Source organism: Dysidea avara, chromosome 1 (assembly GCF_963678975.1).
Source record: "Dysidea avara chromosome 1, odDysAvar1.4, whole genome shotgun sequence".
NCBI classification, from domain to species: Eukaryota; Metazoa; Porifera; class Demospongiae; order Dictyoceratida; family Dysideidae; genus Dysidea; species Dysidea avara.
Window position 1 is genome coordinate 17,658,593 of NC_089272.1, and position 285,000 is coordinate 17,943,592.

At 37.7% G+C, this 285,000-nt stretch overlaps 9 protein-coding genes and 3 long non-coding RNA genes across 14 annotated transcripts in view; 5 read left to right on the forward strand and 7 right to left on the reverse strand.

The window, feature by feature from the left end:
- Nucleotides 1-18,149, forward strand: part of LOC136263706 (uncharacterized) — a 107,060-nt gene extending 88,911 nt beyond the window's left edge. Inside the window, exons 9-12 of the mRNA XM_066058368.1 lie at nucleotides 2,809-3,055; nucleotides 16,334-16,379; nucleotides 16,430-16,513; nucleotides 18,080-18,149. Coding sequence (XP_065914440.1) covers nucleotides 2,809-3,055; nucleotides 16,334-16,379; nucleotides 16,430-16,513; nucleotides 18,080-18,100 — 398 coding nt within the window. The 3' untranslated portion in view covers nucleotides 18,101-18,149. The remainder of the gene's footprint in view (nucleotides 1-2,808; nucleotides 3,056-16,333; nucleotides 16,380-16,429; nucleotides 16,514-18,079) is intronic.
- Nucleotides 18,110-50,809, forward strand: LOC136263795 (adhesion G-protein coupled receptor D1-like). The gene is made up of 18 exons (XM_066058450.1): nucleotides 18,110-18,254; nucleotides 18,304-18,426; nucleotides 18,486-18,561; nucleotides 18,610-18,727; nucleotides 31,732-31,772; nucleotides 31,819-31,945; nucleotides 31,998-32,095; nucleotides 33,176-33,287; nucleotides 33,341-33,497; nucleotides 33,722-33,788; nucleotides 34,077-34,143; nucleotides 34,554-34,645; nucleotides 34,764-34,890; nucleotides 35,151-35,192; nucleotides 35,667-35,741; nucleotides 40,434-40,533; nucleotides 43,341-43,445; nucleotides 50,496-50,809. The coding sequence occupies exons 1-18, from the start codon at nucleotides 18,110-18,112 to the stop codon at nucleotides 50,570-50,572; spliced, it is 1,749 nt and encodes a 582-aa protein (XP_065914522.1). The 3' UTR covers nucleotides 50,573-50,809.
- An 8,409-nt stretch (nucleotides 50,810-59,218) lies between these two features.
- LOC136248902 (uncharacterized) lies at nucleotides 59,219-68,454 on the reverse strand. Its single transcript, XM_066040751.1, has 6 exons — nucleotides 68,016-68,454; nucleotides 63,128-63,440; nucleotides 60,658-60,990; nucleotides 59,849-60,490; nucleotides 59,601-59,754; nucleotides 59,219-59,547 (listed from the first exon to the last, which is right to left on the reverse strand). Exons 2-6 carry the CDS (start codon nucleotides 63,159-63,161, stop codon nucleotides 59,307-59,309), a joined length of 1,404 nt encoding a protein of 467 aa, XP_065896823.1. The 5' UTR covers nucleotides 63,162-63,440; nucleotides 68,016-68,454; the 3' UTR covers nucleotides 59,219-59,306.
- Nucleotides 68,455-82,230: 13,776 nt separating this feature from the next.
- Nucleotides 82,231-83,712, reverse strand: LOC136258251 (uncharacterized). Of its 3 annotated transcripts, none has more exons than XR_010702678.1 (9): nucleotides 83,594-83,712; nucleotides 83,409-83,542; nucleotides 83,252-83,361; nucleotides 82,972-83,023; nucleotides 82,843-82,911; nucleotides 82,753-82,789; nucleotides 82,566-82,694; nucleotides 82,474-82,511; nucleotides 82,231-82,422 (listed from the first exon to the last, which is right to left on the reverse strand). It is a non-coding gene; the product is annotated as an uncharacterized lncRNA (long non-coding RNA). The 3 variants fall into 3 exon arrangements; XR_010702677.1 differs by having other exon boundaries at nucleotides 82,753-82,794; XR_010702679.1 differs by lacking the exon at nucleotides 83,252-83,361 and having other exon boundaries at nucleotides 82,753-82,794.
- On the forward strand, nucleotides 83,653-89,553 carry LOC136258262 (uncharacterized). The gene is made up of 3 exons (XR_010702680.1): nucleotides 83,653-83,816; nucleotides 87,207-87,348; nucleotides 89,386-89,553. It is a non-coding gene; the product is annotated as an uncharacterized lncRNA (long non-coding RNA).
- An 11,421-nt stretch (nucleotides 89,554-100,974) lies between these two features.
- LOC136263932 (uncharacterized PE-PGRS family protein PE_PGRS54-like) lies at nucleotides 100,975-113,983 on the reverse strand. Its single transcript, XM_066058615.1, has 8 exons — nucleotides 113,929-113,983; nucleotides 113,373-113,870; nucleotides 113,217-113,320; nucleotides 103,679-103,757; nucleotides 103,269-103,582; nucleotides 101,872-102,280; nucleotides 101,531-101,593; nucleotides 100,975-101,486 (listed from the first exon to the last, which is right to left on the reverse strand). Exons 1-8 carry the CDS (start codon nucleotides 113,981-113,983, stop codon nucleotides 100,975-100,977), a joined length of 2,034 nt encoding a protein of 677 aa, XP_065914687.1.
- Nucleotides 113,929-157,003, reverse strand: LOC136248905 (uncharacterized). Its single transcript, XM_066040754.1, has 8 exons — nucleotides 156,814-157,003; nucleotides 152,737-152,901; nucleotides 144,678-144,741; nucleotides 144,541-144,627; nucleotides 144,342-144,475; nucleotides 132,173-132,425; nucleotides 114,729-116,002; nucleotides 113,929-113,961 (listed from the first exon to the last, which is right to left on the reverse strand). The coding sequence occupies exons 1-7, from the start codon at nucleotides 156,922-156,924 to the stop codon at nucleotides 114,843-114,845; spliced, it is 1,974 nt and encodes a 657-aa protein (XP_065896826.1). The 5' UTR covers nucleotides 156,925-157,003; the 3' UTR covers nucleotides 113,929-113,961; nucleotides 114,729-114,842.
- Nucleotides 157,004-161,261: 4,258 nt separating this feature from the next.
- On the forward strand, nucleotides 161,262-163,990 carry LOC136248913 (uncharacterized). The gene is made up of 3 exons (XR_010697907.1): nucleotides 161,262-163,292; nucleotides 163,449-163,533; nucleotides 163,723-163,990. It is a non-coding gene; the product is annotated as an uncharacterized lncRNA (long non-coding RNA).
- A 7,226-nt stretch (nucleotides 163,991-171,216) lies between these two features.
- LOC136258264 (uncharacterized) lies at nucleotides 171,217-213,082 on the reverse strand. The gene is made up of 34 exons (XM_066051598.1): nucleotides 212,967-213,082; nucleotides 212,576-212,899; nucleotides 210,600-210,917; nucleotides 210,228-210,551; nucleotides 209,324-209,641; nucleotides 208,949-209,272; nucleotides 207,021-207,341; nucleotides 206,625-206,957; nucleotides 205,278-205,595; nucleotides 201,746-202,069; nucleotides 200,313-200,960; nucleotides 198,900-199,541; nucleotides 193,785-194,432; nucleotides 192,333-192,974; nucleotides 190,961-191,608; nucleotides 189,543-190,184; nucleotides 188,688-189,008; nucleotides 188,249-188,572; nucleotides 185,600-185,923; nucleotides 184,650-184,967; nucleotides 183,543-183,854; nucleotides 183,108-183,425; nucleotides 182,661-182,975; nucleotides 180,245-180,417; nucleotides 180,034-180,190; nucleotides 179,642-179,953; nucleotides 179,437-179,585; nucleotides 179,156-179,294; nucleotides 178,930-179,099; nucleotides 176,097-176,220; nucleotides 175,841-176,035; nucleotides 172,445-172,825; nucleotides 171,735-171,903; nucleotides 171,217-171,687 (listed from the first exon to the last, which is right to left on the reverse strand). The coding sequence occupies exons 1-34, from the start codon at nucleotides 213,025-213,027 to the stop codon at nucleotides 171,468-171,470; spliced, it is 11,256 nt and encodes a 3,751-aa protein (XP_065907670.1). The 5' UTR covers nucleotides 213,028-213,082; the 3' UTR covers nucleotides 171,217-171,467.
- A 2,092-nt stretch (nucleotides 213,083-215,174) lies between these two features.
- Nucleotides 215,175-217,119, reverse strand: LOC136264008 (uncharacterized). Its single transcript, XM_066058710.1, has 4 exons — nucleotides 216,846-217,119; nucleotides 215,711-216,031; nucleotides 215,330-215,653; nucleotides 215,175-215,182 (listed from the first exon to the last, which is right to left on the reverse strand). The coding sequence occupies exons 1-4, from the start codon at nucleotides 217,117-217,119 to the stop codon at nucleotides 215,175-215,177; spliced, it is 927 nt and encodes a 308-aa protein (XP_065914782.1).
- Nucleotides 217,120-217,392: 273 nt separating this feature from the next.
- On the reverse strand, nucleotides 217,393-229,706 carry LOC136264093 (IgGFc-binding protein-like). Its single transcript, XM_066058813.1, has 13 exons — nucleotides 229,634-229,706; nucleotides 228,789-229,574; nucleotides 228,555-228,725; nucleotides 226,634-227,575; nucleotides 226,402-226,572; nucleotides 222,854-223,789; nucleotides 222,625-222,795; nucleotides 219,939-220,874; nucleotides 219,714-219,881; nucleotides 218,155-218,478; nucleotides 217,783-218,106; nucleotides 217,507-217,557; nucleotides 217,393-217,451 (listed from the first exon to the last, which is right to left on the reverse strand). The coding sequence occupies exons 1-13, from the start codon at nucleotides 229,704-229,706 to the stop codon at nucleotides 217,393-217,395; spliced, it is 5,112 nt and encodes a 1,703-aa protein (XP_065914885.1).
- A 41,604-nt stretch (nucleotides 229,707-271,310) lies between these two features.
- LOC136248917 (ESX-1 secretion-associated protein EspK-like) lies at nucleotides 271,311-284,690 on the forward strand. The gene is made up of 5 exons (XM_066040772.1): nucleotides 271,311-271,936; nucleotides 277,927-278,028; nucleotides 278,077-278,136; nucleotides 278,182-278,505; nucleotides 284,548-284,690. Exons 1-5 carry the CDS (start codon nucleotides 271,851-271,853, stop codon nucleotides 284,552-284,554), a joined length of 579 nt encoding a protein of 192 aa, XP_065896844.1. The 5' UTR covers nucleotides 271,311-271,850; the 3' UTR covers nucleotides 284,555-284,690.
- The last annotated feature ends 310 nt before the right edge of the window (nucleotides 284,691-285,000 follow it).

Genomic DNA, 285,000 nt, shown 5'->3' on the forward strand with positions numbered 1-285,000 from the left:
AAAACACTTCAGAGCACCACCAAAATTAAAAAAATGTCATATCCAATTTTTTGGTCTGCATCGCGCTGCCTGCCTGCCTGCCTGCCTGCCTGCCTGCCTGCCTGCCTGCCTGCCTGCCTGCCTGCCTGCCTTGCCCTGCCTGCCTGCCTGCCTGCCTGCCTGCATGCCTGCCTGCCTGCCTGCCTGCCTGCCTGCCTGCCTGCCTGCCTGCCTGCCTGCCTGCCTCGCCTGCCTGCTGCCTGCCTGCCTGCTGCCTGCCTGCCTGCCTGCAGATGAGTATAGAAGGCTGATGATAGAGATAGAATGCTTTTTTATGCCAATAGCTAAACTAATTTTAAACAGTAGTGAGTTTAAATACTGCAGATACATGTTTAGGTAAAAGCCGAAAATTGGAATAATAGGTGGGGGTAATTTTTTTTGGAAAGAATAATCGGTTAAGTTTTGAACATATTAAGCTCAGGCCTAAAAACCAGTCTTATTGCTTGTTTAAAAGTTTCAACACTGTGCAGGCAGCCAACAGCTAAGTTTAGTTTTTAACTTGGAGTTGAGTGTATCAGGAGAGCTCTGATAGGGATGGCAGGTGGGGGTAGAGGGGAGGTTGTTACAGAATGAAAGTGGAACATGTAGGGAATGGATTAAGCCAAATTATGGGCCATTCAGGTCTTGCTACTGGCTAAAATGAAAGGAAAATTGCAGCACAAATCTTTATGTAACACCACAGAACTGTACAGCCACATACAGCTATTCCCTACATACCAGGGTATATTATTCCCTATTCCTTACTATAGTTATTTCCTGTAAGCGAAAACAGACCCTATAGCTATAGGGTCTGTTTTCGCTCACCATAGCATGAATCTATTTCAAATCTACAGGTGCGATCAACAAAAACAAACTGTTTTAAGCACTTCTAATGGAGCCAATATTACAGTGTAAAACGTACAGGCACAATCCAACAGAAATAATGTATTGTGCCCCATCTATGGCTTTGTATATCTTGACCCTTTTGTACTTCTTACATTATTTTTATTTATTAAGACTTTAAAGCACAAGTGCTAAAAGGTCTGTAGGACTCCTGGACCTACAGCCTCTTTAAATTTGTTACAGAATTGCAAGCTAATGACCTGGATGGACACCTCCTTTGATAAACTTTTGGATATTACCATCCCTTGCTTGTCTACGCAGAAGCAAAATTTTCAGCATATGTGACCAGATTTCACAAAACAAGGCTTCCCACACACACAAAATCAAACTTACGTTTTTACCAGAAATGGATTGCTGGCCTAATACTCTATCATATTCCACACTGTACTTCCTTCAGGACTGGCACGTCTGGTTTCTGTGGCAGCTTTCTTCCGACCCTGTCAAAGCCATGATTAGGAGATTGGTGCCATTGAATGCCCTTGTCTTGTGATAAATGGTGTGTGTAGTGAGCTGGGACTTCACAGAGAGCTCGCCAATAGTGTTCTCGGTCAATTTGAAGTGTTTTGAGGGCCATGGAGGTCCATGGAGAGCCCAAACTTGGCCTCTGGATTCCAATCGTCTTCTTGCTTCATTTTATACTCCTATATTAAGCCCACCCACCGTCCCCCACCCTCCACCCTATTACTACCACCTGTGATATTATTACTCGCTCGAGAAAAGCTTCCCAAAACAGGGCTAATTTTGGGGTATCAGAAATGTATACACCCACTCAGTGATAGCTAGTAAATAGATGTATACTTGGTGCAAATTTTCGTTTGCCCAGCTGTAGGCACTGGGGAGTTATTACACAATGATTACTTAAAATCGCCATATCTCCTAACGAAGCTTTGTGCGTCGAAGCCGGGTTTTGTCAAATTTCAGTCACATATTTACTGTACTACAGTGGAACTCTCTTAACAAACTCCCCAAATTAAGAACACAATAGAAAAAAACTTCATAAGATGGACAAAAATGTTGGGTCCCAACAGCTGGTCTGGTCAATACATCTCTGTTACCTCTAAAAGAGGAAAACCTCTATATTACAGCAAAAAGTGGTCAAAAATTCTTAGTTCCAAAATTTCCATAATAGAGAGGTTCCACTGTATTGAGCACTTTCATAATATACAGTTTCAGTTTTTAATTGCATATCCCAGACAGATTTAGCTAAAATATGATATTTAATGGATGTTGTCCCATCCAGCAGAAACATCCACTCCAAAAATGGAATGCTTCACTTTTTTGGGCACCACTAAGCTACAAAGACAAATGTAGCTGCTATACATTCAATTGAATAATGCCATAAGCTACGACACTTTGAACAAAGTTTGAATTTAGCAAATCTATTAAGGCAATTTGCCAAACTTTATTCAGCTACGTATATTATAAGGAAAAATTAGTCATCAAAAATTTTTCGTTACTGGCTGTATTAATGAAAATTAAAACGACAAATTATTTTTAAACTACTGTATTATATGGATAATTTGCGCATACAAATATAACGTATAGCTAGGTATTCCATCAAAAACTTTTCGTTGATTATGCAAGCAACGAAAATATGTACATGTAGCATCAAAATTTTAATAGACAAAAATTTTCTACATCAAAATTTTCCTGATTTACGGTATTGTTCACCAAACTTTTATCCACCAAGCTATTGTGCATGCTTATTCACCAAATTTAAGTAATGCCAAACTTAATTTGTCGTTCATGGTACACATTTGTCTGTCATGCATCCACAGTGGCTTTCCCCTTGGCTACACAACATACGTCTATCATATAATATCTTGATGCAGTATGAGTTTGTCCTTGCTGAGTGTTTTACTGTAAATTAACCATTTTAATTTCAAGGAAATGCTTCAAGACTGTGTGATAATAAAGCTAATTGGCAAGAACCAAATGTGGATAACTGCTCAACAATGGAAATTACCAGAATTATGGAGGAAGTAAACAATCTTACAAAAGCTGCACCAGATTCAGTGGAGCCTGAAGCTGTAGTAGCTCTAACTGGTAGACTGACTAATATCACAACTATGGAAAGAGCAATATTTCCAAGTGACTTAGAAAATACTCTCACCACTTTAGATACATTTTTGAGGTTTGACACTTTTGTAATAGAGAACCACACAAAAACAGCCAAGTTGTGAAAAGGGTAGCTATGGCCTTCCAACTCCTGAATGAAAAATGTGTGAAATCACAGGTGGTCTTCAATGATGGTAATGTAAAGCCATTATTAACATCCATTAGCAACAACATCATTGTGGCCATTTCTTGGCCACTCACAACTTGGCTATTTGTGTGGATTTCACTTCTTTTTGCTTTGAATATATTATAGGCTGGTGTTAGGGTTTTAAACCACATTGGTTCTTATGGTACATACTGATATCTACAGACACAGTGATGATTATTGAAAACAGAAGTTACAATTATACAGTGCTCTCTCCAATATCTAAACTCATTGGGTCCTGAGTGTGTTCAGATTATTGAAAAGTTCGGATAATAGAAGCCCATTCATTTACTATACAGAACTCTGTTCAAATGCTCTAATAGAACATACATCTTCATCAAAAAACTGTTCGGATAATCGATAGCAGGATAATCTACTGTATTGAATTGAATGTTTTATTTGATTAATTGTTATTGTAATACTCTAATAGAGAACACAATTTTAACGACTTCTTATACAACGCACATATAGTGTAGAATGCTCATTTGGAAGATCTGCGAAAATATTAACTTCTACAATTAATTATAATAATGTTCATTTTAAACAGTTCTTGGGATTTTTTCCCCAAAAGCATTTTTGAATAAATAATAATGTATACACAAACTGGTGCATCTATCTAGCTGATACCTAGACACTGCTGTTTATGCAGCTTAAAGACACTATAAACTTGTAATCTTAATAGAACTAACTAATCTTCCACTTCCAGATGCATACTGACAGCCAACGTAAGTTTTCTAGCACACTGGCACCCTCCACATCAGAGTCCCTTTGCTGGTAAAGCTCTTCCAAATATAAGTATGATCCTTATGTTAAATGGTCAACAATCAACAAAATATCTCTGGACATCTTGACTTTTGTACTTTAATACATTCAAGACATCACTTGCTGAAAACATGAACATTAATAATGTAAACATGCATCAACAATTATTCAACAGTTTATGCTAACCTGGTATATATAACATGATCATTTATGTTGACAACATGATAATTTAACAACAAAAATTTTTTTTTGTTATTATTACTGCTTTACGGTAACCAGTACTGAAGGTATGATAGCAACTTGTGCTGCAGCATTTAACCTTACCTAAACAGAACCTGAAAACTTTGACATTACTTAATGTGGCTAATAACGTGAAACAGAATATTAAGAAGAAAAAAAATTCCTCCAACCCTTGGATTAAAACTACAATGTCTGGTCAGGCACCACACTCAGTTTTCCTCCAGGAGAGATGGATTTTTTCCTTTAACCTAAGTATGTATTAATATCACTTCTTTACATCGACCAGCATTAAATTAATGCTAATCTGCCTTGCAACTAGTATCAGCTAATTTCATGTCAACTATTTCATGTCAATCCTTTGTCATTTACACCAGGAATCACGTTCAGAATTGATCACATGATACACCCATTGATTTATTGATGATTAGTGCAATGTAACCCTCAGGAGTAGTGCAGGCCATGTCAGTGTATGTGTACACACGTAGCTACCAAGGAGCTTCAGCACTGAAAAATTGGTGTGATTCTTAATTTTAAAAGTATCTGCCACTTAAAAGGGAAGTTCTTCCAAGCCATTCAAATTCCTCTGGCTATGCCCTTGGGCTGCAATAATATTAAAATGTCAATTTATTTGAGATAACATAATCTAATCAAAAACAGCCAAGCTGTAAAAAAAGGAGTGCGGCCCTTGAAAGGCTATGGTGAAAAAAGATGTGAAATCCAAGGTGGCGGCCAAGAAATGGCTGTGATGGTAGGTTAATGGTAAAAAAATTAATAATGACAATTCAGGTGAATTTGGTGCCGCTTGGTCAATTGGCACAAAATTCACCTGAATTGTCGTTATTAAATTTTTTACCATTAACCTACCATCACAGCCATTTCTTGGCCGCCACCTAGGTCTGCGCCTATTATGCCGGCATAATCTTGAGAATAATAGGTCACCAATTTCGTGAGAATAATTCCGGAATTATAGGATGGTTACAGGCATAATTTTGTACGAAGTGTATATATATTTAGCCGGTACCGGTTTGCAAACACTAACGGCTATTGTGCCGGCACTAGTAGATTGCCCCGAGCATTCAACTTTAGGGCACGCGTCTAGTAGGTTGCCCCGAGCATTCAACTTTAGGGGATGCGAAAAGTAGTTCCTTAGCGTTAGGGGTAGGCTAGGGTTCAGCTTTGGTTTCTTCTTCACTCTTGTTATATATAGAAGTCACTTCAGTCGGATGTTTATAACGTAGAAACTAAATAATATGACTAGCTGCAGCACCGGTGGTATAATCGTTACAAACATTGCTTATGAGTACGGATGCCCGGGTTCGAACCCTCGCTTAGACAACTTTTTTTTTCACTTTCTTAGGTTTTTTGTACAAGTTTTTTTTTAATGCACGTAACATTCTAAGTATTATACCCTCCACTGCCGGCAAAATAGCCGGCAAAACAGTGTACCGGTACCGGCTCTATATAACCTGCCTTTAGAATAATCGGACGACCACGGGAATAATCGGTGGAATTGGAGGGCGTGTCTCTTCTTGATTACCTAGAAGAAAGAGTTAAGCTACTACAAATGATATAAAGCTGACAGGAGTGCTGGCTGAAAGGAGCTGAAAGGCCTCTAAAAGATCGATATACTCTAATAGAACGCTCAAATACTCTAATAGAGCAGTCAGATCGTTTCATGTTAACAATCTGCAGCCAGCATCAGGGATTTAACTGCATGATTATCTGCAATTCTGAAACTTGTACATCTTATACCAGTGTATCTTCTTCAAGTCTTTGAGCATTATTATCTACCTAACTTAGCTATACAGTAGTTACAGCATATTATTATAAGACACTAATAATTAAGTACACTTGAATTATTACTGTAGATACGTAGCTATTCTAAGTCTGCTGTATCTATTATGGATAGAAAAATGATGTGTAAGGTGGAATGCTTCATATATGGCTATTAATAATTCGACAAAACTACTTATAGCAGCATCTTGAAAACTAAGCGACTAGCCACAGATATATACTGAATGAGAATAATTATGGAATAATAGGTTGGTTACAAGAATAACAAAAAGAATAATAGGAGAGTTTTTTGGGAAATTCTTGAAAGAATAATAAGTAAAATTTTGAGCATAATAGGCTCAGGCCTACCGCCACCTTGGATTTCACATCTTGGGGCTTTTTAACCTATATATTTTTCTTTACCACAGGAAAAAGAAAAAGATGAAGCAGATTTTATAAATACTTTAACTCATTCTGATTTTATCAGTAAATGTACAAATTATATATACAATGCATATATCAAGAGTTCATAATATAAAAAGAGAGCATATATTTATTACATGTCAATTAATCCCCACAGGATAATTTGCAGCTGATCTCTCTACTGGGTGACTTGAAATGTAGCTGAACTCTCTACAGGGTGATCTGCTTGTATGTAGATGAACTCTTTACAGGATTCTCTATACAGGGTGACTTAACGCTAGCTGAACTCTCTGCAGGGTTATCTGTTTGTAGTTGAATTCTCTACAGGGTGGTTTGTTTGCAGCTGAACTCTCTACAAGGTAACTTCTTCTAGCTGATCTGTCTACAGGGTGACTTGTTTCTAGCTGGTCTCTCTACAGGGTGATTTGTTTGTAGCTGAATTCTCTACAGGGTGATGTGTTTGCAGCTGAACTCTCTACATGGTGGTTGCTTTGTAGCTGAACTCTCTAAAAGGTGACTTCTTCTAGCTGAACTCTCTACAGCGTGCTCTTTTCATAGCTGAACTCTCTACAGGATGATTTGTTTGCAGCTGAACTCTCTACATGATGATTTCTTTGTAGCTGAACTCTCTACAGGGTGATTTCTTTGTAGCTGAAATCCCTACAAGGTAACGTCTTCTAGCTGATCTTTCTACAGGGCGATTTGTTTGTAGCTGAGTTCTCTACAGGGTGTTTGTTTGCAGCTGAATTCTCTACATAGTGGTTTTTTTATAGCTGAACTCTCTACAAGGTGACTTCTTCTAGCTGATCTCTCTACTGGGTGATTTGTTTGTAGCTGAACTCTCTACAGGTGATTTGTTTGTAGCTGAACTCTCTACAAGGTGATACTTCTAGGTGATCTCTCTACAGGATGACTTGTTTCTAACTGAACTCTCTACAGAGTGATCTGTTCATAGCTGAACTTTCTACAGGGTGATTTGTTTGCAGCTGAACTCTCTACATGGTAGTTTCTTTGTAGCTGAACTATCTACAATGTGACTTCTTCTAGCTGAACTCTCTACAGGGTGACTTGTTTCTAGCTGATCTCTCTACAGGGTGACTTGTTTGTAGCTGAACTCTCTACAGGTGATTTGTTTGTAGCTGAACTCTCTACATGGTGGTTTCGTTGTAGCTGAACTCTCTACAAGGTAACTTCTTCCAGCTGATTTTTTTACAGGGCATATTTGTTTGTAGCTGAGTTCTCTACAGGGTGATTTGTTTGCAGATGAACTCTCTACATGGGAGTTTCATTGTAGCTGAACTCTCTACAATGTGACTTCTTCTAGCTGAACTCTCTACAGGGTGACTTGTTTCTAGCTGATCTCTCTACAGGGTGACTTGTTTCTAGCTGAACTCTCTACAGGTGATTTGTTTGCAGCTGAACTCTCTACATGGTCGTTTCTTTGTAGCTGAACTCTCTACAAGGTAACTTCTTCTAGCTGATCTTTCTACAGGGTGATTTGTTTGTAGCTGAATTCTCTACAGAGTGATTTATTTGCAGCTGAGCTCTCTACAAGGTGACTTCTTCTAGCTGAACTCTCTACAGAGTGATTGATTTTTTTTGCAGTTGATCTCTCTACATGGTGGTTGCTTTGTAGCTGAACTCTCTGAAAGGTGACTTCTTCTAGCTGACCTCTCTACAGGGTGATCTGTTCATGGCTGAACTCTCTACAGGATGATTTGTTTGTAGCTGAACTCTCTACATGATGATTTCTTTGTAGCTGAACTCTCTACAGGGTGATTTGTTTGTAGCTGAGTTCTCTACAGGGTGTTTGTTTGTAGCTGAACTCTCTACATGGTAGTTTCTTTGTAACTGAATTCTCTACAATGTGACTTCTTCTAGCTGAACTCTCTACAGGGTGACTTGTTTCTAGCTGATCTCTCAACAGAGTGACTTGTTTCTAGCTGAACTCTCTACAGGTGATTTGTTTGCAGCTGAACTCTCTACATGGTGGTTTCTTTGTAGCTGAACTCTCCACAAGGTAAATTTTTCTAGCTGATCTTTCTACAGGGTGATTTGTTTGTAGCTGAATTCTCTACAAGGTGACTTCTCCTAGCTGAACTCTCTACAGAGTGATTGATTTTTTTGCAGCTGAACTCTCTACATGGTGGTTTCTTTGTAACTGAACTCTCTACAGGGTGATTTATTTGTAGCTGAACTCTCTACAGGGTGATCTGTTCGTAGCTGAACTCCCTACAAGGTAACTTCTTATAGCTGATCTTTCTACAGGGCGATTTGTTCGTAGCTGAGTTCTCTACAGGGTGATTTGTTTGCAGCTGAACTCTCTACATGGTAGTTTCTTTGTAGCTGAACTCTCTACAATGTGACTTCTTCTAGCTGAACTCTCTACAGGGTGACTGACTTGTTTCTGGCTGATCTCTTTACAGGGTGACTTGTTTCTAGCTGAACTCTCTACAGGTGATTTGTTTGCAGCTGAACTCTCTACATGGTGGTTTCTTTGTAGCTGAACTCTCTACAAGGTGACTTCTTCTAGCTGATCTCTCTGCAGGGTGATTTGTTTGTAGCTGAACTCTCTACAGGTGATTTGTTTGTAGCTGAACTTTCTACAAGGGGATACTTCTAACTGATCTCTCTACAGGATGACTTGTTTCTAACTGACCTCTCAACAGGGTGATCTGTTCATAGCTGAACTTTCTACTGGGTGATTTGTTTGCAGCTTAATTAACTCTCTACATGGTGATTTCTTTGTAGCTGAACTCTCTACAAGGTAACTTCTTCTAGCTGATCTTTTTACAGGGCATGTTTGTTTGTAGCTGAGTTCTCTACAGGGTGATTTGTTTGCAGCTGAACTCTCTACATGGTGGTTTCTTTGTAGCTGAACTCTCTACAAGGTGACTTCTTCTAGCTGATACAGGGTGACTTGTTTCTTGATGAACTCTCTACAGGGTGACTTGCATGTAGCTGAATTGTCTATCAGATTAACTGTTTGTAGCTGAATTCCGTACAGAATATCCTACAATGTAATATAATTCTGTAATGGAGTAAGTTATAAACGTAGCTGAATGCTCTATTAGAGTGACTGTTCTATTAGAGTATCTCGATCTCGCATTTGCTACACGTAGTTTCCTTTCGAATCATAACTCAGTGGTTTGTAATCCGATTCTTCTGTACTACTGCAAGGACTTTCTGTGATGATTATTCAAGCTACACACTGATTTTCAGTTCATTGCTCTAAGCGGTTTGCCTGGTAGATGTGAAAACTAATAGTTTTTTTTTATTCATAAAAATCGATCGCGTAATTTTGACACAGGTTGGGTTTTGTGTCATATCTCCATGGTCTTTATCTCAATTCCTTTCAAACCACAAAAAGGCACTCCTGCGATGGTTACTCCATCTACATATAAATTTTCAACTCATTCCTCCAAGGGGTTTAACCTGTAGGCGTGACTGACCTTCGACCTTATTTTACGCACATAATCGGTCATAACTCCGTGTATGTTCATCGGATTCCTACCAAAGTTGGTACTGAGATCCGCCTTAATGAGCCCTTCAAGTGTGCCAAATTTCAGCCCTATCCGAGTATGCATTCGTGTTTTATGTAAATATTTTAATAACGACAATTCAGGTGACTTTGGTGCCGCTTGGTCTTGGCACAAAATTCACCTGAATTGTCATTATTAAAATTTTTTAACATTAATCTACCATCACAGCCATTTCTTGGCCGCCACCTTGGATTTCACATCTTTTTTCACCATAGCCTGTCTGAGGGCCACACTTTTTTTACAGCTTGGCAGTTTTGGATTAGATTTCACTTCTTTTTGTATTTGTATTTAGGGCTTTTTTTAACCTATCATTTTTTCTTTACCACAGGAAGAAGAAAAGATGAAGCAGAGTGATTTCTTCATAGCTGACCTCTCTACAAGGTTATCCTTCTATCTGATCTCTCTACCGGATGACTTGTTTCTAGCTGATCTCTCTACAGGGTGACTTGTTTGTAGCTGAACTCTCTACAGGGTGGTTTGTTTGTAGCTGAATTTTCTACAGGGCGATTTGTTTGCAGCTGAACTCTCTACATGGTAGTTTCTTTGTAGCTGAACTATCTACTATGTAACTTCTTCTAGCTGAACTCTCTACAGGGTGACTTGTTTCTAGCTGATCTCTCTACAGGGTGACTTGTTTCTAGCTGAACTCTCTACAGGGTGATTTGTTTGTAGCTGAACTCTCTACAAGGTAACTTCTTCTAGCTGATCTTTCTACAGGGTGATTTGTTTGTAGCTGAATTCTCTACAGGGTGACTTGTTTCTAGCTGATCTCTGTACAGGGTGACTTGTTCCTAGCTGAACTCTCTACAGGTTATTTGTTTGCAGCTGAACGCTCTTTCATGTTGGTTTCTTTGTAGCTGAACTCTCTACAAGGTGACTTCTTCTAGCTGATCTCTCTACAAGATGACTTGTTTCTAACTGAACTCTCTACAGTGTGATCTGTTCATAGCGGAACTTTCTACTGGGTGATTTGTTTGCAGCTGAACCCTTTGCATGATTGTTTCTTTGTAACTGAACTCTCTACAAGGTAACTTCTTCTAGCCGATCTCTCTACAGCAGGGGCGGATCTAGGATTTCAGAATGGGGGGTGCTAACATGGACATTTATATATGTGCCAAGATAGTTGATAGAACTAGTGTGAGAAGCACTCCACATGCTCTATCTAGGGGGGTCTGGGGGCATGCATTCCCCCACGAGAAAATTTTGCAAATTTGGCCTATTGAAAGTGAATTTCGTAGTACTTTTGAGTGAAAAATGATGTAACTTTGTTTATGTGATACCATTATTCCTCATACAGCTTGTCAATATAACTAAAGAGCACAGCCAGTAGCTAAAATTCAACCTTAGACTAACATCTTAAAGAACTAGTAGTGGAAACATATGGGTATCAACTGCACATGATTAAATTTAGTCTTTTGAAGTACAGCATGATTTGTAGTCTCATGTCTCAAACTACACTAGTTGTCCAAACAGTGGAGAAGGTAAGTGTGAGTGGAGAGGGCAAGTAGACTGACTCACCAGTGTGTGGAGTGCATGTGCACTCAGTTGTATATAATTCTCTAGCTAGGGGGGCTCTAGATCTGGTGGCATATATACTCCTGGACCAACAAGAAATTTTTTGGAAAATGGCTATCACAAGATTGAATCTAGAAGCTATTTTTAACCAAATCTGGGTACAAGATAAATGAGTTCAGTTGGAAGTAATTTTAATTAAAAACAGAACTATATATACACTGTTTCTTGTCATTGGATTTTAAGAAAATGTATAATAGTGGCTTGTCAAAGAGAATAAAGAGTGTATAGTTAATTGAATGTAATCATAGATAATGTATGTGTTCCTAATGGATTGGAAACACCCGTTAAATTATTTTCCTATCCTAGTTATGGTGCGCCAATACATTGGGAAATTTGTTGAGTGGTTGTTTGGCTTTCTCTTACTTGTTTGAAGGCCGGTTCGAAGGCGTGGACATTCCTTTAACATTGTTTATTGTGTTGCGTTTTGTACTGAACAAGAACACAGCATGTCTGTGGGTACTGGGAGAAATATTGTTTGTGACAGGTGACAATGGCAGGTACACACCAGCTAATAATTCAACAGCAATACTATTAGCCAACTTCTCGTCACCGCATTTACACAACCAAAGAAACGTGTGATACATTGAAATAAATTTTAAGCTACAGTACTGCTCAACTTGAGCTAAACAATAGCACAAAGTAGTGCCTGTTTATTGAAGTTTTATCGAAGCAATGGAAATATACAGCGAAGCAGTGAATATCTAGCTAGGCTATTACACTCTACCTGCTACAAGTGGTGTAAACAGCAGCAAAGAAACAATGCTACACTTTCTGTTTCTTCAGGAAATTTGCATAGCCATTTTGAAACACCATATTTCACATTTGAACCTGAATTTTCTTACGACTGCTCTCCAGCATCCCTACCCAGTCCAATCTCCAATTAGTGTAGACGGTAACTAACCCAGCTGTAAACAACAAACACTAATTTGCTGGTTACAGGTACAGCGAAATCTTCCACCTGTCGAGGCCATAAAGTTGACGCGCAACAAAACGAGGATAGCCCATGATGTCACTATGTAAATAATGCGGGCGTTTCCAATCCATATGACATACATTATCTATGATGTAATTAAGGTCAAGGAGAATATTTAAAACACAGGATTGGATCCACCTTCATATGTAGCTACTGTTCTGAAGTGCAGGTTGCTATTTCAATCTAACTTTTAAAATGATGGATCCATCCATCATTATAATTGAATTACAACTAGTTTACAAATACAACTAGTTCTTGGTCACAACTAACCCTTTTTTAGCACACAATCATCATGACAACACAAATGCTGCAGTATCATTTAAGCTTAAAGTGGATTTGATAGTGCAAACTCCAAAGCTGCTAGATTTATACAAATGTATAGCATGGGATTTGATCAAGTAAGGGAAACAAAAACGAACAGCTCTCAGAGGTTGCAGCCTTGTGAAGTTTATAAAAGCTAAGAAATTCACTATTATATAAGACTACTGTTTTATTTGCAAGAGAAACATTTCAACCCAAGAATCAAGTTTGTAGCAGAACCTAAAAAAACAAACTATTTGACTGAAAAGGTTATTTTTCAGAATAGATTTTCAATTAATGATGTTTTATACAATTTATAGTACATTAATGGTATACATCTTTTACCTGAAGTGATTGGTATATGGCAGGATGTTTGGCACAATGGTGAGGGTAGCAGTGCACAGGTCTAGAAGAATAGGTTTAATTTCAGCTTACACTCTGGTAACTTCTTGAAAATTATAGTTTTAATGATGGATGTTCTATTAGAGTAGTTGACTGTTCTATTAGAGTATTTCGGATTTAGCAACTTCTAAGGTAAGACTTACTCCAAAGTATAATTTTGAACCCTTCTTAGTAATTCTTGGAAAAGATTAGGTATTCCCCTTGCTCTTTCCATCTTTTCATTGCCCATACATGTGTATAAAATGCAACTGCACCTGTACTACAGCTTCTAGAAGCTTCCTAGCTTGCTCACTGTAAAATTTTGGAGGGGGGTGCCCCTAAATCCGCCCTTGCTCTACAGGGCAATTTGTTTGAGCTGAACTCTCTACATGATGGTTTCTTTGTAGCTGAACTCTCCATTAGGTACTTTCTTACGGCTGATCTGACTACAGGGTGACTTGTTTGTAGCTGAATTCCCTACAGAATAACTTGCAATGTAATATAATTGAGTAAATTATAAATGCAGCTGAATGCTTTATTAGGGTGACTGTTCTATTAGAGTATCTCGATCTCGCATTTGCTACACGTAATTGCCTTTTGAATCATAACTCAGTGGTTTGTATTCCGATTCTTCTGTACTACTGCAAGGACATTCTATGATGATTATTCCAGCTACATACTGATTTTCAGCTCATTGCTCTAAGCGGTTTGCCTGATAGACATGAAAACTAATAGTATTTATATTCATAAAAATCGATCGCGTAATTTTGACACAGGTCGAGTTTTGTGTCATATCTTCGTGGTCTTTATCCCGATTCCTTTCAAACCACAAAACGGCACTCCTACGATGGTTGCTTCATCTACATAGCAATTTTCAACTGATTCCTCAAAGGAGTTTACCCTGTAGGCGTGACAGACCTTCGACCTTATTTTACGCAAATAATCGGTCATAACTCCGTGAATGTTCATCGGATTCCTACCAAAGTTGGTACAGAGATCCGCCTTAATCAGCCCTTTACGTGTGCCAAAGTTCAGCCCGATCCGAGCACGCATTCGTGTTTTATGGTGGATTTTGCGAAGTGTGCGAAATGAAGTAGAAGAAAAAAAACAAGAAATTAAAACGAAACTTTGTTCGCTCGTATCTCGGAAATGGCTGGAGCGATTTTCTTCAAATTTGGTGTGTCGACTCCCCTTGCTGGCCGGCACCTCTCTAGCAAAGTTGTTCCAATCGGATAAGGGATCACAGAGCTACATAGGTGTAAAAATTGTGTTTTCTTTCTTCCTGTTAATATACTAACTGGTGGCACGCCGGCTTCTTGGGCCACACGACACACTACCGTGTGTCTTGATATTGTTGGAGCCATTTCTTGGCTGTCACCTTTGACATCACATCCTTATCATACTAGCCCATTTTTGAAAGGCCGCACACTTTTTCACATCTTGGCTGTTTTGGAATAGGTGTCATTTATTTTTGTATTTGCATATGGTGTCTTTTTATTTTTCTACAGGTAAGTAGAAACATTTGATTTTAAGTAACATTTTGAATTTAATTTTTGTATTATTTTGAAGAGCTTTTGAATGTCGCATCTATTAAGAGATCTTGAAACACACTTGTTACATGCATGTATAGTTGATTTTCATGTTATAAATACCTGATTGATAAAAGCTTAAAAGATTTCCATTACATTACTGAAGGTTTGTACTGTAGCTTGATAGTTTACTGACATGTGCAATAAAATTTAACTACATAGTTTGCATAAGCGGTTTAGCTGGACAATAAATCTCACTATCACCAACTGCACTATTAGAGTATCAACCAAGTGACTCTTACGTGTGTTTGGTATACAGCCTAAGCACTTTTGATACAATGCACATAAAATGTTCTAGAATTTCCATTGATAAATCTATAAACCCTTCTCGGTATTTGTTTTCACTTTAAATAAAGATTTTCACTTAGATACATTGGCTCATGGTAAACACCTCACACAGGTTCTGCCTCCCATGTTCACCCTTCATAATCACAGTGGGTATTGATACCAAACAAATAAGTGCAACTATCAAAGAGTCTCTATGTAAGGATGATGTCCTGTAACTTTCCAATTTGTCTCTAGTCAGCCATACTCTGCCATGATTTGTGGTTTATCATCCCGTTGCATAGTGTGTGACCTGTCTTAAGTTTTGTCAGTTCGACTTGGGGATGTTACTATATTTGATTTTTGTATACACATATAACTGCCACTTTTCAGTTTCTATCACGTCTCCCTTAGCCTCAGCCATCTTAAACCAGCTTTCATCTTTTGACTTCCATACTTCAACAGCAGCATTCTCTTAAACAAGTGGCTTTATCCATTAAGTGGCAGAATCTTTCCAACAAATTTTCATATTTTTATTCAAGCCTATTTATCAGTATCTTTAAAACTTGCAGGTGAGAAAGGTGCATCCTCTTGGCTGTCCACCCTGCCATTGCAACGCCATGGTGCAAATTACAGTTTCTTTGATGTATGTATGCACTGTGTGGTACATCAGCTGTCTTGGCTGCACAACAGTCTTTGTAAGCAAAATGGCTTGTTTGCTTCAACTATTTTTTACCTGTTACACAGCCTAAATGTGGGATATATATCACAGGGCGTTTGAGTATATTGGACGCATAGCTAGTAATTTTACTCTTGCATGTAGACAACACATGAATTTATTAATGCTGTATTCTCATGAACAGACATTCTTGTGCGAAATAGAACAATAAGTAAGTCCTTTGTACTTCAGACCATTCCTGACTATGCCAAAATGCATGTGTTGGGGAAAAGTAATCTCTAACTGTATTCAAGCCCTTGGCATTAGCCTTTTTCTTGTCTGAAGGCAACAGTCAGTCAGTTGATTACAGTAGTCAGTCAGTCAGTTAACAGAAAATTCTACTTAAATTTCTGAGAAATGTATCGGTCAGGTTGCTTTGTAGCCACTGTTAATTGAACTTTATCATGCCAATGCACAATGAAAGGTATAGTGTACTGGTTTCTGGTCAACGTCTTTTAGCGAGGAGAGAACATAAACCTTTTGCCATGATCCCAAACAATGCGTAACTAGAATTGCATCATTCTATTAGTACATATAAGATGTGTGTATAAAGCTAAATTGTTATCCAATTTCTTTGAATATGAAACTACATCAGATAATTTATTGCAGAGTAGCTGATGTGGCACTATCAGCATTTAATGCCACTGCTTTAGAGGTAAGGTGACTCATTGCATTGGTGAATTTTTGTCATAAACACTCTTACAGAATTTAGTGAGTATAGTTGATAACATCATTGATCCTAGAAATATTGCTTCTTTCAATGCACTGGAAAGTAGAAATATGAAGGAGGTATGCACAAGTGTAAAGAAGTAATGCTTTAAAAATATGTTTTCAATTGAAAGTTGGTGTGAATAAAATGTAACTGAATGTAAACTCCTATTGCATTCTTTCTCTTTAGCACATCAAGTAAAGTTAATCCCTTATTTACTCAGTAAAAAATGCAATTTAGGTGACCCCTCCTCTTTCAGGACTTTTGTTGCATTTAAAAATAATAATTTTTTGACAATTACCAGCATGTCAACTGACCTGTTATAGTTCACTACTTTTACTAATCCTTCTAGCTTGCAAAATTTCTAATTTTTCTTTACATTTGCTCCTTTCCTTTTTGTAATTATAGTGGATTCACTATTAAAATTCTATATGTAGACTTGAGTACATTGTGCTTTTTCAATTCCATATTATTCTATCTGGAAATTCTTTTTATTTACTTACAGCTGTATTATTCTCAAATCCCATTTATCCAGATTCTCAGCTAACCAAACTATGGAAATGACTGCTCTATTAGAGTAGTGACTGTTCTATTAGGACTAAAAATCTTCATGGTTATTTATGCACAGTTTCAGAGATATGGACTTTTCAGACTCATGGACTACCCTGGTCCCAAGGGGTTTGACTAACTGAAGTTCCACTGTACTAGCAAGTATAAAAATTGAAATATATCCTGTAAAGTAGTCACAAAACATTGAGTGACTGTTTTATTAGGGTACATGACTCTCTATTAGAGTATATCTTGATCTTATTGTGCTGATTTTATGCTAGCAGTGTTTAAGAATGTGTCTTCATGAAATTCTTCAAGAAAAATGTGAATTTTAATTGTCTATTCCAAATTTAACTATTCCTGATTCTTTTTGCCACCAATTATTCCAGAAATTATTTTGACATAATGTTTGAATTCCTACCTATATGCCACATGAAAAGAATGATGGTGCCAGACAGGACAGTTCTGTTTACCCAATGTACTATTACTTAATATATATTGGATTTCTTTTACTTAGCTACTAGTTTTCAGTTACTTTAATGGTTTATGTTGACTATGCGGTGCAGGTTATTATATGATAGCAAAATTGAAGCAATTGGCCACCTAACCATGACTTTTATTCTAGAGGAAAAAAGAATAGGACATGCCAAAATAAGGACTATAATGGTTGTTGCTGCTAAAAGTATATGCCAAGCCCAAGCAAGTTTACTGTGCGACATCAAACTCTTAAAATTGCATTAATTTTGTTTGAATTCCAGTTAGTTAGTACAATAATATCAGTCAATCAATCTATCTTGAATGTTACAATGAAAGACAGAAGCTCAAAAGACTTAATAAGTATTCTTTGTTGGCTGAAAGGAATATATGTTTGAATTTGACAGTATCCTATGGCTGGTTTTAGCCAACATACACTGTATTATTGTGACATAAGACAAATCTTCATGATCCCTACTACTTGACAATACCATACTAAATAATGGAAGGAATATTGTAAATTTGCTCTTACGTAATTCTTTAAATTCTCTACCTGACAGCATTAGCACATTCATTCATGTAAGAATTTAACAATATGGCATTAATCTTTTTTGATCTTACAGCAATCTTCTACTGCTAATTAAACTTAAATTATGCCACAGGATGATGATAAACCAAGTAACAGTACAGGAGCACAAGTTCTTCAGCTTATCACAAGGCAATCATCACTGTTGGGAAGTACTCTTAAATTAGATGACATTGAATCAGCTGACATTACTATAGTTAGAGATAACATTGGTTAGTGCTATAGTTCTTGTTGCCCTTGTGAAATGTTCTTACACTGCAGTTATGAATGCTCAGCTACTGTCTCAAGCAGACATTAACAATGGCACTGACATCACTTTTCCAATGGAAGGAAGTGATCTAGAAAATGTTTCGGCTTCTTCTAAAGTTCCTACTGCAGCAATAAGTAATTAAAAAATATATGTGTAATTTTCAATAATCATGGGTGTTGTGTATATGCTACAGTATCAGAAGAAGATCCTGTGTTAGTGATACACTCATACCTGGCAGATCCTTTTTACCTCCCTGATGATTTTGATGGGTTAGTGGCACTGTATCTGTCTGGTATATCTACATACATAATACACAGAGTTGGAGAATTCAGCCTATCATCTCCTGTACTCATGGTTCAACTTAGTAGTAATAACTCCAACAATATTAAGTTTTCAGAAGATGACTACTTGCTGCTAAACTTTACTATTTTTGAGGTATGTTTCATAGTGTAAGACAGCATACAAGATGTAAAATGCTGCTTCTTGTCATGACACAGTAGCTAATGATATTATCTGTAACAAGAAATAATTTGCTAAAATGAAAATTTTTGATGCTAAGATGATTAACCATCATTTTACAGTACACAAAACTACTCTTAATGCTCAAAATGTGGCAAAACACAAGTATTGGATTCTAGTATACATTCTGTATCATACGGTACGGTAGTATTGTGTAGTAGGGTTCCACCCTATTAGTAATGGCCACCAATAATATTGCCACATTTAGAAACCAACATATATATATATATATATATATATATATATATATATATATGTATGTACCATGACCACCTAACTTCAAAGGAGAATTTCAGGGTACATATCTCATAAACCCTGGCTGGCCATGGTTTAACTTAAATGTACCATGGCCTTGATATCTGATGAGGTAACGTTGTTTGTTTTTATAAGAATCCTGGAAGTATTCGATTGTGGGAGTTTATTATTGCTGACGTGATGAAAACTATGAACCTGATTTTGCATTCTACATCACTCAGAAGGAGGCGATTCGACACCCTTAACTTACCACCTTATGAGTTGACAAATGGAAGTTTAAGGTGAGAACTAGTGTCATGGTTAATTCACAATCGCGTGTCCACGTGTTTGATTACGTACCATGCCCACTTTTCGTATATCACGGGGTAACCAGTCTACAGTGAAGCTTACCCCTCTAGATGTTTAGAAAATGTGGTTAAATGATGTAGCAACTTTGAAACACTTGTTAAATCGCAAAATTGAGTGTTTCCGTGATATTCATAGGATTTGCCCGTTTATGTTAACAAACGTAACTGCGACGTTATTTGCAGCTGACCCATAATCAAATTTTACAAGACTGTCTATATAATAAATCCAGCGTGTTGCCTCATATTGGCTTGGGTGATTAGTCGCCCACCACAGTAGGCTGTCAGTCTATATGGTACATATCAGTTGTATCACGTGCCCTCGTAATTTGCCTGATATGTATACCCACGCTCTCGGGCCGTTACTTGGGTACATGATACAACTATTATATATACCACTTTCACACCTCAGATCAAAGGAAAGGCAGTGCATATATATCACATATCGCACTGACTCGAAATGTTAACGAGATATATGCACTGCTACCAGTGTGTATATCTCGTTAACTTGAGACATTGCATACCTAATAGGTGTGCACACTATATCCAGAAATCATCAGATTTCTTAGATGTTATACTGTATCCTCTTCTCTTATATAGGGAATCAAGCAAGCTGTGATTGTGGGTTTGAATTCTGCCAAAAAAACTTGTGATTGTGGGATTCAATTTTAATACATTAACAGTAGTTTTTTTTACTTTTATAAATGTAGCAATCAAAGTAACATAATTAACACTAGTCTCTTAAAATTGCTATATTAGAAATAATAAAATCAAATTACTGTTTGATGTACTAAAATTGAATCCCACAATCACAGCTTGTTTGGCAAAATTCAATCCCACAATCACAGCTTACTTGGTTCCCTATATATAAGAGAAGGGTATAGCAACTAAAGATTTTGCCAATTTGGTGACACTACATGCTAAAGTAGAACATATTAGTTATACCATGGGCACTCGTGCTTTACCTGTATATACGCACTCGCCCTCGGGCTTGTGCGTATATATCAGGCAAAGCACTCGTGCCCGTGATATAACTGTTACATATATATATATATATATATATATGTGACCGGATTTGCGAAAAGGTACCTTTTCCACACACAAAATTTGACCCATTTTTTGAACTTTAAAGCTTCATAACGTTTTGATAATGGCATATAATTGCTTGAAATTTTCAATCAATGTAGCTATAGTATCTGGTTACATTTTGATACTAAGAGCAAGTTAATCAGTATAAGGAGTCAAATGTTACATCATTTTGTTTGCTGGTATGACAAATGTGTGGAAAAGGTACCTTTTCGCAAATCCGGTCACATATATATATATATATATATGAGATAAAAATCACCTTTATGAAGTGGTCTTACTCCATTACAGTGACCAAACAAAGAACACAGGCGGTTGGATGTTTAATTTTAAAATATTGCAAAATCTTGAATGTTAATCTGCTAACCTGACTAAATTTGTAAGGCCAGAGGCAAAAAAAGCAGTTTATAAGTGCAATAAAATTATTCATTTAAAAATGAAGTAGGATTCCAGTGATAAAAAGTAGGGAAACAAGAGATGATAGTAGCTACAAGGGAAATTCCCTACTAGCAATGTCTTTAAATTTGCCATCCTTTCAATGCCAAAGTAGGGATTTTCTTACATTGCCAAAATGCTAAATAGGGTGTTTTCCCCATAGCTACCATTATTTCTTGTTTCATTACTTTTTATTGCTGGAACCCTACTTTATTTTGTACTAGTTTATGAAACTTTTTATTACAGTAAATTACACATGTGGCTGTGAGTATTGTACTAGAATATGTGGCATCTAACATGCTGAAAGTGTCGATACAGAAATTGACATCTTGGTATGGCTTACTGGCATATACATAAAGAAGAACACAACCATTTAAGTGAAGATAAAAGAATGACTCAAAGTTGTGATAAGCCTACTCTGTGTCATTCATTGTGTTCTTGGGCACTTCACTTGCTTTATATTGTACCAATACATTACCTTCTACATATTCTCTGCTGACACTTCGCCCAGTTAACATTTGCTACCACTGCATGGTACCTTGTTTATGAAATTTTTACACTTTAGTTGATATTGTGCCTTGTTTATCCAAAAGTTTTGCTGTAGATGACTGGCAAGTGTTTGCTCCTTTCTTGTGCTTTAAACTAAAATAGTTTTTTGCTTCATCTATCACTGGCAGTGAAAATGAATGATAAGTGCACTACCCAGGAAACTGTAAACAAAGTCTTGGGGTTGGTTCTTCATACTGGTTTTAAAAATGTTTCACTCACAACAGCTGTCTTCTTGCTCGTGGAATTCCCTACAATATTAATGGATTTTTATACAATGTGTAGACAGCATTATTTCATTATCACTATTAACTGAATTCATCAGTCACATTTAAAAATTGAATCAAGAAGTAATGACATGCTGGGTATGGTAATTGGTTAGGGTAATTTTAATACCCAGCAAGCTATTTCCTGTTTAAGGGCAAGGTCTACTAAATGCAGTGGAACCTCAGTTATCCGGACCCCACATATCTGGATTCTTGGTTAACCAAACTACAGAAATCACTGCTCTTTTAGAGTAGTGAGTGTTCTATTAAGGTAGTTGTAAATATTGATATTAAAAAAAATCTTTATGGTTGTTTATTCAAAGTTTCAGAGATATGGACGTTTCAGACTTATGGACTACGCCTGGTCCCTAGGGGTTCGAATAACTGAGGTTCCACTGCAGCCTGCATGATACATAATTATGTGACTGGATTTTGGAAAAACAATCCAAATCACACATTAGAAGTTTCAAGATACTGTAAACACTTTTAAAGAATTCAAATCAGCATAACTTGCCAAGGATAGCAGATAGCAAGAACATGTATGAAATTTACACACAAAAAATATATCAATCTCTTACCTTTCAGACCACTTCTAGTCCTTGTAGCTGCTTGTAGCCAAATAAGATAGAAAATCTGAGCAGTTGGATGAGCAAAGTAGTATCACAAGTGCTCACACAGGGGAAGAGGGTGAGTAGTGGCAAGGTGGGCAAGAGATTGGAGGAAGACCATGATTGGAGTTCAGACACGAGATTACAGGGCTGTCCTGGCTCCTTAGTGGCTGATATGAAGCAAAATCAACAGAAAAATGTCTGGCCAACATTGTCAGGCCATCCACCAGTAAACCACTGATTTTTCCAAATCAGGCCCTTCACAAGGCCAGAAATCACAATTTTAACCTCCACACTACCCAGAAAAGTTGTGTGTTAAAACTAGCCTCGAGTACTGTAGTTTGAGTAGTACTGAGAGTCAAAACTAGTAGTATAATAGTGTAGCTATCCACCTGTTGGCATTAGTTTAATTTTTCCTGCATGAAGTGCGATTTGGATTGGTTCTGTAAAATCTGGTCACATATTAGCTTTATCACATGCCCTCGTGATTTGTCTGATATGTACGTACACCCATGACCTCAGACCTGTAGTACTTGGGTTTTGGCTGATATTTACACCCACACTCTTGGGCTTGCGGCCCTCAGGCTTGGGTGTACATATATACATGTATATACATCTAAACCAAAACAGCCAAGCTGTAAAAAAAGAGTGTGGCCCCCAAAAAGGCCAAGGTGAAAAAAGATGTGAAATCCAAGGTGGCGGCCAAGAAATGGCTGTGATGGTAGGTTAATGGCAAAAAAATTAATTACGACAATTCAGATGAATTTGCATTGCCTCCTCCACTAGAATTCGGCACCAAATTTACCTGAATCGTCGTAATTAAAAATTTTGGCATTAACCTACCATCACAGCCATTTCTTCGCCGCCACCTTGGATTTCACATCTTTTTTCACCTTGGCCTTTTTGGGGGCCGCAACCGCCGCACTCTTTTATTACAGCTTGGCTGTTTTGGCTTAGATATCACTTCTTTTTGTATTGCAAGCCACAAAGCTGGCCATATGGCTTTGATGCTTCATTTTTTAACTTGTTTTTTTTTTTCTTTACTGCAGGAATTGCGGAACAAAGGAAGTAATTGTGTGTATAGCTCTAAGCTTTTGTCTGATGAAATCTTTATATATTTAACATTGAATGATGATTATTACATACTGTAGTGAATAAGGTGATTTCTTACATATCTGAACTGTAGCTGAAACTCTCATTGTTTGTAGCTGAACTCTTTTCAGGGTGATTTGTTTCAAGCTAAACTTTCTACAGGGTGATTGTTTCTAGCTAAACTCTCTACACTATAATTGTCTCGAATTACAGCCCTGGGCGTTTATTTCTTTCAAGCAACTTTTTAGCCCGGCTACTAAACAAGACCGGCGACTATACAAGGCTGGCATATATATACCTGATCAGCATTCACGAGTCAACTTCATACTTCGGTGTTGTACTCTCCTGGGCTTTCCTTGATGTTTCTCTCAGCATATTTCACAGATTCAAGCTTAAGAGGAACTCTATAAAACGCTCTTCACTTCATTGTTTATACCACCACCCGGAATTGTTAAAATAATGACTGCACTAGATGTTTATTTGAGATCAGGCATTTATTTCTATTATGATGCTGGTATTTGGGCAATGTTTTTTCATGGGCCACACCTACACCTTTGTGGTTCCTACTATACAGTATGATAATACTGTATGATAATTGTGTATATGTCAAACTAATCATTAAATTGCACGTACAGTATGTATATACCGTATTGCCTCGAATTACGGCCGGTCTCGTATAAACGCCTGGTCCTGTTTAGTTGCCAGGGGTTTACAGCCTCACTTTTGATGAGGTAATATTGGTTAGGCAAAACTAAGCCCAAACAAGCCTTGAGATTGACCCAAAATACTTTCAACAAGATACTACAGAATTGTAAAATATACATTTAATGGAATTTTCTACTGACTGATTGACTGAGTAAGTAAATAAGTAACTGACTGACTGACTGACTGACTGACTGACTGACTGACTGACTGACTGACTGACTGACTGACTGACTGACTGACTGACTGACTGACTGACTGACTGACTGACTGACTGACTGACTGACTGACTGACTGACTGACTGACTGACTGACTGACTGACTGACTGACTGATGCCTTCAGACAAGTGTAACTTGATATCGGCTTAGGCTACTGACTTGATTTTTTCACTGTTCAATTGCAAGAGATACCTTTTGGCATACCACAGTATGTACAATGCATTCTTCATGGACTTACCAGTGTCCTTCTTTGTGTTCCATTCATCTTTGCTGACCAGTGTCCTCCTTTGTGTTCCATTCATCTTTGCTGACTGCAAAAACTGTCGATTTTGTGGTAGCATGTGATGGCCGTAACAGAAACCGTCTGTATATTTCTTAGTGGCTACTTTGATTGCAGAGGTGCTTTTTGAACAGTTCTTGATTTGTACTACTGTGTAACAGGTTGAACATAGCTGACAATGAAGCGTAATGGATACTTCACTTTTCAGATGATACTTGACGTAACTGGGGCATGCCCATTTCTTTCTTTTGATGCGATATGCATGGATTGCAGGGTGCTTTTCAAACAGTTTTTGATTTGTAATGCTGTGTAACAAGCTGACAATGAAGTGTATTGGCTACTTCACTTTTCAGATGATAATTGATAAAGCTGGAGAGTGCGGCACCATATCTTTCTGGTATACATGGGCTCACCAGTTATAATAATATTGCAAAAATAGTTGACTAACAAGCACACAGAAAAATTTGGAATTTTCGACTAGAGTAGGGACCATAGTACATCGATAAAAAGTACTGAAACAAGCTGGAGTAGTCTATGGTATTAAATCACAGTAAAAAAAATAAGAAGTGTTATATATGTCCCTGCTGTGCATTTCTATCATGGTATCTTGAGCACAGTAGAGATGCAAGTTTGCTTGGTCTAAAGTGGAAAAAGTAGGATGAGCTTTGAAGGTGTGTATCTCAGTGATGATAGGGTGAATTTGGCTCAAGTTGAATATGAGCTCACTGTTAGCAAGTATATACAAACTGTACAGCAATAATGGTTTAGGCACTACCTAATTAAGAAAGTATGAAAGTGCTGTCTTCTGGATGAAACACTTTTCTGTTCCCCCACTGACTTTTCTTGGCCAAAAAACACACTATTATGTATCTTAGTGTAATAGAATAACATATATACCGTAGGTCAAGAGATATGACATTTGAAGTTTGTAATTAAAATTCTTCCCAAAAATTGTCTATGTTAGGGACAATAGTTACCCTTTATGGGCAATCACATACATACAGAAATGTTGGGATTCAAAAATGTCATACATAGCTTATGACCTGTACACATAAACCTGTAGAGACATTCACACCTACAAATAATATGATATTGAGATATGACTTCGTTCTAATTGATTTTCTTTGCGGTTGGCCAGTGTTGCCATCTCACATAATTACGTAGATATAATTGGAAAACTGTGAACTTAATGTCACACTTCATTATATATGCTATCCTTTAAAAGTAGAGAGGTTACTTTAGCATTCACACCTACCAGTGATTAAAAATAAAATTCAGATTGCTAGGGGAAATGTTTATTATGTGCTATTACAATTGGCATAAAATTAGTAGTATAGTTTACTAAAAATAGCAATAGGATCTTAGTCATATGCTTTATTGTTAACTTGAAAATGACTTGGTATAACATGAATATCTTGTAGTGTCAATAAACATGATCTCATGTGAATGCTTACATGCAGTGTTTTAATGTATTGAATAACTCATTCAGATATGGCATTGTCTAACAATCTAAGAAAGCAAATAATGTAGTTGCACTATTAAAATGAGCTTCCTTGAAAGGAAACAGCCCACTTGTTTGAACAATCATGTGTGCAAATCCTTCAGTTGCATTCTGAAATTGACTGTACAGCTTTTAAGTTTTTCTATGCCATGACAAGAAGCTATTTATCAATTAATTTTGTCACTCAAGTCATAGCTCACCATAGAAGTTTTCTACAAACATTCCATTTCACCAACTTTTCCAGCAGTCTTTGTGCATGTAGCATGTGTATTAAGCTGTTTAATTTATTTTTGGGCTTACCTAATAGCAGTACTAGTGGTCCCATTTCGTAAGCTATATACATGTAGTTCATTTCAGCACTCTGTGTGCAAGCACCTATTATCATTCACGTGCTAGTACTGATGCAGGAATATCTCTCTATCAAAAAGTTCTACTCTTTTGTGCAATGGATGATGTACCCAGGGCCACCCAGAGAAATTAAGGGGCCCAGGGCAAAAAGTTAAAGTGGGGGCCCCAAGGGCAAGCAGGTTCCCATTTTGAATCACAACTTCACCCAAGCTGTAAGTTGAAGACCAAAAAAAAAAAAACCTCATTACATTTTGACAATAGCTACCCCTCACCAACCATATCTCCTTGTTTATAAGCTTTGTTACACTCCTCTGAAGAATACTATGACTGCTCTATTAGAGTATCTAGATCTGACTGCTCTATTAGAGTATATCGATCTTTTAAAGAGGTATTCAAGGGGCACTTCATGGGCCTCCTGGGGCCCCTTTCAGGCTGGGTCCTGGAGAAAAATGCCCCCCCCCCCCCCCCCTGTGGGTGGCCCTGGTTGTACCTTATTTTGTTTGACATGTAATGATGTACACACCCACCAAATTTCAAGAGTATTGAAGTGATTAGAATGTGAAATGCAGTCGTAACTAATTGTATAACTTACACTTTATCAATGTAATAAGAACAAACCACTACTCTTTGGAATGATCTTGCCTTTGCTCCTCTTGGAAACTAACCTGGCTATTTCTATGTACCAGGCTGTTGCATGCATATGTGAACAAGCTAAGAATTTATGTTGTAGCACCATGTAGCAACGGTCCAGCTTATATTAGAGAATTTTTGGCTCATCACAAGTGCAAGTATCGATACTGATCAGGAGAATGTATTTCACACTATGATTAGCATTCATAACCATAGTTTCAGCTTGAACAATGGACATCTGGCACCTTCTTCAGCTAACACATTCTTGGCATGATGATACAAACTAGTAGCAGAATTTTGTTGCCAAGTATGCTTTAAAATGTTTTTCTGGTGGCTATATAGTATCTAATCAAAAACAGCCAAGCTGTAAAAAAAGGTGCGGCCCCCAAAAAGTCCATGGTGAAAAAAGATGTGAAATCCAAGGTGGCGGCCAAGAAATGGCTGTGATGGTAGGTTAATGGTAAAAATTTTAATAACGACAATTCAGGTGAATTTGATGCCAAGACCAAGTGGCACAAAATTCACCTGAATTGTCGTTATTAAAATTTTTACCATTAACCTACCATCACAGCCATTTCTTGGCCGCCACCTTGGATTTCACATCTTTTTTCACCATGGACTTTTTGGGGGCCGCACCTTTTTTTACAGCTTGGCTGTTTTTGATTAGATATCACTTCTTTTTGTATTTGTATATTGCAAAGCCAGCCTATGGCTGGCTTTGGGGCTCTTTTAACCCATGTGTTTCTTTATTTACCACAGGAAGAAGAAAAGAACTTATAGAAGATTTTTAATACTTCAATTATTTTTGATTTTATTAGTAATTATACAAATTATATACATATACCTATTACATGCCCATTATTCCCCACAGTATATTTTTTAGCAGCTGATCTCTCTACTGGGTGACTTAAAATATAGCTGAACTATATACAGGATGGTTTCTTTGTAGCTGAACTCTCTACAAGATAAATTCTTCTAGCTGATTTCTCTACAGGGTGATTTGTTTCTAGCTGAACTCTCTACAGGGTGATTTCTTTGTAGCTGAACTCTCCACATGATGGTTTCTTTGTAGCTGAACTCTCTACAAGGTGACTTCTTTTAGCTGATCCCTACAGGGTGATTTGTTTGTAGCTGAACTCTTTAGGTGGTGATTTCTTTGTAGCTGAACTCTCTACAAGGTGAACTCTTCTAACTGATCTCTCTACAGGGTGATTTGTTTCTAGCTGAACTCTCTACAGGTGATTTGTTTGCAGCTAAACTCTCTACATGGTGCTTTCTTTGTAGCTGAACTCTCTACAAGGTGACTTCTTCTAGCTGAACTCTCTTCAGGGTGATTTCTTTGTAGCTGAACTATCTCCAAGGTGACCTCTTCTAGCTGATCTCTCTACAGCGTGATTTGTTTCTAGCTGAACTCTCTACAGGTGATTTGTTTGCAGCTAAACTCTCTACATGGTGCTTTCTTTGTAGCTGAACTCTCTACATGATGGTTTCTTTGTAGCTGAACTCTCTACAAGGTAACTTCTTCTAGCTGATCCCTCTACAGGGCGATTTGCTTGTTGTTGAATTCTCTACACGGTAATTTGTTTGAGGCTGAACTCTCTACATGGCAGTTTCTTTGTAGCTGAACTCTCTACAAGGTGACTTTTTCCAGCTGAACTCTATACAGAGTAATTTGTTTGCAGCTGAACTCTCTACATGATGGTTTCTTTGTAGCTGAACTCTCTATAAGGTGACCTCTTCTATAGCTGAACTCTTTACATGGTGTCTAGTTTCTACCTGATCTCTCTACCGGGTGATTTGATTGTAGCTGATCATGAACTTCTTACATTGTGTCTAGTTTCTAGCTGATCTCCACAGTGTGATTTGTTTGTAGCTGATCTCTCTACAAGTTGATTTGTGTGTAGCTGATCTCTCTGCAGGTTGATTTGTTTGTAACTGATTTCTCTACAGGGAAATTTGTTTGTAGCTGAACTCTCTATAAGGTGATTTGATCTCTCTGCAGGTTGATTTGTTAGTAGCTGAACTCTCTAAAGGGTGATTTGCTTGTAGCTGAACTCCTTACATTGTGTCTAGTTCCTAGATGATCTCTCTACAGGGTGATTTGTTTGTAGTTGATCTCTCTGCACATAGATTTGTTTGTAGCTGAACTCTCTACAAGGTGATTTGTTTCTAGCTGATCTCTCTACAAGTTGATTTGTGTGTAGCTGATCTCTCTGCAAGTTGATTTGTTTGTAGTCGATCTCTCTACAGGGTAATTTGTTTGTAGCTGAACTGTCTATAAGGTGATATGTTTGTAGCTGATCTCTCTGCAGGTTGATTTGTTTTAGCTGAACTCTCTACAGGGTGATTTGTTTCTAGCTGATCTCTCTACAAGTTGATCTGTGTGTAGCTGATCTCTCTGCAAGTTGATTTGTTTGTAGTCGATCTCTCTACAGGGTAATTTGTTTGTAGCTGAACTGTCTATAAGGTGATATGTTTGTAGCTGATCTCTCTGCAGGTTGATTTGTTTTAGCTGAACTCTCTACAGGGTGATTTGTTTCTAGCTGATCTCTCTACAAGTTGATCTGTGTGTAGCTGATCTCTCTGCAAGTTGATTTGTTTGTAGTCGATCTCTCTACAGGGTAATTTGTTTGTAGCTGAACTGTCTATAAGGTGATATGTTTGTAGCTGATCTCTCTGCAGGTTGATTTGTTTTAGCTGAACTCTCTACAGGGTGATTTGTTTCTAGCTGATCTCTCTACAAGTTGATCTGTGTGTAGCTGATCTCTCTGCAAGTTGATTTGTTTGTAGTCGATCTCTCTACAGGGTAATTTGTTTGTAGCTGAACTGTCTATAAGGTGATATGTTTGTAGCTGATCTCTCTGCAGGTTGATTTGTTTTAGCTGAACTCTCTACAGGGTGATTTTTTTCTAGCTTATCTCTCTACAGGTTGATTTGTGTGTAACTGATCTCTCTACAAGCTGATTTGTTTGTAGCTGATCTCTCTGCAGGTTGATTTGTTTCTAGCTGATCTCTCTACAAGTTGATTTGTTTGTTGCTGATCACTCTAAAGATTGATTTGTTTGTAGCTGAACTCTCTGCAAAGTGTTTTGTTTGTAGCTGATCTCTCTACAGGATAATTTGTTGTAGCTGAACTCTCTGCACAGTGTGTAGCTGAATTCTCTAGAGAGTGATTTAATTGTAGGTGAACTCTCTACAGGGTGCATGACTTGTTTATAGCTGAACTCTCTTTAGTGTGACTTGTAATGTTCTGAATCCCTACAGTGATATAATTGTAGCTTAATTTTCCACAGGGTGACTTGCTTCTTGCTTAACTGTCTATAAGATTAACTGTTTGCAGCTGAAGTCCCTACAGAATAACTTGTAATGTAATAGAATTCTATAATGGAGTAAATAAATTAGCTGAATGCTCTATTAGGGTGACTGTTCTATTAGAGTATCTCGATCTCGCATTTGCTACACAGAGTTGGCTTTCGAATCATAACTCAGTGGTTTGCAATCCAATTCTTCTATACCACTGCAAGGACTTTCTATGAAGATTATTCCAGCTATACACCGATTTTCAGCTCATTGCTCTTAGCGGTTTGCCTAGTAGGCGTAAAAACTAATACTTTTTTATTACTAAAAATCGATCGCGTAATTGTGACACAGGTTGGGGTTTGTGTCATATCTCCGTGGTCTTAATCTCGATTCCTTTCAAACTACCAAAAGGCACTCCTACGATGGTTACTCCATCTACATAGCAATTTTCAGCTCATGCCATGAAGCGGTTTACCCTGTAGGCGTGACAACAAATCGATCTTGTTTTACGCGAATAATTGGACAGAACTCCTGAACCATTTATCGGATTTCCACCAAATTTGATGCTAGGATGCGCCTTTGGACTCCCTTTCTGTATGCCAAATTTCAAGGCGATCGGAGCACGCGTTTGCGTTTTATAGCAATTTTTGCAAGTGTGCGAAAAGACGAAGAAAAAGAAGAAAAAAAACGAAGAAAAAAAACGAAACTTTGGCCGCTCATATCTCGGAAATGGCTTAAGTGACTTCCTTCAAATTTGGAATGTAGACTCCCCTAGCTGGCGGGAAACTCTCCAGCAAATTTGGTTTGAATCGGATAAGCCATCACCGAGATACAAAAGTGTGAAAATGACGTTTTCTTTCTTCCTGTCAATATACTCACGGTGTGGCGCGCCGGCTTCTTGGGCCGCACGACACACTATCGTGTGTCTTGATCCCTACATAGAAGAGTATAAAAGCTATCACATATCCCAACAAACTAAGTATAAATTTATGGGAAAGTTGTTAATTATGCAGAAATTGTCCTAGGGTCTGTTGTATTACATACTAGTTGATAATTAGCTACTTGCTACTGTATATATACCAAAACAAATTTGCAAGTGACTGGAAAGTATTTAGCACACGCAAGTAACAAGTACTGCATGTACGTACTTTATGAGAGTAAGCATTAGCAAAATTACATACCTGTATGCTAAAGTAGCACTACATTAGCCAAACACTAATTACATGTAACATTTAGTATATTGTATATGTGTTGTCATCCACAATAAACTATCTTGAGTACTGTCAATGCTATGACATGTTACTCTAGAATTCTAAGCCACCAAGATGCGTCTTTTGGCAACCTGAGAGGTACATACTATTCATGTATATATGAGTTTAATGATATGATTTTAAGGGAATTGTGGTCAGATGAAGGTCTAACAACCACAAAGGATAATTCATCTGATCTAACAAAATGCCAATCATCACACTTGACTAGTTTTGCTGTTTTAGTTGAAACACAGGGTGCATCAACATCTTCTGTAAGTAAATACAGCAGCTATCTATAGTTTAAACTTAATTGCAATGTTACAGACTGGTGAAGAAAAGGCCCTATCTATTGTTAGCTACATTGGTTGTGGAATTTCAATATTATCTCTTCTACTGACAATAGTAGCAATGCTGTTTTGGAGGTACTGTATTATTAACAATTATATAATATATAATAATTACTGTAGTATGATGACTTAGCTACTGTGTATATATACACACTAGCTACTGTGTATATACAACTTTGTGTGTTGAGAATCAACTCTTACAGTGCGCTAGTTGTAGAATATAATTATGTATATATGTACACTGTATATACTTTGACAAAATCATGCACCTATGTATCTGTCTGTACAGTGGTTCCCCCATTATCTGGCTATTGGTTAACCGAACATTCCATTATTCGAATGGTAGAAATGACTGTTCTATTAGAGTATTTTGTCAAAAAGTAATTGAACAGGGATCAGTATAATGAATGGGGCAAATTTTTGATTATCTGAATGTACGTAGGGCCAAATGAGTTTGGATAATAGATGAACTACTGAATTCATTTTTAAGTCTATTCATTTGTGTTCAAAATGTAAGTACTGCATTTATGAGGAAATAAATTTAGCGGTGCAGGCTTTTTATTGCAAGGGTGTACATATTAGGGATGACACAATATAGAGTTGTTTATGTCATATATCACAGGCAATTGTGTCACAATGAATCAGATGTCATGACATAACTTGATCTAGAAAACATCTAGCAAAATTTGTTTCCCTTCCGCAAATCAACAATTTTAAGAGTAGAATGTAACTATAAGCTTTTAGTCCAAATGTTTAATTTTGTATGTTAAAGTAGCCAAATTTGTGTACCATTTCTATTTCACAACATAAATTGGCCAAGACCTACTATGTCATGGAATTTTATGTTACGATATGTCGTATGTCACGACTACTGTATTGTGGCATTCCTAGAGTGTATCTACGTATAATTCATATAATTATGCTCCTGAAAATAGTAATTTTATTATATTTGCTTTCTAGCTTAGCCAAATATTGTCTTTTGCATCAATAAGAGTAATCAGCAAAAAACAGCTAATTCTTTATCCTACTCCTAGTTCTATAATATATAGGCATGTTGTATAATTATTGCCCAATACTCTACATAATGAATAGACCAGAATATTATTGTGTATACATGGTAGTTGCATTATACAGGTACATAAGTTTCTCTTCCAGGAAATCAATATACAAAGGTGTTCTTAACTTCATTCATCTTAACCTGACATTATCTCTTTTGATTGGATTGATAATATTTGTAAGTGGCATAGAAACTGCAACAGGAAACAAGGTATATAAAATATGTAGCACATTTCAATTGTGAAGTGTCCTGCTTTGATTTAGGCTGCCTGTGCAGTAATTGCTGGACTCTTGCAATACTTTTTCCTTGCTGCATTTTCATGGATGTTGTGTGAAGGCATCCACCTATTCATACATGTGAAATATGTATTTTATGAAGGATTTCTCAAAAAGCGATACTTTTATTTAGGATTAGGTTGGGGTAAGTGATTAAGTTATTGTGCATGAGTAATGTACAAAATACAGTTAGCCTGAACTATGTAATAAGTTGTTGTCAAATATTTTTATATTTCTCAAAAAGCGGTACTTTCATTTAGGATTAGGTTGCGGTAAGTGATTAAGTTATTGTGCATGAGTAATGTACAAAATACAGTTAGCATGAACTATGTAATAAGTTGTTGTTAAATATCTATATAATTATTGTAGGACTTCCAGTTCCAATTGTAGCGATAACTGCTGGAATATCACATGATTATTATGGAACAGATAGAGCGTTAGTTGTTTGTGCACACACACACGCATGCATGTACACACATGTTTGCATGTACACACATGTTTGCATTCCCCCCCCCCCCCCCCCCCCCCCACACACACACACACACACACATGCCTCCATGCATAGGTACGCACGTATGTGTGCATGCATGTACGCACACACACACATACACACATGTGCATGCACGCATAGGGGTATAATATATGTTTATATACAAAGTACTACATAGTATATATATATATATAATTATTTGGATGGTGCTATCTCCTCACATACATACTGTAGGTGTTGGTTATCAGAAGAGAATGGAACTATATGGGCTTTTGTTGCTCCAATGTTGCTAATTATTATGGTAAGTTTAAATGTGTACATGTATACCCTTGTACTGTAATCCGCTTTTTTTGTAAATGTAATTTAAAAATCAGCTACACAGAAGTCATTTTCAAACACAGAACTTCTTAAATGAATTTTTCACAATTAGCAAGTTTCCAAGCATTAACTGCGTAGCTTACTGTTGGTTTTAGCTGATACTGTAGCTATGCATGGCTATACCTTGCAACTATATAAAACACAATAAAAATTAAGAACATGGCCAAATACTTTTTACCATGGTAGCTACCAGTGCTGCTAAAGATTGAGTTAGAACAGTCTGTCATGTAAAACAATTCATTGTAGTTATCAATACCATAAACTTCAGATGATGAATACTATAATATTTTTAGTAACTGAACTTGTTATGAACACCCATTTAATGACTTACAGGTAAACTTTGTAATCTTGGTCATGTCATTGAGTGTGGCTTGCTGCAGTAAAGTGAAGCACCAGAAAAGCCATGAACATTTTGAAGCAGCTAAGTACGTTTATAATGTGTATAGAGTATACTTTAACATAATTATTGCAATTGCATTGTGAATAAAGTGATTTTTGGTGCTTAGATACGGTATTATTAATATCAGATTCTGTACCACAAAGGTCACTGATTATTGCCACTATCTTACTGATGCCATTACTTGGTTGTACTTGGGTTGTTGGACTGTTTGCTGTTAATGAGAACACAACTGTGTTTTCTTGGCTGTTTATAGCCTTGAATTCACTTCAAGTATGTTTAACAAAATACTTGTTAATGTTACATGTGTTTACAATGTTAATGTTACATGTGTTTACAATGTTAATGTTACATGCGTTTACAATGTTAATGTTACATGCGTTTACAATGTTAATGTTACATGTGTTACAATGTTAATGTTACATGTGTTTACAATGTTAATGTTACATGTGTTACAATGTTAATGTTACATGTGTTTACAATGTTAATGTTACATGTGTTTACAATGTTTATGTTACATGTGTTTACAATAGGGCTTTTTCATATTCCTCTTCTATGTTGTAAAACAAAAGAAGGTTAGTTGACATGTTTAATCACTCATTTATATTACTAAGGTATGTACGGTATGGCATGTGGGGTAACGTACAGTAATACGTACATGCATACGTGTGGTGCTGTAATATTGTACGTACAGCAATATCAAATCATGAACCTTCATGCTATAAAATGCTTTATTATGAAAATAACCTTTCTCTAAATGCCAAACTGTAACTGTCCCTCACCTACGTATGTTTGATGAATTGAACAATTGAGGATTTTGACAAGCAAAAGTTACTGACAAAATACTTCAAGAAAAGTAGAGGGGGGAAACTTTGATGAGGTGCAATGCAAATCGTCAACTCTATCAAAAATTTTCCCTATTAAGTTTTGTGCTATACAGTTACTTATGAATATAGAGTGTATTCATTGTTAGTCAAGTGATTAATGTACAGCATTGTGAATTACTTCATGTGACAATCCTTACTATACATACTATTATTCATTTTTAGGTCAGAAGGAAGATTGATAGTTCAAGGAGGCTGAGCACTTTCACTGATTTCTTCGTACTCACACTGAAACAAAATGTAAGATTATATAGCAGCTACTGTTGCTAATTATCACAAACTATTTTCAAGCCAGCACAGCTGGTTTGGCAGTGGGCCACATGCCTGACATGGTGGACTTAGAATTATTAAAAGGAGTTTTTGAAAATGCAATGCTATAAATAATTGCATTGAATGTACTGTATGATAATCCAACTAAGGATAAATATACGAGAGGCCTGCTTGCCCCAAAAAACTATTTATAATATGCTATTTTTTTTATAATCACAGTAAATTCAGCGCTTTATGATGCTAAATACTGTAAAATACTGTAAAGCTAGCCATACAACTAAAGGTGTCCTATTACAGCAGTCACATGACTGCTCTTTAGACATTCTTAATCATATTACCATATACGCAAAACTTTCGAGGGGGGGAAACATTCGCGGTTTTCGCGATTATGCTGCCAACCACAAATGTTTTCCCCTCAAATATTCATGTGAAAAAAACCTAAAAACAGGGCCATAGCCAGACTTTTATCTGGGTAGGTTCTTTTAGAAGAAAAGTAGACCTTTTGTGAGGCCTTGTTTATATGGATTACATTATGGCGTGCAAAGCACACCCAGCATGCGTCGCATGCTGAAACTAGGGGGGTGTGGGCATGCCCCCCCAGGAAATTTTTTGACAATAGACACTAAAAGGTTGAATTTAGTGGCATTTCAGTCAATAAAAATAAAATTTTTAGGTAAGCTCAAGACCAGCTATTTCGATGACATCTGGGAAATATCTCTCTACTGCTACTGTAATTATATCATCTGTGATTATGTCACAGTGAATAAGAACGGGAAAGATTGAGCACTCTGTTGTATCGTGCATTGAAGCATGGATGCTATTTATGGGCTCTGCATGGGTGGGGTTTGCCTACCAAAATTTTATAATATTATTATGGAAATTCTAGTTTAGACAACAAATATGGTTTAGTAAATAAATTAAGTAGTTACATACAGATTTTAAAAGAAAATGTAATTGTGACTGTTCTATTAGAGTGATTGTTTTATTAGAGTGATTGTTCTATTAGAATGGTTGACTGCTCTATTAGAGTATCTCGATCTTGCATTGCATTACAAGCACTGAACGAGCCAGCTACTCGGAGCACTTAATTTAGCTTCTTATTAGTGGTGTTTATTAAACTGGAGCTAATGGACTTTTGCTACTGAAAATTTGGACTTGTATACTAAAATTGTGGACCTTTTTGCTAAAATTGTGGACCCTTTTCCCAAGAGGGCGATTCTTCCGAACCCCCCGAATCCCCCCTGGCTATGGGCCTGAAAAACTATATTATAATTGTACCTTATTGCATTTTGTAGGTCTTCATAGCCACAGCAGCGGTTTTGCAAGCTCACACATTTGACGTTCTTTAATTGGAGAAAGATAGCGTTTGTTTGGGAACACTCCATTTTTAACGCTCAACACATGGTGCTGCTTAAGTATGTCAAGCTCAAGAAACCGACTTTGCCAAATCTAGAGGGTCCTTAAGTGTTTATCACGTTTCACCAGGCGCTTAGCGACTATCCACGAATGTTTTCCCTGCGAATTGTAAGATTTCTATGCAACCGCGAATATTTTCCCGTGAATTGCAATGCTTCTGTGCATCCTCGAAAGTTTTCCCCCTCGAATGTTTGCAGTATATGGTATCTTCTGGAAAAGAGAGGCAAAAGTAAAGGACTGACAAAGGCTTTTATATCAGGCATGCTCCCATCAGGTAGTAGCTGGCTAAAAGGTTTCATCAAAATGGTTTAGGAAACAGTGTATCTGTGTGTCTCTCCACACATCTGTGTGAACAAACAAGCTTTGAGCTACAGAAAATAAACATCAGTCAATGAATAAAGGTTGTTTACATAAAATTATATACTGCACTGAAGGTTAGCTTTCAGTTGTTGCCATGTTTACTTAAAAGGGTGTGGCTATAGTCACTGAAACCATGTGAGACTGCTTAATGGTGGTTTGCCTATGTGCTGTAACAGGCATTTAAGGACTGAAAAACAGTGTACAGTATGTAGTAGTTACAAGGAATCACGTATCTTTTTATTATTTTATTATAACCGCATTTCTTATTATCTTTAGTACTTGGTTGTATAATTATTATTATTATTGTCCAGAGAATTTGTGTATGAAAGCATGATGGAGAAGCCATTTACGTTTTAGTTTGCTTGGGCATCTATATGAGTTATGCTTTTTTAGAGATGCATGTATAAAAATGTAATTAATTGGTGAATTATGAAATTTTGTTATCTTGGTAATTTGCATTGTGTGAAGTGGTACAGTGGAACCTGTCTAAAGTGGTCACCTTCGGGCCAGAAATATTTGGCCTTTATAGAGAGGTGGCTGCCTAACTCAATATGCTCCAAAAAGCAGCCATAGGCCATAAACCGAGGTTTGGCCTTTATACAAAGGTTCCAGGGACTTATAAACTCAGGTTTAGTTACATAAAAATGCATCAAGTTTAGCTACACTCCAGTACACCGCCTACTTACACAGCAGACAAATTAGCAGAAAAGAGCCTGAAGCTACTCTGAGTTTGGAGACAGCAATTGAGCTGATTTTGATTCCTAACTACAAAGTCTGTGAAGTGAAAACAGGGACTTCCTTAAAGACGATGAACTGTTAATGTTAAATACACAATTACAATTACAATTACAAATCCAGGAATCAAGATCATGAGGTGAGCTTTAATTAGAATCACATGAAGAAGCAAAGCCATGGAGTGGCCACAAGCTTTTCTGTACTGTGAGTTTATAACTTTTCCGTATTACAGAAGTATGAAGTAGTGCAGCTAGTTTACTCACCGTAATGGTTATAGCTGGCTGCTTTGTGAGAGGCCTTTTGTGTAGTGAAGTGCTGTTTTGGATTGTTAAAGCTGGCTGTTATACATGTTATAGAGGTGACCGTGACCACTTAATGCAAACTATTTCTGTACAAACTGATTGGGAATTGGTCAGGACCGTAGTCACGTGGCTGTTATGTTGAGGTGACCGCCCAACTCAGGTGACTATTAAGGGAGGTTCCACTGTAGTATTAACTGGGTACCTGATTTTTAGAGGTAGCACAACATCAACTTGTTATACAGGCTCTACCTTTACGAAATACTTTAATCGTAATAAGCTGTTTTGGATGTCAGTTAAGTATGCATACTACTAAAATAAGGTGGTATTTGGGATTGTTTAATTTGGTATGGTAATCATCAAAACAACTACTGAACTAATTGGACTACTGTTTAGGCTTGGGGCGATTATGCCGGCATAAATTTAGGCGTAATAGAGTATGAAAAGCATAAGCGTAATGCTGGCATAATGGAGCATACGTAATTGCAACATAATAGGGTAAATTTCTGCCATAATATTAAGTATAACTTCTGCTATACCAGTCACAAAGTCAAGGTCTAACCTGTTTTGGACAGTGAAATGATTTCTCACAAGTAGAAACAATGTACAGTTGTGCTACAAGTTTACACTTGACAGAATGAATGCTTTTCATTGTGGGTTTGAGTTTTTATGGGATGCATGCAATCATGTGGTGAAAACTAGTACTAAGGCATGGCAAAGTAGAGTTGAGCTTAAATCATTTAATTTGGTATTATCTAACGTGTCATGCCTTCTGATTTTGAATTACATGATGATTATGATTATTGAAAGACAACATCTATGATGGAAGCTCTGATGATAAAGTTAGTGTTGAGTCCGATAGCTAGTGAATGCCTGAATATTGAAAACACATTGTTAACATACAATTGCACCTGTAACTTCTACTACTGTAGCTTCCTAGTTAGCACATATCATACATTTAGAGAGCACCCCAAGCAACTCTCTACATATGCCCTTATGCAGGTTTAACTTGAGAATGAGTGTAGTTATACTTCTGAAAACTGTATGAAGTATTTTGTTTGAGTTTTATGAGTATTCACCATAATTGGAGAAATAATTAAGAACAATGATATATATGTTATCCATGGAATAAAATCTTGAAGACTACAACTTTACAATTTCCTTTTGTGTTAAGATCATAGTAATAGTGTCCACAAAGTTACTGTAAGTAAGTTAGGTATTGCTGTTTATGTTACAAACTTTAAAAATGATTTTTTTATACATCTGCCAGCAAGATATTCTGAAATACACAAAACTGGGAAAAGCAAACTGAACGTATCAATGTTTGGTGTATTAACTATATTTTTTTGAGGTTGGAATATGGGAAGCAGATTGCATCTCTAAGCATGAAGCCAAACTTCAATGAGTTTTTTGGAACTGTGTGGTGCCATTTCACAAGAAATTTGTTGAAAGAAAAAGTTGACAAATCCACATGTTGTCAGCTTTGATGAATTACAATCAAGAAATCTAAAATGTACTTTTAAAGGTGCTTATGGACATTTGACAAATTAAATTTTGACGAATTTACATCATTCGTCAAATTCATCAATTTTTCCTTCATTTGTGTTATGGTACAGTTTTCTAGGCAATACCTAACATATCTTCTACTCCTGCTATGATAGCTATTGTTTATTTATTTACTGATTGGTATTAGCATAGATTGCACAGTAGTAGTTGAATAATAGACTCGAAGTTTATTTGCAACATTATCTTTGGCATTAGTAGAATGACATAGAGTATGCATACACATTTATACTATAGCTTTATGCTACATCTAGTACTGCACCTATCACTGGTGCTATTTTACCTTTAGAGGAAAACTTCCATGGATACTACTGACACAATCAAATGTGAAGAAGCAGTCAAGTCAGCAAGATCAGACTGTGTTAACTCTCAGACTGTCTTACATTGCAGTGAGTAATTAATAGTGTGCACAAGTACAGTATATGTAAAATATTTTGATAAAGCATCTACACCTAAACAGTTGGACTATATAGTAAAAGATTATGTTCTCAAAAGGACTGTATTAAGATGTGAAAAGAGTTTCAGCCAATCCTTAAATTGCTAATAAGGTTGTGGATTCATTTAAATAAATTGCTGGCAAATTAAGGAAAGGTAGCATAAATTGGCTTTCTGAAGGTATTACATAACTGTCACAGCAATTTTTGTGATTAAACTATTTATAACCTAGTAAAAGTAAACCATGAAATCATGCATGTTTTATTATTTTTTTATTATTATGTCTTGTGCTTGTGCAATTCAACGGTACTCTTCCATTACTGCCACTGTATCAACATATTGACCATGACACGTCATATCAAAGCCAATAACTCTCCAAAACAACACACAATATTGGTTAACATACAGTAGGTAAAAGTATCTCCACAGCCTATGGTTTGTAGAATTTGGAGTGTTGTCATGGATTGAAAATATGATCCAGAGAAGTGCAAAGAATGCATTTATATAATAATTATTAGTGCTTGTTGATAATTAATCCATACAGAAAAGGTTTAAAAGTCCAAGTATCATGGCTGGCTAGTTACTTTAGTAGAATAGCACTAATTAAAAGTCCCTGCATCTCAGCATAAGATAAAAAGCTGTGCCTAGAATTTTAAGACATGTTCATTCACTACAAAGCTATAATACAAGGATAAAGTAAACCAAGCAACAATTTCTATTCTGTGAAGAACCATATTCCAATATTTTATTTATGTGCTTGGGTTATTGGATAGCTACCACTTTATTTGTATACACTTTGATTTACAGTACATACCATATAGGGGAAAATTTTGATGGTGAAACTTTCATTGATTTTGTAGTTTTGTCAAACTACACAAACATTTCTCTTGTTGCTAGCTACCTGTGATCAGTATCTGTTGGGTCTAGAACATAATTGGAAACAAAGCGGAATGACCATTCATTTCCCGGTATCTGATAGTTTGGCATGCGTTTGATCACAATTTAGTGACTGGGTTGATTGCAGAGGCACTTCTCATACTATTCTTCATTTGTAATGCTGTATAACAGGTGAAACAATGTTGAAAACAAAGTCAAATGGCAACAATGCTTTCCAATAATTAATAGTTAAGAGCCCACAAGTTCCTTCAGTATAATTTGAAACACTTCCAAAAGTTGCTAAGAATTTTTTTTATTTAGAGGATTTTTCTGCTAACTGACTTCCTGACTCACTGACTGATACCTTCAAATTAGTGTAATTCAATAACAGCTAAGGCCACAGGCTTAATTTTTTCAATGTCACTTCAGCTCAACTGGTGCCTTCTTGCATACCGCAGTGTGTACAATGCTAGCTTCATGAACTTACCATGTCCTTTATTGTGTCCCATTTATCTTTGCTAATAGCACAAAGTGTTGATTCGCGATGTACTGTACCACTTGATGGCTACCCTATGTTTGGTTATACCTAACCAATACTGCCAAGACGCCATTAAGGTATTGTGAGGATGCTTTTAGGGTGATATTTGTGGCCAGAAAGCCCAAACCTTCATGATTCCTAATATACAGTACTATCGTACTATATGATTATGGCTGCCACCTTTGATTTCATATTTTTCACCTTCAGGTAGGCCATGATCTTTTCATACAGCTTAGCTGTTTTCATATATTATTCACTTCTTTTTATATTTTAGATACCCCTATGCCAACCATAAACTAGCTTTGAGGCTTGTTTTTACACAAAGTTCGTCTTATCTACAGATACAGTGATGATCATATAGGACTAAGTAGTGCTCTACCAATACAGAAAAATACCTACCAATCCAATACCAAAGCCAAAGGATCTATATATTAACCAATTAATGCTGATAATTTCTTTATAATAATTTTGTGCTTGCTTGTGCATGGCTATGGTAATTAAAGTCTACATACTGTAACAGCATTGAAACCGGTTTGGGTCATCTGGGTCAACCAGGTCACATTTTCTCCAGGTCATCTGGGTCCAACCCGGTTTACAAATTATCCCAGGATTGGATCACGTGAGAAACGAAATTGATCGTTTGACGACATTGAACTTATAAACACCAGTCTTGTAGCTCTTTCATGAGCCATGCCCATTTATCGTGTTACAAACATACACTCAGCCATGCCCATGCAGTCTGTAGCACGAAACTGTGTCTGTTGCTGTCTGCAAGCTTACGTGTAGCCACGCCCACTTATTGATTATTGTATGAGTTGTATATAGTCAAGCCTTGCAGCAAGATAAGTAGTCTAATTTTGTGAGCCACACCCACTTTAATATATCGGGAAATTGTAATGGTAGGTATATACGAAGCCACACCCAATTGCTGTCTGTAAACTCACAGTAGTTACTTGGAACCAAACCCACTGACTGATTTTAAATTATAAACTTACCAGCTTAGTTTATCACACAACTACTTGTTTACTCAACACTAATCGAATACTCAAAATATAGTCTCGCTTGCTCGATACTACCCGAAACATAGCTCTTATCGCACGCCTCGGCTTTAATTAATCCAGGTCACATCCAGGTCTAACCTGGATTGCTATTCAGATCAGTGGGTCATCTGGGTCAGCAGAAGTGACCCAGTTTCAATGCTGTACTGTAATCAATGAGATATGGTCCAATAGTAAAATCACAATTAACATACTTAATATTATGAGTATTACATTTAGCGCAGTGTATACTTCTGTAATTTACAAAATAATACTGTATTTAGGCGGTACTCATTACTTTTCATTTCAGCTCATCATGGAAACATCAGCAGTTCACCTAAAACCCCTACTGTCAATGTAACTGAAAACACGGGCATATCTAATCCTTCGTATACTGAAGTTTCCCGTAAAACAAGTAAGTTACAACAGGAAGTAAACATGAGCCATCAAAAGTGACAATGCAATAATAATCTGCTGGATACTATTATCGCCAGCTAAATTCTCCAAATAAATACAAATGGTAGTCTGAATAGAGTTGTTGTTTAAAAGGCCAACCTTCTAGGATATTAATATATTTCATGCTTACTTTTCAGATGACCTATTGCTGTAAAACCATCAGTTTAATTTTCTTGGACAAACACAATAAATTAAATGTTAATTAATGTGCATGTACATGTCATGAGCAATATATCGTTATACTAATCACTTTATGAATGAATTGTAATAAGTACTGTACTTGATTGTAATTAAGCAGTGGTGGAGTAAGTAATTGAAGTGAGGGGGACTGACCACAGTATAGAATTTCTGGCAGCAGGGGGACTAGAGACTGTGCCCCACCCCCAGAAACTGTAGCCATTGTAGCTTTCATGATGTCTCAAAGTTCACCAGAATCAATTTAAAACAGTAGGTACAATTTGATCCATATTACTGTAGGTACAGTAAAATACTAACTCGATTAGCCTTAAGCAATTATAATAGGTTATCTGAAGTCAATAAAAACTGTTTTGGAGGAGTTATTAGTATTTCTACCTTATCTGTGCAAGGCTAGAAACCTATAGATCATTTACAAAGCAGAACAAAAGAAGTAACACACGTTTGGAAAGGCTTGATACAGTGGTAAGAGATGCAGTTTTCAAGTGAAGAGTGGGGGGATTTCAAAGCTAGTTTTAACCTCTTTAGCTGTAATCATCAAACATTGAGATGGTGGAATAATGGCAAAAACTTGCATGATGTCATAATAATAACCAAATTTAGGCAGTGAGATATAATAATTCATCTGATATGTATTTAAATTATATAACTATATCAAACAGTACAGTAGAACTGTTTAAGTAAGGATCCCTCCAAAAGTGATGCAAGCCTGTGGTACCTAAAATTCTGCCTTTAAAAAATCATCCTAGAGACATCTTATGTGACAAAATTCACCTTACGGAATAATACCAGTCCATCTTACATTAAATACGGCATTAAAAACAAGAAAATGTTTATAGGTGGCAAGATATAGAATTTTAAAAATCACCAAAAGTCGAATTTTTATTTGCCAGCTTGCCTGCATGCCTGTCTGCCTGCCTGACTGACTGGAGGCCAAACAAAGCAGCACATGGCCACCAATTTTCACCACAACAACAAGCACACCAACGGCATGTGCCTTTTGGGGTTCTGATAAGTGTGTACCCTCTGTGCCTTTTCTTTCCTCTTATCTTCAATGCTGGTCTTTGCCACATTGTTCCCTTCCTTGAGCAGATGCCACAAACTTATTTAAGTGCTTATGCTCAGTAGATGCATATCTAGGCACAGAAATGGAGGCTAGATGAGCTAAAAGACCAACCCCAATATCAGGAGAAGGAGTTTCAATCAGAGAGATGGTAATTAGTAAAAGATGGAAATACTCTAACAGAGCATTCAGCTAACTCTAATAAAACAGTCAGAAGGATGAATGTTTGTAATAAATAATGAAGCATCAGCCCACATTGGTTTAGACTAACTTTCCTGATCTGAAGCATAAAATTAACAGTACTCTATAATTCCTACTCATACAATTTCTAACTTTTCCTTACACTTGTTTACTTACCTTAAAATTATATAACTGTTGAACCAATGCATACCACATTAAAGGAAACAATGGTGCTGGCTGACATACAGTATGATAGAAATTTAGTGATTTAACCCAGCATCTGACTATCGATGATTGAAAAACGATGCGGTCATTTTGCTTTGTTTTCAGCTGTGTTCCACTTAATATACACTATACCAATGAAGAACAGTATAAGAAGTACGTATGCAATCAATAAAATAATTATGGATGATTCTTGTGACAGCCAGCTTCGCTAAGCCATCACACACTACCATGAATCAGTTATCCAGTTACATAGTAGTTGAGGAAGATGGGAGGACTAACGTAAGTCCATAATATTTGGAATGTAGCTGCTGTAGTTGGCAAAATGGCATGTCTCAGTTAATGTTGAACAGTGAAGAAATCAAGCTTATAGCCTTAACCATATATCAAATGGTACGGTCGTACCGTTTAAGTAGGGATCGTGGTGAATGTTTCATGTGCCACCCAAAATTCCACCATTAAAAATCATACTACAGACATTTTACGTGGCAAAAATCACCTTTACAGAATAGTAGTAGTCCATATAGTACATAAAACAGTATTAAATACAACAAAATGCTTACAGGTGGCCGGATATAAATTTTTTTAAATTGCCAAAAACTCCAATTTTAGTCTCGCTGCCTCACTGTCTCACTCACTGCCTGACCACAGTTGCAAGCCTAGAGCCCAAAAGAAGCAGCACACGATCACCATTTTATGCCACAACAACAAACTCACCGGTGGGATATGCCTGTTGGGGTTCCCATGAGTCTACACCCTTTGCACCTTGTCTTTCCGTTTATCTTCAATCAGGTTGGTTGTCTTCTTCTTCAAGCATTGAAACCATACCGAGGCATTAATTTTCCGTATCAACACTTTTCTGTAGACATCACAAAATTATTTCAGAAAGCGCTTATGCTGCTGAAAGAGCAGGGCGCTTATAATTTCAAGTGTTGCACATAAAACATTAAGGCTGCTGAGTTGTCACTTCAACTTTTGTCAATTCCTGGACTGCCACCAACAAAGAGATTTGAGACGGACTGATACTTGACGGCTTGTTCCTCTGAACACACTGACTCAGCCACTCAGTGCTGGATGGTTAGATCAGTGAGTGATTCATGTGATTGGATAGTACTCAAGTGGAAATTGTATTACATCATCCTGTTAGTTGAGACTAAGCTCCAGACAACTGAAAGTGCCTGTTCGTTTGAACAACTTCCGGTCCGGGTGAATAGAATGCGTACAATCGTACTGAGACAGGTCATAGATCTGAGCGCCACTGCTACTAAGATCAAAGGTAAGCTATGCACGTTACTATGGGCCTATGTGTTTCCAATTTGGGCACAGTACGTACTTTTAATAAGTTGTAACTAGCTATGTAGCTGTGCTACAACAAAAAAACTAAACAAACTAGTATTTTAAAAATTGTTAATAAAGTAGGGATCTATGCAATAAAAAGTAGTGAAACAAGATATAAATGATGGTATTACAGCATAGCTTGATGGGAACAGTTCCTACTTTGGCATTGAGCAAAATTATGGCTAATGTGCCAAAGTAGGGACTTTCCCATCAAGCTATGCTGTAATACCATCATTCATGTCTTGTTTCACTACTTTTTATTGCATAGATCCCTACTTCATTTTTAAATTAACAATTTTAAAATACTAGTTTAAGTTATGATTGGCTGAATGCATCAGTAATGTGGATGTGTTACATACAGTACACACTTGTTATGTGAAATTACAGTGTACTTTTAAGCTGTACTGAGTTTGCTGATCATAGAGTACGGTAGTACTGTATAGTAGGGATCATCCAATAAAAGTCTCACTTTTCCTTCATTGTATTGGTTAGGTACAGTATAACAAGCCTAAAATTCCTTCAAAGCAAACCCAAAACACTTCCAACAAGTTTTCATAATGGAATCAAGGCACACGGTAGTGTGTCGTGCGGCCCAACAAGCCGGCGCGCTACACCATGGGTATATTGACAGGAAGAAAGAAAACATCATTTCACATCTTTGTATCTCGGTGATACCTTATCCGATTGAAACCACATTTGCTGCAGAGTTGTCCACCAGCTAGGGGAGTCTACATTCCATATTTGAAGGAAATCACGCAAGCCATTTCCGAGATACGAGCAGCCAAAGTTTTGGTTATTTTTCTTGGGGGGGGGAGTTCTTATTCTTCTTCTTCTTCGTGTTTTCGCACACTTGCAAAATTGCTATAAAATGAAAACACATATTCCGATCGCCTTGACATTTAGCACACAGAAAGGGAGTCCAAAGGCGAATCCTACTATCTAATTTGGCGTAAATCGGATGAACGCTTAAAGATTTATGACAAAATTATTCGCATAAAACAAGATTGATTTGTTGTCACGCCTACAGGGTAAACCACTTCATGGAATGAGTTGAAAATCGTTTTGTGAATAAATCAACCATTGTAGGAGTGCCTTTTGGTGGTTTGAAAGCAATCGAAATAAAGATCATGGAGATATGACATGAAATCGAAGGTATGTAACAATTACACTATCGAGATTCATGAATAAAAATAGCAATAATTTTCACGCCTACCAGGCAAACCACTTAGAGGAATGAGCTGAAAATGGGTATGTAGCTGGAATACTCATCGTAGAAAGTTCTTGCAGTAGTACAGAACAATCGGTTTACAACCCACTGACATATGATTCCAAAGCCAACTCTGTGTAGCAAATGCAAGATCGAGATACTCTAATAGAACAGTCACCCTAATAGAGCATTCAGCTAGTTCATGACTTACTCCATTATAGATTTCTATTACATTGCAAGTTATGCTGTAGGGAGTTCAGCAGCAACCAGTTAGTATTGTAGACAGTTCAGCTACAAGCAAGTCACCCTGTAGAGAGTTCAGCTACAAATATATCGCTGTATAATTATAACAAGTCACACTGAAGAGAGTTCAGCTATCAACAAGTCATGCACCCTGTAGAGAGTTCAGCTACAAGCAATTCACTCTGTAGAAGTTCTGCTACAAACAAGTCTTCATGCAGAGAGTTTAACAACCAAAATCCACCATGTAAACACTTCAGCTTTACTAACAAGTTACTCTGTAGAGAGATCAGCTAGGAACAAGAGAGAGCTCAGCTAGAAAACGTCACCTTGTAGAGAGTTCAGCTACAAACAAATCACACTGTAGAGAGATCAGATAGAAGAAGCCACCTTGCAGAGGGTTCAGTTGTGAAGTGATCATCCTATAGAGAGTTTAGCTAGAAAAAAATCACCCTGTAGAGAGCTCAGCTACAAAGAAACCATCCTGTAGAGAGTTCAGCTACAAACAAATCACCCTGTAGAGAGTTCAGCTACAACCAAATCACCCTGCATAGAGTTTGGCTACAAAGAAACCATCATGTAGAGAGTTCAGCTGCAAACAAATCACCTTGTAGAGAATTCAGCTACAAATAAATCGCCCTGTAGAAAGACCACCTAGAAGAAGTAATTTTTTTAGAGAGTTCAACTACAAAGAAACCATTATGCAGAAAGTTTGAATACAAACAAGTCACCCTGTAGAGAGATCGGCTACAAGAAGTTACCTTGTAAAGAGTTCAGCTACAAAGAAACCATCATGTAGACAGTTCAGCTACAAACAAGTCACCCTGTAGAAAGATCAGCTAGAAGAAGTTGCCTTGTAGAGAGTTCAGCTACAAAGAAACCATCATGTAGACGGTTCAGCTACAAACAAGTCACCCTGTAGAGAGTTCAGCTACAAAAGATCACCGTGTAGAGAGTTCAACTAGAAGAAGTCACCTTGTAGAGAGTTCAGCTACTGTACAAAGAAACCACCATGTAGAGAGTTCAGCTACAAACAAATCACCCTGTAAAGAATTCAGCTACAAACAAATCACCCTGTAGAGAGATCAGCTACAAACAAGTCACCCTGTAGAGTTCTCAGCTAGATACAAGTTACCCTATATGGATCAGCTACATATAAATCACCCTGTAGAAATATGTGATGGAAACTAATCACTATGTAGAGAGTTCAGCTAGAAACAAGTCATTCTGAAAATAGTTCAGCTACAAACAATGGGAGTTTCAGCTACAGTTCAGTTATGTACGTATAAGAAGTCACTTTTATCTACAGTATGTGATTATCTTTCATTGTTAAATACACAATATTTTTAATCAGACAAACAGCTGTACACAAAATTTCCTCCTTTGTTCCACAATTCCTGCAGAAAAGAAAAACAAACAAGTTAGAAGGAAGCACCAAAGCCAGTTAATGGCTGGCTTTGTGGCTTGCAATACAAAAAGAAGTGATATCTAACCAAGACAGCCAAGCTGTAAAAAAGAGTGCGGCCCCCAAAAAGGCCAGGATGAAAAAAGGTGTGAAATCCAAGGTGGCGGCCAAGAAATGGCTGTGATTGTAGGTTAATGGCAAAAATTTTAATTACAACAATTCAGGTGAATTTGGTGCCGAATCCTAGTGGAGGAGGCAACGCAAATTCACCTGAATTGTCGTAATTAAAATTTTTGCTATTAACCTACCATCACAGCCATTTCTTAGCCGCCACCTTGGATTTCACATCTTTTTTCATCCTGGCCTTTTGGGGGGCCGCACTCTTTTTTTACAGCTTGGCTATTTTGGTTTAGATTAAAAATATCCAGAACTTTCTAATAACTGACTGACTAACTAATTTAAGCATAACATTATTGAACTCTGTATATCCGTCAATCCACAACAGCTCTTGTGATAGCTCACAGAGTAGTTTTTCTGAACTACTGTTACCAATTTGCAAACATACTAGTGTTTTTTATCTACAAGATAATAATCAGCACTACTAATTGTAAAATGTGGCCACATGTCTGTGTGATGTAACAATTGTTGAAAGTTGAAGACTACTTCTATAACTCAGCTTTTAATAGTGGCAGTGAAACAAGCTGGGGAAACTTGATAACAAAAATTACACAGCAGAGCTTGAAGCATACAACAGACTGCAATGTTTATAATCTATCAGTATATTTACTCAACAGCCAACCCCTGCCGCCCACCCTTGGACTAAGGTGGAGATTTGACACACATTCGAATATCAAGTTTCCCATATCTAGCCTGTCAAATCCCACCATAAGGCCCAGTTGCAACATGCAGATTTGATGTTGTATACAATGCAACAAAACGTACTTGGATGCTTAATGAATGGTTATTAAATGTACCATGGTATGGCAATAGTTTTTGTGTTAATTCCCCCCTGTAAAACTCCACCTATGCCCAAGGAGGAGGAAGGTAGTGGGGCAACACAATTATTGATAGGTGCATTATTTCCGACACATAATACATAGCTTGTTATTATAGTTCTCCATCAACACACTGTGCTATTTCTCTGTGTTTTTATTTGTAGTTGTAAATACTCCAGGCATCCTTGATGCAGTTGATGAAGAGGACTCAGATACAGTGATATGCAGTACAGTACAGTGATATGCATTAGTTTGACACATTACAGTGATATGCATTAGTTTGTTACAGTACAGTATTATGTATTAGCTTTGCATGTGTTTGTATAGCTCTAGAGTGGTCAGTTGTAAAGTATAATTCTAACAAATTTGTAAAAAAATATCAGTGTGTGAATGTACCAAAATGTACACTGTAGGTAACCACTTGCTGTTTTACATACTCAACAATTGTAACCTACTTTATCCATTATTTCCATTGAGAGAGATCCATCATTATTAATAATGGGTGTGTACATTTAGACTCTAATCTTGATGTGTCAAACTAGTTGCTAGGGGAGGTGGTAGGGCACGTGGAAAGTATTCCTTTCAGTTGTAGCTACACTAAGCTAAGTAGTCACCAAGTACATCAAACCCCTATAGAAATGCATTTATTTTGGAAGGGTATGTTATAATTAGATTTTGCACTTAGCTTGCTTGAGATCATTTCAATTGCAATTGCCAGTATTTTAACTGGAATTTGCATTTCCAGCAGAAATGCATGTATATAAAGTACATATGTACGTACATGTAAGTATGCATGGAAATTATGATACATGGACCATGAAGGAGATAGTATGTATCTCTTTTAGTGAGATCTTGCACATAGTTTAATGATATTCTAGATCTGTGAGGCAATTAGATGAAATGACACATAATACAATAAGATAGCATTGCAATTACATAAATCAAGCCTTGCAGGTAGCTATAATTTCACTCCATGAGCATGAATAAATCCTGGAGAACAATAGCAAGCTTCATTAGTACATGCTTGTACATGCATTCACTGCAAGGTTAATTTGCAAGTCTGCACTTTTGTTGGCATTACCATATGTGACCGGATTTGCGAAAAGGGGTCTTCCACACACATCCACTTCTGTAAACGTTGGAGACCATAACTTAGTGTTCAAGTAACATATTAACCTGAAACTTTCACCATGTATTCAGCTATATTGATGCTCACCACTGTCCAAATTTCAAGGCAATAGCTCTTTCCAAACTGAAGTTATCAATTGTCAAAGTTGGCAAATTGGATGTGTGTGGAAGACCCCTTTTCACAAATCCGGTCACATATTTTAAATAGTAATCATAATGTAGCTGCATATAACAATATGTTACCACAATTTCACATTCAGTTTTCATTTTCAGTAATTGCATTAGCAACAAATGCTTTCTCGACTATACTTTCTAACACAGAAAATGTGCTCTACATATAACATATCAAAAGTTCTAAAAACAAACCCATTAAGAGAAAGTGACCTTTTGGTGACTTGTTTTTATATGCTATTTCATCAAAGCTTTGTAATGTCAATTAAATAATTTTGGTACCAAATTAAATGAATGGTCTCACTATAAGGAATTTTGATGATCTCACAAACTGAATAATTATCATAATTAGCTGTTTTTCGTTGTATAATAATTTTCATATGCAAAACTTGTATGAAAATTTTTTGCACGAAACGTTTTACACAAAATCGAACTATTCTAATAGAGCAGTCATTCACATAAATCATACAAAAATATTTTTACACGAAATATTTTTGCATGAAAATAAAGCAAATTACGGTATGCAATTTTTATTAATTTTTATAATTAGTTTTTTGAACTGCAAAACACAAAATCCATCTAGTACCAATGCACAAAATTGAAAGCTGTTTTTAGCATACATAACTCTTTTACATACTGTCAGTACACACTTCAACCGTGACAATGGTCATGATTCATATTGATACAGTTCTCCTTACCATAAACTTCCAAAACTTTCTGGCAAATTAACTGTTAATTTTCCCATAACACTCCCTTAGCAACCCATACATTTTTTTCGTAATTTTTAACGGGCTATCGAATGGTAAATTTAAAAAATTACGCATGATTCTATTTAATGCACACCTCGCGCTACTATTGTTGAGTCACAGAAACGTGCTTTACAGGTGATTGTTGTTTTATTTTGTGATTATTATTGATGCCACCTAAGTCAAAGAGAAGTTTACAGCTGAAAGTAGCCAGAAGACATCGCCATAAGAGGGCTAAAACACAAGAATGTTCCTCCACTATGAATGAAAGTATTTCTGAAGATGTAACAGAGGAACATATAATAGACACTACTCTTGAACTTTCTAGCATTGCAAACCCAGATGACATGTCAGAAAATGAGACCACAGAAGTGATACCTGTTTCAACTGAAGGTGTAGTGCCCGTAACTGGGAATCATGGTGCGACAACTGAAGAGATTATACCCACATTCAGTGATTATGATTCCCAAGATGATGAAGAGTATACTTCACCAGGTGAAACTGCAACAGAAGATGAATTAATCCATGGTCATGCAAAAGACTGGATAAGCTCTCTTGACAGAGACGATGTCATGTCACTGTCTCTGGTGCTACACCATCTAATAGTAAACATTTTAGGCCTTCAACTAACATTTGCAGCTAAAGTGATTGGCGATTTAATTGGAAAAAGTGACCGAACTGTCCGTGAATGGAGGGGAACCTTTCTATGCAATGATGGATCATTTCCAGGTTCACTGCAAGGGAAGTACCAGCGTACAGGCGTCTTGGAACAAAATGAAGAGTTGAACAAGCATGCGAGAAAGTATGTCAGGGAAAATGCTAATGTAAAAGGTAGACCTAACATGACCACTGCTTCATTTTGCCAGTGGGTAAACAATGAACTTTTACCCAATAGTGTGCTTGAGCCTGGCTTTCCTCGCAAAATAAGTGTTGACACTGCTAGAAGATGGTTGCACCACCTTGATTTTCAAGTGTTAGACAGAAAAAAAAGTGTTTATATTGATGGACACGAGAGAGAAGACGTAGTTGCTTATCGTAAGAAGTTTATTAGAAAAATGGTATCAATTGGATTTATAAACGAAGATAATGCCCCCACTGCTGAAGCTTCCCAGTGTCTACCAGAAGATCTAAGATGTCCATCTGAAGAGCAATTACAGAAAACGATTGTGCTATTCCATGATGAATCCATATTTTCAGCTAATGAAGACCAAGGGACACAATGGGGTGAAAAGGATAATTTTGCAATTAAACCTAAAAGCAAAGGTTCTGGTATTATGGTATCAGACTTTATTGATGAGTTTAATGGTTACCTTTGTCTAAGTGACTCAGAATATTCTCTGGCTAAACAAACATATGGAGACAACATTACAAAAGAAGCTCGTCAATTTTTGGAATATGGAGAGAATCGAGAAGGTTATTGGACATCAGACAAATTCCTTACCCAAATGGACCATGCAGTAAAAATAGCAGATATTAAATATCCTAAAGATCAAGGATATCGTGTAGTATGGGTGTTTGACAACAGCAGTTGTCACAATGCTTATGCTGAAGATGCATTAAATGCAAACAACATGAATGCCAAGCCTGGGGGCAAGCAGCCACACTTACGTGACACAGTATGGAATGGGAGACCCCAGCGAATGGTTTTTAATATTGGTATTCCGAAGGGCCTTATCCAGGTACTAACTGAAAGAGGCAAGTACCATAAATCAATGAAACTTGAAGACATGAGGAAAGAGATCTCCACTCATCCAGACTTCATGAATGAGATGACCAAACTAGAACATTTTCTACGTGACCGTGGACACATTTGCATCATGTTACCAAAATTTCATTGCGAGCTTAACCCCATTGAAAGATGCTGGGGTCAAGCAAAGCGATATACAAGAAGCTTTACTAATTACACTTTGCCACGACTGCGTATCAATATTCCCAATGGACTTGATTCTGTGACACTCGAGAATATCAAAAACTATTTCCGCAAGGTCAGGCAGTACATGTTTGCATACCTAGAAGGCTTCACAGCAGGTCCAGACTTGGAAAAGACAGTTAAAGCATACAAGAAAGTATATAAATCACACCGAAAGATAGGTGTAAACAGCTGACGAAGTCCATTTTTCCATGTATACAATATATCCCAAAGGAAACAACCTATCCCAAAACCCTTCTGTAATTTTATTCCTTGGTAGTTGTATGTACTGCACAGTAAAAATTATACTGATAGCTATATATATGTGTGGGTACATACGTTTTTTGTATTAATCATATAATTGTTTATAGAAATTGAACTACAACAGTAATGAACAAAATGCTCTGTAGAAAGTTTTCACTACACATGATAATCACATAAAAGGTGTAAAAGGTAGGGCATCAGTCACTATCAATATGTACTTGCATTTTGAAGAGAAACGGCAGTGAAATGAAGTGTATCTACCATAGTCTCATTAAAATCATTGCATATATCTGATTTTTTTGTTAATATTAGTGCATGGGTTGAGTAGTACCCCCAGAAAATTTCATTGCAATTGCACAATGTATCACTGAGTTTTGAATTTTAAAAATCGTGACACCATTTTGGAAGTTTATGGTAAGGAGAACTGTAGGATAATCTAATCCAAAACAGCCAAGCTGTAAAAAAAGAGTGCGGCCCTCAGAAAGGCTATGGTGAAGCACAAAATTCACCTGAATTGTTGTTATTAAAATTTTTACCATTAACCAACCATCACAGCCATTTCTTGGCCGCCACCTTGGATTTCACATCTTTTTTGACCATAGTATTTCTGAGGGCCGCACTCTTTTTTTACAGCTTGGCTGTTTTGGATTAGATTTCACTTCTTTTTGTATTTGTATACCCCAAAGCTGGCCTATGGCCAGCTTTAGGGCTTTTTAACCTATCATTTTTTGTTTACCACAGGAAGAAGAAAAGATGAAGCAGGGTGATTTCTTTGTAGCTGAACTCTCTACAAGGTGATCCTTCTAGCTGATCTCTCTACCGGATGACTTGTTTGTAGCTGAACTATCTACAAGGTAACTTCTTCTAGGTGATCTTTCTACAGGGTGATTTGTCTGTAGCTGAATTCTCTACAGGGGGATTTGTTAGCAGCTGAACTCTCTACATGGTAGTTTCTTTGTAGCTGAACTCTCTACAATGTAATTCTTCTAGCTGAACTCTCTACAGGGTGACTTGTTTCTAGCTGATCTCTCTACAGGGTGACTTGTTTCTAGCTGAACTCTTTACAGGTGATTTGTTTGCAGCTGAACTCTCTTACATGGTGGTTTCTTTGTAGCTGAACTCTCTACAAGGTAACATCTTCTAGCTGATCTCTCTACAGGGCAATTTGTTTGTAGCTGAACTCTCACATGATTGTTTCTTTGAAGCTGAACTCTCTACAAGGTGATTTCTTCCAGCTGATCTTTCTACAGGATGATTTTTTTGTAGCTGAACTCTCTACAGTTGATTTGTTTGCAGCTGAACTCTCTTACATGGTGGTTTCTTTGTAGCTGAACTCTCTACAAGGTAACATCTTCTAGCTGATCTCTCTACAGGGCAATTTGTTTGTAGCTGAACTCTCACATCATTGTTTCTTTGAAGCTGAACTCTCTACAAGGTGATTTCTTCTAGCTGATCTTTCTACAGGATGATTTGTTTGTAGCTGAACTCTCTGCAGTTGATTTGTTTGCGGATGAATTTTCTACATGATGGTTTCTTTGTAGCTGAACTCTCTACAAGGTAACTTCTTCTAGCTGATCTCTCTACAAGGCGATTTGTTTGTAGCTGAACTCTCTACATGGTGGTTTCTTTGTAGCCGAACTCTACTAGGTGATTTCTTCTAGCTGAACTATCTCTTTCCATAGTTGAACTCCCTACAAGTTAACTTCTTCTAGCTGGTCTCTCTACAGGGTGAATTGTTTGTAGCTGAACTCTCTACAGGGTGATTTGTTTGTAGCTGATCTCTATACAGGTTACTTGTTTCTAACTGATCTCTTGAATTCTGTTCAGGGTGACTGCTCTATTAGGATGACTGCTCTATTAGGATGACTGCTCTATTAGAGTATCTCGATCTCGCACTTGCTACACCAAGTTGGATTTCGTGTTATAACTCCGTGGCTTTAAGTCTGATTCTTCTACACCATTGAAGAGCCTTTCTAAGATGGTTACTCCATCTGTACAGAGAATGTCAAAGCATTACCCCAAGCGGTTTATCTGGTAGGCGTGGCAAGTAATCGTTTTAGCTAATCTCGATTGCGTAATTGTTACACACTGTTGGTTTTTTCGTTGTATCTTCCTGGTTTTTAGCTTGATTTCTTTCAAACCACAAAAGGATTGCGGTTCAATAGTTAACCTATCCACCCACCGATTTTCAGCTTCTTCCCATACGCGGTTTACCCTGTAGGCATGACAACATATTGGTGTTATTTTTCGTGAATAATTGCTCGTAACTCTTTGCCTGTTTATGGTATTCCAACCAACGTTGGTACCGAGATGCGCCTTTATACCCCCTTCTGTGTGGAAATTTCAAGGCAATCGGATAAGGCGTTCGCGTTTTATAGCAGTTTTTGTAAGTGTGCGACAAGAGGAAGAAAAATAAGAAGAAAAAAAATGAAGAAACTAAGCAAATATTTGAAGTCGCATATCTCGGGAACGCCTGAAGCAATTTCTTTCAAATTTGGAATGTGGAGTACTGAAGTTGGAGGGAGCGTCCACAGCAAAAATCGTCTTGTTTCATCAAGGCAGCACAGAGCTACGGAGGTGCGAAAATTGCGTTTTCTTTCTTCCTGTCAATATACTCACGGGTGTTGCGCGCCGGCTTCTTGGGCCGCACGACACACTACCGTGTGTCTTGATTGTGGACCCTTGGGTGTTTTCTGTTACCATGTAAACAAACTGCAAAGCTATAATATAGGCCTGAATCAAATATGCTCAAAAATTTAGTCTAAAATGCTTTCAGGAATTTCCCATAATTTTCACCTATTATGCTCTTCAATTTCTTACAATTCTCTTGGAACATTTAATCAGTGAGTGCTCTATTAGAGTATTTCACTCCAAAGTGACTGTTTTATTAGAGAGTATCAATCTAATGAGCTTTGTATATACAATGTATTTGAGCAGTTTGCAGTTTCCACTGACTGTTCTATTGGGGAGTATCGATCTGTTTTCTTTCAATTAAGCTCCATAGTTTGAAATATCCACTTAATATGCTAGCATTATGTTGTCATAGCACTCCAGCTAATTATGCTTTTATTATGCTGGCATACTTGACACAAGCCTACTAGAATATGTATATATACTAATATAGCAATTATGGCAATATACATGTTTTGTGGCTTTAACGCACAGGTTATAATTTAGGAAGTGTTTTAACTGTTCAAAGCAACTACCATTTGAATGATTAATACTATGGCAGCAAAAATAATATAATTATTATGCACATCATTATTGAGTGGCATATCAGTGTTCTTACACATATGTAACTTCTGAACCAGCCATCCACCATATCCTCATTAAATGTGCTTTATACACTACACTATGTATAGTAGGTGAAATAGTCGACTATGCTTGCTAAACATACTTAATGGTCTCAAAACCAAGTAAAATTTGTGTCATAGGTACAGTGTGTTCATGATCACTACAAACAAACTTGTATATTTGCATCCACATGTGAATACAATATCAATTCATCATAATTAGATATGTGCTTAGAAACAATACGATAAAGATATAGCTATAGAATGATAATCTATGCAAGTTACATATTTGCCTCAGTGGTAGCTACATCTAATGATACATATAGTAATTCATAAAAATTATTTCACCGTCACTACACAAAGTTAAGTACACGTGTACTTTTAAGTGTAATATGCAACTGTAGAAATGATATGTCCCTTATCTACATGCAGTTTACTGCTTCGTAGCCAGATATGACTTTAGGGCAATTAATTTTGAAGATGTTCAATATGTTTCTATAGTTATTGATTATTTCTGATTTTAACAGAATACTGTACCTACTGACTAACTAACATTACCTGCATGCTTTCAGCCATAAGCAAGCATAACTCAAAAAACATCTACAGCTACTAGGGTAGTACTAGATACTGCAATTGTTAACAGATACTGCAATTTTTTGGTTGTCAGCTAGCCACCTAAACAACTGTTTATACCTACATAGTTAAGGTTGACCCATTTTTTTCAAAGATTACTGCACTATATACAGTTAGGGACCCGCTGATTATGCTCAAAATTTTACCTATTATGCTATGCTGCACTGCTCAAAAATTTACCTATTATGCTTAAATTTATGCTCAATACTTACCTGTTATGCTCAAATTATGCCCAATTATTTATGCCTCAGTTCTCATGCTCTGCTAATAATTTCCAGTTTATGGGTAAATAATAAGTGCCTGAAGCACAATCTTACTTGTCAAAATGCATATCACAGAAAAGATCGATATACTCTAATGGAACAGTCAGCTATGTGATTGCTCTATTAGAGTTACTGACTGTTCTATTACAGTATATCGATCTTTCTGTGATACTTATTTTTATAAGCAAGAATTCATACTGTTACAAAATATTCTACCTATTATGCTAGCATTATGCTCAATGCTTTCAGGTACCTATTATGCTCATAATTATGCCAGCATAATCGGCAGGTCCCTGACTACAGTGTTTCAGATAATTGCTGTTTGTATCTAGACTTTCAAGATACCATGTAATATACAATCAATCATGTTACTATTGCTATTTCCATACACAAAAAATATTTATTGATTATTAATAATAATGAATAGTGTACAAACAAATGCATTATGAAATAAAAGTAAACCTGCGTACACTCTGCATGATAAAACTGAAGCAGTTTACAAAATACAGGCATAAGCAACTCTAATAGCAGCAAGAAATATCCATGAAAAACTTCTCTTTAGAGGAAATTAAGCTTCAAAGTATTGTAAGTTATATATATATAGTTGATCATCAGCAGTACCAGCTGTTATCTGTACTTCAAAATCAGTAGAGGCATTTGTTTTGTTATCAACAGTGTAAGGATTTTCCATAACTTCTGTCTGATCAGTTCCAACATCTTTCCCAGAGACAAACATTGATTCATCCTTAAGAGAATTACGATTGGTCCCAGTCTGTGCAACATGCATCAGCTCCACTTGGTTACTAGGCCTTTAATGATATTTATGAGTGGTTAAGCTGTAAGTCACAATTGTACAGCTTACTTTGGATATTTACTTCTGCTTCTTTGCTTTGTCACCATGAAAATGACGAGGATGGCAAACAGGATGCACAACACAGTCGCAATAACAAACAGTATAATAAACACCACACTGGTGTCATTATCACCAGCAGTATTACGACTGGCTTCTATTTGCACTAAATCAAATAAAAGTTAAGCATAAAGTGAAGGAGTGCTTTGCAATTTATAGTAGGTCTATCATATGCTAAAATTGTAAGCAAACAATCTCACCTGTGAAGTTGCTCATTTGTACAATATCTGAAACACTTGTTTCCAGTATCATCACATTACACTCATATGTACCCTCATCTCCCTCCATCAGGTACATAAACTGGAGACTACTAGTGTAATTGTTACCACTACCACTGGTTGGGCTGATGGTCACTCTACTATCATTTGTAATAGTGTCTCCTCCAGGTCCCATCCAACTTATCAATATTAAATGTGGCTCTACTCCACTAACTGTACTCACTGTACACTGGATATCATGAGGACTACCTACCATAGCTCCTTGTATAGGACCAGATGGTGTTATACTGACTGTAGGAGTAGGAACTGTAACGTCCAGTGTGACACTATCAGTAGCCATAACTGGTGGACTAGTGTTGATCATTACCTCACACTGGTACGCTCCACCATCATCAGTTGTGCTCAATAGTGGGATGATGTATACAGATCTATATATCATGAAATCATTTTGTGAATAATTTGGATTTATTCCATTCATTCTTTGTAATTCTATGCCATAACTATTCCATACAATATCCACACTACTGATGATACCTCTTACAGTAGTCACGTTACACTCCAGCATCAGTGACTTACCAACTATCTGAGTACTAATGTTGGAAACAGTAGCATTGGGAGTAGGAACTGAAAGAAAAATTAATTGAAATATTGCTCTTACATACACAAAAGATTACTAATACTAAAAGATTACTGATAGGTACATATGGGGTATATGGGTACACCCCTTGAGATTCTTGTTCACTATCCATGTGTGTGTGGTGTATGTGCATACATGTATGTGACCCACTCACCATGAAAAGTTTCTATTTCTACAAACTCTGACACATCAGTTTCTAGTATCACTACAGTACACACATATATGCCATCATCCTCTTCTGTTACATAATCAAATTGTAGAGTGCTTGTAAAACTACTGTCATTAGTGGTGGTAGGGCTAATGGACACTCTATTGCTGTTATTGCTACTTGTGATGAGTCCTCCACCAATTAACATCCAGTTAAATGACACTGAACCGATGTCCACTCCACTAACTGTGCTAGCTATACACCGGATGTCTTGAGGACCACCTACTACAGCTCCTTGAATAGGACCAGATGGTGTTATATGTAGAGCAGGAGTTGGAACTGCAATAATGATAGTTCACTGCAGATAAGCAACAAAGAATTTGAATCATCAAGACTCATGGTAGTGAGTCAAGGAAAGTAGGATGTGCGACTACCATAAGTTACTGTTTTACACAAATGACTAACTCTAACAGAACCCACACCTAAAACGTATCTTTAAATCTATTCTTCTGAAGAAACCTCGCAGTACATCAAAACCTTTGGTATATTGTTATATAAGTTTATTACTAAGTAATCCCTGATATATTTTAGTAACACTGCATGAAATTTTGCTGAAAACATCGTACTCTTCTCCTCCTTCACTTAGTCATTTAGCGCGAGCTGCCTATTTTTTTACTCTTACATCTTAGACTGTGATAGCTCCACAGCCTTGGATTTACTATCACAAGTTCCTTTGCTAGTTACGTTTCTTCAGTACAAATTTTGGAACTCCTCCCTTGTGAGAGCCACCATAGGCAATTTTCTCACTGTTTGATTCATTCACTCTTGCATTCCAAGGGACAATCTTTGATATGTAATTATAGTCGGTACACGTTCACCTGAGCCCCCGCCAAATATAGCAATATCAAAGAAGTGAACATGTGTTCACTCCCGATAGTTTTGTACATGAACAAGCATGTTTTCATGTTGTAAACATGTTTGCGTGCCGAATCATCCATACTAAATGTATGGGATATTTTTAAGCCTCATAACTCACTTGGTCTTGCCCGTATCAAAGCTCTTTTTGATTAACAGTTGTGGTGTTTAAAGGGCTTCACAGCGCTACTAAATGTTTGGGCAGCTGACCCATGTAACAAGAGTTATTAACAAGAAATGAGGGCTCAGGTGAACGCGAACAGACTATAAAGATATGGAGTAGTTTTGCTTGATTATGACCTGCCATTTTCTGGGAAGTGGTGAGTTAATTTCCATAAGTGCGCTTATAGGATAATAAGGTCGCCTACACTAATTGGTGATTAATTTTGTAGTCTTTAAGAATACGATCTTAAAATTTACAGTTGGTGAACTCGGTGCAGATTCGGCAGTAAGCATCAATGCTAGGTGAACATGATCAGTGTGTTGAACTCAATGAACTTGCTATCGTGTGCTATTCTCGTAAGTGTTTGTTATTCAGTTGTTATTTAATAATGGGCCTGACGTAGCAGTAACACATGTACAGCCCACAATACAGCTTTGTTTGTGCATTTCAAGGGACAATCCAGTATAATAAGAAATTTTGGACACATTCTCACTTGCCGGGAAATCACCTTTACTCAATCTATTCATGTATGGTTTTACTGATGCTTATAGAAGCCATACCCTATTGAGGTTGCAACACCAATAAGTACCTGCCTACTTGTACCAAACTAGTACTGTACATTCTTTGGTTTGCCACTTCATGTCCCAAGCTATGATGCAATGCACAAAATAACTGTTGAAGCTGTTGTGATAACCAAAGGTGGCTAGTATGAAACCATTAGCCAGCTTTATGCATTAATATTTTTTGTCTTGATCAATGACAAAAATGTGTGATATCCTAAAACAAAAATAGCCTTGGGGCTGTAAAAAAAGGGCACTGCCAAGCAAAGTAGGATCAAGCTTATTCAACATGGCTGAGGACTGATATCAAGTTGAGGCCAAGTAGATAGGAATATTACCATGATCAATCTGTTAAACAACTGGTAAGAATAAGGACTGATATCAAGTTGCAGCCAAGTGAATGCAGCATTACCCATTCTCTTTGTATCTAGCTATAGCTATATAATAAAACTAGAGTAAATACACATGTAACTGTTATCAAATTGTCATTTGGCTGTTTTTTCTTTATTGTAGTGTGTGATTTTAAAAAACGGCTAAATGACAATTAATAACAGTTGCATGTGTATTTGCTCAAAATTTTATTATATAGCTATAGCTAGATACAAAGAGAATGGGTAATACTGCATTCACTTGGCTGCAACTTGATATCAGTCCTTGTTCTTACCAGTTGTTTAACAGATTGATCATGGTAATTTTCCAATCTACTTGGCCACAACTTGGTATCAGTCCTTGTTCTTACCAGTCATGTTGAATAAGTTTGTTTGATTGATCCTAATTTGCTTGACAGTGCTCTTTTTTACAGCCCCAAGACTGTTTTTGCTTTGGGATAATTATATACCTGTAACATCCAATGTGACACTATCAGTAGCCATAACTGGTGGACTAGACTACCTCACATTGGTACACTCTACCATCATCAATTGTGCTCAGTTGTGGAACAGTACAAGTAACTACATATACAGCAGAGGTGACAATTGTTAAACTAACATTGACTCTTTCAATTCTTAATAGTTCTTCTCCATCACTACTCCACACTACATTCACTCTACTAGTGATACCTCTCACAGTAGTAAAATTACAGCCCATCATTAGTGACTGTCCCACTATCTGAGTATTAGGAGTGTTTACACTTATGATGTAATCAGTAGGAACTATAATGCAATAAATATATACATAATTAATATAATGAACTTGGAAGTGAAGATAAAATTAGTGTTTGTAATATTGCCACTCAAAAACATGCAATACTGTTTGCATAGATTTCATTCTTTTTGTATTTTTATATGGTCCCAAAGCCCACCATGATTTGATGCTTTTTGTTCACACACATCCACACGTCTTCTTATCTACAAACAGAATCATGACGATTGTCTTGTTATAAAGCATAAATTTTATTTGAATAATATTGTAACACTCTAATAGAGTGCACATTTTTAAGACTTCTAATACAACACACATATTGCTAGAATAATTGTGACCCGGTCTGCAAAAGGGGTCTTATAGCCTTTTCAATTGCATTAACTTGGCAACCTGTAACTTGACTTGTGAATGTGGTACCACCCTACAATTTGGTCCCCTATACCCCTAACACAGCACTACAGCATGGTGTAATATGAAGGTGATAGGTTGAAAACATGAGGAGTTATGATTAGTCAAATTGGACAACTTGGAAAGGATATAAGATCCCTTTTCACAGACTGGGTCACAATTATTGGCATGCGTTACATACTAGCTTAGTAAAATTAAACTAGGACTACAGTATATAAGGTAGAAATTTAAGTGAGCTGAACAACTAACAGCAGCAGTTCAGTGCTTAATTAAGGGTTCAGTTGCTAGTGTGTGAGTGTAGATCCTTGGTTTGAGCCATGGGCATATTTTCAGTGTTTTTCAGTTCTTGATGATTGTTCTATGCTAGTAGAGTATTTCAACCCTGTGATTATGTGCTCATCAATTTATCTTTGTTGCTGTCACTGCAACTTCTTTTGAACCACAAAAAGTTGGAGCTACAATGGTTAACCCAGAGGTGGATCTAGGAGCTGGCAAGGGGAGGGGAGGGGCACAAACAAGTTCGGATCCACACCATTGAAAGAGTATATACATGTAGCTAGTCTAGCTACAATCATTATAGTTGATGTACGCATTGCAGAAACTAATCACCTCTCAGTAGTCTTTTACTGTTGAATTGTGCTATTGCAGGTGGTTGTGAGGTCTTAAGTTACAAAAGCTATGAATAGCTTAAACACCTGCCACTCGACAATTATTTCTAGAGGCACTTAGTGTGCATGAAAGTGCTGGGTGGCAGATTGAGTTTTATTTTAGGTAAATATGTAGTAAAGAGAGGTGATATGTCTGTCCTTGAGCTAAAATGGTATTTATTTCTTGAGTAATAAACTGATATTGGCCAAATAGCATGTCAAAGTGATAGCTATAACTAATTTTTCCTAAAAGGAAAGGGCAAAGGAGGAAGGTGGGGCATTTGGCATCCTGCCATGTAACCAATATAATAATTATCAAGAGTCTATCATATAAAAACAGAGATCTTTTTATATTATGAACTCTTGTAATTATGTGACTGGATTTGGACAAGGGAGTCATCCATACACATTCAGTTTATCAACTTTCTAACTTCAGATCGGAAAAAGCCAATGACTTGGTCAGTAGCAAATCGCAATATAGCTATAATGAGTGTGGAAAATGTCAGGTTTGTATCACTCTTGAAGTCTAGTAAGTGACTGCTTGAAAACTGCAAAGATCATTTGAAAGTCTCAATAAAGTTATATAGTACTGTATAGCCTATATATTTTGAGGGGAAAATTTCTCAAGGTTGAGCAATTTTGCAAAAAATATATATATATATTTTTGTGGATTTGCAAACATTCCCAAAATGTATTAAACTATATGGAGGACTAAATATTTCAAAGATGCATATTTCACTGGTCACCCCCAAAACTGCGAAATCAGCAAAAACTTTCTCCCTTGAAATATTTAGGCCATACGGTATACAGGAAACATAGATTGTTATGTACTACATTAAAAGAATTATTAATTCATTGCAGCATGCAGTACTCACACGTACAGCATACGCATACACATAAACTTAAATACCTCTGAGGTCACTAATTTCAATGAAATCTGATGCACCAGTTTCGAGTATCATAACATTACATGTGTGGGTACCATCATCTCCCTCCAACAGGTAAGCAAAGTCAAGAGAACTGATGTAATCATTGTCATCAACCATGGTAGGAGTAATGGTCACTCTACTATTGTTTGTTATAGCTTCTCCTCCAGGTCCTGTCCAAGTGACCCTGACTGCATTTAGCAGAACTCCATTAACCGTTCTAGCTGTACAGTGTATCTCTTAATGTGTACCCATTAGATCTTGTAATGGACCAAATGGTATCATGATAAGAAGAATTGTTAATAATCACATAAAGTGTTCATTATATAGTTACCAGTAACATTTAGTGTCATGTTATCAGCAGACATTGCTAGAAGATCAGAGTTAATTATTATCTCACACTGGTATGTTCTGTCTTCATCATCAGTGTTCAGTTGTAAGACATGTGTAGCTGTATATAATGGTACATTAATTTGATTGAATATTCCACTGATTCCTATAATGCGGTTTAACACTTCACCATTACTGCTCCATACAATGTCTACACTACTGGTAACACCTCTCACACCAATTCCACTACACACTAGTATCAGTGATTGTCCAACTATCTGAGTATCATCAGCAGTAACAGTTACATTATCAGGATTAGGAACTATGGAAGAAAAAGGCAAATAAACAAAACTGTTTTTCAAATGAATACATTCTTTTAATGTTCTGAAGCTACATATATCAAGACTCACAGTAGTGAGTCACACGGCCAAGGCAAGTATGGCGCACGACTACCATGTGCTATTTACATGAATGTCTAACTCCAATAAAACACTCATTCAAAACCAACCATTAAAACTATTCTCTTGTAAAAACACCTTGCAATACAACTCAACCATTGGTATATATTGTTATGTAATAGTTATGCCATGGCTTTGAGGGATTTTGCTGATATATATATGTATATATATATACACCCAAAGTACAAGGGCTAAGGGTGTATTATCAACAATACCCAATGCAGTTGTGGTATATGTGATTTATATAATTCTATAATGCTTTCACATCACAGATCAAAGCAGCCGCCCAGTCTACATTTTGTATGTAGCTCAGCTAGCTGGGATACACAGTGTGTGAAATAACAGTCTGGACACTGACAATTTCTGGTCAATTACACTAGTTGTCAGGCCATAATTGAATTTGTCCAGAAATACAGTCCTTTCAAGGTTTATCATGGGTAGTTGGAAAAGGCGGATACGGTTGGACATGGACACAAACAAGGACGCAGACATGGACGCGGACACGGATATTTTTAAAATACACTTTTACATTTATAAAACAGTTATTTTCTACCTAATATTGTTTTTACAGAAGCATTCACTTCCAGACCCAGGCGTTGATTTTGTCATAGTGCTTATCCATTTATAAGCACATGTGCAAAGGATAGACTAGCAATCTAAAGACCATATGTGACTGGATTTGCGAAAAGGTACCTTTTCCACACATTTGACATACCAGCAAACAAAATGATGTAACACTTGACTCCTTACACTGATTAACTTGCTCTTAGTATCAAAATGTAGCCAGATGCTGTAGCTACATTTATTGAAAATTTCAAGCAATTATATGCCATGATCAAAACGTTATGAAGCTTTAAAGTTCAAAAAATGGGTCAAATTTTGTGTGTGAAAAAGGTACCTTTTCGCAAATCCGGTCACATATAGTGTTGTACACGTGCTCTAGAAATCTAATTCAGTGTCATAGAGATTATGCTGGCATGTCCCAACCTAATCTCGTAGGCCAAGTCCTTGAAACCCTCAACACTTGGTATAAGCACCTGTGCCTTATACTAAAAGGCATAAGATTGTGGATTTGGCCTGCTAAGCTAAGTTGCATGGGGAATACAATTATATAACTCTGTATTAGACTTTAGAGTATGTGTACAACACTATGTGACCCAGGGGCAGATCCAGAGTTTGGAAAGGGGGTGCACTTTGCTGAAAAAAGTTGAAGACCAAAAAAAAAAAAGAAGAAAAAAGGTCACAGCAATAATGGCTGTCCTTTACCAAATGTGCATACTATAAAGTATATAAGATCCTTATTAATAGCTTCATAGTTAATAACTATTACATAATGAATGTACCTAAGTTAATTAAAATTATTTATAGCAATATATTATAATACATGATCTGCACTTGTGTATTTATTTATTATTTTATTTTTTTACACCAAACGAGTTGCTACACCATCAACAATATTAGTAGAATTATACTGAAAATAAACTCGATGTTCAAGTGGATGCCAGTTACTCACAAGTGGATAATTAGCTAGTTAGATTTGGATTAGCCAATCAAGATACTCATAGCTGTGAAGAGCATAATGTTATTTTTAACATGTTGCTTCAGAGGTACTGTACTACTGAATGCAGTGGTTAGACAGTTGTTATATATTTGTGTCACAAACATTTATAAACTGGTTAACATGACATAGTTAATGTCAAAACCTGACATGAACAATTTGTTCTATAATTTTGATCTTTTAGTTATTATATGCTACAGTAGCACACATACAGTTACTACACATTATGTGCGATCATTACTTCAATATATACACTCACCAGTGAGACTTTGTATTTGAATATAACCAAAAGCACAAGTTTTCAGTATCATTACACTGCAGGTGTATATTCCCTCATCTACATCTCCCTCCATCAGGTACATAAACTGGAGACTACTAGTGTAATTGTTACCACTACCACTGGTTGGGCTGATGGTCACTCTACTATTATTTGTAATAGTGTCTCTTCCAGGTCCCATCCAACTTATCAATACTAAATATGGCTCAACTCCACTAACTGTATTCACTGTACACTGGATATCTTGAGGACTACCTACCATAGCTCCTTGTATAGGACCAGATGGTGTTACACTGACTGTAGGAGTAGGAACTGTAACATCCAGTGTGACACTACCAGTGACCATAATAGGAGGACTAGTGTTGATCACTACCTCACACTGGTACACTCTACCATCAGATGGTGTAAGTGGCCAAGTAACCATCTGAGTTATATAATGCAAAAGTACTGTTGGCTCCTTCAATTCTTGCAAGTTCAGGACCACTGTAAATGCTCCAAATTAAGTCCACACTACTCACAATACCTCTCACAGTAATCACACTACACCCCAGTGTTTATGACTGACCAACTATCTGAGTATCAACAGCTATCACTGTAACATTATCAGGCCTAGGAACTGCAAATAAACAAAGTGTATTATGTATTAAGTGACCACAATAGAAATGGCAGCTGCTTAAAATTTTATGTAATTATGATCAAGGCATGCAGTAGTGTGTCGTGCAGCTAAGAAAGCTGGTGCACCACACTGTGAGTAGGGACCCGCCGATTATGCTCATAATTTTACCTATTATGCTATGCTGCACTGCTCAAAAATTCACCTATTATGCTTAAATTAATGCTCAATATTTACCGATTATGCTCGATTATGCTCAATGTTCATGTCTTAGTTCATATGCTTTGCTACTAGTCTAACACTGTATAGAAAAAAATGAGTGGCTGGAACACAAATAATAAATTCTTGCTGCATGCCTGCATGTAAGGAAAAAGATCGATATACTCTAATAGAACAGTCAGTTTGATGATTGTTCTATTAGAGTTACTGACTGCTCTATTAGGGTATATCGATCTTATTTTGCAATTGTCATTTTTCCAGCAAGAATTTACACTATCGTACAAATATTTAACCTATTATGTTGGCATTATGCTCAATGCTTTTAGGTACCTATTATGCTCAAAATTATGCCAGCATAATCGGCGGGTCCCTAACTGTGAGTCAATAAGACACACTAGTGCAGAAAGCCTGCGCTGTAAAAATAAGGTAAGTAGTGAATAGTGTCACATAGTGAGTGTCACTGCAAATTCTCATTAAAATGTACAGTGATGCTCACTATTTGCCACAGTATTCACAACTTATTTTTTTACAGCATGTGTGCCACACTGTGAGAATATTTACAGGAAGAAAGAAACATGACTTTAACACGCCTGTGCTCCCTTCTCAAATTGAAACTATTCTTGTACTGCAAATGCCTTTCACCTTCAGCACCCCACATACCATCTTTGACAAGATATTGCCTAACACAATCGTGAAATACAAGCCCTTAAAATTTGGACATCCAATCGGCTACTGTATTGTAGTAACAAAATGGTAGGTAAAAAACCTACATGAAAATGTGGGAAAACTTACCAGCATTTGAAGGGGTAAGTGGAAAAAGGCAACGCATTTTTTGAACATTAGAATGGCTCATTTAATCATGTGAATGATGTTGTCACTTAGTAAACAACAGATATTTAAAAGTTTATGGCAGTCTCAAATTAATTTTTAGAAAATATTCAGCGATGTCCCAAAATTCTGTTTAATTCCCACTACGTGGTCACCTAAACTTTCTAAATGACATTTGTACTCTTCTGCTGCTGGCCCCTTCATTTGAACCAGGTACCTCCATACTGAATACCCAAATCATTATCCACTGAGCTACTGCTATCACAGCTGTTCACCTCAACTTTATTATGAAAATTCTAGCTAAAATCTACTTAATAGTAAAAGCTTATAGTTTTTATAGATCTACCAATGGAAAATCTAGAAACGTTGTATGTGCGTTCTATTAGAAATCCTGACTACAAGTAATCAAATGAACTCTGAAATTAATCATCTATAACCACTATTAATGTTGGCATGAAAACCATAACTGCCATGCATTGTCATCATTGTAAATCCCACCATAACAGCTGTGTTTTTAAAACAAAAGTATAAATGAAATATGTATTGTGCACATTGTGCACTCCTCCCTCTATTTTTGCAGAGAGACTATTGGCTAATGTGAAAATTTTTCACTGCTTGTGCAATACTGTTACAAATTCACATGGGCTTGTCCTACTACCTGGATTATTTCTCTAGATTAAGACATACTTGCACCAATCGTCAACATCATAATAAGTGCTATGCTAGTAAAACTTGTGACAACATGCTGGAAATCATATTCTAGCATAAAATATGTAGGATTTTGTTAAAAGCAACTTATCACGTTTTGCATGACAAAATCGAGATACTCTAATAAAACAGTCACTGCAAATTAAAACCTTATCAGACAAATAGTACAATCATGCATACCTAACTAGGAAGGAATTCGCTTGTTAAAAAACACTACTTCATCTAAATACAGGCACTATAGTACAACCTTATATAGCCATAACCATGAACAAGCAAGCACAAAATTATAGAGCAATTACGTAGACCTGATTTAGCATTGGCAAAATCATTATTCCCAACTATCACCTTCCCATGCCAATATAACTACATGCATTCTCAAACAAATTTGTCAGCTCACTTTAATGTTCATTTACACTCCTTTGTTCCTGCCACTGCTAAAATAAATATGAAACAGCCTTTCAGCTACTGTAATTGAAGCATGAAATACAAATACAAATGACTTTAAGAAAAGGATTGCAGCCTATTGTATCAGCCCAGCTATAGACTGAAATGTTGTACACATTCTTCATTGTGTGCATCTGTGCTTATGTACTCCCTAATGGTGGTGTCCACAGTATCAACAGTAAATTAAAAAAAATTTGCACAATATACATACTAGGTACATACAAAAGACTCCATAGGCTTACCAGCAATATTACTCAATTCAACTAATTCTGATGCAGCAGCTTCTAGAATCCTCACCCTACAAGAGTATGTACCTTCTTGTCCTTCTTCTAAGTAAGAAAACTGAAGAATACTGGTAAAATCATTGTCATCTCTAGTGGTTGAGCTGATGGTCACTCTACTATCATTTGTAATAGTGTCTCATCCAGGTCCAATCCAACTTATCATTACTGAACTCAATTCCACCCCACTAACTGTATTCACTGTACACTGAATATCTTGAGGACTACCTACCATAGCTCCTTGTATAGGACCAGATGGTGTTATACTGACTGTAGGAGTAGGAACTGTAACATCAAGTGTGAGACTACCAGTAGCCATAACTGGTGGACTAGTGTTGATCACTACCTCACACTGGTAAACTCTACTATCATCAGTTGTGCTCAGCAGTGGAAAATTGTAAGAAGCTGAATACACTGTAACATTATTCAATGAGCTTGCATTAACCCTTGTAATTATTTCCACAACTCCATCACCGTTATACCATAGAATATCCACTCTACTGGTGATGCCTGTCACAGTAGTCACACTACACTCCAGTGTTAGTGACTGACCAACTATCTGAGTGTTGAGAGCAGCAACATTGACAGTTGGAGTAGAAACTGAAAATAAATGCAATAAGTTAGATGTACGTATATCTGTATTCTCTAGAATAAAATTGAAGATTAAAATACATAGTTCATCCGGTGCTATATGGGTAGCTATTCCATGGATAGATTTGGAAATAACTAAATATTGTCTTAAGTACCTATGTACAATGGGTTACACTATGACAAATTTTTGAGGAAGGGGAGCACTGCCCCCACCCTAAATCGGCTCCTGAATTTAGTCTCTATAGGAGGTTTTGAAAATAATTTTACCCACTGGTCAGATTAACTAACTGTTCTATTAGAGTATCTCAATCATTTTTACCAAGAATGCTTTATAGACACAAAAATTAATGGACACTAATACCCCTGGCTCCCTCATAGTTCCTATTACTATAATTCTATTGGAATTGTTATTACATTCTATTATATGGACCTGTAATGCATAATGTTTACAATGAACACAGCCAGACCCAGTAGTGACTTGGTCCTCACACAACATGTACAGTGCGGTCTAGGCATGCACCAATGTATCCACAACAGCTGGGATCTGGAACTTCCTCAGCATCTAACCTGAACTTAGACCACATTGACTTATTCCAGCTAATGGCTTGTGTATACAGTATGTGGTTATTTGCATGCATGTATGTGACCCACTCGCCATGAAAATTTTCTATTTCTACAAACTCCGACACATCTCTCTCTAGTATCATTACAGTACACACATATATGCCATCACCTCTTCTGTTATGTTGTCAAATTGTAGAGTGCTTATGAATTCACTGCCATTAGTGGTGGTTGGGCTAATGGATACTCTGTTGCTTTGTAAGCAACTAATCTATCATGAACCACGGTAGTGGCTCATAATAGAGATTGCCTATGATTTTTGCCAAAATCCTAATAGTAGGGTCAAAAATTGTGGTTTCGTGACCAACCTCTGGCTAACAAAGTTTGATGGTTTAATATTGTACTTTAGGGTATTTTAAACAAAATGAGCTCCCACGCCGCTTTTTAAAATCCGGGGAAAGTTCGGTAGAGCCAAAAGTCCAAAATGGCTACTAGCTGACATGTGCAAAAATACAACAATGATAAAAAGTCAAATAAAGGTTCTTTTTAGACTAATTTGGGGTCAAGGAATCCATTTCTGATATTAGTTTTGTGATTGGATGTTCTGTTAATGTAAAATGTTAACAATTTTGCTCAATAAGATGTAATGCATATAAATAGCGTGTTAAGTCTAATTCAAGGTTCATCCAATGACTCCAACTCATTTGATGATTCAGGTTCAGTATCAAAATCAGATTCAGATGCAGCTTCAGATTCAGCTCTAAATTGGCAGAGTCACAGCCATCCTGTTGCACTGATGGGACTGAAAGTGAAATTGGAATGGCAGGTTTGTGTGGCACACTGGTCTGCAACAGCCATTCACCAATTCCTAGCCATGACCTATAGGAGAGGGAGTCTTCTCAGGTCATGGTGGCACTGAACATAGGCTAAAAAGTTGGAACATTTGGTATGCTGCTCAAGATTGTCATCATCAGGAGGCAAACGCATTGAAGATTTTTTTCTTTAGTCTTTTCATCTTGGTTGCATGGGCTAGATTCAGAGAGGAATTTAGTGTGTCTCCATACATGTAGCAGATAACAAAGGACTTTAGGTCATTCAAGACATTGTCACTCAGCAGAAGGTCTTCTCTATACACTTTGAGATGAGGCTATGGGCCTCGGTACGTTTTGACAATTTTTCATAGAGGGATATCTTGCTGTGCCCAGAAAAACAGCTGTTGGCATCACAGCCAGCCAAGACATGAAAAGGTATAGAAGATTTGGCAAAATCATCAGTACATACACATGCTTCTACAAAAAAAAACAAAAAAACCTGCTTTTTAGAGGTATTATAATACCTGGAATGTCATGTGAAATGGCTGCAGCCTGAAGGTACACATCTGTGTCTTCAGCATCAATTACTATGAGATTGTTATAGCCAGGTGATATCGATCTTAGAGCTGCATAAACAGATAGCATAATTGTGTCAGCCTCATCCTGACTAAAGCCCAGGCTTTCTTTGGTGTCACCAGTTGACAGACTCACACAGTCCTCACCCACTGAGTAGACTAGTTCCTGACTGATAGACTTAGACAGTTCTGAGAGCTGATGAGTTTTGATTAGAGCCTGGAGGCGTTTCTTATTGCCAGCAGTGCAGAGAATTGTCTTGAATTTGTAGGCCATGGGAAACAGATCAGCTGGCTTCGTATACACATTGGGTATGGAACCTTGACCCTGAATGCGCAATTCACGCTCATCATCTCTGGTGTACTCAGCATAACCATGGGGATCATTGATGCAGGTGATGGTGGTAACACTGACATGCTGTGCCAGGATCACAGACACTATTTTGTTTGTGTAGTCACCCCAAGTGTATGGAGATCACTCTTGACCCATAGGTGATGCTAGGCACTACATCATGTCCACTAATTCTGTGTAGGAGTTGACATCAAATGGCTGTAATGCTAACTTCTGCAGAAGTTTGCTCTTTTGAAAGTACCATTGGGATTAAACGGTGTTAGGTATTCTTCAGATATATGATGTTTCATGAGCTCAGGTAGAGACAGTAGACCACTGAAATCAACACGGATACTAGTGTCCTGCTATCCATTTTTCCTCGTTTTATTTTTAGTGTCTTTTCAGAGACTTTTCTTGATGGAATCCCTGCAAAGGTGAGATGCAAATTTTGTTTTATGCGATCATGGATGGATTTTTCTTTAGAATAGATGCGCTCATCCATAAAATTTTTATTGGCTGGGTCTCTCCATCTTGCTTGGCCTTCTTGAAGTCTAAAATGAGCTCAAGTGTAGCTGGAATAGCTAATTGTAAGGGTCTTAGAACAGGTGGTGCTAGATCAAATGGAAAGCATGATGTTAGATCTTGTACAGCTTGCCCATCTCTGCGCATATGTGCTAAACAGCTAGCTAGTTGTTCGTTCTGGTAGCTACCAAACTTAAATTTCTTGGTTATAAGAACATCCAATCACAAAAATAACATCAAAAATGGATTCCTTGACCCCAAATTAGCCTAAAAAGAACCTTTATTTGAATTTTTATCATAATTATATTTTTGCACATGTCAGCTAGTAGCCATTTTAGACTTTTGGTTCTACTGAACTTTCCCCGGACTTTAAAAAGCAGCGTGGGAGCTCATTTTGTTTAAAATACCCTAAAGTACAATATTAAACCATCAAACTTTGTTAGCCAGAGGTTGGTCACAAAACCACAGTTTTTGACCCTACTATAATAGAACACACACCAAAACACTATCTTAAGAAGTTTTCTCAACCACAAAAGAAGCCTTAGAAGTTAATTTGGAATAAGTTTAGGTCAACTGGAAAATATGAAGTCAAAAAGAATAAATAAAAGCACTTTATTAATTTCTGAAATATGCCATTTCGTTCATCTTCTTATTATTATTTTTTCCACAGGGCTGGGGCAAAATGCGAGTACTTTATGGGGATAAAACTACAAAACTTTCCTTCCTATGTCTTTCTTCGCATCCATGACCCATTTTTAAACACATATTACTAACAACGATAACATCCTTTCTCATTGTTTCTTGTAGGTTCACTTTGCCATTGATCTTCTGACTTCGTTTCTGCAAGGGTAACCAACGTGTTGATTGTGTTAACAAGTATCTAATCTATTTGTGTTAACAAATTTATTTGGAAATGACTTATTATTAATAATGTGATCACATATATAGCTGCACAAATCAGAAGCCTCTGACCACAACATGCTATACTGCCTACAGTTGGATATGTCAAAGCTGTTATAGTATAAAGCACATTTAAGAGTAATGAAACAATACACTAATGTTTGCTAACTCTGATAATATTATACTGTAGCTGACTACTTTACAGCTACTATACATGATGACTAACTTGATACATGTTTAGTGCTGTGTAATATTAGCATTTTTTCATGTTAGCTATCCATAAATGAATTTATAAAAAGTAAACAAAACAATTGTAAAAATAATTTTTAAAAGCATGGAAATAGAGATTGCTGAAAAAAGTAAAGAAACAAGAATCAAACAAACCAGCATGTTAAATACACATGTTAAACACACACACACACACACACACACACACACACACACACACACACACACACACACACACACACACACACACACACACACACACACACACACACACACACACACACACACACACACACACACACACACACACACACACACACACACACACACACACACACACACACACACACACACACACACACACACACACACACACACACACACACACACACACACACACACACACACACACACACACACACACACACACACACACACACACACACACACACACACACACACACACACACACACACACACACACACACACACACACACACACACACACACACACACACACACACACACACACACACACACACACACACACACACACACACACACACACACACACACACACACACACACACACACACACACACACACACACACACACACACACACACACACACACACACACACACACACACACACACACACACACACACACACACACACACACACACACACACACACACACACACACACACACACACACACACACACACACACACACACACACACACACACACACACACACACACACACACACACACACACACACACACACACACACACACACACACACACACACACACACACACACACACACACACACACACACACACACACACACACACACACACACACACACACACACACACACACACACACACACACACACACACACACACACACACACACACACACACACACACACACACACACACACACACACACACACACACACACACACACACACACACACACACACACACACACACACACACACACACACACACACACACACACACACACACACACACACACACACACACACACACACACACACACACACACACACACACACACACACACACACACACACACACACACACACACACACACACACACACACACACACACACACACACACACACACACACACACACACACACACACACACACACACACACACACACACACACACACACACACACACACACACACACACACACACACACACACACACACACACACACACACACACACACACACACACACACACACACACACACACACACACACACACACACACACACACACACACACACACACACACACACACACACACACACACACACACACACACACACACACACACACACACACACACACACACACACACACACACACACACACACACACACACACACACACACACACACACACACACACACACACACACACACACACACACACACACACACACACACACACACACACACACACACACACACACACACACACACACACACACACACACACACACACACACACACACACACACACACACACACACACACACACACACACACACACACACACACACACACACACACACACACACACACACACACACACACACACACACACACACACACACACACACACACACACACACACACACACACACACACACACACACACACACACACACACACACACACACACACACACACACACACACACACACACACACACACACACACACACACACACACACACACACACACACACACACACACACACACACACACACACACACACACACACACACACACACACACACACACACACACACACACACACACACACACACACTATTTGGACTCAAATAAACATTTATAAGAAGGATACTCAGTATGTATCTGCCCCTGATTTATGGAGAAACTATTAGTTTCTACCATGTCCATTGAGTCCAAATAGAGATCTCTGTGTGTTTAACGTGCTGGCTTGTTTGATTCTTGTTTCTTTACTTTTTTCAGCAATCTCTATTCCATGTTTTAATTTTTTTTAATTTACACTAGTTGTAATTACAGTTGATATTTCATCTTGCTGGGGCATACAGCACAATAGCTAAATGTACCAGTTATAAAAAGCATTGAGAGATATACATGTACGTTTTATTTATTATCTACATTAATTCATCCAAATTGGAGGGTGTGGCACCAAAAGGCTAGGCCTGCACATACAAGGATGCTTCTCCAAAATATTACACACATGGCAGGTGATATAGTGCTGCCAGTAATGTGCATTTAAAAACTTGGACAAAAAACCTTAGAAAGCAAAAGAAAGTTGACTGAGCTGGGGTTCGAACCCAAGCTCTCCATACTTAAGTTCCACACTTGTCACCACTCTGCTACCAGTGCTGCAGCTATTCACCTCCCTTTGTTTCAATCTTATAAATGTCCAACTGAAGTGACATTTATATATACGTAACAAGAGTAAACAACACCCAACTCTAACGCTAATAACTACTTGTTGCGTGTCCTAAAGTACAAGACCTGAGGCAAACTACTGGTTGCATGCCCTAAAGTAAAATACGCAGAGCATGCTGGATGCATGGGGCAACCCTAGCTCACCTCAATACAACTAGTGTGTATTTAATATTGCAGTTAAATGATGGACTACATGCAGTAGTGCCGGTAACTTAGTAGTTCACGTTCTTGTACATAATCAAATTATACAGTCATAGGATAGATACAACATCATGGGATAAACTATTCCAATCATTATTATTCTTTGTGAGAAACAAATTGGTAGTAAGGCAATTCTTGTAAAGTTTTAGTTTTCAAGCTTAATTGTAATAATTCTTGTTCACTGCTACAGGTTTATTAAGAATTTTATAGCAATGTCATAATTATTTTTCTATATACTGAGGTACAATAAATTTGACAGGTTGAGTTTGTAAAGTCTTTCAGCATAATTATGGTGGTAGATCACATAGGGAGGGTATAAGTTTAGTGGCCCTTTTCTGAACTGATTCTAGTTTATGAACATTAATAATGAGGAGGAAATTATAAATGGTAGGCTTGTAAAATAATTGTAATCAAGCATTTGGCAGACAAGGTTGGTACAAAATAGTCTTTCAATCTCTTCAGTAATATATCTTTGTTGTTTACATTCAATTTTAAAAAGTTTTCATGTGTTTCTAATGCTGTAGATATTAATTTTCATCCACAACACTGTACCATGTTGCACAGGTTGAGATGCAGTCCCACAGTAGCTAGTCTACTGTGCTCTTGACTATATTAAATTTGCATTATTGTGCACTGACAGTAGCTGGCTGTCGCAGTAAGATTTAAGTAGCAAACTAATGTTTCCGTCTATAGAGCTACTTACAGTGGTAGCATTGGTATCAACTAATAGTAGAAAATAGAGCAGCACAACAGCAGCAACAGTGTAGAAGCAAATACCATAGCAACAACTGAAGTAGTAACTGTGAAGTGGTGGTGGTGGCGGCGGCAGCAACAGCAGCTATTCAAATAGAAGCAGTGCAGCAGCTGTGGCATAAGTGGCAACAGTAGTAGTGGCAGTAGAAGCAGTATAGAGCAGCAACCACAGTAAAAGCATAACAGATATTGATACCGGATAGGCTAGTTACTAAATTTGCAACAACAAACTGTATATACTGTAACTAGGTAGTTAAGTACGTTTTGTGATTGTAATAAATCCTTCTCTCTCTGAGTATATCAACTAGTGCTGTCCAGCAGCAGCAGGAGAAGCTGTAGGAACAACCCTCGGCAACTTGGAACAACCAAAAAAGGCAATGACGGCAGGATGAGGATTATCAACAATCAGCAGAAACAACTGTAATTGCACTAAGATAGTACATCAAGCCCCGATGTCAAGCAACTGGCTTTCTGTTGGAATTTGTAATTTGCTGCACAAAAGTAGCAACTGAAACCTGCGTGCAACAATGTTATATAGCAATACGTACACTGTTAAAAATAAAGAGTAACCACCACTCTGAAGAGTTCCCAGTGTAGGGAGGATTTAACACTCCATGGAGAGTAACCAATTGCAACACTCTGAGAATAACCATTACTCTGAAGAGTAAGTGACACCACCTTCAGAGCATGTGTTACTCCCCAGTTACTCCTTTGGAGTAATGGTTACTCTCCAGGGGTGTTAAATCCTCCCTACACTGGGAACTCCTTAAGAGTTGTGGTTACTCTTCATTTTAACAGTGTACATAGTCTACATACTGTAGCTTACCTGTCCTTTTATTCCTGTAAGCCTCACAGTTATCACCCCCCCCCCTCTAAAATGGCTTGAAAGTACAACAGGCAACAAACATTTAAGTGCCAAGACCGCCAAGATCAGTTTGTCACAATTTGCTAACATCTTAGCTAGCTGATCGAGGAACACCAAACGTTGTTGCAGACTACCAGCAGCGTATACCTTGAAAATCAGAGTGCATTTTATACTGCAACTTGACGTACAATATATCCCATCCAAAAACAGCTTATAGCTGTAAAAAAGTGCGCGTCCAAGTAAAGCAGAGTTAACTGCAACAAAAAGTAATGATATCATAATGCAGCCATGTACGAGGTGTGCAAGTTGTAAAATTCATACTAGCTAATCAGATAATACAATGTTATTGTTAAAGTGTTAATGAGAACTATGTGCTGCTAGTTTATAAGTGTGTGAGCATCTTCATAAATGCCACACAAATTTAATTCTCAATAAAGCAATGTGTATAGATTCTCTGATAGCAATAAATAGTTTGAGTTTGGCCACCTTTCCTTTGTTCGTAGCATTGCCATATACAGGAAAGGTGGCCAAACTCAATAAATTTGTGTGGCATTTATGAAGACGCTCACACACTTATAAACTAGCATCACATAGTTCTCATTAACACTTTAACAATGACATTGTATTATCTGATTAGCTAATTTGAATTTTACAACTTGCACACCTTGTACATGGCCGCATTATGATATCATTACTTTTTGTCGCAGTTAACTCTGCTTTACTTGGACGCGCACTTTTTTACAGCTATAAGCTGTTTTTGGATGGGATTTCAATACTTTTGTTAGAATAAGCAATGCACTATTGATAACAGTAGGTGAGTTTCCATGGTTTTGACAGAAACCCCAGATTACAGTGACAGAATATTAAAATATAACTGTAATTTAGTGGCCAGGGCCGCCCACATGGGGGGGGGGGGGGGGGGGTATTTTCCCCCTGCTCCAGCCCAAAAGGGGCCCCTTGATTGCCTAAGAAAGATCGATATACTCTAATAGAGCAGTCAGGGTCTAGACCCTTCCTTACCCCTGGGCCCCTCTTTAACTCTTTTCCCTGGGCCCCCTAATTTCTCTGGGCTGTCCTGTTAGTGGCATGCAACTGCAGTCAACTAACACCCATTTTAACTAGTAAACCCTTAATAACACTTTGCCTTTCATCTTGTACTGCATTAAAACGATCAAAATACTCTATTAGAGCAGTCACAAAATAGCTGTAACACTGCAATCAATATTTAGCATAGTTACAACTTCTGCTTAACATTGGATTGTATAGTTTAAATTACTAGCTACTTACACACTTTACAATATAAAATATGGCACTTGTAGAAATGTGACTGTTCTATTAGAGTATCTCGATCTACTTCAAGCATTGACTAATTCAAGTGAAGAAGCTACGCCCCTGCCAAGAGATCTTGTGAAATGAAATGAGAATAGTAAAGAAAAGGCAAGTATGTACAGAGACAATAGAGGGGTGCGTAATTATGTCCTGTTGTAAATAAACGCCTTTAAAATTTATATTACTACTAAATAAGCGCACCAGAATAGGCTTGTGAGGCTGTTGTCTCCAAGGTTGTCTCATTACTTGTCTTTTCGTGTTGAAGGGATTTAGTCACAATTGGTGAGTTTAATTATTATACATATATTTGTGTTGTAAAACTTAATTGTAAAAAGGCGATTAGTACATATCATGATAAACATGTATTTGTCACAGTAGAGTCTCTCACAATTATTAGACATTGGACCAGGGTAAAAAATTTACTGCTATATTTAGAGGTTGTAGCGTTTGTATATCTTAGTAACTTAATAAATAATCCTCCATGATCACTATTCACTAATAGTACAGTGAAAGCTGGTCATTATTCAGGCCGTAGGGACAAAAATTTTCTGACCTAGCTTTTTAAAGAGGTGGCTGCATTTTGCGCCTTAAAAAAGGTAAGAAGCATACTGTTCTAACTGGCTATAGAGATGGATTTAGTGTGTGACAACGTATGAGACAGTGCACAGTAAAAACAAAGTAGTGAACGTCACTACTAATTAGTAGTGAAATCTCTGCCACAATACTCACTATTTTTGTGTAGTGACGTTCACTACTTTTTTGTAGTGAACGTCACTACAAAAAAGTAGTGAACGTCACTACTAATTGTAGTGAACGTCACTACCAACTGTAGTGAACGTCACTACTTGCAGTGCCATTAGTAGTGAACTTCACTACTGTTTTACAGTGAACGTCACTACTTATTTGCGGTGATTTCACTACATCGCATTTGCATCCAGTTTATGCATTCATGCACCATAGAATTCCATTAAAAACAATACTGCATACAAGTAAAAATACATGTATACAAAATGTCAGTTTTTTTGTATAGGTGCATACATGTTAGTCCAGAAATTTCTTGTGAGAAGATTCTGCAGCAGCAAAGATGCATCAGATACTGTGCAGTGTATATTGCAAGTTTTCTCATTGAACTGCAAGATATAACAATATAATACAAACTATGGTAGCTAAATAAATCTTACCAGCATAGCTACAATAGAGCAGATGTACATGATTTATGCTGTGATAAAATAATTGTTGATATGTAATATGAGATAAACATATATGCACTTACCAACTATTGCACAACTGTGCGTAAGGGATGGGTGCATGGTATAACCATCTGATATATTAGATCAGTTCCTATTAGTAACCACAGTATAGTGATAGCAAATTGTTTCATTTGCTAGTCTTGCAGTATTCGCTATATCAAGAAACAAAGATCGTAAACAATCTCCAATGTAATAAGCTAAAGCATTTACCTGTTTAAAACTGCTACCAATGGAAAGTCAGTATTACCTAAACTGCCAAACAACATTTTAACTGCAGAATGGTTGTTTAAAGCTACAAACCTTAAACACTTGCAGACACACAGCAGTACCCCACAGGTATACACCACTGCAATGAATATCAATCGGCTACTGCATGGAGAGAGAACCATCATTATTATAAATGAGAAAACACAATTAGAGTTAGCTTACAGTATGTGCGACCTCGGTCTCATGCAACCACAATCAGATCGTAGTAAAAGATCTGCGTGGGAACGGCAAGGTAAATACAAGAACAAAACTGACAAACATGCATACATACAGAAAACAAAAAAAAAGTGATTAGCTAGTAGTGGTAAAACCGTGAAGCTCAGGTATGTCAGAAAGCTAAAATACGTCAGTGTACACTGTGACAATCCAGTTTGTAAGTAACCGCCAGTCACACCATAAGTGTCAGTACTCCATCACTCAATTCAGTTACTATGTGCTATACCTTATGGTATATTAAAATGAAAGCCCCAAACTTCATCACCTCTCGGCTCTGGTACTACAGTGCCGGCGCCGGGAAATTGGCGGGCAGCCAACTTCGCAGGCTGGGGTAGTCTACGTGTGCAAAAGTGTAAAACAAATAATTACAATTTAAGACTTACTTTTCTGAATTGTTAACCACTTGCTAAATGCAACAGCTACTAGGTACGCAGTGCTAAGCTGCCTAGCCTACTCAGTTGACTCGAGAGACCACTCTGCGGCCACCTGACCGCACGTCACAGTTACGAAACAGTCCCTAGTCAATAGAAAACAGAAGTAAAAGAACAATTATTAGTCTTCCACTTACACGACTTCTACAGCACGTAACTAAGTGAGCAACGATGTTACCAAGTAGATGACGTCATCAATTTTATGTGGCATTATTTAGAGTTTCCTTGACATGATGCTACTCGAGGTGCTACCTCTGGTGCTACCCGGGTGCTACTGCTTAGTGCTATGCAGTCTGTATCTGAAGATCTATAGTGTTTATCGTCTGTAATCAACCGTTCCTGATTAGTCTGTTTAAAATCGTAAGTAAACAAGCTGTAACTGTAAACACACATTTGAATTAATGGGCGTTAGCCAGCCCATAGATAGTATATTCTACGTACAATATACTGTCTATGGCCAGCCTTTCATAATTACGAAGGTTTTAAGATGTTATTACCAGGGCTAATAGCACTTTACACTGACAAATTACCGGTGCTTTGACTGATTACCAGGGCTCTAACCCTGGTCATCGCCATCCCTGGTATGGCTATAGACCCTTCGCAGGTGAGCTGCTGCCATAGCAGCATCCGCCATCTTGGAGTACAACCAGTTTTGCAAACCTGATAGCATTGCTTTTCATAAGAGTAAAACAATACCTAGGGCTGCTTCTCCTGCATTCCACAGCAAAGGTTGACCATGTAGATTAAACGTACACTCTCCCCTATGCTATCAGCAGTGTTGGGAGTAACACGTTACATTAGTAGCGCGTTACGTAATATTATTACTTTTGTGGTAACTAAATATAACAAAATACGTTATAAAAACGAGTAATATAACTCAAGTTACTTTGCTTACAAATGTAACGCGTTACCTATGTAATATAGTTACTGTAATATTACGTAATATTATTACTACAAGTAACGAAGTTACTAATCTCGTTCATTGTCCTCTGAGTAATGCCTAGCCACAACGAAGTAACGAAGCCTACTGAATGAAGCTTATTCACCAGCTTCTTACTTAAAACCAAGATTTGCACATTTTCCAACAACGCAATCATGTCACGTGATAAAGTGGTAGTTTCACACGTGACAGCTTAAGGCTGTGGACACAAAGTAATATAATATGTAATATTATTATAGTAACTTTATTTTATGAGTAATATGTAACTGTAACTAAATAGTTCAGTTGCATGTAATATGTAACTAGTTACTTTTACACAGTAACTTGCCCAACACTGGCTATCAGGGTTGCAAATCAGGTTGTACTCCAAAATGGTGAATGTTGCTATGGCAGCAGCTCACCTGCAAAGGGTCTATATACTACTGACATTATTTATTGATGGCCCGGGGTCAATAGTCTCTCACTATTATTATTATATATATACTTGCATGGCCAGACTACTGACCTGGAAAATGAATTTATGGCATTCTTTTCTTTTCTGAACCCAATGACACATTGCGACTGTGCCAAAGTTTGTGGATGTGCAGGCATTAATTAGGATACTAGCTGCCAGTCCACTGTGCGACCTGCAACTGTGGTCAATGTCAGCCAGACCTCAATTAATATTTATGGAAAGGTTTGTCCTCACTATTGACTGATTTCATGTACTATTTATTCATGTGCTATTTTGGACATTTTGGGACCCAGAATTTTTATCCATTTTTTGCAGGTTTTCCTCTTTCAGAGGTAAAAAATGTATTAACCATAACTGTTGAGACCAAAATTTTTGTTCTTCCCTTGTTATCTAAGAGTTCTTTAAAGGGTCAGAAATACTACTGAGATCATTTTGTGATAACTTTTTTTATGGAGCTCACTCCAAAGACATCCTAAAGAGCTCACTGGTCTTGTAATGCCATTCCCAGAATATGAAGCCTCGACTTTGCAAGTGCTGGAAGATTTTCATTTCTGGTCAAGTTATTTTAATTCAGTTACTGTATAATGTGCCGGTACCCATCCTGGTCCGGTTACTCTAGCATTCAAATCAGTAGCATGTTACAGAAAACAGGCTGTGCCAATCAGATTATGTTGTTGGTATTCACAATTTTTTTTAAGTTATCATGCATTGATACTATAGAATTATCAAGAGTTAATAATAGCTCTTGGAATTATGTAATATGTTTTGTGAAGATGTAATGGCTGCTTGTAGTCAACAATAGGGTGTTCTTTAAAAGAACAAAAGATGGAGGTAGAGGGCCATGTAGTTGGAGCTGATGTACTCGTGATGCCTAATCAATATAAAAACTATTTTTTGGTTGTGCTTTTTGGTTGAGTTTGTTTAACCTATAACTATGCTTACTTCGTATGGTTGTTAAACATGCCATTCTTGCTGCCATTGTGATCTCATTGTTTAATTATCTTCCATAGTTGCAACTCTGTAATGCTATAGTGAGAGTGACCAGACCCTTCCTCTTTTTGTGAAGGAGTGGGTGCTGCCAGGGTAGTACTCTTTCTAGTAGGGTATGGGTGGAATCCTTACATTGTGCGGCCCCCAGAAGTAAATTCTGAAGTCGTTCTGTTTAAACAATTACTATATTCTCCATATGCTGCTGATGGGACCAATGCAAAAGGGGAACCAAACATCTATTCATCGCTTGACTACGGAGACCAGCCATTGTTCTTGTAGTATTGGTATGCTCTATTAGAGTATCTTGCACCTTCATTGTTTACTGTGTGACTGTCAACCATAGTCATATCACTAGGGTGCTTTTCAAGAGAGAATTTATAGAGAGCCATGTGGAGCATTTTGGCTTCTTGGAATGGAACCAAAGCAATGGCGGATTTAGCATGGGGAATTTCCAGAATGAGGTTCCATGGAACCCTTTGAACTCCCTGGATCTGCCCCTGTGTTTATACTTGACCAGCCGTATTTCCAGTCTGTATTGTATCACTTCCAGTAAATGCAAGTGCTGAGCAAATATTTAACATTTCAATACTGCAAGAAACAGGATGATGCTAAACCTGTTATATGCCATCGGCTTATATTCAATTCAATTCCGTGATCGCTTCTGTATGATAGCGATAACCATTCACAAATAATTGAATTATGCATATAAGATGTGATTTCCTGCTGCCATGAATACTCTCACCACCAACCCTACATGAAACACTGCCAAATGATAGTGTCACTGAGACACGTACCAGCTTTCTCAGAAGCTTTAAGGGTAAACTTGGAGGTATCAAGAGTTACTTAATACTGTAGCTAATGGATCTCTAGTAATCAGATATAGCAGAGTCGATTATCCACAGTTATAATAGTGAGCGAAAACCAGCTGTTTTTGTATGGTTCTATTTTGTAGTAAAAAAGTATTGAGTATAAAAATATGCATGCTATATACATAAAAAATTATGCATGTTTTAGTTTTTATGTACTGAAACAAAGCACGAATCAATAAAACCTATATAAACCATCAGATTTGCCTTTTCATGGGGAGTAAGACAATCTTTATTTCATGTATATACATCAGAAGCCATGTGAGTTATGGGTGATGCGGTAAAAATTAAGTTTACCATGGTCACTTCATTGTTGGAATGGTCTTCTTCTTTGTCCACTCCTTTTGTTACTATAGATAACGGAGAAGCAATAAAATAGAATCCAAGGAATGGGCGAAAATAACCGGTCTTTGCTCAGCCAATCACATACGCAAAGTCACAAAATATGTGCAATTATTTCATTATATCTTTTCAGTTTAAAGTATTGTTTTCTATTGCAGATCTGTAATGGCCACTGCGTGATGAAAGATAAAAAAGAAGTTGGAACTTGGAAAGAAGCTGGCAAAGGATGTGTCTTCAGGGTGGCTACGTTGTATTTAAAAACATCACCAGATAATCAGCATTATTATCTTAGATGTTAAGGTACTATAATTTTAGACTATATGTGGTTTATTTACGTAGTATATACTATGTAGCGTAAAATCCTGTATATTCCTTAAAATACGTTAGTGTGAAGTTTACATGAGTACTGTACATTATTACTAATATGAATACACTATGAAAGTACATATCAAAAGTACATGTAAATGAATACGCTATGAGAGTGCATATATTAAGTTATGATGATGCTGGACGGATGATGGGAAACTACATGGGGTGGCCTTATACAGAATCATCATGAAACTTAAGTGTGAGTGTTAGGTGTGTTCCTTCATAGATAATTAATGGTTACTCGGTATGTGACTGGATTTATGAAAAGGGGTCTTCCACACACATCCAATTCTATGAACTCAGAAGTCCATAACTCATTGCTCAAGGAATGTATTAACTTGAAAATTTGTCCATCCACTAAACTATGTTAGTGCTCACTACTGTCCAATTTTTTAATCAATAGCCTTTTTAGTCTAAAGATATCACAGACCTCTCAACCTGGAAGCAGATCTGGTTGTGAGAAAGCCAGCCACCCATCCCCATGCAGCTGTGAAGCCTACCATCTTTGTGCTGGGGCTCATGCACATAGTTACACTTGTTTTAACAAAAAAATGTTTTAAAAGGCACAACTAGCTAGCTATGTGAGCGCAGTACTGCTGTTTACTGCAGCTTATAATATCTCTATACTATAGTGTAGCCTACTATATGACAAGAACCTACTATTTTGCTCCATCGTTGAATCACGTGATATCAGTCTTTCAACTCAGCTGATGTACTGGCTCACCAGTGATTCGTTGTTGAAATCACCTCCCATCTCTTGAGTAATCAGTATCCAGCTGTGGATTTAGTGTTCAGCACAGATTTTCCGCACAAGTACGTCTCACAACAACTGAAATTAAGCAATAAACATTTGTAATAACACAACTGGTAGGATTTCACCTAATTCTTCAGTGTACTGAGTCTTTTCTCAAAGGATTTCACCTTTAAATAGGGGTCAGTTCATTGAGTTTGGCAGCAAAGTGACTTGATTGTGACACATTCAAAAGTATGGGAAACTGCCAAAATTTTCAGCTCAAAATACAGAGGCACCCCACTATTCTAATTATCTGATCACGTGACACCTGCTACAAGACGTTTTGGGGCTTAAATCAAGGAGATTTAGCGTGCCTTAGAAAATTTTATTGGAAATCGTGAGATCAACAAGTGGTCGTGATATGAAGGCTGAAATCATGCGTCTCATGACCAAATTGTGATAGTTAAGAGGTCTGGTTATGAGTCATTAAATTTGGTAATTTAGATGTATGGAAGACCCCCTTTCGCAAATCTGGTCACATATATGTTGTTTGCGGGCACTTGTTCTATAGTCTAAAGCTGGACAGAAAATACTCTACACACATGCACCTCCACCCAACATAGTTTCACATGCCCAGACTATCTATCTGTGTCAGCTACATATTCTCAACCAGGGAAATATCAACCCACCTTCACAAGTGAACTATTTCACACAGCCTGTTTGCCTCCACCTCATCCCGTATCAGTGGTATAGTCAGGGATTACACTGATAGGTGCATAACTCAAGGCAATACAGTATTTGTATTATAAATTAAAGCATAACAGTTAGACTCTGAAACATTGCATAATGCAAAGGTTCTGGGTTACCATTTGCATGGCTTGCCTTTCAAGTCAAAATCAGGACTTGCAATTAGAGAAGCTTTACATTCTTATTGCCTGGCCAAGGTGGGGATTTGCATCACTGAAAATTATAGTTTCCCACCTACCGGGTAAGCACTGACAATGTAAACCCCGACCATGTCTCGACCTGCAAACCCTAGGAATACTCAGGCTAGAAGGGGATTTGTATGGTCGTGTGACATAATGAGCTAGTTTGAGTGGATTCTAGAAAGACTGTCTGAGTGAATTTCCTTAGCGAGTAATTTTTTCATCCCTAATAAATACAGAACAAGGCACATTTCACAAATGTCTATGTTTCCAGATACATGTACATGATATATTGTTTTTCATTTACAGACTCGTTCTGCCCGCTGCTGGATGAAAGATGCAGAAGCTGGTCAAAGATGTGTTTTTGTTACGTATGTACATTATACGTATATTTCCATTGTTAAACTTAACAGTACGTATAGTTGATGTTATATAATATTTTACATTTACCATTTTGATTACATGAATGTGAAAGTTTAGTGGTTTCATAAATGCAGGTATTTATAGCATTTACATACTAAAATTTATGAGTACAGTTTGACATCAAATTTGCCTAGTTTCCCCATGTCCAGAAAAGTAGTCAAAACTTTTTTACTTGGCTTACTACAGCCTAGTAGAATGTCTGCAAAGACTTCATTGACGTTCCTGCAGAAGTACATGTTGAACCTAATCAATGAATGAAAGTCCTTTGTGAAGTAAATCCTAGCTCCTTAGCATTGACAGCAGCATCCCATACCATATCCCCTGCAAATTTCTAAAGGTTGTCATGTGATCTTTCATGCATGTGCAAACTCATAGTATCTTCTTATAAGCATCCTTTTCACTTCAATAAATGGCTTCAGGTGGGAATCTTAATCTTCAAATCAGAAATTTATCAAATGTACTGTATAGTCCCTACCAATAGAAAATCTGAGGCTACAATACATGACTGCTGTTTTCCAGTGTTATCACACACACACACACACACACCCACATATGTACAATCGGATATTTTGTTTGGTTTTGCTACATTTAGCCTATACTACTGTGAATACACAGCAAGTTTACATAGTTGTGGTGAAATATGCAGATGATACTTCTAGTGGACACTTTGTGACCATACTGTTATAAAGAGGTTGTCATTTTTCAGAGGTAACATTTTATTTAAAGAAGTCTATCAACCTGCAATTTTGGTTTATAGTCTGTTATGATACCTCAGAAACTGTCCTTTATATACCAATGTTAAATGTTACTGACAGTAACAGTGTTCTTAACATGCTGTTATATTGATGTATAGTACAAATTTATAATGTAGTGAAGGTCACTACTTTTTGTAGTGACCGTCACTACATTATGATTTCACTACAATGTAGTGAATTAAAATGTAGTGAAGGTCACTACTTTTTGTAGTGAACGTCACTACATTATGATTTCACTACAATGTAGTGAATTAAAATGTAGTGAACGTCACTACTTTTTGTAGTGAACGTCACTACATTATGATTTCACTACAATGTAGTGAATTAAAATGTAGTGAACGTCACTACTTTTTGTAGTGAACGTCACTACATTATGATTTCACTACAACGTAGTGAATTAAAATGTAGTGAACGTCACTACATTGGTAGTGACCTTCACTACTTTGATAATTCACTACGTTGTAGTGAATCTAAAAGTAGTGAACGTCACTACATAAAGTAGTGACGTTCACTACTTTGTTTTTACTGTGTGAGTGCTGGCAGCAAGGGGGCAGCCAATCTGTTAGAGCACCAAAGGCACTGCTTCAGACTTAGGCAGTTGGCTGTCAGCCCAAAGTGTAAAAAGTTTCACTATTGGTCCTTATAAGCTCCTGATGAAGAAAGTGATGAAGTCATTATCCATAGGATATATTTTACACATAACACAGCATTCCAGTGGTTTAGTGGTGACCACAACACTGCCTGAGTTAAACTGTGGTGAGATTTGAGACTACCGGAAGCCCTGGAATGCCTTCAACACATGAAATACCAAATATCTAATGCCTGGCTTTCATCCACAGTGGACCTGTCTTGGTGGCCACTTGTACAGAAGGGAAACAGCTGCCACACAGTCTTCAAGCGAGCAGCTAGTTTCCACACCCCTTAATTATCAATTTGTAAAATCTTGAGCAAAATTGTGTGTACAAGCAAGTGCGATGTTGTGCATTGGCAGTGCCGTGTATATGGTTGCTGCCTAGCAGTGACACATCACGAGTATTGAAGTCACATTGTGTTATTGTATCATCCATCTCTGAATGTGTCATTTTGTGTAGAGAGCAATCTTCCACATTCATAAGGCCACCTTGTTATTCAGGCCAAATTTTTGGTTCCACAGCTGGCCATATTAATGAGGTTTCATTGTACTTATGTGAATTTTTACTTTTCGTAACTTTTCTTCGGGTTTACTGATGGGCACTATGAAGCATTGTTGACTGGTCCGTACATAATGTGGTGACTTGAAATGCTAAAACAGTACGTAGCATGTCTTGTATGTACATGTAATGTGTTGTAATGTGTCCACACATCCACACATCTTAGAAATAAATATAAATGTATTCTCTATACTCAGTTCCATTGTGCCACTGGGTCATAAGTGGGTTGAGTATGGATCATCCAGGACATTTGGGTCACATTTTGTCCTGGCCAAGTGGATCTCATCCACTGACAGAATATACAGATCAGATCATGTGTATAAATTACGGTGGAACTTGTTTATTGCCACCTTCACTCAATAAGCAGGAAACAGTGTATAAATTCTCAATTGGAATTGGCTTTTCAAGAGAGGTTGTCTTTCTATACTGGTGGCCATTAAGACAGGTTGTACTGATAGAGTGTACATACTAGAGATGCAACAATATCCTCCACTTAGTATCGTTTGATAGTGATGCAATGGAGACTATGTATTGTTGCATTTAAATACTATGCTATTATATTGCAACTCTAGCATGTATTTATCGCAGGAATGTTTGTTAACTGTTTAGACATACTGGAGCCACACCCACTCATTTGGATTCTGCAAATGGAGTCATACCAACTTGTCATCATACTTACATGTTACTCCCATTGTGCTTGGATTGGATGAATATACATGCCGTCATGTGAGACTTGCTACCATGGCGGGCCACTGAAAAACATTTCATAGCTGTTATATTACAGTCATTATTGTACAATTCTTACATTATTGTTGTGAAAAGTGTTTGGCATTCATGTGTCCTCTGTATGTTGTAATTACATGTATAATTTTTGTGTGGGGGTGCTATAAAATGTAATAATGCATGGTGACAGTTGGCTAGCTACATGTGCTAATTACTCGCAGCTTGTGTCAAAATCTGGTAACCGCAGTTGTATTGTGTCATTCTTTAAGCCGCGCCCTTAGAGGACAGATTACGTCACAGTGGGGGCGACTAAATTTGTTAAAAACGAACGATGGTATGCAGTACCATAGATTATATCTGTGGACTATAATCTATGGCAGCACACTTCTTTGTGGCTTTATGCACTGATTAACTACAGTTCATCAATACCCAGTGACCGCAGTTGTGCTCTGCGTAATTCTTTAAATTCCGAGTAAAATTCTTAGAGAGAGCAAATGACGTGGGGGCGACTAAATTCAAATTTCAAACTAGCCATTCTCGAAAACATATGTTTCAATCTAAAGATATTCATAACACACGTACATACTGAAAACTACAACATACTACTACTTATTACCTAACTATATACTTATTACTACCTATACGTACTTAACTTAACCAATGTCAAAGTCAGGAAATTCGTCCTCAGCAGTAAGCGAATACTGGCGGAGTATCATTTTTGCATTGGACCTCCACAAAGTCACAGACAGTTGCTGGAGAAGTTGGCTTCAATCTAAACGAAACTTTTAGAACAGCGGTTTAAAGACGCATTTCCCTACATGCCAAGCGAGTATTGCGGAAAACAACAATCTGGGTTTTGGGCTCCTTCTGGATATAAAAGTCATGAAATATAGAGTTAATATTTCACGAAATATAAGTGTTAAGCAATGATGTAGCTACTCTATGACTAGTGGTACTGATGGTACTATTGGTACTACTGGTACTATTGGTACTAGTGGTACTAATGGTACTATTGGTACTGCTGGTACTAGTGGTACTGCTGATACTACAGGTACTGCTGGTACTACAGGTACTGCTGGTACTACAGGTACTAGTGGTACTGCTGGTACTGTTGGTACTACAGGTACTGCTGGTACTACTGGTACTAGTGGTACTGCTGGTACTAGTAATACTACTGGTATTAGTGGTACTGCTGGTACTACTGGTACTGCTGGTACTACTGGTACCCCTGGTATTGCGGGTACTGCTGGTACTAGTGGTACTGCTGGTACTGCTGGTACTAGTGGTACTGCTGTTACTACTGGTACTGCTGGTACTAGTGGTACTGCTGGTACTAGTGGTACTGCTGGTACTACTGGTACTAGTGGTACTGCTGGTACTGCTGGTACTACTGGTACTAGTGGTACTGCTGGTACTAGTGGTACTGCTGGTACTACTGGTACTAGTGGTACTGCTGGTACTAGTGGTACTGCTGGTACTAGTTGTACTGCTGGTACTGCTGGTACTAGTGGTACTGCTTGTACTACAGGTACTAGTGGTACTGCTGGTACTAGTGGTACTGCTGGTACTGCTAGTACTACTGGTACTAGTGGTACTGCTAGTACTACTGGTACTAGTGCCCAGTAGTGGTACTGTGATACTAGTGATACTATAATATAACTGCAGGCCCGTAGCCGGGGGGGGAGGGGTTCGGTATAGGTGTTCGGACCTCCCTCTTGTGAAAAAGGTCCACAATTCCAGTGAAAGGGTCCACAATTCCAGAAAAGGTCCAGGATTCCACTACACAAGTACACTGGTACGCCGGTATTCGACAGCGAACTGGAATTCCAAATCGCTAAAGCTGATTACAATCAATTGTGGTTTTATGTTATACACGTGATTCAACACCTCGTGATGGGACGTGTGTAACAAAAAGAGCATGAAAGGAAGCGGTCAGCTGCAGTGCTTCCTGCCAGCGACTAGCTAGGTAAACTATTTGCAAATAAGAGCAAGATAGCTGAAGAAGAGGTTCCTGCAATTCATGGCAACTCTGAACCGTGACTCCGATGATGATTCCACTGACGATGTCTTGCCCAACTTTACTCAGTCACTACTTTCCTTCTGGTAATAGATCTATAGCTAATTTGCTATAGCGGATTGATAATAAATATAGACAATCTCATAAATTCAATTATTGTCTGGTGTGAAGCTGTGCTGGCCATGACTGAGTTAGCGGTATATAGCTACGCGCCTCGAGTCCTGCATGGCTGCATGTGCTCACGTTGGCAAGCACGACACAACTTGTGCTTGTGACTAGAGTTGTGAGTTATCTAAGACATGACAGACTGTCAGTCATTGATTGTCCAGATGTTGAAATTCAATGCATAACATTTATATTAGGCCACTCCAACTAAGACTGTAGTTTCCCGTCCTGATGTTTTTAATATTTGGTGCGGGCGGGAGGGTTATTACCATTAATCATTATTATTGTAAGTGACTGCTCTATTAGAGTATTTCAATCTGGAAAGAATTTCAGGCCTGGTGACCAGCTTCTTTGTAGAATAGCAAGCTTTATAAGTGTTCTTTCTAGGTTTACATTGTGTTTTCAGCAAGAAAAGATTGAAAGGATTCATCATAAGTGCTGAAACAGCTAGCATCATGTGATTTTGGAGAAATAATGGCAATAATGACATCCAATGCGGGTGCTTCCACATGATGCGGGCGGAGGACGGGAAACTACTTCCTCAGTTGGAGTGGCCTTAGCTGTAAACTGTCAACACTAATTTTGTGTATAGCTATAGCTAGCTAACACAAGTCCTTTGAAATTCAGTTGAAGACATTACCAGTTGCCCTACTCCACCATCACCACTTACCCCTGCATGCATTGTCATCATCTTCTGAGTCTCAAATGGTGAGAGTAACGGATAGCTACATGTTGCAACCCATGCAGCCAAACACCAATCCTTGTCCAAATCAATGGAGGCACAATTTATTCTAAGGCTTAGCCATGCACCTGTTGATTTTTGTCGCAGTGCTTTCGGTGACTGGGGCTGAAAAGTATGAGCTGCATTTTAAGCCATATAGAATTCCACCCAAGAACCGCACAGCATGTAGCATTAATGCATTTACACTATGACATATTGACACTCCAATAGATCTTGAAATAACTTTGTCACACAACATGCACGTAGGCTTGAACTTGCATGATTCACTCCCCTGAAACTCACGTATTACTATAGTAACACTAATTTTACAATGTAATCACTCTCAGTATGTTATAATATTATTATATGGTACTTAGTGTACAAATTCTTTATCATGAAAATATAATTATGTATGTAACTATATATAGTCTTATGCATGTTGTATTGCATGCATTATACATGCAGAATTGATGCATCTTGTTAGTCAGAAATGTGTGCTATTATAGTGGGGCTGAAATGCCACCAAATTTAGTCTTTTAGCATGCACTTTTTCCTTGGGGGGGGGGGCATGCATGCTCCCAGACCCCCTACTGTAGCTTGAGCATGCCACACCATGTAGCTATGTGATCATCTCATGGTCAAGCACTTGTCTATGCTTCCTCCTTAACAGAAATTATATGGCAAATATAGAGCATGTTATGTGCTCTAGTGAAATTGTTTAAGGTGTCTTTGTAAATAGCTTTATTTTAGCTTGTAGACAGTTACTGTAGATATTTGTTGAAAGAGTGACAAACCCTTTCATATATAGCTATAGCAAACAGACTTCAACATAGCCAGTTAAGTTAGCACATAAAAGGGAAAGTAAAACATACAAACTTGAGTTCTACTAATTAATGTGAAAGAGAATGCTCGATAAAACTGAGCAAATCAGTTTGTATAATAGAGACAGTTTATGATACTGGAATAAAGACATGCAAATGATATTATTTGAAAAATCATTATGATATGGTATTAAATGTAGTGCCTGCTGTACTCCTGATATGAATGCTGCGGTGTTCAGGCCAGTGATATCCATAACTGAAACGCTAGTGTTCAACAATATATCAGTTCTCAGAAAACTCATAAGCAAATTGGCTCAATTTAGTGTATTGGTTGAAGCCGTTCCCCGCAAAACAACAGAATCACAACTGCATGGTGCACTGAACAGTTGACTGCTTTCAGCTTGTCATGGCAGTTATAATTAAATGCATTTGTGATAATCATCTGTTTTTATCCTGTATTTTTAAGTTTAATGAAAGTACCATTTAGAAAATTTCTTGTTAAAGAAGTGTATTTAGACACTATATAATGTACGACACTTTGATGTAATGCATGCTTCTCCCTGCACAGTTGTGGCATACCACTGCAACTCCATCAATGGATTGTTTAGACTGTACCTCAGTGCTATCACCTGGACACTCATTATAACCTTTTTCGGATAGTTTATGCAACAGATAATGATTAGGTGCATGCTTAATTTTTGTGGTGGAAATTCTATCATGTGTCTGCATGGTTATCTATACACAATTGTAAGAAGAGTTGAATATCACACTATAGAGAATCAAAAAAAGCTTTACATGCTGGGATGCCAAACCTTGGAAATTTACTGTGATGAATTGTATCATCCCAAGTGGTCCTGTCTATTAATTATAAGCTACGGCATTGCACAGTTTCCTATCGAGCTTACAGTATATATGTGAGAGTTGTACACTTGTGGAATACGTTGTCTCTTTTATACTCCCTTTTCCTTTGTATACGTATAGTTGCTGGCTGTTGTAACAAAGTCTTCACATCATATGTGACCGGATTTTGGAAAATCAACCACTTTGTCATGCGTGAAATAAATAGAATCGAGTACTTTACTGCATTGCCATAACAGCACCTGTATGGCTATCTAAATATTTCAAATGTTTTCTGGTAATTCAGGGTTCAGACTATTTCTGTACCCACTATAAAGCTGATTAGTACTTTACAGTGATTTGTTTCAGCCATAAATATTTGAGGTGTCAAATGTGACAAAGTGGTTGATTTCTGAAATTCGGTCACATATGCATCGGTCCAGTAATCAGATGATTCAGATACCTTTACATCATTTATTTTGTCAATGCACCATTCTAGGTAGTACTCCACCAGCATGCAGGTTTTCAAATATCCTTTTCTGAGTGATTAGTTCAAGGAGAAGCAGCTAACAGCTCTGCTGTCACTTTTTGACATTTAACTTAAAGGTTCCATATTCTACTAGTTGCATGGCTATTGAGACTGAGAGTATAGTATCATGAAATAAGTTAGAGCATTCAGATAGATAACATGTTGAGCTCATGAAACAGACTGACCTACAACACTACATAGCTACAGAACCTTTCTGGAACTACAGCTTCCACTATCCAGCAAAAAGAATATGCGATTGAAATTTGGGAAATGGATCTAAATCACACATGCAGTACACTGTATTTCTTCATGTATTTAATGATACTTCTAGTTTTGCATACATATTTGAAAACATTTCTAACTTCATTTTGGTAATTTAAGTAGTGAATTCCATAAATTGTATTGAAATATTATGGACGGTGTTACATTAGCCATGTGGCAGTGATGAATATACTGAAATAAAAATGTGTGATTTGGATTGATTTTCCAAAATTTGGTCACATATAGTGTTGAGTTGCACAGAGCACCATTTATGATGTCATGAGTTATTTATTTAAAATAAATTAATGTATAAATGTTATAATTCTAGATCTCTCTACATATGGCCATTTCTTTTTTTGTTGTTTTCTTCTTTATTTATCTAACCATAACTAAAAGTTTTGCCAGTTTTATTCATTGATGCATGCCTTTTCAATAAGAAACTGCAATTTTCATGGTAGCCATTTTGTAATGCATTGCAATGGATACCACAAGTATATTTTGGGGCACCTCCATATCCAAAAATGTTTATCAGGTGAAAGTCTACACGTGCACCAATTTTGGTGCTTTTATCAAAAAGTGCACAATACTCTTGATAGTATTTTGTAGTGCTTAGCCGCTGCACTATAAAGAGCATCGATGTATATACATATCCATCTCACTTATCTGAAAATCTAAGCATGCATGGTGTACTTCATACAACTAGTGTGTTTGATACTAGCATGCACGGCGAACCCATTGGAAGCGAAAAGAACAGGAGGGGTATTGGATGTCATTTATCTTGACTTCAAGAAAGCATTTGATTCTGCATGCCATGATAAACTATTACAGAAAATCAGATCTTTTGGCATAACTGGAGCACTACTTAATTGGTTTGCAGCTTACCTTTCACATCGCTCTCAATATGTTCGTGTCAACATTAGCTTTTCTGAACTTCTACCAGTTTTGTCTGGAGTCCCACAAGGAAGCATCTTAGGCCCACTATTCTTTGTTTTGTTTAAAAATGACCTTCCCAACTGCCTTCAGTTTTCTCGAGCATTTATCTATGCTGATGATACAAAATGCTTGAGGCAAAGAAGTGGTCATACCAGTGAAATGAAATTTCTTCAACAAGATATTGATAACCTCTTTCAATGGAGTCTAAAATCTAATTTATCGTACAATTTTAACAAGTTTGTCCACTTACAATTCTGGTCAAAGAACAACATTGCCACTTCTTATTCCATTGACAATAAGCCAATACTTACTGCTGACAGTATAAAAGATCTTGGAATAACGTTAGCCCAGAACTTAACCTGGGACAGCCACTATTAATATCGGGCATGCAAGGCTTATAAAATTCTTGGACTAATACGCAGAAGTTTCTCTAGTGGAGCAGTCATGTCTAGACGTAAGCTGTACATCTCGCTTGTCCGTTCGCAAGTTCTATACTGCTCACAAATATGGAGACCCTGTCTAATCAAGTACATTAATATGTTAGAAAGAATACAAAGGCAAGCCACAAAATGGATTCTTAATGATTACCAAACTTCATACAGATTTCGTTTAATGAGCTTGCATTTACTACCACTAATGTACATATGTTTATGAACTGAATGACATCCTTTTCTTTGTTAAATCACGCAAGCAGCCTTCCTCACACTTTAACATAAATGAGTTTATAAAATTCAGCACTTCAAGTACAAGATTTGGTTCATCTAGCAAAATGTTTCATTACAGAAGTTCCTCCTGCATTTCTCAAAACTTTTATTTTCATCGCTTACCATGTTTGTGGAACTCATTACCCAAAATAGATTTATCTTTACCCTTTAAAACCATTAAACACAAGCTGTACAACTTTATGTGGGACCATTTCGTGGATCATTTGATGACTCTAATGATCATAGTTTTCACTATCATTGTCCTTGCTGCCACTGCTTAACTGCGTTGCAACCAACAATGTACATGGAATTGTCTTAGCTAATTAATTAATTTTGTATGTGTATTGCTAATTGTAATTATGCATGTGTGTAGTAAGTTACTGGCAGCACTTGCCAGTGGCTTTCAGTACCTTTTGTGCTGAAAAACAATAATAAATAAATAAAAATAAAATTTGAGATTCAGGATAGCTATTTTGGTGTGGGCAGGCCTGTCAGTACTAGTTATGTTTGCTGCAAAACTAGCCTGCGCATCTTTAAATTAGCATAATGTGTGGCAATTTTAGCTGTCACAAAAGCAACCGGCTGTATATTTAGTTCACCATGAAAGATTAGTAATTTATTGGTTTAAGTCACCTTGCCATAGTTTAGAAATTTGCTCAGTTTGGCCATGTGTGGCTCTACATGGAACCATACAACCAGTAACATATGGACATTAACCCTGTCATTCACAATTACGTATAGGTCAAGTAAAAAAATCTTCAATTTCTCAAGGTATTTTCATTTTAACACATTGGCTACGAGGTCACATACTTTGACATTAAATCTTGCGTCGTCAACTATCAACGCATTTCGGCACTCATTTTTTGTGACTACACCTTTTCTTTGGAACTCAATTCCTTTTGAAATTTTATCTCAAAGGACTGCTGGCAGTTTTAAGACTAGGTTAAAACATTATCTTTTTTTGTAATTAGGTTTATTGATTTTGTAATTATTAAGCAGTTCATGTTACTTTTGTATTTGTTTGTGTGTAATTGTACATGTGAATGTATGTTCTGTGTTGGGGATCACCTTGTACAGGCAGTATTGCCTTTTGTGTTACCCATCTTTGGAAAAATTGATAATAATAATAAAATAATAATAATCATGCCAAGGTAAAGGTTACTGACATATCATGACTGAGCATACATACTCAGTCATCACATTTATTTCATTGACACTGGCCTCTTTAATGCAGTGGACTTATGAATTTGTACATGTATAAATTGAGTGGTTAACTGATAAAGCTATACCGTAGAGTCTGGTTGTTAAGCGCATGTATTTATTAAGCGCATATTGTTTGTTAAGCGCACACTCAGTTCTGGTACTTAACCATGGTTGATAAGCGCATATATGGATGAACACGAAAATCCAGCGCTAGTTGTAGCTGTACAAGAGAAGAAACGCTAAGGGTTCTCTAACAGCGCAAGGCACGAAATTTAGTGCGATATATGGAGGTGTGGCCATCGATATGGCCTAATAGCATACCTTTCACTAAAGTAACGGTGTCATCTAAACTATAAATTCATGCTATTCATGAAGGATTTGAACACAAACCGAGCCAAACAGCGAAGCAACTGCAAACCATACCACCGCAAGAGGAACAAAATCCACTATAAAATGTTTATTAGGCGCATGCGCTTAACAAGCATATGTTAATTCAAAATTTTTTCGTCGAACATTTATTAAGCGTGTGTGCTTAACAACCAGACTCTATGGTATAGTTTTTTCAAACTAAAGTCATGAAGCGTGACATACAGTGTAGTAACCATAATTATTGTGATTAGGTACCAGCTGTACCAGCAGTACCACTAGTACCAGCAGTACCACTAGTACCAGCAGTACCACTAGTACCAGCAGTACCACTAGTACCAGAAGTACCTGTAGTACCAGCAGTACCACTAGTACCAGAAGTACCTGTAGTACCAGCAGTACCACTAGTACCAGCAGTACCACTAGTACCAGCAGTACCACTAGTACCAATAGTACCAGCAGTACCACTAGTACCAGCAGTACCACTAGTTCCAGCAGTACCAATAGTACCAGCAGTACCACTAGTACCAGCAGTACCACTAGTACCAACAGTACCTGTAGTACCAGCAGTACCACTAGTACCACAAGTACCAATAGTACAAGCAGTACCTGTAGTACCAGCAGTACCACTAGTACCAGTAGTACCAGCAGTACCACCAGTACCAGCAGTACCAGTAGTACCAGCAGTACCACTAGTACCAGCAGTACCACTAGTACCTGCAGTACCAGCAGTACCACCAGTACCAGCAGTACCACTAGTACCTGCAGTACCACTAGTACCAGCAGTCCAGCAATACGACTAGTACCAGCAGTACCACTAGTATCAGCAGTACCAATAGTACCACCAGTACCAGCAGTACCACTAGTACCTGCAGTACCACTAGTACCAGCAGTCCAGCAATACGACTAGTACCAGCAGTACCACTAGTATCAGCAGTACCAATAGTACCACCAGTACCAGCAGTACCACTAGTACCAGCAGTACCACTAGTACCAGCAGTACCACTAGTACCTGCAGTACCAGCAGTACCACTAGTACCAGCAGTACCACTAGTACCAGCAGTACCACTAGTACCACTAGTACCAGCAGTACCAGCAGTACCACTAGTACCAGCAGTACCACTAGTACCTGCAGTACCACCAGTACCTGCAGTACCAGCAGTACCACTAGTACCAGCAGTACCACTAGTACCAGCAGTACCACTAGTACTTGCAGTACCTGCAGTACCACTAGTACCAGCAGTACCAATAGTACCAGCAGTACCAGCAGTACCACTAGTACCAGCAGTACCACTAGTACCTGCAGTACCAGCAGTACCACTAGTACCAGCAGTACCACTAGTACCTGCAGTACCAGTAGTACCACTAGTACCAGCAGTACCACTAGTACCAACAGTACCTGTAGTACCACTAGTACCAGCAGTACCACTAGTACCAGCAGTACCAGTAGTACCAGCAGTACCACTAGTACCTGCAGTACCACTAGTAACAGTAGTACCAGCAGTACCAGTAGTACCAGCAGTACCACTAGTACCAGTAGTACCAGTAGTACCAGCAGTACCAATAGTACCAGCAGTACCACTAGTACCAGCAGTACCTCTAGTACCAGCAGTACCAATAGTACCAGTAGTACCACTAGTACCAGTAGCTACCCCTAGTACCAGTAGCTACCACTAGTACCAGCAGTACCACTAGTACCAGCAGTACCACTAGTACCTGCAGTACCACTAGTACCAGTAGCTACCACTAGTACCAGTAGTACCAGCAGTACCACTAGTACCTGCAGTACCACTAGTACCAGCAGTACCACTAGTACCTGCAGTACCACTAGTACCAATAGTACCTGCAGTACCAGCAGTACCACTAGTACCAGCAGTACCACTAGTACCAGCAGTACCAGCAGTACCACTAGTACCAGCAGTACCACTAGTACCAGCAGTACCAGCAGTACCACTAGTACCTGCAGTACCACTAGTAACAGTAGTACCAGCAGTACCAGTAGTACCAGCAGTACCACTAGTACCAGTAGTACCAGTAGTACCAGCAGTACCAATAGTACCAGCAGTACCACTAGTACCAGCAGTACCTCTAGTACCAGCAGTACCAATAGTACCACTAGTACCAGCAGTACCACTAGTACCTGCAGTACCAGCAGTACCACTAGTACCAGTAGCTACCACTAGTACCAGTAGTACCAGCAGTACCACTAGTACCTGCAGTACCACTAGTACCAGCAGTACCACTAGTACCTGCAGTACCACTAGTACCAATAGTACCTGCAGTACCACTAGTACCAGCAGTACCACTAGTACCAGCAGTACCAGCAGTACCTGTAGTACCACTAGTACCAGCAGTACCACTAGTACCAGTAGTACCAGCAGTACCACTAGTACCTGCAGTACCACTAGTAACAGTAGTACCAGCAGTACCAATAGTACCAGCAGTACCACTAGTACCAGCAGTACCTCTAGTACCAGCAGTACCACTAGTACCTGCAGTACCACTAGTACCAGCAGTACCACTAGTACCTGCAGTACCACTAGTACCAATAGTACCTGCAGTACCACTAGTACCAGCAGTACCACTAGTACCAGCAGTACCAGCAGTACCTGTAGTACCACTAGTACCAGCAGTACCACTAGTACCAGCAGTACCAGTAGTACCAGCAGTACCACTAGTACCTGCAGTACCACTAGTAACAGTAGTACCAGCAGTACCAGTAGTACCAGCAGTACCACTAGTACCAGTAGTACCAGTAGTACCAGCAGTACCAATAGTACCAGCAGTACCACTAGTACCAGCAGTACCTCTAGTACCAGCAGTACCAATAGTACCAGTAGTACCACTAGTACCAGTAGCTACCCCTAGTACCAGTAGCTACCACTAGTACCAGCAGTACCACTAGTACCAGCAGTACCACTAGTACCTGCAGTACCACTAGTACCAGTAGCTACCACTAGTACCAGTAGTACCAGCAGTACCACTAGTACCTGCAGTACCACTAGTACCAGCAGTACCACTAGTACCTGCAGTACCACTAGTACCAATAGTACCTGCAGTACCAGCAGTACCACTAGTACCAGCAGTACCACTAGTACCTGCAGTACCACTAGTACCTGCAGTACCACTAGTACCAATAGTACCAGCAGTACCACTAGTACCAGTAGCTACCACTAGTACCAGTAGCTACCACTAGTACCAGTTGTACCAGCAGTACCACTAGTACCAATAGTCATAGAGTAGCTACATCATTGCTTAACACTTATATTTCGTGAAATATTAACTCTATATTTCATGACTTTTATATCCAGAAGGAGCCGGGTTTTGTATTTGGCCTCTAGGTCGACTGAGGACGACTGAAACTTCGTTTGGTGCTGAAATTACGACTGTAGGGTAATCATGTATGGTGAAATCGATGATGTGAATTTTGAGGCGATTGAGTGAATACTGAAGCGATAGCAGGGCAATCAATGTTTGGAATGCACAAAGGAACGCAAGGCATACACCTGCGGTTGCGTCTAACCGCATGCGATAAAAATAAAAAAAAATGAAACTTCCCCTTTGATGTCGGCAATCTCGATCACGAAACAATCGGCATGGATTTGCTTCACTGCTTGTGTGGTAGTTACTAGTGACACGATGAGTTCAACTCTAGAGTTTCAGAGGGATAGCGTAAGTGGCGGATGAGTTACAGGACGGCCGAATTTGACAACGTTCGTTCCTGTAAAAATCCTCACGTAGTGGTCGCGTCATTTATTGTCTGCGGCGCGCGTTTCTGCTTTACTGGCCGCGCGATTCACTACCGTGAGTCTTGATAAGCGCATTTTCCGGTTCTGCCTTATGAATTGGAGCACGTGCTGCGGAAGTATAAAGCGTGTATACTGTAGTAGCATACGTAGCTTTAATTTAAACCGAAATGAGAGAAAACCATCAATTATGAAGTGACTGATGAAAGTACATAAATTACAGAAAGTGCGATAGTCCTCGGTCACATGCGACCCACATGTATGGTCCTAAGGAAGAACCTGCGTGGGCATCGCAAGGGTGGAAATTCCTCGGCACGCTGCAGTGAATGAAACTATTCGTCGTGCTCTGGTATCTGGAAGTGTACCTGCTGTTTTGGAGCCAGTCGGTGTGTGTGTCACAGTCGTAATGATGGTAAGAGGCCAGATGGCATGTCATTGATTCCTTGGTCACGGGGCTTACCCTTGCTCTGGGACTTTGCTGGCCTGTTCAGACACCCTGCCCCCATCTAATTTATCTACTTCTGCAAGTGGTGCCAGCCGGCTGGCAAACTCTGCAGAGTCAGCTAAGTGCAGAAAGTATTCTTCTCTGATTCCATCATTTCACTTCTCCCCTTTATGTGTTGAGACCCTGGGTGCTTGGGGTTCATGTACACGCTCATTAGTGAGGCGGATAGGTTCCCGGGTGATGTAACAGTCTGGTGATAATAGGGCCACCCAATTTTTGATTCAGAAGATTGTCATTGATGTTCAACATGGCAATGCTGCTTCTGTAATGGCAACAATACCATCATCCCAGGACTGGGCAGAGTTTGCCTCTCTGTCCACTGTTTAAGTGTTTATTTATATTATCATTGTTAAAAAAAAATTAAAAAAAGCTATATAAATTAGCTAATACTAGTCACATCCAGCCACTCTTTATTATTCCTAGCCAAAAATATCCTCTGATTAATTTGTAGAATGCAACTTAGATATTACTGAAGTTGTGGACCTTTTAACATTTAAAGAAAAAGTCCTACGATGTTTCCACTGACCACTCAGCACAGAATCTACACTGAGACCTTGAAAATACTGCAGCTTGTTGAATATCTGCAGATGACACAAAGTGCTTTCGGCAAATCATTTCCATACTGGACATGCAGCAGCTTCAAGAAGACCTCAACTCTTTATTTAATTGGACTATTAACAATCATCTGTCATTTAACCTCTATAAATTTGTATTCATGAGTTTCCATCATAAATTCAACTCTCAGTACATCATAAATGATCACATAGCTAATCAATGAATCACCCAGTTGCAAAGACCTAGGGATTATTTTCATTAACTCATTGTCATGGAGAAAACATTGTGAAATGATTTCCTCTAAAACCTGCTATAGTAACTTGGACTGTTACGTAGAGTATTCGAGGATTCGTATTGTCTTCAGGATAGTACATATCATTAGTGAGTTATAAATTGTTATACTGCTCCACATTGTGGAGACCTTATTTGTTGAAAGACATTGAATTAATTGTTATTGTTATTAGCGCTTTACAGTGACCAGCACTGAAGTCAGACAGCAACATGTGCTGCAGCCTTAGGATTACCGATTACCTAACCTAATTGCAAGGAATGGACTTAGTGACTTATAGCTGAAAAGGTGTAAAAGAAAAGGGGCCAAAGTAAGGAAAAAAAATTCCTCCAACCCCAGGATTCAAACTGCAGGTAACCCAATGTCTAGTCGGGGCCACACTCAGTCTCCTCCAGGGGGATGGATTTTTTTCCTTAAACCTAAAGTATTTATTAATTGAGAAGGTAACAAAGGCATGCTACTAAATTCATACTCTCTGATTACACTTCAGACTACAGGACTAGATTGACCCAACTTGGTATGTTGCCATTGATGTATATTTATGAAATATCTGACATCATTTTTAAATCAAATCACTTAAAACTCCTACTGATAAGTTCAATATCCTGAACTATGTCAGCTTCAATACTGGTTCTACTAGATCTTCTGGCACCAAACTACACCACAAGACAGCCCATACCAATGCAGCTATGGACTCCTATTTTTTTTGCCTACCTAGACTATGGAACTCTGTGCCAATGATTGATCATACACAATCACTAACTGTAATAAAACAGAAACTGAGGGAATTTTTATGGAATCATTTCTTAGCTAACTTTGACAATTCACCTTGTTGTTTCCATTACCTTTGTTCCTGTTCCCGTTGTTCCAAGAATCCTGCATCTAACAATTTTAACCACTTGTAACTAAGTATGTAGATGTTAGTGTATAGTTATTATTTAATGTATGTTAGGCTATCAGTGTAGGTCACTAGTAGACCCTCAGAATTACTATTCTGTAAAGCATTATTATTACTATTATTTCTTCGGCAATCAAAATCTGGAATGATCTACCCAAAAGCGTGAAACTCTAATGATATTGATCAATTCAAACAAAAACTAGCAATTATTTAATTTATATACGTGTATGTATGTTGTGATCTGTGCACTATTATACTCTATTAGAGGTCTGCACAGTAATACCAATAATAAATACATAACCAAGTAATAAAAATAATAATAATTTTCGTAATTTGACGTCATAAATAATAATAATATAACCTAGAATACCACACAGTAAGGACAGGAATGACTGGAGATAACTAATGTCCAAGAACACTTATTTCGATGGTATTGTCTATACAACTAGATAGCTACGTAACTATAGTAAGACTGTATATACCAATTCAGTACCCATGCATGCCTCAGAGTGAAACCCATGCACTTTGTATAAAAGTCTGTATCCACCACTGATAGGACAATGCTACACTGAATGTACTGTACATCTGTAGCTACACATACTGAATACATTGGTAGTAATTTTTTTTTTTTAAGTATGCACAGAAATATAGTTGTTACTAAATTCACTAAATGGTCAAACTTATTGTCACAATCAAACATATGGACATCCATCCCAAGTCAACTATACCATCTATTGGTACCCAATACTCACTCACAACATTCATTTTAGCAACATGCAGCTACAGTTTCCCGAATTATTATACACTGTAAAAAATTAGTACTGAATTTCACTACTAATTTCTGCCACAATACTCACTACTTTTGTGTAGTGACATTCAATACTTTTGTAGTGACCCTCACTACTCTTGTAGTGAGTGAATATTCGTACTATGTACATGATAGTGAGAGTCACTACAAAATTAGTAGTGAAAATCACCGCACAAAATAGTGAGTATGGTGGCAGACATTAGTAGTGATGTTCACTACATTTAGTAGTAACCTTCACTATTTTGTTTTTACTGTGTATATATATTGCTATGGAAAGAAAATACACAGTCCAGTAGTCCAGTCTTGTTGCTGTATACAACCCATCCACAACTGTTGACCTGGTACTAGAGTGCCATCTTAAAATTAGGTACATAACTGTGCAAGTTCAAAAAAACATTCTGCATGTAAATAACATGCAATAGCAAAAAATAAAAAAAAACTTGTGATTGCTTTATCATCTGAGCTCTTATGAAGATGAAACTTGGTATGGGTATAGACAAAGACAATGCACATTCAGAACATAATCAGTTTTAGTGTACGCATCACTTTTAATTAGTTAGCTAAGTTTTGTGTGTGTTGTTTTGCATGAAAATGGTTCAGTCCAAGACTACACCTATGGAGCAAAGAATTTTTAAAAAGAGAACAGGTGCTACGTGAGCAGCCCAGAGACATCCATTTTTCTTTTGCTTGGTATAAATACAACTGATATTACCTACCAGCTAGTTTTAATTGTCACATTATACTTTTCTCTATAGTCCTGCAGCTACAGATACTGTAACTGTATTTTGATACAGTACATTCACCTCAAATGCACAAATCATAACATTTTGGGAGTAAAATTTCAATAACTGGCTGAAAATATCAACAAAATGTCAAATATCAAATTTGGTATTTTAAACCACATTCCTGTGCATAAAATCCACATTAGCAAAATTTGACCTATTTGTTATTCTTAATTGTGATAAATACGTATCAACATTGTATCTATCATAAACTGGTGAATCATGTGATAGCAGAATTCTATTGCAGAAAAATAAATAGTTTCCAAAAATGACAGCAAAACTAACAGCCAGTTATAACAAGCAAGAAATTATACAAAACTTCCACCTCCGTTCATATTCCTTTCTAGGCACTGAACTGTGAAAGTGATTTCCTTCACTGTTTTCAACTTTCCAGTTTGGGACACAAATTCTTTATACTTCTCACACTTCAGTAGCTAACACATAACTACCAAGTTATGCATTACAAGGTAAAGCTGAGGAAGGTGATGTAGAAATTGATGGGGAATGCTGATGTGGAGGTAGTAGTACATCTAACTTGTTGGTCAACTGGCTGATATCCTTGTTTTTTTTTCCAACTACAACCTGTAACATACACTCCAGGAAATTAATAATAATTATTATTCATTTTTTAGCAAATGGATAAGGTATTGAAATTGTAATAACTCAAATTACAGGTTCATGGAACATTAAGGTATTGAAATATCGATACCGAATGATAGACAAAGAAAAGGTATTGAAATTTCAATAGACACATAAAACAAAAAGATACAATAGACAAAACAAAAGAACTATTGAAATTTCAATACTCAATGATAGACACATTAAAGTACAATATCTTATTATGAAGAAACAAAAGAAAGTATTGAAATTTCAATACTCCAAGAGCGTTGAAATTTCAATACTCTATTAGTGACATATAAAATGAAAAAAGGTATTGAATAAATTTCAATACCCTATTATCGACACATGAAACAAAACAACATGTTGACATTAATACTCTGCGTGTATCGATCATAGGCAAAATTAATTATTTTGCTGATATATACAGTACTGCTAAGACTATTCATTGGCAAAAGTTTGCTAGATGGTAGATATGGACAGTAGGAATTGTGATTAAGTACTGAAAACTTAAAACCATTCTTAAGCATAGCCAGAGGTGGGCATTTGCCCAACCATCACAGTTTCTTGCCTGACCGTCATCAACTTTTGCCCAACCATTGACTCCTGTGTTCATTTGATAGGTATCATGTGATACAGTACATGTATATTTGGCAGAAAATCCTCCTTGGTAAGTCCCTATAACACCTCACGCAGAGGCACATGATGCGTGTTTTTAAATTCAATTTCAAATTGAGTATTTACAATGTGGATGGTATAAGTGAAAGACGATGTCAAGTGTGTTTAGCATGGAAGGTAGAGTCAAACATTAAAAGGGGTAAATGCTCTTCTTGAAATTCAATACTAGGTTGATAGATCCAGGATTGGAGAAAAGGTCAATTCATTGTAATTTATCATAATACATTTGCACCATACACGCATTAATTAGTCACATAGTGTGGTTTACCTGAGGGTTTACCAGATCTAGCAATCTGTGTATACAAACTCAATGCACATTGGTAAGTTGTTTAATGTTACTTAGCAACTAAGTTTGCTTATATTAAATGGGCTGAATGTGAAGCGTAATGGCCACTTCACTTTCAAGTCAGTAATTGATAGCTGGGGCACTCATTCAGATGAAAACATTAACTCTGGTACCATCTTTTCTTTTGATGCAGTATGTGTTGTTTCACCAGTCATAACAATGTTACAAAAAAGTGAATAAACAAGTATAAGGAAAAATTAGGAATTTTAAGTTCTATTAGGAAAAAGTAGGGAAACAAAGGAGGTCACCTACACCTGCAGGTATACTAGTGGACAGCCCTACTTCAGTCTCTATCCTTTTTCTATGAATTAAATTTCCTAATTTTTCCTTATACTGTACTTGTATACATAAAATGTGACATGAATCAAGGGTAGCTCTTGAGTTATCTGAGAATTGACATTCCATTGTGTATTGTAGCATTGGTATCAGTGATATTGATGTACATTGTGGATGATGTGGTACTATCAGTGATCTGTATTACAGTATACTGTAGAGTGGCATAAACACTTACCCTGTTGAACATATCTAATGGAAATCCATGTATACTTGACCTATGTGAACTGGTACAGTATTTAAGAAGCTAAAATCACATACTGTATTACCCAAATGAGGTCTCCTCTTGAATACTTGTAAGAATTAATACACACTATGTCACATGCCATCACTGGTCAGCTTGCAGTGTACATAATAATTATTATAGTTGCTAAATTAAAGCAAGCAGTGTGCATAAATAAGCAAACTACAGGCTAAATGCAGAATACAAATACATTATCTAGTATATATGTAGTTTTAGAATAAGGAGAATTACGGACGGAATGTACACCCAACTATAACATACTTGCATTTATTAGAAAATACAGTAAGCTGCATTGTGTAGTAGAGTATAGTCTTATCACTATAGTGTATCATCATCTTTGTGAATCACAACAGAATCATAGTGGATTGATTGTGGTGCAATTACTTGTTCAGCGATATCTCTATTAAAATTCAATGCTGAGCAAGTAATTACTTCACCCTGTAACCTTGCACATTTGATAAAACTTGGTAATTAAAAGAACATTTTCACAAAGAACAGGATTATTGTGGATTGATTGTGGTGCAATTACTTACTCAGTGATATTTCTATTAAAATTCGATACTGAGCCAGTAATCACTTCACCCTGTAGTCTTGCATATTTGATAAAATTTTGTAAAAATTATATCAAAGAATATTAACACAAAGATTTCTTGATTAAAGGTATACTAGTGGGGCAAAAAAATTATTAATTTTCAACAAGTAGAATAGGGATCAAAGATTTGATTTTGAAAAAAACTGCGTAAACAAGAAGTAATAGGGATGATAATCCACAAAATTCTATGCATCATCAGTTCAAAGCAAGTTATTTGAATAGTGTACACTCAATTTGCGATTCCTATTTCAACATTTTAACAAAATTTAACCACAAGTTGAAATAGGAATCGCAAATTGAGTGTACACTATTCAAATAACTTGCTTTGAACTGATGATGCATAGAATTTTGTGGATTATCATCCCTATTACTTCTTGTTTACGCAGTTTTTTTCAAAATCAAATCTTTGATCCCTATTCTACTTGTTGAAAATTAATAATTTTTTTGCCCCACTAGTTTCATGATTTTTTTCATGTCCATGCACATGGACTACTTCTTAAATATACGTTCAACAGTACATGATTGTTTAATAAAGAAACCCATTGTAATATCAACTGGCAATAAACAATTACATAAATAAGTTTAATAAACAATTAGTTAACAATACAGTTAACAATACAGTAAACAATACCACTTTCCTTTGACGAGTAGATAAATCCACTAGTGTGACCGTTTACTGCAACGAAGCGGTGCGAAATCTCAACACGAGTAAAACACACGCTTGACAAAACGTGGTCGACTCCAATTAAAGCGCTGAGTATACGGAGTATCCCGCTTTTTATTTTTCAATCGCGTACGGAAGGGACACACCCCTTTTCAATTCGAAATTTACCAGTGTGTTCCAATAGCTTACAAGCCTTGTTATGTCGACTCTTAGCTGGTAAACAGCTGAAGAATATAATAGAAAGTATACACGAAAGGCGTACAGTAATAGTTTAAGTGACGAGGTGCGGGCCACACCCCCTTCACTGTCTCGTAATGAAGGAAGTCTAAAACCCGAGTTTCAGTGAACAATAGTTATGTTTAATGTTTAGTGTGATACAACTTGATGCATTTTAGTCCTGTGAGCTAAAGCAATGGAATTTTAAACAATTCTATATTATCATCTGTATGGCTTCTCGATCGAATGGCGTCTCGAAGAGTGAGTCTTGCTCTATATCTCGCAATCGCATTAGAGAGGGAAGATTTTAATACCACACAGACCTGGGTACGAATGTTTTTTAAATACGCCATACGTTTTTAGGGCTGATATCTACTTCCTACGAGCTGTAGGCGCGCGAAACAAGAAAGAAAGAAGAAAGAAGAAAGAAAGAAGAAGATGGAGAATCTAACCATTTTCAAAATTTTAAAAAACACCTAAAACCATTTCCCTTACTTTTAATACTTGTTGGCTAGTGTTGTAAACACAAAAGAAAGGTCTAGAATGTTTTAGAAATAAAATCTAAAGCCCGGAAGACTGCTTTTGGCGTGCGTTCTATTAGAGTGTTTTGAAAAATTTCTGCCTGATCCCTATTATGTACCACTAACGTGGTACATGATGGTACATGATAGTACTTGCTGTCAACAGAAGTTTCACATACTGTTACAGTATGTAATAATAGTAGGTTCATGGCCAACATTTCAGTTGCTACAATGCCTGCAGCTGTACACTATTGCAATACGAACATGTGAAACTGATAACCCCTAAGTGATACATATCTACCAATCAACATGCATAGATAGCACTGCTTTTTAACTATTAAAACAACAAGTTCAAAAATGTGTCATATGCTATACAGCCAGCTATATCATTACATAGCGTTGCTAATAAAACTGCATTAACATAAACAGCTGAAAGTTCAAATAAATAATAAATGCAGTCATCTGTAAACTCAGCATACTTTAGAGTGAACAGCGACTGTTGTTAAATTGGGAGAATTCAAAATCTGTGCTAAAAAGGCCATTGACAATGTATTGGTAATAATGGCCTTCAATGACTGAGTCACTTAAGCCAAAAAAAACTACCATCAATGCCACCTTGTTGATTTCCAGCATAGATGCAAGGAGACTGAATAAAATCCCAGGTTATGTCATATAAAAATCCAACAAACATCCGCACTTTTCCATCTGCTGGTGTAACTTTAACATCATAGTACCTGTAGCCGTTATCTGGAACATCTCCAGTAAACACCGTTAGCTCAATAGGGACATTCCAGAACTGAGCTAAAATAGAAAGGCAATAATCTAATATGCTACTAGCTTGCCACTTACGTACCGATCAACCCATGAGAAGTAGGTTGGAGATTGGAACCTCTCATAATGACAAATTTTAGTGAACTTTTAGTTTCACAAATTACCCAAACTATTGGATCCTGCAGTTCACAGTTTGGTACTGCTATGTGGAATTTGTTTCTAAGTTTTCTAACACTAATACCATTTATGTGGTATGGTGCCTGAGAAACTGCTACTCTTCCAACAGATGCAACACAACCATCAGCATCAATGGTAATGTTCTGACAGTCACCACCATTGTCAACAGCGAGCACACCAATTTTATTGATAAAATTAAGGTTGTTGTTGTTTACTGATTCAATGTATTCTGCAGTGACAGACACACAGTGGTCTGAAACAAGTTTAAAAATTTCATTAGCTCTCCCACGAATTTCATAACAAAGTGATATGCCAACAAAGTCAGGATTTTCAGCCATTATCTCATCAGTTACTTGCAAGGGAACAGTGTACAATGGATCTCCGACCACAGTATCATTGACTACTATATGTAATACGAAGTGCACAAGTAATTGTATGGTACTATGATGGTATTTGCTTACGTTTGACATCTTTTGTAGTGCTGAGATCACTCTCTGCAGTGTGAATAATCATCATTATTAGTATAGGTAATCACACACATTTGAGTGCAATTTTGGCTGTTACAAGTCTAATTACTCCATAATTGCATGAAAATGTGTGTGATTGCCTACTAATCAAATAGTGACCACCCTTCATGGTTTGTAGTCCAGTTGTATGTGGCCATTAACTTCTACAAGGTCATTGCATCATCCTTCTACGTATTACATCATTAAGTGTTCTTACACTTAAAAGCTTCACATGTCAGCAATTCTGATTGGCTACTCAAAATGTCTACATGTGTGCACTTAAACGGCTTCTGTTATTCTGCTATTTTATTGGCTACTTTACAGTGCAATTGCAGAAACAAGGCCATGTGATTTGGGATTAATTGCACTCCTACTATTGAGACTAACGTATGGCAAGCTAAATCACTATGTGATTATTATTATAATTATTACATTTATATATAAGAACTGACAAATAGAGCACCGCAGAGAAAGTAAAGTAGCATGAATTTTAAATTTATATCAGTTGTGGCTCACAATGTTAAACTGTTACAAAGTGCACAAATCACTTATTCTTCCCGATGTACAAGCATGAACAGTTTGTAATCTATTTTAAATCTTTTCACAACCAGTTGTAGCTGAATGGCAATATTATATCATGATACCAAAATTTGCTTTCTATTCATACTGTGTTCATGCATAATACTGTATACGTACAAACATTTATGTACATACATGTGTACATACAAGAATGATAATGTAAAATTAATACATACCTGTAAGCCTTCCAGGATGACCGTAGCTATCAATGTTTGCAAACCCATAGGAGTTCACTGTCATTAATGCTGCTTTATTGGAATGGATGATTTCAGCCACACCTTCTGATACATTCACTTGTGAAGCATATGCTTCAGTACTATTGTTAACTCTAATTGGTACCCATTCTGTGTGTTTAGTGATATATTTCTTCCTCCTGATATTAAGTGGATCATATCAGGTTGATAGTATTGTGCCAACACTATGATGTTAATATAATGTCTGTAGCCAGGACTACTTGCATTACGAATGGTAGTGACACTAAAGGTATCAGAGAAATGAACTGTAGCAGGTATTATCATCATCATAGGATCACCATGGCCATCATCTTCTTCAAATCCACTATGACTAAACTGAACGACCAGTACTGGCTGATTTGAGTGGATTGCACAACTTTCTTGATGTGATAGTGTTTTGTTATGGTGTTGACTTTCACTGAGAGTAATAGACTCCATGGAATTATTACAAAAGATGTCAACCTTAGTAAAATTGAATGATGCCAATATCTTAACAGTGTAGAATGATCTGTTAGCTAATGCTGTTGCATAGAATATTCTACCCCAGAATGTGACAGGTGGGACCTGCTCTACAAGAACACTCCCAAAATAAGTAGTAGTTGTTAACTGGGCACCTTCATGACCACTAAACACAGACACTTGTTTATCTGTAACAATTTTAGTTCCAGTCAAATCTCCTGTTGATCTGATATAAAATGTTTGTAATCTGTTGACAACAAATGAGTATTCCTTGCCAGTGTAGAGAGTGGTACCAGTGTTGGTGGTAGCTGTTTGTGTGACTGTTAACTTCATTGTTGTATTGTCCTCCGTACCAACTATCAGTATCGCACTTTGATGAGACAAAGAAAACCCAGGTAGTGACATACCATAATATGTAGTTGCACCTTTTGATCTTTTGTATGGTAAAGCAAAGAATGTGTCACTTGTAGCAGATCTTTCATTTTGACCAAACACCATCACTGTGTCACTGTTGAGCCTTAAATGAATCCCTTTACTGCTATCATTAATAGATTGAGATAATACTGTCAAACGTGTTGGCAATATTATAACAAAATCACTGTCACCATTTATAACTCCTCTTTGGTGAAATCCTACTCCTGAAGCCTCTACTGTAAAGTTTACTGGTTGTGATATAGTGTTAATCAGCATAATAGTAAGTTGATTTGCTTCACCATCCCAGTTTTGGAAAAATCCCAAGTAATATTCACTACTTTTAGCTGAAAATTAATAAATCAAGACATTATACGTAATAAGAAGATGCATATGAAGACTCACGGTAGTGAGTCACGCAGCCAGGAAACTACAAAGCACACACCCGTATTATTTATACATACAAGAGTATGGAAAATATTTTATTGGTAGCCATACTTATTTTTATTATGCTTTAAAATACTGTATATACATGTGTCAAAGTACGAAAGTATGTAACAAAGAGATTTCCAAAAAACTTATACGTATCTGATTCATCAGATTGACTGGATAGATATATTTTGACAATAATTGATCTATCTACTACTGTATGTACTGACTATATTACTACAGTATGTACTGACTATATTACTACTGACAATATTTTAATTTTAAGATACTGAATTCCTTCTTCAGGTAACAGTAATTACCATATGTGGATAATAACCAAAGCAGGATTAATTATATAGTATAGTGGTAATTGTATAGTAGGGATCATGCAGGTTTGCACTTTCTCACAAGAAACATTGGCCAAAAAGCAGCCTCACAATACCTTCATGGTACCTTGGCAGTATATTTTAGAAGCCCAAAAGTGCTTTTGGTACAGCTTAAAATACTTCCAATCAGTTGCTACTGTATGACTGACTGACTGACTGACTGACTGACTGACTGACTGACTGACTGACCAACTGACTGACTGACTGACTGACTGACTTACATACACTAACAGTACTAACTTATACTTACTGATGCCTTCAGACAAGTGTAACTCAAAAACAGCTGGGGCTATAGGCTAAATGTTTGTACTGTTTGACATTGCTTCAGCTTGATAGGTGATTTTTTGGCATACTAGAATAAGTACAATGCATGATCTTGCATGGACTTACCTTTATCCCCCCTTAAGATGTCAATTCATGGTGTATCGGGAGATGGCTTCCTATGGCTACATTTGTAATGGGATTGTCTGTACTTTCAATAGCGACTGGATTAATTGTAGAGGTGCTTCTTGTACTTGCAGACAGCAGGGTGAAGTTTGCAAAATGGTCCATAGTTTATTTTAATGTAGTTTTGGATTTTCCTGTATGCTTAAAATAAGATTCCACCTGCTAGACAGGTGCCAGCATTGGGAATCTAATCAAAAACAGCCAAGCTGTAAAAAAAGGTGCGGCCCCTAAAAAGGCCAAGGTGAAAAAAGATGTGAAATCCAAGGTGGCGGCCAAGAAATGGCTGTGATGGTAGGTTAATGGTAAAAATTTTAATAACAACAATTCAGGTGAATTTTTGTGCCGCTTGGTCTTGGCAAAAAATTCACCTAAATTGCCGTTATTAAAATTTTTACCATTAACCTACCATCACAGCAATTTCTTGGCCGCCACCTTGGATTTCACATCTTTTTTCACCTTGGCCTTTTTAGGGGCCGCACCTTTTTTTTACAGCTTGGCTGTTTTTGATTAGATATCACTTCCTTTTGTATTTGTATACCCCAAAGCTGGCCATAGGCTGGCTTTGGGGCTTTTTTAACCTATCCTATTTCTTTACCACAGGAAGAATAAAAAGACAGAGCAGATTTTTAATACTTCAATTGTTTTTGATTTTATCAGTAATTACATAAATATATTTATTACATGTCTATTATTCCCTACTGGATAACTTGTTTGAATTCGCAGCTGATCTTTCTACTAAGGGACTTGAAATGTAGCTAAACTCTCTACAGGTTGATTTGTTTGTAGCTGCACTCTCTACAGGGTGATTTGTTTGCATCTGAACTCTCTACAGGGCGATTTGTTTGTAGAATAACTCTCTACAGGATAGTTTCTTTGTCACTGAACTCTCTACAAGGTGACTTGTTTCTAGCTGGCTCTCTACAAGATGACTTCCTCTAGCTGATCTGTCTATAGGGTGACCTGATCTCTCTGTAGGGTGACTTTTATCTAGCTCGAACACTCTACAGGGTGATTTGTTTGTAGCTGAACTCTCTACAGGGTAATTTATTTGCAGCTGAACTCTATGCAGGATGATTTGTTTGTAGCTGAACTCTCTACAGGATGGTTTCTTTGTAGCTGAACTCTCTACAAGGTGACTTGCTACTAGTTGATCTCTCTACAGGGTGACTTGTATAGCTGAACTCTCCACAGGGTGATCTGTTCATAGCTGAACTCTCAGGGTGATTTGTTAGTAGCTGAACTCTCTACAGGATGGTTTCTTTGTAGCTGGTCTCTACAAGGTGACTTGTTTCTAGCTGATCTCTCTACAAGGTGACTTCTCCTACTACAGGGTGACTTGTATCTATAGCTGAACTATCTACAGGATGATGATCTGTTTGTAGCTGAAATCTCTACAGGGTGATTTGTTTGTAGCTGAATTCTCTACAGGATGACTTGTTTCTACATATAGCTGATCTCTGTATAGGGTAACTAGTTTCTAGTTGAACTCTCTACAGAGTGGGTTCTTTGTTGCTGAACTCTCTACAAGGTGACTTCTTCTAGCTGACCTCTCTATAGGGTAACCTGATGTCTCTGCAGGGTGACTGTTATCTTGCTGAACACTCTACAGGGTGATTTGTTTGTATCAAAACTATCTATAGGGAGATTTTTTTTATACCTGAACTTTCTACAGGGTGATTTGTTTATAGCTGAACTCTCTACAGGATGATCTGATCTCTCTACAGGGGGTGATTTGTTTGTAACTGATATCTCTATGGGTAGATTTGTTTGTAAGTGAACTCTCTACAAGGTGATTTGTTTGAAGCTGATTTCTCTACAGGGTAATTTGTTTGTAGCTTAATTCTCTACAAGGTGATTTGTTTGTAGCTGAACTCTCTACAGGGTGATTTGTTTGTAGCTGATCTCTCTACAGAGTGATTTAGGTTGTAGCTGCTCTCTCTACAGTGGGTGATTTGTTTGTAACTGAAATCTCTACAGGTTGATTTGTTTGTAGCTGAAGTCTCTACAAGGTGTTTTGTTTGTAGCCGATCTCTCTACAGGGCGATTTGGTTGTAGCTGATCTCTCTATACAGGGTGATTTGGTTGTAGCTGCTCTCTCTACAGTGGGTGATTTGTTTGTAACTGAAATCTCTACAGGTTGATTTGTTTGTAGCTGAAGTCTCCACAAGGTGTTTTGTTTGGAGCCGATCTCTCTACAGGGTAATTTGTTTGTAGCTGAACTCACTGCAAGGTGATTTGTTTGTAGCTGATCTCTCCACTGGGTGATTTGCTTGTAACCGAATTCCCTATATTGTGTCTAGTGTCTATATAGCTGATCTCTCTACAGGTTGATTTGTTTGTAGCTGAACTCTCTACAGGGTGATTTGTTTGTAGCTGATCTCTCTACAGGGTGATTGTTTGTAGCTGATCTCTGACAGGGTGATTTGTTTGCAGCTGAACTCTCTACAGGGTAGGGTGATTTGTTTGTAGCTGAACTCTCTAGAGGGTGATTTGTTTGTAGCTGATCTCTCTAGAGGGTGATTTGTTTGTAGCTGATCTCTCTATACAGGGTGATTTGATTGTAGCTGCTCTCTCTACAGTGGGTGATTTGTTTGTAACTGAAATGTCTACAGGTTGATTTGTTTGTAGCTGAAGTCTCTACAAGGTGTTTTGTTTGTAGCCGATCTCTCTACAGGGTAATTTGTTTGTAGCTGAACTCACTGCAAGGTGATTTGTTTGTAGCTGATCTCTCTACAGGGTGATTTTTTTGTAGCTGAATTCTCTACAGGGTGATTTGTTTGCAGATGAACTCTCTACAGGGTGATTTGTTTGTAGCTGATCTCTCTACAGGATGATTTTTTTGTAGCTGAACTCTCTACAGGGTGATTTGTTTGTAGCTGAACTCTCTACAGGGTGATTTGTTTGTAGCTGATCTCTCTACAGGGTGATTGTTTGTAGCTGATCTCTCTACAGTGGGTGATTTGTTTGTAACTGAAATCTCTACAGGTTGATTTGTTTGTAGCTGAAGTCTCTACATGGTGATTCGTTTGTAGCTGATCTCTCTACAGGGTAATTTGTTTGTAGCTGAACTCACTGCAAGGTGATTTGTTTGTAGCTGAACTCACTGCAAGGTGATTTGTTTTTAGCTGATTTCTCTACAGGGTGATGTGTTTGTAACTGAACTCTCTACAGGGTTATTTGTTTGTAGCTGATCTCTCTACAGGGTGATTGTTTGTAGCTGATCTCTCTACAGGATGATTTGGTTGTAGCTGATCTCTCTACAGTGGGTGATTTGTTTGTAATTGAAATCTCTACAGGTTGATTTGTTTGTAACTGAAGTCTCTATACGGTGTTTTGTTTGTAGCTGATCTCTCTACAGGGTATTTGTTTGTAGCTGAACTCACTGCAAGGTGATTTGTTTGTAGCTGATCTCTCTACAGGGTGGTGTGTTTGTAGCTTAACTCTCTCCAGAGGGTGAATTGTTTGTAGCTGAACTCTCTACAGGGTGATTTGGTTGTAGCTGAACTCTCTAGAGGGTGATTTGTTTGTAGCTGAACTCTCTACAGGGTGATTTGGTTGTAGCTGCTCTCTCTACAGTGGGTGATTTGTTTGTAACTGAAATCTCTACAGGTTGATTTGTTTGTAGCTGAAGTCTCCACAAGGTGTTTTGTTTGGAGCCGATCTCTCTACAGGGTAATTTGTTTGTAGCTGAACTCACTGCAAGGTGATTTGTTTGTAGCTGATCTCTCCACTGGGTGATTTGCTTGTAACCGAATTCCCTATATTGTGTCTAGTGTCTATATAGCTGATCTCTCTACAGGTTGATTTGTTTGTAGCTGAACTCTCTACAGGGTGATTTGTTTGTAGCTGATCTCTCTACAGGGTGATTGTTTGTAGCTGATCTCTGACAGGGTGATTTGTTTGCAGCTGAACTCTCTACAGGGTGATTTGTTTGTAGCTGAACTCTCTAGAGGGTGATTTGTTTGTAGCTGATCTCTCTAGAGGGTGATTTGTTTGTAGCTGATCTCTCTATACAGGGTGATTTGATTGTAGCTGCTCTCTCTACAGTGGGTGATTTGTTTGTAACTGAAATCTCTACAGGTTGATTTGTTTGTAGCTGAAGTCTCTACAAGGTGTTTTGTTTGTAGCCGATCTCTCTACAGGGCGATTTGGTTGTAGCTGATCTCTCTATACAGGGTGATTTGGTTGTAGCTGCTCTCTCTACAGTGGGTGATTTGTTTGTAACTGAAATGTCTACAGGTTGATTTGTTTGTAGCTGAAGTCTCTACAAGGTGTTTTGTTTGTAGCCGATCTCTCTACAGGGTAATTTGTTTGTAGCTGAACTCACTGCAAGGTGATTTGTTTGTAGCTGATCTCTCTACAGGGTGATTTTTTTGTAGCTGAACTCTCTACAGGGTGATTTGTTTGCAGATGAACTCTCTACAGGGTGATTTGTTTGTAGCTGATCTCTCTACAGGATGATTTTTTTTGTAGCTGAACTCTCTACAGGGTGATTTGTTTGTAGCTGAACTCTCTACAGGGTGATTTGTTTGTAGCTGATCTCTCTACAGGGTGATTGTTTGTAGCTGATCTCTCTACAGTGGGTGATTTGTTTGTAACTGAAATCTCTACAGGTTGATTTGTTTGTAGCTGAAGTCTCTACATGGTGATTCGTTTGTAGCTGATCTCTCTACAGGGTAATTTGTTTGTAGCTGAACTCGCTGCAAGGTGATTTGTTTGTAGCTGAACTCACTGCAAGGTGATTTGTTTGTAGCTGATTTCTCTACAGGGTGATGTGTTTGTAACTGAACTCTCTACAGGGTTATTTGTTTGTAGCTGATCTCTCTACAGGGTGATTGTTTGTAGCTGATCTCTCTACAGGATGATTTGGTTGTAGCTGATCTCTCTACAGTGGGTGATTTGTTTGTAACTGAAATCTCTACAGGTTGATTTGTTTGTAACTGAAGTCTCTATACGGTGTTTTGTCTGTAACTGATCTCTCTACAGGGTAATTTGTTTGTAGCTGAACTCACTGCAAGGTGATTTGTTTGTAGCTGATCTCTCTACAGGGTGGTGTGTTTGTAGCTTAACTCTCTCCAGAGGGTGAATTGTTTGTAGCTGAACTCTTTACAGGGTGATTTGGTTGTAGCTGAACTCTCTAGAGGGTGATTTGTTTGTAGCTGAACTCTCTACAGGGTGATTGGTTTGTAGCTGAACTCTCTACAAGATTGTTTCTTTGTCACTGAACTCTCTACAAGGTGACTTGCTTCTAGCTGATCTCTGTAGACGGTGACTTCTTCTAGCTGATCTCTCTACAGGGTGACTTGTATAGCTGAACTCACTACAGGGTGATCTGTTCATAGCTGAACTCTCTACAGGTTGATTGTTTGTAACTGAAATCTCTACAGGTTGATTTGTTTGTAGCTGAAGTCTCTACAAGGTGTTTTGTTTGTAGCCGATCTCTCTACAGGGCGATTTGGTTGTAGCTGATCTCTCTATACAGGGTGATTTGGTTGTAGCTGCTCTCTCTACAGTGGGTGATTTGTTTGTAACTGAAATCTCTACAGGTTGATTTGTTTGTAGCTGAAGTCTCCACAAGGTGTTTTGTTTGTAGCCGATCTCTCTACAGGGTAATTTGTTTGTAGCTGAACTCACTGCAAGGTGATTTGTTTGTAGCTGATCTCTCTACAGGGTGATTGTTTGTAGCTGATCTCTGTACACGGTGATTTGTTTGCAGCTGAACTCTCTACAGGGTGATTTGGTTGTAGCTGATCTCTCTACAGTGGGTGATTTGTTTGTAACTGAAATCTCTACAGGTTGATTTGTTTGTAACTGAAGTCTCTATACGGTGTTTTGTTTGTAGCTGATCTCTCTACAGGGTAATTTGTTTGTAGCTGAACTCACTGCAAGGTGATTTATTTGTAGCTGATCTCTCTACAGGGTGGTGTGTTTGTAGCTTAACTCTCTCCAGAGGGTGAATGGTTTGTAGCTGAACTCTCTACAGGGTGATTTGGTTGTAGCTGAACTCTCTAGAGGGTGATTTGTTTGTAGCTGAACTCTCTACAGGGTGATTGGTTTGTAGCTGAAATCTCTTGTTTCAAACTGATTTCACTGTAGGGTAACTTGTTTGTAGCTGAACTCTCTACAGGATGGTTTCTTTGTAGCTGAACTCTCTACAGAGTGATTTTTTTTGTAGCTGAACTCTATTTGTATGTACCTGAACTTTCTACAGGGTGATTTGTTTATAGCTGAACACTCTGCAGGGTGATTTGTTTGTAGTTGATCTCTCTACAGGGTTTCTTTGCAGCTGAGATCTCTACAGGGCAACTTCTTCTAACTGAGTTCTCTCTTGTTTCTAGCTGTTCTCTCTACAGAGTAACTTGTTTGTATAGCTGAACTCTTTACATGTGGTTTTTTGGTTGCTGAACTCTCTACACTGTGACTTGTTTGTAGCAAAATTCTCTATAGAGTGACTTGTATGTAGTTGAATTCTCTACAGAGTGACTTACTTGTAGCTGAACATTGTGTAAACTATAAAGTGACTTGTCTGTAGCTGAAATCTCTACAGGGTTACTTGTTTGCAGCTGGTCTCTATAGGTTAACTTGTTTGTATAGATGAACTCTCTACAGGGTGGTTTCTTTGTAGCTGAACTCTTTCCACAGTGACTTGTTTGTAGCTGAACTCTCTAGAGAGTGTAGCCAAACTCTCCATAGGGTGCATGACTTGTTTATAGCTGAACTCTCTTCAGTGTGACTTGTAATGTTCTGATTCTTCTGAATCACTACAGCGATATATCTGTAGCTGAACTCTCTATAGGGTGACTTGCTTCTTGCTGAACTGTCTATAAGATTGACTGTTTGTAGCTGAACTCCCTACTGAATAACTTGCAATGTAATAGAATTCTATAATGGAGTAAATAAATTAGCTGAATGCTCTATTAGGGTGACTGTTCTATTAGAGTATCTCGATCTCGCATATGTTACACGTAGTTGGCTTTGGAATCACAACTCAGTGGTTTGTATTCCGATTCTTCTGTACTACTGCAAGGACTTTCAATGATAATTATTCCAGCTTCACACCGATTTTCAGCTCACTGCTCTAAGCGGTTTGTATTGTATTGTATTATTGTATTAATGCTTTACAGTGACTAGCACTGAAGGTCTGCAGCAACATGTGCTGCAGCCTTAGGATTACCTAACCTAATTTCAAGGACTTAGACTTAATGACTTATAGCTGAAAAGGTGTAACAGAAAAGGGGCCAAAGTAAGGAAAAAAATCCCTCCAACCCCAGGAATCGAACTGCAGGTCACCCAATGTCTAGTCGGGGCCACACTCAGTCTCCTCCTGGAGGAATGGATTTTCTTCCTTAATCCTAAAGTATTTATTGTATTAATGCTTTACAGTGACCAGCACTGAAGGCCTGCAGCAACATGTACTGCAGCCTTAGGATTACCTAACCTAATTTCAAGGACTTAGACTTAGTGACTTATAGCTGAAAAGGTGTAACAGAAAAGGGGCAAAAGTAAGGAAAAAAATCCCTCCAACCCCAGGAATCGAACTGCAGGTCACCCAATGTCTGGTCGGGGCCACACTCAGTCTCCTCCAGGAGGAATGGATTTTCTTCCTTAATCCTAAAGTATTTATTGTATTAATGCTTTACAGTGACCAGCACTGAAGGTCTGCAGCAACATGTGCTGCAGCCTTAGGATTACCTAACCTAATTTCAAGGACTTAGACTTGCCTAGTAGGCGTGAAAACTAATAGTTTTTTATTCATAAAAATCGATCGCGTAATTGTGACACAGGTTGGGTTTTGTGTCATATCTCGATGGCCTTTAACTGGATTCCTTTCAAACCACAAAAAGGCACTCCTACGATAGTTACTCCATCTACATAGCAATTTTCAGCTCATTCCTTCAAGCGGTTCACCCTGTGTGCGTGACAGACCTTCGACCTTATTTTACGCAAATAATCGGTCATAACTCCGTGAATGTTCATCAGATTCCTACCAAAGTTGGTACTGAGATTCGCCTTAATGAGCCCTTTAAGTGTGCCAAATTTTAGCCCGATTGGAGCACGAATTCGTGTTTTATGGCGGATTTTGCAAAGTGTGCAAAAAGAAGAAGAACAAGAACAAGAAGTAGAAGAAAAAAACGAAGAAAAAAAACCCAAACTTTGGCCGATCGTATCTCGGAAATGGACAGAGCGATTTTCTTCAAATTTGGAATGTGGACTCCCCTACCTAGCCGGCACGTCTGTAGCAACTTTGGTTTCAATCGGATAAGGAATCACGGAGCTACAAAGGTGTGAAAATCGCGTTTACTTTCTTCCTGTAAATACACTCACAGTGTGGCGCGCCGGCTTCTTGGGCCGCACGACACACTACCGTGTGTCTTGATTTTGCCATAGTAACCAATAATTAGCTGCATAGCAACCATGCCAATTTTACAAAATAGCTTCTGTAGGTTTAAATTCCTTGATAACCTGATCATTTAACAAATCTGAAGTATTACAATTATTGATGTCTGAATAGTTAAAATTTAATAGTCCCATAACCCCTGAAAGAATCATTATGCATACAGTAGTTACGTATATCTCAATAATCATCATCACTGTCTCTCTTAACTTTCTTTTGTTTGCTTAGTTTAAAAACATGAGCTTGATAGTTATACTACAATACATGTAGCTACCATTACTTTTATGAATCCTATCTCTTATACCGAGGTATGGTTCGTTTCCATTTTTGGATGTTTATTGACCTCACATTTTCATCCACAATTGGATGATTATTGCAAAGGAACAAAATCATCCAAAAGTGGATGATTATTGCTCATATCTCTATATAGTGAGAGATTTATGCAACAATCATCCAAATTTGGATGTTTCTTGCCATCCAATATTGGAATACATTTGTCGCTATCCAAATTTGGATGTTTCTTGCCCTCCAATATTGGAATACATTTGTCGCCATCCAAATTTGGATGTTTCTAGCCATCCAATATTGGAATACATTTCTGGTCATCCAAATTCGGATGTTTCTTGCCATCCAATATTGGAATACATTTCTGGTCATCCGAATTTGGATGTTTCTTGCCATCCAATATTGGAATACATTTGTTGCCATCCAAATTTGGATGTTTCTTGCCATCCAATATTGGAATACATTTGTTGCCATCCAAATTTGGATGTTTCTTGCCATCCAATATTGGAATACATTCCTTGCCATCCAAATTTGGATGTTTCTTGCCATCCAATATTGGAATACATTTGTTGCCATCCAAATTTGGATGTTTCTTGCCATCCAATATTGGAATACATTCCTTGCCATCCAAATTTGGATGTTTCTTGCCATCCAATAATGGAATACATTTTATTTCACAACAGTTAGCTCACCGGTAGCATGTGCCTTTTCTGGTTACAAAGAATATCCACCTTCTGCACTTTGCTTCTCTTCTCCTCTTCAATCACATGGTTGTCTTCTTCAAGCAAGGAAACCATATTCATGCACTAATTTTCTGTATCGACACCTTCCTTAGAGGAGCGTTTTAGTTTTTGTCACCACAAAACCATTTCTCAAGTGTTTATATTCTACTAGTAGAATAAGAAGCAATATCATTAAGTGTGGTAGGGTCATGGATAGTAATTTTGCTGTTTTCGTTGCTTTCTATTGTTTGTTAATGCAAGAAACAGCTTGATATGAAACACAAAATTGTCTTTTTTCATGTAGGTTTATTAAGTGCGGTAGGTTCATGGCAGTGATTGTCAAGGTTCATGATTCTTGCCAAAAATACGCATCAAAAACAGACTTGCAAACTCATTGCGTCATTCCATTATGTAGTTCTAAAAGATAGTAAGTCACTCTTCTGAATGTAAATACATGAAATTAGCAGGGAGAAAGACATCTTGATTGCCTGTCTAGGCCTAATCATGGACTTTTTCACCTTTCTGTACTTTTTCAAAACATCTTTAACCAGGCTGTGGAGCCAGGTGTCTTACAGACCTTCAGCACTTGTTAAGTGCTGTAAAGCATTAAAATAAATAGATTCAGCAGCATTGTATGACTAAAGTTAAGCACGATTCCGCCCATATTTTGTGTACATGTGTGTGTGGCTATAATGGGAACTAAAATGTATGCACTCAGTGGCATTGTGCTACTACCAGTATCTTCTTGTTTCATTATTGTGATCCCTACTCATGGTGAAAAATTTCTAATCCAAAAAGTTGGAGAAACTCATAGGATGCTTTTTGGGCCATTTTGAAGTAGAATGCACTCAGTGGCACTGTGTTGCTATCTTCTTGTTTCAGTGCTTTTATTATTGTGATCCCTACACATACTGAAAATTCCACAGAAACTGATCATCTGCAGCTGTATGCTACCAATCTCACTTAAAATAATTGAGGTTTCAATAACCTCTATTTGGGGGACTCCAATGTTTTTGAGTACTGTTTCTATGGGCCGTAAATGGAGGTCGACTTGTTAGTGTACTACAGGAAGAAGATATCGAGCTAAAACTAACAGGTACAGCTATAAGGCAATAACACAATTTTTTTTACTCGGGTTTAAATTTTTCGCCTGTTTTTCCGAGTAGAGGTAAATTAGCATTTCTTTAACAATACCTGGTGATTTCATTTCGAAATTATCTCTAGAAGTCGCATGATAGGTCCTTAGAAGTATTCTTCGTGGGAAGCTGTACTCGAAAACGTAAGAGTCCCCTAAATAGAGTTTGCAAGACGTCATTTCGGAAATAGTCTATATTGGATGGCAAGAACCATCTAATTTTGGAAAGCAAAACTTACATTCCAATAATGGATAGTAAGAAACATCCATTTTTGGAAAGCAAAACTTATATTTCAATATTGGATGGCAAAAACCATGCGATTTTGGAAGGCGGAAGTTACATTCCAATATTGGATTGCAAGAAACATCCAATTTTGGACGACAGAAATTACATTCCAATATTGGATGGCAAGAAACATCCAATTTTGGAAGGCAGAAATTACATTCCAATATAGGATGGCAAGAAACATCCAATTTTGGACGACAGAAATTACATTCCAATATAGGATGGCAAGAAACATCCGATTTTGGACGACAGAAATTGCATTCCAATATTGGATGGCAAGAAACATCCAATTTTGGAAGGCTGAAGTTACATTCCAATATTGGATGGCAAGAAACATCCAATTTTGGACGACAGAAATTACATTCCAATATTGGATGGCAAGAAACATCCGATTTTGGAAGGCAAAGTTTACATTCCAATATTGGATGGTTAGAAACATCCGATTTTGGAAGGCTAAGTTTACATTCCAATATTGGATGGTTAGAAACATCCGATTTTGGATGCTTCTTGCATACATCTCTCACTATATAGTGAATCAAGCAAATATCATCCACTTTTGGATGATATTTGCTTACATAAGCACTCACTATATAGAGAATCAAGCAATAATCATCCACTTTTGGATGATGTTTGCTTATGTAACTATAAGAGAGATGAGTAATAATCATCCAAAATGGATGATTTAGTGAAGCATCATCCATATTTGGATGAAAATGTGAGGTCAAAAAGCATCCGATTTTGGAATTTGACTATACCTGCTTATACCAGGTATTTAATTACAGCAGCAATGCAGTTTTCTGGTAGGGATTTCATAAATACAGTCTGATGTTAAATGCTTCTCATAGCATGTGCTAAATCATTATGATAGAATCAAGCATCTCTTGATGTTCTGGTGATAATGGTTTTCCTCTTTTTGGCTTTGCCACTACGGAAGAGCTAATGCACCCCTTTCTCTAGCTAAAGTCCATGAAGTACATACAAACAATTTATCATGTACAATAATTATTGTAATACACAATAAAATGCTCAAATCTGACCATAAAATTGGTGCTGTGGATAGAATTTTGAGTTTTAGGTGTAAAGAAGTGGATGTACAGTACCATATTGCCTCGAATTACAGCCGGTCTTGTATAAATTTCTGGTCTCATTTAGTCACCGGGGGTATAATGTCGGGTCTCAAATAAATGCCTGGTCTCATGTAAACGTCTAGTGCAGTCATTATTTTCAACAATTCCGAGTGGTGTTATAAACAGTGAAGTGAAGAATGTTATAGAGTTCCTTGTAAGCTTAATAAATCTGTGAAATATACTGAGGGAAATATCAAGGAGAGTCCAGGTTAGTACAACATCAAGGTACGAAGTTGACTTGTGAAGGTACATAAATGCCGGTCTCATATAGTTGCCAGTTTCGTTTAATAGCCAGGGTAAAGAGTTGCTAAACGCCCAGGCTGTACTTCGAGACAATACGGTATACACTTGTATACAGATTGTCAAATGTAAGCACAAGCAACTATAGCTAGTACTTGTCACTAGCCACAAGTAGGAAGATGTTACAAGCACTCACTATAAAGTGAATAAAGCATATTATGTGTTTTATTTCCAATAAATAATGAAAGTTGTTCCTTATATGGGCATCATGTCGAGGTATCATGCAATGATATGAAACTGTTGCACCACTTGAAATGCAGATACCTTGATAATCAGTATATTTTATCCATGGTCCCATTTGTATTAAATGCACATGCAATTAGGTCTCTGAGATCAGGACAACTTTCCAATAAAGGCACTTTAGTGGAGTCCTAAGGTGTCCAGAATACCATATAGAGGGAAACTTTGGTGGGGGAAAGCTTTGGCAAATTTTGCACTTTGCTAAAAAATTGCTAAAGTTTAACCCGCTAATTACATGTAGCACCTCAGATTAGCATCTTTATAGAACAACATTGAGCTTGAATTTGCCAAAGTTTATTTCACCAAATGCAATTTAGTTCACTATTCACCAAAGTTTAGCCCCGCCAAAGTTCCCTCTATACCGTAGAAGGATTCTGCTGTATTATGCTTTATAGAGAGCCTCTTGCAATATTTTAATTGTGCAAAGCACAAAATAAGAATTTTTGCTGTTGGTTTATAGCTGTTTTATAATTATTTGCTTTTAATGTATAGCTCCTTGATAGCTACAGTATATACTAAGATGGTTCACCAAACAGAAAAGCTATTTGTGTTGCAAATTCACTGACTTTTAGCATACTAATGTTGAAAACTACATAGCAAAAAATTGTTAACCTTGGTGTAACTAACATGTGTTGGGTCATTTCTTGGAAAGAGAACATACATGTAAGATTGTGATAAACATATTGCACAATAATCTTATAATCATAAAATACTACACAACGTAATTATAGCAGAAAACAAATGGCATCATCGTATCCTTGCTCCCCAAAACCCTAGAAATGATTTAATTGTTTGATCAATCTCTCGTACAGCAGCAAATTGATTGTGCTAACTCTCCAATAGAAGATTCATGGAGAAAAAATTATGCCAAATTTACAGAATTCCGGAATTGCTAATTGAAACAATCATGTGAGAGTTTGTTAATAATATATATACGTTTACATGCCAAATGCCACTTATAGCTAGGAGTGAGCTGAAACTCAGTGTATAGGTGGATTAATCATTGTAGAAATGGCTTAGAAGAATTCACAATAAAAACATTGTGGAAATGAAATGCATGTAACAGTAACAAATGCTTCATTGAGATACTCTAATGGTGCAGTCACCCTACTAGAACATTCGGTAGGTAGCAAGTCATCCCATAGAGAGTTCAGCTACAATCAAGTTACCATGTAGAGAGTTCATGTTCATATAGAGGGTTGAGCTACAAATAAGTCACGCTGCAGAGAGTTCAACTACAAGAAAGTCATCCTGTAGAGAGTTCAGCTTCAGACAAGTTGCCCAGTAGACAGTTCAGTTATGTAACAAGTCACCTTGAATATAGTTTAGCTGTATTACAAATTACCCGGAGAGAGTTCAGCTATAAACAAGTATCCCATAGAGAGTTCAACTACATTAGAAATCATTCTGTAGAGAGTGCAGTTACAGTATGTTACAAGTCACCCTGTAGCTATAGAGGTCTATATTACAAGTCACCCTGTAGGGAGTTCAGCTACAATACAAGTCTCTATGTACATAGGCTATATACAAGTCACCCTATAGAAGTTTCAGGTTGGTTACAGGTCATCTTGTAGAGAGTTCAGTCACCCTGTAAAACGTTCAGCTAAATTACAAACCTTTAGAGAGTTGAGTCACAAGCAAATCATCCTGTAGAGAGTTCAGCTACATTACAAGTGTCTTTTCAGCTATGTTGCAAGTCATCCTGTAGAGAGTTCAGCCATGTAACAAGTCACAAGAGTTTAGCTATGTTACTCTTCATCATGTAGAGAGTTTAGCTTGAAAGAAGCTGCTCTGTAGAAAGATCAGCTACAGTTAGTCACCCTGTAGGGTGTTCAGCTTCAAAAAGTTGCCCAGTAGAGAGTTCAATTATGCTAAATTCACCCTGTAGAAAGTTCAGCTACATTTTAAGTTACCTTATAGTGAGTGCAGCTACATTACTAGTCTGATTTCAGCTACATAATGACTATTAATCAGATTTGCACTAAACGTTGTACACGATTGTGTTACAATATGGTCTGAAAGTGTACATACCAAAGTTCAAGAAAATTGAGCTACTCATTTGCACTTTATAATGGTTTTTGTAAGATGTGCGAAAAGAATAATCTAAGCCCCCGAGCCCCCAAAATGAAGAAAAAAATGAAGAAATTAAGCTGAATTCACGACTGCATTTGGCATTCTTGCTTATGGGGTGGGGTGCATTTTGTTTCTTCCTATTAATATACTCATGGTGTGGTGCATGGGCTTTCATGGCCACATGACACACTACTGTGTGTCTTGATTGCATGTAATTGCATAGGTGAACTGAAAGTCTGGCTATGCTCCTGACTCTTACCAAAATAGCCAAGTTGTGAAAAGTGCTTGCAGCCTTCAAACAAAGCCAGGATAAAAACTTGTATAATAGCTGCAATGATGGTGTTACTGTTAATCAATGCTAATATTGATAACATCACCATGTTGATATTAAAATTGCTTGACTTTAACATCATCAACTTGATTCAACACCTTTTGAACTTTGCTGCTTCATTTGAATGTCACATAGTACAATACAAGTAGTTTAGTGAGACTGCAAAGTTTAGTTAATCAACATGTGATAAGCAATTTGGTTGATACATTTACCATACAGCAGACAAGATTAAACAATATCTACACCCTGCTGTAGAATCATAATAATTTTTTGGTGAATTTTGTTTAATTAGCCAAATTTACCAAACATTTACCAAACTTTCATCATTTACAAGTAGCCACAATATGACACATGCAAATACCTGTAACTGTGACTAAAACAGCACCACTGTTAGCTTTATCTGTTGTTAGCTGACCAATGTAATCTAAGTTAGAACTGCCATCTGAAAGATCTGGGCTACCAAATGATAGGTAGTAATTAGCACCTTGTTGTGGTGGGGTGGTCCATGCACGTAATAATATGGAGCTTGGATAGTGTCCACCTGATAAATTAGCACTTATCAGATTCCAACCAATACATCTGACATTCTTTGGTGGAGAATACGGTGTACCAGTCTATTTATGTAGATCAGAAAAACACATAACAATCCTACTACAAATTGGAGTCATGGTATGCAGTTGTAATAGAGACATTGTCTAAATATATTTTACTTATTATGAATACACGTAAGCAATAAAGCACATTATTCCTTTGAAAGAGACTGCTGTATTATGCATTTAGGTGGTGCTCATACATACTTTCTGTGTTATGCTTTGATCATTCTCCATTGAATTTTTATTTCCTGATGTTGTTTTGGAAAAACTGCATTTCCAATTTGCAACTACTACTCTAAATTGAGTATTTACTGTTTTGAATATATGTGTATGTTACCATTTTTTTAGGGAATTTAAAACATGGTGAATGTTTAGAACTTGTTAGACTATCCTGATTTATTTGCTTTTCTCTTAGCAAGAGACTGACAGTGATTGACTGTTTTGTAAGGCTTACGGTATCACAGTTATTTTACAATTGCACAAAGTGGTTGATGCAAGAGCACATTGTACTTATTATGAACTCTGTAGACCTAGCTACACATCACTCTGTCATATTTAGTACATGCTATATATATAATACTAATTACAACACTGTGGAGAGTGCAATATACCATGAGGTGAAATGCATGAGCATAAGCAGTGCTTTAACTGCATGGTTTAATGCATGAATCTGGAGTTGCAATGAAGAAGAAGTTATCTTTCACTCTTGCAAGGAAGAATGGCTCTAGCTGATAGCATGGAGTTTAAATTAACCATTAACTTGATACAGTCTATCACATGAACTGGTCACCCAGAATGTCACGATGGCATGCAGTGAGAAAACTAGTGCCTACTGTGATTAGTAGAAGCTTAATTTGTAGCCATTAGTGCTGTGTTATCATGTAATTTGTGATCCATCAGATTTAGCATTCACTTAGTACTGGGACAGAAGGACAACTAAGGCAGACTAGCTACTGTATGGTGTACGTGAGTAATGGACAATTTGTACAGCTATCTAATAGTAATCGTTGTTCGCTAGTGTAGCCATCAGTGCAACAAAGTTGAAGACATCAATATGAAGCAGCCACTGAATCTAACCAAAATGTTGCTGGACTTACAGTGATGGATAGTTAGTGAACAATTGTGACCAGATTTTACAAAACCGATCCAAATCGCACATCAGGCAAAATCAAACTAACACCACCAGTGGATAGCTACAGTATCATACTAGTAGTTTTGACACTCAGTACCACTCAAACTACTCAAGGCTGGTTTCAACAGACGTCTAGGGATGAGTCTATTTTGCTTTTTTTCTCACCTATTTTTCTTTCCAGCAATTCTTTTTTACCTACCTATTTTGCTCAATATTTTGCTTGTCAACAATCTATTTTGCTCCATAGTTGGTGTACAATGTAATAATAATAATTACATGTAATAATCAATAAGCACTGTTTACATACACTATGGTGTTTAGATATTAGTGATTGTATCTTAGCATGATTGATGCCTCCATATAATCCTTTAGTGAATTTCCTTGTAGGTCACCAAATCCTGAATTCAATAGTGAGAACACCCTTTCTGCAGCAGCCGAGGAGGGCTGTATGGTCAAGACCTTCTTTACAGCATTTGACCATAAAGGCAAATCAGTTGCATTGAGCTTCCACCATTCCAGAGCAGCAAGTTCATCACTAATACCATCCGCCTTAGCTACATAAGAAGGAAGTTCAGCCTTCAAATTTTCAAGCTCGTCATCCTTAAAGAAGGGAACAACCTGCAATGCATTTACATGAGAAACATCTGGCTTAAGCATTACTATCTTGTGCGGATTGAAAACTCTCACAGCCTTAAAAACTAAAATTTGCTCCTTTAAGGAAGAATCTAGCAGTTCTTGAAAGTAATCTAGAGCTGGTTGCATACAGCTTCGAGCATAGCTGCGATGCCTCTGCTGTGCAGTTGATTGAGTAGTGATACTGCGAATAACAGCTTCAGTGTTTGGAGTATGAGCTGCCCTGACTGCTGCAACAACAGTCTGTACTATTTCATAAGCTGTGAAACACAGTGGCCCATCTCCTTCAAGGTTATATGTAGCCTTAACAAACACCTCCCCCCAATCAATAACAGCAGCAAGCTCAAGCTTTAAGTGTTCAAGCTTTTCACGGTCAGTTAAAATAGCTAGTAACTTTGGACGAGATGCAGGGCCTAAGTCTGTATTTTCACTTAGGAATGGTTCGATATCACCAAACTGGAGCATTATTTGCTTAAAAATTTCCCATTTGCTCCACCACCTGGTAGCACTATACGATGCCATTGCCTTTCCTGTTTGTTGTTTCCATAGAAATTTGGCTTTAATGCTATGTGAAAAAAGTGCTAGCCAATTACCAATAAACTCAGTCAGGGTTGGTACTTTGAAGTGCTCTCCAACACGATCAAAAGCATGGCTGAAGCATCCAATATCTATTACATTAGGGTAAACAATCTTCAATGTCCTCATTGCTACACTGTTAACAGATGCTCTATCTCGCATAGCAGCAATAAGATGGCTGGAAGAAATGCTGTAGAACACTGAAAGCACTTGTACCAATTCGTGTGCAATTTCTTCCCCAGTGAGAGATTTTGAAAGCAGTTGGATGGCTAGAAGCTGCTGTTGAATTTCAAAAGAATCATTTACAAAGCGCACTAAGACTGCTAATGCCTCTCCACTATGAGAGGTACCATCAAAAATGACACTCAAGAACTGACCCTGGAGTGATTGCTTAATACGTGCCTTTTCTTCTTCTAAAATAAAAGGAATAAGGTCAAACATAAATCTGCGATCTGTAAGGCGATAGCCTGTCTCCTCAAAAAGACTACGAAACTGGTCAACCTTACTTAGTGGTACACCCGCTTGAAGAAATGTTTTGACCACTTTGACTCGGAAAACCTGCTGTTGTTCCGGAAGAGTCTCACCTCGCCCATGAGCTTCTGCATTATACCTTTGCAGAGATTGTGCAATGTCTGAGTCTTTAACATTCCTTTGTTGCAGCTTTTTCTTTCCATTAGCATGTTTAGTAGACTTTAAGTGATACTCAATACTGCTCTTTTTGAGGGGTAACTCTTCCCGGCATCCTTGGCAAAAAAGCTTTCCAGTAGCTACAGTAAAGGGTTCCTTGGAATATTCGGTTACTCTTTGCTGGGGCTTGATCGTTTTTGGGTTGCTCTGCGAATTCGAATGTAATGCTCTCTTCCTGCCAGCTGGTGGATTTTTGGCAATTTTTCTCTTACGAGAGAAGTCAGATGCACTTGGTGCCTTTAGCACACTAAGCAAGGACACTCCACTAGACGTTGGCGTCGTTGAGTTGCTGGCACTTCCGGTAGAACGAGTCCTCGAAGTTGTACTAGTCGAAGTTGTTGTAACATCTGACTCGCGAGACGATTCACGGTCATCATCATTACTAACAATGCTAAGACTGTCATCTACTTCACTAACATCGCTTTCAGCACTTGAACTGTAGTCAATGCGTTCTATCACATCCATTGTAGACACTATTTCACACGTGATTATTCGCTAACATGTATTGTGGGTTCGCCTTCGGGTCAAAGTTCAGCTAGAGCCATACTCATTTAACGTACGAGTGTTAAACGTAGCTATGGTAAGTTGTTACTTGTGTTAGTTATGCAGTTACATTCACACTGTCTGAAACAGATCTGAGATTAACAAATTTTGCTTATTTTGCGCCTATTTTGCTCGATTTTGCTCCTATTTTGCTCGATTTTGCTCCTATTTTGCCAGCATTTTGCTTGTTGCTCTTGTATTCCTATTATTCCAATAATTTTGCTGGCGAAATCGACGCATCCCTACAGACGTCTTTTCTGGGAGGTGTGTAGAGCTCGAATGGCAATTTTAGGCCTTCTGAAGGATCTGGCTTGGCAAGAATCAGTGGTTTACTGGTGGACAGCCTGACAATGTTGTCCAGACGTTTTTTCTGTGGATTGTGCTACATATCAACAACTAAGGAGCCAGCACAGCCCTGTAATCTCGTCTCTGGACTCCAATCGTGGTCTGCCTCCATTTTAAAGTCTAACCCCCACCCTCCACTCCTTTGTGAGCACTCGTCATACTACTTCGCCCGTCCAACAGCTCAGATTTTCTATCTTATTTGGTGGGAAAATCTACAAGCAGCTTCAAGTACTGGAAGTGGTCTGAAAGGTAACAGATTGATGCACATTTAGTGTAAATTTCATACACTTGCTTGCTATCCTTGGAGAGTTATGCTGGCTTGAATTCTTTAAAACTGTTTATCTCGAAACTTCTAATGTGCTATTTGGATCATTTTTCCAAAATCCAATCACAATTAAAGACTGAATGGTATATTATTGTAATGGAATTACAAACATTTGTGTGCTTAACTATCAATTTGTTGTCAATTGCCATGGTAACATTGTTGACAAGGGGTAACTGTGGTCATTCCAATGTCACTGTGGATCATGTTTATTTTCATGTTACATTCACACAAAGTGTGCTTTATTGCCATACAAAGGAGTAGTTACAAACAGTGGACCCAGGGTACCAGGGTACCCACTGGGATCACGGACGTTTATACACCTCACAGTATTCTATACTTGTAGGTACCTCTGCAAGTACTGTAGTCTTGCATGGCCAATCCATTTTTCCCATCACAGTGGCACACAATGTTTAAACCATATGTAAGGATATTTCATTTATATATCACAAACTAATTGAGCAACTATAGAGAAATTTTCTTCTATGCAGTTTGTGGATTGTAAAAGCTATGTACACTGTATTGAATGAAAACAATCACTTATCTAAAACTTGTAAGAGTAATAATACTGTTTATCAGGTATTAGTTTGATCTACAACCCTGCACAATGTTTTGCATTTCTCTTGCAAGGGAAACTGAAAAATTAGCACTTAAAATATGTCTTACCAGTTTTTAAAAATTCTATAGTTACATAACTAAAAATGCTTTTACAGAAAGGCCCTTATAAAATAAGATGGATCCTATCAAAAAATTAAAGTTAAGATTGTACTACATATGTGGAGAAAGTTTGGTGCTTTTGTCACCTGTGTCTGCATTAGTTTTAAATTTGGCTTTAAGCAACCTAACTAATAGTTATGGTAACTGCTACAATTGTTTCAAGCTTTATAGCTATATAGCCAGCTGTTTTAACTCAGTCAGCTGGTAATGCTGATTCAACAGTAGTTTCTGGCTCTTCCTTACCACCTTGTTGATGTTCATGCCTGTTATTTACATGTATGTGATGTACTGAATAGCTACATACAATATATAAGTGATTTTTTGGCCAATGCATCTTTATGGAGGATATTGGGTTAGGTAGCTACCTCTCTATAAATGCCATGACCCTAAATTTACTACATTGTAAAGTTCCATTGTAAAAAAAAAACTTGTGAACAACTAGTGTTATTTTAACTCATTCAATGTCAGAGAAGCATTGTGCTGGTTTGAAAAAGTATTTGTGATTACTTAGAAAAGATGTTACAAAAACAAAGTAGCTAGTGCATGACTGAAAATTATACTACTGGATGTTTATGGGTCCAGAACTAAAGCACGCATAATACCTTGATCAAGGGCAGCCTTAGGGCAATTGAATAAGCAAATACTGTACAATGAAGAATGTATAACGAAGTATTACAGCAGGAGTAGAATATCTTAGATATTTTGAGAGGTTTGACATATGATGTATGACATATAATGGCTTCATATAAGGGCAGGAAAACTTGATTACATGTTTCTCATCCACAAAAATTCGGATTTCCATGTGGGCGGGAGGTCATTTTTTCATTACTCATTATTTAAAATAATAATGGAGCCTTATGGAACCATGACGAAAAATGGCTTCATATACAGCCAAGGCTGTGGGAAATTGATGTATATGGCTTCATATTCAGCTTGCATAAACACATTATGCTGACACTGTATTTTGATTGCCAACATTGCACCTTTAGGGGTATGTAGAATCCAAAGAAAATGGGAACGAGATGGGAATGAAAACGACCCACGGAAAATGCCTGATGCAATATACAGGTTGGATTTTACCACGCAATGTTTCTTTGCAGAATTGCTTAGATTCTTTTGCAAAACGATTGAAACACTCTAATAGAACAGTCACCTGCATTAAAATACTCTAACAGAGCAGTCAAGAATGTTTTGTCATAGATTTAGAGGCACTACCTGAGTTGGGGTAGTTATTTCAGAAAAGTAACTAGTCACTAGTTACTTTTATCTCATGTAACTCAGTTACAGTTATATTACTTTTAAAAATGTAATAAAGTATCTAGTTACTAGTTACTTTCATAAAGAAGTTACGCTCGTTTTATTAACTTTTGTAGAGTAAGCCACCAATGTTCGACCACCATCGGTTCGGACGCGATTTTTCTTTAAACTTGCAAAGAAAATTTCTGCTCTTGCTATGCCTTTGGAAAGGTCTAGGCCATAAACACTTGCATGCAAAATTTCAGACCTGCAGCTTTCTTCGTCTGGTTGCAGGAGCTGCAAAAGTGACCTGTCCGAATGTTCTCAATTCTCGGACAAAAATATGTATTATTGGTCGAGTGGCACTGTTCGTAATGCTTGAAGCTGATCAAGTCTTTCTGTGTTTGATATGAAAGAGCAACTCTTATACTCTCCAAATATATACAGATATTTGGTTTGGTCCTTATTGGCTGTGAATTACAAAGCTCCAAAGTCACCTCTGTTGAAATTCGGCCACATGTGAAGTCCGTACAAATCAAACAGTTACCTATGTCAAATTCAAAGCTACTTTTATGAACATTGAGAACATCAGCTACTGTTCAATAGTAAATAGATACATGCACAATGACCGCACCTTGATTTTTTCCTAAATAGCTACATTGCATTTATAGGCTTCTCTGACAGTAGCAGCCTACTTACTGCACCCAGCACACATATACACAATCCAAATCCACTTAAATGGAGTTTTGACTAACCCCTGTCTTAAAAATGTCAAACGTTTCTCTCCAAAATGTCAAGGACATTAGCCAGATCGAAACAATCTAATAGAACAGTCACCTATTAAACAATTAGAGCAGTTAGAAAATCTGAGCGCCACGAAGAGTAAGTGACTGCTCTATTAGAATATTTTGATCTGGCTAATATCCTGGACATTTTGAAGAAAAACTTGACATTTTTAAGACTTGGGGATAGTAAAAACTCCATTTAAGTGGATTTTAATTGTTTACATGTGTGCTGGGTGTAGTAGGTAGGCTAAAGAAGTCTAAATGCAATGTAGCTATTCGGGCAAAAATCAAGGTGCGGTCATTGTGCATGTATCTATTTACTATTGAACGGTAGCTGTGATGCTCTCAATGTTCATAAAAATAGCTTTGAATTTGATATAGGTAACCGTTTGATTTGTACGAGCTTCACATGTGGCCGAATTTAAGATTACTCGACAGAGGTGACTTTGGAGCTTTGTAATTCGCAGCCAATAAGGACTAAGCCAAATATCTGTATATATTTGGAGAGTATAAGAGTTGCTCTTTCATATCAAACACAGAAAGACTTGATCAGCTTCTAGCATTACGAGCAGTGCCACTCGACCAATAATACATATTTTTGTCTGAGAATTGAGAACATTCGGACACGTCACTTTTGCAGCTCCTGCAACCAGGCGAAGAAAGCTGCAGGTCTGAAATTTTGCATACAAGAGTTTATGGCCTAGACCTCTCCAAAGGCATAGCAAGAGCAGAAATTTTCTTTGCGGGTTTAAAGAAAAATTGCGTCTGAACCGATGGTGGTCGAACATTGGTGGCTTACTCTAATATGATTTCTTTAATTTGCCCAGAGTAAGGGAGAAGAGAACTATATATAGAGGACTTGCACGCGTGAAACAACGGTTGCTAGGCAGACATGTTTCGGGACAACTTTCTATGGCGCATATTGAGTAAGAACGAAGGTAATGAGATTTATTCACTATGATTATGATTACTGAAAACACAGTTACAAACTGATATGTTCAGGTAAGGAAAAAACATTACAAATCACATAGATGAGAGTCAGTTATAATTTATCTAAAAATACTTGTAGAGATTGGGATTCTATTGTGTCAGTTGGTAAATTGTTCCAATCGCGGATAGATTTGGGGTAATAGCTGAATTTATAATGATCTGTTCTAGCAAACGGAATCTCAAAATGGAAGGGGTGGTGGTGGCGGGTGGGATATGTGGTGTTGGTGAAATAATTTGGGACTGTTAAGACTGATGAGGAGTAAACAATGTTGTAGAATACTTTTAATCTAGTCACGTATCGTCGGTGTTGAAGTGATGGCCACTAAGCGCTGGATATAATGGCACTGGGAAGCGGGGCTGGTTTCAAAATAGAAGATCTTATCATTAACTTCGTGAAATAGGTGGCTAATTAAATTTCGATACATTGCTCACCAATTCTAACTTCGTCGCCTTTTTTAACGAGCTGGGTGGTATTTACAACACAACTCAACACTGATTCGCTTCATTACAGCCTGTACCAAATCCTGAGAAAGCGCTTTTCAGCCAAAACACTGTCCCGAAACATGGCCGACAGCTACGGTTGCTTAGCAATTACGATGATTTACGTCACCCTGCAAGTCCTCTATATATTATATATAATGTTACTTTCTGAAAATAACAATTCTGTAGCTATTTCAGCTCAGTTTCAATTCTGTATACTCAAGCTGAATCATGAAGAACAGTACACAGAAAATGTTTACCGTATAAAACTTTGGAGAATTTGGTGAATACTGTAGCATTACAATCGCCAAGAGTTCACGAAATTCCAAACATTGCTCTCGACACCCTTCTAGACATTACAAGAACCAGCGTACGATGCTTACACTTGTATGGTAGCTACCACTCGAATGCAACATCGCTACGCACGATTAAAGAGGTGTGGTAGCTGTTTTCATCGTGAGTCGTCATCCCTCAATGCAAGAAATGAAGACTAGCGATCGCAACGGCTGCCATGCCCCTTAATTGGCGAGTTCTTTAAAATGTTGCATTTGAGCAGTACAGTACGTGGTAGCTAAATGAAGCCCCATTCGCCAAAGTTTTTTCGTCAATTTTGAGGTGAGTGGGTTTTCGCGAAACTTTTTTACCGCCAAAGTTTTTTACTATACGGTACCTAATGTGGCTGTAGCACAAAAATTGAAGTGCTTTTGCTTTTACAGCATAATTATCTATAGTTACAATGTAGCTAAAGTCTTTGAGCAGGCTGTAGGACCAGGTGTCCTACAGACCTTCAGCACTTGTGCTGTAAAGCATTAGTAAATAAATAAATAAATAAATAAAATGTAACTTAGTTACTTTTCAGGCAGTTGTAGCTATAGTTACAAGGTACTAGTTACAAAGCATGTAACTAGTTATATTACTAGATACTTTTTAAGTAACTAGTTACATAACTTAGTTACAAAGTAACTAGTTACCCCCAACTCTGGGTGCTACACGCCTCTAAAATCTATGGTATTGTTAACTATCCCACCAGGGACCCACACTGATGGCCTGCATGTGAATTGATGGGCTATAGCTGTCATAGATTAGGTATATAGACTAGCTAAGTCATAAACATTGAAGTTAGCTACTCCCTTGAACAATAAAATTTAAACCATTGTACGTAGCATGAAAATAGGGTTACAAAGGACTGAAATTAACTGACAGTGCCTGCATATAGATGTGGGATGTTGTACCTGCATGCAACCTCAGGAAAATTAAAGTCACATTATGGGTATGTGGTAGCTGAGGTAGCTCCAATGAGGATACTAAGGGCAATATGAGCAGTCATGGGGAGTCCTCTTGGAGCCACTTCAGCTTGACAAACATATATACCAGTACTGCCTCCATCATCTGACTTCTTATCTGGAAGCAGTACGTGCAGTTTTCAAAGCCTATAACAGATAACTAGAGTACTTTGTGAACCTCAGCATTAATTTAATGTTTAATAGTTGAATATTTTTAAACGCTTATGGTTTTAAGGGTGAAGTTAACTTTCAATATTGATAACTTAGCTGGTCTATATACCTAAACTATGACAGCTATAGTCCATCAATTTACAGGCCATCAGTGTGGGTCCCTGGTGGGATAGTTAACATTCTTGACTGCTCTATTAGAGAATTTTTAAATACAGGTGACTGCTCTATTAGAGTGTTTTGATAGTTTTAGCAAAATGGTCCAAACAATGCTGTAAAAACAAGTTGATGTTGTGCTACTTCTAAAAACCAGGCGCCATGCAGCTAGCTAATTCATCTGGAATAACTATAGACAGTATATACTACTATGAATTAACCAACTATGTATTACTACTTTACAATAGGGTAGTTTGGGTTGTGCAATAATATAATTAGCTATTTCTCGTATTTCGTAATTTATGAAATATTCGTAATTCGTTCAATTACGTTGCTATAGAGGACTTGCAGCGTGACGTAAATCATCGTAATTGCTAAGCAACCGCAGCTGTCAGCCATGTTTCGGGACAGTGTTGTGGCTGAAAGGCGCTTTCTCGGGATTTGGTACAGGCTGTAATGAAGCGAATCAGTGTTGAGTTGTGTTGTAAATACCACCCAGCTCGTCAAAAACAGCGAAGAAGTTAGAATTGGTGAGTAATGTATCGGAATTTAATTAGCCACCTATTTCACAAAGCCAATGATAAGATCTTCTATTTCGAAACCAGCCCTGCTTCCCAGTGTCACTATACCCAGCGCTTAGTGAATAAATCTCGTTACCTTTGTTCTGACCCAATATGCGCCATAGAAAGTTGTCCCGAAACATGTCCGCCTAGCAACCGTTGCTTCACGCCTGCAAGTCCTCTATGCACTGCTAAGGAAGCGTTTGTAAATAAACCGCTTTTACCAACATATTACGCACAAAACTATCTTCTAAACTGTTTTATAGTGTGACTAACGTGTTTTTTCCCACAAATTCTCTCGACAAAGCCTCAAAGCTACTCTTCATTTTCGTTCGCGTACGTAAGGGATACGCCCCCTTTCAACTCGAAGCGATAGGCTATTCCTGGCAGTGTACGAGGCCTGCACCGTTGTTTTTCAGTTGCTAAATGCCTGAAAACCTCAAGGGGAAGGTAGTCTGAGGAAAGTCACCACACCCGTATTTCAGTCCGCCCAAAAGAAACCACCTCAGAGCAAAGTTCACCTGTGCAAAAGTTTAATACAGACTTCATTTCACTTTTACTTCTTACGTAAAAGCTGCTTTTACCGTTATTAAACGATTTTGCTCACGTGGGTGCGTACGAACAAACATAGGTAGATAGATAGGTACACACACACACTTTTACGAAAACAATTTCAGTAAACCAGGCGCACGCCCACAGCCGGCCTTCGGCCGGCTGTGGGCGTGCGCCTGGTTTAAAAACAGTGTGCTGTAAATATAACCATATCCAATTTGTATATTGCCTGATGACCTTTATCAGGAATTTTCCGTGGGTTGTTCCCACTCCCGCTTTCTGTTCCATCCTGTTCCCGTTTTTCTTGAATTCTACTTAGTGTTAACACCTTACTGGACAATGGGAAGGTACAAAAACAGTGCACTGAATCACTGGATTGAACTACTGGAATGGACTGGTATTTTTTGGTTTTTAATCTTGGGACAAGTAACACTTACATTTAAGCAGCTTTGGCAAAACAAGTGTGTTGAAGAAAGTGTAATGCCTAATTTACAGGTACCTAACAAAGTGTTGACCAATAAACAGCAGTCCAGTGGTCCAGTCCAGTATCTGTACCTTCTCCTGATATTGTCCAAGTAAATTCTTTGAAGTATGGCTTCACAGGGATATATTCTTAGCTATGCCACAGTTATAATTTTTCAAACTCTAGTACTCTTAGAATATAGTAAATAATCAATAGTTCATACTTATTGGATAAGTAAATATTACATTATGAACACTTCCACTCTGTATATGCTATTATACAAAATTAGTAACATTATTTTCAGCTTACATAGAATGTAATATTTTCTGAGCTAATATCCCAACTAACATATACTCCAGGATAAGAATCACTCTCCAAACATGTCACTGGATGATATGGACCATCCACATATGAACGGTAACATCTAAACTGAGTGAACTGACCTACAGTGATAATATTGCATACATACAATTATATCACTGTGGAGGTCTGTGAACAGCAACCCTACTTTGGTTGTTATCACTGCTTCCTTGGAGGTTCAGAAAATATTTTCCATCAATATGATTGACTTGGATCATCCCATTCTTTTTTCCATCTATGACATACTCACAACATGATGCACAGTGTACAGCTTCTTCAGACTACCTGGATTTCCAACAGTGTTCATTGTAATAGTACCTTTGTAGTGCCATTGAACATTATCTACAGGCTATCATCAACATGAACACATTATAATTGTGATAATCTTACACTTTGATCTTCACCAATATACAAATACTATTAGTTACAGCTGGATACTTGAAGTCATCATGTGCTAATACATAACATTAATAATCAATATATACATGTTCTGATTCCTCACAGCATGCTTACAATAGTAGAATTTTGCATTAAAACAGTGAGTGAGCAGTACACAAATTTGTGACCAGCTCTGTAAGAATCCCAAATTAACAAATTCCTATTTATTACATTTTTTTAATATCTATAATAATAATCTATAATCTAGATAGCCAAAGGAATGGTCAACTGAAGTTTCAGCCCTAGAATTCAACAGCTTTAGAAGCTATATAGTGCTACAATGTGGTAAACACGGAAAGATAAATTTGTACTGACAGTGCATGGTATAGGAAAAATAAACTACAAGCACTTAATCAAATGCTCACAACTTAATAATGTAAATTCATACAGAGATTTGCATAAGTCGCACCATCACATTCCTCATACCCAGGCAAGGGTAAGTTGTGCCTCAAAGATCCTTCCTACAACCTGGGCGAAAGTAAAAACTGCAAGAAAAATACAGTAGTGAAAACACACTTCTAAAGAGAGAAAAAGTAATGCCATTATTTCTTTTGTCTCCTGGGAAGCACTGACACAAAGATTTTGATCTCCTCTTATTTCGCAAATATATTAATGCCAAAGTTTTTGCTGTTAACAGAAGAGGTGCTCTAATAATTTACAACTTGTTTATGACTTGTAAGTATTTTACACAACCATTTACACCTGTACTTAATGTGCTGTACTGTAAAATTAGAAACACATTGAAGTTTTGCAGACCCAGTCATTAATATACTTTCCCATTAAGCATCATCCCCCACAACTAAACCATGAATTATGTATTAGTTCTAATCTGCAGATGTTTTCCAATGGCTTACTTAACTGTAGTACCCAATACACTTGTATTAATTTTTGTATCAAGACACACGGTAGTGTGTCGTGCGGCCCAAGAAGTCGGCGCGCCACACCGTGAGTATATTAACAGGAAGAAAGAAAATGCAATTTTCACACCATGTAGCTCTGTGATCCCTTATCCGATTGGAACCAAATTTGCTGGAGACGTGCCGCCCACTTAGGGGAGTCTACATACCAAAGTTGAAGAAAATCGCTCCAGCCATTTCCGAGATACGAGCGAACAAAATTTCGTTTTAATTTCTTCGTTTTTTCTTCTTCATCTTCATTTCGCACACTTCGAAAAATTCGCCATAAAACACGAATGCGTGCTCGGATTGGGCTGAAATTTGGCACACTTAAAGGGCTCATTAAGGCGGATCTCCGTACCAACTGTGGTAGGAATCCGATGAACATTCACGGAGTTATGACCGATTATTTGCGTAAAATAAGGTCGAAGGTCTGTCACGCCTACAGGGTAAACCCCTTGGAGGAATCAGTTGAAAATTGATATGTAGATGGAGCAACCATCGTAGGAGTGCCTTTTTGTGATTAGAAAGGAATCAGGATAAAGACCATGGAGATATGACACGAAACCCAACCTGTGTCAAAATTACGCGATCGATTTTTATGAATAAAAAAACTATTAGTTTTCGTATCTACCAGACAAACCGCTTAGAGCAACGAGCTGAAAATCAGTATGTAGCTGGAACAATCATCATAGAAAGTCCTTGCAATAGTACAGAAGAATCGGATTACAAATCACTGAATTATGATTCGAAAGGCAACTACGTGCAGCAAATGCGAGATCGAGATACTCTAATAGAACAGTCACCCTAATAAAGCATTCAGCTACATTTATAATTTACTCAGTTATATTACATTTAAGTTATTCTGTAGGGAATTCAGCTACAAACAAGTCACCCTGTAGTCAGATCAGCTAGAAGGAGGTACCTAATAGAGAGTTCAGCTATAAAGAAGCCATCATGTAGAGAGTTCAGCTCAAATAAATCACCCTGTAGAGAATTCAGCTACAAACAAATTGCCCTGTAGAGAGATCAGCTAGAAGAAGTTACCTTGTAGAGAGTTCAGTTACAAAGAAACAATCATGCAAAGAGTTTAGCTGCAAACAAATCACCCAGTAAAAAGTTCTGCTATGAACAGATCACACTGTAGAGAGTTCAGTTAGAAACAAGTCATCCTGTAGACAGATCAGCTAGAAGAAGTCACCTTGTAGAGAGTTCAGCTACAAACAAATCACCCGGTAGAGAGTTCAGCTACAAACAAGTCACCCTGTAGAGAGTTCAGCTAGAAGAAGTTACATTGTAGAGAGTTCAGCTACAAAGAAACTACCATGTAGAGAGTTCAGCTGCAAATAAATCGCCCTGTAGAGAATTCAGCTACAAACAAATCACCCTGTAAAAAGATCAGCTAGAAGAAGTTACCTTGTAGAGAGTTCAGCTACAAACAAATCACCCTGTAGAGAGTTCAGCTACAAACAAGTCACCCTGTAGAGAGTTCAGCTAGAAGAAGTTACATTGTAGAGAGTTCAGCTACAAAGAAACTACCATGTAGAGAGTTCAGCTGAAAATAAATCGCCCTGTAGAGAATTCAGCTACAAACAAATCACCCTGTAGAAAGATCAGCTAGAAGAAGTTACCTTGTAGAGAGTTCAGCTACAAACAAATCACCCTGTAGAGAGTTCAGCTACAAACAAGTCACCATGTAGAGAGTTCAGCTAGAAGTTACATTGTAGAGAGTTCAGCTACAAAGAAACTACCATGTAGAGAGTTTAGCTGCAAATAAATCGCCCTGTAGAGAATTCAGCTACAAACAAATCACCCTGTAGAAAGATCAGCTAGAAGAAGTTACCTTGTAGAGAGTTCAGCTACAAACAAATCACCCTGTAGAGAGTTCAGCTACAAACAAGTCACCCTGTAGAGAGTTCAGCTAGAAGAAGTTACATTGTAGAGAGTTCAGCTACAAAGAAACTACCATGTAGAGAGTTTAGCTGCAAACAAATCACCCTGTAGAGAATTCAGCTACAAACAAATTACCCTGTAGAAAGATCAGCTAGAAGAAGTTACCTTGTAGAGAGTTCAGCTACAAACAAATCACCCTGTAGAGAGTTCAGCTACAAACAAGTCACCATGTAGAGAGTTCAGCTAGAAGTTTCATTGTAGAGAGTTCAGCTACAAAGAAACTACCATGTAGAGAGTTTAGCTGCAAACAAATCGCTCTGTAGAGAATTCAGCTACAAACAAATTACCCTGTAAAAAGATCAGCTAGAAGAAGTTACCTTGTAGAGAGTTCAGCTACAAACAAATCACCCTGTAGAGAGTTCAGCTAGAAACAAGTCACCCTGTAGAGAGATCAGCTAGAAACAAGCCACCCGTAGAGAGTTCAGCTAGAAGAAGTTACACTGTAGAGAGTTCGGCTACAAAGAAACTACCATGTAGAGAGTTCAGCTGCAAACAAATCGCCCTGTAGAGAATTCAGCTACAAACAAATCACCCTGTAGAAAGATCAGCTAGAAGAAGTTACCTTGTAGAGAGTTCAGCTACAAACAAATCACCCTGGAGAGAGTTCAGCTACAAACAAGTCACCCTGTAGAGAGATCAGCTAGAAACAAGCCACCCATAGAGAGTTCAGCTAGAAGAAGTTATATTGTAGAGAGTTCAGCAGTTTAGCTGCAAACAAATCGCCCTATAGAGAATTCAGCTACAAACAAATCACCCTGTAGAGAGTTCAGCTAGAAACAAGTCACCCTGTAGAGAGATCAGCTAGAAACAAGCCACCCATAGAGAATTCATCTAGAAGAGGTTACATTGTAGAGAGTTCAGCAGTTTAGTTGCAAACAAATCGCCCTGTAGTGAATTCAGCTACAAACAAATCACCCTGTGGAAAGATCAGCTAGAAGAAGTTACCTTGTAGAGAGTTCAGCTACAAATAAATCACCCTGTAGAGAGTTCAGCTAAAACAAGTCATCTGGTAGAGAGATCAGCTAGAAGGATCACCTTGCAGAGAGGTCAGCTACAAAGAAATCACCCTGCTTCATCTTTTCTTCTTCCTGTAGTAAAGAAAAAATGACAGGTTAAAAAGCCCTAAAGCCGGCCATAGGCCAGCTTTGGGGTATACAAATACAAAAAGAAGTGAAATCTGATCCAAAACAGCCAAGCTGTAAAAAAAGTGTGCGACCCTCAGAAAGGCTATGGTGAAAAAAGATGTGAAATCTGAGGTGGCGGCCAAGAAATGGCTGTGATGGTAGGTTAATGGTAAAAATTTTAATAACAATAATTCAGGTGAATTTGGTGCCGCTTGGTCTTGGCACAAAATTCACCTGAATTGTCGTTATTAAAATTTTTACCATTAACCTACCATCACAGCCATTTCTTGGCCGCCACCTTGGATTTCAAATCTTTTTTCACCATAGCCTTTCTCAGGGCCGCACTCTTTTTTTACAGCTTGGCTGTTTTGGATTAGATTGTATATATACAATGACTGAAGTTGATCATGGAACACCCAATTTCATTGGCAATAGCAGGAAATTGCAAATTATATTATAAACCTCAGTGGATCCTGTAACAACCACACTATTTGCAGAGAAGGACTTCATGCATGCCATTGTTCCATTATTTTTTGGCTAAACTGCTGAAACAGATATAATATATATACAAGTACACGAAAAAATTTGGAATTTTCAACTACAGTAGAGTAGGGACCATATAGCACTTCGATAAAAAGTACTGAAACAAGTTAGAGAAGTCCACGATATTAAAACAATAAGAAGTGTTATATCCCTGCTGTGCTCAAGATACCATAATGGAAATGCACAGTAGGGATATAACACTTCTTATTGTTTTAATATCATGGACTTCTCCAACTTGTTTCAGTACTTTTTTATTGAAGTGCTATATGGTCCCTACTCTAGTTGAAAATTCCAAATTTTTTCGTGTACTTGTTTGTTACCTTTTTTTGTAAATAACTTTATTATGACTGGTGAACCCATGCATACGGCATCTGAAAAGGCACCACGCGCCCCAGCTATATCAATTATCATGTGAAAAGTGAAGTATCCATTACGCTTCGTTGTCATCTATGTTCAACCCGTTACATAGCATTTCGAATCAAGAACTGTTCGAAAAGCACCTCCACAATCCACGCGTACCAAAAGAAAGAAATCGTGCCGCGCCCCCCAATCATATTAATTATCGTCTGAAAAGTGAAGTATCCATTATGCTTCGCTGTCAACTATGTTCAGCCCGTTACACAGCAGTACGAATTAAGAACTGTTTGAAAAGCATCTCTGCATATCAAAATAGCCACGATAAAAAATACGGACGATTTCCGTTTCGAAGGGAAACCATCACGTACTTGCGCCAAATCAACATCTTTCCCTGTCAGCAAAGATGAATGGGACACAAAGGAGGACACTACTAAGTCCATGAAGAATGCATTGTACGTACTGCGGTATGCCAAAAGGCACCTGTCGGGCTGAAGCGACGTCGAACAGTGAAGAAATCAAGCCCGTAACCATAGCCGTTATCGAGTTACGCTTGTCTCAAGGGGTACGACACCTCTACAAATCACATACACCCTTCAGTTCCAAATCACAAATCTCCAGCAATTCGCCCACGCAAGTAATTAATGCTGCTTGAAAACTAGTCTTGAAAACATATTTATAAACAATACAAGCCTACAGTGATACAATACTAGTTCTTAATCAAGAAATAATGTCCTTCAGAACCCAGTAATAGCCTTAGAAATCACACTACGACAATCACGCGTGATGTTTCAAATCACATATCCAATTTCAAATCACAAATCAAGTTTCAAATCACGAAGTGATTTCAAATCACGTACAGATTTTCAAAGGTGTCGTACCCCTTGGCTTGTCTGAAGGCATCAGCCAGTCAGTTACTCAATCAGTCAGTAGAAAATTCCGTTGAATAAAAGTTTTTTAAAATTCCGTAGCAACTTGTTGAAAGCGTTTCGGGTCGATCTGGAAGGTTGCTTGGGCTTAGTTTTACCTCACCAATACTGCCTCATCGTCATAAGGGAAAATTGAGGCAGATTTTTGGGTGATATTATTTCGTGGGCCACGCCTACTCCTTTATGGTCCCTACTATACAGTTACTATCGTACTGTATGATATATATATATATATATGTACTAGATAAAGCACTGCCAAGTGCTATATGGGAAATATAGCACGAAAAGAGTGGGCGAGAGACAAATATAGCACGAGGCGAAGCCCAGTGCTATATTTCGTCTCGAGACCACTCTTTGAGTGTTATATTTCCCGTATAGCACGAGCAAAAGGCAGTGCTTTATCTCGTACAGAGAACTGTCAATTTGAGGTACACACAAGACACACGAAACAATTAGAAACTCACGGAGGAGTGTTATCATCGGTAGAATAGGCATTGCGTCTGTGTTTAGCCTGTGTTGCACTGTGCTGCACCTTCATTAGTCGTTTTGTGAATCTAGTCCATCTTCTCAATACATAAAGTTTTTGATTGTGGTATATTAATAAGCATATTTCCGTGATATTCTTAGGACTCGTCCGTTTATGTGAGCAAAACGTACTAAGAACGTTCACTGCTGCTGACCACAAGAAACCATGATCGAAATCTTCAAATGTGTCTACAAATAAAATCCAGTGGTTTGGCTCTTACTGGTTGGGTTGACTGGTCAGCCAGCACAGTCAGGCTATCAGCCTACACTGGCTTGGTTGATTGGTTGTACTGACCAGAATGAGTGATTACTCACTCAAAGTAGGCTATCAGCCTACACAAATAGACCTGGCAGTTCTATAACTACCTGATATAGAACTGTGGTCTATTAAAGTGTTCTATAATTGCCCAATATAGAACACTTGTGCCTTTATGGCACATATAGAACACTTTTTTGCTTTGATACTCCCACGCAAAGTTCTTTATGTAATAGTTATACCATGGCTGCGAGGGATTTTGCTGATATATACACCCAAAGCCCGAGGACCGCAGGCCCGAGGGATGCGGGTGTATATGTCAGCAAAATCCCAAGCAGCCATGGTACAAGTGATATATATCACTTGGGGCGCACTCACCTAATAGCTGAAAGAACTAATGAGAACTCATCCCATTTGTTTTATACAGTAGCATCTGAAGATTGATTGTGGTTTTAATAGGATAGGCTAATAGCCATATTAACGTTGTCCATATGTTAAAACGTCATTAATACGTTACTATGTTCTGTTAGTTTTCAACACGCAATGTTAGAAAACTTGCAATTGTGGGATGGAGTTTATATTGTTATCATTTTTGTACTAAGTTAAGCCAACTAACTTCGCTATTGGGACAGTAAGTAAGTTATTATATTAAGTTAAGTACTTAGAACTGTAAGTTACTAACCTATTTCAACGTAGCAGTAGTAGCTTTGCTGTTCCATGGTCTGTTCAAAGGCTGATACGCGGTGGGTAGAAATACGCATCCACAAACGCCCAAACAGTTATTTTGTGCCTTCATTATCCTTTAGTAACAACCAACTACTCTATCTTAGCCTATGTACTAAGCTTAGCAACCTCTACAAAACCGAGTCCCACAATACAAAGCTCTATGTCGCTCAATATAACGAGTCAAAGCACATCGATTCTTTGAACTGGCTGGGTATCAAAGTCATTGGCAAACTGCTTTCCCATGATATTGCCCGGGAAATATGCGAGTTAAACACTGAGCGGCGCCTTTGAACGCCCACGCTAAAGTGGTATATATATATATATATATATATATATATATAATATTATGTTGATTAACAATGTAATGATACTGTTGCACATACTAAATTGGCACAAGTGAGCCACTATATAGTAAAAAGAATGAGTGTCTTAAATATCTCCTTGGTGATGAATACAGTATGGGGAAGCTGGATGAATAGTAACTGTGTCAAATACATTTGATGAGCAGTATTACACTAGTGTACACCTGTATAAAATGTGTAGTAATGGCTTAATGCACATTTCTTTTACCACTTTGATCCAAGTAACTTACTGACACACCTTAATAGTTTGAGCAGCAGCAGATTTCCTTATCTTTAGTTCACTATCTGCATGATTTTCTTTTGTTAGTTGGTCCAAATTTAGCTTTGTCACCTCAATAATTGAGTCATTACTAAAAATTTCATCCCTTAGCATATTGCTATCAACTTGTTTACCATACAGTTTCTGTGAATGTAAGTTATGCCTTTCATTTAATTTGTAAGGAAAGTATTTACAGTAAAGGCTAGTAGGAATCATTACAATAAAAGTAATTAAACAATACGGATCATCACCTGATTGAGAAACGCAATTAATTTTTATGCATACTTAATCCCTACATAGCCATGCTGGTTTATTAATAATTTATATGGGCTAAAATAAAGTTCAGGTAATGATCTCCATTGTTTAAACACTTCTCTTACTGTAATAATTCTTACTATATAGTATGTACAAGTTGAGCTGGATCCTGAAAAGTAACTAAAAATGAACGGTGGATTTTTTCTCAAGAGGATTAACATTTCAGCCAGCCAGATGAATAAAGGTGACAATAATGGTGTCGGAAACAGACTTGTGTGGTTTGGCTCTATGACAAGTTTAGGAAAGGGTTGTAATAGACACTACATTTTATGGCTTCCCCATAGGAAATGTATTGTAAAAATTTATACTGACTGTAAATTTAATATTGTGCCAGGCATTTGAGTGAAAAGATTTTAAAATAGTTTAGTGGGTCAAGCAGTACTACATATGAAACAAATTTCAAGATCGTGTGTAATCACATCCATGAGTTATTAAATGTTTTTGAGGATCCAGCTCAACACATGCATTCTGTATGCAGTAGTTGTACAATTCTTAATTTTTCTAACACTTGTTCATTAATGCTTTTGTAAAATACTGAAGTTCTACAACATCACATCAAAGGAAAGAATGAAGCAAAATCTTGTGATCTCTACCCTGGCAAAATCTCTACCCTAAGGACTACATCACTTCAAATGCCCAACATATCCTGTACTAGGGAAATGAGATGTAACATTGATACATTAGCAGCATAAGAGCTAGGAATTTAGAAATAATTACCAACAGGACAATACACTAATATTAGCATTTGCCATGCAATACCAATGCTTCCTACACTTTGAATTTTTGAAGTTTCCAAGACAGTGTTACCCCATGAATTTCCCATAGATCATTTAATTGCTGGTCAGTATAATTGAAATGTGACTGTCTCTGGGAAAACCGGTCTTATCAGGGGCAGATCCAGAGTCTGGAAAGAGCGGGGGCACCTTGCTGAAAAAAAGTTGAAGAGCAAAAAAAAAAAAAAAGGTCACAACAATAATAGCTAGTTATCCTTTACCAAATATATTATATCACATCACGTATGTTAGCTATGTAAAATAAAATCCTATTTATAGCTTCATAAGTAAGCTGCACTGCCTCATGAACATTGTGACTGCTTTATTAGAGTAATTGACTGCTCTATTATAGTATCTCGATCTTGTATGCAATTTCTTGAAGGGGGGGGGGGGAGGGGAGCATTTGCCCCAAATTCCCCATCCTGGATCCGCCATTGCTTATTGCCCATTTAAAAGTATCAAGAAACATCAGTTTTAAATATTCAGTGTGCTGTAGCTGGCCAATGGTGGTAGCTACGCATACCAAATTTTCACACGTTTTGCAACAATTTCTTACCTTCCTAATCATCCACTGAAGTAGTCAACTGCTAAGTTTCCCGCCATTTTAGATAGTTTTTAAACCGAGGTTGTCTGTATCAGGCAAGCTCCAGAAGGGTGGGAGGCGGGAGCCCTGGAAGTCGGGCAAGATGGTGTTCAAAAATTGAAAAGAAACGTGTTGGGATGAATTAGGCCAAGTTATAGGCCATTCAGGGCTCAGAACTGGCTAAAATGAAAGGAAATTTACAGCACAGGTCATTGTCCAACACCACGGAGCTGTACAGCCACACACAGCCATCTCCTTGTTGGCCAGGGTTCCATCAAGATCCCAGACCACTCGTACGGCTCACCACTGTGCTCTAAAAAAGCAGCCAGCAAAAGCAGACCAATTTACTCTGGTTGACTGTGGCAGTGAAACTTGATAGTGCATTCATAAAGCTTTGTGTTTGAGTGAAAAAATCAAACTTCCTGTCTTGGGCGATAAGAACGGTTTTCGTAGATCCAGTCACAAATACCATATCAAAAACATAAGCATTCGCTACATAGTTATTACTCATGAATTATCATGAACTCCAGTAAGCTGTTGCACTAGTGCACTTAAGTAGACTGTATAGTACCCTTGACTGCCATGCGTAAATATATGTTTCTGATTTTGCCACTGAAGAAGCAAATATAGCCAGACCAATACACCTGTACTTTAGACAGCTACTAGCGTTGTACATGATAGAAGGATGACACAATACCTAGTCTGCTTCCTGAATGAGTCATAGAAAAGTTCTGTAGCTACATTTAAAATCATAAGAATTTTCTCAACCTACTGATAAGGAAATATATCTTTTGACACATATCCATTATATTCTGAATGTTATTAAAAGTGAGGCCAAAGGTTTGTACCTGTAGGCACAACTACATAGCTATGAAGCTGGATATAGCTAACTATGCTACTACTATAGCTATGCACACAACTTATATAACTTGCATTTAAGTGTATAGATAATATAAAACACACTAAAAGACTGCCTACCTACTCTAGCCACTTGAAAACAACCTGTAGCTGCTTTCATTGTTATTAATGACTGACTAGTTACTAAGTAATTCTGCATGGTGAACATTAATTAGAATTATAGTGAACTACAGCATTTTCACGGGTTTTGTTTGCAACAAGATCTCTCCATTCATGTTTGTTTTTATGTCATCAGCTTTGACTGAAGTCATCTTAACTATATTTTTTGTTTACTTTACTTTTTTAACCTTTGTTTTTTTCTCTGCATCAGTTTAAGACTAAACTAATTAACTGTTAGAATAATTTTTGTTGAACAGATAGGTCTAATTGTTTAACCGTGTTTTTTTTATTCAGTTGATGTGAGGTTTTTCACAGTAATAAATATAATATAGTTAATATCTTCCTGTATGGTAGCATGTAGCTATTGGATGGGCTCATAATCAGAAACCATTGGTTCAATTATTGGATGAAAAAGAAATAGTGCAATTCTGTGCATTGTAGTATAATGCAATATAACAGCCTCAATAATAGGCAATCTTCTAGCCAATAGTTATATTGCACTGTATCTGAAGCAGCAACCTGGAGATAATTCCTGTGATGCAAAAAGGTTCTCTTACATCATTAATTTTATGCACATGAACATTAATGGCATGTAATAATGAAATTTTGAGACAGTATATGAGGTAAAAAGTTCATGTGGTAGGAGGACAATTATTAATCAAGCTTAACTTGTTACGCTAAATTGTGTACTATGTGTATATGCACTTTGTGTCGGGAGCACGTTAACAGGCTCTATGCCTTTTGTGTACCCATGACAAAAGTGGATAATCTAATCTAAATTACATTTACAGTTACAAGATTTTGATTATTATTTTAACTTCTCAACAATATTTGCAAAGCCATTACTCCTAATAAAAAAATGTGTTAAACACATACGACAATTACTCAGCTATTAAGTAAACAGGACAACAGTGATCTGATGGCATGCATGGGCCCAACTCTCCACTGGATATGTAAGCTCATGTATATACATCTCATACGTAGGTTCCAAGTTGCAATGAAAATTTTGCATAGACTTTCATGGGTTATTATAGTCGTGGCTTCATAGTAGTGGAGACAAATTCATGACATTTTCATGGCAAATTCACGACATAGAGCGCACGACATATTAACTGGATATTCATTAAACATGTAGCTAGTCATGTTGTTGTTCATGACAAACATTCATAGCAAATTCATAAGAATTTTTAGCCAGTTACATTCACAGCTTTTTCACGACATCATAAAAACGACATAGCTATTAGCTACATGATTTTTTGAATTGATGGTAGTCATGGTTATTCCAAGAATTTCAGTGTCATGGCTTTCTGAGTTAATTAGTAGTGATGGTATCACTACTACAGCTACGTAACTATTAATATTACTCACCTCGTTCAATCTGACACCTGGCTTTAATCGTGCTCCACGAAAATGAGACGATAAGACGCCTTGTATGGTTATGAAAAATATAACCAGTAATCGGAAGAAATAAAACTGCATCGTTACTGGCAAGCAGCCTCAAACCTGCCCTGAATTAGTTAGACGTGCCGTCTATACCACCGAGGAAACAAGTTTGGAAACAAATGCCTGACTCACAGACTCATAATGATCCTCCCACGTAGCTACGTAGACACATACCGATACCATATAAGAATAGTCCTAGGGATAGTCTGGTGTCTCCCACTAGCTAGTTCCGGGATATTTTCGCACATGAAATCGAACTGCTATAGCCCTTAGCTAGAAGGGGCAGATACAGCTAGGGTGTTCAGTGAAGTAGCTACCATGAAGTTAGTCTGGCGGCGCCCGCCCCTTCGCATGGAGTAAGGGTCTGGTTTGCTTAGTATCACCGAGTTGTTCTGGAGGAATTTAATTTGAATGTAATGACGTAACGAAAATGGTCTTAACGGAAGTGCCTCACTCAAAATTGTGGCAGTGATATTGAACTTCCTTTGCCTTTACACAGGCGAAAGTGGATTGGTCTACTTTTATAGAATAGACATGTCTCCCTACCTAGGAAATCAGAGCGTAACCCGGGTTTTTCGCGTATCAAACAAGGCGAAAACCCTTCCCTAAATAACACTTTCTTCTCTTTGTTCTTTATTAGCTAACTCCTTTTGTTTCTTTCAGCACTGTTAGGACATTTGATTCATTCTTCTGACGTAACATAAACAAAAATTCGCTGATTAAACATGGAGCGTTCTGATTGGTTGCACCAGTTTTTGGTAATCCGGTACAACTCCACTATACTAAGCATACCAGACCCTTACTCTATGCGAAGGGGCGGGCGCCGCCAGACTACCATGAGGTAGGGTCCGCAATCCGAAAAATCAACTTCTACATATCAATCCCCCTACCATTGTGGGATGTTCATTGTAGTATCCCATTGTTTGATCCACCATGAAACCGGAGGTACACCTGTACGATTGTTGTCTTCACAGAAATATCATTTTCAGTAGTCTATCTCACAAGATGCAAGATTTATTTTTAAAATTTCGTGCTCCACACAAAGGACCGGATGAAACTTGCTACTTAGCCAAATCGTATCCAGAGTTGTTGTAGTTGAAAACTACGCACAGAAATAAGTAAATGATTTGCTGGGTTCCCGGTGTCACAGTGATATATGTTTCCCCGGGTAACGTGTTTCCCGCACACATATCCCTAGGGATCCGTGTTTCCCCGCACACATATCACTAACTCGCTAGCGACCTACAAGTCACAGTGATATGTGTTTCTCCGGGTAATATGTTTCCCCTTTATAAAGTCATGTGCAGCGTACGTAGTGTTAGCATAGGCGCGCATGCACTTTTAATAATGATAGCTAGCCATACCTAAACAACTAATACTATAATTATACATGTTGATGAAGGAAATCAAGCCATTCACTGGTATTCAACTATAACTGCTAAACTGTGCTGTGATTTGGCTATGTAGTTATAGCATCAGTTTAATAAAACAGTAGCTACAAGTACATGTATACAATAAAATACTATCTCTAGCTATATAGAGTAAATCATGTGATTGCAGCTATGTATAACTAATCAATGTAGCTACAGCTTTGGCATGCAGTCAGTCATTATCTACCCCCTTGCCGGTTCTATCTGGGGTTCCCCAAGGGAGTAATTTGGGACCCTACTCTTCATTATTTACATGAATGATTTACCATCTTGTGTTACCATCAGTAAAACTTTACTATTCATTGATGACACCAAGATTTATAATACTGTTTGTAGTCCTGGAGATATTTCATTGTTTCAAAATGATTTAGACTCAGCAACTTTGTGGAGTACGAGATATAATATGTTCTTTAATCCAAAAAGTCAAACAACTGCTGTTGCAAACAAAGCTAACCGTATTTTAGGACTTATTAAAAGAACATTCAACTCACTAAACACCAGATCACTTCCTATACTTAATAAATCTCTAGTAAGACTAGTGATGGAGTATGCCAATGTTGTCTGGGGATCTAATTATATTGGTGACTGTCAGATGTTGGAAAAGGTACAAAGAAGAGCTACAAAATGTATTCCAGAACTTTTTAATTTAGAATATGATGACCGTCCAAGTACTCTAAATCTTCCTTCACTATCTTACCGAAGACATCGTGCAGATATGTTGATGGTGTACAATATTTTACATGGCAATGTCAGCTTACAGTCTGAATTGTTTTTTCACCAACAATTGTCTAGCATAACAAGAGGACACAGTCTCAAATTGTTCAAGCCACATGCACAAAGATCTGTTTGAAGTAATTTCTTCTCTATAAGATCAATAAATGCTTGGAATAGTCTACCTAATGAAGTAGTGTCAACTAACTCTGTAAATAGCTTTAAGATTTTATTTGATAATTATTATATCTAATGATTAATTTCTTTTTGTACATGAGCAGGACTCACAGACTTATGCCTTTTTTTCCTGTAATCATATCATATCATATCAAAAAAGAGTGTCCACCTATATATTAATGCAAAAGTCATCACTAATTACAAAATAGCTGACACACAGGTTTTAACAAATAGTTCACATAAAAATCTCGGTATTACAATATCATCAGACCTATCTTGGGATGAACACTACAAAAACATAATCCCTAAGACCTACAGAATGCTAGGACTGTTCCATCGCAGCTTTAGCAAGCATCAAACAGTGACAGCCAAGAGAACTTTGTATATTTCCTTAGTGAGATCGCAAGTTATATACTGTTCAGTGATTTGGAAACCTAACCATATCAAGCAGGGGAGAATTCGGGGGGGGGGGGGGGGGGGGGGGCTGAAGTCCCCCTTCATATTTAGGCTTTACTTGATCAATATGATGCTGAGAATTATAATGATGAAATTTTGTCTTAGCATAATTATATGATCACTAATAATACAAATACTCATAAAACCACCTTATAAACATCTTTCCAAGGTATTATCAGTGGATTTATGCTAAAGTTTATGCAACAATGACCTGGATCAGCATTGGAGGTGTACAAGATCGAGATACTCTAATAGAGCAGTCAGCTAACTACTCTAATAGAACATTCACTGGAAACATGTAGTTGGTTCTGTTATGAAATTTTTTCCAAATCTGCCTGCACCTATACATACAATGAAGTGCATTGGTCTGTTTAAAGGGCTTCATTCATCCACTTGTGTAGTTAATATGTATGGCAATACTTAATTCAGGTACACAATTTCCATTGAAAATGCTCTCAGATTCAATCTTGTATTGTTCAAATTTCAAAATTTTCCACTTTCAACATTATTATTCTAACATGCACCTATTCAGTGTTGTGCAATTGTGAGAGGGGTGCATCATGTACTTGGTTGTCTGTACCTACCCAAACTTTTCCATTAGCAAAATGCTTCAGATAACCATACCTATAATCTAAAGGCAGTATATATAATCTACAGGCAGAATATAGTATGAATTTTATGTGGGAATGTCTCCAAATTGCAGTATTTTAGCATCTATTTTTCAAAATTTCCTGGGGGGCATGCCCCAGACCCCCTAGTTCCAGCATGCTTGGCATGCTGGGAAGTGTGCACTTTGCACACCTCTACCCAAGAGATTAGTATCTTGAGTTAGCCCCCCTTTTATAAATCCTAGATCCGCCCCATGTCAAGGACATCACACTTATTGAGTAGGTCCAGAAAAGAGCAACAAAGTTTATCTTAAATGACTATAGTTCTGATTATTAGTGTAGCTAGCTAGTATAATTATTGTATTAGCTTATATAGTAGCTATATAGTTAGTTAACTAACTATTATATGCATGGGTGTCTATTAGCTAGATAGCAATATATCTACTGAATGGTTGGATCGCGTACTGTTTGCAATTAGCCATAGGACCTTGGAGTTACTGCACGATGGCTATATCTTAGTGGGAAACACGGATCCCTGGTGATATATGTGCGGGGAAACACGAATCCCTAGGGATATGTGTGTGCGGTGAAATATTAAAAAAATCGCTACGGGAAACACATATCACTGACAGCTTTTGGTGGGAAACACGGATCCCTAGTGATATGTGTGCGGGGAAACACGGATCCCTAGGGATATGTGTGCGGGAAACACGTTACCCGGGGAAACATATATCACTGTGACACCGGCACAGGGTTGCTTTCTTTGAAAAACAGACAAAGAAATACGAAGTTTCGAATTCAAACTGCCCTACCACCCAGGGCAAGAGAAGCCAACTATTCCTCATTGTGTTTCGATACGGTTGGGTGCATAGTCTGTCTACGCTGTTAGTTTGGAAAAGATCTGAGACTTCTCACCATCTGGGTGACAAGCGTCAAAATTTTCTGCGCCATCAAAGAATTGTGTCACGCTTTCTAGATGTTCTATACCATATGCGTATTTTGTACCATACGCGTATGGTACATACCATATGCGTATACGCGTACGGTACAACCATACGCGTATGGTACGGAAAATCGTACCATCTGAGTATAGCTAACCTGGTATGCGTATAACATCAAGCAGAAGGTTTTTGCACTGCCGTACCTATTGACTACGCCGGTTGCTTTCATTTCTTTTCGGGGAAGAGGGAGGGGGAGGCGCTAGTCTCGTTTAGCGGTTTCTGTTCAGTGAAGACCGAGATATTCTAATAGAGCAATCATATTTAGCTATTCTATTCTCTAGAGCTGAGATGTATTTAGCTTTACTGCGATTAAGATATGATTTGCTTTACTGCATGATGCAAATTAACCACCTTGTTGATATTCCAGCAAATCCATTTCTGATACCCATGCATATATCCAATGTATAGCTACATATATAGTACCAGAGGTCATAATATGAGATTTATGCAACCAATGACACGGATTGATTCTTATATGTACTCCTTTTTCCCTTCAGCAATCAAAATCTGGAATGATCTACCCCAAAATGTGATTGACTCCAATTATATTGATCAGTTCAAACAAAAACTAGTATTTGTACTTGTATGTATGTTGTGACCTATGCACTACACTGTTAAAAATAAAGAGTAACCACCACTCTGAGATTTCCCAGTGTAGGGAGGATTTAACACCTCATGGAGAGTAACCAACACTCTGAAGAGAATAACCATTACTCTGAAGAGTAAGTGACACCACCTTCAGAGCATGTGTTACTCCCCAGTTACTCCTTTAGAGTAATGGTTACTCTCCAGGGGTGTTAAATCCTCCCTACACTGCACTGGGAACTCCTTGAGAGTTGTGGTTACTCTTCATTTTAACAGTGTATAGACTCTAGTATAGAGATCTGCACAGTATAACCAATAATAATAATAATAACCTATTTAAAATAAAGCATTCCTTAAAATAAATGAATATTGATGGCATGATATCTTGCGTGACTATATATAAGTGATGAAACTGACATCTTTATTTATGATAAAAACAATCATGAATTCATCACACTGTTGGCAGATCCAGTATTGGATTGTGTTAAGTCCTGCTGATCTGGTATAGGATCTGCCGGATGGAATTCTACATAGTCAAAAATAATAAAGGTCAATCGTCTGGACTGGAAGCTTTACGAAAAACATGATAACACCTAGCTACATACAGTATAAGTCTGAAAAGTATAAATCAAAGGAAGGGGATTAAATATATAATATGTCTTGATTTATACATATAGTCATTAGTGCATAATCTATAACAATGCCGTATCTCGTTGTTTGTATCCCACACATAATATGTGTTTACAAATACACCTGAAGATAGTCAAAGATTAGTACAATAATTAAAGGCTATAGAGCGATATTACCCAAAAAACTCTATACTATAGGGGCTTCTCTACTTGTATATATGAACTTTGTAAAAATGTGTTTGGGTTTAAAGGTGCCCAATTATCCTTTCAACATAAAACAAGAGCAGCATGCTCCTTGCCTTACTCAGAAACTGAAATTTGAAGTTTGATCTTCTAAAGTATTATTTAGGACAAAAGACATTGATTTCTGTTATGCTTTAGAATTGTGCCAGCATATTGGTATTCACGATTTTTCAATGAATATAACAGGAATGCATGGTGATATAAACACTAAGCCTGCAGTAGAGGTAGCATTGTAGCTAAATGTAAACATAAGATTTTGATACTGCATTCTGATTGGTTAAAATATAGCAGCCATATTAAATAATTTACATCCATTGGCAAATCAAACCAATTTTTTCAGGGCATATATATATATGTATATTATTTCATTAAATATTTTATTTTATTGTTGCTACATATAATCTATTGTTTACCTTTAATTTGTTACTTAAAAATGGATATTTATGCCTGGTGACACTAAAGTAGTGTTGAGCAGACAATTACAGCTCAAGAAGTACATTGTAATGATTGATCAAACAGAGCTAGGAAGACCTGGAGAATGCTGATACAATAACATTGAGGGAGGTAGGAAAGAGATATAACTGTAGAGAAAGTAATGTTTCATTTTGCAAATTAATGTAAACCTACATGGCTGTAACTTATAGCAATATTAGACAAGCTATACTCTAAGACTGATGTGCATAGTAATTAATTGTGCAATATTTTTTTTAAAATCTGCAGTTTGCTGAATCTTTGCGATAGAATGAGGCATGCACATTGCCTAATGAGATGAAGTAGGAAAACATAACATGGCAGAGATTTTATGGTGAGTTTATGGGTTCTAATGAATAATTCTGTAATGAATGTATATTATCTAGCATTGTTTAATTGTTATAAGTGTGTTGTATAGCTACTCATTACTTACTGTCATGCTTGTGGATGGGAATTAAGACAATGTGTTTAGCTACTCTTATCTGAATGTACTCCTTAACATCCACATTAATTTTTGCTGTAGGTCCAGTGTGATGAATGTGAGTGGTGGTACTATTTACAGTATGTATAATCAAGAAAAGTACGTAAACAAGAAATTGGATCCTCAAAAGAAGAGTGTATACATAGTATATCAAAATGCAAATACATGCAGTGAGGAGCCATGCATGGCATGTTGCACAACTGATGACACTTCCGAAGTTCATTTTTCAAGTTATTATAGCTTTGCACAAGCAGTATATGTATATAATTCAGTTAGAACCTACTAGCTACCATGCACGTTGTAATTGCTCTCCTCGCTTATTTACCTAATTGTGTTGTAAATCAATTGTCATGCAGTTATCCACATTTATAATTGAGTATGAGACCATCTGCATGTTTCTGATAGCTATAAAGTAGCATACATACACAGTACCATTCATGTGAAGTTCTGCAGACAAAGCGAGATCATGTACATAAGATTTAGGTACATCAGTGTAGGACTATATAGTGGGAAATGCATGGGCATGGCAAGGATAAAATGCATGTGTGTGCTGATGAATAAATCTACATAGTTATAGCTACAGCTCAGTAGTAAGCAGATTATTATGTTGTGTTCTAAGTTTACTCAGCTAGAAATGCTTGTAAAGAGAGCCCATTGTAGCTAGGTGATGGCAAGACTAGAAGACACTGAGAAAAGGCATAATACGCATATGGTACGTACCATACGTGTATGTCCATACCGTACGCGTATGGTACGGAAAATCGTACCGTACGCGTATGGTATGTACCATACGCGTATGGTACATACCATACGCGTATGGTACATACCATACGCGTATGGCCATACGCGTATGGTATGTACCATACGCGTATGGTACATACCATACGCGTATGGTACATACCATACGCGTACGGTACAAAATACGCATATGGTATAGAACATAGCCATTTCCATCGCTTCTGCAGCCACAACAATCATCAATTATAGACTAAAACTATGGTAAAAGATGTCCCTGAACGTTTGGTAATAGCGGTTGTCAATTATTGTTTCATCCACAGCTTCCACGCCCTCATCCACAGCTTCCACGCCCTCATCCACGCCTCGCTCTAAGCTATGCATCAAGGGAGGCAGCAAAATCGTCCAAATTTGACTTCACCTCTCACGCTCCACAGCAGCTTCAAATCTTCACTAGATCACCCTACATCACCATTATGCTCCAAAACATCCCAAAACAAACCAAAAAATGCACAAAATCTTTCATTTTTGATTCGAGCTGGGTGGAGCTCCTGGTGAGCTGCTGGTATACTGCATCATATGAAATCACAAAAACACCAACTACCACTACTACCAAACGTTTTGATCCATCATTTATCATCATTCTAAACAAAATTAGGTGACCGGTGTGGCATCAGAAGTACTGGAAAGCACTTTGGTACCATTGAGAGAATCCCTTGAAATGACGCACGAAAATTTTGACGTTCTTCACCCAGATGGTGAGAAGTCTCAGATCCTTTCCAGACTAACAGCATAGACAGACTATGCATCCAACCTTATCACATCACTATGAGGAAGAGTTGGCTTTTCTTATCTTGGCTGGTAGGGCAGTTTGAATTTGAAAATTCATGTTTTGTTTTCTGCTTTTTGAGAGAAAGCAACCCTGTGCTGGTAACCCAGTGAATCATTTGCTTATTACTGTGCGTACTTTTTAACTACATTAACTCTAGATAATACCTAGCTAAGCAGCAAGTTCTATCCTGTTCTTTGTGTGGAGCACGAAATTTTAAAAATTATTTTTGCATCTCACGAAATACTAAAATCGATAGTTCTGTGAAGACAACAATCGTGCCTCCGGTTTCATGGTGGATCTAGCAATGGGATACTACAATGAACATCCCACAATGGTAGGGGGATTGATTTGTGAAAGTTGATTTTTCGGATTGCGGACCCTACATGAGGCAATCGAGGCAGTTGCCTCGGTAAATAGCTGCCTCAGTAAAAATGCTCAACAACAGGTAGAGCAGGCCACCCCGGATTTTTTACTCAAACGTTGCTAGACAGCATTACTGTATGTGTACCACACAAAATAGAATCCTATGGCTGTAATACTAAGCAGGGCTGGAGCCCATGGTGACATTGTGCTGGACTAGGCCACTTTTTCAGCTACTTGAATTTGTAATTTAAAAAAGATCGAGATACTCTAATAGAGCAGTCATCGTAATAATTATACTCTAATAGAGCATTCAGTACAGATTATAGCCACTGTTCTCATTACACTGCTTGATCATTTACCTTTATGTTAATTTACTTTTCAAAAGTTTCAATGAGTCAACTGCATGGCATTGCATTGAGCTAGCTAACTGATCATCCATATCATGCATTAGCAGTTACTGTAACAATAAAAAAAAATAGCCTCCACTTGCCATTGCAAAGCATACATCTTCAAAATTTTCCTTGAGGGAGCATGCCCCCAGACTCCCTAGCTTGACATGCTTAGCACATGCAGTTGAGCATCACATGATAGAGATAATCTCTGACTTAAACATCATCAGATCAATAAAAAGTATAGTGTGCGTAACTATGACCTTCATGGATAGCCTGACCACTCAAAATATCTCCAGAGTAAATTGTGTTATATGTAGTCTAATAATTGAAGCATGGTATACTGTAGCATTAACTAAGCTGGAGCATTACTTATGGCACATTCCCCCAGGAATATTTTGAAACAAAACTGTGACAAGATTAAATCTGGAAGCAATTTGAGAGAAATGACAGTAATTTAAGCAAGTACGTAGCAAGCTGCATGAAGGGAGGAAAAGAACTAATGAATTATGTACGTATATGCAGTATAGTTACTAGGGATGTAGCAGCCTTTTAGCTATGTCAGCATAATGAAGAGTATAATAGGTGCCAGAAAGCATCAAGCATAATAATAGGCCGAATAATTTCAATTTTCCAGCAAATTTAGTCTGTGGACCAGACACACATATATTAAGATTCAGCAAGTTCCAAGAGCCAAGTACTTGGGAGTTCATATTGACGAAACACTATCCCCTTGGAACTTCCATGTTAATTTTTATGCAACAAAGCAAATAATATACGTAGCTAATATCTGAGCATTTCAGCAGTGTAAGTTTAATTGCCTCATTTTGACACAAATGGCACTCCATAAAGCAGCCACATTTTCTGTGTTATTTTAGCCTGACTTTTACAACTACTGTACCTTTTTGGCCACAACTAGTCCCTTTTTTAGCCCCTAAGCTGTTGACAAGTTTTTATTAAATTCAGTAAGCCAAAATGTGTTTATCATTCAAGAAATACTTATTGCAAATACCTATAATAGTGGCAAAACACTCACTATATTTCTATCTGTTACTAAAACTACCACCCAACACCTTCATACGAAATAAGTGCTTCTAAAATAATTATCATTTTGACTTTTAAACCTGTTGCACTAACAGAGACTTTAGTTGCATTTGTACTGGTATTGCTAGACTAGAGTGTAGGTATTGGGTAGTGTATAATCACTGGACTGGAATAGTGGACTGGACTACTGGACTGACAGTGTCTACTCTGTAGATAGCTATAATTATAGTAGCCTAGTAACATGTGGACATACCCAAATGTTTATTTCACTGCTGAGCACATGTGATGATGTCTGATTATTGTAATACAATGTTCTATATTGTATATGATGACTATTAGGTCATGCTAACTTGATTATTTGCTTCGCATCCACAAAAAGTTGGATTTCTATACAGGCAGGAGGTTATTCATTTATTGAAGAAAATACTCCAAATCTGTCTATTACCACAAAGGTTAGCTAAAGAACTAGTACTTACAGTTTGCCACCATTTCTGAGGTGCAAGTGACATTTGTAAGATGATATTACCAACTTTTCTTTGCATCAAAATATGTGTGCACGTGATTGATAACAGCAATAATGAAATTAGAGGTGGTGGGGTAAAAACTCAAAAGAGATGCAGGCAGGGTTGAGAAACAATTAATCGAGTTTGCCTGGCCTTACTAATGATTAGTCATAGGAGTCCATGATATGTGACCGGGGGCTACAAAAACAGGGCATGTGGGCACACCAAATTTTACAAACCTGCGTGTACGTACATGACTCAAAGCTATTTAGTTTTTGCTATAACCATGCAAGTTTCCATTCTTGCTAAATGGCTACTGTAGCTTAATGGAATTTTAATACAAGTTACAGAATGCAGGTATTCATAAAATATCAGATGGCTGCATGAACTTCCAAAGTTCAACCATGGACTTTTTCTCCTTTCTGCAACTTTTCAAGTATAGCTCCTTAAAATAACACCTACAGATCTTCAGCACTTGAGCCTTAATAAATAAATATAACCTGCAATGTGATAGGATGTAGTTTAATAATGTGTTCAGATGTCTGGATTTTTGCTGGCCCTAATGCCATCAAAAGAGTCATTATACATTGTAATAGAGTTTGAATTAATTTTAAAGAAAACTCTATGTATAATTTTACTTGCAAAATTGGTTTTAGAAAAAAAAGTAAAATCCAGTCCAATACTCCAGTCCAATACTCCAGTCCAGTAGTCCAGTCCAATGATTAGACACTAGCCTGGAAACTGTGGAAAGTGATTATAATTATGTATACATATTTGCTACTACACTGAAGCTACTATGCTATGTTCAGAGTTCCAGAGGGGAACCCCATTTTTAAAAGTCAGGATTTGCCCTGCTGGCTACCCAAGCCCATCATGAGATCAGAAATTTAATCACATGCAGTCTTCAAATAGCTCTAGCTTTGTATTAACTAGCTAGCTACATTCAAAGGTGAAAAAGCTTGACCAAACCAATCCATAGGAAATATTTGACATAGCTGCTGCAATTTCCATCTCCCCATCAAGGAGCCAGAAACTGTCCAGAATAGTCAGAGGTTGCTTAAATGCTGTTGTATATCATTGTTGCAAGTTTTTGTCCATGCCACATCCACTTGTGTAGGGTAGTGTGTGTCTGAGGATTCACCTCACCTATATTATTAGGTAATTATATTAATTTTTATGTTGCTTTCATTAGTAATATGATGGTTATCATGGTTTCTCTCTCACTTATATTTATACTGTACCTCTACTCATTTTGGACCAGTCTAGCTACATATTCCAACATTAACAATTCTCACTTTGTAATTGTATTAAACCTATCACTGTGTTGTAATTGTACATTTAGCATCAAACCCAGTCAGGTGATTGCTGATTAGCTAATAAATAAATTATATAAATATATTTCTCCAAAATTTCCTTGGAAACCAAAAGTTTCTCAAAACATTTCCTGATTCTTTAAACTTTCTCAACAGTTTCCTCTCAAAAATTGTAGTTATGATGATTCCTTATAGCTTTCTCAACTTTTCAAAAGTTTCCCAAAATTTCTCAGAACTTTTCTTTACCAGTATGGAAACAACTAAGAATGCCTGATAAATGACTTCACATTTTTTGTAGCACTACTCAGCTATGTATAATATCAGTTGGAGGATAAAATGATCAAAATACTCTAATAAAAACAAGTTATTTACAATTTTACACTGTACTGAAATACAGAAAGTCTATACTTGGGTAAATAATTAGAAGACAATGGTTATACATACACTTTACATCAATTTTGCAAACTGTCCACAATGGGAAATTAAGTTTAAATTGTTGTGTCAAAGTTAAGATTCTCTAATAAAACATTTAATATATTATTAAAATAGACTTTTTAAAGGACTAAGTACTTGTATCCCACTGAAGTCCTAAGTCAAAGTAAATAAACCTGGGAATGGAAGTTAAACCCCTGTAGAGTATCAAAGATAACATATCAATGATAGCAACATAATTTAGACATTCAACTATTAAAAAATAAAGTCATATTGAAATTAACAAGGAGAAGACATCCTGATCGCCTGGCAGACTCCTGCAAGTGTTCGAGCATTAATCAGAGACTGCAGATTCGAGGCTGACCAGGTCCAGTCTTGGATTTTTCCTCCTTTCTTCACCTTTTCAAACATACTTTCTTTAAACAGGCTGTAGGACCAGGAGTCCTACAGATTTGTGCTGTAAAGAAAAAATATATGTCCTAAAAGCTAAAACTACCAGCTTGCAAAACTGAAACCATACACAATGCAACTTACCTGTTTATCTAGGCCTCATTGTCACATTGTTAATGAAGTCAAATGCTTTAAGTGTGGTAGCTGTGTATCATTGTTATCAACAACTCAATTTGTAGCAATTGTCAGTCATTAAATTTGTCACATTGTTTATGAAGTCAAGTACTTCAAAGTGTGGGACAGAAGTTAGCTAAACCCCACCTACACTCATAAGATATATTGCTATCAACACCTTGGCCTTTGCTTCATCTTAGCATCAAGTTAATTGATGACAATAATATCCTACTTGTGGTGGGGTTTAACTATAACTAAAGTAACCATCAAATAGTCTATATCTCAGATTCTAACAGGCCAACAGGGACTCAGGGAGTATAATTCTAAAGTTTTGTAGTGAGATAGAGAATGAAAATGTATAAGAATGAATAGACATAATAATTATTCCAAAGCTTCTTGCCCTTGCCACCAACAGTGTTTTTCAGATTCACATTTGACTAGTATAATCATTAATTGTTGCTTTGGAACCTTTAACCTACAAAGGCTGCAATTAAATAAGCATATCATCTGGATGTGACATAATAACAAGTGCACAATGATGCTAGAGTCACTTGTGATTGTTGTTATGAGACTTTCAATCTACTGTAACTGCATACAATACCTTGAAATTGCATTGGTCTTTTGATAATATATTTATTATACATGAATCAACTACAAATATGTAGCTAGCTAGCTAACTGACCATCACTGCTATTAGGGTGTTTTGTACAAAGTAACTGCTCTATTAGATCGCTTTAGTTAAGCAATGCTCTGCCTCCAAAGATGCAAGCATTTTCAGAATATGTTGTTGTTTCCATTTGATTCACTACAAACCTACTTACCCAGTAAAAAAGTGAAACTAAAAAGTTTGAGAGAAATGTTTGAGAAGCCTGAGAAACCAAAATCTTTTGAAAAGTGATTGAAAAGTTTTAAGAAGTGATTATACAGGAGAGAAACTTTCAAAAAATCATGTTACTCTAAAGCAGTTTTGGGATTATCCAAAAAAATTAAGTTTTAAAAAGTTTCGAGAAACTGGACATTGTTCAGAATCTTTTGAGAAATTTCATATGCCAGAACCAGCTACCATATACAGTATACGCAGAAGTGGTCCTAGGATTTCAAAATGGGTTGTTAACAGTACGAAGAGTACTACATGCATGCATGTATATAATAATAACTGAATTGTATATTATTAGACTCTATCAATTATGTACTTGCAGTTACACAATACGTATGGGAGGCGAAAGTCACAAATTTGCTCTCAACTATGATTGAATGTTTACTTGTAGAATCTCCAAGCATAATCATGATATTGTAGCTACCATTGATATTTTCCTGAAAAATTAGTAGCTTGTTCGTACTACAACAATATTTTCCCAGTGAATTGCTAGCTATTTTGAACAGTAGAATAAATATGAATGGTGTACAAACAAGGCATTATAAACACAAGTAAACCTATATGCGTTCTGCATGATAAAATTATTATGTTGGGGGTGCTTTTCTACACTCTACAAAATTTGCATGTGCGGCAATTATAATAGCAGTAGATCTAACTACAAAATATCCAAGAAAAACTACTCTTAGACTAGCAAAAGCTTAACTACAAAGTGTTATCAAGTTCAAGTTGGAAAAGTTACAGTTGATCATCAGCAGTAACAGCTGTTAGCTGCAGATCAAAATCAGTAGTGGCTTCCGTTTTCTTATCAATAACAGTGTAAGGATTTTCCACAATCTCTGTCTGATCAGTTTCAAGGTCTTTCCCTGGAACAGACTTTGGTTCATCTGCTTCAGCAAGAGGATTACGAATAGTCCCAGTTTGTGCAACATGCAGCAACTCCACTGGATAACTAGGTCTTTGTAAAAATGATATTAAGCTATTATTCATAATGGTATGACTTACTTTGGATATTTACTTCTCTTCTTTCTTCGCTTTACCACCATTAAAACAATGAGGATAGCAAAGAGGATGCACAACACAGCCGCAACAACAAACAGCACAATAAATACCAGACTGATGTTGTCATCATTTTCATCATCACCAGCAGTATTACGAATGGGTTCTAGTTGTACTAAATCAAATGAAGGTAAGACATGAGGTGAAGGTCAAGTGCTAGTTAATAATGTAATAGGTGAAAAATTTACGACAGACACACAAACATTAGTTATGGGTACCATTTATGAGTAAGTCAGTTATATATATAGGCTTATGTCAACTATTCTGTTGTAATTTTGTGCATATAGGCTAGCAAGCATGAAGTGTTATGCCAGATTTTCAAGATTTTTATGTGTGCCAAAACTAAAGTTAAACACAAACACACTACATACTAATCTGCATTTCACATCAAGTGATGTTTGGTTGCTTTGAAGCACATTTGGAGTTTATTTTATCCAAGCAATACTTGCAAGATATTTGGAAAAAATGTGAGGCTGGTTTATGGTTGATATATTTGGCAGAGAAACAAAAGTGATCCCTATTATTGTACAAAATTTAATGATGGCACCAAATATGGATTTATGGTATAAGATAAGAACTACATATTGGACCTTGTTTGTGCAATTTCCTAGATCACCAAATAGGTACATAGCTAGCATTATGTTAAAGCAACTAACGTGGTTCTGCAACTGCTTCTCCTGCAGATGTCCTCACTGCTACAGTTACATCATATTCTACTGCGGGATCAAGACCTCCTATAACTACATTAGTTTCATTAGTGGTCACCCTTATTACTCCATCATTAGACTGTCTTGTAACACGACTATCACTAGTAGATGGTTCAAGAGTTACTGTGTATGTAGGAAATCCTCTTGCGTCAAATAAAGTGACAGGTTCCCATGCAACACTAACTGATGTACCACTTCTCTCCACCTCCACATTCCCTGGTGGCTGGAGTGGGACATCCTCTTGGCTATAAAAATCTGTAGGCTTGTTCTCAGCTCCTCTTCCAGCACTTGTATATGCCACCACTACCACTTGGTAAGGAATACCAGGATCTGTAGTGAATACAATGAGTACAACAGGTCATAATATTGTAGATACTCTAGCGAAATAGCCAAGATTTTTCAATTGGAGTTTCCAACAACAGTATCAAGTTACAGATGCAGGGTCTGGAGGTGCAGCCCCCAACCACTGAGAGACTTTGAATACTTTAATGATTCAAACAGATTACTATTTTCATGTATGAGTTAATACAGTATTATCTGTATATCACCTAGGTAGCTAGTGGGCCTACACATATAAACATGAATCTACTGACACTATGGATTTGATTTCAATCACAATTAAGTGCATCAAGGATGCATCTTGGAAAGAAATCCAAGTGATGTAAATGCAGGAGGGCCTTCTATCCTCATGACCAAAAACTACATTGAGCTCACACTCAGGTCTGCATCTGAAAGAAGTATCCACTCAAACACAGCCAAGCTGTAAAAAAGAGTGCAGCCCTCAAATGCCTGGGTGAAAAAAGTTGTGAATCAAAGGTGGCGGCCAAGAAATGGCTGCAATGATGTTAATGCTAATAAATTTTAACAATGCCTTTTACAGCTTGGCTGTGTTTGAGTGGATTTCACTTCTTTTTGTATTTTCAAAACCAAAGTTTTGATGCTATGTCAGGCCATAGCATTGACTAGAGCAAGCGGATTTCTATGTGGCTCACCTCCAGGACACAAAGAATCTTAGTTGATGGTTGCACATCTAGCACAAAGAAAGTATTGTTTGGTGTCCCCCTGGGCACTGTCCTTGGACCCCTAATGTTCTTACTATACATTAATGACATAGATCTTAGAGACCATCCAAGATTGGAACAAATTGCCCCACTGAATCATTGAATCTGATTCACTCAATGAATTTTCTGATTATTTACACAGACAACCAAGGCTGGACCTAGTTACTTATTACTTTATGTATATTAATTATACAGTAATTATGTCTTATTTGTGTAGCTACCTATTTAGTTATTGTACATTGTTGTACTGGAGCTGTAATGTTTCAGCTCCCTGGGATACTATCAGCAACAAGGTGCCTATTTCAGTCACAAATCAATCAATCAGAGCATTCAATTATAGTTTTGCAGTGATTGTTCTATTAGAGTATCTTGATTTTTCATGCAAACATGAAAAGATGCAGTTTCTCAACTTCAAATCCTGCACTTTTTGAAGTGATATGTCGAGATAGTGGTTTAGTGGTTAAGGATGCAGGTGTTAGGTATGGAGGTCGTTGGTTCCAACTCTGGTCATGATCAATAGATTTTTTTTCGACATTTTTATGCACCTTTTTTGCCCCCCCACCAGTGATTGCTCTATTACAGTATCTCGATCCTGCGATTTCACATTTGCTTGGTTTTTGCTTTATAACTTTGTAACTGTAAGTCTGTTGCTGTTCCAACCACCAAAAGGCACTCCTATGGTGATCAACCTACAGTATGTACGCACAAATTTTCAAGTTATTCTTCTACTCGGTTTACCCTGTAGCCGTGACAAAAGTTTCACCTTTTTTACATGAATAAACGCTCACAACTCCGTGGATATTTATCAGATTCATAGCAAACTTGGTATGCGAATGTACCTTTATACACTCTTTGCTTGTGCCAAAAATTGATGCAATGGAGTTACAAGTTTGTGTTTTATAGCAATTTTTGTAAAGTGTGCGAAAAGAAATTGAAGACCCGTAGCCCCCCTACGGCTTAAGAAGAAAAAAGAATGGAGAAATTAAAACGAAACTTTGGCCACTCATACTGTATCTCAGCAATGGCTGGGGTGATTTCCTTCAAATGTGGTATGTGGTGTGGCCTACCTAGCAGGCACCTCTGTAGTGAAACTGATTCCAATCGGATAAGGGATCACAGAACTACATATGTGTGAAAACCGCATTTTCTTTCTTCCTGTAAATATACTCACAGTGTGGCACGCCGGCTTCTTGGGCCGCACGACACACTACCGTGTGTCTTGATAGTAGTATAATATCTGCATGGCACTCTTTCACACTGAAAAACACCTCTGACATTTAACACTGCGGATTATATTCTATGATAAAATTCCTTCTCCTAATATTATTAACAAAGCTGTTAATACATGACTATTCTATAATTATACTGTTACTGTGTTTTTCATCAATAAAACTGATGGTTTTCTCTCTATGAAAAGCTCTATTAGAGTATAAGACTGCTCGATTAGCTCTATTAGGGTACGTATCTCAATCTGGAATATTAGAAGTTCCCATATTAATTGTCACTCATGCCAATAATAATTTATCCTTGCAAAATTATCAAGCAGTATGCCAAACAGTTTTCAAGATTATAAATTGAAAAATTAATGTGTATGTCAAGTATAATGAACCAGGGGCAGTGGAGCAGGCCAAAGAGTGATGGGACCAGGCCAGCTGTAAGTTGAAGACTAAACAAACAAAAAAAAGGTCACAGCCTGCTGACAATAGCTGCTCTCTGTCAATTATATCTCCTTATTTATAACTACACATACATAGCTAAGTAGCTTGCTACACTGCTTCTCTGAATACTGTGACTGCTCTATTAGAATATCCATATCCTAACTGTTCTATTAGAGTATCTCGATCTTTTCTTGCAAAACAGTGTCCCATAAAAGTGGGGGGGGGGGGGGGGCAATCCCCCCTGCCCCCCCCTCCACTGTCTATGTAATGAACACAATAAACATTATTACTTTAATTCACATAAAACTTACTACAGTGTAACATTTTAGAGAAAATTAATATGATCAAGTTACTCTGATAGAACAGTCACTCTAATGCAACAGTCAGGAAATACATTAGCACTGTGATATTTTTGAAAGCATGCTTTTGAACAGACTTAATTTCTGAGCACTGATAAAAACCATATTTGGTTCAAAGTTAGATATTTAACTCAAAGAAAAGATGGATACAAATTTAGTTTATGCTTCTCAGATTCCATTAGTTTAGTATGGACTGTTGTTGTTTATAGGTATTAATAGGTATACAATTTTAACTAAAACATTTGTATTTGACATCACTACACTCACCGAAATCTGATATGACATTGCTAGTTTCATCACTAGCTACTCTAGCAGTTACACTGTTATCAGTATCACCATATATTGAATAGATCACTTCATATTGTATAATAATTCCATTTGGTTGAGCAGGAGGTATCCAAATAACACTAACAGTTGAACTAGACAACGCTACAACTCCAATGATCTCTACGATTCCGGGAACTACATGTATACATTCAGAGATATACCATGATCATTTCTAATGTGGCAGTAGTCTTCTTACCTGCTTCATTTGTTCTGCCAGACACTTCATTACTTGGATCACTAGTTCCTCCTCCATTTGTGGCAGTGACAGTAACAGTGACCAGTTGATAAGGACTTAGTTCAGCGATGTCATAGAACTGCATCTGTTGTAATCATTCAATAAAGTCACCTTTTGTCATTAAAGTGAGACACTATTGTATTTATCTGCATGTTTATCTGTATTTATCTCCATAACTTATAATTGATAGGAATTAGGCTTACGCCAATTATGCTGGCATAATTTCGAGCATAATAGGCTAGCAAAAGCATCAAGCATTATGCCAACATAATAGGATGATTTTCAAGATTTTTAATTAAAATGCACAATGCGTGCACCAAAATGCAGTACAACATGAACACACTACACCTTAGTACTTCATTTAATATCAAGAAAATGTGTAATGTTATTATTTTTATTGTTTCTTGTATGATTATTCACACCTCACGAAAATAAGATTGAAATACTCTAATAGAACAGTCACTTACTCTAATACAGCAGTCAGGAAAAGCTGATATACTCTAGCAAAACAGCAAACTCTGGAGCATAATCTTGATTTTGAGAGCACAATTTTGATCATAATAGGCTGGATTTTTGAGTACTGCTCAAAAGCATATTAGGCTATTTTCAAAGCATAATTGGCTCAAGCCTAATAAGAATGGCAGACTCTGCAGTGACACTGCATATCAGTTTTAACAATCCTAAACTTCCATGGCATACCATTAACCATTAATTATAGATAAAGAAACAAAGCACTGCAAAATTCATAAACTAGAAAAATCCGCAGTGTATTAAAACAGCTAAGGTAATATAGAATATTTCTTTAGAACAATCTAGAATTTCCAGTGGTAGCTCTATATATAAACTTACTTATAAAGTAGCATTTATAAGGTAGAAATAAAGTGAGCTGAACAGCCATGACAGTTGTGGTTCAGTGGTTAAGGGTTAGGGTATTAGGCATGGGTAGTTTGAACCCTGGAAAACCTTTTTTCAATATTTTTTCCTGCAATTTTAAAACTATTCTAGTAACAGTATGTTGACCCTGTAAATCTATGGGTTAGCTTTTGTAACCCTGTAGCTACTACTCTGATTTCACAAAAATTTTACAATTCGAAGTTGGTCTATGTACATACCAATTATCAAGTTATTCCCTATCCTGTATGATCTTTATGTATGTTTTAATACTAGTCAATAATATTATGGACATTTATTGGACTAGCATCAAACTTGTTATGTGAATTCACTACATATACTGTCTGTGTGCACCACATTTCAAGCCAGTGGCATAGCCAGGAAAAAAAATTTACTGAGGCAAAGTTTATTCATTGACCTAATTGAGAGGGTCTGACTCAACTGATTCACAAAAACTTTCAAGCATGGGTGCATTGGGGGGTACAGCATTTACAGGGTTGGATGGAAGAAACTGTTTTAGAAAACTCTGAGTGTTTTTCTACATGCCATAAGTATATAATGCTCCAGCTTAGTCAAAGCTATATATGGATACCATGCAATTGCTTCAATTATTAGACTAGTTTAACTACAAAAAAATGACTTACTCTGGAGATATTTTGAGTGGTCAAACCATAATTTTATGGACTGCAATGGAGGTCATAGTCATACACACTATACTTTTATTGATCTGGTATGATATTTAAGTCAGAGATTATCTCTTTCATGTGATGCTCAACTGCATATGCTAAGCATGTCAAACTAGGGAGTCTGGGAGCATGCTCTTTCAAGGAAAATAATATATGCTTTGAAATGGCTATTTTTTGATTGTAACTGCTAATGCATGATATGCATGATCAATTAGCTCAATGATATGCCATGCAGTTGACTTACTGGAACTTTTGAAAATCAAATGTAAACAATTTAGACCAAGCATGCAGTGTAATGAGAACAGTGGCTATAATCTATTTCGAATGCTCTATTAGAGTATATTACGATGACTGCTCTATTAGAGTATCTCGATCTTTTCCCTACAAATTCAAGTAGCTGAAAAGTGGTCCAACCAATTCCAGACAGTGTTACCGTGGGCCACAGCCCTGCTTAGTACTACAGCCATAGATTCTATCTGTGTGGTACAGTATTAAACACTGTCTAGTAACACTTGAGTAGAAAAATCTGGATGCCAAAACTCAGGCCTGCTCAGCCTGAATTGTTGAGCATTTTTGCCTCAGTGGTAGCTACACCACTGCAAGCTAAAGGTTTCAGTTGTTTAATAGTGATTTTTATTGTGTGTGTTCAAAGAAGGAGAATTTAATTCTAAGCCCCTGTGAACTCCTATGGAAATAATTACATGAAAATAAAAAGGAGAAAACATCCTGACCACCTGGTAGACTCCTATAAGCGTTCGAGCATAAATCGGATGGCTGCAGGTTTGAGGCCACCTAGCTAGGTCCAGTCATGGATTTTTTCTCCTTTCTGCAAATTTTCAAACACACCGTATGTAGCTAATGTCTTTGAGCAGGCTGTAGGACCAGGTGTCCTACAGACCTTCAGTACTTGTGCTGTAAAGCATTAATAAATTAAATTAACTTCTTATGAAGAAAAAATGAAACTTTGGCTGCTCATTTTCTGGAATGCCTTTGTGGTTTTGATCAAATTTGGAATGCAGCCTGCCCCAACAGGCAGATTTATAATGCCAATATGGTGTGCTTTAGAGAAGGACCATGGAGCTGTAAATATGTGAAAATTGTTTGCCAGTATACTGTACCAATGGTGTGGCATGCTGGGCATAACACACTACCATTTGTCTTGGTCATAGACAATTAATTGATTTTGGCACTACCCATGCAGCTAGCTATTTACTCACTGATTGCCCATTGAAATTTACTGTTGTACTTTTCTCTGGAAGATTTTCAGTCTTATAGATAACAGTGTAAGTGGTCAGTATTCCATTGAGTATTGTTGGCCGACTCCATTCAACTCGCACTGAGGTTGAATCAATGGCAGTAACTGAAATAAGTGTTGGAGGATTGGAGGCTGTTGGATGAATTATTATATTAATACAATATAGTTATGTACATACTATACTATACCTTGTTGAGCTGTTGTCACTCTCATAAGATCAGTCTTTGGTCCATCAGACACAGTCACAGTATGTACAGTACAAATATATGTTGTAAACGGGGTTAGTCCAATGACTACTGTTTGTGTATATTCACCAGTAGTGTTGACCTGCAATATTGGATTAAATGTTAGCAGAATACTGTATACTATAGTAGCTACATTGTCAATAAAATATAGGACTATTTTAGTGTGCTGTTATTCATTATCAACACAAGACACAATGTAAAACTAATTAAATGACAATGCTTACCATAAGTTTATTCCCCTTGTCATCATCACATGTGACCACATACCACCTGATCACTCCATTAGCTTGATCAACTACACTATCCCACTGGAACATGATACTTGTTGATGCTATGTTCGTAGTTCTAAAGTTTCCAGGAGCTAAACCAGGAGCTGGATAGTGGACAATAATACATAAGCAGTGTATTAAGTATTAACGTAAATATTACCTGTTTCATTAGTAGTAAAACTCATGACAGAGGTCTTAGTGTTCCCTACTGAATTATTAGCCCACACAATATAGTAATAAGTAGTAAATGGTGTTAGTCCAGTGATGTTAACAGAGAACACTTGGTTAGTAACAAGTCCATCAGTACTTCCCATCACCACTTCACTACTATCTTGTAATGACATATCACTACCGTACTGCACTGAGTAGGTCTCATTGTCAAACACAATAAACTCTATAACCCATGTGATGTAGACCATGTATGGCGAGGTTGCAACACCAATGTCGATAGGTCCAGTTGGTGGCAATGATTCTATAGTAGAAACAATTACACTTTATATTACATTTAGGAGTAATATGCTGGCAATAAGTAGAATGTCTCAAGTATAATACCTCTCAGCGCAACTCTAGAGTTATCAGAGAACTCAATAAACCTGTCTACTCCAGCTATGATGAGAGTTACTTGACATGTGTACATTCCATTGTGTATTGTAGCATTAGTATCAGTGGCATTGATGTATAGTGTGGATGATGTGGTACTATCAGTGATCTGTATTACAGCATGGAATGAATTGCAAAGGTGTACTATTGCATAAACACTTACCCTATCCATATAGATGACAATATCCAATGGAAACCTATCCTTGAACCATGTAAACTGATATGAATCTAAAGTTACATCTTCAGTCACAGATGGTGTACATAATAACCCAATAGGATCTCTTCTTGAATCACCAGTTATCAGTAATGGAGAAAGTTGTGCAACTAGGTTGGGAGCTGTAAAAAAATATACAATATGCAATATGCATGTATGTTGTGTGTGCATTTTATGTGTATGTATATGTGTGTGTGTATGTGTGCGTGTGTGTGTGAGACAGACAGACAGACAGACAGACAGACAGACAGACAGACAGAGATAGACATACACACACACACACACACACATCACAGCCAAGTGGTAGAACATTAGCCTGGTAATTAGAATGTTTCAGTTCCAGCAAGTCTAGTTGCTGCTGTTGTTGTTTCATAGACAAAAAACTTTACTTGTACTGCTCTAGTATACACAAAATTAATGTTAAATAGGGATGTGGTGACTTGGTGTCATCAGCTCAGCCAGCTATGTTATCAGTGGGTATCTAGGGAAGTAAATGACAACTGTCCATGTCTCATACTGTACAATGCATGAGGTTCAGGTATATAGGACTTCAGGTTCCCACACCTTCACCTGTGAGATGGTACAGCCTGCTGCAGGGTAATAGTCTGGTAATCAAGCGACTGTATGAATGTATAGCATAGCTTCAATCACATGTTATCCATTTTCAACTTGTATGACCACACCCATTTGTTAGATCACATTGATGGTTATGTTTGGAAATCAGTATTTCCAGTTCCTCTCCGTACAGAATTTGTTTGCATCTGTCTCGAGGGACAACTCCCTTGACATGCACTATTCAGATACTATCCAGGGCATAGGCAGAGGGGGGGGGAGGGGTTGGATGGTTCGGGTGAACCCCTTTTCAGTTGCAAAAAAATTAAATTAAGTCGCATTAAACTTTCAGCCTTGGAATTCTCCAGTAGGTATACGCATGCTGTCGCGGCCCCCTGAGAATCAAATCGTACTAAAGGTAAATCATTAATGATGAAATAACAGTGTGATTCAATAGGGTGACTGTATCACGTCAGCAATTGTGCATGTGATACCTGATGATTAGTTGAAGAACAGCAGCTGCAGTAATCGTGATATACATGTGTCAGGTTAGTATATAAAGTATTGAATATGATATACTGTATTTACACTGTAAATGTCTGTTTAGTGCAATGTTTTGTGCCATGAGGCGAGCACATGGTGTCTTGAATGTATTGGAGTACAAGCCAGTCTAGTGACGAATTGAAACAAGAATATGATGTTAAGGTTTGTACTTGGAATGATGCTTTGCCAACAAAAGACTCAGGAGTGGATCCCAGAGAAGGGCGGTGTGCTAGAACTTAAAGTTGGGAATCAGTATGCTATCTGGAAGTGAAGATTAGCTAGTTTCATTAATAATACAGTAGGATTATGGTGTTTGTAAGCTGCATAAACAGCAGTTTAGGTTTCGTATAGATGCACACAGAACTAATTTTAATGTTACTGCCTAAGGGCAGATTTTGTGTATGCATAAGTTTTGTCTAGAAACTGGTTGTAGGAGAATACCCAGGAATTTCCCAGATATTCCATTCCCAAATTTGAACCCTCTACCAAAATTTCCTGTCTACACCCCTGACTGTGAGTCAGTGATGTATGCAGAGCGTAAAGCTTTGCACAATTGTCTATCTCAATGATTCAACCAGTATTTGCTATTGCATGAAATTACTGTACATAATTTTAAAGAATGCTCATACATTAGAAAACTAAGAAATAGGACTGCATCTGTTACAAGTGCTGATGGAAATAAAAATTAGAAATTTTGTCTTATTATACGTAGCTATGCCTTATGTACCACTAATATCTAATGTAATTCCAACCTGACAGGTGAACTGTTATATTGAGTGATCAGTCTTTGTTAAGGCCAAGTTTAAGAAAAGTTTCTTTTTTCAGAGACAATGCAATCTCATAATGCTATTATATGTGACTGGGCCTGCGAAAACAGGGCATGTGGGCACAAACTACATCCCGTCACTTTACAGGTCATATCTCAGTACTGGAATGGAATATTTGCATTCTGTAACTTGCATCCTAAAGCCAACTACATGCTTACTAAGAGCTGAAAATTGCATTGCCATAGCAATATGGTACAAAAACGTATGAGTGATGAATGTTTGAAAAAGTAGGCAAAAATCATGTGCCCACATACCCTATTTTCGCAGGCCCAGTCACATATGTAGCTATTTAAAGTATAGAATGTTTGGAACTGTAATGTCTCATCCCTACTATTTTCATATACTGTATAATTATGTAATTTAATTGCTTTAGAAGATATGTGCCAAGTAGCCCCCAGCTAGAACTGTAGATGAATATGAGGTTATGATATAAGTAAACTTACCATTTATTGCTATCAATATGCTATCAGAGTGTTGAGCCTCATCAAAACCATCTACTACCACAGAACACATATATGGCTCACGATCATTATTGAGTAATGGTGAGAATGTCACTGTTCTAGTGTAGTGTGATCCATTAGTAGTCTGATCAGATACAATGACTCTTGGAGACTGAGATAAACTACCACCACTCCAACTGATTGTTACAAGAGATGGTAATACTCCATTAACTAATGTAGCTGTACAAGTTAGAGTATGAGTTAGTCCACTAACAGATCCTTCTGTTGACTCTGATATATCCAGTGATGCTTGAGGAACTATAAGATACATAATGAAATAAGTAATATGGGAATGTATAAAACTATAGAAAATTACAATGACATAATCATTGTGAAGTCAAGTCGTTTTGTTAACATACAAATTACGTGGTACATTAATATTACACTTACCAGATACATTTAATGTGGCACTATTACTAGCACTGACTGGTGAGCTGGAATCCACTGCTCCTTCACATTCATATGATTGTCCCTCATGAGTTGTGCTTAGTTGTGGAATAGTATAAACATCAGTAAATATTATTGAATTGTCTGTCATCAAACTAGAAGTCACTCCCATTCTTCTCACAAGCTCAGTACTACCAGTACTCCACACAATATCCACTCTACTGGTAATACCTCTCACAGTAGTCACACTACACTCCAGTGTTAGTGACTGACCAACTATCTGAGTGTTGGGAGCAGTGAGTACCACAGATGGAAGTGGAACTAGAGAGAACACACAGCAGATCATGCTGAGACACATAAAATCATAAAACTCTATTAAGTTGTTTACCAGCTGTAAAATATTATGTGTGTACGTTTTACCACAACTACCGTACATACCAGCAGGTGTTAAAATAGCTGTATTTGATGCAGTGGTTTCCAGTATCATCACATTACACTCATATGTGCCCTCATCTCCCTCCATCAGGTACATAAACTGGAGACTACTAGTGTAATTGTTACCACTACCACTGGTTGGGCTGATGGTCACTCTACTATCATTTGCAATAGTGTCTCCTCCAGGTCTCACCCAACTTATCATTACTAAGTGTGGCTCAACTCCACTAACTGTACTTACTGTGCAGTGTATTTCCTGAGGGTTGCCTACCATAGCTCCTTGTATATCAGCAAAGGAAATTACAGGATCAGGGACTGCAAATGGAAAACAAACTTGAATAAATTGCTTCATAATAACAAGCATATTAATTTATTAATTATTATATAGTGCAATTATCATAAAAGAATTAATATAGCAATGTCATTAACATGCATCATGATAGTGCTTTAAAAGCAAATACTACATTGTACAATGTAAAAAGAGTATAAAACAACTTTCGTAAGTTCTTTAATTGCACAAGATGCGTTGTTTACAGGTACATGGTAGTCAAGTTAATGAAATAGAGCTTGTGAGCAGAAAGCGCACCTATGACAATAGTAGAGGTCAACCATCACGATTATGACTCAAACTAAGTATTAAGGCAATCCAACCTAATATCCAATATTTATTGCTTTTTTCTGATACAAATTACCTGATGAACTGATATTATAAGGAAATTGTCAAATTTTAAAAGCGTATTTGATATTCATTAGTGTGAGATACAAGATCACAATGGATGTGTTACATTCCTCCATCCAATATGCTTCCAACAATCTATGTACTACTGATAATTGTAGCTATCAGTGACAGTTTGCGAAGTGTGTTGCTAAAAATTTTGTCAGATTTCGTCAAGACATTTCAAAAAAAGGACTACTAACACAAAAAGTTCCCAAGTGATTGAAAAAAAAACAAAAAAAACTTGACCAGCCCAGGATTTGAGCTTGTACAAACACAAGATAGTCCAAATTACCCACCCACACATGCTACATTGGGATTCACCTTACATTGCTCTGTAAGTCACTTAGAAAATTGTTAGGCTTATGGCTACATCAAATATTTACCAAACTTACCAATGACATCCAAGGTTACACTGCTGGTAGCAGATATTTGTGAACTTCTATTAATAACCACCTCACACTGATATACCCTATCATCATCAGCTGTTCCCAATTGTGATATAGTGTAATAGTCAGTGTACAATGCTGAATTGTCTGTTGTTGTATTAATGGTGACTCCCTCTCTCCTCACTATCTCTACACCATCACTACTCCACACAAGATCCACTCTACTGGTGATACCTCTCACAGTAGTTACAGTACACTCCAGTGTTAGTGACTGACCAACTGTCTGAGTGTTGGGAGCAGTCACACTGACAGTGGGAGTTGGAACTGTAAAGTACATATGTAAAGTATTATAAATCCTTTTTTAATCAGAATCTATGATGTAATAAGAATTGTTATTGTAAGAGTGGGGTCAGATTTATATTGGCAAGTTTTTGATAATCTCACAAAAGTTGTCCATACATACAGTATATCATGTCCTGTACTAAGAATGACATGAACCATAATACTGTAACTTCTTGGTAGTATGTGTTAATGAGAGCTAGACATGAATTTTTGGATATGGTACAAATTCTAAGGTTACTCAATACCTTTTTCTCTAATAAGGTGAGATTTAAAATACTGTATGTCCTAATAAGGTTGAAATGCAAAATATAAACAGGTTGTTGGTCTTTAGAAAAGAGAAAGCAAGCAATGGGATCCACTTGGCAATCGCATTATTGCATAATCCTCCCACTGGCTAGATTATACAAGCACATTGAATGCTAAGGAATCAACAGCAATACTTGTCAACATATCCTGTGGGAGAATCAATAGTAAAGTGCAGTGTATCTTGCATTTATAACATCTATAATTCGTCTCTTCTTGCAGCAGTATGTGTGTATGATAACTTCTAAAATCTTTCTCAGTACTGCCACAGCAGCATAAATTTGTGTGCAGTGTAAGTTAGTTCTACTCACCAAGTGGGTTAAGCACAACATATTGCAAGGCCATTACCAATGAAAGAGAATTGATAATCATTTCACATTGGTAAACTACACCATCAACTTCAGTTTCATTTATTTGTGAAATGGTATAAACATTTGAATATTCCATGTAATTGTCTGTGGTAGCACTAGGACTGGCTCCTTCTGTTGTTCCAACTACTACACCATCACTACTCCATACAATATCCACTCTACTGGTGATACCTCTCACAGTAGTCACACTACACTCCAGTGTTAGTGACTGGCCAACTGTCAGTACATCAGGAGCTGTCACACTTACATTTTCTGGAGTAGGGACTACAAAGGGCAGAGGTAATAGTAAACTATAACTTATTTAAAATTAATAATCATACAACTGAAAAAATTGGAATAGTCTCTATTATTGCTATTGCCGTATACATATTAGTTTAAATTTTACACACCTAATAAAGATGCATTATTGTTTACAAGTACACAAAGAATTTGGAATTTTCAACTACAGTAGGGACCATAGCAATCAATAAAAAATACTGAAAGAAGCTGGAGTAGTGCATGATATTAAATCACAGTAAAACAATAAGAAGTGTTATATCCCTACTGTGCATTTCCATTATGGTATCTTGAGCACAGTAGGGATATAATACTTCTTATTGTTTTACTATGATTTAATATCATGTGCTACTCCAGCTTGTTTCAGTACTTTTTATCAATGTGCTATGGTCCCTACTCCGACTAGTTGAAAATTTCAATTTTTTTGTTTACTTGCTTGTTAACTTTTTTGTAAAATAAAATTATTATGACTGGTGAACCCACGCATACTGCATCAACAGAAAGAAATGGCGCCACACACTCTAGCTATCAATTATAGTCTGAAAGTGAAGTATCCACTACACTTCATTGCCAGCTACAACCTCTTACACAGCATTACAAATCAAGAACTGCTCGAAAAGCACCTCTTCAATCAAAGTGGTTGTTATAAAAATACAGACAATTTCCGTTACAAAGAGAAGCCATCATGTGCTACCACCAAATTGACACTTTTCACTGTCAGCTAAGATGAATGGGACACAAAGGAGGACACTGGTAAGTCCTTGAAGAATTTATTGTACGTACTGTGGTGTGCTGGCCAAAGCTACGTCAAATAGTGAAAAGTTTAAGCCGGTAGCCTTAGCTATTAGTTACGTTTGTCTGAAGGAATCAGTCGGTTACTCTGTCAGTAAATCACTAGAAAATTCTATTTAATTTATGTTAATTTCATAGCAACTTGTTGAATATGTTTCGGGTTGATATGAAGACTTGTTTGGGCTTAGTTTTATCTAACCAATACTACATCGTCATCAGGGAAAAGTGATGCTGGTTTTTAAGTGATGTTTTTCATAGGCTACACCCACACCTTTTGGTCCCTACTATACAGTACTATCATACTGTATGAACCCAAAGCTTATCAGCAGTTAAACACTTGGGTAGCAAAGCCATCACTACTGCAGCTTTCTTAATACAGTGTAGGTCATTTGATTTTCTCATGCACTAATGCCACAATGAACTATAGTACAACCATTTGTATGTGATATTGTAAACTTCTATATAATCCTGTGACCTACAGCTATAGCAGTCATTGTTGGGCCGTTACTTTTCAAAAGTAATATATTACTTTAGTTATTGCTCATTACTTCCACTGCAATGAAACGCATCACAGTTATATATCACTTCAGTTAAATGTAACTAGTAATATGTTTTACACATTACACAACACATAAAGGTACTACATTAGGCAATGTTTTACAGTAATGTGCTAGTTAAGTAACACATTAATATATACTTCGTTAGGTAACAATATTACAGTAACACGTTAGTATTTTGCTATGTAATAAGTAATGAGTAGTAATGCACTACTTTAGTAATGTATTAATTATGTGAAGTAACTATTCGTCAGATATTGTTAGCATAAGAAAATGTAGTGTGTTGATATTAGTAGGTAACACGTTACGCCCAACAATGGTAGCAGGAGATACAAGGGAATAGAATTTAATAAACCTTGCACTCAAATATTGGGTATACATCTAAAGTCCATAATTATAGTAATAAATCAATGCTTTCTGAGTGGTCTTTGTTAACATGGATTGTAGCTAATCTGTTGCAATGGTGATTTCCAAAAGTACTTTATGAAATTATAACATATAGCAATAATTATACAGTATCTGTGGTATGCAAAAGACAGTTATTGCTCAGTTTGAAAACTGTCATTCACCATGCTATGAGCATGTATGCTCAGTATAAAATGGCATACACCTGGAACATTCTTACAACACATGGAAATGATTGTTCTATTAGAGTGTTTGACTGTTCTATTAGAATATATTGGTCTTTTATGATATTTGTTTGGTTTGGGGAGGAAAGGGGGGGAGAATGTTCCCATGTGCAACCTTCTGGATCCACTAGTACTCAGGCATTTATATGAATACAAACTTCCTTATGGGCATGTTAGTAAACTATTCATCTTCAGATCTCCTACACCGTGTCTTTTAGATTTGCCTTTGAATTACATAATTCAAAATTTTATTATGCTAAAGGATTTGCAAGCTACCAGAGAATACAGGTTACAAACAAACGAGAAAATATGTAGAATAACAAAATAAATCTCACCTGTAAGATTGTTCATTTGTACAATATCTGATTCACTGGTTTCCAATATCATCACATTACACTCATATGTACCCTCATCTCCCTCCATCAAGTACATAAACTGGAGACTACTAGTGTAATTGTTACCACTACCACTGGTTGGACTGATGGTCACTCTACTATCATTTTTAATAGTGTCTCCTCCAGGTCCCATCCAACTTATCATTGCTGAACTCAACTCTACTCCACTAACTGTACTCACTGTACACTGAATATCTTGAGGACTACCTACCATAGCTCCTTGTATAGGACCAGATGGTGTTATACTGACTGTAGGAGTAGGAACTACAAAACATAGATATGAAGTATATGTGTACACAATAATTATTTAGTATCACTGATTGTATACTGTACTCTGTACATGCATAACAATATTACATAGAGGAACATGCAAACATACCAGTAACATCCAGTCTTAGACTTCTAGTGCTCGTAATCACTGGATTTCTTCCAATCTCTACCTGACATTGATACACCCTATCATCATCAGATGTACTCAGTTGAACTATGTCATAATATGCTGTGTACACTGCTGAGGAATCCTGAATAGAACTGATGTTAACATTTCCATTTGTTGACAGTTCTTCTGCATCACTACTCCACACAATATCCACTCTACTGGTGATACCTCTCACAGTAGTCACACTACACTCCAATGTTAGTGACTGACCAACTATCTGAGTGTTGGGAGCAGTTACTGATACATTGTAAGGAGTGGAAACTACAGAACGTTGAAAGAGCAAAGATTTATATAGTAATGCAACCAAATAAAAAATGAATGTTCATTTACATGCGTTTGTACGCATAATGTTAATAATTTATGTTTTAAAGTACGTATTCAGGATGCAGTATCTTAGCAGGAGCAACATTAAACAAGTATGCATGTATAACAGTCAAGTAAGCACTCGCCGATTATTCTGAAATGAACTGAGCATAATAGGCAAAATAATTATGCAATACTCGGAATTCTTTCCCGTTTAAAATGTGATGTCAAGGTCTCAAGGAAAGCATTGATACATCATAAAAGAACAGTCAGATTTGACATGACACTTTTAATACAGCAGTATCAAGCCAAATGAAGCTTCCATGAGATATACTTCTCTGCTTTTAAAATTACCATCATTCTTTTAAAGTTTGCAAATAAAAAACTATGACCATAACTAATAGTCTGAAATTTTGAACTCTGCAGCATAGCATAATACACTGTAGGTACAATAAAAAAGCATATTGCACTGGTGGTTAATAATAAACTTACCAACAAAATTTGTTAATTCAACTGAATTCAAAGCACTGGCTTCTAGTATCATCACATCACATGTGTAAATACCTTCTTCTCCCTCCATCAAGTACATAAACTGGAGACTACTAGTATAATTGTTACCACTACCACTGGTTAGGCTGATGGTCACTCTACTGTTATTTGTAATAATGTCTCCTCCAGGTTCCATCCAACTTATCATTACTGAACTCAACTCCACTCCACTAACTGTACTCACTGTACACTGGATATCTTGAGGACTACCTACCATAGCTCCTTGTATAGGACCAGATGGTGTTATACTGACTGTAGGAGTAGGAACTGTAACATCCAGTGTAACACTACCAGTAGCCATAACTGGTGGACTAGTGTTGATCACTACCTCACACTGGTACACTCTACCATCATCAGTTGTGCTTAGTAGTGGGATAGTGTAAGAGGCTAAGTACACTGTGACACTGTCACTTGAAGAATTTGTACTGACTCCAGTAATAGTCTGAAGCATTCCATCACTTCTACTCCACACAATATCCACTCTACTGGTGATACCTCTCACAGTAGTCACACTACACTCCAGTGTTAGTGACTGACCAACTATCTGAGTGTTAGGAGCAGTGACACTGACAGTGGGGGTTGGAACTGTTAACATAAAATTTCTTATTAAATTGTTAATCGACAAATTCAATTTTTTGTAAGTGCATAAAGAAATCACATACAATAGTAGGACGCCATAAAAACACTTCAGACCTACCAAATATTAAATGGGAAATGGTATAATTTTGAAGCTGTTGAATCTTGTGATATGCTGCATGTTAATGTTTGTGATTCAGTAGTATACTATGCCAAACCATAGATGGAAGAATATAACAACCATTCTTTGCCTTTATCATAAGTACTGTAAACTATTTTAATCAATGATTAGCTTACTGGGTCCAAGTGTTGTAAATAGATTGGTTCATTCTATTTGAATTATGCCCACAAAATTTTGAATGATAAATGGAAGACTGATGTGTGTACATTATGTCTATAATGTGTGCTTTGGTGTGCAACACTTTGTGGGATGCCTCTAGTTATCTGGCTTATTGAAATGATCCTATGGTTGTTAGTGCTTGCAGAAGTTTGTATGCATGATAAAATAACACCATATAAACTAACAGCATAATTATGTTGATTACGTGCTATTTGAGATATGTATGACGCCATGCTAGAGCATATCTTATCAGTACAGTTTTCAATTCAGATTTAGTTTGAAAATTACTGACAGACTTTTCTTAATAGCATTATGCAATTTACTGTAGTATAATATGATACTCTACAAATTCTATTAATTGTACAGTAGGTAGACTTTACCAGAAATTCAGTATTAAGAGGCAAAATTACTGTACAGTATGTCATTATTAACAGCGAATACCTACCAATAAAGTCTGCGGTAGTTGTATCTTCTGAAGCAGTTGTATCCAATATCATTGCCGTGCAAGTGTAACTGCCCATGTCTTCCTCTCCCAGATATGTAAACTGGAGACTACTAGTGTAATTGTTACCACTACCACTGGTTGGGCTGATGGTCACTCTACTATCATTTCTAATAGTGTCTCCTCCAGGTCTCATCCAACTTATCATCACTGAACGCAATTCCACTCCACTAACTGTACTCACTGTACACTGGATATCTTGAGGACTACCTACCATAGCTCCTTGTATAGGACCAGATGGTGTTATACTGACTGTAGGAGTAGGAACTGTAACATCCAGTGTGACAGTACCAGTAGCCATAACTGGTGGACTAGTGTTGATCACTACCTCACACTGGTACACTCTACCATCATCAGTTGTACTCAGTAGTGGGATAGTGTAATTAGCCAAGTATCCATCTGAGTCATATGATGTAAAAGTACTGTAGACTCCCTCAACCCTCATAAGTTCAGGACCATTGTAAATACTCCATACAAAGCTCACATCACTCATAATGCCTCTCGCTGCAATCACATGACACTCCAGTATTAATGACTGGCCAACTACCTGAGTATCAGGAGCTATCACTGTAACATTATCAGGCCTGGGAACTGTAAAAATCAAGAGAATATACAATTTAAGAACAACAAAATGAAAAGAAATTATTTAATTTTAGATGAAGAGTTGATCATAAAACTGTACATGAGTAATCTCTGCCATAATCATCAAAGCTATACATTCTGCTAACATGTCATCCACTAGATGTAATAAATTGCAAACAATGCTAAATATCCTTTGCTATACACCAAGCAATTCAGAGCAACACCTCTTCAAACCTAGATGCAATAGGTAATGAGTAATGTTATAGCCATACTTCACAGAAATCACTTGGACAATATGGTAGTTGTTGCCTGGGTAATAACTACCATATTGTCCAATAAGGCGCTTAACACCAAATTTGCAATGTTGATAATCAAAGTGCAGTGTCAGCATAACAAAGCAATACACATCAAATTTCCTTGTCCTTGTCTGTATATGAAGCCATATACATCAAAGTACTGTATCTGAAGCCATGTACACAAAAGTACTGTATATGAAGCCATATACATAAAAGTACTGTATATATATGAAGCTGTATAAATCAAAGTACTGACAGTCTTTTACTTGTATATAAGCCAGTTATATCACAACAGTTGTCACTTGTTCTCTCCGCTTTGCCTTGGACTCCTGTCAATAACTACTATATTCTACTCCTGCTGTGATATAACTATAACGTAAGGAACATATTTTCAGTGAGATGTGTAGTAAATTGAACACAAAGTTCCTCACACTTACCAGTAATATTAACCAAGTCAACCAACTCTGATGCATCAGTTTCAAGGATCCTCACAGCACAAGAGTATATGCCTTCTTCTCCTTCTTCTAAGTAAGCAAACTGAAGGATGCTGGTGAAGTCATTGCCACTACCACTGGTTGGGCTGATGGTCACTCTACTATCATTTGTAATAGTGTCTCCTTCAGGTCCCATCCAACTGATCATTACTGAACTAAACCCCACTCCACTAACTGTACTCACTGTACACTGGATATCTTGAGGACTACCTACCATAGCTCCTTGTATAGGACCAGATGATGTTATACTGACTGTAGGAGTAGGAACTGTAACATCCAGTGTGACATTATCAGTACCCATAACTGGTGGACTAGTGTTGATCACTACCTCACACTGGTACACTCTACCATCATCAGTTGTGCTCAGTAGTGGGATAGTGTAAGAGGCTAAGTACACTGTGACACTGCCACTTGAAGAATTGGAACTGACTCCAGTAATAGTCTGAACCATTCCATCTCTTCTGCTCCACACAATATCCACTCTACTGGTGATACCTCTCACAGTAGTCACACTACACCCCAGTGTTAGTGACTGACCAACTATCTGAGTGTTGGGAGCAGTGACACTGACAGTGGGGGTTGGAACTAGTAATATAAAATTTCTTATTAAATTGTTAATAGACAACTACAAAAATCAATTTTTGTAACTGCATAAAGGAATCACATTAAATAGAGGAACACCACAAAAACACCTCACACCCACCAAACATTAAATGGGATGCTTTCAAGCTGTTGAATCTTATGATGTGCTGTATGTTAATATTTGTGATTCAAGAGTACACTGTGCCAAACCACATAGGTGAAAGAAAATAACAACCATTCATTTACCTACATCATAAGTACTGTAAACTATTTTAATCAATTATTAGCTTACAGGGTCCAAGTGTTGTCAGTAAATTGGTTCATTCTATTTAAATTATTCCTCCAAAATTTTGAACGATAAATGAAAGACTGATGTATGTGTATTATGTCTATGATGTGTGTTGTGCATGGTGTGCAACACTTTGTGGCCTTACTCTATCTAGTTTAAAATGATCCTATGGTTGTTATTGCTTAAAGCAGTTTGCAATTGTATGCACGATAAAATAATACTAACAACATATTTTGATTATGTGCCATGTAAAATACGTATGACTTCATGCCAGAGTATATCACATCAGCATAGTTTTCAACACAGATTTAGTTAGAAAAATTTACTATGACCAACTTTTCTTAGAAACATTATACAATGTACGTAGTATATTAATCTATAAAATCTATTGATTGTGCAGTAAATGGACTAATAGAAATTCAGCAATGAGAGGCGTAATTACTGTACACTAAGTGTAAAAAATATTAATATTCCAAGTATTATAATTACTGTGCATAATGTCATTACTAGTAGCGAATACCTACCAACAAAGTCTGTGGTAATTGTATCCTCTGAAGCAGTTGTGTCCAATATCATTGCTGTGCAAGTGTAACTGCCCATGTCTTCCTCTCCCAGATATGTAAACTGGAGACTACTAGTGTAATTGTTACCACTACCACTGGTTGGGCTGATGGTCACTCTACTATCATTTGTAATTGTGTCTCCTCCCGGTCCCATCCAACTTATCATTACTGAACTCATCTCCACTCCACTAACTGTACTCACTGTACACTGGATATCTTGAGGACTACCTACCATAGCTCCTTGTATAGGACCAGATGGTGTTATACTGACTGTAGGAGTAGGAACTGTAACATCCAGTGTGACACTGCCAGTGGCCATAACTGGTGGACTAGTGTTGATCACTACCTCACACTGGTACACTCTACCATCATCAGTTGTACTCAGTAGTGGGACAGTGTAATTAGCCAAGTATTCATCTGAGTCAAATGATGTAAAAGTACTGTAGACTCTCTCAACCCTCATAAGTTCAGGACCATTGTAAATACTCCACACAAAGTTCACATTACTCATAATGCCTCTCGCTGCAATCATACCACACTCTAGTATTAATGACTGACCAACTACCTGAATATCAGGAGCTATCACTGTAACATTATCAGGCCTGGGAACTGTAAAAAAACAAGAAAATATGCACATTAAGTAAAATAAACATTTTGCTAAAGAGTTTATCATAAAACGTAGTCATTACTGTAATATGAGACATCATTCAGCCATAACCACCAAAGCTAGACATTCTGCTAACATGTCATCCAACGGATGTAGATATTTGCAAACAATGCTAAATTCCCTTTGCTATACTGCAAGCAATTAAGAGTAACACCTTTTCAAACCTACATGCAATAGGTAATGAGTAATGTAATACAAATTTATATCCCAGTAAAACCATATTCAAAATAATTACTTGGCAGTTATTGCATAAGAAATAACTACCATATTGTCCAATACCGTACACAAGGAAATTTTGAAGTCAGAAAAATTTGGCGAGTCGGTTTGATTCGTCTCAGATTTAAATTCGTCAAATATTTATAAACGCCTTTAAAGTACAGGTTTTGTCTACAATTTCTTGATTTTCATCAACATTTTATTTGTCAGATCTGCTGAAGTGTGAATTTGTCAAATTTTTCTTACGTCAAAATTTCCTTGCATATGGTACAGTAAGATGTTTAACATCAAATTTACAAAGTTGGCAATCAAAATGCAGTGTCAGCATAACAAGCTGAATACAAAACCATATACATCAAAATGCTCACAATCTTTTACTAAACCAGTTATATCACAGAAGTAGTAGATATTAACAGTCTTCCTTGGCTGTATATGAAGCCATATATACAAAAACACTGACAGAATTTTACTTGGACATAAATTATATCACAGCAGTCCTCAAGCTTTGCCTCAGACTCATGTAAATAACTATTCTACTCCTGCTGTGATACAGTATAACTATAACATATTGACTCAAGACACACAATAGTGTGTCATGTGGCCATACACATCCAGTACAGGCACGTAACAGAAAAGTGTGCATTTTACAGGAACCAAGACAATGCTGCTTTCACACATCCGTAGCTCGATAGTACCTGATCAGAAAGTAACCATTTTTGTTGTGAAAACTCTCTTAGGGTGGGATACCACTCATTTCAAATTTAAGCTAAATCCGCCCAGCCATCACTGAGATATGCGCCTTCAAAGTTAGTCTTAGTTTTTTTATATTTTTCTTCTTTTTGCAACACTTAGAAAGATCACTATAACTCGTGCATGCTTTAGTCAATTTTCTTCAAATTTGGAGGACAGTAAGAACATAATGCAGTAAAAATGCAATAGCCATTTTGTTTTGTCAAGGCCACAGGGTAAACTACTTGAAGGAATAACTTGAAAATCAGTCTGTACATAGAGTAACCATCATAGTGCAAATCTTTTGTGTGGTTTGACAGGAATAACACTAACAGTCATGGAGTTGCAACAAAAACCTCAACCATGTGTAAAAAGCACACGATTGGGTTTTGTTAATAAAAAATACTGTGCCTAGAGTCTCAGCAGTCATGTGAACAAAAAAATTTAGACAAAAAAACCTAAGAAAACAAAAAAAAAAGTTTGAATAAAGTGAGGTTCAAACATGGGGACCTCTCATACTCTAGCCCAGTGCTCTAACCACTGTACCACTGCATTGCCAGCTACTTTTTATATATTTCATTCATGAAGAAGCCTATATAAATAATACCAGTAAAGGAGAGACCAAACCTGAACCCTGATCCTAACCCTAACTGTAAATTACAAGATGTGTGCCATAAAGTTGAATACTCGGGGCATAGTATATTACACTTGCCAACCCTAGCTCACCTCAAACTCAACAAAAACTTACCTTCATACAACTAGTGTGCAAATTACTGGGTGACTACACCATGACTTTAGCAAAAAAATGTCCAGTTGTGGTGCCGTGACTCTAGTCACAGCATAACAAAAAAAGTATTACTTGCCATACCTACCAGGCAAACTAGTTAATGGAATCAACTGAAAATAGGTAGAGAGGTAAATTAATTTATTTTAGAACAATCTTTCAGTAGTTTACAAGGAATCAGATTAAAAACCACTAAAATACAAAAGTCAACTATGTGTAACAAGTGCGCAATCGAGATACTCTAATAGTGCAGTCACCCTAATAGAACATTCAGTTATGTAATAAGTCTTTCTATTAGGATTTTCAGCTACAGTCAAGTACCATGTAGAGAGTTCAACAACAAACAAACACCCCAGCTACAAAAATGTCACCCTGTAGAGAGTTCAACAACAAACAAATCACCCTGTAGAGAGTTCAGCTATAAACAAGTCATCCTGTAGAGAGTTCAACTACAAACAAGTCACCCTAAAGAGAGTTCAACTGCGAACAAGTCACACTGTGGAGAGTTCAACCACAAAAAAGTCACCCAGTAGAGTGTGCAGCTACAAACAAATCACCGTGTATAGAGTTCAGCTACAAGCAAATCACCCTGTAAGGAGTTCAGTAATAAATTATTCACAATGAAGAGATGTCAGCTACAAACAAATCACCACGTGGAGTACAATCAAATAACCCAGTGGAGAGATCACATACAAACAAATCCAGCCACAAACAAGTCACCTGTAGAATTCAGCTGAGAAAGAATTCAGCTGCAAACAAGTCTCCCTGTAGACCTGTTTGTGTGAATTGTTTGTAGCTGAAATCTCTCACCCTGAAGAGAGTTGAGCCAAAGAATGTCACCCTATGGAGAGATCAGCTACAAAAACTCACCCTGTGGAGAATTCAGCCACAAACAAGCAACCAGTTTAGTAAACAAGCAACCAGTTTAGTAAACAAGCCACCCCCAATGGTGGATACAGGATGAGGAATTTGGGGCAAATTCCCCCCTCCCTCACCTTGTGGAGGAGCAGGCCATACTTGTCTTCTGACTAAAATACTAAACTTTATGTTAAGCCAAGATCAGTTTATCAAACTCATGAAAATTTGCACATTTTACTAGCATTTATTACAAATTCACCTGAAACCAAAGTGAACCAAAGTCAAACTAGCTGTAAAATTGTCACCTAGCACCTCCACACATACTGAGTGCCTCTAAAAATAATTGTAGTTTTGCTGTTGTTTAAGACATTCAGAACCTTTTAAACACCTTTTAAGCCTTCACAGCCATCTGCTGATCTGCAAAGGCCAAAATGGCAAAAAAATCAACAATGAGGCACTACTAAGAGGTGATTTTTGCTGCTTTAAAAATGCAACAATAGCTATTAAACTTTGAAGAGAATCTGGCCGTGGCTCCCCCCAACCACTAAGCCTGTTTGTGCTCCTCTCCTTGCCAACTCCTGGATCTACCCCTGATCCCTTAGAGTATTCAGCTACAAACAAGCCACCTGCTACAGAGTTCAGCTACAAACAAATAACCCTGTAGAGAGTTCAACTACAAACAAGTCACCTGGTAGAGAGTTTAGCTACAAACAAGCTACCCTGTAGAGATATTCAACTGCAAACAAATTCCCATTTGGAAGGTTCAGCCACAAACAAGTCACCCCTGCAAACAAATCACTCTGTGGAGAGTTCAGCTACAAAAATTAACCAGTAGAGCATTCAGCTACCAACAAGTCACTTTGTAGAAAGTTCAGCTACAAACTAATCACCCTGTGGAGAATTCAGTATTAAACAAGTCACCCAGAATAGAGTTCAGCTACAAACCAGTCATCCAGTACAGAGTTCAAGCCACCCTCTAGAGACTTTAGCTACAAACAAGTCACCCGGTAAAGAGTTTAGCTGCAAAAAATTGCCCTGTGGAGAGTTCAGCTACAAACAAGTCACCTGTAGAGAGTTTAGCTGCAAACAAATCACCCTGTGGAGAGTTCAGCTACACACAAGTCAGTTAAGCTACAAACAAATCACCCCGTGAAGAATTTAGCTACAAACAAGTCACCTTGTAGATAGTTCAGCTACAACAAGTCATTCTGAAGAGAGTCCAGCTATACAAACAAGTTACCTTGCAGAGATTTCTGCTACAAGCTAGTCTATACTTGTAGGAGAGAGGACATGTGATAATTTTCATACAGCATCAATTTGTCATCATTAAAGAAAATATCCACAGAACTCAGCTCTTGATGTCTTCCTCCTTTCTGAAGTAAAGAAAAAGACAAGTAAAAGAAACTCCAGAGTCCGAAGCTGGCAACAGGCTGACTTTGGAGTATACAGATACAAAAAGAAGTGATATCTATACCAAAACAGCCAAGCTGTAAAAAAAGGGTGTGGTCTCCAAACAGCCATGGTGAAGAAAGATTTGAAACCAAAAGGTAGTGGCCAAGAAATGACTGTGATGGTAGGTGAATGGCAAAAATTTTAATAATGACAATTCAGGTGAATTTGGTACTGAATCCTAGTGAAACTTGGATAAGGCAACAGAAATTTACTTGAATTATAGCTATTACAATTTTTTGCCACTAACTCATTTTTTGGCCACCACCTTTGATTTCACATATTTGGCTTTTCCGGGCCACACCCATTTTCACAGCTTGGTTGTTTTGGTATAGATGTATAGTAAGTTGAACACAAGAATCCACACACTTACCAGTAATATTACCCAATTCAACCAACTCTGATGCATCAGTTTCAAGGATCCTCACGCCACAAGAGTATGAACCTTCTTCTCCTTCTTCTAAGTAAGCAAATTGAAGGATGCTGGTGAAGTCATTGCCACTATCACTGGTTGGGTTGATGGTCACTCTACTATCATTTCTAATAGTGTCTCCTCCAGGTCCCATCCAACTTATCATTACTGAACTCAACTCCACTCCACTAACTGTACTCACTGTACACTGGATATCTTGAGGACTACCTACCATAGCTCCTTGTATAGGACCAGATGGTGTTATACTGACTGTAGGAGTAGGAACTGTAACATCAAGTGTGACATTACCAGTAGCCATAACTGGTGGACTAGTGTTGATCACTACCTCACACTGGTACACTCTACCATCATCAGTTGTGCTCAGTAGTGGGATAGTGTAAGAGGCTAAGTACACTGTAACACTGTCACTTGAAGAATTGGAACTGACTCCAGTAGTAGTCTGAAGTATTCCATCACTGCTGCTCCACACAATATCCACTCTACTGGTGATACCTCTCACAGTAGTCACACTACACTCCAGTATTAGTGATTGACCAACTATCTGAGTGTTGGGAGCAGTGATACTGACAGTAGGGGTTGGTACTATTAATATAAAGTTGTTAATAGACAACTACAACAAAAATCAATTTTTGTAACTGCATAAAGGAATAAATCACATTATATAGTGGGACACCACAAAAACACCTCAGACCCACCAAACATTAAATGGAATGCATTGAAGCTGTTGTATCTTATGATGTGCTGTATGTTAACATTTGTGATTAAACAGTATACTGTGTCAAACCATACAGATGAAAGAAAATAACAGCCATTCTTTTGCCTGCATCATAAGTACTGTTAACTATTTTAATCAATGATTAGACTACAGGGTCCATATGTTGTCAATAGATTGGTTCATTCTATGTATTTGAATTCTGTCCCCAAAACTTTGAACAATAAATGAAAGACTGATGTGTGTGCATTATGTCTATAATGTGTGCTGTGGTGTGCAACACTTTGTGGCCTGACTTTATATAGTTTGTAATGATCAATAATGCTTGCAGCAGTTTGTATGCAGATAAAATAACATCATTATAAAACTAACAACATATTTTGATTATGTGCCATATAAGATATGTATGACTCCATGCTAGAGTATATCACATCAGTGCAGTTTTCAACACAGATTTAGTTTGAAAATTTACTATGACACTTTTTTTAAAAAAACATTATGCAATGTATGCAGTATATTAATCTATAAAATCTGTTATGTGTACAGTAGACAGACTTTACCAGAAATTCAGCAATGAGTTGAGCAATTACTGTACAATATGCATAAAAATATTAACAACATTACTAGCAGTGAATACCTACCAACAAAGTCTGTGGTAATTGTATACTCTGAAGCAGTTGTGTCCAATATCATTGCTGTGCAAGTGTAATAGCCCATGTCTTCCTCTCCCAGATATGTAAACTGGAGACTACTAGTGTAATTGTTACCACTACCACTGGTTGGGCTGATGGTCACTCTACTATCATTTGTAATAGTGTCTCCTCCAGGTCCCATCCAACTTATCATCACTGAACTCAACTCCACTCCACTAACTGTACTCACTGTACACTGAATATCTTGAGGACTACCTACCATAGCTCCTCGTATAGGACTAGATGGTGTTATACTGACTGTAGGAGGAGGAACTGTAACATCCAATGTGACACTACCAGTAGCCATAACTGGTGGACTAGTGTTGATCACTACCTCACACTGGTACACTCTACCATCATCAGTTGTACTCAGCAGTGGGATAGTGTAATTAGCCAAGTACTCATCTGAGTCATATGATGTAAAAGTACTGTAGACTCCCTCAACCCTCATAAGTTCAGGACCATTGTAAATACTCCACACAAAGTTCACATTACTCATAATGCCTCTCTCTGCAATCACACCACACTCTAGTATTAATGACTGACCAACTACCTGAGTATCAGGAGCTATCACTGTAACATTATCAGGCCTGGGAACTGTAAATAAACAAGAAAACATACAATTTAAGTACTCAAAATGAAACAAATATAATATTAATTTTAGTTAAGAGTTTATCATAAAACATACTAGTCATTGCTGTGTATGACACATCATCTCTGCCATAACCACCAAAGCTTTATACTCTGCAAAGATGCAGATAATTGCAAACAATGTTAAATTCGTTTTGCTATAATCCTGGAAAACTATAAACAATTGAGAACAAAACTTTTTCAAACCTACATGTAATAGGTAATGGATAATGTAATAGAAATACTGTAGACTCCGGTAATTAGGCGCACATGGTTATAATTGCATATTGCCTGTTAAGCGCATATGGTATACTTGTGCTAGACACCTATTTGTTAAACGCATATGGTTGAAATCACCTCTGCAATCTCATACTATATAGAATTGCAGCAAAAATTGTCAGAACGAATCAGACATGTCACAGCATACACGATGCCTTGCCAGGCCCATGTCTAGCAGATACTACCATCTGTAATAACAATAACTGTTGCTACATACCTGACTTCTAAGGATTCTGACTAAAGTAAACTATTTACTAGTGTTCAAATCACTTGAAAGTGTAGTGGGCACAACTAATGTCCTCCTAGCAGAAATTCCTCACTGTAATTCATAAGCATAACAAGCATAGTAAATTTCACAAATAATTCTCAGAAAATCATAAGCGTATGCGCCTAATAACCAGAGACTACAGTATAATAAACATAAATTTACAGTGAGATACGTAGTAAATTGAACACAAAATCCACACACTTACCAGTAATATTACCCAATTCAACCAACTCTGATGCATCAGTTTCAAGGATATTTACAGCACAAGAGTATGAACCTTCTTCTCCTTCTTCTAAGTAAGCAAACTGAAGGATGCTGGTGAAGTCATTGCCACTACCACTGGTTGGGCTGATGGTCACTCTACTATCATTTCTAATAGTGTCTCCTCCAGGTCCCATCCAACTTATCATTACTGAACTCAACTCCACTCCACTAACTGTACTCACTGTACACTGGATATCTTGAGGACTACCTACCATAGCTCCTTGTATAGGACCAGATGGTGTTATACTGACTGTAGGAGTAGGAACTATAGGAATAATATTATGCTATAAAACAGTAATTCACCATTGCAGTGTTCGACTAGACAACATTTTATATAGATTTCATGAGGCTCAAGTAGCAAATAATAACACAGATACATAGATTTTACAATCTACAACTAAAATTTATAGTGTGTTACTTAAACATGTATTGGAGGGAAACTGATTATAAGGTAGCAGTCAATCTGCAAGTAATGTAAGTGGCCCACTGTATTATTGGCACTTTTTGTCTCTTACTATCGGCACTCAAGTTATACATGAGTTTATGGAAAATTCTTGTTGCCTTTCTAGTAATTATCACTGTGGAGTGTGCAAACTGTTTTATTAACTTTCATTGAAGGTAATGCTCCATCATTATAAATCTTAGCCATGACTAAAAACATAGCCATCACTACTTCTTTTTTAGTGTGATTCCATGAGGGAGACCGAGAAAGAGGGCACCATCTTGAAAGAAAAGACTGTTGGCTGTTCCTCCTGTAATGCAATTGCCTAAAAAGCATTTAAGATATACTATAGAGTCAATGGAGGCAGCTATTACGTATGGTAGCAAGTCAAGGAAGTAAAATGAAACCAGCTGTGAGAGAAAATGGAGTGCCAAGATCCATGCTTCAAGGCTGCATCCTTGGAAGGGTTGCACACAGAATAAGACCAGTCTCCAGTTCCAAATCACATTTAAACAAGGCAGAAGAAAAGCAGTTTGCAGAATTTCTCGAGATTACATACTCAATAGAATATGGTAAGACTCAAAAGCAAGTGATGACCATAGTTGAATCCTGTCCAAGAAAAACGTTTGCTGAGGAAAGCAGAAGCATGCAAAGAAGTGAGTTTGGGTGAATACTTGTACCTCTTTAGCCCTGTAAATGTCAGCACAATGGATCTTACTCAGAATATGAAAATACTGTGATTTTCAGACAACCTTAACTGATGTCACTTCAGGTATGACCCTGTCTCATATTGTTGGCCATCCCATTAATTAATTATCCAATACCAACTATTGAAACTATTGAACACTCCCATGGCCATAACAATACTTCTCTGATTGTAAGTACTGTAACAGTAATGCATCATCAGCAGCAAAAACTTCCATTAACACTACTCCATGCTCACATCTCCTTTATAATAATTTTTTGGTACAGTACAATGTACATATTACATTGTTACCTGAAACAGAGACTAGCAATGAGCATGGGGTTGCAAGGACTAATAAGTTTTGAAGGTTGTGAAATTTTATGTAAAGAAAAGGAGGAGAAAGAGAGAGAAAGGCTAGAAGAAAAGAATGAATTTGCTAAAAGGAAGGCCAAAGAAATATCAAAGAAAGGCTGCAAAGATGAACAAAGGGATCAGATGAATCAATAAGAAAGTCTACTGACTGTTTCTCAAACATACATCCTCAACATAAGATTCCTTGTGATTTCAGCAGTGTGTACTTCATCATCATTTGTTACATTGTGTAACCATGATATAAACAACAACACAACACTTTACAGACTAGTTATACAAACATACATACATACATACATACATACATATATATACAACGCTTTGGGGGAGGTAGGGCAATTGAGGTGTGATACACCAGCCTAAATAGGCAATGAATTATGTGTTATCACGGTCACAACAAACTTTACTTACATAATTCATTCAGTATTACTTACATCAACCCAGCAATTTGTGCCCAATTTACCCCAAAGTAATTATGAACAGTTACACAAAAATTGACAAAAATGTGCATAGTAACTTAAGTACATAAATGTACATGATGCAAGCACAGGTACAATATACGGTAACTAGCATTGCAGAGTAAGTACAGTATCTGCAACTAGTGTATTATTATACAATACATATATGCAACAACATATCAACCGCTACTATATATACTAGTGAGACAACATCATTAAATAGCATATAGGCTATTAACTATCAATAATACCCAATGACAATGTACAAAAGGCTTACATATACAAGCCAAGTAGTAACGGACAATTAAGATTAACCATGAGATGAGTAATGCATGTTATCATTGTTACACAGTTACATAATAGCTAGGCAGTCACAGTGAAACAATGAGTGTTCATACACAACAATCATCTATCATGCCAGAACATCAGCCACAACAAGCACTACATTTACTGTGCAAGTAATTGGTCACAGCAATATTGGTCACAACAAATATTGGTCTCAAGCAAGTGAAACATTCATACACAACAGGTAAACAAATCATCGGTCATGCCAACATTCATACACAACAAATGCTACATTAGTACACTGTAGCCACAAAAAGATTCTCGACAGACATCTTCTGTAACATCAACCCAACAAATATTGTGAACACACAGCAACAACACAGACCATAGCAAGCACAGCATGTGCATGCAATAATTGTCAGTCACAACAAACTCAACATTCATGCGCAACAGACATTCATACACAGCAAACATTGATCGCAACAAACTGAACATTCATACACCACAGACATTCATTTGTACCAAACATCGATCACAACAAACACAACGTTCATGCATAACAGACATTCAAGTGAGTCCATGACTAATCTTTGCTCTATCGTACAACTGCTTCAATAACAACACTGTTTAGTGGTGAGAACGGTAAGTTCATAGTTTGATACATTTGAAAGATACACTGCAGAAAAGTTTGTGCTAATAATTGGCAGCTTATGCTATTAATTGTTCTATATTCTAATTGTGCTGGAGAATAGCAACAGTAAGTTAATGTTGCAATTAAATGTGGAATAAATCTTAAGTGATGAAAATTTCTGGTGTATAAATTGTATTGGTCTATAATAACTGAAGAGATGTATTGTGAAGACCATTATGAAACAATGTATGTTTAGCATATATATTTTATTCTGTCTTTCAATGTTGGCCAGGAGAGCTCGTTTAATAAAGTAGTGAACTTATACTATTAAAACTGTAGGCAGAAAACACCCAGCAGGAAGCTTATGCTAAGGCTCTATGGCTAGTATGTACAGCTGTATATGTGTGTTGTAGTGAGGACCCCAGACAAAGCAATATAAGCATCTTAGTTTCTTATGTGTTATACTACACCTGATATACAGTAAAATATTACAGTGCAGAACAACATTTCGGAATGAAGCAGCAACTAACTATTAGATCATTTCTAATTACTTAAAACAATAATTTTAGTAATGGAATGATCATATAACCAAACTTTTACCTGCAACATCCAATATAACACTGCTAGTAGCCATAACTGGTGGACTAGTATTGATCACTACCTCACACTGGTACACTCTACCATCATCAGTTGTGCCCAATAGTGGAAAATTATAAGAAGCTGAATACATTGTGAAATTATTATTCAATGAGCTTGCATTAACCCCTGTAATTATCTCCACATCTCCATCACTGTTACGCCATATAACGTCTACTCTACTGGTGATACCTCTCACAGCAGTTAAGCTACACTCCAGTGTTAGTGACTGGCCAACTATCTGAGTGTTGAGAGCAGCTATCCTTACAGTTGGAGTAGAAACTACAAGTGTATGAACACAATGAATTAGCACACAGTTCCCAAATATCTGCAAGTACAGTATTTTTGGATATGCCCAGGAAACTTGGCATTCTGCTGCAAGAAAATCTCATTTGGAAAATTATGAAGCCCTTAACTACTTTGTATTGAACACAGCACTTAAGCTTCAATGGAAAGGTTCAGTCAATCATAAGATGAAACTAGTGATAAAATAGCCATCACATTTACTGAATGTAAGCTCTGTGATGTCGCATGTTATGTAGAGGCTATGTCCGTGTGGAACAAAATAGCATGGACAATGATGTTTGTAGCTGAAAAATTAGCTATCATTTATAAGTATATAGATCAAACTCACAAACAAATACTACAAAAAATAAAACAAATACATGTACAAAAGACTTGCCAGTCATCAATTATTTGAAAGGAGTGTGTTAAGTAGCATTCATTTATAATATTTGCAATGGAATAATGCATCTTGGACCACTGAAGCATATATACATCATGAATAATGAAGTATGCCTTTCTATCACAAGATGCAGAAATGTGTGATGTATTCAAGCACATTAGCTATACCTTTAGCCAAAAAATGTTTTCAATTGGGAGGGCATTGTGCCAGATGGATAGAAGGATATCAAGCTATACCTACTACAATGTGCAAAGTACACTCAGCGTACGAAGCATATTCTGTGAATACTACCCCACTGGGGACCTGTGAGAAGGCTTAAAGCCTGTGATACAGGGAGTCAGAAACAGATGTACTCTTTCTGTGGAGTCAGGTGGCTTGCAAGGCTACAGCAAAAAAAATCAAAAGTAATCAGTCTCTTGATTAAGTCTGAAAACAAATTTACCTATACTGGCTCTTCTAACTAACAACTATCCATTATTATTATTATGTGTTAGAATAGCTGACTGTTCTATTAGAGTAATTCACTAATTCTTATAGGCACATTGATTAATGGGGTATATACTCTTTGCTAATAGTTTGTTATATGCGCATGTTTACATGTGCATGCGCGTATGTGCCCCACTCACCATGAAAGTTTTCAATTTCTACAAACTCTGACACATCAGTTTCTAGTATCACTACAGTACACACATATATGCCATCATCCTCTTCTGTTAGAAAATCAAATTGTAGAGTACTTGTAAAATCACTGTCATTAGTGGTGGTAGGGCTAATGGATACTCTGTTGCTGTTATTGTTATTTGTGATGAGTCCTCCACCAATCAACATCCAGTTAAATGACACTGAACTGATGTCCACTCCGTTAACTGTGCTAGCTATACACTGAAAGTCTTGAGGACCACCTACTACAGCTCCTTGAATAGGACCAGATGGTGTTATATGTAGAGCAGGAGTTGGAACTAGAATGATAACGATAAATTACTGTAGATAAACGAGAAAGAATTTGCATCAAAATTACAGACCTGTAACATCTAGCATGGTGCTAGTAGTTGCCATAAATGGTGGACTAGTGTTGATCACTACCTCACACTGGTACACTCTACCATCATCAGTTGTGCTCAGTAGTGGGATAGTATAAGTAGCTACATAAACTGCTGAGGTGACCAGTGATAAACTGACATTGATTCCTTCAATTTTTCTATGTTCTTCTCCATCACTACTCCACACTACATCCACTCTACTAGTGATACCTCTTACAGTAGTAAAATTACACCCCATCATTAGTGACTGTCCCACTATCTGAGTGTTAGGAGTGTTTACACTTATGATATAATCAGTAGGAACTATATACGTAGAGGAACAGATGTCAATATCATACAGTACAGTAGTGTACTGTATATTAGGGATAATGAAGGTTTGCACTTTCTCACAAAAGAATGTTGACCAGAAACCAGCTCTACAATACCTTCACGACACCTTGGCAGTATTGGTTAGGTATAACCAAGCCCAAAAGTGTTTCAGTATGACCCGAAACACTTCCAATAGGTTGCTACAAATTTTAAATCAATGAAATTTCCTACTGACTGCCTGACTGCCTTCAGAGCAATGTAACAGATAATGCTAAGGCTATGGGCTTGATTTTTTCACTGTACAGCCCACAGGTGCATCATGCAGTATGTACAATGTATGCTTCATGGACTTACCTGTGTTCTGTGTTATGTCCTATTTATCTTTGCTGACAGTGCAAGGTGTCGATTCATGGTAATGCCGCATGATGGTTTCCCTATTTTGTAACGGGAGTTTCCTGTTGTGACTGCATTGATTACAGAGGTACTTCTTGTAGTGTTCTTCATTTCTAACTCTGTGTAATGGGCTGAACATGGCTAAAACAGGCCACTTCACTATTTCAGTAATTATTAGTTGGGGTGCATGTTCAGATGAAAACAATTAACCTGGTGCCATTCTTTCTTCTAATGTGGTATGTGCAGTCATAAAAATGAAGTAAACAAACAAGTGCAAGGAAAATTTTTTAAAGTTTGATTAGAAAATGGTATGCATAAAATCCTTTGATCTTTGGGAGGTGATGAGGTCTTTAAAATCACTAAGATCCTCATGGTACACTGTAGGCCTCTAGCTATTACTTAGGAATTAAAGAAATAATAAGTAAGGAAACAAAGGAGGTCACCTACACCTTAAGATATACTAGTGGATATTTAATTACTAATTTAAAAATGAGGTAGGGTTCCAACAAGAGACAATGGTAGCTATGAGGGAAAATCTCGACTTGGCATTGTAATAATGTGGGCCCACTGCTACAATGCCAAGTAGGGATTTTACGTCATATTGTAGTTGTGCCATCATTTTAAATTAATTGTTATTGCACTAGTTCATTACACTTTTCGTTATAGCATACTGTAGCTATAAAATACACATGTGGCTGTGACTGTTGTATTAGAGTATTGTGATCTCACTGAAAAATAATACAGGTTTTGATGATTAAATTCTATATCTGGCCGCCTGTAAGTGTTTCTTGTTTTTAATGCTGTATTTGATGTTGAATGGAGTAAGACTATTCTGATTTGTTGTGTATGATATTTCTATGATGGTTTAGCACTTTTAGTGATGTCCGTCACTTTAGGGGGAATGCTACTAAACAGCTGATCGATATACACAATCTGTTTATCAGTATTATGCTCTGCACCTATTCAATTCAAGGTTAGGGAAGCTATTATACCATAAAATTTCTAACCTACTGGATTTCTATACTACTGCATACAATATATAGTGACTCAGATGGCCATTTGCAAATATCCTTTGAAACATCCACAAAACCATATTGGTATTGTAGAAGGTTAACACATTAAAAGAAGCATTAACATGTTTGTATGTAGAATAATGACTATTACAGCATGTGGTACACATTCACAACTACGCATAAACTTTCACATACCTGTAAGGTTATTAATTTCAATGAAATCTGATGCACCAGCTTCAAGTATCATAACATTACAAATGTATGTGCCACCATCTCCCTCCATCAGGTAAGCAAAGTCAAGAGTACTGATATAATCAGTACCATCAACCATAGTAGGATTGATGGTCACTCTACTATTATTTGTTATAACTTCTCCTCCAGGTCCTGTCCAAGTGACCCTGACTGCATTTAACAGAACTCCACTAACTGTACTAGCTGTACAGTGTATCTCTTGATGTGTACCCACCAGATCTCCTTGTAATGGACCAAATGGGACAATGGCAATTGAGAGGGTAGGAACTATAAGAAGAAAAATTGTAAGTAACTATGTTAAAATGTTCATACAATTACCAGTGACATTTAGTGTGATATCATCAGACGACATGGCTGGAGGATCAGAGTTGATTATTATCTCACACTGGTATGTTCTATCTTCATCATCAGTGTTCAGTTGTAGGACATGTGTAGCTGAATACACTGGTAAATTATCTTGAGAGGGTATTCCACTGACTCCGATAATGCTGTTTAATATTACACCATTACTGGTCCACACAATATCTACACTGCTAGTTACACCTCTCACACCAATTCCACTACACTCTAGTATTAGTGATTGCCCAACTATCTGAGTATCATCAGCAGTCATAGTCACATTATCTGGATCAGGAACTAAGGGAGAGAGCAAATAAACTGAATTACTGTGTTCAAATAAATGAACAAATTTAATATCATACCTGTACTATATCTATACTAAATGTTAAAGTTCCTTAAAATATACATGGTTACATCCTTTGGTACTGCAAATATTCACTCTTTACAAATTTTAAAGTATTAGATTATGATAGTAAAAACAATTACCTACATAATGATGTACAGTGCAAAAAGTTATTGGTTCATAATAGGCTGTGCTTTATCCAGTAATTACACAAACCACAAGACCACATCAATAGCTTTGGAAGGCATCGGATGTTAAACACAATATTAATTTTAATGAAATACAGAAGACATTGGACAGTTGCAATATCTCTAATATAATTATCTTAAGAGTATGTACACAGATTTGTACCCTATTTAGAGGCTAATGAACCCATGAGGCTTGCAACTGATCTGTACACATCATTCCAAAGGATTGTACCTACTATGGAACATTGTCCAAACCTGACATGAAAAATTTGGCAGTTTATCTGATTCTAGTTAGTTACACAATTATAATAATTATTATGATCAACACACATGCATATATATATACACTCACCAGTGAGATTTTGTAACTGAATATATTGTGAAGCATTAGTTTCCAGTATCACTACACTGCAGGTGTATATGCCCTCATCTCCCTCCATCAGGTACATAAACTGGAGACTACTAGTGTAATTGTTACCACTACCACTGGTTGGGCTGATGGTCACTCTACTATCATTTGTAATAGTGTCTCCTCCAGGTCCCATCCAACTTATCAATACTAAATGTGGCTCTACTCCACTAACTGTACTCACTGTACACTGGATATCTTGAGGACTACCTACCATAGCTCCTTGTATAGGACCAGAAGGTGTTATACTGATTGCAGGAGTTGGAACTGGAAAGTTTATGTGAAGATAAAATTCATTTATATATTCTAAATTACCTATAACATCCAGTGTTACATTGTTATTGGACATAACTGGTGGACTAGTGTTGATCGCTACCTCACACTGGTACACTCTACCATCATCAGTTGTGCTCAATAATGGTATGTTGTAAAATGCTTCATACATAGCAAAAGTGTCATTTAACATGGCTATGTTTGCTCCCTCAATCATCTCCACTTGAAAGCCATCTCTACTCCATACAATATCCACTCTACTGGTGATACCTCTCACAGTAGTCACACTACACTCCAGTGTTAGTGACTGACCAACTATCTGAGCTTCCGTAACACTCAAGTTTACATTTGGAATAGGAACTAAGTAAAAAAAAATATTATTGGCGATTAGAGTTTATATATATATATATATTCCAATACAGTTGTGTGTGCAACATGCTCAAAGGTATTTTATTGCATAGAGCTATTATTGTTACAAAATGAAGTAGGAATTGAAGTGATAAAAGTAGTGAAACAGGATAACAGGATGATGGTGATACACACAGCTCTGTGGGAAAACTCCAGCATTGACATGTTATCACAATTCAAAATACTGTAGGGATTTCCCACATACTGTAGCTACTATAACACCATAATAATTATACCATCATTCATACATATGTATCTTTTGTTTCATTTTTTATCACTTGGATACAGTGCAGGGGTAGAGGAGTCACCTTTATTTAGGGGGGGGGGGGGGGGGGGGGGCTGGAGTGTAGCTAGGCTTATCCAGGGAATGACATGTCTTAGTGTGCAAAGCACACCAGCATGCCAATCTAGGGAGGTCTGGGGGCATGCCCCCAGGAAATTTTGAAAATTAGGCCCTCTGGGATTGAATCTGGCAGTGATTTTAGCAGTTGATCAGAATACTAATAGTATTAGTTTGATTGTTGTATTAGGGTGCCTGCTCTATTAGGGTATCTCCATCTTGAGGTATTTATATTAGCATCCAGTGGACTTGGTAGCAAAGCATTTGTATAGTTAGCTATTTGGTGTAATACAATCAGCATAATTGTTCAATGACAACTATAGATATTTTTATGGGGGAAGGGGGTAAGCCCCATCCATAATTTTTTTTGACAGGGCCCCCTCCGCTGCCCCCTGATACAGTGTACTTTACTTACACTATTTTTTAAAACTTTTTTATGATTATAGCATAGCTATGATATACACATGTGACTGCTCTATTAGAGTATCATACATTTATATAATGGTGACTGCTTTATTAGAGTATTTCGATCTAGCTGCTGATCTTGAGTGAACATCTGGTCTATGTGTCCAAAGCCCAAAAGCCATGGTAACCATTTCATGCTTTCTGCAGAGAAACTGATCATCAAAAAAGTGCTGCTAGAGTATTATAAGGAAGTGGTTACCATGTTTTGTTTTCTATAGCAAACCAATCATTATAAGTGCAACTGTGTACTCCCTCTTACAGTGGCATAACCACTTTTATAATTTTGTGGTGTTTATTATATGGCTCTTCTAAGGAAAGAAAGGTGTTGATATGGAAATTAATGCCTTGATATGGTTTCCTTGCATAAAGGAGATGATGACTAATAAGATTGGAGATAAAAGGTAAAGACAAGGTGCAGAGGGCATACCACTATCAAAGCCAAAAATCACACATGCCACGAGTAAGTTTGTTATCATGGCATGAAATTGTGTTTGTATGCTGTATGTTTGTAGTTTCTCTAGCCTTGCCACTATGGTCACACTGGCAGGCAGGCAGGCAGGCAGACAGACAGGTATCCCAAAATTGCAATTTCTTTAAATGGATACTTGTTGTTCTGTAAGAGACTAAGGTTTTTTTTAACACTCAATTTGATATCAGATATGCTACGACTTTTCCGTAAAAGTACTTTTCATCATGTAAAGAAATACTGTAATGATTTTTTATAGTAGCATTTGGGGAGACCATCTTGTTTTGGGTATATAGTGTATCGATGGTTGCATCATTGTTAGTAATTTACTGTACGTACCAGAAAGATTTCCTATTTCCATTGAATGTGATGCAGTAGTTTCTAGTATTTCAACATTACACTGATATATGCCTTCATCTCCCTCCGTCAGATAAGAGACATCAACAACGCTTGTAAAAGTACTACCACTATCAGTAATTGGACTGATGGTCACTCTACTATCATTTCTAATAGTGTCTCCTCCAGGTCCCATCCAACTTATCATTACTGAACTCAACTCCACCCCACTAACTGTACTCACTGTACACTGGATATCTTGACGACTACCTACCATAGCTCCTTGTATAGGACCAGGTGGGAACACAGTTACTGTAGGAGGAGGAACTACAGAACAACAAAATGTTACATAATGTAAATACAATTTTGAATTGCTGATATCAATAAAAGTTACCTGTGACATTTAATGTGATATTACTAATGGCCACAACTGGTGGATCAGTATTAATCACCATTTCACAATGATATAATCTATTTTCATCATCTGTACTCAATTGTATAATGTTGTACATGTTTGTTAGACTTGTTGAAGAAGGTGTTCTAATGGTTAAGTTAAGCTCCTCATTTCTTTCAAGTAAAGCACTATGATCACTGCTCCATACCACATCCACTCTACTGGTGATACCTCTCACAGTAATCACACTACACTCCAGTGTTAGTGACTGACCAACTATCTGAGTTTTGGGAGCAGTTACACTGATGCTATAAGGAGGTGGAACTAAAAGAAAGAAAAAAAGATAACATTAGGAATGATTTTGCGTTTTATGGTGAAATAGGTTAGAAATCCCTTTTCCTATAGCCAGGAGCAGTTCTAAGGGGGTTTCACCGGAAATAATTAATTTTTTTAATGAAAAAATTACTAAAACAGTAAGCAAATTTAAGTCTAAAACGAGGTGTATTACTTAAAAGATGGTTAAAACTGCTTCTCTCCAGCACAAAATTACTTCTCCTAAGCCTTAAACATGCCAGGCACTTCTAAAAGTAATTATCAATTGAATTCTGCAACTCTTTGATAATGTATCAAGGCTTTCTGTATAGACTTAGAGTGATAAGATTTACTGTGAAATGATTTATTAGGGTGTTTTTATTCATATTTAGCTAAAAGAACTGTTGGTGGACTTTTCTTGGGAAACCAGTCAGCAAATTTTCTAGAACCACCCCTGCCTACAGTTCATCTTTGAATTCTCCACCATATTTATGGGAATCTTCATCCCTTCCCAGGCTATGGGAGGTATTCGCTTACCAAGGATGGTTCTAAAAAATGTGTTGACTGGTTTCCAACACTAAGGTGGAGAAACAGTTAATTGCCTATCAGGGATGGGGTACTTTCTTTGGCATTGTAATTATAGTCTATTTAGCTAACTATGTATAAAATCACCCTAGCATAATCGTAACCCAGTCTGGGAAAAGGGGTCTTATCGTCTACTGTATACAAGGGTATCGAGAAATGCCAGTTTTAAGTATTTAGCGTGTTGTAGCTCGTCAATATTTGAGCTACGTGTACCAAATTTTCGCACGTTTTATGCCATTTCCTTACCTTCCAGAGCATCCAATGTTCAAGTAGCCAGCAGCTAAGTTTCCTGCCGTTTTAGATAGTTTTTAAATCAAGCTTTGATGTATCAGGTGAGCTCCAAAAAGGAAGGGAGGCGGGGTCCTGGAAGGAGGGCAAGAGACTGTTTTAAAAATTGTAAAGGAAGGTGTAGGGATGAATTAGGCCAAGTTATGGGCCGTTCAGGTATCAAAACTGGCTTAAATGAAAAGAAATTTACAATATAGGCCTTTATTCAACACCACGGAGCTGTATAGCCACATACAGCCACCCTCAGGCTGACCAGAGCTCCATTAATGCCCCACACCACATGTACAGATCGCTACTGAGCTTGGGAAAAACAGCCAGCAAAACCAGACCACTCAAGTCTAGCTGATTTTAATTGTACAGTTTATTCATGTAGCTTTGTGTTCTTGGTGAAAAATTAAATCTGCTGACATGGGCGATGAGACCTGTTTTCCCAGACTGGGTCACAATTATGTTTACAGTTGAATGTTACCATTCCAGGCCAAGATTTGATGCCTTATTGAATAGTTGCAGAAATTACAGTATGATACTGCATAGCATAAATATTTTGAGGTGGAATATTTTCAAGGTTGAGCAAGATAAGAATAAAAAAAAATTGCGGATTTGCAAACAATAATAATATGGAGGTCTAAATTGTTCAGGATAAAATTTTCACTGTTAATTAACACTCAAAAATCTCAAAAAAATTTCCCACATTTAAATTATATGGAATTATTTTTAGAGGCATTTAACATGCGGGAGAAGCAATTTTGGATAATTTCATGGCAGAGAGAAGCAATTTATGTAAAGTGATCACTAAATGTTACTAAATAAACTTGGTTTTAGACTTAAACTTGGCTTTTATTGTCTTAATTTTTTGATTTTCAAAAATCTGACTGGTTTAGTAGTTTCTGGAAACCGGTGTAACCCCATTAGAACTGTGCCTGCATAGGTGCCTAGCTAAAGGACTGATTAGATATCAAATGACATCCTCTCCTGCCACATCAACTTTGTGAACTACCACTAAATTCCAATACAAACTACAAGTCAACTACCTGATGACAAAATAGCTAGTCATACTCATAACTGGCATGACAGCACAATATCTTGCGTAGTAATGTTAAAAATTAAGCCGAGAAAGTCATAAGGTGTCAAACATTACTGTCACTTCATTTGGTATACAGTTATTTACAGCTGCTTACCTGTTAAGTTGCCAACTTCAATTATCTGTGATTCATATGTTTCCAGTATCATCACATTACAAGTATATATACCCTCATCTCCCTCCATCAGGTAGGTGAACCTCAGTGTGCTGATGTAGTCATTATCAATAGATGTGATTGGATCAATGATAACTCTACTATCATTAACTATGATATTTCCTTTGGGGCTTGTCCATAACATCACTACTGAATTAAAGAACACTCCTCTAACAGTACCCACTGTGCAATGTATCTCTTGGGGACTACCCACCATACCACCTTCAATTGGACTGAAAGGAACTATGTCAAGGATGGGAGCTGGCACTATAATGAAAATTCAACGTCCATAACAGTAGTTACTTTCAACTATTTAATATTTACCGGTGACATCGAGTGTGACATTACTAGCTGCTGTAACTGGTGGACTACTGTTGATCACTACTTCACATTGGTAAGGTTTATCTTCATCATCTGTGTTCAACTCAGGGATGAGTACAGAAGCACTATATAGTGCCGAATTGTCACTTAAGACTGTTGCATTTATTCCTGATATAGTTTCTATTACTACACCATCAACACTCCACACAATATCCACTCTACTGACAATCCCTCTGACAGTGTTTACACCACAGTCTAGCATTAATGGTTGGCTCACTATCTGAGTATCAGGAGCAGATGGTACTATACTATGTGGAATAGGAACTGCAAAAGAAACATTATGAGTATTTGATTTGAAAATAACTAGTGTAGCTACACAAACATAATCATGTATTCAAACAGATAATATTGTTTGGTTACTACAGTAAATGATTTACTGATAATTGTTTGATTATTTCATAAACTAAAAAGGAATTGGGATTGCTAAATTGGTTAACGTTCATCAAACTAACACAATAGCACAAACAAACATGCTAATAACTACGTAATTGATTGCTTTTCTTGTAGTTCTGTACTCAAATGAGAATACATTATGATATCTGTTCAAAACAGTTGAAGTTTTCATTGAAAACTAAAGGCTTCCTACACTATTATTTGTATATCACTATTGACTAGTATAATTCCTGTGGTTACAAGATATAACATAGCATTGCTTTAATAAATTAACAATAGATTTTACTATATTCAAAAACATGAGCCTGAGCCTTTCAGAACTGAAGCAATTCAGTCTTAACAGTATGTAGCACTAAAACACCACACTTTTTTTTAAATTTATTGTAGTAAAACCTCACGATACAAATAAAAATGTTAGCTAAACACAAAACGCTGAATGTTTTTTAGTACAGTGTGCCAGCTAGGCCACCAGCCAGAAACTTCTCCTTGCAAAATCATATCAGTGCTGGAAGGCCATTCTACATATAGGCAGCTGTAGCCAGCCAACTGCAGTTAAATCTATTAATTTAAAAATGTGGAGCATATACCCTTGTAACATCTGGTAGCTAAGTGACTTCATTTAAAATGCTACTGTACCATACAATAAAACATATCCAAGGAGAGAATAGGGCATACAAAAACTAACCAGTAAGATTGCTTATTTCAATGTAGTCCGATGCAGTTGTTTCTAATATCATCACATCACATTGGTAAATTCCTTCATCACCCTCCATGAGATATGCAAACTGCAGAGTACTGATGAAATCTATGTCACTAGAGCCTGTAGTTGGATCAATGGTCACTCGACTATCACTCATGATAACTCCTTCAGGTCCAGTCCAAACAACATCGACTGAGTTTAGTTCAACTCCACTAACTGTAGTCACTGTACAGTGTAGTGGTTGATGACTACCAACCATATCTCCTTGTATTGGGCCAAATGGTACGATGGTAATTGTAGGAGGAGGAACTAAAAGAACACATCACATATACACATTAATAATAAATACATAAAACAATTTTGCTTTACTTACCAGCAACATCCAAAGTGACACCACTGCTTGCTACTACTATTGTATCAGCATTGATTACTATTGTACACTCATATATGCCACTATCATCATCTGTGCTCAGTAGTGGGACAGTGTATGAGCTCTCAAATAAAAGAGAGTTCTCTAATTCAGAGGTGACATTTAGATCTTCAATTGTAACAAAGTTTGACCCATTTCTAAGGCTCCACACGATATCCACTCTGCTGGTGATACCTCTCACAGTAGTCACACTACACTCCAGTGTTAGTGACTGACCAACTATCTGAGTGCTGGGAGCAGTCACATTGACAGTGTCAGGCATGGGAACTACACATAGAAGAGTGAAACATTGATTACTAAAGTATAATACACTATTACTATTAAATAAGAATTAATAGTATAAGCAAAACACTGTACATCTACCACTATTTCTTTTATTCATTGTTGTAATACATAGCCACTGTAGAAACTCAGCACAGATTGAAAATTGCACATGGCGTTTACCTTGTCTGCATACAGATTATTTTCATACAATAAATGCTAGGATCTTACCAGTAATATTACTTAGCTCAATAAGATTCAAAGCATTGGTTTCAAGTATCTCCACATTGCACGTGTATCTTCCTTCATCTCCCTCCATCAAGTAGACAAACTGAAGAGTACTAGTGTATTCATATCCACTACCACTGGTTGGGCTGATCATTATTCTACTATCATTTGTAATAGTGTCTCCTCCAGGTCCCATCCAACTTATCATAACTACATTTGGCTCTACTCCATCAACCACATTCACTGTACACTGGATATCTTGAGCACTACCTATCAAGGTACCTTGTACAGGACCAGATGGGGAAATTGTGACCACAGGAACAGGAACTGTGAAGCAAAAAAGTATTTCATATACATGGATATTTTGGCACATACCAGTGACATCCAATGTGATAGTGTTATCAACAACTACTGGTGGATCATCTGTGATTATTATAGCACAGTGGTATGTTCTGTTATCATCCATTGTACTAAGAAGTGTAATATTATAAGATGCTGCATATTCCACCAAGTTATCAGACAGTGCAATAGGAGAGACTCCCTCAATTCTCAAAAGCTCTACACCATCATCTCTACCCCACACAATGTCAACTCTAGGGGTAATTCCACTAGCAGTGATCACGCTGCACTCCAGTATTAATGGCTGTCCAACTGTCTGAGTGTCAGGAGTAGTTACAGTCACAGTAGTTGAATTAAGAACTGTTATGATAAAAGATATGAAAGCATGAATATTACTATTGCTAGCAAGAATCAGTCATTGAGGTAGCTTTGACCCTACTATACTTGAATTTTAAAAACTTATTTTATAAGCAGATATTATAAAGAAATATACAATAGGAGAATATTAATAAGCTGTGTATGGGCTCCATAGTATACATATGTACAACATTACGTGCTATTAATGTCATAATTATAAATAATGGATCATAAAAATTAATGCTAGTGCTTGTTTCTACAATGTCAATAAAAGTTTTTGTGATACACTTTATCACACCATATGACATCTAATACAGTTATTTATCGGTCTAGTTAAGATTGTTGTTTGATGTTTAGGACCTTTCATTTCACTTGTGGACAATTAATAAAGCAAATTACAATCCATTATTGTGGCACAAACTGCAAGAAAAACAGCAAAAAAGCTGACGTTTAATCCCTACATAAGTCATATCCATGACTGAAGTAGGGATAAATATCCATTAGTATATCTGCAGGTGTATTATAGCTAAGTGACTTCCCTATGATACCTAATCAAACTTAAAGAAAATTCCAAATTTTTCCTTGTAATTGTTCGTTTACTCATAATTATGACCGGTCAAAATGCAAATACTACATCAAAAGAAAGAATAGTGCCAGGCATATCATAAAATTAATATTGCACGTGAATGCACACGCCAACCCTAAATTGAGTGGTTATTACACTTTGTTTTCAGCTATATTCAGTCTGTTACACAGCATTACAAATGAATAACAGTATGAGAAACACCTCTGCAACCAATCCAGTCACTACAGAAAATACGGACGATTCCTGATATTCAGCACAATGATACCACTATGTGCTACTGTGAATCAACACCTAGCATTGTCAGCAAAAGAAATGGGACACAAAGGAAAGTCCAGTGTATGTACTGCAAAGCAACAGTCAGACTGAGGTGATATCTACATAACAATGAAAAACTAAAGCCCATATCCTTAGTTGTTATTACATTACACTGGTCTGAACACATCAGTTAATTAGTCAGTCAGTCAGTCAATCAGCATAAAATTCCACTGAATAAGAAAAAAATTAGCAAGCATTTCAGGTAACACTGAAGGGACTTTTAGGCTTTACCAATACTGCGAAGACAATTGTGAGGCTGGTTTCTGGGCAATATTTTTTATGAGAAGTGTAAACCTCCATGATCCCTATTATACTGTACTATCATACTGTATGATACCTTCACAATAAGGAATTTTAATGCAATCTCCATTAGCCAAAACCTGTCCATTTGGACAAAAGCATCCTTCAACACAACCATGACCACAATCCACATTATATGCATCACATGTCTGAGGGCACACAGGTCCACATTGTTGAAATATCATGCCTTGTGGGCAGTTAGCAGCTAGAATGAAATAAGTAAGAAATCAAACATGACTTTCAATAAATATGTACAACTTACGGCAAAGAAAATTTCTCCAGTTATTAATGAATACACCATTAAATGCACACACTGCAGCATATGTGGACAAACTATTACAGTAACAATCCTCTCTTTCTTCTTCACCACACAAGCAATAGTCTGATATACAACTGTCAATGAAATAGGCGGGATCCACCACACTATTACACACATTGAATACACTGTTCATGAGTTCATTACATCGTGATTGTGCTGCTGTCATGATCATTGCTGGACAAATTGGTGGAGGTTGTAGTTCCCCACATGTTGATGATGTGTTAGCATACAACCAGCTACTACCAAATTCATTTTCTGAAGTAGACACTGAACCATCTGGAAGCATAAAATCATCACTAGCATCATTGTTATAGTTCCCACACAGTCCACACAATTGTCCCTGCCAACTACTAGATACAGAAATATCAACTCTATGTGATCCATCCCAATATACTGAAACTGGAAACCCAATTGAGAGTGAAATATATGGATGCCCTCCTGTCCTTGATACTACTATGCCATTAGATTCATACACTATTCCATCTTCAGTGCTTGGGGTAAGTACACCATTGATTGCAATTGTTCCACCTCCACCTCTAGCAAGACGTACCTCAAGACCTTCATCAGGAAGGATTACTCTCACAGCACTTGTAGCTGATACATAAGAATTGATGGCAGTATTAGAAGCTGTAATGATGAAGTCACTGTTATTACATGGTTGTGTGAGAACGTATTCACAATCTCCTTGAAAGTCAAATGAGTGAGAATCAAATGTCACATAATGAGGGTCACCAAAGGCATAACAAACAGAACCACCTGTCAAGCATATTTGTGGTGTGCAGTCAAAATAACCTCCCTGACAAGTACATCTTGTGGTACAGTTTGGTTGTATCACATCTCCAAGTGTATATTGAACTCCCATATGAGTGCAGTATAGCGCTACAGGAAAGATATATTATAATCTAGAAATTTGGTTCTATACAAGTATACGTAACTTAAAAGCAATCAAAACTAGCCTATTAACATTAATAACAAGTAGAAGGAAAAATTAGGAAGATTAGGGATCAAAGAACAAAAAAGCAGGGAAACAAGGGAACAGCTAAAAAGTTGTGAAACAAGGGAAGTTGCCTATACCTGCAGATATACTAGTGGATATCTAATCCCTACTGTTCAGTCTATAACCATGGCTGAATTAGGGATTAGATGTCCATTAGTATATCTGCAGGTATAGGTAACCTCCCTTGGTTCACAACTTTTTAGCTGTTCCCTTGTTTCCCTGCTTTTTTGTTCTTTGATCCCTAATCCAGTTTAAAATTCCTAATTTTTCCTTCTACTTGTTTGTTTACTTTTTAAATAACACAATTATGACTACTGAATCCACGTGTACCACATTAAAAGAAAGAATGGCACCAGGCATTCCATAAAATAATTTTGCATCTGAATGCGCACCCCAATAATCAATTACGCACTGAAAAGTGAGGTGGCCATTATGCTTCGTTGGTACTGTAGCTACAGTATGTTCTGCTCATTACACAGCATTACAAATGAAAAACAGTACAAGAAACTTCTTGCAATGAATCCAGTTGCTACGGAAAATGTGGGCGAAAAGCATGACACAGCTAGAGGGAAACCGTATCGTGCTATCGCAAATCGACACCTTGCGTTGTCAGCAAAAAGAACTGGAACACAAAGGAGGACAAAGGTAAGTCCATGACTGCGGTTGGCGAAAAGGCATGTCTTGGGATGAAGCGTGAAAAAATCAAGCCCGTAGCCTTCGAGTTATGCTTGGCTGAAGGCATCGGTTAGTTAGTTAGTTAGTCAGTCAGAATTCTGTTAAATAGAAAATTTTTAAAATTCCGTAGAAACTTGTTGGAAGGGTTTGGGGTCACTCTGAAGGCATTTTTGGGCTTGGCTATGCCTAACCAATACTGCCAAGCTATTATGAATCCCTACGTCATCATATAGTACAGTACTACTGTATATTAGGGATCATGCAGTTTTAGGCTTTCTTGCCCAAAAATATCACCCTAAACCAGCCTCAAATTTTCTTGCTAACTAGAAATATAAGAAATTCAGACTACCAGCAGAAATTTTTCCGAGCTAAGCTTTAATTTGCAAAAAAAATGGACCTACATGTAGCACACATAACTCACTGCATGCATGGTATCTTATGAGCATAATTGGACATAATGGGAACAATCTTCAAAACCAGATTTGATATACATAATAGACCCATACCAGCAGAGCATGTTAAAACTACATTAAGCTACAATACATTTATCAAAGTTTTAACCAGTATATATCTTAAACTTTAATGCACACATTACACATTTTGAGAGAAAAACCACCTCACAACGATCTTTACCATTCCTGGTCCAATACAAAGGTCATGCTCCACACTCAAAACAAAAATTGGTTACATAATGGTTGGTAACGCAGACATCAGCTAACTAGGAAGTGTTACATAACAGTTGGTAACATGGATGTGTTTGGGATTTGCCTGATATGTACACCCTTTCCCTTAGGCTCTGCATGCTCGGGGCATTGGGAATACATGCCCACCCTTGGGCATCATGTGTACATGTGCATCTTCGGACATCGGGTGCACAGATCTGGCAAAGCCCTCACTGCCATGTTACAACTACAGTATAGTATAACTTGTATTTGAGAGAATGCATGTTAATTGTACCTTCACAGTCAGAAGAGTTAATACAAATTCCATTTGATAAAACTTGTCCACTTGGACAGAAACATCCTTCAACACAACCACCATGGCAATCTGTATCTTCATTAGTATCACATGTCTGAGGACACACAGGACCACATTGCTGATATACCATGCCTTGTGGACAGCTAACAGCTATATTAAAATGACACAAATTTAACCCAATTCTATAAGCTAGTTGAATTACACTTACAACAAGAGAAATCCCTCCAGTTAGGAATAAAGACTTCATTTAATGCACAAACTGCTGCATAAGTAGACAAACTATTACAGTAACACGCTTCCCTTTCTTCCTCACTACACAGACAGTAATCTAACATGCAGCCATCAATGTACACTGTAGGATCTACCACACTATTACACACACTAAAGACACTGTTAGTGAGTTCATTGCATCGTGACTGTGCTGCTGTCATGATACTTGCTGGACAAGGAGGTGGAGGTTGTAATTCACCGCATGTGGCTGACGTATTGGCATACAACCAACTAATACCAAATTCATTAACTGAAGCAGTCATTGAACCATCTGGTAACATAAAATCATCACTAGCATCATTGTTGTAGTTCCCACACAGTCCACACAATTCTCCCTGCCAACTACTAGATACAGTAATGTCAACTCGATGTGACCCATCCCAATTTATTGCAACTGGTAAGCCAATTGTTAGTAGAACATATGGGTGCCCACCTGTCCTTATTACTTCTACTCCACTAGAACGATGTACCACACTGTCTCCATTGTTTGACTGAAGTACACCATTAATTGTGATTGTTCCACCTTCACCTCTTGTGAGATAGATTTCTAGTCCTCTACTAGGAATAGTCACTCTCACAGCACTGGTAACTGATACATAAGAATTGATGGCAGTGTTTGAAGCTGTAATGATGAAATCACTACCATTGCATGGTTGTGTTAGAATGTATTCACAGTCTCCCTGAAAATCAAAGGTGCGCAAGTCAAAAGATCCATAATGAGGATCTCCCCAAGCAAAGCAAGTTCCTCCATCAAGCACACATCTTTGTGGTTTGCAGTCAAACTCTTCTCCTTGGCAAGTGCATCTTGTGGAGCAGTTAGGTTGTATAACATCTCCAACTCTATAACGGACTCCCATATGAGTGCAGAAGAGTGCTGCAGTGAATATAATAAGACAACTCGTTACATTTAAAACATCATGAACAAAACATTATGATTGCTATGAAGTTGTTAGTACTGTAATTTTGTATCTGTGATTGAAACATATCAGATTGCAGTATTAAATGACATCAAATTACAATGTGCATACACCCTCCTTATTCATACCCACATGTGCAACCCTTTCCATGCTACTGCATATTACGTGGATTAATTTCAAATTGATTTATAATATGTCACAAATATATGTGACCCAGTCTGGGAAAACTGGTCTTATTGCCTGTTTTTTGAATTTCCGGTTTTAAGTATTCAATGTGTTGTATGCAGTTCGCCAATGGTTGAAGCTATGTGTACCAAATTTTCACATGTTTCACACCAATTCCTTACCTTCCAGACCATCCACTGTACATTTAGCCAACAGCTACATTTCCTGCTATTTTATATACTTTAACTCTATGTTGACTGTACCAGGCGAGCTCCAAAAGGGGTGGGTGGTGGGGGCCGGAGGAGGGCAAGAGGTTGTTTGAAAAAATAAAGAGGAAGGTGTAGGGATGCATTAGGCCAAGTTATGGGTCATTCAGGTCTCAAACCTGGCTAAAATCAAAGAAGACAGGTCTTTATTCAACACCACGGAGCTATACAGCCATCTCCAGGCTAACCAGAGCTCCATTAGGGCCCCAGATGGCTAGCATGGATCGCTACTGTGCTTGGGAAAAACAGCCAGCAAAAGCAGACCACTCAAGTCTAGTTGATATTGATTATGAAATTTGATAGTTAATTCGTGTAGCTTTGTGTTCTTGGTGAAAAGTCAAATCTGCTGTCATGGGAAATAAGACCGGTTTTCCCAGACCCAGTCACATATATGCAAACTGAACTTTTTTTCATGAAAATTCTTTCCATGGCTACTAGTGTAATTTTTTAGGGAAACACATACATGTGTAGGGTCTGGGAATTTTTTTCTGCAATCTTCACAGTTTAGTTACATGTTTTTGACTCCCTGTATTCACAGGCTTTAAGCCTTCTCACAGGTCCCTAGTGGGGTAGAATGTGTACAACAGAAAAGACAAAGAGGAGCCTAGTCATATAGAATAATATGCCACTTTCACACCTCACTTCAAAGGGAAGAGAAGTTGTACAAATTCCATATATCTCTGCTATCAGTGCTCAGGAATGCATTAATAAGAAATGGAAATAGAACATCAAAAATATAGTCCTTTTAGGAGGGAATATATATTTGATATACTACCTCCATTTTTCATTAATGCATTCCAGGAATTCTCAGAAATCACTAGATTTCTTTGATGAAACTGTGTTATCTCCTCTGCTTTTATATACTTCACAGGATCGATTGTGAGTTTTAGTTTTATAAAGGTGATCCAGAGTTAACCCGTGGACATGGAAAAGAAGTGTCTTATTGAATGACGAAGGCAACAGGTTGGTTTATATTGCTGTTTTGAAACTTTTGATTACAATAGACACCTGGTGCAGTGTCACATATAGCACTGGGCATGATGCTTTGGACAATAGTGTTGGATACCTTTGTTTATTCATGACTAGTAAAGTAAGTACTGTAGTGCACTTAAAACATCATTATGAGCTTATGTGTTTCTGCTTTGTATTACTGTTTTGATTGATAATAGACACCTGGGGCAATGTCATAGATAGCACTGGGCGTGGTGCTTAAATGATTTCGCTATTAGTAAAGTAAGTACCTTAATGCACTTAAAATATTATTAAGAGGCTTTTTGTACATAATTGCATACCCACAATTGAAGAGTTTACATGCTCATGTTGATATGTATATTTACATTCGGCCTCAGCAATGCCTTGTCTTACATTCAGTACATTATCTACAATTGAAATTAAGATGGCTCATATAAATACACTCGCAAAGTTTCCCACACTTGGCAGTGAGTCAGCCAAGTGAAATACAATAGCTGTAATATGGGCACTTGTGATTTTCCTTAAATATACGCAGGCTTGTGGCTGTCGGACTTGTGCGTATATTTTAGGTAAATCACTTGTACCCGTGTTACAACTATTACTTAACTATGTGTGGTTATGCTGCTATATGGTCACCATTTCTGCATGGCATTTTAAAAGTGTACACTGAATTCTTAATGTGAGTGGGTTCTTTAGTGTATTTATTTAGCATACTTTTAATTTCGGTGAAAATACCGTAATTGAGACATTCTCTCTTACTTTGTTCAATTGTGCCACCCTAAATGTTGAAGCACTTTTACTATTTAGTGCGAAGTTGCTCTCCTCTGTCTGTCACTTTATCAATCCTAGATCCTATTTGGCCACCGCTTTTTCACTATGTTATTACTATTGAAAAGGCAGTAATGACTAGTTCATTAGAGTTAGATCCAAGGCTGAATTCAGAACATGAGTCAATGATTAAATCTTCACTATTTGTTCACAGTTGCACTTCTGTTTTCTGCATATAAAGTGTGTTTTACGCATGTGAGTGTGTCTGTTGTGATACTGTACAGTACAGGTACATGTATAGCATGTGTATTATCAGGTTTTACAGAGATTTTACACACAGTTCTGGGAACACAGGTTAGACAATATATTTACAATGCATGCCTATTTTTGAAAAGTACCTTGACAATCTTCTGCACTTATACATTGTCCATTTGAAAAAACTTTTCCACTTGGACAGAAACATCCTTCAACACAACCACTGCTACAATCTACACTTTCATCCATATCACATGTCTGAGGGCAAACAGGACCACATTGTTGATATACCATGCCTGATGGACAGGTGACAGCTACAGAGGCATAGAAAATATATAGTGGATTTTCGTGTATCATGAAAAAGGATGGACTTACGGCAAAATAAATTCCTCCAATCAGGAATTATGATGCCACTAGATGCACATGCAGCTGCATATGCTGACAGACTGCTACAGTAGCACTCTTCTCTCCTTTCTTCGCTGCACAAACAGTAATCTAGCATGCAGCCATCAATAAAATGTGTGGGATTTACAATACTATTGCACACACTAAAGACACTGTTAGTGACTTCATTACATCGTGATTGTGCAACTGTCATCACACTTGCTGGACAAGCTGGTGAAGGTGGTGGTACTCCACATGTTGATGATGTGTTGGCATACAACCAGCTACTACCAAATTCATTAACTGAAGTAGTCATTGAACCATCTGGTAGCATAAAATCATCACTAGCATCATTGTTGTAGTTTCCACACAGTCCACACAATTGTCCCTGCCAACTACTAGATGCAGATATGTCAAATCTCCATGATCCATCCCAACTTATGGCTAGAGGGAACCCGATAGTAAGCAGAACATACGGACGTCCACCTGTCCTCAACACTTCTACACCATTAGAGCGGTGTACCACTCTGTCTCCATTATTTGGTTGTAATACACCATTGATTATGATTGTTCCACCTTCACCTCTTGTAAGATAGATTTCTAGTCCTCTGCTAGGAACAATGACCCTAACAGCACTTGTAACTGCTACAGTAGGATTAAATGTCCAAAGTGTATTTGAGCCTGTAATGATGAAGTCATCACTGTTACATGGACGTGATAGTATGTATTCACAATCTCCTTGAAAGTCAAATGTGTGAGAATCAAATGATCCATAATGAGGGTCTCCCCACCCATAACAAGTTTGACCATCAACCAAACATCTTTGAGGCTTGCAATCAAAGTATCCTCCCTGACAAGTACATCTTGTGGTACAGTTTGGCTGTATCACATCTCCAAGTGTGTATCGAACACCCATATGAGTACAGTACAGTGCTACAAAAGTAAACAAGCAGGTTTCTATAATATATGGATTTTACAATAACTGCATGTGCATACTGTACGTAGTTTAAAGAGTAACATTATATACAGGATGGAATTTCATGCATTATAAGCTGCATGTATCATTGTTTACCAAACACACAAGAAGCACAGTTCTATTAAATACAGAAATGCATGCACTCCTAAATGTATACAATGAAGGAAACAATGGTAGATTACTGAATCCATAGGATAATATGTAATATAACAGGAGGCAGTGAGATAACTGTAATTTACAAATAATTGATGGAAGAGACATAAATAATTATTATTGTTGATATTAAGAGAAGGGCACAAGTGGCACATTTATATCCTTTTCCCACTACCTTACCCTCCTCAGTCTAGAATCATTTACATGGAACTCATCATATTTGGGTCATATAAGCTCACTCTGCATTAACTTACCGTAATATTGTTACAATCGCTGTATTTTTAATCTTGTTTGGTACATATGTACATGTAACTACTTTTTGTCCAGCCATTTTTAAACCGGGTGCTTTCCCAGAGCTGGCCACAGGCTGGCTGTGGATAGTTTCTTGAAATTTGCTTTGAGAAAATGTATGTATGTCAGTCTGTAAGCCTGTAAGTTTGTGTGTGAGAACTGAGAAAACGTTATTTTACTGTATATCTGTAAAGTTTTGCGTGTTTGTTTTCTGTATCTGCATACAGTAAGCAAATGTTTCATGCTAAAAGCAGCAAGTATGGGAGAACTGAAGGCTGTAAAGTGCTTTTGAATGAGTCAAGAATGTATATTTTCCAATGTGCTACATGTCCTTTCCATGCACATACAAAAAGCAGCTTAATGATCCGTCTATAAGAAAACATGATGGACAAATTACAAAAACAGTCAGGAATACACATCATTTGTGATTAACAAAGTCTAGCATGGGATTTAAGTGTGAATGCTGTGTGCTTTTTAATTATAGGTGTATACCTTGGCATTGAGACACATTGATACAATGTCCATTTGATAAAACTTGTCCACTTGGACAGAAACATCCTTCAACACAACCACCACTACAATCTGTATCTTCATCAGTATCACATGTCTGAGGACACAATGGACCACATTGTTGATATATCATACCTGATGGACAGGTGATAGCTACAAAAGAATATATTGTAGTAAATATAGTATGTATATGCATGTACTAAAATGCTGACTTACGACAAAGAAAATTTCTCCAGTTTGAGATAATAACACCATTAGATGCACATGATGCTGCATACGATGACAAACTATTACAGTAACAATCCTCTCTTCTTTCATCACTGCATAAACAGTAGTCCAGTACACACCCATCAATAAAAGCTGTAGGATCTACCACACTATTGCAAACACTAAATACACTGTTCATTAGTTCATTACATCGTGATTGTGCAACTGTCATATCACTTTCTGGACAAGGTGGTGTGGGTGGTGGTATTCCACAGGTGGGTGATGTTTGAGCATACAGCCAACTGGTACCAAATTCATTTTCTGAAGTTGTCACCAAACCATCTGGAAGCATAAAATCATCACTAGCATCATTGTTGTAGTTCCCACACAGTCCACACAATTGTCCCTGCCAACTTGTAGACACAGAAATGTCAACTCGCCATGATCCATCCCAGCGTATTCCTACAGGATATGAAATTGTTAGCAGAACAAACGGATTTCCACCAATTCTTAGTATTTCTATCCCACTGGAACGATGTACTACTTCATCACCATTATTTGGCTGCATTATGCCATTAATTGTGATTGTTCCACCTGCAAGATAGATTTCCAATCCTCTGCTTGGAACGATCACTCTCACTGCACTTGTAACTGATACAGTAGGGTTAAATGACCACAGTGTGTTTGAAGCTGTAATAATAAAGTCATCACTGTTACATGGTCGGGATAGCACATATTCACAATCTCCTTGAAAGTCAAATCTCTTTGAGTCAAATGATCCATAGTGAGGATCTCCTGATGCATAACAAGTGGGTCCATCAACCAAGCATCTTTGTGCACTGCAATCAAAATACCCTCCTTCTTGACAGGTACATCGTGTAGTGCAGTTGGGCTGAATAACATTTCCAATCGTATGCCGTATTCCATTGTAAGTGCAGAATAGTGCTGTATGGTATGAAGTAATATCACGGGTATTAACAAGTGGACACACGTAACAATGAGATATCAAGACACACAATATTGTGTCATGCAGCCAAGTGACAAACAAGTTTGTATAATATTATTACAGAAAACCAATGTTTTCAGGCATCTGTAACTCGGTAGTCCTCATTTTTGCTTCTGAGGATGGGGCACCTCCTTTTCCAAGTTTAAGGCAAATATTCCTGTTATCACTAAAATATGCATCAAAGGTTACTTGTAAAAAGTGAAGAAGCTGTAGAAATTTTTGAGCATGAACTCTCTACATGTAGCTTTAATAATACATCACAATGCTATCCACTGTACCACCACTGCCAGCTACTGTATGTACCAGTACTCTGAATTTTTGATATAGTTACAGTATATGTAAGACATCAGCAAAGTGGTCTAGCTTACATTAAAAGAAGATGGCTGAACGCTAACTTTGACTACTAGAATCATGAAAATTGGTTCCATAGATTATTTATTCAGCCAATTGTCTTGTAATTATAAAATATACTGTATGTGCACATACATACATGAAGTGCTAAGAAAGTGAGTTATGCACAATCTTTAAAAAATCACAGATGTAATTTTTTTGTCATGTCTACAGGTTAAACTATTTGAAAGAATGACTTAAAAATTGGTTTGTACATGAAGTAACATCATCGTGAAAATCTATGTATTGAGCCTTACTACTTCATTGAAACTGGGCATACTGTGTAATTCAGAAGTGACAGTTATGAACAAACCTTGACAGTCAGCCTCATCTATACAATTTCCATTAGCAAATACTTTTCTATTCGGACAGAAACATCCTTCAACACAACCACCACTACAATCTGTATCTTCAATTGTATCACATGTCTGAGGACATGATGGACCACATTGTTGATATACCATTCCTGATGGACAGGTGATAGCTGCACAACACAACGTGTAATAGTAAAAATTTTGTTCAGATTATTTTAATTACACTTACGACAAAAGAAGTTCCTCCAATTGGAAATGATGACACCCCTGGATGCACATGCTGATGCATAACTAGATATACTGTTACAATAACACTCTTCTCTCTCTGTTTCAGTACATGAACAATAGTCTAACATGCAGCCATCAATAAAAGGTGTGGGGTTTACAACACTATTGCACACACTAAAGACACTGTTAGTGAGTTCATTACATCGTGACTGTGCTGCTGTCATGATACTCCCTGGACAAGGTGGTGGTGTATCTAGCACTCCACATGTTGATGATGTGTTAGCATACAACCAGCTACTACCAAATTCATTTGCTGAAGTAGTCATTGAACCATCTGGTAACATAAAATCATCACTAGCATCATTGTTGTAGTTCCCACACAGTCCACACAATTGTCCCTGCCAACTGCTAGATACAGTAATGTCAACTCGATGTGATCCATCCCATCTGATTGATACAGAGAAACTAATTGAAAGCAAAATGTATGGATGTCCTCCTGTCCTCAACACTTCTACTCCACTAGAACGATGTACTACTCCATCTCCATTGTTTGCTTGCAGCACACCATTAATTGTGATCGTTCCACCTCCACCTCTTGTGAGATAGATTTCTAGTCCTCTGCTAGGAATGACAACTCTTACTGCACTTGTAGCTGATACATGAGAGTTAATAGCAGTATTAGATCCTGTAATAATGAACTCAGTACTGTTACATGGTTGAGAAAGAACATATTCACAATCTCCTTGAAAGTCAAATGTGCGAGAGTCAAATGATCCATAGTGGGGATCTCCCCATCCATAACAGTTTGGTCCATCGACTAAACACTGCTCAGGCTGGCACCCAAAATATCCTCCTTGGCATGTACATCTTGAAGTACAATTAGGTTTTATAACATCTCCAATTTCATACCGGATTCCCATATGATAACAATACTGTGCTGTAAATAGGATTTACACATGTTAAATAGCAGCAATGTCCACAGCAATGTACAACAGGTAGATTAAAATAAAATAGATTTGAGTTATTCCAAGGTTATAGTTTTACCTATAATTTAACGAATTGATAAATATAGTCTGTGCTTGCTATTATTTGTATAACCCAATTTTCTAGTGTTTACTTGACCAGTGACGGATACAGGGGGGTTGCAATTGTTTCAGCTGAAACCTCCTCTGAAATAGTGTGCACACCCCTACGATTCGTGTGGGTGATAAAATTTGGTTTGATTTTTAATTTAACCTCATGGTAATTGGCATAGCTGTTCTTCCTTACCGGAGCATTACACACATACAGGGTTACACAAAAAAGTACAATGACAAGCAATACAGGGTTTCACATAAAAGTAACAATGAAAATCACCTGGAGTTATACATAGCGCATTACATTGGAACTTCTACCGGCCAAACTTCATACTATTGCCTTTGAAATCACTAAAAATGCCAATACGGTGTTTAAGCATGTTAAGCGCCTCTAAAAATAATTATCATTGTAATGAGTACAAGTGTTGTTTTAAACTTTCTGCGAAGGCCTGGATTAGTAAGATTCAACTGTTTCTGCGAAGGTCTGGACTGGCCGGTAAGATTCAACTGTGAAACAATGTTGTTTAATGATTTTTGCTGATTCATTGCTATAGCTATAGGCCACTGAGCTATCAAATACTGAGCTAACATTCACCCCAGCTGGACTGTAGCTATACACTTCTTAGTCTGGGATCACAGTTATTGACAACTTCCTAAATCTTAAACCCCCTCCTAAAATTTCTAGATCCGCCACTGTAGACTACAGCAGCATTTAATGGGTACAGTATACATGCCACAATGATGAACAATAATCAGGTGTGTGACAAGGATTTCTTAGTGGAGTTCTAATCTGAGGTGGTTGCTGACAAATATCCAGTAGGCTTGTACAAAATACATCAGCATAATAAAAGCATAATAAGCTAGAGTGCTATGCCAGTATCATGCTAGCATATTAGGAGGAGTGGAGTTTAATTTCTTAAAAATAGCTCGTTTGGTTTAGCTTGAGATTCACTACTGCCTTAATATAGCTATCAGTGGAAAATGCAAACTACAATAGAGCACTCAAATGCATTGTACATAGCTCCTTAGATTGATAGTCTCTAATAGAACAGTCACTTTGTAATGAATACTCTAATAGAGCATTCACTGTTTAAATATTCTAAGATTAATGTGAGAAATGTCATTAACCTAGGAGCATAATGCAAGCATAATGGGAACACTGAAGGACATAATAGGGTGGAAATCCCTGAAAAAGTTGGGCAAACTTTTGAGCGTTTTTAGCTCAGGCCTAATATCAAGTATTTCTACATATGTCACAACTAAAATGTCAATTCATACCTCAACACCAAAGGTGTTTTTTCTAGAAGCTGACGAGGGGAGAAGAAGCACACCCAGGTAAAGATGTAGATGCATGGTCAAGGAGAATAGTTATCTGTATAGAGTGTTAATCTACACTCAATTTACAATAAGAGAATTAAAATTTAATGTCATTGTTACATCTGAGCAGCCTGACGGAGTCTATATATTAGTGACAATGTTGAATTGCAGTATAGCAAAATTCATATACATTATATTATAATGACTGTACTATTAGAGATATTGGCTGCTCTATTAAAGTCAGTAGTTTCATTGCTGTGAAATACTTTTGTAGTTACTTGATTATGCAGAAGAGAACTGTGGAGAGGATGTCTGTGCCACCTCCAAATCTCTCTTAATGAAGCTGTTTATACACAGTATAGATAGTACCAAGAGTAAAATAATAAAAGAGAGAGTGTCTAACTCCAGTATGGACCATCAAAAATGACATCCACAAGTCCACAGGCTTCCCTTGAATTTACAGGAAGGGTTTTAATATGCTTTGGCTTACATACAATAACTTTCAAGGGACTACTCAAAGTCACCACCTCCTAAAGTGTTAACACATTCAATCAGTTCTTATATCATAAGCGTTAATATCCAGAAAGACTTGTGGCTGCCATTTTTGATGGACCATACTGGAGTTAGACACTCTCTCTTTTATTATTTACTCTTGATAGTACCATAAATACATAGCCCTTAAATAACTATGCTGCACTTCAGGGAAGTAGGTGGGTGGTGGTGTAGGCAGAGGGCATTGATGGTATGTGGAGGGCATTTGCTTCAAATGACCCATGCTGCATCTACCACTGAAGACTGATTAAATGACAATTTGAAGGAGATGGCAGATATCACTTAAAATAAATACTTCAGCCTTGTAATTTAGCAGCTGGTACCAGATGTACTTGATCAGATAGCTTGGTAACTAACTAACAAGCTGCTATATAGTCTACACAGTGGCTACCATCAACATACTTGGCAGCAAATTTCCATGATACTATCATTGACAAAACCATCAGCTGACATTGAAGTTCACTAAGAAACATTGAACAAATTATATCATGTGATGCAGATACTGCAACCTCACAGCATTACAGCATGTTTCCATTTGACACATGTATAGCATCAAATGATAAAAAATTTAAAATTGTCAAGGCAGGGATGGCAACAGATTTTGAGAAGAACTTGCTTCACATGGTTGTGAAGCGCATATGTGGCCGGATCTGCGAAAAGAAGTCTTATAGCCTTTCCAAATTTCCACGTTTAATGAGTCATAACTCATCATGTGTTTAATCAGTTGTCTTAAAAATTACATCCAGGAATAGTGCTATGTTAGGAGTGTAAAGTGATCAAATTTCAGGCTGGTACCATACCCACAAGACAAGTTATGGGTTACAAAGTACATACAATTAGAAAGACTATAAGACCCCTTTTCGCAGATCCGGTCACATATTACCTGTTACAGTAAGTGCGTGTGGTATATATACTTGCACTTAGATACCTGTTTGTTATGCGCATATAGTTGAAATTTCTGCTGCAAGCTTGTGCTACTGTACATACGTAGAATGGAAGCAGAAGACTATTGGAACAAACCTTGAAGTGTGACAGTGCTCTCGGTGCCTCACCAGGCACATAGCTAACAAGTACTGTAATACTGCATAAACACAACCAACTTCTCATGATTGCAGTTTCCTTGACTGAAACAAACTTACTTGAATGAATACCGATATCCAAATCGCTTGAATAAAGTGGTAGGCACAAATAATGCTCTCCTATCAGGTTCAGCAGAAGCTCGGTACAATAATTTATAAGATGTGCTTAACCAGCACAATAAATTTCACTAATAATCCCTCCAAAAATTATAAATGCTTGCGCTGATCAACCAGAGTCTGTGGTATTGTATCACAAAATTACTGAGTTGTGAGCAACAGCCACAGGGTCTTGTGTACATTGGTGGCTGAGTGATGGATGAATTATTCATATGGTGCCAGGTAAGTGAATGCAAGATGAATCAGCAGCTGAATTATACTATACCTCAGAGTCACGCTGGAGCATAAAGAGCTGTGTACAAGCACAGATGAGATTAGAGATCAAAAAATGTTTAATAAGTCAGTTTTCATGTAATGTTTGTTCTAGCTTCTTTATATGTGCATGCAGTTGCGTGAAATGAACAGCAGTGTAATTAGTTAGCTAGATACATCTATGCACCTTTAAAAAAGATTTTAAAACAAAAGTCTGTAGAATACACTAAAGATGGATTTACATTTTGTGCTAGTTGGTCAGTGAAAACCTATACATAGGTGTGACCAACCATCTCTGAAGGTCTGGCTACGTCAATGAATCGTGAGCAAGCCATATTAAAAGCATCTGGTGCATGAGGTGCGCTAAATTAACTACGTGAATGCTATTATTAAATTTCTGGACAGGCGCGCTTAGCTTTTCAACTTTAATGTTTATTTTCTAAAACTTTTATTTGTAAGATAAAAATTAAGTAGAAATTAGCGGAGATGAATAATTGGCTAGGGATTTTGGTTGAGGCTTAGAGGCTCAAATCCACATAAGGTTATTCGTACACATTTTAATCATTCTGATATCTCTTTTATGGTATATTATGTGTTCAATTGTGCTCTTTGTACAATGTCTTCTATATTAAATTTACATTTTAAGGTAAATGGAAGAAAGCATTGTCAAGTTGTGACAGATATTCTAGGGTATGTAAAAAGAAATAAAAGTTAATGTCATTGAAAAAAACCAAAGGTTAACATGTTAAAGATTGAGCTCATGAAAGATGTCACTCATCACAGAAATTTCCTCAGCCGTTTGGACCAGGTACGTTTTTATCTAACCTATAAATGCACGAAAATCATGTGATTGATGTATAAAACATATCATGCTGCACCAGATTTCCTTGGTCGTATGATTATATTGTCATGTATTTTATGCATGTGTGTACGTATATAATTATGTACTAAGTGTATATACCTTGACAATCTGCTGCATCTATACACTTTCCATTTGCAAAAACTTGGCCATCTGGACAAAAGCATCCTTCAGTACAACCACCACTACAACTTGCATCATTCACAGTATCGCAAGTTTGTGGGCACACTGGACCACACTGTTGATACACTGTGCCAGTTGGACAGTCCAGTGCTGCATAATATGAAACATAAGCACATTTGTTGATTTGACAGTATATTTCACTTACGACAAAAGAAGTTCCTCCAGTTGGAAATGATGACACCCCTGGATGCACATGCAGATGCATAACTAGATACACTGTTACAATAACACTCTTCTCTCTCTGCTTCAGTACATGAACAATAGTCTAACATACAGCCATCAATAAAAGGTGTGGGGTTTACAACACTATTGCACACACTAAAGACACTGTTAGTGAGTTCATTACATCGTGATTGTGCTGCTGTCATAATACTTATTGGACAAGGTGGTGGTGTATCTAGCACTCCACATGTTGATGATGTGTTAGCATACAACCAGCTACTACCAAAATCATTTGCTGACGTTGTCACTGAACCATCTGGTACCATAAAATCATCACTAGCATCATTGTTGTAGTTCCCACACAGTCCACACAATTGTCCCTGCCAACTGCTAGATACAGTAATGTCAACTCGATGTGACCCATCCCATCTAATCAATATAGGAAAGCTAACTGAAAGTAAAATGTATGGATGTCCTCCTGTCCTCAACACTTCTACTCCACTAGAACGATGTACCATTCCATCTCCATTATTTGGTTGTAGTACACCATTGATTGTGATTGTTCCACCTCCACCTCTAGTGAGATAGATTTCTAGTCCTCTGCTAGGAATGACAACTCTTACTGCACTTGTAGCTGATACATGAGAGTTAATAGCTGTATTAGAACCTGTAATGATGAACTCAGTACTGTTACATGGTTGAGAAAGAACATATTCACAGTCTCCTTGAAAGTCAAAAGTACGAGAGTCAAATGATCCATAGTGAGGGTCTCCCCATCCATAACAATTTGGACCATCAACTAGACAAGTTTGAGGTTTACAATCAAAATATCCTCCTCTGCAAGTACATCTTGTGGTGCAGTTTGGCTGTATCACATCTCCTACTGTGTATTGAACCCCATTGTGAGTGCAGTAGAGTGCTGGTAAAAATGAAGGAAGTAAATATAGTACTAGTGTAAAAATAATTTTCAAAAATTAAAACATGGGAATAGACTGAGATTGCTGAAAAAGTAAAGAAACAAGGTTCAAACAAGCCAGCATGTTAAACACACAGAGATCTCTATTTGGAATCAATTGATATGGTATAGCTAGAGACTAAGGAAAATGAGTACTTTTATATAAATAGGGGCAGATAAGTACTGAAAATAATCAGTAAGTGTACTGAGAATGCTTCTGTATAAATGTTTATTTGAGTCCAAATAGAGATCTCTGTGTGTTTAACATGCTGGCTTGTTTAACATGCTGGCGCGTATGAGCACATGACTCATTGTTTTTACTCTGGTTGGCAACAGAGATTAATGTTGTAATTAGTTAGGCAGTGTTTACTATAGAATGAATGACTATTTCAACTCTTTGAAAGACGAAGATAAAGAGAGATACAAAGCGAAGCTTAATGCCATTGGTTTGCAGTTAGATAGGGATCCTTATTGAGGTGAACAGGACTATGAGGCAGACATGACCAGTTGGCCTACGGGCATATATTTGCCTATTTCATTGCACAACCGGGTGTTTACACATTTGAACAGTTGCTATCTTGGAAACAACTTGATGATTACAATCATTTTGCAAGTAACTACGTGAGGATGGTGATGTCAAGAAAAATTGGAACTAGGGGTGACATAATCGAATTTAAAATATATATATTACCACATTTCAAATATTTTTAGGTATATGCATGTCATGCCCTCAAACTTCAATATTCTATTGAACTTCTTACCTTGGACTGTCTAGAGCAGCTCTAATGGGCAGCACAACTTGTATACAATTTTTCTAATCTGCAAATATTAAGGCATTCCAGGGGCATCGAATTGTACTTATACATTATGGCTAGGATGTAGGACAGATTGTGTGGGAAAAGCAAGCCGTGGAGGTTGTTGGTTGTGCCAAATCATTTATGTTCTGCATGTATGCAACAGCAGCCAACACTAAATATACTTCTGAATGATAAAGTTTGAACTGATCTGTGTTGGTGGCAAACCTTAGCTGATTGGAATGGGTTGAGTCTACTTTTGTTGGAACAATAGTGCCCGGACTCTCAATCATCTGATCCATACAGAGTGCCAGATTGTGGTGTGTTTTGGCAAGCAAAACAAAACAAACAAGCAAAAAATGGCATCTACCACTACATGGGGTCAAAATATACTGTCATAGTAATTTTAAAAAGAAAAATCCAACTGTTTGAGCTTTGTGGAAGAAGTCAGGTACGATTTGAGTTTGACCATTCCAGAGTTGTCACTGCTGTGAATAGACACTATAAAGCTGCCATGTGCTTGTAATGCAGCCTGTGGTTCTTGTTTTTACTAATTTCGAGATTGGTGTAGCCTGTAGACACTTAGCAGGTGTACAATAATAGCACAGCTGACCACATCTCCCATGGTAACCTGCATTTGTTCTTTTGTTTATGGCCACCAGCCAGCTCCACTACCTCATCTGTGACTGCAGATTCTGAGGGATAAATGGGACGGACATACACACACTCCAGGCAACTGTGCAGTGCTCTACATGAATGGTTTAGTGTCTCCTACTCAAGAGATGCTATAATGCTGAGCAGCACCGATGTTTACTATTCCTCACACAGACTATATAACCCAACACCAGTCTTCATTTTTAATCACAATGGCACAACGCTTCAAGTCCACTTATTCTCCAATGGCAACCTATAGCTTCATTCATCCTGCAGTCAGCATAATGCATAGTACAAACCTCCTTACACCACACTTTGAGCAGATTCTTTGAAGCATTTATAGAACTAGCTAGTACAGACAATGAATCCACCTTCTAATTACTGCAGGTGTACCTATAGTTGATCCGATACCAGTTACATATTAATTGTGTCCCTGCTGAGGTGTAGCTATAGTGTAGGCAGATGAGGCAGTTGTCTCACTAGGTATTTGTATCTGAAGTCACTGAACTGGGAGTTATGTTGGACCATTAGATACATTGAAAACATCCATTAACAGGGTTTGTAAGCTATTTAGTTCAACTTATAGTGTACATAGTAAGAGTCCATCCAGTGCAGCTCCAAGTGGATAGCTACTGAGGTTTACTTTTCAGAAACTGGTCAAGCAAGATCGATATATATATATACTCTAGTGGAGCAGTCACCCTAATATATAACACTCACCCTGATACAACATGCGGTCAAGCAAACTTTTAACACAATACTTTGATAGAATTTAACAACCTAAATTGCTCTCACAGCCAGTCTAGCATTACCAGGGGAGCATAACCTGACCCCCTGTTGATCCCCTGTTACCAGTGCTTATAATTATACTACTTGGGTTAAGGAGTGAGCAACATGCACAGGAGAACTCATGCTTGCCTCATTCCATCATTACAGTCACCATATGCATTTTAGCTGTATTTTTTTTCACATCTTATTCTGTTTATTAGAACTAAGCTGAATTGCAAGGTCACAACTGTTTATATTGGGTATGTAGAACTAGATCGAACCATCCCTAGCAGGTCCACTCCAGAGCAGTTCAACATGGTTCAGTTTGATACAAGCAGTTCAACATAGTTCAGTGCAATGCGGCAAACATTAACACCAACCTGGAAATCGTTTTGATTTGAGGACATTCTTTGCGGTGGGTGTGCAGGGAATATCCCAGAGGTTTTACGGTTCCTATGGCTTGGAGGGAAAGGCAGTTGCCTTTCTTTGGCATGCAGAAATTCTTGTGGCTTCAGAGAATGTTAGAATCCCCAAGCATTCCTACATGTACCGTAAAGCCTTTGTAGTAAAACATGCTGTATACATCATGTAAAATTGTTGAAAAAGGGCCTATCTGAGAATAAATAGGAGAATCCATGGAACCCTGCACACCTACCAAAACAACCACCATCTGTTGATGGTGGCAACCTGCTCACAACAGGGTAAGACCTGCTGACCGAGTTAAACTGACAAACAACATTTAACATGCTACCTTCATGACACATCACGGCACGCTAAGGCATGCCCTACACAAACCACCCTTCCACCGCACCGAGCTCTAAACACATTACTTCACATGATAACTACATAGAAACATCACTTCACATACATGTATACACATACATACATACAGCTCTTTGGGGGAGGTAGGGCAACTGAGGTGAGACGCATTTGCTTGAAGGGGAATCGTGTGTTATCACTGTCCCAGTTGTGTCATACTTAATGCTATCTTTGATGATGTAACTTACTAGACATTAATAACGCCCAACAGTACATACAACCAACAGTGCCTACGCCCAACAGTACTTACACCCAACAGTACCTATGCCCAATTCTAACTTCACTCAATAGTGCCTACACCCAACAGTACTCACAGCCCACAGTACCTACACCCAACATTACAACACTCTAGCATTACCAACATTCAGTGACAGTCCACATTACAAACATCTAGTCGCAACAAACATTACAAACATTAAGTCGCAGCAAACATTGCAACATTTAGTCGCAACAAACATTACGAACATTCAGTCGCAACAAACATTACAAACATTCAGTCGCAACAAACGTTACGCACATCACAACAAATAACCATATGTAATCGCAACACATAACAACATTTAGTCGCAACAAATATCGCACATTCCTACATGTACCTCCAAGCCTTTGTAGTAAAACATGCTGTATACATCATGTAAAATTGTTGAAAAGGGGCCTATTTGAGAATAAATAGGAGAATCCATGGAACCCTGCACACCTACCAAAATAACCACCATCTGTTGACGGTGGCAACCTGCTCACAACAGGGTAAGACCTGCTGACCGAGTTAAACTGACAAACAACATTAAATGGAGTTTAACTAGTTAAACTAGGTTAATGTTGCAGTCAAGCATGCATGTGTGTATTATGATAGTGACTAACCCAAAGCTCCACCATGACTAGGGGGAAGATTGGGCAGGCACACACGTGAGAAGGGTTGGCAGTAATTGGAGAATAACATTGCGCATGCGTTACAAGGAAAAGGCACGTGGAGAGGTGTTAGAACACATGGTGCTACGTGGCATAGCGAATCTTGTTCCACCCATACCACTTCCCTCTACCAACTATCTCATATTAGTACTTTTAGATGATAATCACAAAGGGATTGTTAGGTGGGGTAATGTATTGCCCAAAAAAATAAATAAATAAAATTAATGACAGGGGTGTGGGGAGGTGAAGCATGCACCACAGACAGTCCAGCAGGGAGCTTAGTAAATCCCCCCTTTTTTTTCCATTGTCTTTTCCATCTTGAGGCTAGCTCAGGGTGTGACAGTGCAAGGTTTCTATTAGAAACATTGTGGCATGCAGAAATTCTTGTGGCTTCAGAGAATGCTAGAATCCCAAGCATTCCTACCTCCAAACCTTTGTAGTAAAACATGCTGTATACATCATGTAAAATTGTTGAAAAGGGGCCTATTTGAGAATTAATAGGAGAATCCATGGAACCCTGCACACCTACCAAAACAACCACCATCTGTTGACGGTGGCAACCCGCTCACAATAGAGTAAGACCTGCTGCCCAGGGTAAACTGACAAGCAACATTAAAAGCATTTGTCAACCCAAGCCAGAAAACACCAAGCAAAGCTAACCAGGCTTGGGTAATAGGGAAGTCAGACGGAAAAGTTGTAACAGCTCATTGCACTTGCATGGCTGGGTAGGTCGCATTATAGCTATACCAAGAGTTCATAATATAGTAGAGCCCCAGTGGCGGGTCCAGAAGAGGGCACATGGGGTATGTGCCCCCCACTCTGCTTCAAAAATTGCATAAAAGATCAAGATACTCTAATAGAACAGTCAAGTACCTAATAAAGCAGTCACAGTGTCTAATAATAAGTAGATGAACAAAATTGCTCAAAATGGCAGATTTCAGTTCTTTAAAAAGTACTTTTTACCAATTCCTTTTAACTTAATCTTTGCTAGTGGACCTAAATTTCTTCCAAATTAACTTCTAAGGCTTCTTTAGAGATTGGAAAAGGTTTCTAAGGTGGTATTTAGATGAGTGTTCTATTAGGATTTTGGAAAAAAACATAGGCGATGAACCACTACTGTGGTTCATGATATATGTAATAGTTATACCATGGGCAAGTGTGCTGCCTGATATATACACACAAGCCCGAGGGCGAGTGCGTTTATACAGGCAAAGCACGAGTGCCCATGGTATAACTAATATGTTCTACTTTAGCATGTAGACTCACCTATTTGGCAAGATCTGCAGTTGCTATACCCTTCTCTTATATAGGGAACCAAGTAAGCTGTGATTGTGGGATTGAATTTTGCCAAACAAACTGTGATTGTGGGATTCAATTTTAATACATCAAACAGTAGTTTGATTTTATTATTGCTAATATAGCAATTTTAAGAGACTAGTGTTAATTATGTTACTTTAATTGCTACATTTACAGAAGTAAAAAGCAAACTACTGTAAATGTATTAAAATTGAATCCCACAATCACAGGTTGTTTGGCAGAATTCAATCCCACAATCACAGCTTGCTTGATTCCCTATATAAGAGACCTATATAAGAGAAGAGGATAACAGTAAAACATCAAAGAAATCTGATGATTTCTGGATATAGTGTGCACACCTATTAGGTATGCAATGTCTCAAGTTAACGGGATATACGCACTGGTGGCAGTGCATATATCTCATCTCGGTAAGGCAGTGTGTAATGAGATATACGTACTGCCTTAACGAGATATACGCACTGGTAGCAGTACGTATATCTTGTTAACATTTTGAGTCAGTGCGATATGTGATATATATGCACTGGCTTTCCTTTGATCTGAGGTGTGAAAGTAGTACACACACACACACACACACATATATATATATATATATATATATTACTTGCAAACCTTAGTTGGAGAACTGTGGACTACAAGTAGATTTTTTCATAATAATTAAGCCGCAATTTACATTATGCTATTTTGCCAAGGCAGTTGCCTCAGTTCTCAATGGTAGTTTTGTCAATGTATGTATGCATGCATGTATGTATGTATGCATGCATGTATGTATGTATGCATGCATGCATGTGTGTATGCATGCATGGATGTATGTATGTATGTATGTATGTATGTATGTATGTATGTATGTATGTATGTATGTATGTATGTATGTATGTATGTATGTATGTATGTATGTATGTATGTATGTATGTATGTATGTATGTATGTATGTATGTATGTATGTATGTATGTATGTATGTATGTATGTATGTATGTATGCATGCATGCATGTATGTATGTATGTATGCATGGATGTATGTACATATGTACGTACGTATGTAGATATGTACGTATGTATGTATGCATGTATGTAACTGCAATGGCCCATGTTATCTTCTTGCAGACAGATTTCAAGACTTAAAATGCTATGCAAGTTCTTTGCCATTTAATACACTAGAAATATCTATATATGTGACTGGATTCTGGAAAATCAACCATATGGGTGCATTTGACACCTAAAATATTCAATGACCAAGTAACAAGCTTTGTAGTACAAATCTATGTGTTAACAATTGTAAGCCATTCTCAATATCTTAAATTACTAGAAAATCCTAGAAATATTTTTATAACTGTACTCTGCTCATAATAGTAATAACCATGAAAATTCTAATTATTTCACACACGCCCATATGGGTGATTTTCCAAAATTTGGTCACATGCAATTCATGATTTCCACTGTAACTTAACTGATTTCCAGCATCCAAAACATTTCAATATACCTACTACTAGAACTAAACATTATTTTATTTTAAATTGCATTTTATTTTAAATTGCTTAATACTATTGCAACAGCTTTTGCCAAAAACTGTTCAAGACCGGAATTTAGTAGCAATCAACATAATTGAGACCACTACATTACTGTTTTTCATATCAGTCATGTCATTTATTACCTAGTCTAAAACAACATGAAGTGAATATCCCTACTGGGCTATTGAGATTCTACAATTAAATGCACAGTAAGGATCGATATTCACTTCTTATTGTTTCACATACAACAACAGTCTACTTTCATACATATGCTTTGTGCATATCACTCCACAAACACCCCATTTCCTGATGGCAGGTGACATCTCATCTAGTACAACTGAGAACAGGTCATATCGATCACTGAACTACCCTCATGTGTATTCCAATATGTTGGTGCAATAACATTGTGAAATGTGCATGCCTGGAGATTGAAGCCATACTGTGCTAATGTTATAGCATGGTGTTTTGCACATGTGCATAGACGGTTAATTGGTAATAAAGTGAGTGAAGTTCCAGCTAACGTTGATCCGATGCTTGAAGCCGAATCCTGCTGCGTGACAACTTGGGACTTGTCTGGGAGAAACAGAAGTTTGATCTTTTGAAGACCCTGGTGTACAGACATCGTATCTGCTGTTGATTATCGTCAATTGTCATGGCCAGTTTACACCACTTAGTACTTCTAACCCCAAACTCGAATTCCTTGGCACCAGGTTGAATGGTGCCCAAACAGGTGTGAATTTTGTATTGTTTCTCTCTGTTTTCTCATTTGTTAGGGATCGGATTGTTAACAACTATTGGAACTGTGTTGTACAACTAGATTTTCTGGCTGATGAAACTGTTTTATGCCGTCTCTGCTATTACAGGTGTACCTCAGTAGTTATATCTACAAGTTGTCATGTTGTTTAGCATCAAAGCTTTTATAGAGTCTCCTAAATTGTCAACCTTAGTGCCACTGAAGAAAGTGGACTTATCTGCTCTTGCTCAACATTATGCACCAATCAATGTAATCCCCAACTATCACAGATATGGGTTGAGGTGGGGAAGGTGGAGATTTGCATCACTAAAAATTGCAATTCCCCACCTACTGAAGAAGTACTGGAGATGCAAATCCTGAGCAAGTCTTGACTTGCAAACCCCGACCAAGTTTTGACTTGCAAACCCCAAGGATACTGGGGCTAGGAGGGGATTTGTACAGTTGTGTGACAGTGGTCTAGCAATGATTTAGTTGATTCGAGTGGATTCTAGTATGAATGTAGTGGCTAGCACCTGATGAGACAGTCCTTCCTAAACTGAAAGCACACACTTTTGCTGCCTGAGTGAATTTCTTTAATGAAGACAAATCCCCAAAATGTCAGGGAAATTTAGTGATCAATTCCCCCACCATCCCCACCCTCAGCCCATATCTGTGGTAGTCGGGAATTACATTGATAGGGGAATTATAAACTGGACATTACTACCACTATTAAGAAGAGTGATATTGTAAGCTGCTCATGGAACATTTAGTGGAGGAAGAAATCGTTTCTGATGACGAAGATATGCTGACTAGTGCTAGTGTGATAGAGCTAAAGAAACTCAAACTAAAAGATAAAGAAAAGGAATGTGGGAGCCAACTGAAGCTTTAAGGAAATGGAGCTGAAAGAGCGTGAGTTGGTGATGCAACTTAAGATTAAGGAGTTAGAGTTAGCAGTGGCTACTGCTACAGCGAGCCCCATCCCCTGTCATAGTGAATTTGACATGAGCAAGCATATATGTTTTGTGCCACCCTTTCAAGAAACAGAGGTGGACAAATACTTTTTTTACATTTTGAGAAGGTCGCTTCAAGTCTGTCTTGGCCCAAAGAAGTATGGACACTTTTGTTCCAGAGTGCTCTGCTTCATAAAGCACGTGCAGTCTTGTCTTTGGATCAGAGTTCTGACCATGACACTGTGAAAAGTGCTGTCCTCAGACCCTATGATCTAGTACCTAAGGTCTACAGACAGAAGTTTAGGAGCAGCAGGAAGAATGACTCCCAGACCTATACTGAGTTTGCTCAATCTAAAGAAACATCATTTGACCATTGGTGTGTATCCAAGGATGTTCTAGACTGAGGCAACTAGTGCTAATGGAGGAATTTAAGAACTGTTTCCCTAGTGAGATCAAGTCAGGACCTACCTGGAGGAGCAAAAGATAGACACCCTCCACCAAGCAGCCACCTGTGCTTACGATTATGCTTTGACCCCAAGTCGTTCGGCAAGACTCCAATCCATACTGATTGCTCCAGTGATACCAGTGCTACTTCCAATCAAAACACCAATCGCAGTGGTCATTCAGCTGCTTCTGGAAAGACTAATGGCTGCGGTACTTTACTTCCTAGGAAACCTACATGCTATTATTGTTTGCGAAAAGGTCATGTTATGTCAGAGTGCCGTGCTCTTCAGAGAAGAATGATAAGAAGTCAAAGCCAGATCTTCTTGTGTCACAACTTCGTAATGTCAATGTCTCAGGAGAATATGGACCATTTATCTGTCATGGCAGTGTATCATTAGCAGACACACCAAGTAAGAAACCTATCACTATTATGAGAGATCCAGGTACTTCACAATCCTTATTCTTAGACAGTGTGCTACTCTTTTGCTCCCAGTCTGATACTGGCATGACAATGTTGCTACAAGGAGTGGATTTGGGTATCTTCAACGTGCTATTTTGTTTAAAGAGTCCCGTAGTGAATGGTCCAGTTGTTTTAGGAGTGAGACTCCCAGTTCAGGGGGTTGATCTTATATGGGGTAATTATCTGGCTGAAGGCAAGGTAGTGGTAAACCCCCAGATGCCATGCAATGAAGAGACCCTGATCAATGCAACATGATTATTTTCAGCTTGTGCTGTGACACTGGCTATGTCTAGAGTTGCATCTAAGCAAGTCTCTCAAGACATCTCTGTTGTTGAGGGGATACCCTTGAAGATATGACTGACACAGTCCTTGATGATTAGGCGCACTTCTCTGAAGGAAGTAGTGTCCTAAATAAATGATCATGGTTTGTTGTCTTGGGAAACACTGATCAAGGAATAAGAGAGCTATGAGGAGATTAAACAGTTAGCCCTTCATGCTGTAGATGGATGCAAGGCTGCTATAGTGCCTGGTTATTACTTTTGGAAGAATGGCATTCTGATGAGGAAATGGAGGCCTCCTGACATTCCAGCATCACAGGAGTGGAAGGTAATTGACCAGGTAGAGATTCCATCTATATACCGATGTGATGTTCTAAGCCTTACCCATGAAACACCAATGGCTGGTCATCTAGGGGTAAACAAAACTTTCCAGAAGATATTGGACCCTTCTATTGGCCTGGAGTGAGGAAGGATGTGAAGCAATATTGGCGAACCTGCCATACATTTCAGATGGTTGGAAAGCCAATCAAAAACCTCCACCAGCATCCCTGAAACCAATTCCAGTCACTACTGAGCTATTCTATCATGTCATAATTGACTACATTGGGCCACTTCTGAAGACAAATGATGATAATCAGTATCTGCTCACTATTATGTGTGTTTCTACACGTTTCCAAGAAGCAATTCCTTTAAAAACTATGAAAGCCCTAAAGATTGTGAGAGCTCTAGTTAAGTTTTTCACTTTGGTGGGATTGCCCAAGTCAGTGCAATCAGATCAGGCCTCCAACTTGATGTCTCATTTGTTTCAAGATGCGATGCTCCAACTCAGCATTAAGCAAGTGAAATCATCTCCCTATTTTCCTCAATCACAGGGAAAGGTTTCATCAAACATTGAAAACCATGATGCGAGCATACTGTTTTCAGGAGAGCAATGCATGGGACGAGGGTACACCTGTTTTGTTATTTGCTGCAAGAGAATCTGTCCAGGAATCTTTTTGCTTTAGTCCCTTCAAACTTGTGTTTAGGAATGTACCACATGGTCCCCTTAAGTTACTCAAGGAAACTTGGTTATTAGATGATGCTCCAGAGAGTTTGTTAACTTGTATGTCCAATGTTCGTGACTGACTATACATAGCCAATGAGCTTGCTCAGAAACATCTCAAGAAAACACAATCCACAATGAAGACACAGTATGACTGGAAAGCCAGAGATTGAGTTTTTAAATGTAGTGACAAGGTACTGGTGCTACTGCCAGTGCATGGAAGTCCTCTGCAAGCACATCATTGTAAACCATTTACAGTTGAGGAAAAGATGAATAGTGTGGACTACATCATCAGTACACCAGGATGTCGCCAAGATAAGTGACTTTGTCATGTGAATATGTTGAAGGCTCACCATGAGACACCAGACATGCAGAGCATTCCAAAGACTGTGAGTGTTGTAAGTTTTCCATCAAACAATTTCAATAATGTGACCCACCAAATAATGACTGAGGAGGAGCCTAGGGAATCTCTGTATTTCAGTTGGTACCTTCCGTTTTGTACTTATATGTGTATGTGTGATATACTACATGGGAGCTTTATAGGGGGAGTGTTATAGCATGATGTTTTGCGCATGCATATAGACAGTTAATTAATAATAAAGCGAGTGAAGTGCCAGCTAACGTTGATCTGCCGCTTGAAGCCAAATCCTGCCGCTTGAAGCTGAGTCCTGCTGTGTAACACTATGGCCACTCCAGTATATGGAAGGATAAAAGTAAGACAATAGCGCACGTATTGTATGGCTATCAATATACCAAATATCTTTTCTTAAGTGAATTCGAAGTGTTTTTGTAAAAGAAATAGGCTGTAGCTGTAGCCACGTTCCACTACACTTGTCTGAATGCATCAGGCAGGCAGGCAGGCAGGCAGGCAGGCAGGCAGGCAGGCAGGCAGGCAGGCAGGCAGGCAGGCAGGCAGGCAGGCAGGCAGGCAGGCAGGCAGGCAGGCAGGCAGGCAGGCAGGCAGGCAGGCAGGCAGGCAGGCAGGCAGGCAGGCAGGCAGGCAGGCAGGCAGGCAGGCAGGCAGGCAGGCAGGCAGGCAGGCAGGCAGGCAGGCAGGCAGGCAGGCAGGCAGGCAGGCAGGCAGGCAGGCAGGCAGGCAGGCAGGCAGGCAGGCAGTCAGAAAATTCAATTAATATAATTCTGTAGCAACTTGACAAAAACTTTTTGAGTTGATCCGAAGGCACTTTTGAAGTAGATTTTACCCAATCAATACTGTTATGTCATTGTGAGAGGAAATCAAGGCAGGATTTCGGGTGATATTTTATCGTGGGCCATGCCCATACCTTCGTCATCTCTACTATACAGTACTATCATCTATCATACTGTATGGTTATTAAGTAAGGTAAATCTGTAACTGTTTTGTTACATTCTAGGCAAAACAGCTGAGCTGGCTGTCTAGTAATGAAAAACTGACTTTCAGTACAGTGGTATTGGTAATACATAAAACTATTAATATGTGCACTGTATTTAATACTTAAAGCAACGCTAGGTGCATGAACAGATGGAAAATACAAAACAAGGTGAGTGTTAAGAGACTAATATGGCATGAGGTGATGCCAAGTAGGCAGTACTTTGTACTTCATAGCAGAGCATTCATCTCAAGTACCCAAACTGCTTCAGTTTTCAGCCATCAGATTATCAGTAAGTGTCCATACAATGAATTTTATAGTCTTAGCACTATTGGCTAGCTTTAACAATTCAAGATACAAAGCCATGCACATAATCAACTATGTTGTCAGTAGGGTTATTTTATAAAACAAGTATAAGGAAAATTTGTAAGTTTGATTTGGGATTATAGAAAAAAGGTAGTGAAACAAAGGAGGTCTGAAGATATAGTAGTGGACATTAAATCCCTACTTCAGTCAATACCCATGACCAAATTAGGGATTGAATGTCCACTCAGTATATCTTCAGGTGTAGGCAACCTCCATTTTTTTCACTACTTTATTGTATGATTCCTAATCGAACTTTATATTATTCTTTTGTTTTTCCTTACACTTGTTTATTTACTTTTTTGAAACATTATTATGACTGGTGAATCCATGCATACCACAAAGGAATGGCACCTGGCTTATTGTTTTATATGAATGCACGCCCCAACTGAATTAGTGAAATGGCCATTATTCATTTTCAGCTATGCTACATGGTGTTACAAACAAAGAACACCAGGAGAAGGACTTCTGCAATCAACCCAGTCACAACTAAAAATTGGAACAATTCTCATCAAACGTAGGGAAGGGAAACCATCATGTGGCACTACCATGAATTGATACCTCGCATTGTCAGCAAAGATAAATGGGACACAAAGGAGGACACAGGTAAGTCCATGAAGCATGCATTGTATGTACTGCGGTATGTCAAAAGGCACCTGTCAGGCTAAAGCAATGTCATGTGAAAAAAATCAAACCTGTATCTTTTGTCATTATTTATTTACGCTTGTCTGAAAGCTTCAGTCAGTCAGTTGGTCAGTCGGTCGGTCAGTTGGTTGCTCAGTTGGTTGGACGGTCTGGCCGGTCGGTCAGACAGTTAGGCAGTAGAAATTCCAATAAATATATATGTTTTTCAAACTTTCATAGTAATTTTTTTGACGGGTTCAGGTCACACTGAAGGAACTTTTGGGCTTGGTCATACCTAGCAAATACTGTGAAGGTTCCATAAAGGTATTGTGAGGCTGGTTTTAGGATTATATTTTTGCCTCAAAAAGCCATAACCTTCATGATTCCTAATATACAGTACTATTGTACTGTATGATATCAGCATTCTTGCAGTGCTTATTCCACATAATGTACTAAATTTTCCATAGAGCAACCTTGCTACTGTATGGAAAATACAGCACACTTTGGAACTTTGATCCTCGATGTGCAATATCATCCATGATATATATATAAACAAATGCATACATCATATTTACCTTGACAATCAGATCTATTGACACAATTTCCATTCAACACAACTTCTCCACTTGGACAGAAACACCCTTCAACACAACCACCACTGCAGTCTACATTTTCATCTGTATCACATGTCTGAGGGCATACAGGACCACATTGTTGATAAACCATGCCTGGTGGACAGGTGATAGCTGTAACATTAAAGTGATAATAATAAATTAAATAATTATTGCAGATCACTTGATGGTGTACTTACAACAAAATGAGTCTCTCCAGTTAGGAATAATGACACCCCTGGATGCACATGCTGCTGTGTATGTTGATAAACTGTTACAGTAGCACTCTTCTTTTTCTGCCGCACTGCACAAACAGTAGTCTAATACACAACCATCAATGAAAGCTGTGGGATTTACTACACTGTTACACACACTAAAGACTCCAGCAGAAAGTGCATTACATCGTGATTGTGCTGTTGTCATGATAGTTCCAGTACAAGCTGGTGAAGGTGGTGGTACACCACATGTTGATGATCTGTTCGCATACAACCAGCTACTACCAAATTCATTTGCTGAAGTAGTCACTGAACCATCTGGAAGCATAAAATCATCACTAGCATCATTGTTGTAGTTTCCACACAGTCCACACAATTGTCCCTGCCAACTACTGGATACAGTAATGTCAACTCGATATGATCCATCCCATCTAATAGTTACAGGGAAACTAACTGTAAGTATAATGTATGGACGTCCACCTGTCCTTAATACTTGAACTCCATTAGAAAGATGTACCACTCCATCTCCATTGTTTGCTTGCAGTACACCATTGATTGTGATTGTTCCACCTCCACCGCTTGTGAGATAGATTTCTAGTCCTCTGCTAGGAACAATTACTCTAACAGCACTTGTAACTGCTACAGTTGGATTAAATGGCCAGAGAGTGTTTGAGCCTGTAATGATGAAGTCATCACTGTTACATGGTCGAGATAGTATGTATTCACAATTTCCTTGAAAGTCAAATGTGCGAGAATCAAATGACCCATAATGAGGGTCTCCCCATCCATAACAAGTTGGGCCATCAGCCAAACATCTTTGAGTCTGACAATCAAAGCTAAAATCAGGTTGACAAGTACACCTTGTAGTACAGTTAGGCTGTATCACATCTCCACTGTCATACTCAATTTGATTATGGATGCAAGCCAATGCTAAACAGAGAGTCAGTAAACACTATAATCAGTTAATTACTACTATCAAGAGTACATAATATATATATTTAGGAGAGTATCCAATGCTGTATTGCCCTTTCAAAACACACTGCGTAATAATGTTATGCAATAGTCATCATCACCAAAGGTGTTAACTTGCTTCAAGAGCTACAAGGGCCTTGAAGTGCTTGCAGGTCTTCCCTTTGGTATATCAACGCCTATCAACAAGTCTTTCATGGCAAAGCCATGTGTTGGAGTTTACTGAAATTATACTAAAATATTCAGATATGTTACACAATGTTGCACAATTATTACGCAGTGTGTTTTGAAGGGGTAATACAGGCGTTGGATACTCTCCTAAATATATATATTATGAACTCTTGCTACTATTGTAAGTGATATTGTTCACTCATTTATATTTACTACCACCACCACATTGCCTATCTTATTCTAATAAAAATGTTTGCCCTGCTTGACATGAAACATTCTAATTAAACAGTCATATGGAGCTCGACTAAACATTATGTAAGTATTCAATCTAATCAAAAACAGCCAAGCTGTAAAAAAAGGTGCAGCCCTCAAAAAGGCTATGGTGAAGAAAGATGTGAAATCCAAGATGCTGGCCAAGAAATGGCTGTGATGGTAGGTTAATGGTAAAAATTTAATAACAACAATTCAGGTGAATTTGGTGCTGCTTGGTCTTGACACCAAATTCAAGTGAATTGTCGTTATTAAAATTTTTACCTTAACCTACCATCACAGCCATTTCTTGGCCGCCATCTTGGATTTCACATCTTTCTTCACCATAGCCTTTTTGAGGGCTGCATCTTTTTTCACAGCTCAGCTGTTTTTGATTAGATACAGTATCTCTTCTTTTTGTATTAATATGCTGCAAAGCTGGTCTATGGCTGGCTTTGGGGCTTATTAACCCATCTGTTTTTTTATACCAGGCGCAAGCCCACAGCCGGCCGAAGACTGGCTGTGGGAGCGCCTGGTTTACTGAAATTGTTTTTGCAAAAGTGTGTATGTGTGTGTACCTATCTACCTATTATATTAGTATTATATTGTTTAATTAGCAGAGCCCGCCTGGGGCATAAGTGCTAATGTACATTAAAATTAAAAGTGATTGTATAATAATTGTTTGAAGCTGTCAATAGTTTGTTGCCGGTTGATGATGTCTTGTGGTAGTCCATTCCATTAATATTCTGGCATTGTTCTTGGAAAAAATGAGTACTTATAGTTGTCTATTGATGTATGATAAATTTTTGTTCATGATTAGGCCTTGTACTGGTAACAGGTGATAATGTTGGTAAGTAGTTGATAGATATTTCAGTTAGATTGTGGATAATCTTGTATAATAGAGTTAATCTTGCACATTTTCTCCTTAATTGGAGTGGTGGCCATTCTAATGATGCTATCATTTCAGTTATACTATCTCGCATATTCATTCTCCATGGTCGATTCAGGACAAATCTAGCTGCTCTATGTTGTATCATTTCTATTTTATTTATGTCCTTTAGGTGGTATGGATCCCAAATTGCAGCAGCATATTCCAGCATAGGTAAGATAAATTGTTTATAGCTTAGTTCTTTAAGTACACGTGAACAGTTTTTCAAGTTACATTGTAAAAAACCGATTAGTCTGGTTGCCTTGCTGCATACATGGTTAACTTGTGGTCCCCAAGAAAGATGGTAATCTATTATTATTCCAAGATAAGAATGCTGTTCAACAACGTTGAGGGGTTTGTTTGACATGTGATAAAGAAACGTTGTTTTATGCCCAGTGGTGTTTGGATAACTGAAGAATGCAACCAATCTTTGTCCGTACACCCACCTGAGAAAAATCGTTAAATAATGGTAAAAGCAACTTTTACGTAATAAGTAAAAGCGAAATGAAGTTTGTATTAAACTTCTGCACAGGTGAACTTTGCTCTGAGGTGGTTTCTTTTCGGCGGACTGAAATACAGGTGTGGTGACTTTCCTCAGACTACCTTTCCCTTGAGGTTCTCAAGTGTTTAGCAACTGAAAAACAATGGTGCAGGCCTCGTACACAACCAGGAATAGCCTATCACTTAATTTTAATTTTGCTATGCAAGACTCAAATATGAGTGTAGTGCATATCAAGTTAACGTACACTTAATAAGTTAGTAAGTTAGGAGAATTAACTGTTTCTTCAGAAAGGGAGTTCCATAGTCAAATAGCTGTGGGTAAGAAGGAGTGATAGTAGGTGTTTCTTTTGGCAGGAATAGTCATAAATCTCATTTGATGACCTCTTGTCCTGGTAAAGCTTCTATGAAGATAATTGGAAAAGTCAGCTGAAACAATATTGTTGATGATTTTGTAGAACATGACAATGGTAGATGTAGTTCTTCTGTGTTCAAGGGATTCCCATTTTAAGCAGTTGAGCATGTTAGTTACACTAGAATATCTATAATAATCATTAAAAACAAATCTAGCAGCTTTACATTGTACTTTTTCAATCTTGTCTATGTTAGATTGTGTGAATGGTGACCAAACAACAGAGGTGTACTCCAACACCGGTCTAACATATGTAAAATAAGCTAAGGATTTGACACGAAGTGAACACTGACTAAGGTTTCTTTGTAAAAAAGCTAGAATGGAATTTGCTTTACAAGTGATAATGTCAATATGTTTAGACCAAGAGATATTTTGAGACTTATTCTAACTCCTAAATATTTTGCTGAGGTAACTTCGCGAATGAGGTAGTCCCTGATATTGTACGTAGTCAATAAGAGTTGTTTTTTGCTAGTTATAACTAGGTGTTCGCATTTGTTAAGGTTGAGAGACATAAGTCAGGTTGCAGCCCAGTTTATTTAAGTCTTCTTGCAATATTGAAGCATCTTCACTTGAAAGGATAGCTCTGTAAATTATTACATCATCAGCATACAAACGAATCTTGGAGGATATAGAGATAGGTAGGTCATTAATGTATATGATGAACAGGAGAAGACCAAGGACAGAGCCTTGAGGAACACCAGATAGCACACTGCCAGATAGGATGCTTAGAGTTGAAATGGGGTGTAATTTATCCCTTACATACGTGAACGAAAATGAAGAGCAGCTTTACTGTCTATAGTTAATTCCAGATGAGTTAGCTAGCTGCATGGTGCCTGGTTTTTAGAAGTAGCACAACATCAACTTGTTTCTTTACCACAGGAAGAAGAAAAAAACTTAAATAAGTTTTTCAATACTTCAACTATTTTTGATTTTATTAGTAATTATACAAATTATATACATATTATTTATTACATGCCAATTATACCCCACAGGATAATTTTTTGTGACTGATCTTTCTACTGGGTGACTTGAAATGTAGCTGAACCATCTACAGGATGGTTTCTTTGTAGCTAAACCCTCTACAAGGTTACTTGTTTCTAGCTGATCTCTCTACAAGATAACTTCTTCTAGCTGATCTCTCTGCAGGGTGACTTGTATCCAGCTGAACCCTCTACAGGGTGATCTGTTCACCGCTGAACTCTCTACAGGGTGATTTGCTTGTATATAGCTGAACTACCTACATTGTGTATAACTTCAAGCTGATCTCTCTACAGGGTATTTTATTTGTAGCTGAAATCTCTACAGGGTGATATGTTTGTAGCTGAACTCTCTACAGGATGATCTGTTCGTAACTGAACTCTCTACAGGGTGATTTTTTGTAACTGAACTCTCTACAGGATGATTTGTTTGTAACTGAATTCTCTACAAGGTGATTTCTTCTATCTGATCTCTCTACAAGATTACTTATTTTTAGCTGATCTCTCTACTGGGAGACTTGTTTCAAGCTGAACTCTTTCTAGAGTGATCTTTTCTGAACTTTCTACAAGGTGATTTGTTTGTAGTCAACATCCCTGCTCGGTGATTTGTTTGTAGCCGAACTCCCTGCAGGGTGAGTTTTTGTAGCTGAGCTCTCTACGGTGTGATTTGTTTGTAGCTGAACTGATTTGTTTGTAGCTGAACTGATTTGTTTGTAGCTGAACTGATTTGTTTGTAGCTGAGCCCTCTGCAGGGTGTGATTTGTTAGTAGCTGAACTCTTAACAGAGTTGCCTTTTTTTGTGTCTGAACTCTCTACAAGGTGACTTCTTCTAGCTGATCTCTCTACTGTGTGACTTGTTTGTAGTTCCTTTCCTCTCCAGGGTGATCTGTTCATAGCTAAACTCTCCACAGGGTAGTATTTTGTAGCTGAACTCTTTACAAAGTGACCTCTTCTAGCTGATCTCTCAACAGCATGACTTGTTTCAACTTTAACTCTCTACATCAGGGGCGGAGGAAGTAGTTGATATGAGGGGGGGCTGGGCTGACCCAGACTTAGTCTCTGGTTTGGTATGGTGAGACCAAAAAAAAAAAAAAAAAAAGGACACAACCAGCTGACAATAGCTGCCCACCTCACCAGCTACACATTCATAGCTGATAAACTACATAAAAATCCTTACATAGCTCGCTACACACTGCTCTAATACTGTGACTGTTTTATTAGAGTGACTGCTCTATTAGAGTATCTCGATCTTTATCGCGGTTTTCGGCCCCACTCCAAGAAGGATAACTTCGGTGTGGTATCATTCTGAGGGGAGCTAAGCCCCCCCCCCCCCCCCCCCCCCCACCTTTTCCGCCGCCTATGCTCTACATGGTGATCTGTTTGTAGCTGAGCTCTCTACAGGGTGACTTGTTTCTAGCTGATCTCTCTAGAGGGTGACTTGTTTCTAGCTGAACTCTTTACAGATGGTTTCATTGTAGAAATAAACGAAGAAATAAAAACCAAATTTTGGCCACTCATATCTCGGAAATGGTTAAGGCGATTTTCTTCAAATGTGGTATGTGGGATGGCCTACCTGGCGGGCACCACTGCAGCAAAACTGGTTCCAATCGGATGAAGTATCACGGAGCTACAAAGGTGTGAAAATCGCGTTTTCTTTCTTCTGGTCAATATACACACTGTGTGGCGCGCCGGCTTCTTGGGAAGTTGGGCCGCACGACACACTACCGTGTGTCTTGATAACAGAGATCATTTCACATCAATGACCATAATATCATTACAAATTTTTAAGTACCAACTGAAATTATTATTATTTTCCCCTACCAATCAGTAATCCCATAATCAATCATATTGTAAAACATTTTGTATGCATGTTTCATATGTGCGTTAATCCTCAAACTGAGGCTGCACATTTTTGGAAAATAAATAAATAAATAAAAGTAATATATAAGTAATTGATTAACAGATGCCTGTCTGATAATGTGATCAGTATATAGGATGTGAATGCAATTATATAATCATGTTGATGTACTGTCTATCCTTGAGGCTTTGACCTTTACTCACAATGCTCAGTGTTGGGCAAGTTACTTTTTAAATGTAACTAGTTACACATTACATATTACTTGCAACTGAACTATTTAGTTACAGTTACATATTACCCATAAAATAAAGTAACTATAATAATATTACATATTATATTACTTTGTGACCACAGTCTTAAGCTGTCACGTGTGAAACTACCACCTTATCACGTGACATGATTGGATTGATTGCGTTGTTGGACAATGCACAAATCTTGATTATAAGTAAGAAGCTGGTGAATAAGCTTCATTCTGTAGGCTTCATTACTTCGTTGTGGCTAGGCGTTACTTGGTGGATCACTAACGAGATTAGTAACTTCGTTACTTGTAGTCGTAATATTAGATTCGTTACAGTAACTATATTACTTCGGTAACGTGTTACATTTGTAAGTTAAATAACTTGAGTTATATTACCTGTTTTTATAGCGTATTTCGTTATATTACTTAGTTACCACAAAAGTAATAATATTACATAACGCGTTACTTTTGTAACGCGTTACTCCCAACACCGACAATGCTTATGTATCTACAGTAAGTTATATGTTTTAAAACTACAGACACATAAGTAACAAAAGAATTTGCTATAAGTATCACTGACCATGTATTTATGCATACTATAGAATCTGTTAACATACCCATGACTGCAAAAGTCCAAAAGGTTTTAGCTGTCACTGGTTCATTACTTATACCTGATCCACATGCACCAACACTCTGTACAACTCCTCTTTGTAAGTTGATATAATAACTGTTACCTGGTGTAAACATATAGCTTGGTACAACTGTTATAGACATCAATTGAAAGGTCACTTCCGATGATGAAGATGTGTCAATCCTGTATACCTCCTGGTTGGTATTGAAATCATAGAAGATAATATAAGCAGATGATGATGGACGTTGAACTGTGTTATTGAAATCAATTTGCATTGTAATTTCAGAAAGACGAAGTTGCTGTTGGGTAGGAATAGCAGTTCCTGGAAATGGTGTTGGTGGAGTATAACCAGCTGCAAGTTGTATGCATACTTGGGAACTTGATGAACCAACAGAGCTGACAGCAGTGTAGCAAAGTAGATGAGTCTGATTTTGTTGGTTTACTTGTGGTGTCCATGTAAGGGTTACAAAATATTGATTTGTGTTTGATATCCTTTGCAATGATCCTCTTTGTGTTCCAAGTGGTGAAACAGTCTGTATTTCTGAAATTTGAATAGTTGAGCTCCCAGAATCAGCAGTTAATTGTGCGGTGAATGTTCCTCCAGCCGGTATTGTTGCACATATTCCATTTGCAGGTGTTGGGTCAACAAATACTGGATTCTGATTACATGCCTGAGTAGATGAAACCACTAATACTAAAAACTGAAATGCCACACTACTAAGTGGTTGAGAGGATCCAGGTAGAAAGTCCTCAACCATTATTGCAGCTGCTCTAAATCCAGGACCTTGATTTGCCAAGTATGATAGAGTACAAGTAGCAGCATCAAGTGTAGCTCCAGGAAATGCACCACAAATTCCAGCACACTCCACACCTGCAGCCCATCTGCAGCGAACAGTATCACCATTTGGGTCACTGACTGCTAGAGGAATAGTGTGAGGGCATCCCTCCTGTAAACGTAGGACAGGAACAGTTATAGCTTGTGGTGAAGAGTTTATTTCACCAATATCACCTCGGGGTGCTAGGGAAAATGTTGTTGATATATTCCAGCTACAACCCAGTGGTGAAATCCAACAACCACCAGTAAAGCCTATGGCAACTATTCCACTGAGAGAACCAAAGTTGTATGTCAAGGTACGTTCACCAAATGACCAGTCTTCACTAGCACTGTAGTCAGTACAAAAGTATGACATTGGCCCAATAGTACCAGAGCATCCATACTGACAGACAAGGCTTCCTTCTCCATTAAGGAAAGTACCGGTAGAGGAGCAACTTCCTCCTGCACCAGAACTCCTTCTCCAAGATATGCGGTATGAAATCTCCACCTACAGAATACAGTTCAATTAATGGGAAAAGTGCTGAAAATGCATGCAAAATTAGGGAATGTTAACAAAAAAGCCAGCACTCAAGCATGATCTTGATTTTGAAAGCATAATTTGTGACTAGGCAAATAGGGCATGTGCATGGGCGCATAAAAATATTATTGCCTACTTTTTAAAACTTTGATATGTGTCATAACATTTTATTCCATCATTGTTTGGCCATGCAATTTTCAGCACTTGTTAAACATTTAGTTGGCTTTACAATACAAGTTACAGAATGAAACTATTCTATCCCAGCACTGAGATATGAGATGTTATGTGGCGGGGTGTGGTTTGTGCCCACATGCCCTCTTTTCACAGGCCTGGTCACATCATCGGCATAAAAGGCTTGAGTAACGTACACTGCTCAAGAACATAATAGATTATTCTCAATGCAAAAATGGTTAAAGCCTGAAAAAGCAGCAGCAGCACAGCAGCAGCAGCAGCAGCAGCAGCAACACAGCAGCAGCAGCAGCAGCACGGCAGCAGCAGCAGCAGCAGCACGGCAGCAGCAGCAGCAGCAGCACGGCAGCAGCAGCAGCAGCAGCACGGCAGCAGCAGCAGCAGCAGCAGCAGCAGCAGCAGCAGCAGCAGCAGCAGCAGCAGCAGCAGCAGCAGCAGCAGCAGCAGCAGCAGCAGCAGCAGCAGCAGCAGCAGCAGCAGCAGCAGCAGCAGCAGCAGCAGCAGCAGCAGCAGCAGCAGCAGCAGCAGCAGCAGCAGCAGCAGCAGCAGCAGCAGCAGCAGCAGCAGCAGCAGCAGCAGCAGCAGCAGCAGCAGCAGCAGCAGCAGCAGCAGCAGCAGCAGCAGCAGCAGCAGCAGCAGCAGCAGCAGCAGCAGCAGCAGCAGCAGCAGCAAAATTACCAGCTGGAAAATGCAGAAGCAACAGCAACGGAAGCAGTAGCAGTGCACTACAGAATTATCAGTGTCAATAGCATAGTAGTAAGAGTAGTAGTAGGTGATAGCAGCAAAAGTGACAGTAGTAGCAGCAACTACAAAATTTCAATGGAATTTTAGCAGTTTTTGGTTTCCTGCTATACAGTTTTCAGTGAGTTCCCAGTTGGAGAGTGATTGATAAATAGAAAAACAGCATACAGTGTCTATAATACGACAGCGGTGGCGGCAGTGTCAATTTAAAAAAGCAGGAAGTGGCAACTGCGGCAAAAAAAAGAAACAGCATCAGTGAAGAAGCAGCAGCACCACACAAGGTAGCAGCGTCAACAAATGCAGCTAGAGGAGCACAGCAGAAGCAGCAGCGGTAGTATCAACACCAGCATCAATAGTATAGTGATTAGCAGTAGCAGCGGAACCAGTAGCAGTAAGTGACAGCAATAAGTATCTATAATATTATGTATATAGCAGACGAAGAAGCAGCATCAGTGGTATAGAAGCAGAAGCTGCAGCAGCAGTAGTAGCAACAGCATTAATACATTGTAGTTTAGCGACAACAGTAGAAGTAGTATAGACTAGTACTGTAGTAGCATAAGGTATACTAGCAGCTGCAGCGTCATTCAGCCGGTATCAGCTGGAATAAGCAGCTGCAGCAGAAGAAGCAGTTTCAGAGGAAGTGGCCAAGGTAGCTGCACTAGTAGAAAGGCAAGTCAACATCAACAACAGCAGCTAGAGGAGTGAAGCAGAAGTACATTATAACAGCAGCTTGTAACAACTTGCCGCAACTTGTAACCAATTGCAGTAGCTTACAAGCAGCAGCTTGCAACGACTTTCAGCGGCCTGTAGCAACTTTCAACGACTTTCAGCAGCTTACAACGACTTGAAGCAGCTTGCAACCAATTGCAGCAGCTTGCAATGACCTGCAGCAACTTTCAACGACTTGCAGCAGCTTACAACGACTTGAAGCAGCTTGCAACGATTTGCAGCAGTTTGCAACGGCTTCTGCAGCGGAAGCAGTGGTAGCAGCAGCAGCAGCAGAGGCGGCAGCAGCAGTGGCAACAGCAGCAGCAGTGGCAACAGCAGCAGTAGTGGCAACAGCAGCAGCAGCGGTAGTAGCAGCGGCAGCAGCAGCGGCAGTAGCAGCGGCAGCAGCAGCGGAAGCAGCGGCAGCAGCAGCGGCAGCAGCAGCAGCAGCAACAGCAGCAGCAGTAGGACAAGCTATAGGAACAACAAAAGAAAGGTTTTCAACCATCAGCAAGAGCAATTACACTTGCATTAGAATAGTATGTCAAGCAACTAGCTTTCCTGTTTGCTTACAAGAGATATTCAATTACAATTTCTTGTTGCACAAAAGTAGCTACAGTAGCTGAAACATGCATGCAACGACATTATCCCAACGTACGTATGTACGTACATATACTGTAGCTTACCTGTCCTTGTACTCCTGTGGGCCTCATTGTTATCACCCCTCCTCGAAAATGGCTTGAAAATACAATAGGTAACAAAGTAAGTGCCAAGACCACCAAGATCAGCTTTTCACAATTTGCTAGCATCTTGGCTAGCTGAGGAACAGCTAACCTAGTTGCAGACTACCAGAAGTACACGTCTTGCAAATCACAGCGTATTTTATACGGCAACCTAGACATACAATATAAGAGCATTTTCCGGTTTTATGTGTGTGAATTGGAACACATGCGGCGGATGCAAGCGTAATGGCATGCGTATATATAGCAATTAATTTAAAAGTGGTTACTCGAATTTCTTTTTTACTTTTCAATAATGCATCTGATCGAGTATCAAGCGCACTAGTTGTATGAAGGTATTAAAGTGTTTGGTGAGCTCGAGTTGTACGTTGGAGCATAGGTTGGAGCGAGTTCCAGCAATTACTCTGTTAGCTACCCTGAGTTGCTGTCTCTGTCAGTTTCTCTTTAATGCGATCTGCCATTGTCTGCATTCGCGGTGCTCAGTCATCATCGGGTAAGTTTAATGTGACAGAGCTTCACCTCCAATGGATCTGGTTAGGGTGAGGACTGATTTAATCGACTAATTTATTCTTTGCAAAATAATTAATTTAGTTATCTTTTTTAAAAAGTGAAGCCACCCCAACCCCAGCTCGCCTCGAACTTACCTTCATAGACAGTGAAAGACATCATAATGCTTAACAGTAGGAGTTCAGCTTTGGCTCCTGGGTTTATTATTATACAGGGTAAAAACATGGGATTCTATGCAACTATTAGCTCAACGATACATCACAGTGAATCAATATGTATAGCTGTACACATATGGCATGCTTTTTATTAACTACAACATGCAGAATATTTTGATCTAACAAAATAATACCTATTTCAAATTAATGGGCTCAATCCAGCAGCTGTATAACAGATCAACGATCTCTTTTCTTCCACTCCATATAACTTCCTAAAAAAGATACATACAGGATTATAAAGCTGGGCTACTGTGGCCCGGAAGGCTGAAGTAATGCACAAACAGTGAAGACACTGTGATTTTAAAAGAATAACAGCCTACTGCAAGTCAAGCAACTTGACAGGAAGCTAGGTAACACTGAGCTACTAACTAGTAAATAAAATCAAAATAAAAAGTAAAAAAGCACATAATATAAGACCACTATTTAATGATTTTCTATTTTTCATTAATACCCAAATGCATTCAAGTTTTACTGCTGCATATATTTCCCCATTAGCTAGCTATTTGTCTGATGAATGAAATAATGAGCATGTGCTGTTTAATTTTCACGCATTCCTGCACTAATATTAATACACAGTGCCTACTTTGTGAATTGTAGCCAATGCATTATTTTGGGACAACTAACAACTAAAGTTAGTAGAAATGTAGTGTTTTGCTGAGTGCATCAGCAATGTGGAGCCCCACCTACAATCTTTATATTATATAATTAACACTTTAACTATTAGATACTTGTATAAAAAACGAAGTGTATATATATAGTATAGGGTCAGTAGCTACCTTAAGTACAGTACTACCTACGTAGATAGCAAACAAGTGCTTTTGACAACTTTTATTTTAGGCAGTGGATAATGAACCAAAAGTCGGAACTTGAGGCAAGTGTACTTATCCACTGGGCTACCCCTGCTAGCTACCCACCTCCCCTACTTTACTATCTTATAAATGTTACTCAAATAGCAGTCTCAGTGTATATTAAGAAGTACGTAATCAGGAGCTTATGATCCGCCGAAGGCGGAAGGTGAAGAAGACTACCAAAGCTGAAACTGACCCTAACCCTAATGCTAATACTACTTTTTATTAGCACTATACAGTGACCAGCACTGAATGTTTGATAGCAACATTCGCTGCAGCGTATGGATTACCTAAAGGAACCCTAAAGTCGAATACTCGTAATACTACTTTTTTATTAGCACTTTACAGTGACCAGCACTGAATGTCTGATAGCAACATTTGCTGCAGCGTATGGATTACCTAAAGGAACCCTAAAGTTGAATACTCGGGGCAACTACTAGACACGTCCCCTAAAGTCAAATGCTCGGGGCAACTATATATATGCAGCTGGCAGCTAGAACAAACACATGCTTCTTTCCATCTACCACCAGACTTTGGAACTCCCCGGCTCCCTGACTGAGAAATTGTAACTGAATTCAGCAGACTTTATCAATTTCAAATCCACTAGTCAATGTTTACATACACCGTATAGCCGGAAAGTTTTTTATTTATTTATTTATTTAGGCTTTATGGTGTAAAAAAACAAAAACACCAAAGGTCTGTTGGTAGTAACCAACAGCCATAAAATACGTACAATTAATACTAACTACTTAAGTAATTACATAGTTTCATGGTTAAGATTATAAGTGATTAAAATTGGTAGTTGGAGGTTTAGTTTGGTGACTTCTGGAGCATGGACATAAGTAACGTAGAGTGCAGTTATTGTTTTCATCAAAGTTAGTCAGGAAATGGTGCCACAGATATGGTTTCAGTTTGTCGGGAGGAAACGTTGGTGGCGAATTTGCCACGGTAGGACTTTTGGTGAGAACAAGGCTTGGCGAATTTGTTGAGCTACTACCGATTTGTATTGCCAGTATTGGACAAACAATGTAGTTTGGCGAAACATCGTTCACTCGCCAAATTCGCCAAACTTTCCTCCTTCCAAACTTCTGCTATACGGTACATCGTAGCTACTCAATTCTGAGTTTTGTATAAATTAATTGACTACTAGACGCAAAAACCTTTCGGTTCAGTAACCACTTTTTAAAATTTTATTAATATTTATTATTATTACTGGGCAGGCAGTGTTTACTGATCATGCCCCTGAGGGGGGTCACAAGGGGGAACATATGTACAATTAGCTATTGACAAATGATTAGTTAACTACATATGTTATCTAGAAATAATTTCTTATCAGTGATTTCAATTAATGCAGTCGATAATGAGTTCCAATCAATGATAGTTCTTGGGAAGTAGCTATTTTGGTATGCTGTGGTGTTTGCGCTTGGGTGGATAAAATGAAGTGGATGGTGGTGGCGAGTGTGTCTAGTTGTCCTCAGAAAATGTGGTGGTATATTTATCAGAAGTGTGATGTTCATACTGATGGTATGACTCCTGCGGTCACTTAGTGTGATGCTCATACTTCAGAAGTATGACGACCACACTAAGTGACCGCAGGAGTCATAGCATCAGTATGAACTTCACACTTCTGAATTTCCAGTGTAGCTTTGTCATGAAAGAAGGATAATCTAGCAATCTTAAGGCGTTCTTTTAGAGTGACCGAATTTATAGATTCTATCATAGTAGTTACACTACTATATGTGCTATAGTTGTTACATACCCATCTTGCAATTCTTCTCTGTATTTTTTCCAATCAGTTGATATGTACTTGCTGGTAAGGATCCCAAACAACAGATGCGTATTCTAAAATGGGACGAACAATTGTAAAATATGCAGATTCTTTGACTTTTTGAGAACAGTTTGATAAGTTTCACTTTAAACAATTTAGTGTCCTGGAAGCTTTATTATATGAGAAGCCCATGACATACTGTTATGTAAGATGATCCCCAGGTAAGTGTGTTCGGTTTTTGTGTCTATAATACATGCCCATTAATTGAATAGTTAAAAGAGATGATAGATGGTGACTTGCTGCATTTCATGACTACACATTTAGTAATGTTAAAATACATTTGCCAGATTTTTTGTTTGTTTGTTCAGTAACCACTTATCTACGCACATGATCACTTGGATAAGCGCCTCAGTTGCGACAGCCCGGGTGCTTTTGATCATAGCGTGTATAGTTCTGATTAACCAGTAAACATCCTCCGGAAAAGTACGACTAACTCGTCATTTTCACTGAACAATCATTCTAGACAACACACCTGAAATTTAACGCTAAAACGGGAAGAGACTTACTGTCTCAGTCGCCGCTTTAGCCGGGCGGAAGTTCGAACCTTGACTCTACTGATGGCTGCGGAGAATCAAGTGTATATAGGAGGAACAGTAGTGACGGGTGACTGAATGTCAAACACTTTCACAGGTATCGATGTTATTAACTGCTTATATAGGGCCTTATACAGACCTACATAGCTACGGTATGTTCCATGGTCGATGCATTACTGTCCGGCGTAGTTACCGGCGCTGCACTTCGCTAGCTCAGTGCGAGCGAGTGCGAGCTCATGACAGAGTGTTTACAGTATTATTATTGTGTAATGAAATGTATCTTACTCTTGGTGTCCTCCAAGTATTGTTAATGATATTGATAGCTACACTTTTCGTGGAGCCGCAATGAATTAACTGGCTATCTGCCTTTTGTGGTCATTAGGCTAGGCGTGAACGTTGATTATTTTTGGTGGTGTAGTTAATGGACATGTTACAAGGCCCAAATCTACTATTGTTTTTTTTTGTCTGTAATTACCTGGGTCAATTATCAGCTGTGCTGTCTCGACCCAGTATATAATCATAATCATAATCATAATAATCAAGAAATTGTAGGCAAAACCTGTACTTTTAAGGGCGCTTATAAACATTTGATGAATTTAAATTTGACGAATTAAACCGATTCGTCAAATTCGTCAAATTTTTTTGACGTCAAAATTTCCTTGCGTACGGTAGTTTGAAGTGATTTTACTATAACGAAAGGTAATATAGCTGTTTTGCAGCCAAAAATGTGTGGTCTCGATCGATTATTCGGTGAAACGGTCTTTTTCTGCTACTCTATTGCTAATTCCGTGGGCGTGATTGCTGACACCCGGGCCTGGGCCCGGGTAGGCCCGGGTTTAGTTACGCCACTGACTGTCACTCCCATTGTGGACACCAATGCTTTCATCAGTCAGTTATATGGTTGTATATGGGTAAACATATGTACTACGTAACACCTATACAATAATGAAACTTTGCCATGACTTTCCCTATGCCATCATTAAAATTTAATACCTTTAACCTTTTAGTTTAAAAGTGCATTTTATCATAAGGTGATAGCTACATACCCAGCATCAATAGTATTACAGTATGAATTTTGATGTGTCACAGTTCATCTATTCTGCTATAACTTTATATACCATAATGATGTGACCAGATTTTGAATAATCGGCTACTACAAAGTCAGCATGCATACACGAATTACTACACAATACTTCTGGATAGTGTTTTTCGCTTTTACTGCTTGCAGCCATATGCTACTGTACATACATCATTCATACCAATGGCCTAACGTATGTCTCACAAATACCTTTCAGTACATGCTCTTCCTTTAATTGTACATGGTGAGTTACACATTGTTTACTCCTCGCACATGTAAACTTAACATAGGTTGTAGCTGTGAAATATATGATGGCAGTTTAGATATTGCTTTGAAAACCAAGTCTATTTAGGTACACATGGCTGCCTTTTTATTACCTTCCAATCTGTATAATAATTACAGCATGTACGTGTAATAGCACGAGGAAGAAACATAACTACTTTTATTTGTTACATTCAAGCGTATCAGGCTTAGTTGGTTGAAATATTCGAACTACCTAATTAAGGAAATGATATTCATATGCACACTCAGCATCATGCACTATAAAAATATTGACTACACAATGTGTATCACAAGTCTAGTGTGTGATGGACATCTTGTATTAACCATTAACAGATTTTGAAATACTTTAATGTATGAAATGCAAATGACTATCCTGGTGGCTAAGTATCTAGAGCTATTTATCCTCTATAAAATGAATCTGATGAACTTGCAGTTTGGGATTCCTTTACCTACATTTCACCTTGTGTATGTGTCATCCTGAGGCAGATATGATCCTAGACTCTCTGTGGTATATTGCTTGAAATACTGTTTGTGTGTGTGTGTGTACATAGTATTGTGTGGCAAAGACAAATTTCACAATGTATGGTTTTGGTCTGTGGTATCTGAAGTATAATTTATGGGAGTTGCTTCTGACCAGAGTGTATTGTAGTGACCATTACCTCAAACTAGTCTGTCTGTCTGTCTGTCTATTGTAAGTTTGAATGAAGGCTATTCTACAAACACAAATTTAGCTATGTAAATGTATAGTACTGTACGTACTACTGTATAGTAGGGATCACGAAATTTGTACTTTCCTGCACATACAGGGTGTATGAGGATGTATCACCTAAAATCAACCTCACTTTTACTTCATGGCAGTTTGGTAGTATTGGTTAAGCATAACCAAACACAAATCATTGGTTTGCCCCTTACATTGTCAAATGAAGGACAGTACAAAGCTGCTTCAGCAATCAAATCAATCACCACAAGAAGCCATATGTCTGAGGTATAATTTATGGGAGTTACTTTTGACCAGAGTGTTTCAATATACAGTGACACTGGTCTGTCTGTCTGTCTATTGTAAGGTTGAATACTTATTATGTGTCATGCAATCAGAAAGCTATTCGACAATCACAAAATTAGCTATGTAATTACTGCATAGTGGGGATCTTGAATTCTGCTAAAAAATACAAGGTGTACCACCCAAAATCAACCTCACTTTTAGTTTGGCAGTATTGGTCCAAGCCCAAATGTTAGTTTGCACATTAGATTGTCAAATGAAGGACAGTACAAAGGTGGGTAGGTAAAACAGTGGACCCGAGGAACGGGGACCTGACTCTTCTTGGAATTTTATACCCTTCACAATATTCTATACTTATACTAGGTACTTTTACAAGTAGACTGCATGACTAATCCACTTTTTCCCTCGTCACGGTGTCTCACACAATTTTTAAACCAATTAGAAATTATAAGTGCCTCTGAAAGTGTCTGAAGCTGTAAACCACTCGACTGCATACTAATCTATTATTTTGACTCACTACTGAGGTTTAGAAACATTGTGCAAACAAATATTCATGGGAAATAGTGATTACCGGTACTACTGTAGCTAAGCAAGTTTCAGTTCAACAGCTCGACATTCAACCAGACTTCATACATTGGGGTGCATTTGCACAATGTTTCTAAATTTTAGTAGCAAGTCGACATCATAGACTAGTATGCTCATTGACTAGTATGATCATTGTACAGCAGGTGAGTGGCCTATAAATGCAATCAGCTTCAGACACTTTTTTTCAGAGGCGCTTATAATTTCTACTTTGTTTAAACATCGTGTGAGACACTGTGATGGGGGAAAAGTGGATTAGGCATGCAAGTCTACTTGTAAAGGTACCTAGTATAAGTATAAAATATTGTGAAGGATATAAAATTCCAAGAAAAGTCAGGTCCCTGGGTCTCCTGGTCCCGGGTTCTCAGTACTCGGGTCCACTGTTATCACCTATCCTACAAAGGTGCCTCAGCAATCAAGCCAATCACCATAAGAAGCCATACCCACAAATCAACACCTATGTAATAGTGCAGAAAGGAATGGAACACAAAAGAAGAGTCCATGAAGTTTCCATTGTAGCTGCTGCGGTATGCAAAAGGCATGTACAATGTTAAACAGTGAAGAAATCAAACCCATATCATTAGCCATAGTTGAGTTATGCTTGCCTGAAAGCATCAGTTAGTTGAGACAAAGCAGAGTGGCCACTTCACTTTCCAGTTATTTTGTTTTTATATTATGTACTTATCTTCTATTATATTTGCAGTGTATAATGTGACCAAATGGAAGGAAAGAATGCAATTACAGGTATTCTTCACCAAGTGTGGTAGGGATCATGGGTATCTTGAATTTGCACCAAGCTAAATAAAAGCATCTTTGAAAGTGTACCAAAATGATTGATCAGTAAGTATTATAAAATCCAGAAGTACAGATTCCCTTTAAACCCAAGATCTATGGAAAAATCCACTTGCATGACATAGGCATGTTAGTTGCAACTGGCCTGCCACACAATGTTATAAATTTAATTCTTTAATTGTGGAATGTAAAAGTTTGATAATTTGGCTTGGTCTAAATTTTGTACCAACTGACACTGTGTAATTCATAGCTGAATGAAATTTCAGATGTGCATGGGTTGTTAGCATTGAACAAATTACTGTACACGTGTAGCTACAGACTGTAGTGCAGTAAATAAAAGTCTTTATGGATTTTGGTATGTTTTATGTAAGCACACATGGACGTACTTGTGTCCTCCTTAGTGTCCCATTTATCTTGGCTAACAGTGAAAGGTGTGAATTTATGGTAGCTCATCGTGATGACTTCCCTATGTAACAGTAATCGTCTTAGCTACTGGATTGATTGCAGTGGTCCTCCATGTAGTGTTCTTCATTTGTAATACTTTGTAACGTTTTGAACATAGGTGTAATGATGCTTTGCTTTCAGTAATAATTGATAGTTGGGGTGCACGTTCAGATGCAATGGCATGCCTAGCATCATTCTTCCTTTTGATGTGGTACACAGCATTGGTCATAACATTTGAACCAGTTTGCATAGTAGCTATTGTTCTCCAAACCCCATTCTCCAGCTGGTAATTACGTAACTATGTGTTGGAGATTATTAAAGTTTATAATCATTATCCCAGAGAAAAAAGTTTGGAGGATCTGGTATGTCATAATCATACAATAAGTTTCCTTGTTTTGTGGCTACTGTTGTTACAGTAGAGAATCATTTAATATCGTGGTGTCTCTTTTGCTAGATATATAGTAGAAATGCTTGCTTGCTAGTAGCTTTTAGCTGTCATTGAATTTTTAAGTTCACCTCTGAAGCTGTGTTGTGCACAAAGGCAATAGGCCCATTACATGGTATTCATTGAAAGGCAGGAAGTGTAATAATATTATTGTACATTATTTTATTGAAATGGTGCCAATATAGGTGAATAAACCAATAGCTATATGAAAGATGAAGGTATGCATACTGTGATGGTGAATTCTGACTGGCTGTTACCTGACAAGCGGCCGCTTAATGCAGACCTCATTGCATGTATGGAACTTGAAAGTATTTGTGAACAAGTGACCATTTCTATTAGTAACTAAATCCAGGTGACAGTAACAAGGGTTCCACTGTATATTTATTATTCAGCATTCCTCAAAATTCACTTGATTTTTGGGTAAGTAGAAACTTTAACTGGTGTTTAGTCTTTGAATTTATTTATGTTCAGCAATCTAAACAGTGATACCGCATCAAATCTGCATTGCGTAAAGATATTCGACGGTCATTAGCAGTATTCATAACTAGCTCAATTTGCTCTTTCTGTATACTAATAAAATTAATTGTTGGCGAAATGGAACATTGCAGCCTCTTAATAGTAATCACTCTTTTAGAATGGTCATAGTCACTAAAATTCTGCTGACTGCCCTGTGTGGGTTTTTTCTCTATAACAACCACCTGTATAAATAATGGAGGTGACCGTTATACACAGGTTCCACTGTTGTATAGAATTAAAAGAATATTAGCTTTTTGGCTCTTATAAAACGACTCCACATAATATTGGAATAACAATTCATTGTAAAGCTATGTATGCATGGGTCAAGGCCTACTTGATTGGATCGTGTAGTGTGTTTACTGTACCTTGATAAAAATATCTCAACTTGTGGTTAACTGATTAGTTGTATTGAAATATTTATGGAAATATGCTAACATTTTTGTTCAAGAGATCTCATTGTACTGTACATGTTCTGATTTTACTACACCATAATTATATTTTTGTACATACGTTTATGCCTAATATGCATACATAATATCCATACAGTAGCTATACTGAAATGTACAAAGAACAACTGCTGTTGGCATTTTCCATAACTGATCATTACTGTAGATACTCTAATCTGGGTGACATCTTTGGTCAATCACCTATAGCCTAAAGCATAACACAGATGGAAAGGTCTTATTATGTGACCATCCCCACCCTTATACAGTATGTATTGTATGTAGACTTGTCAATCGCCACAGATATGGTTTCTGGTGATCTTGTGGCATTGTAGTTAATATAACTGTCAGTTTGTTCACAGAATCAGTTTATTCTCACTGAATCCATTTCATCCACCATCCTACTGGCCTTGTGCTGTAATTTTAGCCACCTATAGTTAATTGCCATGTGCCATACCAACAACAAGCAATGATTGTCTAATGTGAGCATAGTTGATGGGTGTACATGTACATGTGAATACGTACAAGCATGAGTATGCAGTATGTACATGTATGCTTATGAAAGTCATTTATGTTAAGGATGCATTTTTTTTGGATTTCTAGGAGACGATTTGTTGAAGCATCGCTGGAGTGCTGTACAGAAATGCATGAAAAGATGTGAGTTCTTTGCATTAAAAAGTGATGCTTGAAATCAGTGGCGATTCTAGGCCTGACCTACAGGGGGGGCCAAGTAGGGCACAGCATTGTTATTGTATATGGCAGTAATATAAAGTAAAATTTCAAAAGGGCCTGGGGGTGCAACCCCCACAGGCTGCAGAATTTGTGCAAATTGAAGGCTTGAAACCAGCCTAAAATTCATGCTAAAAACATGAAAAATTCTAAAAATAACAATGCCAATCTATACTGCAACTTTTCCCCAAGATTTTTCAAAACTTATTTTTCAGCAGAGGGGGGGGGGGGGGGGGGGGGGGATGGACCCCCTGGCCCTCCCTTAGAATCGCCTATGCTTGAAAAATTATTAATGGTGGTTTCCTGATGAGCCCTAGTACATACATGCACTATCATGGCACCATAGAACTAGCCCAGGTGCAACTAGTACCTGTGTACAATATAAGCATTTAGATTTTTAGTAAGCTTCAGTAATCCTTTGTCCATTGGTATTTCTGTATGCTGACACCCTGAGGTGAGTTAACTGTACTTCATAAAACTTCAAAGTTTCGTAAGTCCAACTGGCAAGTCTGTTTGGTACAATTCATATGTGACTGGATTTTGGAAAAACGATCCAAATCGCACATTAGAAGTTCCGAGATAAACGGTTTTAAAGAAATGAAGCCAGCATAACTCTCCAAGGATAGCAAGCACTCGTATGAAATTTACACAAAAGATGCATCAATCTGTTACCTTTCAAGCCACTTCCAGTACTTGTAGCTGCTTGTACAGTTTCCCGCCAAATAAGATAGAAAATCTGAGCAGTTGGATGCGCGAAGTAGTATCACGAGTGCTCACAAAGGGGTGGAGGCTGGGGGGTGGCGGGGAGGGCAAAAGTTAGACCTCAAAATGGAGGCAGACCACGATTGGAGTCCAGACACGAGATTACAGGGCTGTGCTGGCTCCTTAGTGGCTGATATGTATCAAAATCAACAGAGAACACGTCTGGCCAACATTATAAGGCTGTCCACCAGTAAACCACTGACTCTTGCCAAGCCAGGTCCTTCACAAGGCCTGAAACCGCCATTTGAGCACTCCACACCACCCAGAAAAGGCGTGTGTAAAAACCAGCCTCGTGTAGTTTGAGTAGTGCTGAGGGTCAAAACTTGTAGTACGATAGCGTAGCTATCCACTGGTGGTGTTAGTTTGATTTGCCTGATGTGCGATTTGGATCGGTTCTGTAAAATCTGGTCACATATCTCACTTGCACTTTATGGAAAGTACACTTTGAAATCTCTTTCACCATAATTTCATTTTCCAATCTCTTCCACCAAAATTTCATATTAACTATTCCCAAAGTTACAGACTACTGGTATGAAATGTTTAATGGTTTTATCTGTTCTATGCAGAATGACTTGAACATACATAAAGGACTCATTGTGTATGTACAATAGTATCCTTTTGTGCTTTATTATTATTATTAAAAATAAAATACTTCAGACAGACTGGCTATATCAGCATAGTATGTGGTTTGTCACAACTGGTTTAATGGTTTAAAGGACATACATGAACAGCTGCAAACAGACAAATACTGGTTAAGGTGTGCATAGCAAGCCAGCCCATGGGCTAGTGCAGTTCTTATTTGATTTGTGACTGGTATGTAAAGTAACCAGATCAGCAGAATATTTTCTATTGTACCTACATATTATGTGGCTGTAATGTTATTACTAACCTGCTGTGACCAGACATTTCTGAATCTACCAAGATTCAATTATCATCATGAACCCACGTCCAAACCACATAACCACATTGATGAACTTTACAAGTAGCTAAAGTACTATATATGCAACTTGTACATGTGTATAGTTGTTTTCTATCATAATCAAGTCATGTGAGGATTTATTTAATATATGGATGGCAACTACTACACATGATATTGAAAGAGTAAACACTTTTAAATGTGAGCAGTCATTGGTATGAATAGCATAATTATTGAATCCATTGTTTTGTCAGACCAGTGTCTAGCTAGCTAGCTACCACAATCACATACCAATGACTTTGCTCAAGTTAACTTTGTAAACTGGAAGCACAGTTGCTGATGTAGCATAATACCACAGTAAGCCACACAGGGTATGTTGACAGCTTGGATATGATGTCATATGATCTTGTTCAAATTCAGATTGCATATCACTATAATGGGTAGGTATAAACAGGGGATGGGGTGGGAGCAGGGGAAGGGGGTAGAGGAAGAAGAATTGGATATGCCAGTACCACCAGGACTCCTGGTCCTTCAGGAGCTGCCACTCTTTTTCTGATGTGAAAAACGTGTAATAAACATGTACACAAATTATTATACACTACAATAGTACTGTATAGTAGGGACCACAAAGGAATAGACGTGGCCCACAAAATAACATCACCCAAAAACCAGCCTCAATTTTCTCTGATGAGGATGAGGCAGTACTGGATAGGTAAAACTAAGCCAAAACAAGCTTTCAGATCAACCCGAAATGCCTTCAACAAGTTGCTATGGAATTTTAAAAAAATTATTTATTGGAATTTTCTACTGGCTGACTGAGTAACTGACTGATTCCTACAGACAAGCGTAACTTGATAATGACTAAGGCTACAGGCTGGATTTTTTCACTATTCGACGTCGCTTCAGCCTGAGAGGCATATACCACAGTACATACAATGCATTCTTCATAGACTTACCAGTGTCCTCCTTTGTGTCCCATTCATCTTTTCTGACAATGAAAAGTGTTGATTTGGTGGTAGCACATGATGGCTCCCCTTCGTAACAAAAATCATCTGTTTCATAGTAGCTATTTTGATTGCAGAGGTGCTTTTCGACAGTTCTTGATTAGTACTGCTGTGTAACGGGTTGAGCATAGCCGACAACAAAGCATAATGGATACTTCACTTTTCAGATGATAATTGATATAGCCGGGGCATGCAGCACCATTTCAGATGCAGTATGCATGGGTTGGCTGAGTGTGGCCCTGACGAGACATTGGGTTATCTGCAGTTTGAATCCTGGGGTTGGAGGGATTTTTTTCCTTACTTTTGCCCCTTTTCTGTTACACCTTTTCAGCTATAAATCACTAAGTCTAAGTCCTTGAAATTACGTAGGTTAGGTAATCCTAAGGCTGCAGCACATGTTGCTGTCAGACCTTTAGTGCTGGTCACTGTAAAGTGCTGATAATAATAACTATACAACCAAGTACTAAAAAATGTGGTTAAAGTTACATCATAATAATGAATGAATAAATAATAATAAATAATAAATAATGTTTGAGAAAACTACAAGGCCTAAGGCTCCACACTCACCGGGAGTAAAATCCATGTTGTATGAAGAGACAATCGTATAATGGGCGGGTGTTTTCGTGGAGGTGATAGAAACGTACGACAATTCTATTTAACGCCGATCAAAACAGTTAGCACGTGATGCCCGCTAGACAAGAAAACTACTGTTCATTTGTGTTTCAAAGTGGGCGACAGCCGATTGCAAGACGAGTGGTTGCTACGCCTGCTTAATAAACAACATGATTGGACTAATTGCTGGAGGTTTGGTTAAAATATTTCGATACTCTTGTTTCTTTAGTCTCCCATAACTAGGCTACCTTCACTCGTGTATGGGATGGGAGAAAGCCTCACCTGGCAGGCCATTGTAGTGCAGTTTCCAGCTGGTAAGTCTGCGTGATGATGCATATCTCTCCACCTGAAGCCTTTTAGTGCCAGGAGTGCCCAGACTGATCACTGATATGGACCCTGAGAAAACTACATGAATATTCACTGCTAAATTGCATCCCACGTACTGAACGCTGATGGAGAGAACAAACACAGCATACACAAAATGTGCCCTTAGGCTGATAATTGCTGTGTGCATGGTTGTGCTTGCTATTAACTGCTATTATTATATGTAGCTACAGTCTGCTGCCATCAGCAATGCTCCACATACTTGTGCACACTGCCACATACTTGTGCACACTGACATATCCATGAAATTCTGGTATTGCATTTCAGCCACATTTGTTCTCCAAAATTGTTTTGGGTGTTACAGCATATCCACGGAATCATGTGATCATTTTAGTACAAATGACCCTTAAATATATACATAACTCAGATATCAGTTGTGGGTGACAGACAGTTCAAATACTTCCCAATCTTACCGTGGCCTACTCTTGGCAACTCCAGCCATGTCTTAATTCAGCGCTCTAATCTATCCTCATTTAAACATATGATGTAACACAATTTGTATACAATTGCATAAAATTAATATAATAAGTATTCATTGGATGTGTATAAACTTTACTGCTTGTAGGCGTCAGATTCAGTATCATGATTCTCACAATTTAAAGTGCATTCTCACATCCTCAGATCTCCACGGTCGGATAATCACTGATCGTAATTGCATACTAATACATCCCTTATGTTTATGTGCCAGTCAATTCCTCTAGAATTGTATTACTGTGCATCTTTTCTACCTGCACACACTGTGTTGGCCATGCACTGTTTGTATATGCCCCATTAGTAGGTTGTCCTGTTGGTAATTGTACTTGGTTGTATTTGCCCCGGGCATAGTAATAAATGTTAATAATAATAATTACATAACCAAGTAATAAAATAATACAAAAATACGTTAAATTATGTCAAAAATAAGTAATTAATTAATGTACTGGCAAACCACGTAGCTCTCTCACGAATACTCACTGGTAACATGTTAGACGATAGGAGATAAAGCAAAACAAAAAGGCGTTTCTTCTTCCATGCCTTTGTTAATTAGTTAAATTTTCTAATAGATGCCGTCCTCTTTACAACCGGTTCAAACACATCACACATTAGTTACAAGGCATTCCTTTTGAGTACCCGGTAATCAGTTTATATGCACTGTGCGTAAAACTAAATATTCAACTCGTACAACCAGCTAGAGAACCAGGCTTGTATTTCATAGCAACGAGTTCATATGCAGTGCACGTTAAGTATTTTATCCTTCCACCTGGCTTACTAGGCTGTAGTTGACTTGGCTGTCTGCTTGCCAAACAGTGTATTGTAAACAGCGTGGTATGTATTAATGTTTACTTGTATTGTTTACTTGTATTGTACATTTTTCCTTCATCTGGCTTACTAGGCTTTGGCTGGCTTGGCTGTCTTTCTTTATCTGGCTTGGCTGTCTTTCTTTATCTGGCTAACCTGGCTTGACTGACTACTACAGTATTGTGTATCTCATATAAGTTATGTATGTATATACCGTAGTGTGCACCCATCACTGTGCCATTGCCACACCACTGATGAAGCTACCAGTGACCTCTAGTTGATACTGTGCATGCTGTATATTGGCTACAATACTGAATATTTTCCACCTTAGGCAATGTTGCCAATAATGTATTGCTGTATACAATACTACAACAATGCATAGCTCTCTCTTCTATATTTTGTATGCATACTGTGTACACATCACTGCCATTGCCACACCAACGATGTACCAGCACTTACATGTAGCTACTGGTGGCCTCTAGTTACGATGCCACTATTGTGTTATATCTGTCACTATTGTGCCATATTGAGTTGATTTGGGATCATAATTATTTTGATCGCCTAGTCACATGTATAACTTCACCAGGGGATTGTCACGTTGGTGTATGTACTTGGTTGTATGCGACCAGGTCCTAGTAATAATAATAATAATTCATCAGTCATGATAATTATTTGCAAAAAAAGTTAACAAGCAAGTACACAAAAAAATTGGAATTTTCAACTAGAGTAGGGACCATAGCACATCGATAAAAAGTACTGAAACAAGCTGGAGTGGTGCATGATATTAAATCACAGTAAAACAATAAGAAGTGTTATATCCCTACTGTGCATAACACTTCTTATTGTTTTACTGTGATTTAATATCGTGCACTACTCCAGCTTGTTTCAGTACTTTTTATCGATGTGCTATGGTCCCTACTCTTGTTGAAATTTCCAATTTTTTGTGTACTTGTGTTATAAAGGTTTGCGGTGGGAATATGTCTGTCAAAGAAATTGGTTATGTCTGGAAGAGGCAGAAAACAAAACAGATCTCCTCCTCCCATCACAGCGAGGAGAAGCGAGAGGTTAGGAAATATTCCTCCAGAGATTATTGGTTTACCTAGTGTTTCCAGGAGACAACCTCCTCAACCTGCAGCAGTTCCTCTTTTGTCAGTTCCTGTGGTGCCAATTAGGTAAGTGCCTCCTGATACTATTACTTACATGCCTCCTCCTTTTAGACCTGGGCCCATGATTCCACCTCGTGTGGTTCCAACTCCTGTGCTTGCTGCTTCTCCCATTCCCACTGTCAGGAGGAGTGAAAGGTCAGCCAACTTACCTTCAGAGTTTTCTGCTGTTACTAGGAGAAGGAGACTGCCAACCTTACTTCCTGTGGTTCTGGTGACTCCTGTGGTTTCTGCTCCCACTTCATTGGTGGCTCCTGGGGTGGTCAGTGTGTCACCCTCAGTGGTCAGAAGGGTGATACCTCCTTCTGCCATTCCTGCTCCCACCTTAGCTCCAACTCCTGCACCTACACCTGCATCTGCTCTGAGGAGAAGTCAGAGGTCAGCAAGCTTATGTACATGACATCTTTAAAATGATCTGCCCTCTTGATAATCGAGTGGGGTCCATGGCCATATATTTCTTCGACCCAAGCCCTCCAAATATAAGGAACTCTTCCAGTGGCCAACAATCTAGACAGGAAAGTCCTTCTACCCAGTAGTTTTCTTTTCTGTGTGAGAAAAACTTTGCCAACACCCCAGGAATATCTGCACCTCTGATTGACCGATATTATTTGGGAGTAGTCTGTTGAGGTACAGAATGAAGGGCTGTATGACACTGCACCCACACACACCAAATTGCATCCAGACACCCTGCTGTAGTCCCAGCAGGTCAACTTCTTACAGTATTCACACTCAAAAACCCTGAAGCCCACTATGCACTTGGTTAAAGAATCTACACACTCCCCATACACCACTATAGTAAATTTACTTCCCTCCATGAAATCGTTGAAGTACCTGCTACACCTCAGACAATAATACATCTTAAGACTAATAAAAAACTATTATTTATAGTAAATACTTGTGGCATAACATGTCTCGTTCCAGGACCGGGGACCCAAGGACCGATGGGGACTCTGTGTTTTGTGGAGTTTTAGGGCATTTTACATACTTCACAATGTTTATACGTACTAAATACCTTTGCAAGTCACAGTGGGTAGTCTTAAATAGCCTAGATCACTCTTTCTCTGTCCTGTGACTCCTGTAATCATGACAGTTCCTTGCACAATGCCTAGAAATAATAAGTGCCTTGTAGACCTTCACACCTTCAGTGTCTGTAATATTAATCAAGAACTTGTTCAACAGGTCATGGCACAAAGCCTGTTTATCAAGCTACTGGTGTAATCTCTTTACTAAAGCCATTTTCGTGTTATTAACTGGTGACATAATAGACTAGTGTGCTCTTTGTGCAGCACAAGTACCCTACTGCAGGCAATTTTCAGAGGCATTTGTTATTTCTAATTGACAATGTGAACAATTGCAATGGACAGAAATGGATTAGCCATGTGAGTCTAGCCTCTGTGACTAGCATAGGTGTCTAGTAATAGTACAGAATGTATATAAACATTGTGAAGTATGTAAAATTTCATGAAAAGTTGGGTTTCCACGGGTCCTCGGGTCCCCTGGTCCACTGTTTATACCTACCCCAGTATAATGGACTGGTATAAACAGTGGGCCAGGGACCAAGGACCCAGAGTCCACAGGGATCCAGCTATTCTTGGAACTTGGACCAACGATAAAATACAGCATATTAGGTTAGGTTAGGAGTCATAACAAGTTATATTAGTGTAAGGAGTTTGCTAAGAGGTTACACTGTCTGTGTAACTTGTCTGTGTAACTTGTCTGTGTAACTTGTCTGTGTAACTTGTCTGTGTAACCTGCATTATCATCTAATAATAATATATGGAAATGAATGACTAAATCCACATACAGTTGTAATACTCCTGACCAAGTACATTTCTTGTTAGTTTTCTTGTTTTGTACATTTCTTTAGTCAGTGCACCACCATCACATCCTTTTGTGAGAATTTCTCCTATGTACACATTTAGTTCCTTTTCCTCATTCTTCAATCATTCTCACAGTAAAAATATGTCACAAAGCTGACTCAGATAGTTTTCCGGCAATGACGGATATGATCTACATTAAGGACTGTACTATTGAGTAGCACTTTAAGCATACTGTTTTTTTGTATCTGCCCACCATTGGTGTACATGTTATATGCACCAAATTAACACACAGGGAGTATATTATGTTATGCATGGGTCTAACATGTTTACAAGACTGCTTGAATAATCACCACATCATTAAATTGGTGGACCGGGGACTGAGGAGATCTGGCATGGGGACCCAACTTTTCTTGGAATTTTAAATACTTCACAATGTTTATATGTTTTAAATACGTCTGCAAGTCATGTATCTAGTCTCACATGGCAGCCAGACCACCCCCTATCTGTCATGACATCTCTAACAATAAGTGCATGCATAGGCTGAAAAAGGTCTGACTGCTTAACATACTATTGTCTTGCATACTGTTGGCCACTCATTTTCACATCTCCTGTTACATGGGGATAATGACTTTAATATATTTTTACCTTCATGCACCATATGACATACAAAGTCTGTTTGTTGAACTGTCTGTGTAACCTGTCCTGTGTAACCTGTAGCAATCACAGGTTACGTTACACAGACAAGTTACACAGACAAGTTACACAGACAAGTTACACAGACAAGTTACACAGACAGTGTACACAGACAGTTCAACAAACAGACTTTGTATGTCATATGGTGCATGAAGGTAAAAATATATTAAAGTCATTATCCCCATGTAACAGGAGATGTGAAAATGAGTGGCCAACAGTATGCAAGACAATAGTATGTTAAGCAGTCCAGACCTTTTTCAGCCTATGCATGCACTTATTGTTAGAGATGTCATGACAGATAGAGGGTGGTCTGGCTGCCATGTGAGACTAGATACATGACTTGCAGACGTATTTAAAACATATAAACATTGTGAAGTATTTAAAATTCCAAGAAAAGTTGGGTCCCCATGCCAGATCTCCTCAGTCCCCGGTTCCACCAATTTAATGATGTGGTGATTATTCAAGCAGTCTTGTAAACATGTTAGACTCATGCATAACATAATTATAATCCCTGTGTGTTAATTTGGTGCATATAACATGTACACCAATGGTGGGCAGATATAAAAAACAGTATGCTTAAAGTGCTACTCAATAGTACAGTCCTTAATGTAGATCATATCCGTCATTGCCGGAAAACTATCTAAGTCAGCTTTGTGACATATTTTTACTGTGAGAATGATTGAAAGAATGAGGAAAAGGTAACTAAATGTGTACATAGGAGAAATTTCTCACAAAAGGATGTGATGGTGGTGCACTGACTAAAGAAAGAAATGTACAAAACAAGAAAACTAACAAGAAATGTACTTGGTCAGGAGTATTACAACTGTATGTGGATTTAGTCATTCATTTCCATATATTATTATTAGATGATAATGAACTTAAACCGCTAGTGATGTAAGCTTAATAAATTACAGTAGCTTTCTCCATACAAGAGTTATCATATTAAACTGTGCACTGTTTTATTATCATAGCAGTGAAAGTATTTTGTATTTCATCTATTGTCTGTCAGTATTGTGATGGCACAGTATATAATTGTGTATAATATCAAGAAAATGTGAAGTGTGTTAGAAACAGGGGTCATAATCTTGCTGCTGTAAGCACACTGATGTTGACAACTGGTTGCAAAGTGTGATGCTATGAATAGATATTCCATAACTTCTTATTAATAATTGTCATAACCACCTACATACCTGAGTCTGATAAGACAGATTTTTAAAAAGGAATGTATGAAAATTTATTGTTTAAAAAGTTTTTAACTTACCAGATAACTAGCCAGATTATTGCATGTAATCTGTTTGATCCTAAAGGTCACTGCTACTGTCAAATAATGCTTATATAATCATTGGAGCTAAGTGATTTAGTAACCTTCAGTCCCTTATATGTGTTGCAGTAGGCACAATCTTGAGATTTCTAATGGAAGGTGTTTAGGTAAATAATAAATATCATCAGTGATAATCAAACAACCTTTTGTTACATAATGCTAACTGGATACGTAACTTGATTGTTGTCAACACAACTTTAGCTACCATGACAATGTAGTGCCACTTACTGTCACCGTTTGCACTGAAACTTATTACAGTAAAGAGATTTCTTTTGACATTACAACAGTACTGTACCCCCAATACTATAGATTGTAATTCTGTACCTGTATGCAGTAATGTAAAGTTATTACCAAACCAAAAATATAGTACATTAGGCCTACCAGTAAAATAAAAGATCGTCTAGTTACAATGTACTCAGGATATTATTGGGTTTATTGTTACAGTATCCCTTTGATAATACACCGTTGTGATGTAGTGTATATAGCAAACAGCTTACACCCCAATTTTGCATTAGTCTGTGGGATGTCATAGACATTGTATATTAGACATTGTCATTGACATTGTACATGGCATTCAATACAATGTCATATATGATTTAATTGCTTTGTGAATCGTACTGTTTCTTTTAGTTGATACAATAGTCATTGCATGATGTCGCATAAAACTATTAATGGTGGTACTTAGCCAACCTTGACCTGCTATGTAAAGAGTAAAAATTCTACTTCTGATATTCCAAGCTGTGGGAGAAACGTCACCAAGGGAGGATAAAATTTGTTTTCTTACTAAAGAAACAAGTCATGCTAGTTGATGTTATGGGATGATGTACTAGCTGGCTGCTTACTCTTTCTGACTCCAAAGAGTGCACATTGTGCTGTGTACTGTACATAAAAAAATATTAATGGAAAAACTTTATAAAGTACATTGGAAACAAGGTTTGTAGTATTAGCCTACAAAAATTTTACATGTACAACCAAAAACTACACGAATGTGCGAAGTATGTAAGTCATGAACATATTGCGTCATCCATAACTTCATTACAGAGAGTAACCATAGCCCACAATGGCGGATCCAGGATGGGGCATTTTATTATTTATTATTATTATTAGCACTTTACAGTGACCAGCACTGAAGGTCTGACAGCAACATGTGAGGCAAATGCCCCCCACTCACCTTGTGGAGGAGCCATGTTTCTGATTAAAACACTAAACTTTATGCCAGGCAAGATCAGATTATTAAACTCACGAAATATACACATTTTACTAGCATTTATTACGAATTCTCCTGCTACTAAAGCGAACCAAAGTCAAACTAACTATGAAATGCGTCATTCAGCACCTTTGTACGTACTAAGCGCCTCTAAAAATAATTATCGTGTTGCTGTTTAACAAAGACTTCACAGCCTTCTGCAAAGGCCAAAATGGTAAAAAATCAACAGTGAGATACTACTAAGAGGTGTATTATTTGCTGCTCCAAAAATGCAGCAATTAACAAGATGATCTGGCCTATAAACGTGACCACCTACAAGTGACTTGCCCTTTTGTGCCCCGCCCCTGGCCCACTAGTATGGTTGTTTACTGATTATTGTGATACAGTGTTGTGATGTGGCCTTCAAGGAAACAAGTTGATGTGATGCTTCTAATAACCAGGAATCCATGCAGTTAATACTATTCTCCTAGACAATTAATCAACCATGTAACAACATATAAATTGTTTATATAATTAATAATACATTCTATACTATATTGTGCCAGATTTTCCATATTATTCTTTTAGTAAATAATACATATCCATAGAAGAAATGCAAATAGTTGTAAAACTACTTGACTGTGTTATAATGCATTAAGCAGTTATGAGTTATGAAATTTTCATAAGTCTTGAGATTGTGGTGTGTCCACAAGGACATATTCATATCTACTTACCCTACCATAGACAGAGTTGTTATAAATCTCCTTCCTTAACACCAGGATATTGAATGACCAATAATGCAGTTTTCCTCATTCTTAGCTCAACTATTTGCTAAAGTACATATGCTAGAATACACCAGCTGTTCTGTGCATGCAATGCATGTTAGTTAATATTGTGTAGCCATTATGTGTATGATACAATAAAATACAAAGTATTGCATACATACGTAGGGTGCCATTACCTGTAGTCTATGGTTATCACATACATATAGTACTGTACATGCTATAGGTTTGTAAGTGGTGGTTGTTTTCCTTTTTTGCTGCTTGGCTGTGCTGCATTCTTTTGCATGTAAACATTTGGAGAACCTTGCATTTGATCCCATTCTTAGCTCATAATGTATAGCAGTTATTGGGAAATTGGTACTTGTTGATTGCCAGATTAGTGGCACCATTTATTGCTTACATAGCAAAATATTTACTCCAGTGTGTCTGATGAAACCTTAGAAACTCTTTTACGTGATTCAGTCACTTTGAATGAACAATATTGTCCACATGAATATTAGGATTTATAATACCTATTTGATTGATAGCTGTATTATGCTGCATCACATCCATTATTTTAGTTGTTATTGGCAGGGTTGTTCCACTTCTTACATTACCAGATCTCATTTACACTTACAGTAACTGATGAGCTCCTGTGATGGCCATTAGCATTGAAGAAATAAAATATGCATTCTCTTCCATGGTTTTTAGTGTAACAACCACATTTTGCATTGCTCAATGCATGTCCATGCTCATATTCATTTAATAATAAAGTGTATTTGTTCTGGAGTATCAGCATCAAAGCAATCAGTTCCACATTTTAAAGCAGTACATTATAGACCTAGTGTGACAGAATAAATATGTAGCATACATACATTGCAAGTACTGCACAGATCAATTCAACATTAGTGCATACAAAGCAGTGTGAATACACTACAAACTTCTAACAGCAGTTCGTTAGTATATTTGAAACTACGTAATTACCAGAACTATATACAACAGTAACAGTATATACATATGTATTATTATACACTTCATTGAAGTTATGCCATTGCAGTAAACTAAGTTGGCAAAGTAAAATCTCCTAAAAGA

Excerpts from the sequence above, each read along its gene's own strand:
- LOC136248902 (XM_066040751.1), bottom strand. The coding sequence starts at position 63,161 with ATGGCTACTGATAGTGTCACATTGGATGTTACAG. Across the intron at positions 60,491-60,657 it reads AGAAATAGAAACTTTTCATG|TTCCTACTCCCAATGCTACT; the intron begins GTGAGTGGGTCA and ends TTTTTCTTTCAG. Across the intron at positions 59,755-59,848 it reads ACAAATGAGCAACTTCACAG|TGCAAATAGAAGCCAGTCGT; the intron begins GTGAGATTGTTT and ends TATTTGATTTAG.
- LOC136248917 (XM_066040772.1), top strand. The coding sequence starts at position 271,851 with ATGTTAAGGATGCATTTTTTTTGGATTTCTAGGAGACGATTTGTTGAA. Across the intron at positions 278,029-278,076 it reads ACAGCGAGGAGAAGCGAGAG|GAGACAACCTCCTCAACCTG; the intron begins GTTAGGAAATAT and ends TAGTGTTTCCAG. Across the intron at positions 278,137-278,181 it reads GTTCCTGTGGTGCCAATTAG|ACCTGGGCCCATGATTCCAC; the intron begins GTAAGTGCCTCC and ends TCCTCCTTTTAG.
- LOC136263795 (XM_066058450.1), top strand. The coding sequence starts at position 18,110 with ATGCCACAGGATGATGATAAACCAAGTAACAGTACAGGAGCACAAGTT. Across the intron at positions 18,427-18,485 it reads AGTTCCTACTGCAGCAATAA|TATCAGAAGAAGATCCTGTG; the intron begins GTAATTAAAAAA and ends TATATGCTACAG. Across the intron at positions 18,728-31,731 it reads TAAACTTTACTATTTTTGAG|AATTCTAAGCCACCAAGATG; the intron begins GTATGTTTCATA and ends ATGTTACTCTAG.
- LOC136258264 (XM_066051598.1), bottom strand. The coding sequence starts at position 213,027 with ATGGTGATTAATACTGATCCACCAGTTGTGGCCATTAGTAATATCACA. Across the intron at positions 189,009-189,542 it reads TGAATTAACAAATTTTGTTG|TTTCCACTCCTTACAATGTA; the intron begins GTAAGTTTATTA and ends AACGTTCTGTAG. Across the intron at positions 172,826-175,840 it reads CAATGTCATATCAGATTTCG|ATCCTGGTATTCCTTACCAA; the intron begins GTGAGTGTAGTG and ends TATTCACTACAG.
- LOC136264093 (XM_066058813.1), bottom strand. The coding sequence starts at position 229,706 with ATGGAATACGGCATACGATTGGAAATGTTATTCAGCCCAACTGCACTA. Across the intron at positions 229,575-229,633 it reads TGTACCTGTCAAGAAGGAGG|GAGATCCTCACTATGGATCA; the intron begins GTATTTTGATTG and ends GTTATGCATCAG. Across the intron at positions 217,558-217,782 it reads TGAGCTAAGTAATATTACTG|TTCCCATGCCTGACACTGTC; the intron begins GTAAGATCCTAG and ends TTCTATGTGTAG.
- LOC136248905 (XM_066040754.1), bottom strand. The coding sequence starts at position 156,924 with ATGCAGTTTTATTTCTTCCGATTACTGGTTATATTTTTCATAACCATA. Across the intron at positions 144,742-152,736 it reads CTGCTGCTCAAACTATTAAG|CCTGTAGATAATGTTCAATG; the intron begins GTGTGTCAGTAA and ends TGTTGATGATAG. Across the intron at positions 144,628-144,677 it reads GAACACTGTTGGAAATCCAG|ATGGAAAAAAGAATGGGATG; the intron begins GTAGTCTGAAGA and ends AGTATGTCATAG.
- LOC136264008 (XM_066058710.1), bottom strand. The coding sequence starts at position 217,119 with ATGGTTGGTAGTCATCAACCACTACACTGTACAGTGACTACAGTTAGT. Across the intron at positions 216,032-216,845 it reads TGAAATAAGCAATCTTACTG|TTCCTATTCCACATAGTATA; the intron begins GTTAGTTTTTGT and ends TTTCTTTTGCAG. Across the intron at positions 215,654-215,710 it reads TGTCACACTCGATGTCACCG|TGCCAGCTCCCATCCTTGAC; the intron begins GTAAATATTAAA and ends TTTTCATTATAG.
- LOC136263932 (XM_066058615.1), bottom strand. The coding sequence starts at position 113,983 with ATGATGATTATTCACACTGCAGAGAGTGATCTCAGCACTACAAAAGAT. Across the intron at positions 113,321-113,372 it reads TACTTCTCATGGGTTGATCG|CTCAGTTCTGGAATGTCCCT; the intron begins GTACGTAAGTGG and ends TTTCTATTTTAG. Across the intron at positions 102,281-103,268 it reads GTACTGCAGGTACTATTGGT|GCTGGTACTACTGGTACTAC; the intron begins ACTAGTGGTACT and ends ACTATTGGTACT.